The 282,552-nt window shown below is 49.4% G+C and overlaps 5 protein-coding genes, 1 long non-coding RNA gene and 1 other non-coding gene across 22 annotated transcripts; 5 read left to right on the top strand and 2 right to left on the bottom strand.

Moving 5' to 3' along the window:
- Positions 1 to 43,019: 43,019 nt before the first annotated feature.
- Adgrg1 (adhesion G protein-coupled receptor G1) lies at positions 43,020 to 82,026 on the top strand. Of its 7 annotated transcripts, none has more exons than XM_004663512.2 (15): positions 62,279 to 62,468; positions 70,878 to 70,976; positions 71,466 to 71,888; positions 73,719 to 73,851; positions 74,210 to 74,357; positions 74,714 to 74,845; positions 75,170 to 75,286; positions 75,540 to 75,585; positions 75,836 to 75,939; positions 76,790 to 76,908; positions 77,029 to 77,297; positions 78,217 to 78,325; positions 79,007 to 79,275; positions 80,588 to 80,759; positions 81,508 to 82,026. In XM_004663512.2, the coding sequence occupies exons 2-14, from the start codon at positions 70,913 to 70,915 to the stop codon at positions 80,716 to 80,718; spliced, it is 2,064 nt and encodes a 687-aa protein (XP_004663569.2). In that variant the 5' UTR covers positions 62,279 to 62,468; positions 70,878 to 70,912; the 3' UTR covers positions 80,719 to 80,759; positions 81,508 to 82,026. The 7 variants fall into 7 exon arrangements, with proteins under 7 accessions (XP_044987803.1, XP_044987784.1, XP_004663569.2 ...); XM_045131873.1 differs by adding an exon at positions 70,600 to 70,695 and having other exon boundaries at positions 80,588 to 82,026; XM_045131868.1 differs by lacking the exon at positions 62,279 to 62,468 and adding an exon at positions 43,020 to 43,217 and having other exon boundaries at positions 80,588 to 82,026.
- A 3,752-nt stretch (positions 82,027 to 85,778) lies between these two features.
- On the top strand, positions 85,779 to 109,699 carry Adgrg3 (adhesion G protein-coupled receptor G3). 2 transcript variants are annotated; one of them, XM_012949870.2, is made up of 12 exons: positions 85,779 to 85,899; positions 92,285 to 92,432; positions 97,854 to 97,992; positions 99,533 to 99,679; positions 100,400 to 100,534; positions 100,999 to 101,038; positions 101,136 to 101,227; positions 101,381 to 101,493; positions 103,760 to 104,040; positions 104,130 to 104,223; positions 106,021 to 106,295; positions 109,578 to 109,699. In XM_012949870.2, exons 1-12 carry the CDS (start codon positions 85,848 to 85,850, stop codon positions 109,697 to 109,699), a joined length of 1,638 nt encoding a protein of 545 aa, XP_012805324.2. In that variant the 5' UTR covers positions 85,779 to 85,847. The 2 variants fall into 2 exon arrangements, with proteins under 2 accessions (XP_012805324.2, XP_044997254.1); XM_045141319.1 differs by having other exon boundaries at positions 100,999 to 101,041; positions 101,130 to 101,227.
- On the top strand, positions 86,878 to 86,984 carry LOC123458140. Its single transcript, XR_006635438.1, has one exon. It is a non-coding gene; the product is annotated as a U6 spliceosomal RNA (small nuclear RNA).
- A 5,272-nt stretch (positions 109,700 to 114,971) lies between the features above and the next one.
- On the top strand, positions 114,972 to 138,813 carry Drc7 (dynein regulatory complex subunit 7). Of its 2 annotated transcripts, XM_004663511.2 has the most exons (18): positions 114,972 to 115,010; positions 117,800 to 118,028; positions 118,728 to 118,902; positions 119,984 to 120,109; positions 120,878 to 121,072; positions 122,970 to 123,128; positions 124,361 to 124,579; positions 127,823 to 127,960; positions 130,939 to 131,011; positions 131,725 to 131,853; positions 131,995 to 132,123; positions 133,321 to 133,541; positions 134,792 to 135,007; positions 136,076 to 136,186; positions 136,265 to 136,375; positions 137,178 to 137,372; positions 138,358 to 138,497; positions 138,576 to 138,813. In XM_004663511.2, the coding sequence occupies exons 2-18, from the start codon at positions 117,823 to 117,825 to the stop codon at positions 138,667 to 138,669; spliced, it is 2,637 nt and encodes an 878-aa protein (XP_004663568.1). In that variant the 5' UTR covers positions 114,972 to 115,010; positions 117,800 to 117,822; the 3' UTR covers positions 138,670 to 138,813. The 2 variants fall into 2 exon arrangements, with proteins under 2 accessions (XP_004663568.1, XP_044996948.1); XM_045141013.1 differs by lacking the exon at positions 120,878 to 121,072.
- A 2,383-nt stretch (positions 138,814 to 141,196) lies between these two features.
- On the bottom strand, positions 141,197 to 143,282 carry LOC123456039. Its single transcript, XR_006634292.1, has 2 exons — positions 142,937 to 143,282; positions 141,197 to 141,714 (listed from the first exon to the last, which is right to left on the bottom strand). It is a non-coding gene; the product is annotated as an uncharacterized LOC123456039 (long non-coding RNA).
- Positions 143,283 to 143,736: 454 nt separating this feature from the next.
- Katnb1 (katanin regulatory subunit B1) lies at positions 143,737 to 163,842 on the top strand. Of its 3 annotated transcripts, none has more exons than XM_004663510.2 (20): positions 143,737 to 143,865; positions 144,871 to 145,142; positions 150,475 to 150,605; positions 153,315 to 153,432; positions 158,039 to 158,139; positions 158,439 to 158,480; positions 159,042 to 159,125; positions 159,301 to 159,416; positions 159,701 to 159,772; positions 159,935 to 160,085; positions 160,186 to 160,376; positions 160,492 to 160,622; positions 160,929 to 160,979; positions 161,831 to 161,898; positions 162,011 to 162,130; positions 162,231 to 162,380; positions 162,610 to 162,686; positions 162,763 to 162,837; positions 163,060 to 163,176; positions 163,429 to 163,842. In XM_004663510.2, the coding sequence occupies exons 2-20, from the start codon at positions 145,103 to 145,105 to the stop codon at positions 163,559 to 163,561; spliced, it is 1,968 nt and encodes a 655-aa protein (XP_004663567.1). In that variant the 5' UTR covers positions 143,737 to 143,865; positions 144,871 to 145,102; the 3' UTR covers positions 163,562 to 163,842. The 3 variants fall into 3 exon arrangements, with proteins under 3 accessions (XP_004663567.1, XP_044997782.1, XP_044997783.1); XM_045141847.1 differs by lacking the exon at positions 143,737 to 143,865 and adding an exon at positions 143,888 to 144,044; XM_045141848.1 differs by lacking the exon at positions 143,737 to 143,865 and adding an exon at positions 144,103 to 144,122.
- Positions 163,843 to 164,716: 874 nt separating this feature from the next.
- Kifc3 (kinesin family member C3) lies at positions 164,717 to 278,911 on the bottom strand. 6 transcript variants are annotated; one of them, XM_045154564.1, is made up of 21 exons: positions 278,807 to 278,911; positions 203,918 to 204,128; positions 201,468 to 201,610; positions 196,229 to 196,367; positions 193,305 to 193,507; positions 176,072 to 176,137; positions 175,499 to 175,642; positions 175,157 to 175,396; positions 174,860 to 175,033; positions 174,338 to 174,485; positions 174,123 to 174,253; positions 172,432 to 172,543; positions 171,339 to 171,520; positions 170,524 to 170,628; positions 168,589 to 168,719; positions 168,071 to 168,194; positions 167,447 to 167,576; positions 167,140 to 167,369; positions 166,820 to 166,954; positions 166,335 to 166,443; positions 164,717 to 165,385 (listed from the first exon to the last, which is right to left on the bottom strand). In XM_045154564.1, the coding sequence occupies exons 2-21, from the start codon at positions 204,087 to 204,089 to the stop codon at positions 165,360 to 165,362; spliced, it is 2,844 nt and encodes a 947-aa protein (XP_045010499.1). In that variant the 5' UTR covers positions 204,090 to 204,128; positions 278,807 to 278,911; the 3' UTR covers positions 164,717 to 165,359. The 6 variants fall into 6 exon arrangements, with proteins under 6 accessions (XP_045010499.1, XP_045010489.1, XP_045010482.1 ...); XM_045154554.1 differs by lacking the exon at positions 278,807 to 278,911 and adding an exon at positions 165,585 to 165,611; XM_045154547.1 differs by lacking the exon at positions 278,807 to 278,911 and having other exon boundaries at positions 196,229 to 196,364.
- Positions 278,912 to 282,552: the final 3,641 nt, after the last annotated feature.

The following is a 282,552-nucleotide window of genomic DNA, read 5'->3' as shown; positions in this document are numbered from 1 at the left end:
GGATCATAACATTAGCTTTTTACATTGAGAAGCCTGTAATTTTTCTTGTTTCTTGTTGGGCTTACAGGGAGTCAAGATTATGTTAGCCTGATAAAAGGAGTCTGAATCTTCACAAGGGTTGGACGACCTTGGAGTCATTAGTTTATGTGAGAACATTTGGGAGACTTTGCTGACAAAGGGGTCTATATTTCAGTTTTTCACTGTGGAAGATTTGTGAGCATATATACAAGTTCTTTAATGTTTAATGTCCAGGATCTTGCAGTTTCTAATATCAGGGTTTCAATTTCTATTTCTGAGGCAGCTTAGATTAAGCAGTATCTACCTAGGTCTTTTTTATTTCTTTTTGCTGTTTTTAGATGTAGTATCTTATGCTAGCCCAGGCTGACCTAGATTTTACCATGTAGTCTCAGGATAGATTTGAACTTGTGATGATCCACCTACCTTTGCATCCCAAGTGCTGGGATTAATTAAATGAGCCACCACGCCCAATTAAACCTCTTTTTTTTTTTCCTAAGAGTTTTTCATTATTTATTTATTTGAGAGAGAGAAAGAGAGAGAGAGAGAGAAAGAGAAATATAGGTGCACCAGGGCTTCCAGCCACTGCAAATGAACTCCAGACATGTGTGCCACCTTGTGCATCTGGCTTACATGGATTCTGGGGAATTGAACCTGGGTCCTTAGGCTTCACATACAAGTGCCTTAACTGCTAAGCCACCCCTCCAGCCCAGGACATTTGAAAACACTTGCTTATTTATTTGCAAGCAGAGAGAGTCAGATAGAGAGAAAATGGGAACCCCAGGCACTCTAGATGCTACAAATGAACTTTGGGCATCTGGCCTTATGTGGGCACTGGGGAATTGAACTGGGGTAGTTAGATTTTGCAGGCAAGCCCCTCAACCCCTGAAACATATCTCCAGCCCCTTAGGGCAGTGTTCTTTTTTTTTTGGCATCAAGGCTTCATTCATGCTAGGCAAGAGCTCTACAACTAAGCTACATCATAATCCTTTTTCTAGGACTTTTACAAAATTTATGTTTGTTGGCATAAATTTATAATATAATGCAGTACAATATAATACAATAAAATATAATCTTTTATTACATGATTGTAGTAAGATAATGTTTCTCTTTTCCTGACATAGGTTGTGTCTTTCTGTGCGTGTCTTTATTATTTCTCCAAAGATCTGACACCTTTGCTAGCCATTTCAAAGAGCCAAATTAGGGCTAGAGAAATGGTTTAGTGGTTAAGGCATTTGCCTGTGAAGCTAAAGGATCCAAATTTGATTCCCCAGGACCTACGTAAGCCAGATGCACAAGGGGCACATGCATCTGGAGTTCATTTGCAGTGGCTAGAGGCTCTGGCATGCCCATTCTCGTTCTGTCTCTCTTCTCTCTCTGCTTGCAAATAAAAATAAATAAATAAAAAGGTGTGCACCACCACACCTGGCTTGACCTTTAAAAAAAAAAGAGCCAAATTTGATTTGTGTTGACTCTTTTTGTGTGTGTGTTGATGTGCATATGTGTGTGAGTGTTCACACATATGTGAGTAGGCATGTGGAGGCCAGAGGACAATGTATGGTGTCATTCCTTAAGGACACTGTATACCCTTTTAGGAGGCAGGGTCTCTCATCCATTAGGCTACACTGGATGGCCAGCAAGTCACAGAGATCCTCCTGTCTCCACCTCCCAGTGCTGGAATTACAAGTGTGTGTCACCATGCTTGGCATTTTTAGGTGATTCTGGGTGTAGAACTCAGGTGATTATGTTTGTTTAACTGAGCTATCTTCCTGATTTCTGATTTTTCTTAATTATATATTTGCTTATAATGTTATTAACTTGTGCTTTAATAGATTTTCTTTTAAAAAATTTTTTTGTTTATTTTTATTTATTTATTTGAGAGCAACAGACAGACAGAGAAATAGGCAGATAGAGAGAGAGAGAGAGAATGGGTGCTCCAGGGCCTCCAGCCACTGCAGACGAACTCCAGACACATGCTCCCCCTTGTGCATCTGGCTAACGTGGGTCTTGGGGAATCGAGCCTTGAACCGGGGTTCTCAGGCTTTGCAGGCAAGCACTTAACCACTAAGCCATCTCTCCAGCCCTCTTTTCTAATATATACAATATATTTCTTTACAATGATTTCCAATAAGCTTTTTTTTTTTTTTTTTTGAGACAAGGTCTATTATAGCTGAGGCTGGCCTTGACCTTCTGGTCTTTGTGCCTCCACTTCCCAAGTTCTGGGATTACAGTGATGTACCTGGCTAATAACTTACACTTTTTCGTGTGTGTGGTACTGAGGATTGAACCTAGGGCCTTGTGCAAACCAGGCAAATATTCTAACACTGAGCTACATTGCCCAGCCTTCCACAGGGTCAGATGTGTATTATAATCATTGTTTACTTCAAAGTATTTTTTAAAAATTTATTTGAGAGAGGAAGGGAGGGAGGGAGGGAGAGGGAGAAAGAGAGAGAGAGAGAGAGAGAGAATGGATACTCCAGGGCCTTCAGCTGATGCAAATTCCAGCCACGTGCGTCCCCTGTGTGCATGTGCAACATTGTGTGCTTGCATCACTGTGCATCTGGTTTACGTGGGGCCTGAAGATTCGAACATGAGTTCTTAGGCTTCACAGGAAAGTGCCTTAACTGCTAAACAATCTCTACAGTTCTACTTCAAAGTATTTTAACTTATTGACTATGACTTCTTTGACCCATGCGTTATAGAAGGGCCTTTAATATTCCAAATATCTGAGGTTCCCCTAGTTACAAATGTTGATTTCTAGCTTAATGACATTGTACTAGAGCAACAATCTATGAATGTTGCAAATATTTTAAAATTGACTGAGATTTGGTTTATGGCCCAGGACATAAGCCATATTAATAAATGTTTTGGGCGTGCTTAAATATATGTAATTTTAGGCCTAGAGAGATGGCTTAGTGGTTAAGGTATATGCCTGTGAAGCCTAAGGACCCAGGCTCGATTCTCCAGGTTCCATGTAAGCTAGATGCACAAGGGGGCACATGCAATCTGGAGTTCGTTTGTGGCTGGAGGTTCTGGCGTGCCCATTCTTTCTCTCCCTCTCTCTGTCTCAAATAAATAAATAAAATGTTAAAAAAGATATGTATTTTAAAATTGTGTCCATTCAATTTAGTTTATTAATTGAGGTTTTCAAATCTCCTATAGCAGTTTGTCTTCTTTTTCTATCAGATCAGAAAAGGTGTCTAATGTCTATTATGTATATTGATTCTGCCATGTAGTCTTATTAACTTATGTTTTATATGTTTGGGCTTATGAGCACAAATTTAATACTGTAATGTCCTCTCAGTAAAGTGAATTGTTATTATTAACTCTGCCTCTGGTAATGCTTTTTGCCTTAATGTCTTTTTGAATATAAATGCCTGTACCTTTTCTCCCCTCTCCCTCCTCCCTTCCTTCCTTCTTTAAAATTTTTATTTATTTTTTTTTTAGAGAGGGAAAGTGACAGGGCAAGCAAACAAGAGCTAGAGTGAGAGAGAGAGAGAAAGAGAGAGAGAGAGAAAGGGAGAGAGAGAGAAAAAAAATGGGTGTTCCAGGGCCTCCAGCCACTGCAAACAAACTCCAAATGCATGTGCCACTTTGTGCATCTGGCATACGTGGGTCCTGGGGAATTGAATCGAGTTCCTTTGGCTTTGCTGGCAAGTGCCTTAAACGCTAAGCCATTTCTCCAGCCTCCCTTTATTTTGAGGTCTCATTCTAGCTCAAGCTAACCTGGAAGTCACTTTGTAGTCCAGGCTAACCTTGAACTCATGGTGATCCTCTTACTTCAGCCTTCCAATTGCTGGGAATAGAAGCGTAAGCCACAATGCCCAGTCCACAACTTTCCTACTAGTATTTTTATCTTGTAACTTTTTTTTCCTTTTTAAAAATACTTTCTTTTTATTTATTTATTTATTTTATTTTCAAATTTTTATTAACAACTTCCACAATTATAAAAAATATCCCATGGTAATACCCTCCCCCCCTTTATCTTGTAACTTTAAACTTTGGTCTATTTTTATGTTTTAGATATACCTCTCTTTTTGTAATCACTATCTTTCTAATTTTTGTTTATTTGTATTTATTTATTTGAGAGCAACAGAGAGAGAGAGAGAGAGAGAGAGAGAGAGAGAGAGAGAGAGAGAATGGGCAGGCCAGGGCATCCAGCCACTGCAAACAAACTCCAGATGCATGCACCACCTTTTGCATCTGGATTACATGGGTCCTGGGGAAATCGAGCCTTGAACTGGGGTCCTTAGGCTTCACAGGCAAGTGCTTAACCATTGAGCCATATCTCCAGCCCCATTATCTCTTTTTATACTGCTATAATGTTTCCCTATACAGTCAGAAATACCTAGTCTTTAAAAAAAAAAAATGATTTGTTTCCAAAGAGAAAGAGAAAAATAGAGAGGTGGAAGAGAATGGGCATTCTAGGGCTTCAAGCCACTGCAAATGAACTCCAGATGCATGAGCCACTTTGTTCCTCTGGCTTTATGTGGGTACTGGAGAAATGAACCTCTGTCATTAGGCTCAGCAGTTAAGGTGTTTGCCTGAAAAGCCTAAAGGCCCATGTTTAATCTCCAAATCCCATATAAACCAGATGCATAAAGATGAGGCAAGTGTAAGGTTGCACATGCCCACAAGGTGGCACAAGCGTCTAGAGTTCCATTGCAGTGGCTGAGGCTCTGGCATGGCAATTCTCTCTCTAAAATTAAAAAAAGAAAAGAAAAGAAAATTTATTTGCAGTGAGGAAGGGAAGAAGAGAGAGAATATGAATGGGCATGCCAAGGCCTCTAATCACTGCAGATGAACTCCAGATGCATGTGCCACTTTGTGCACTTGGCTTCATGTGGGTACTGGGAAATTGAACTTGGGTCCTTAGGCTTTATTGGCAAGTGCCATAACCACTGGGCAATCTCCAGCCCTCTACAGAATTTTTAAAAAGCAAAACTACAGTTAAATTCTAACTGAACAAGAATATAACATTAGTTATAATTACAAATGTTAATTTTTCTGCATATGTGCATACATATATGTACATACATACAAATATATGTGTATATATATATATATACATACATACACACACACACACACACACACACACACACACGTATCTGGTGTGTACATAGTGTATACAAATGCGAGTGCCCCATGCACATATGTATAGAGACTAGAGGAAGGCATCAATGGACCGCTATGGATTTTCTGCCTTATTTGCCTGAGACAGAATTCTTACTGAACCTACAGCATTGTTTTTACAGTTAGACTGGCTGACCAGTGAGCCCAGTGATCCTCCTGCCTTCATCCTCCTCAGTGCTGGAGTTGTAGGCATGTTTGGCTATGTCTGGCTTTATAATAATAATAGTAACAAAAAAAAGAAAAATAAAAAAAAATAATAGTAATAATAATTAGGAATATATATTTTTTCGATGTAGAGTCTCTCCCTAGCCCAGGCTGACCTGGAATTCACTATGAAATTTCAGGGTGGCCTCCAACTCACAGTGATTCTCTTACCTCTGTCTCCTGAGTGCTAGGATTAAAGGCATGTGTCACCATGCCTGGCTCAAAAACATATTTTGTATGGATACATCATGTGTTGGTACTATCTTTTTCTTCTTCCCTGCCCCCTATTACATGGGGGGGTGCTTCCTCAGTAGGGCTGCTGGTATTCCCCATGGGGTTGTGGGTTATGCGTTGTGGGAGCAGCAGCCAGTTCTTGGGGGGGAGGCAGTGCCTCTGGGCATGACATCCCAATCTGTGACTCTTACAGTCTTTCCTCCCTGTCTTCCACAAAATCCTCTGAGCCTTGGTGGGTGTTTTAAGTCTACTTCAGTGATGAGCTCTTATGAGCTTCTGAATTTCTGCTTTGGTAGGTGTTGAGTAGACTCAGGGTCTGTCTCCTTCACCTAGGTGCTGCCAGGCTCACCATAAAAACAGCACTCTTTTTTCTTTTCTTTTTTTTTTTTTTTTTTTTTTGAGGTAGGGTCTCACTCTAGCCCAGACTGACCTGGAATTCATTATGGAGTCTCAGGGTGGCCTCAAATTCATGGTGATCCTCCTACCTCTGCCTCCCGAGTGCTGGGATTAAAAGCATGCACCACTACGCCTGGCCAAAACAGCACTCTTGTTCATCTCCCCACTTCCTCTGTGGTTTCGCCTGGGCCTTGACTGAGATGCGAGAGGTGGTTTATCTTCTTGGGTCTCACTACCTTCTGAAAAAGAAAAGCAGATTCTCCAATGAACAGTAAAGTCAGCATAGGTTAAATAGGATAAGCATTATCAATTTAGGGAGAGTTTGATGGATGTAACCCTCTTTTAGCCAAAGACTAGTGAGAGCTTGATATTGGAGAGCTTTGTCTCCATAGGATTCTGATCTGGTTCCCAATTCCAGACAAGGGTTCCTTTCTACTGAGCAGATCTCTTAGCCAATCAGAAAGCCATTGGTTACCCACCAAGGCTGTGTGCCACTATTGCACTGGTGTGTACTTCTTGCCAGGTTAGTTGCTTCTGAGTAGCTTAGACCCCTGATTGTTCACACCGTTGTTGGCCACTTTCCCCCAGTAACTCATGTAGTGCTTTCCAGCATTAGATGGGCTGTCTGGGGACTGGCTGTCTTCCAGGTTCCAGCCAGGACTCTCTATGTTCTGTGCCAGCAGCATATGGAGACTTGAGCAATAAGGTCTTACCTTTTACCTCAGACGGGTAATCAAGTGCTTTGACAGAGGCCTGTCTTGTTTGGGGGACCTCATAGTTCTCTCCAATCATCAGCTCATTGTGGGTAGCATCCATTTCTTATACTGCGAGTTACAGGTCAGAGCCAAAGGATTTTTAATATTTTGTTTTTATTTATTTGTGCAAAAGAGGGAAAGGTGGGGGGGAGAGAGAATGGGCATACCAGGGCTTCCAACCACTGCAACGAACTCCAGACGCATGAACCACCTTGTGCATCTGGCTTACATGGATCCTGGGGAATCAAACCAAGGTCCTTTGGCTTTGCAGGCAAGTGCCTTAACCACTGAGCCATCTCTCCAGCCCCCAGAGCCAAAAGTTTTTAAGCTTAGGCTTCATCCCACCCTTTCTAGGGACCTATTTTTCAAGTGCTTCCCCTATATTTCTGTTACATCTTTGAGTCTACCTTCAAGGAGAAATGTTCCTATGGTACCGGTTCATTTGGGGTTTAGTTTTGTGTTTATTCCTTCCCACCCTCCCCCCCAAGCCCTTCAGTCCCTATTGTCTGGGCCTCATGTAGCCTATCTGATAGGCCCACAACTCAAGCTGATTCAGGTCAGGAACCACAGATGAGCGGGAACGTGCAGCATTTGTCTTTCTATGATTGTGTGAGTTCGCTGAGCGTGATCCGTTCTGAGTCCATCCGTTTCCCCACAGATTTGGTTGCTCTTCCTTACCGCCGAGTAGAACTCCTCTGTGTAGACGTGCCACAACTTCACTAGCCATTTGTCCACTGATGGGCACCTGGGTTAATTCTAGTTCTTAGCTATTATGAATTGAGCAGCTATAAACATGATCGAGCGAATATCTTTCTAGTGAAGCATAGAGCGTTTAGTTTATGTTCAGGAAGGGAAAAACTGGGTCTGTTGGTAGTTCTAGATTCATCTTTTTCAGGAATTCCATGTTGATTTCCATAATGGTTATACAAGATTATATCCCCACCAACAGCAAATAAGGGTTCCTTTTTCCAGGCATTCTTGCCAGCATTTGTTGTCATTTGATTTTTTAATAATTGCCATCCTTACTGGAGTCAGATAGAATCTCATAGTTGTTTTAATTTGCATTTACCTGATGGTTAGGGATGTTGAACATTTTAAGTGTGTATTAGCCATTTGTTATTTCTTCCTCTGAGAACCCTGTTCAGTTCTCTACCCCATTTTTTCAGTGGATTGTTTGATATTTTTTATTGTTTAGTTTTTTCAGTTCTTTGTAGATTCTAGATATTAGGTAGGCCTCTGTCAGTGGTACAGCTAGTGAAAAATTTCTCCCATTCTGTGGGTAATCTATCGGCTCTGCTTATGGTATGTTTGTCTGTGCCAAAACTTTTTAGCTTCATGAGATGCCATTGGTTGAAAGCTTGTTTAATTTCCTGGGCTACTGGGATTTTGTTCAGGAAGTCCTTCCCCACTCCTGTATCATGGAGAGTTTCTCCTATTTTTTTTTTTCCTACAGTAGTCAAAGAGTTTCAGGTCTTATATTGAGGACTTTAACCCATTTGGAGTTGGTTGTGTATAGTGTATCTAGTTTCATTTTTCTACATGTGATTATCCAGTTTGTCCAGCACCATTTGTTGAAGATGCTGTCTTTTCTCCAGTCTGTATTATTGGCACCTTTGTCAAAGATAAAGTAGCTGTACCTACTTGACCTAAGGTTCAGGTCTTCAATTCTGTTCTATTGATCTGTATTTCTGTTTTTATTCCAGTACCATACTATTTTTGTTACTATGGCTTTTTTGTAGTATAGCTTTTGGTCAGGTATGGTGATACCTCCAGTGGTGTTTCTTTGCTGAGAATATGTTTGGACATCCAGGGTCTGCTGCCGTTCCATATGAATTTTAAGATTATTTTTTTCTATCTCTGTGAAGAATGATGCTGGAATTTTTTATTGGTGTTGCATTAAATCTGTATATTGCTTTTGGTAGAATTGCCATTTTCACAATATTAATTCTACCTATCCAGGAGCATGGGAAGTCTTTCCATCAAGTCCTCCTCTATTTCTTTTTTTGAGTGTTTTTATGTTTTCATTATATAGGTCTTTCACATCTTTGGTTAGTATTATTCCAAGGTGTTTGATTTTTTTGTGGCTATGGAAATGGAATAGCCTTGCTGATTTCTTTCTCTGTATATTTGTCCTTTGCATGTAGAGAAGCTACTGGTTTTGTGTGTTTATTTTGCTGAAGGAATTAATCACCTTTAGAAGTTTTGAGATGGAGACTTTCAGGTCATTTATGTGTAGGATCACGTCATCTGCAAATAGGGCTAATTTGACTTCTTCCTTTCCAATTTGTATCCACTTTATTTCTTTCTCCTGTCTTTTTTGCTTGGGCTAGGACTTCTAGTACTATGTTGAAGAGCAGAGCTGAGAGTGTGCACCCCTGTCTGGTTCCTGATCTCAGTGAGAACTCCTTGAGTATTTCCCCATTAAGTATTATTTGGGTTTTATGTACTTTATGTATAGCTTTTATTGTGTTGAGATATAAACCTCCCATGCCAATTTTCCAGTGTTTTGATCATGAAGTGATATTGTATTTTGTTGAAGGCCTTATTTGCATCTATTGAAATGACCAAGTGGTTCTTATGATTAAAGTTTATTTATGTGGTATATTATGTTAACCAATTTCCATATGTTGAACCATCCCTATATCCATGGGATGAATCCTGCTTAATCAGGGTGGATAATGCTTTTGATGTGTTGTTGAATTTGGTTGGCAAGAATTTTGTTCAGGATCTTTGCATCTAAGTTCATCAGGGATATAGGTCTATAAGAAAACTATTGCATCTCTGTCTGGTTTTGGCATTAGGGTGATGCTAGCTTCATAAAAGAAGTTGAGAAGGATTCCCTTTACCCCAATTATATGAAACAGTTTGAGAAAAATTAGTTTCAGTTCTTCAGTGAAAGTTTGATAGAGTTCAGCCAAGAAGCCATCCACTCCTGGACTTTTCTTTTGGGGGAGGTTTTTCAATCTTAGTGAATGTGATAGGTCTGATGAGATTAATCTGCCCTGAGTTTAGTTTTGGTAGGTGGTATGTGTCTAGGAATTTATCCATTTCTTTTTTCCATCTTTTTTTCGAGGTATGGTCTCACTCTCACAGGTGCACCTGGGCTTGATGCATATAGATTTATGATTGTGATGTCCTCATGTTGGATTGTTCCCTTGATGAATAACAGTGGGCCCTCTATGTCCTTTTTGATTACTTTGGTTTGAAATCTATTTTATCAGATATTAACATAGCAACATCTGCTTATTTCTTATTTTCCATTTGCTTGGTATATCATTTTCTATCCTTTCACCAAGAGGAGGTATTTGTCTTTAGTGGTGAGGTGGGTTTCTTGAAGATAGCAGTTAGAAGGGTCCGTTTTCCTGATCCACCCTGTTAACTTGTATCTTTTGTTGGGTGAGTTAAAACTGTTAATATTTAAGGTTATAACTGTGAGGTTCAATTTATTCCTTGCCATGATGGGGTGCTTTATGGGGTTTGGTGCTTTCTTGGGCTTTGTACTTTTTTGAGCCTGGTCTAGTTTTGGTTATTGTGATCTTCTTGTTGGCTTTTGATGTTGGTTGTTTGACACTTCTGTGTGGATTATTCCCTGAAGTGTTCTTTGTAAGTTTGGCTTTGTGTTCATATAATCATGGAGCTGACATTTTTTCATTGAAAGTTTTCCTTTCTCCATCTATTATGAGGGATACTTTTGCTAAGTACAATAGTTTGGGTTGGAAGCTATAGTTTTTTTAGATTTTTTTTTTTTTTTTTTTGAGGTAGAGTCTTGCTCTAGCCCAGGCTGACCTGGAATTCACTATGTAGTCTCAGGGTGGCCTTGAACTCATGGCAATACTCCTACCTCTGCCTCCCAAGAGCTGGGATTAAAGGTGTGCACCCCCATGCCCCAGCATTTCTTAGATTTTGAAGTGTTCCATTCTAGGCTCTTCTGGCTTTCAGGGTTTTTATTGATAAATCTGAGGTAATTCTGATTGGATTGCCTTTGTACGTAGTGAGTTGTTTCTCTCTTGTTGCTTTTAGCACTCTCCCTTGTGTCTGGAAGACAGTATTGCAAAGCACTCCTCCCCTTCCTTTGGCTCTTACATTCTTTGCAGCACTTCTTCCTCTATGGTCTCTGATCCTTTAAGGGTATTATTAGAGATGTCTCACTTAGGGCAGAGCACTCCTCTGTCACTTTCCAGGACATTGTTGAGATTTCAATCTCCCCAGTGATTACTGCCACCCGAAAAGAGAAGCTTCTCTAACCAAAAGTGAGAGGAGCATTAGTATATGGGCATAAACTTAAGAATTTAGAGGGTGGTTTGATGGGCATAATATATCCATTTAGCCAGACAGCAGTAGTAGTTTCCCAGGGCTTATGATATCCTAGCCATAATTTTTTTTTTTTTTAGGTAGTGTTTCACTCTAGCCCAGGCTGACCTGGAATTCACTCTGTAATCCCAGGCTGGCCTCAAATTCATAGCCATCCTCCTACCTCTTCCTCCCTAGTGCTGTTATTAAATGTGTGTGCCATTATGCCCAAAAGCCATAGGATTTTAATTAGGTTTTCAGTGCCAGGCATGAATTCTCTGCCATGGGGTGGGCCCAAAATCCAAAATCCAAATAGCAGATGGTTTCCGCATAGTATATATGCCACCATTGTGCCAATTGGTACATTTGGCCTGGCTGGCTAGCCATAAAGCTTGCAGGGTCAGCTTCTAGTTAACACCACTGATGACTTTTCTTCCCCCAACAGGCTGCCTAGGTCTTTGCAGCATCTTGACAGCTTGTCAACAAGGAGGAGCCTTCCAGCCCAGCTTCAGCTTGATTTCTCAGCGACCTATAATTCAAGCATGTGGTGTCTTCAGAAATAAGGTCTTGCCATCTAGTTCTGGTGGACAACCAAGAGCCTTGGCCATATTCTATAATGTTTTGGGGCATCAGGTGTCCCACTGGCCAATAGCTTGCTGGAAAGTATCCTACCCTTGGCACTAGAATTTTCAAGTAATAATCTATGGCTTCTGGGTATAGTACTATCCACCCTCACGGGGCACTTCTGCTCAAACTCTCTCTAACATATGCACTATTTGTTTTATTAAAATCTTTTAAATTTATTTTGTTAGACTTATGAGAGAAAGAAAATTGGCACACTAGGGCCTCTAGCAGTTGAACTCCAGATACATGTGCTGTCTTGTGCGTATTCATCATCTTGTGTGTCTGGCTTGTGTTGGTTTTGGGGAGTCAAACCTGGGTCCTTAGGCTTCACAAGCAAGTGCCTTAACCTCTAAGCCATCTCTCCAGCCCTCCCCCAATTTTTTCTCAATTTTTATTAACATTTTCCATGATTATAAAAAGTATTCCATGGTAATACCCTCCCCCCCCCACTTTCCCCTTTGAAATTCCATTCTTCATCATATCCCCTCCCCATCTCAATCAGCCTCTTTTATTTTGATGTCATGATCTTTTCCTCCTCTTATGATGGTCTTGTGTAAGTAGTGTCAGGCACTATGAGGCCATGGATATCCAGACCATTGTATGTCTGGAGGGAGCACATTGTAAGGAGTCCTACCCTTCCTTTGGCTCTTACATTCTTTCTGCCACCTCTTCCGCATTAGACCCTGAGCCTTGGAAGGTGTGATCGAGATGTTACTCAGTACTCCAGTAACATACATATTATTTGGACACTAACGAAGTAGGGTTCTGTGTGGCTTATTCATAACATCTTTAGTTTTGATCAACCCTCCTCCCATTCATGGCCCCTTTCTAGCTTCCTGGCTACTACTACTGACTTTTACTCCACTCACATACAAATCTAAACATTTGAATCTAGGGTTCACACATGAAGAGAACTTGTGGCATTCGACTTTCTGAGCCTGGGCTATCTCACTTAATATAGTCTTCTATAAAGACTTTTTTTAGATCTACCCATTGTCCTGCAAATTTCACAGTTTCACTTTTCAGCTGAATAAACCTTCACTGTGTAAATGTATTCTAATTATATTTAATGTATCATACACTTAATGCAAATATTGAATATTTTAAAAAATGAGGTTTTTTTTTTTTTTTTTTTTTTTTACTTTTTAAAAAATCTTTCTTTTTTTCAAGATAGGGTCTCACTCTAGCACAGGCTGACCTGGAACTCACTATTAGTCTCAGGCTTGTCTTGAACTCATAGCAATACTCCTACCTCTGCCTCCCAAGTATGCCACCACAGCTAGCTCAGTTAAAAATGTATTTTTAAAAATATTTTTTTTCATTTTTATTTATTTATTTGAGAGTGACAGAGAGAGAGAGAGAGAGAGAGAGAGAGAGAGAGAGAGAGAGAGAGAGAGGCAGATAGAAAGAGAATGGGCATGCCAGGGCTTCCAGCCACTGCAAACGAACTCCAAACGCATGCGCCCCCTGTGCATCTGGCTAACGTGGGTCCTGGGGAATCGAGCCTTGAATCAAGGTCCTTAGGCTTCACAGGCAAGCGCCTAACTGCTAAGCCATCTCTCCAGCCCCACCCCCCACAATTTTTTTTTTGAGGTAGAGTTTCACTATAGTCCAAGCTGACCTGGAATTCACTATGTAGTCTCAGGGTGGCCTCAAACTAAAGGCAATCCTCCTACCTCTGCCTCCCAAGTGCTGGGATTGAAGGTGTGCACCACCACGCCTGGCTAAAATTTTATTTAACATTTATTTGAGAGAGAGGAAGTGGCAGATAGATAGAAAAAGAGAAAATTAGCATACCAGGGCCTCCAGCCACTACAAATGAACTCCAGATGCATGCATCACCTTGTGCATCTGGCTTACATGGGTACTGGGGAACTGAACCTAGATCCTTAGGCTTTGCAGGCAAATTCCTTAACCACTAAACCATCTCACCAGCTCACTTCATGCAAACCCCATATGTATACAGGCAGAGGCCAAAGGAAGCTGTCAGATGTCCTCTCTCATCTTCCATCTAATTTCTCTGAGATAGGATCCCTCATGGTCTCTCTGAACCTAGTGATTGTTTATTGGCTAGACTGACTGACCAGTGAGTCCAAGCAATTCTCCTGTCTCCACTCCCTTCAGTGCTGGGTTACAGGCATACCTGGTCATGACTGACTTTTTACATGCGTCTGGGTACTGAACTCTGTGGTGGTTTGAATCAGGTGTCCCCCATAAACCTAGATGTTCTGAATGTTGGGTTCCCAGCTGATGGAGATTTGGGAACTAACACCTCCAGGAGGCAGTGTAGTGTTGGAGGCCAGATTATGGAAGTTATAACCAGTTTCACCATGCCAGAGTTTGGCACACTCTCCTGTTCCTGTTGTCTACCTTATGTTGGCCAGGGGGTGATGTCCACCCTCTGCTCATGCCAACATTTACCCCTGCCATTGTGGAGTTTGCCCCCTCAAGTCTGTAAGCCAAAATAAACCTCTTTTTTCCCCCACAAGCTGCTCTTGGTTGGGGGATTTCTACCAGCAATGCGAACCTGTCTGCAATAAACTCAGATGCTCATGCTTGCGCAGCACGGGCCTTACCCACTGAGCCATCTCTCCAGCTCCTGTTTCTACTTCTTTAGTGCAATCTTTTCCTCTAAAGGGCCAGATAATAATCATTCCAGTTTTTGTGGATCTCAAAAAAGAGTACAGCTCACATTTTTTGTTTGAATTTTCACAATCATTCGGAAATGCAGCAGCCATTTTTTAGTTTTAGACTAGGCATAAACAGTCTTATATCTAGACTTGGCATATGCCTGCAGTGTGCTAAGCCTTGTCTAGTGTTTACCCTGGACATGAGCATACACACTTGGCTTATCAAAGCCTGATAAAGTCATTATCCTCCCTCTAGGTAGCATGTTGGTTTTGCAACATGGGAATTCTATGCACTTTCCACCAATTCATATGCCATGTAAGCTGGCTTTTTTTTTTTAAATCTCCACTAGGTCCCATAACTGTCTTATTCAGTCAGTGTTTGTGCATATTTGTCCACATGTTTGCCATGTTCTCTGCTTGCTGTTCTTTTGTGTGTGTGTGTTTGTTCATATGTGTGTGGATGGACTTTCATGTGTGTACACCTGCACGTGGAGGTCAGAGGTCGATATTGGGTGTCTTCCTCAATTGTTTTTTCACTTTATTAATATTGTTTTGAGACAAGATCTCTTGTCAAACTGTGGGCTAACTGGTTTAGGTAGCCAGCAAGTCCCAGGGCTACTTTTGTCTTTGCCTCACTAGCACTTGGATTATAAACATGTGTCATGTGCTCAGCATTTCATAAGGGTACTAGGGATCTGAACTCTGATTCTCAGACTGCAGCAAGCACTTTATCCACTGAGCAATCCCCACGGCCTCATCTCCTTATTCTTTTTTGGTTCATTTCATTTTCCATTTAAATTCTTCCATCACCTTCTACATTCGTACATGTTCTGAAATTTCTTTTACTGAGTTTGTTGGTGGTGAACCCTTATTTTTATTTCTCAGAAAGTATCTTTACCTTTTCTTCATTCTTTTTTTTAATTTTTTTTATTTTTTTTAAACTTTTATTAACATTTTTCATGATTATAAAATATATCCCATGGTAATTCCCTCCCTCCCCACCCCTACACTTTCCCGTTTGAAATTCCATTCTCCATCATATTACCTCGCCATTACAATCATTGTAATTACATATATACAATATCAACCTATTAAGTATCCTCCTCCCTTCCTTTCTCCACCCTTTATGTCTCCTTTTCAACTTACTGGCCTCTGCTACTAAGTATTTTCATTCTCACGCAGAAGCCCAGTCATCTGTAGCTAGGATCCAAATATGAGAGAGAACATGTGGCGGTTGGCTTTCTGGGCCTGGGTTACCTGACTTAGTATAATACTTTCCAGGTCCATCCATTTTTCTGCAAATTTCATAACTTCATTTTTCTTTACCGCTGAGTAGAACTCCATTGTATAAATGTACCACATCTTCATTATCCACTCATCTGTTGAGGGACATCTAGGCTGGTTCCATTTCCCAGCTATTATAAATTGAGCAGCAATAAACATGGTTGAGCATGTACTTCTAAGGAAATGAGATGAGTCCTTTGGATATATGCCTAGGAGCGCTATAGCTGGGTCATATGGTAAATCAATCTCTAGCTGTTTTAGGAACCTCCACACTGTTTTCCACAATGGCTGGACCAGATTGCATTCCCACCAGCAGTGCAGAAGGGTTCCTTTTTTTCCACATCCCCGCCAACATTTATGATCATTTGTTTTCATGATGGTGGCCAATCTGACAGGAGTGAGATGGAATCTCAATGTAGTTTTAATCTGCATTTCCCTGATGACTAGTGACGTAGAACATTTTTTTAGGTGCTTATATGCCATTCGTATTTCTTCCTTTGAGAACTCTCTATTTAGCTCCTTAGCCCATTTTTTGATTGGCTTGTTTGATTCCTTATTGGTTAACTTTTTGAGTTCTTTGTATATCCTAGATATTAATCCTCTATCAGATATATAGCTGGCGAAGATTTTTTCCCATTCTGTAGGTTGCCTCTTTGCTTTTTTCACTGTGTCCTTTGCGGTGCAAAATCTTTGTAATTTCATTAGGTCCCAGTGGTTAATCTGTGGTTTTATTGCCTGAGCAATTGGGGTTGTATTCAGAAAGTCTTTGCCAAGACCAATATGTTGAAGGGTTTCCCCTACTTTTTCCTCTAGCAGTTTCAAAGTTTCCGGTCTGATGTTAAGGTCTTTAATCCATTTGGACTTAATTCTTGTGCATGGCGAGAGAGAAGAATCTATTTTCATCCTTCTGCAGATATTTATCCAGTTTTCAAAACACCATTTGCTGAAGAGGCTGTCTCTTCTCCAATGAGTATTTTTGGCATTTTTATCGAATATCAGGTGGCTATAGCTACTTGGGCTTACATCTGGGTCCTCTATTCTGTTCCACTGATCTACATGTCTGTTTTTGTGCCAGTACCATGCTGTTTTTGTTACTATGGCTCTGTAGTATAGGTTAAAATCAGGTATGGTGATACCACCAGCCTCTTTTTTGTTGCTCAGTATTATTTTAGATATTCGAGGTTTTTTGTGATTCCAAATGAATTTTTGGATTGTTTTTTCTATTTCCATGAAGAAAGCCTTTGGAATTTTGATAGGGATTGCATTAAATGTGTAGATTGCTTTAGGTAAGATTGCCATTTTCACAATATTGATTCTTCCAATCCAGGAACAAGGGATGTTTCTCCACTTTCTAGTGTCTTCTGCAATTTCTCGCTTGAGTGTTTTAAAATTCTCATTGTATAGATTCTTTACTTCCTTGGTTAGGTTTATTCCAAGGTATTTTATTTTTTTTGATGCAATTTTGAATGGGAGTGATTCTCTGATTTCATCCTCTGTGTGTTTGTTGTTAGCATATATGAAGGCTACTGATTTCTGTGTATTTATTTTGTATCCTGCTACATTGCTGTAGGTTTTGATCAGCTCTAACAGCTTGCTAGTAGAGTCTCTAGGGTCCTTTATGTATAGAATCATGTCATCTGCAAATAATGATAACTTGATTTCTTCCTTTCCAATTTGTATCCCTTTTATGTGTGTCTCTTGCCTTATTGCTATGGCTAAGACTTCCAAAACTATATTAAATAAAAGTGGGGACAGTGGACACCCTTGTCTTGTTCCTGATTTTAGTGGAAAAGCTTCCAGTGTTTCCCCATTTAGTAATATGTTGGCTGTAGGCTTGTCATAAATAGCCTTTATTATATTGAGATATGTTCCTTCTATTCCCAGTCTCTGTAGGACTTTTATCATGAAGGGATGTTGGATTTTGTCAAATGCTTTCTCTGCATCTAATGAGATGATCATGTGATTTTTGTCCTTCAACCCATTTATGTAATGTATTACATTTATAGATTTGCGTATGTTGAACCATCCCTGCATCTCTGGGATAAAGCCTACTTGGTCAGGGTGAATGATCTTTTTGATATACTCTTGTATTCTGTTTGCCAATATTTTGTTGAGAATTTTTGCATCTATGTTCATGAGGGAGATTGGTCTGTAATTTCTTTTTTTGTTCTATCTTTGCCTGGTTTTGGTATCAGGGTGATGCTGGCCTCATAGAAGGAGTTTGGTAGAATTCCTTCTTTTTCTATTTCCTGGAAAAGCTTAAGAAGCAATGGTGTTAGCTCTTCCTTAAAAGTCTGGTAAAATTCAGCAGTGAATCCATCCGGGCCTGGGCTTTTTTTAGTTGGGAGATTATTGATAACTGTTCGGATCTCCATGTTTGTTATAGGTCTATTTAAGTGATTAATCTCATTTTGATTTAATTTAGGTAGGTCATATAGATCAAGGAAATCATCCATTTCTTTCAGATTTTCATACTTTGTGGAGTATATGCTTTTGTAGTATGTCCCTATGATTTTTTGAATTTCTCTGGAATCTGTTGTGATGTTACCTTGTTCATCTCTGATTTTATTAATTTGTGTCTCTTCTCTCTTTCTTTCGGTCAGATTTGCTAAGGGTTTATCAATCTTGTTTATCCTTTCAAAGAACCAACTCTTTGTTTCATTAATTCTTTGGATTGTTCTTTTTGTTTCTATTTCATTAATTTCTGCCCTAATCTTTATTATTTCTTCCCGTCTACTAATTTTTGGTTTGCCTTGTTCTTCTTTTTCCAAGGCTTTAAGGCGAAGCATTAGGTCGTTTACTTGCGACCTTTCTAATTTCTTAATATAGGCACTTAAGGCTATAAATTTACCTCTTAGAACTGCCTTCATTGTGTCCCAGAGATTTTGGTATGTTGTGTTCTCATTATCATTTGACTCTATAAATTTTTTGATTTCCTTTTTGATTTCTTCATTGACCCACTCATCATTTAGTAGTGTATTGTTTAGTTTCCATGATTTTGTGTATGCTCTATAGCCTTTCTTGCTACTGATTTGTAGTTTAATTCCATTGTGGTCAGATAGAATGCAAGGAATTATTTCAATTTTCCTGAATTTGTTAAGATTTGCTTTGTGTCCTAATATATGGTCTATTTTAGAGAATGTTCCATGTGCTGCTGAAAAGAATGTATATTCTGCAGCCTTTGGATGAAATGTCCTGTATATATCTGTTAGGTCCATTCCTTCTATGACCTCATTTAGTCCAGATGCCTCTCTGTTTATTCTTTCCCTGGATGACCTGTCAATTGATGAGAGTGGGGTGTTAAAGTCACCCACCACCACTGTGTTTGGTGTTATCTGTGACCTTAGTTCTAATAGTGTTTGTTTGACGAATTTGGGAGCCCCCATGTTAGGTGCATATATGTTTAGGATTGTAATGTCCTCCTGTTGGAGTGTGCCCTTAATCAATATAAAGTGACCTTCCTTATCTTTCTTGACTAACGTCGGACTAAAGTCTACCCTGTCTGATATTAGGATAGCAACCCCTGCTTGTTTTCTAGGCCCATTTGCTTGAAACACCGTCTTCCAACCTTTCACCCTAAGATAATGTCTATCCTTTGTAGAAAGGTGAGTTTCTTGGAGACAACAAATTGTAGGATCCTGCTTTTTAACCCAGTCTGCAAATCTATGTCTTTTCGTTGGGGCATTGAGACCGTTGATATTAAGAGATATTATTGAAAGGTGTGTATTTATGTTTGCCATTTGTGTGTGTGTGTGTGTGTGTGTGTTACTGGTTCTACCTGTGCTCTCTTCTGTTAACTGGTATTTGAGTATAGCTTGTTTTTTCTAGGTTCCTTATATGTGTGCTTTTCCTTTTGTTCAGCATGGAGGATTCTATCAAGTATTTTCTGTAGAGCTGGTTTTGTCTTCAGATACTCCTTTAACCTGCTTTTGTCATGGAATGTCTTTATTTCTCCATCTATTTGGATGGATAACTTTGCAGGATAAAGTAACCTTGGTTGACAGTTGTTATCTTTCAGAACTTAGAATATATCACTCCAAGCCCTTCTGGCTTTAAAAGTTTGTGTTGAATAATCTGCTGTAATCCTGATGGGCTTGCTTTTGTAGGTAACCTGATTTTTCTCTCTAACTGCTTTCAATAATTTTTCTTTGGTTTGTGTGTTTGGAAGTTTGATTATAATATGGCGAGGGGAGGTTCTTTCTGGGTTTTGTCTGGCTGGGGTTCTAAAGGCTTCCTGTATCTGTATTGGCACCTCTTTCCCAATTTGGGGGAAATTTTCCTCTATGATTTTGTTGAAGATGCCTACTATGCCTCTGGAGTGGAGTTCTTCTCCTTCTACTATGCCCTGAATTCTTATATTGGATCTTTTCATAGTGTCCCGAATATCTTGAAATTCCCACTCATACTTTTCTATAAGTTTGTCTTTCTCTTTGTTGGACTGCATTAGGTCTGCCACCTGGTCTTCTAGCTTAGATATTCTGTCCTCTCCCTCATCCATCCTACTGGTGAGATTTTCTACAGAGTTTTTTATTTCATTAACTGTGTTCTTCATTGCTAGTAATTCTGACTGGTTTTTCTTTATTATTTCTATTTCCCTATTTATGTCTTGTATTGCCTTCTTTATTTCATTAAATTGGTGTCCTGCCTCTTCTTTGATTCCTTTGATTTCCTCTTTGATTTCCTCTTTGATTTCTTCCTTGATTGTTTTCATGTGTTCTTTGACCTCTTTGAACATATTTATAATTATTCTTTTGAACTCTTTCTCAGGCATTTCCTCTAACTCTTTCTCTCTGGAGGACATTTCTGATGCATTAATACTTTTAGGTGGATTTATGTCATCTTGCTTTTTAGTGTTTCTTGTGTTATAATGTATATATTTTTGCATCTTGGATTAAGTTTATGCTTGGATTTTCTAGCTAGCTGTGTATTCTTAGCTGTATCAATTGATTTGATGTAATATATTTTCAGGGTAGGACCTTAAGGTATTAGGTGTGGCTCTTAAGACTCTCAGAGTATCTACAAAGATGTTCTTAGGGGTTGAGATTCCCTGCTATAGGAGTATTCAAGCAGGCTGAGTGGAATAAAATACAGGTAGATTCTAAAATTTAACTAAACACTGTACACATTCAATCAAAAACAGCCCCGAGTATGTATGCAAGAGTAGTTATTATAATGACCAGATCTTCTATCAACAAAGAGGTTTAGATTTCTGGTCTGTTGAGGGATCCAAGTCAGCTTGTGACCAAGTGAGACCCTTCCCTGGTGCAATCCCAGTTACCTTGGGTGATTTTGGTCTCAGTCAAGTTGCTGCCTGGGTCGTCGGGCTGCTGTTCTGATTTCTGGAGTTGGGCACTTGCTTTTCCTACAGGGCAAACTGAGCCGCTGCTGCTGCCTCTGCTGCTCCCATAGCTGCCACCACCGGAGCCACCACCACTGCTGAAGCTGCCGCTGCCGTGACCACCGCCGCTGCTCCCCCCGAAGCTGCTGCTGCGGGATCTGCCGCCGCTGCCGCTCCTGGGTCCGCTGCTGCTGGGGCCGCTGGTACCGGTGCTGGAGTCGCTGAAGTTGCTGCTGAACTCTGCTCCTGCTTGGGTCCCGCTGTCAGCTCAAGTTGGCGTGGCCGGGTCCCGGGCCGCTGCTGTGTTCGCTGGAGCTGGGCTCAGGCGGTGGGGGAGGGGAGGGAGCCGCGGCTGCTCTGGTTGTCTCGCTGCTCCACATGTTCTACCTCGAGGTCTTCTCCTCCCCTGCTCGCTGTCGCACTCCCCTCACGTTTCCCGAGTTGCGGAGAGCGCGGTGTGAGGGGAAAATCCCTCACCTGGCTTTTCCTGTGGCTCGAGCTGGTCTGGCGGTTTTCTGCTGCGCCGCGGCTGCGGCGTTTGGCCGAGCTGCCTGAGCCGCTGGAGCCGCTTTTCCCGCCTGTGCGGGCTCTGGATGCTCTATAACTCTTCTACTTCTCCGCTGCCACCTCAATTTCCTATACACCTCACTTTTTAGTAAAAGCATGTATTTTGCTGAGTTTTTTTGGTCTTTTTCCCCCCTAGGCTGCTTTGGTGTGGTACCTACGCCGCCATCTTAACTGGAAGTCCCCTTTTCTTCATTCTTTTTTTTTTTTTTTTAAATTTTTATTAACATTTTCCATGATTATAAAATATATCCCATGGTAATTCCCTCCCTCCCCACCCCCACACTTTCCCGTTTGAAATTCCATTCTCAATCATATTACCTCCCCATTACAATCATTGTAATTACATATATACAATATCAACCTATTAAGTATCCTCCTCCCTTCCTTTCTCCACCCTTTATGTCTCCTTTTCAACTTACTGGTCTCTGCTACTAAGTATTTTCATTCTCACACAGAAGCCCAGTCATCTGTAGCTAGGATCCAAATATGAGAGAGAACATGTGGCGGTTGGCTTTCTGGGCCTGGGTTACCTGACTTAGTATAATACTTTCCAGGTCCATCCATTTTTCTGCAAATTTCATAACTTCATTTTTCTTTACCGCTGAGTAGAACTCCATTGTATAAATGTACCACATCTTCATTATCCACTCATCTGTTGAGGGACATCTAGGCTGGTTCCATTTCCCAGCTATTATAAATTGAGCAGCAATAAACATGGTTGAGCATGTACTTCTAAGGAAATGAGATGAGTCCTTTGGATATATGCCTAGGAGCGCTATAGCTGGGTCATATGGTAAATCAATCTCTAGCTGTTTTAGGAACCTCCACACTGTTTTCCACAATGGCTGGACCAGATTGCATTCCCACCAGCAGTGCAGAAGGGTTCCTTTTTTTCCACATTCCCGCCAACATTTATGATCATTTGTTTTCATGATGGTGGCCAATCTGACAGGAGTGAGATGGAATCTCAATGTAGTTTTAATCTGCATTTCCCTGATGACTAGTGACGTAGAACATTTTTTTAGGTGCTTATATGCCATTCGTATTTCTTCCTTTGAGAACTCTCTATTTAGCTCCTTAGCCCATTTTTTGATTGGCTTGTTTGATTCCTTATTGGTTAACTTTTTGAGTTCTTTGTATATCCTAGATATTAATCCTCTATCAGATATATAGCTGGCGAAGATTTTTTCCCATTCTGTAGGTTGCCTCTTTGCTTTTTTCACTGTGTCCTTTGCAGTGCAAAATCTTTGTAATTTCATTAGGTCCCAGTGGTTTATTGCCTGAGCAATTGGGGTTGTATTCAGAAAGTCTTTGCCAAGACCAATATGTTGAAGGGTTTCCCCTACTTTTTCCTCTAGCAGTTTCAAAGTTTCCGGTCTGATGTTAAGGTCTTTAATCCATTTGGACTTAATTCTTGTGCATGGCGAGAGAGAAGAATCTATTTTCATCCTTCTGCAGATATTTATCCAGTTTTCAAAACACCATTTGCTGAAGAGGCTGTCTCTTCTCCAATGAGTATTTTTGGCATTTTTATCGAATATCAGGTGGCTATAGCTACTTGGGCTTACATCTGGGTCCTCTATTCTGTTCCACTGATCTACATGTCTGTTTTTGTGCCAGTACCATGCTGTTTTTGTTACTATGGCTCTGTAGTATAGGTTAAAATCAGGTATGGTGATACCACCAGCCTCTTTTTTGTTGCTCAGTATTATTTTAGATATTCGAGGTTTTTTGTGATTCCAAATGAATTTTTGGATTGTTTTTTCTATTTCCATGAAGAAAGCCTTTGGAATTTTGATAGGGATTGCATTAAATGTGTAGATTGCTTTTGGTAAGATTGCCATTTTCACGATATTGATTCTTCCAAGCCAGGAACAAGGGATGTTTCTCCACTTTCTAGTGTCTTCTTTTCTTCATTCTTGACAGACCTCTGAGCTGACTGTAGGTTCTAGGTTGGCAGTAACAAGGTTTCAGCACCCCAGAGAGGAGAGACCTCATTCCATTGTCTGGAGGCATCCAGGGCAGCTGTTGAGAATGACCGGGCGTCTTGTTGCCATCCCTTTGTCAGTAAGCTATCCTTTCCTTTAGCTGGTCTTAATATTTTCTCCTCCTTTTTTTTTTTTTTTTGTTTTGTTTTTAAGCCTCTGCTAGGTATTTCTTTATGTTTGTTTTGCTTGGGATTTTTTTTTACACTGAATTTTTTTTTTTTAATTTTTATTAACATTTACCATGATTACAAAATATATCCCATGGTAATTCCCTCCCTCCCTACTCCCACACTTTCCCATTTGAAATTCCATTCTCCATCATATTACCTCCCTTTTTTTTTTATTGACAACTTCCATAAATATAGACAGTAAACCATAGGAATTCCCTCCCCCCCCACCCACCCACCACCACACACACTTTTGCTTGGGATTTTTTTTAGGGACAATTGAATAAAGGAAGGTTTTATGGAAATTCTTGAAAGCCTCCAATTGGTTCTTCATATATTTCCTCTGACCCCCTTATTATTTTATTCTTTGGATATTCTGACTAAATTATGTTAGATTTTCTCTTTCTCTGTATCCCTCATGTTTTTTTATCTTTTATTGGTATTTTTTACCTTTTTGTGTTTGAGGGGTGCATTCCAGGTATAACTTCTCTATGATTGAAGTGAAGCTACTGGTGCTCAAGAATGGTGGGTGCACCCACCTCCACTTTGAGGCCTGGACTGGCCTTTGCTGCTCTGGGGAGTTGGGGGACACTTATGGATAAAAACAATTCGGCCCAAGTCCACAGCCTGACGCTCATAGGCTGCTCAGTTACTGCAGCTGGGCGGCACCGGGAGGTCTGCAGCTTGCTCTCGCCGCGGGCCCCTCCCCTCTCTCGCCTCAGCTCTTCTCACAGGAGCACATTCAGTGACAGTCTGAAGTCCTGAGGGTACCCTTCATGGCTAAATCGGAGGAGTCACTTTGAGAATAGAGCTGAGTCTCTTTCTCCTAGTAAGGTCCCCCTCTTGCATGGCAAGGTGCTTTAAGATTCTCCTCCTTTGTCTGGTTCTGGGCTATACTTGTGTCCTGTTCACTGTGAAAGTTCTCAACCCTAAACCCACATGTTCACATGGGCAAATACCCTGGCACTAAGGTGGTATTTGTGGCTTCATTATTTGATTACCTCTCTGGGTTCAAGTTTTGTCTTCAAGCTTCCTCAAGGTCACACAACTTGATAGAAATGGCTCCCAGTCTGACTCCAAAGGTACCCCCTTCCTTTATTATTATTACTTTTAGAGAGAGAGAGGGAGAGAGAATTGGTATGTCAGGGCCTCATCTGCTGAAATTGAACTCCAGACACTTGTGGCACCTAGTGGGCATGTGCAACCTTGTGCTTGCCTCACCTTTGTGTGTCTGGCTTATGTGGGATCTGGAGAGTAGAACATGGGTCCTTAGGTGTTGTAGGCAAGTGTCTTAACTGCTAAACCATCTCTTTAGCCCTCGTTTTTTTTTTTTTTTAATTTTTCAAGGTAGGGTCTCACTCTAGCTCAGCTGACCTGGAATTCGCTGTAGTCTCAGGGTGGCCTTGAACTCATGGTGATCCTCCTACCTCTGCCTCCCGAGTGCTGGGAGTAAAGGTGTGCTCCACCAAGCCTGGCAGCCCTCCTTTCTTTTTTGAAAGAAAGCTCTCCTATGACCCAGGCTGGCCTCCAACTTGTTATGTAGTGGAAGTAAAACTTGAATTCCTGATCCTCCTGGCTCAACTTCCTGATTGCTAGGATGACTGGAGTGTACCATCATACTCAGTAGTATTTCTTCCTTGAATGACCTTTCAGACTCCTTCTGTTACCCCTTCCCCTTCCTTCCTTCCTTTTTTTTTTTTAGGTAGCTAGCTCAGGCTATCCTGGAATTCACTATGTAGTCTCAGGGTGGCCTTGAACTCATGGTGATTCTCCTACCTCTGCCTCCTGAGTTCTGGGATTAAAGTTATGCGTCACCATGCCCTGCCTTTCCTTTCTTTCTTTTTCTGTGGTTTTTCGAGGTAGGGTCTTGCTCTAGCCCAAGCTGACTTGGAATTCACTATGTAGTCTCAGGTGGCCTCGAACTCATCATGATCCTCCTATTTCTGGCTTCCTGAGAAGACTTCACCATGCCCAGCTTCTGTTTACTTTTATGGCAGAGAGCTAAACTGGCTTTTCCTGATCTTCCCCATGGCCTTACAGGAAGGGGTTGTAGGGTCAGGTCTATTCCCAAAGTGTCTCCTCTGATTTAGCCATGAAGGGTACCCTCAGGTCTTTAGACTCATGGGGCTGGCCCTCTCCTGCCCCTTGGATACCAGCCTCTATCTGCAAGTTCCATGTCCTACTTCTGCTCTCCATTTCCTTCTCCGAGGGTGATATGCTCTTCTGAGCCAGTATTAGCACAGCAGATGAATTTCTCTCTCTGTTGGGAATGGGACCCAGGGTCTTTCACATGCAAAGCAGGTGCTCTACCATTGAGCCACACTCAGCAAGAAGAGTAATTTTTAATTCAATCTCATGCATAATGCTTTTGTTAACTGTGACACATGTCATTGATCATTTAGGGCAGGGAAGTTATGTTTTCTTTTAAAGGCAATCACTTTGAATCAAAGATGATAATTAAATACAAATGCTGGGAGCCGGACATGGTGGCCTCTGCCCATAATCCTAGCACTCAGGAACTTGAGGAAGGTAGATTGCCATGAGTTCAAGTCCAGCTTGGTCTACATAGGGAGTTCAGGACAGCCTGGGCTATAGAGTGAGATCCTATAGCAGTCAGCTCTTGGTTGCTGGGACAAACATCCAACCAGAAGCAGCTTATTGGAGGAAAGGGTTCATTTCAGGCTTACAGATTCCAGGGGAACACCATCAGTGGTGGTAGAAGCTGGTTCACTTGCATAGATCTACATAGAAAGACACCACCACACAGCCAGCCAACACCAACACCAGCAAGCACAAGCAGCCAAAGCTCCAAATGTCTTAGGGCTGGACTCCAGGATCTGCCCCCAATGACATGGCCCCTCTGCCCCCATTGCAGGGAATCTGTCTGCTAGGGGCTCAAGTTGCAAGCTCAATTTTAATAAACACCTGAGTCTATGGAGCCATACATTCAAACTATGACATTCAAATTACCATGGACCCTGTTTCAAAAATGACCAGCTGTGGCTGTGGTTAAGACGGCAGAATAGGAGCTTTGCCAAAGAAGCCTGTGAGAAAAGCAGGCAAGATAATGCACAATACACATTTCTGCCAAAAAGTAAAGGTTTGTAAAGCATTGTTAACCCAGGTGAGACTCCTGTAGAGAAGTAGGAAGGGGCTACATGCTTCTGGCAACCATTCAACCAGCAAGGATCAGACTTAGAACTTTCCACAACCATCTCTCTGCCATATGCCCGCACCAGAGATCTCAGAGCATGAAGAGGTTGGCACCCCTCCTACTGCCCCTGCGCCAGCATCCAGCACAGGTGACCCAAAGAGCAGCCTGCTCTGAGTGTTGAGCTGAGCCCACAATGCACAAAGAGGGAACCAGCTTCACGCTCCATGTGAGAGAGGAAGTTTCCCAAAAGAGTCTGGGCAGAAGAACCCTGGGCAGGGGGATAATGCTATGCCCAGAAGCCATAGATTGTTACGAGAACACTGCAGTGATAGAGGTGGGATACCTTCCAGTGATCTGGTGTTGGTCAGGGCGGTCAGTTTTGGTTAGAGAAGCTTTTCTTTTCAGATATGGTGACCACTGGGCTGACTCAAAGCTCACTCTAGAGCTGAGAAAAAGTGATAGTGGTGTGTTCAGCACTAAGACCTACCTCTGTCATACCTCCTAAGGCTCTGGGACCATGGTAGAAGAGGTAGCAGAAAAAATGTGAGCGCCAGGAGAGGAGGAGTGCTTTGCTATCCTGTCTTCCAGACACAGAGTGGCTGTGGAGATTCGGGCTCTCACAGGGGTTGACACTACCTACCTGAAACCTGCACCACAGGAGGTTAAAAAATGATGACACCGTAGACAGGCTGGTTGGAAAGAAGGGCGGATTCAGTGGAGGGGCAGGTATTCCGGAGGGGAATAGGGAGGGTGGCAGGAGGGGACTGTGACTATAGTCTAGCTTCTGTATTGCAGAGGTTGTTAAAAGTTGAGAAAAGATCAGCTGGGGACTGGGGAGGATGAATATCATGACGAACATGCTTGCCGTGCAGGCATGAGCACCTGAGTTCAGACCCCCAGAACCTATAAACAAGGTGGAAGGAAGGCGAGGGCATACCTGATATCTTCTGACCTCCACATGTGTGTCATGGTACGCATGCGCCCACCATACTCACGTTGAACACGCACACAACACATCAAAAGAAGAAAATCAAAAGATCAGCTTGGCATGGTCACGCCCAATTTTAATTCCAGCACTTGAGCAGCTGAGGCAGGAGGAGTGCCACAAATTTGTGGGTCAGCTTGAGCTACGCAGTGAGTTTCAGGTTAGCCTGTGCTACATAGCAAGACCCCATCTCCAGCAAAACCAAACAACAGCCCCCGAAAAAACTGACTTAGAAGAAATTGTCAGGCCAATACTTGCCAGATTTGAATTGTAGATTTGGAAGACACAGTCAGAATAGAACTTGTCTCCCTAAAGTTGGAGAGCCCCGGGCCGGCTTCTCCCTGTCCCACAAGGTGTTTGTCAGTCCTCAGGCCTTCAGCCCATGTGGCTGGCTTGGCCCTGCAGCCCCTCTCCAGTTCTGCTCTGGCCCCTTGGCCAAGTTGGGAGAAGGCCCTTAAGGGAAGCCGGCTTGCCTCCCAGCCAATGGGCTGTGCAGCTGAGCAACTTATTTCTCTGACAATGTTATCAGCATTCTACATGCATACGCTTTCAAACAATCATGCTTGTCTGGGGTGGGAGGGGAGGGGGACTGACTGCGCAGGGACACAAAGGGACTTCCTGCGAAGATGCAAATGTCCTGCCTGTGGCCTAGGTTGTTTATTGCACAAGTTAACCTACACGCCAATCCACCAGCCTGTATACTAGTATAAAACCAGCATAAGATGTGGAAGTTTTGTGTGGGTAAAGCAAATCGATTTGAAAATAAAACCCAAACCAAAGCCAAGCCTATCATAGCAGTTCCGGGTGTGGAGCCCTGTGCTCTGCTGCACTGGGGTAAGGGGAGCTCGCACCCACTGTTCTTCAGCTGCCCAGGGTCCTGAGTGTGCCACTTGGAACAATAGTGCCCCAAGCGACACTGGGACATCACAAGTCTGGCAGGCATGGGTAGAGATAGACTGGTAGGTGGGGTTGAGACACTTGGTCTCCATTTAGATTTAGTCACATTTTCATCAAATCTACCACATACTAGGTTCACTTACAGAACATTCCAGGTGGTTTAAATGTTAACTAAAAGAAAATATAAGAGAACTAAAAAAATGTCTGGGCTTCACACCAAGCCTTGCCCTACTCCAGGCCAGTCTCCCTTACTGTTACGGGCTTGGGGAGATGTAGGTCAGACCACAGGGACCCACCTGCCCTACCCACTGGGCAAGGGAGTGGACAGTTCCTCTTTTTCAAAGAAGCCATGAAAACAAGAAGTCATAAGGAAATGTTTCATTTGCCGATGTAACAATGTAAAACTTTTCTATGACCAATGATGCAGCAAGAAAATAGCTCAATGGTACACAGTAAGCCATAGAAAAATATGTCGCATATTTCTTAAGGAATGATGGTTTCTAATATTCAAAGGGTTTATAAGTCAGTGGGAAAATTACAAAAGGCCTAATAAAACTGGTAAAGGTTATAAATATTTGTTTTATAGGAGAAGAAATTAACATGGGTGGTAAAGTTATGAAAAGGTGTTGAGTCACACTCATAATTAGAGACAGGCCCATTAAAATGGTGAGGTCAGCCCTCGCCAGAGCAGCGGAAGTTAGGAGATACATGGTGGGGGCTGGGTGCAGTTACACATGCCTGTGATCCCCGCACTAGGGAGGTGGAGGTAGAAGAGAAAGTGAGGAGTTCAAGGTTATCCTCAGCTACATGGAATAACAGACAGTCTGGGCTACATGAACTCTTATCTCAAACAACAACAAAACCCACACACAAATAAAGAAAAAGGAAGACAAAAATAATACACAGAACAATGGCAGCTTTCACATGGAATTAGTGGACTCTATATGTTATTACATTTTCAAATATATCAACAAAATTTTTAGCTACACAATTTTTTAAGCATTACAGTGAATGTATGTTATTTTTAAAATTTATTTTGAGAGAGAGGGAGAGAGAGAAAGAGGCAGAGAGAGAATGGGTGCGCCAGGGTCTTCAGCCACTGCAAACAAACTCCAGACGTGTGTGTCCCCTTGTGTGCATGTGCAACATTGCTCACTTGCATCACTGTGTGACTGGCTTACTTGTGACCTGGAGATTTGAACATGAGTTCTTAGTCTTCGCAGGCAAGTACATTAACTGCTAAGCCATCTCTCCAGCCCTAGTTACACAAGTTTTTTTTTTTTTAATTCATTTATTTGTGAGGAGAGAGAAAAAGAGAGATAGAAGAAGAAGAAGAAGGGAGGGAGAGAGAGAGGGGAGAGAAAAAGAGAAAGAGAAAGTTTGATCTCCCAGGGCCTCCTGCCACTGTAAATGAACTCCAGACACGTGTGCCACTTTGTGCATTATATGGGTACTGGAGAATTGGGCTGGCAGGTTTTGCAAGCAAGTGCTTTTAACCACTGAGCCATCTCACCAGCCCAAGTTACACAAGGCTTTGTTTTTTGTTGTTGTTGTTGTTTTTTGTTTTTTGTTTTTCGAGGCAGGGTCTCACTCTGGCTCAGGCTGACCTGGAATTCACTATGTAGTCTCAGGGTGGCCTCGAACTCACGGCGATCCTCCTACCTCTGCCTCCCGAGTGCTGGGATTAAAAGCGTGCTCCACCACGCCCGGCTTCCTAGGTTTTTAACCTAGTAATCTATTTAAGGCATGTATTCATAAGAAGTAGCCATTCACGTGTCTATAGAATATATGTTAGTTATTGCAAAGTCTTATACTATAAATGAAAACTATCTTACTTTTCTTTTTTTCTTTCTCCTCCCTCCCAAGATAGTTTCACTGTAGCCCAAACTAATCTGGAATACACTATGTAGTCTCAGATTGGCCTCAAACTCACCTCTCTTCCTGAGTGCTGGGATTAAAGATGTGTGCCACAATGCCTGGCAAACTTTTCTAAATTATTTTGTATCCTGTGCAGTAGAACTGTCATACCAACTAAAAAGGAGAATTAGAACTTTCTATTGGCCCGAAATGATATGCATTATACCTTGGCAAGAGGAAGGAAAGCAAGATGCAGAAAATAAATAAAGCGCAATATCCTTCTTTTGTAAAACAATTGCTTGAGTTATAGGGATAAGAATGGGAGCCTGGGGAGATGGCTCAGTGGGGAAAGTGTTGGTTGCAAAAGCATGAGGACCTGAGTTCGGATCCCCAGCACTCATGTAAAAGTTGGGCATAGCAGCATGCATAATCCCAGTGCTGTGAGATGGAAACCAGAGATCCCCTGGGCTTGGTTGCTAGCTAGTCTAGCCAAATCGGTGAACTACATGCTTATTGAAAGACTCTGTCTCAAAAAAAAAAAAACAGATGGAGTGTGATTGCAGAAGACTCCCAACATTGACCTCTGCTCCCCACATGTGCACACACACGTGCATGCATGCCCGTGTGCAGATATGAGCACACATGAACACCTATATATACACCACACACATACACTGCATACAAAAAAGAATGCAAAAATGGGGCTGGAGAGATGGCTCAGATGTTAAAGGCACTTGCTTGCAAAGCCTGACAGCCTGGGTTTGATTCTCCAGTACCTACATAAAGCCAGATGCACAAAGTGGTACATGAGTCTGGTATGCCCATTCTCATATTCTCTTTCTCTCTCTCCCCTTGCAAATAAATAAAAATATTGAAAAAAAGAATGTAAGAAGGAATGATAATATTTAATATTGTTTGTACCAGGAACATGGTACTATTACTATTCCTGTTATACAGATGGAGAAAGTGAGGCAGAGTGGTTAAGAAATTTGCCCATGTTAGGGACTGGAGATGGATCTGTGATTGAAGGTACTTGTTTGCAAAGTCTGCTGAACCCAGTTTGACTTCCCCAGTACCCACATAAAGCCATATACAAAAAGGAGCACAAGCATCTGGCACTGGTTTACAATGGCAAGACACCCTAATGCACACGCGTGCACATACATGCACCCATGCAAATAAAAATGTTAAAAAGAAATTTGCCTAAGGTGCCTAAATTACATAGCAACCTGACTCCACCACCCTAATATGTAACCTTGTGTTTTAATACATTAACTTTGTGCTTTGCAGACCCAAATCATGTCTGTAAACAGCAGTGACCTCTCAGATAGACATTGGAGAATGAAGTTATTTGTAAATAAGTAACTTCTTCCCAAAAGACACTTAAAACCCCAAAGTGAAAAGGACTTACAACAGAAAGTCAGGGCTTCCTGCAGACCCCCCCCCCCCTTGGTGGTTCCCTCCAGAACAATAAATAACATGCTTTTGCCTGCTATTTCGAGATTTATTGACTTTGGACATTATCTGTCGACTTCTGCAAGCACTCAAGAAAAGAGAAGTCAGCTTATCTTTTCCCGTTCCTGTTATGTTGCTTCTTAACCAGAAGCCATTTGCTACACTGGCCCTGGGCTGGACACTTGGCAGCCTTGTTGCCAAAAGCAGAGCTATTGAGGCCGAAGAGTCAGAAGAAGATTCGCCCAAGGTCAAGGACCTGGGCCCTTTGGGACTAGTATGGAAGAGGGATCCGGTCCACCTGGCTCCAAGGCCAAGCTGTTTCTGCAGAGTGATCATGGTCCTCCCTGGCCCACATGGACTTCTCAGCCGGGAAGAGGCTCAGCACTGGGGTGGGCTCTCTGGATGAGCACCCAGTGCAGGCTGGCAGAGTTCTCCTGCTGCTTCAGAGGCACGGACAGGTGTGTTAGAGAGGGGCAGGCAAAGTCACCTGCTGTTCAGCCTGTAGTGGGTTATCTTCTGTCGCTGGTCTAGACCTCTCAGGGACCTCGATACACCTGGTCTTCCAGATCACAGCCCTGTGTCTCCAGGGGAAGGTGAGCCAGCACCTAAGGCCAGAGGTGGGCTGGCATCTGATGCCCAAGACCCTTGGACAGGAAAACACCACTCCTCCTCCATTGCTCAGCCCTGCGTCGCCTGTGTGTGAGGAGGGGTGAGGAGGGGGCATACTCTAAAGGTTTCGACCAACACTGGGCACCCTCTCAAATCAGTTAAGTCAGAGATTGTGGCGGGAGGCTTTGAGGTGGCAAGGAGCCCAGACAGGACAGAGATTTGCCAGAGAACACCCAGCAGTGTGGAATGAGGACACGGGACTCCTCCCAAGGCCTCTTTATCTTGGAGAAAGGCAGGCTGGGTGGAAGGGCAGGCAAACAAAGAAGTGCAAGGTTGAGGTTTAAACTTGGGGCTGGTTAGCGGCCCTAGTAGTGAGGAGAGGTCTTGCCCATCACATGGTGGCCCTAGAAAAGGACTGGATGGCTTTGTCCCCAGTTCCATCTTTCCCAGATGGCCAGCATCTTGCAACTCTGTCCTGTTTGTGTGTGCGCACTTAAGAGAGACTGTTTACTCATCAAGTTATTGACTTGTCACTTTTCCAAGCCTCAGTCTCCCACCTGTATAATAAATATATGAGAAGGAGGAGTGAGGGTTGAGAATTCTGGTTTTAAAATTATGACCCATGGCTAGCTCTTTGGTGGGGTTCTTGTCTATTATGCACAAGGCCCTGGGTTCTATCTCTAGCACTGAAAAAATAAATAAACAACAAATAAGGATGTGCAAAACAAATAAATTTCTCTGAGGAAGATTCTAGCATCCGTAATAGGCAGGTAATTACTATAGCTACAATAGATGAGACAGAGTAATAACATTAAAAAGCTGGTGGGGAGGATTGCTGAAGAGATGGCTCAGTGGTTAAGTTCTTGCCTGCAAAGCCTAATGATCTGGGTTTGATTCCCCAGTATCCACGTAAGGCCAGATGTATAAGGTAGACCATGTGTCAAGTTCATTTGCAGTGGCTAGAGGTCCTGATGTGCCCATTCTGTTTCTCTCTATCCACCTCTGTGGTGGTTTGATTCAGGTGTCTCCCATAAACTTAGGTGTTCTGACTGCTAGGTTCCCAGCTGATGGAGATTTGGGAATTAATGCCTCCTGGAGGGAGTGTATTGTTGAGGGCGGGCCTATGGGTATTATAGCCAGTGTCCCTTTGCCAGTGTTTGGCACACTCTTCTCTTCCTGTTGTCCACCTTATGTGGGCCAGGGGGTGATGTCCACCCTCTGCTCATGCCATTGTTTCCCCCTGCCATCGTGGAACTTCCTCTTGAGCCCGTAAACCAAAATAAATCTGAGGGGACCTGGGCTCCAATCTATACTCTGTCACTTTCCAAAACAAGCGATGTCATCTTTCTGAGTCTCATTTCTCAAATTTCAATCTTTTTTTTAAATTTTTTATTTATTTATTTGAGAGCGACAGACATAGAGAAAGACAGATAGAGGGAGAGAGAGAGAATGGGCGTGCCAGGGCTTCCAGCCTCTGCAAACGAACTCCAGACGTGTGTGCCCCCTTGTGCATCTGGCTAACATGGGACCTGGGGAACCGAGCCTCGAACCGGGGTCCTTAGGCTTCACAGGCAAGCGCTTAACCGCTAAGCCATCTCTCCAGCCCTCAAATTTCAATCTTGATGATGAGATAGGAGATAGAAGCCTGCCTCCCCCTGGTTAGAGGCAGGGCCAAACAAAGAGTGTGACCTGCTCACCTCACTCTGCACCCGATGTATTGATTAATGTCTGAAGAACTCACAGGCAAGTGGGAAAGCAAAGAGCTTTATTCCCATGCAATTGGTGAGGGCTGTGTCCACCTCTTCTGTGTAACAGGTCACAGTTTCTTTCCTCTGGGGCTATGCAGCCTCAAAGAGCAGAAGCCACTCTGTGACATGAACATGTGTGTCACACTGCACAGCTTGCCTGGAAACACAGACATCCTCTTGGATTTAGAAGTTGTGCCTGCCTTCCTCCCACTTTTCCAGCCCCCAGAGCTGCCTACTTGGGTTTTAGTTCTGGCATAGGCTGGCCTAGAAACCTCTTGGGCCAGTCATTCTAAGAATGGCATGTTTTGGGATTGGGTTCAACCCCCACTACACCCTAAATCCCACATGTGGTTTCAGTCTCTTTGTATAATTAATATAGCTAGGTACTCACAGGTTTTGTTCTGAGTGTATAAACAACATCTAAGCAGGCAAAGTGGAAATAGTTCTAAAGTGGTTTTTTTTTTTGTTTGTTTGTTTTTTGTTTTTCAAGGTAGGGTCTCACTCTGGCTCAGGCTGACCTGGAATTCACTCTGCATTCTCAGGGTGGCCTTGAACTCACGGCGATCCTCCTCCCTCTGCCTCCCGAGTGCTGGGATTAAAGGCGTGCACCACCATGCCCAGCTAAAGTGGTTTTTAAAGAGAACATTCACAACCCTAGTGTTTGGCTCCATGTCCTGACAGTATGACTGGACACCATTAATGAGGAATGAGCATGCCACTGAGACACCCGGTGGTAGCTACCTTTTAAGGTCACCTAGGTAGTGTGTGGCGACCTAAGACTTGAACCCACTCCTTGAAGCACCCTGGCTCCACACTTCTGCCATCTTCAGGCTTGGCCCAGATATGAAAATATACACCACTGCTTGCCTTACTCAGTGTCTGCTGAGTGGCCTCTGGTCCCAGTCCTACCTCAGAGGAAGCAAACCCCTGAGCTTGGCGGATTTTATTGCTTATTTATTTGTTCATTTATTTCAAGGCAGGTTCTCACTGTAGCTCAGGCTGACCTGGAACTCACTCTAGTTCTAGGCTGTTCTCAAACTCAGAGCAATCCTCCTACCTCTGTCTCCGAAGTGCTGGGATTAAAGGTGTACCCCACCATGCCCGGCTCCCCACTGAATTTTGTACTACAGTAGGCTGTTTCTTTGGGTTGTGACCAAATATCTGTATGATCATAGGATCAACTGTCCCTGTTTGCCTGGGACCAAAGGGGCTTCCTGGAACACAGAACTTTCCAAGCTACAGCAGTCCTGGATGAAATGAAACATTGTCACCTCAGAGGGACAGAGCAATGCTGAAGGTTTTTCTGGTTCTCTTGGCATGGCCAAGCTTTTGCAGTTCCTCTGAGGAGATGCACAGGACACAAACCCCATATGCCTGACCTATCCCTCAGCTAAGCCCATAGGAAGTCAGCCGGGGATGCAGGCCAGAACCAAGCGGAGGACAGGGCTAGTGTAGGTAGGGGAGCCTGCTTGAGCTGGCTCATAAGAACTGCTTGGTAAATGTTTAGGCAATCTGTGATGCATTGTTGACTAGCCACTGTGAAATCAGAGACTGGGGTATAGTTCAGTGTTGCAGTCAAGTTCACATTGCTGGTAGAAATCACCCAACTAAGAGTAGCTGGTGAAAAAGAGGTTTATTTTGGCTTACAGGCTTGAGGGGAAGCTCCATGATGGCAGGGGGCAACGATGCCATGAGCAGAGGGTGGACATCACCCTCTGGCCAACATAAGGTGGACAATAGCAACAGGAGAGTGAGCCAAACATTTGCAAGGAAAACCTGGCTATTATACCCATAAGCCCACCCCCAACAATACACTGCTTCCAGGAGGCATTAATTCTCAATTTCCATCAGCTGGGAAGAACAAGCATTCAGAATACCTAAGTTTATTGGGGACACCTGAATCAAACCACCACATTCTGTCCCTGGCCCCATAAACTGATATACATACATGATATAAAATACAATGCATTCAGCCCAACTTTAAAAGGTTCCCATAGTTTTTATCAATTCCAATGATGTTCATATATCCCCATAGTCCAAGGTCTTTTAACTGAGCCATAATACCAAAAAATCCACCCCTCCCCAAACCCATAATGGCACAGAATAAACCCTCACACTGCAAAAGATAGCATTGGGCACAGCAAAGCAATATTCAACCAAGACAAGATTTAAATCAACCAGGAAAAACATCAAACTCTGTAGCTTCAAGTCCAACAACTCTTGTCAGTGACAAATCTCCAAGCCCCACAATTCTAACCAGCAACAAGTCTCTGGAGTTTCAATTCCGCCCCTCCTGCTAGGCCACTCACAGTCCTGGAAAACTTCATCAGTGCCAGCAGCTTTCCTTAGCAGCCATCTCATGGTCCCGGCATCTCCACTGGGTCTCCACTGCAATCCACGGTTCATCCTCATGGCCCCATGGGGTCTCCATGCAGGCATCTAGCAAACCTGCTTCACACTGCCCATGGCCATTTCCAAAACACAAGACCGTGTTGCAAACTCAATGACTCTCTTTCCTGCATGTCTTATACTCCACAATACCAGGTAGGGTGCCAATTTGTTCATCCAGGGGGGAATAAAGCAGACTTTGAAGAACAGGACACCCCTTGCGCACTCAGACCCCTACATTCTTCCTGTTGCCCCAGCGCAGGTTAGCTGGTTCAGTCTCAATGGTTGTAATCTTTCAAATAATTTTCAGGTGAATGGGCAGTAGTTGAGGCCCAATGATTTCCTTTTTTTCTGTGCCATAGCCCTCTGCTCACACCGGTTCATTTCTATGCAAAGCAACCCTGCACAACTTCTCAGGACACGGGCATAACAGCAAGCTTTTCATACAAATTGCCTCTAGCCCAGTCTAAGCAAAGCTCTTTCTCACCCTCCCGAGCCAAACCTTACAGTCCGCAGTTCTTACTGCATTCAGATCTTTCAACTCCACAAGCCCGGGAACACCAAAGATGGCTGCACCCCCCCGAAAGCAGGGAGAAGGCATGCATCAGGTTCTCATGGCCCTCAGAGGCAGCCAGCTCTATGGACACCTTCATCCTGGGACTTCAGAACCCAGAGACAACACATTTCTGTTCTTCAAGCCACCTAGTCTGTGGTGGTTTGTTACCACACTTACTGCGATGGGGTCATAGGACCACTGAGCATGTTGGGTCCCTGATCGTTCAGGGTTCTGCACTCGGTTGCTTGGTATCTTGACATCAGCTCTGCTGAGAATACTTACACCATGGGAATTTGAAAGTGATAAAAATAAGGTTGCAAATTGTTATTTTGCTGATGATCTGGATAGAGTGGAAGACAAGGTGGAGAGACTGTTAAAGTAACAACAACAAGAAAAAGAAAACTATGATTAATTCATCCAACTATCCTAATATTTTAAATTCCAGTCTATAGCACACACACAAAAACAATCCCTCATGTCACTGATGAACAAATAAAACATGCCTCACCTTAACTTAAACAAAACCCTCAGTTTACCAGCCCTCCATCAGTGAGGAGAGTAGCCAGCTCTGGCCTGCAAAGGACCAGTGGGTTCAAGGCTTCAAAGGCCTACGGATGCCTGTCCTCCAGCATGTCCAGGGGGACTCAAGTCAGTGTCTCTCTCTGCTCGGGCCACACTTGGAGCTCAGCTTCTTGTCCTTCTGAGCCTTTGCACACGCTGTTCCTCCTGCTTGTGTGCTGTGCCCTGGGTCCTCTTTTCCCAGGACCTCCAAAAGACCTTCCCTGGTTACCTGGCTAATGTGGGTTCCCGATTTTATACTTTCTTCATTGCTTTTACTTTACACGTAAATATTTGTCTTCATACTTACTGGACTACTTGAATAATTTTCACTGATTGTTTTTTTCAAGGTAGGGTCACACTCTAGCCCAGGCTGACCTGGAACTCACTCTGTAGCACCAGGCTGGCTTTGAACTCATGGTGATCCTCCAGTTTGTCCCAGGATCCTTTGCTTCTGCCTCCTGAGTGCTGGGATTAAAGGTGTACATCATCGGGGCTGGAGAGATGGCTTAGCAGTTAAGGCACTTGCCTAAAAGCCAAAGGACCCAGGTTCAAATCTCCAGTACTCACATAAATCCAGGTGTATAAGGTGGCAGGTGCATGCATTTGGAGTTCCTTTGCAGTGGCTGGAGGCCCTGGTGCATCCATTCCCCACCCCCACCCCTGCTTCTTTCTCTCTCTCATAAATAAATAGACAACAACAACAAAAAAAGGTGTGTACCATCACATCTGGCTACTTCACTGATATTTTAAAAATTCCTTACCATACTTCCTCATCTCTCTAAAGGCAGGGAGTGTGTCTGTCTCATGCCCAACAAAGACCAGCTTTAGGCCCATTTTTGGAAAATTCTGGGTGAATGAATGAAGTACACTGGCCGAGAAGATGCCTGATAGAGTGCTAAGCCAGGGACCTGTTGTCTGACAAAGGTGTCCATTCACATCCTATCACCGGCACTCACGGCTTGGCAACACAACCTGTCCAATCTCCCCAAAGCAATCCTTTCTAGACGGTTGTCATGGGGACCAAATGCAGCAGGAGACAGCATTAGGAGAGCCTGGCATGAGGGTGCCTCAGAGAGCTGATGTGCGTGTGCCCACAGGCAAAGGAACGAGGAACTTTTGTGCCTGCTGGTGGAGGGAACAAGGCGAAGAGGTCTTTTTGGAAGAAGGGTCCCCAGAGTGGGGCAGGTAGAGTTTCCCTGGCAGAAGTTGGGGTGGTATATGGGAAAGGCAGTCCGCTGTGTGGGTGAGCCAGCTGGGGGGCCTCAGTGTCTCAGCGCCTCTGCGCCTCTCCGTCAGCCCAGCAGCTGCGTGCTCTGCCGCAGCGGTGACATTTGGTTTCTGCAGTTTCCTGGGTTTCGTGGGTGCGCTGTGCCAGCTCTGAGGAGGCCTGGGCTGGGGGTGTTGGCTGCAGATGCTACACGAGGCAGTGAGGTGGGGCTGCCCTGCCCTGCCCTGTGCTGCTCAAAGGCAAGTGTCACAGGGGAACATCAAGGATGTGGCCTGATGCTACTGACTCATGGTGTCTGGGCATTTGGCTTTCCGTTGCCTTTAGTGTCCCCATATGTTAAATGGAGACAGACACTTCTCAGAGCTGCTAGCATATCAGGAGAGCCTTTTCAGCTGTCAGAGGGCATTTCCAGTGGCTCCCTGCCCCTCCCCCACCTCATCATGTGACGCACCTGAAAACACTTCAGGATGGGCCTCTTCTTGTCTTGTTCCCACTTCACAGATGAGGAAGACTGAGGCAGAGAGAAGGGCCCTGCAGGAGCTCATACTGCCACTGAGTGTCAGATGCAGGATCCAGCTAGGGCTTCTGACCCCAGACCTCCCACAGAACATCCGCATGATCCCAGGATGTGGAGCCCTGAATGAATTCCCCATGAACTTATTGGGGGAAGGGAGATCAAAGGGAGATCAAATGTTTGGTCCTCCTGCCTCAACCTCCTGCTGGGATTATTGGGGTGCCACCATGCCTGGTTTGCTGAGTTTACTATAGTCAGAGAGGTGACATTGATCCTTCCTCTGCCCCCTCCTTTTTTGTGAGGTAGGGTCTCACTCTAGCCCAGGCTGACCTGGAATTCACTACGTGGCCTCGAACTCTGCCTCCTGAGTGCTGGGATTAAAAGCATGTGTCACCACGCCCGGCTTCTTCTGTCCCCTTTCTGCAAACACAGTGAGGTCGCGGGGCAGACCCCAGAGCAGTGGCCTCACGTGCCCAGTCTTGCCATGGAGACCTGGAAGGGTCTCGGCTTCCCTGGAAGCAGCAGTGGCCAACTTCAACAGGGGCCAACTCTGAACTATGAGGGGCTGTCCAAGCCAGAACTCCCTCCTGTCTGCTCTGAGGACATTTACAGAGCACCCAAGCATGTGCCAGTCAGGGTGAGGAGCACTTCAGGGTCTTCCCATGGGCCCCTTACCACAGAGATCAATGCCCCAAACACCCAGTTGGGGAACATACCTCAGACCTAGAAGTGGGGTAGAGTCTACTCCAGAGGCCCCTGCCTAACCACCTCTATACCACCTGTTGTCTAAATCAGAGGTCCTGTTACATATTACTAACTGGGCAAATATTAGCTTAGTGCATGAATTCAGGAACTGTAAAAAATGGCTCAGATCCCTTAGGCCATGCCTAGAACAGTGGGTCAGAGCTCATTCAGTCCTCCACAGCTTGGGCAGGCGCCTACTCAGCAATACCATAGCTGAGCATGACCTGAAGAGACGGGGAGTCCATCTTCTGACCTCGTGGGCAGCACCAGCTCTCAGGGAGCATGGGAACTGAGCCTGGAGCATGGAACGCAGAGCTGAGACCCTTCTTGATCCTCCATGCCTACCATGTGCTCAGGCAGGGAAAGAGGTTTGTATCTTCCCTGTCTCCACTCAGTGGGGATGGGCTAAGGCTGGTCTCACCAGGGTCTGGGCAGGTTCTGGAGTCAGACTGCTCTGGTGTGACCTCAGGCCCGTTCCTGACCCTCTCTGCCTTGTCTGGGAAATGCCCCCCACCCAGCACCTGGTGGCTCCTCCCTCCCTGGTACAGGGAGGAGTCCCTGATTGGTGTGACCCACAGGACGGGTTTGGGCCAGAGTCAGTTTCCAGGATTATAGCCGCTGTGACCACCTCTGTGGCATTTGAGGTCTGAGACCTGGACATGCTCTGGTTCCATTTCCTTCATTCAATCCTCCATCGAGGGGAGGGCCTGGGTGGTCCTAGAGACCAAGCCCTCACCCACAAGTGCTCCTCAGGTAACTGAAGTGGTAGGACACACCGAAGAAAGTTCCAACTCCTATTGTGGAAGACAAGTGGTCAAAAGTCAGGGGTTCTCATGTGATAGATGACCTCAGGCGCTGAGAGGTTAAACCACCTCGCCAAGTATCGTCAGTAAAAGTCCTGAGCCTGGATCTTCAGCCATAGACCTTGTTGTTAAAGTTACAGAGAGTGGGGGTTCAATCACACCCCAGAGGCCCCCGCGGACAGGGGTGGGGAGGAGCATGAGCACATGAAGCATGAGTGTCAGGAGTGTGGAAGTCACTGGGACCCCCCTGGTATCTTTATCAGTGTAGATGGCATCTCTGGGGTTAGGAGCTGACCTGTCTTTCTGCAGCCCCCCTCTCTGACAGTCATCTTCCCCTGGCACTCCTCATCTGTGCTCAGCCCAGGAGACGCAACTTTCTGCCAGGTATAGCAGAGCAGGCGTGTGTGTCCACGGTGCAGCAGACGTGGCACCAATAGCTAGGAATTTTCATGGTGACATATTGATTTGAGGGGTATTCGGACTCTGGGCAGAACTGCGACCACCAGCCAGACCCCTCCTTCCACTTGTCAGCACTCCCCAGACTTGGGTGTTCCTTAGCTCTGGTCTGTCCCTCTGCCTGCCCATCCTTGCTTCTCTTCCCTGTCTCATCTCTACGTTGGCTCTGTCGTTATTCAGCCGCACAGCCAAGCAGCCTCCTGATGGTCCCCTCAGCCCACCAAGCATGCGCTCCCTCGCTCAGAGCCTTTGCACCTGCTCCGCCTTCTACTGGAATGCTCTGCTCCGGGTGTCGCAAAGGCAGCCTGCCTGAGTACTGCGTGGACTCCTGTCACTGCTCAGAGAGAATCTAACTCTGATACATCATCACTCTGCCTTTGCCTTACTTTATCTTTCCCACAGTTCTTGCCCAGTTCTGGACAGATTTCATATTTATGGCTTATTGATTTATTATCCGTCTCCCTGCAGCTCTGAAACGGTATGGATATTAGTGTTTGGTTTACCACTGGCTTATCAGTGCCTAGCACAGGGCCGGGCTCAAGGAGGCACTCAAGTAAACACATGTCTATATGCATGCATGCATCCATCTATCCATCTGTCCATTCTCTTTCCCTCTTCACATACCAGTTACTCAGCATTTCTCTACACCAGGGCCTGCTCGGGATCTTGGGTTTGATGATGGCAGTGTTCTGGACACTGGGGGATTGGTTCTGGTAACTGTGGAAGCCACAGTGGGGCATGGGCGCGATCGGTGCAGGAGTGACAGTCCCACCAGCTCTGGACTTCTGGCACTTGATCTGGCTTTGTGCAAAGATCAGCTGCTGCCTGGGTGGCTTGCTGGGGAGAGGATGACTCTGCCAGCAGGTCTCATCAGAAGCGGGTGCCTGGGAGCGAGAACTTTGAAAAGCCCCTTCCTACTGCTGGCCTAAGGTGAGGCCTTCAGACTGGAGTGGAACAGGGGCAGGGGGCCAAGGGGCTCTTCCTTCCTTCAGGGACCTTGTACACACATGGCCTCTCGACTGCAAGGTGGAGCCTGTCTGGAGCTCCTCACCGGCCTCCCCACCCCTACACCTTCTCAGGATACTGAGGCAGTTGTCACCATCTGTCCCCAGGAAGCAGCTCCAATGCTGCCCTCACCCTTTGCCTACTCCGTTCGTTCCTCTTGCATCCTAGAGGGACAGTTGTGAGAGGAGCAAACCCCCTTCCGGCCCCTCAGGCTTCCGGCCTCCAGCCAGGAGCTGCTTGTGGCTTGTTTACTTTGCAGGGCGTGTGGGTGGGCCTGGAGCAGGATTCAGGTGGAGCCCCAGCTGAGGAAAGAGGCCAGAAGGAGTCACTAAGGGCTGGCAGTTTGCAGGTGTGTGCAGGGCAGGCCTGGCAGCGTACCTCCCGTGGCCCAGGAGGGCTTCTGAGGCGCAGAGGCAGGGTGAAAGCCAGCCTGGGTCAGGCCCTGCAGGGAAACCTGGCGTGCCAGAGGGTGTCTCTGGTCAAGGCTCTTGCACCCGGAAGCAAGCAGGGCAGGCGGAGCCTCACCTGGGCTGAGCTATTACCCAGACAAGCCGAGACTAGGCACTGGGCACCTGGGAGGAGAGGAGGCAGCGCGGGCTGTCAGCAGAGGGACCTGCTTCGACCTGGAGGTAAGAGGCTGCTGTTCAGGGTGGGGGCCTTTCTTGGGCAGTGAGTTTGGCTGCCATCTGGCCTACATGACCTTGGCCATGGGTCCCTCAGGTGCAGGAGTCTGTGCTGAGCCCTCGGTCTGTTTAGGGTACTGAATGCTTCCCAAGGGAGTGACTGAGTTAGTGGCTCTGGCTGCTACAGGATCACCCCCTGGTTGTTCAAAGGGTGGGCTGGGTGTGTTCACATGGTGGCCACCCCAGCATTAGGACACTGGCAGCATGTGAGGTGTGTCACCCGTGCTCAGAAAAAGACCCCAGACAGACACGAGGGCCAGAGTGAGGCTTGGGCGCTAGTATGTGGATGGGGAGACAGGCAGCAGGAATGGAACCCCGGTGTCTCCTCACCCTGAGCGGTTTCCTCCTGAGATCCTGAGGGAAACCGGTTTGGTAGCAGGTCACCCTGGTTGTTTGACTTTTAACTAGGAGGAGGAGGAGGAGGGCAGCTTTCTTGGACAGCCAGTAGAGGAACAGAGCGCAGGTGTGCCTGGATCACCCGCTGACAGCCCAGTGTCCCCTTGGCTCTTAACCCAGGCAGCCAAGCTCCAAGAGGCAGGAGGTGGACAGTCAAAGGTGGTCTACTCCTTCCAACTGCTTCCCCCTCCACGGTGACCAAGGACACACCTGGACAGGGAGGAAAAGGCCAGGCCTCAGGTGGGACTCTGGTTTTCCTCCAATCTGGGCTGGTGTTTCCCTTTGTAGCATGAAGGAAGACAGGAGGTTTGGGGGGGGGGTCAGAACAAACACTTCTACTTCTGAAGCCCCAGTGCCCCGCCCCAGCCCATCTCCTGGCCCATACCCAGCCAGACAAAGGTGGGCGGCTGGCGCCTGCTGCCTGCCCCACTGCCTCTGCCAGCTCTGCTCCCTGAGGCTTGTGGGCTGCGCAGTGGGTCCTCGTGTCCCTCTGTGGGCGAGGCGGCTGACTAATGAGCAGCTGTCATTGCTCCATTCCAACTCCTGAGCCACCTGCGCCCCAGCACTTAGGGGGGAGATCCCCGGGGCTCCCTGGCTGTTGGGTAGAGATGCACATGCAGAAGATAGGTGGTGTTGGGGGCGGGGCGTGTGCGCCATACTCTGTAGGATTTCAGAAATGTAGTTACGACTGCAGCTCTTTATTTTACCTGAAGAGAAGTAATAGAGCTGTAATTTCAGCACCCAGGAGGCTGAGGCAAGATGGTGAGTTCAAGGCCAGCTTGGGCTACATAGCAAGACCCTATCTCGAAAATAGGGGACTGAAAGATGATATCAAAAATAAGAGACACTAATTGAGAGGGGGAGGGGATACGATGGAGAGTGGAGCTGTTAAGGGGAATGTGGGGGGAGGGAATTACCATGGTTTATTGTCTATAATTATGGAAGTTGTCAATAAGAAATAAAATAAATAGAGGGAGAGATGGTTCAGTGGTTAAGATGCTTCCCTGCAAAACCTAACGACCCGATTTTGATTCCCTAATACCCATGTAAAGCCAGATACACAAAGGGGTGTCTGCATCTAGAATTTTTATTTGCAGTGGCTGGCGGTCCTGTTGTGCCCATATTCTCTCTCTTTCTCTCTACTTGCAAATAAATTTTTAAAAGAGAGGTGGAGGGTTGGTCATGGTGGCACATGCCTTTAATCCCAGCACTCGGGAGGCAGAGGTAGGAGGATCACTGTGAGTTCAAGGCCACTGTGAGACTATATAGTGGATTCCAGGTCAGCCTGGACTAGAGTGAGACCCTACCTCAAAAAAACAAAACAACAACAACAAAAAGAGGTGGAGGGAACAGGCAGGGAAGGGAGAAAGAAGAGAGCTGGAGTCTGGTTTCCAGAAAAGAAATGGAAGGTGTTTTCTTTGTGACTTCCCAGGTGCGTCTCCTCAGCCTGCACACTGACAATCTCCAATGTGTATGTGTCTGGAGGCCGAGCTGGGGACATGGAGAGTACAAAGCCAAGACGCTGCATTCTGGGCACTCTGTGGCAATGTTACTTGCAAGGTAGAGCTAGCCCTGCCATCTTTGCTGTGCCACCTTGTGGGTAGTCACAAAACCTCTGGGGGCTCATTGGTCTGCCTTAGCACACGAGTAACAATGTGTCACAGCTTGATCAGAGGGCAGCTGGCCCAAGTGTGGTGTCCGAGCAGCTGCCATTCAAACCTGCTAGGGTAGGACCTAGGGAAAGGCTCCCCAGAAGGGGCACAAGTGTGGAGCTGTCAACAGAGCTGGCATGGCTTTAGGCAGGGGCACTGCTGACCTCAGAGTAGGTCTGGCTTTGTAGCTGTGGAGGGTCCACAGTGGGGAGTAGGATGCTAAGGTCGGGGGGAGACAGGAGTGGCTGTGATCCCCCCAGAGGTGCTAGATTTTGGCTGCAACCTTCATTTTACACATGAGGAAACTGAGGCACAGAAATGTCAAACCCAAGAAATTTAATACAAGCCTTTATAGCCAACTATTAGGGATTTTAGGGCAATGCTAGGGAGATCAGGCTGGGTGAATGGTTTGGAGCCTCCCGGTTTCAGGATTTCCTGGGCTTGGCTGCCTCTAAGTAGGGTACTGAGCAGGGGTTCCCTAGGAGTTGTACCCCAAGGAAGCTGCATTGTTGGTCCAGATACAGAACAGGAAGGCCTAAGCAGAACACCCTCCCCAGTCTCCTAGGCCGCTGAAAAGACTTGTGTTCAAAGGCGGTTGGGGTGTCCGGAGAGGATCCCAGGCCTCTGGTTGCTGGAAGAGAGGCCCAGGCTGGTGGGCCTGTGACTGGAGTGACAAAGGCTTGTTCCAGATGCCTTGTCTTTGCTCTGGGATCAGTGGCTTCTGAATGCTGAGAGGCAGGGGCATGGCCAGATTGACTTTCTGGGCCTGTTCTGCTGGCTCTAGCCATCTTGCCACATGCCTTTAGGGGGCCAAGCCAAGGGTCAGACATTGAGTCATGCTAAGACATGAAGAGGAGGCAGTGGCCCTGTCTTCCCTCTGTCTCAGGCAAGTGGGCACCCAAGTGTGCCTATGTCCTGTGGGCAGAGACCAGCGGGGGTGGCCCTTGGAGGCAGCCAGCCTGAACTTGGCATTCTGGAGTGGCCCCTTCTCCTCGGACAGGAACAATGAGACCACAGAGAAGGAACACAGCCTGCCTTCCTCTGTCTGAGTGGGGCCCAAGGCCACTTCTTGTTGGCATGTGGTCAAGATACATTGGCACTAAGAGAGTCCTGGGGGAGGGCTGTGTGTACTTCATGATGATATTGTGACGTGGGCTGATGTTTATTGGGTCTTTACTGTGTTCTGGGCATCTTGCTCAAGGATTTACAAAGTCACTCCGCTTGCAACTGGAGAAGCCTGGATTTGAACTGCTCTTGTCCATTCAAAACCTACTCCTCTGGAGTAGTCACCCCTCTACAGCTAGAGAGCCAGACCTATCCTGCCTTCCCCTCTGATAAACGGGGCAAATCCCCCCTTGCAAGGTAGTGGGAGAAAATGATAGGAACTTTGAGGTGTTTGTGAGATTGATAGAGCCACTCTTGGCACTTGGCTGGGCTTTAATCCAGGAGTTAGGGTGCCAGAGGGATGGCCATGTCACACAAAACTTTCATGGAGTTGTGGCCTCCAGGATCTTGTCTTAAGAATTCCAAGAATGAAATGCATAGACCATAGAGGGCAAAGAAAGATTTTATCATAAAGCTGAACAGAAGGAAAGAAGGAAGAGCTCCTGTAAAGCGGGAGGAGGTCCCCAGAAATAGGAAAGCCCACTTGGAGACTCTCATTGGGGTCTTTTATGGGAATTTACTGGATGAGGCTGAGCCAGTCAGTCCAGTTCCCGAGCCAGGAGTCTAAGTGTTTTGTGATCTTCTTTACATCCTCTGGTCGGACTTCTAGAGAAGGGGAACTCCTTTAGGGAAAAGGATAAGAAAAATCAAGACTCCCCCCCCCCACCCCCACCCTCCCTTACGGGCTGAAGGACATCTACTGATACCCTTGCTACCTAGCCAATTGCTGTCTCCTTCACCTCTCTGAAGAGGCCACCCTAACTGCATTAAAAAAAAAAAAAAAAAAAAAAAAACACCAACCACTTGCCTGGCACGGTGTAAGTGTGTAATGAGGGAGCTGTCCTGTGTAAGGGGTGGAGGAAGAGAGGACTGCTGGGTAGGGACACAGGGACCCCTGCTGGCATCTGACTATGTATGAGTCTTCAAAGACCATAGTCCCAGGGCTTTAAAAACTGGATGCAGGTAAACATGGGTAGGATACCTGCCTAGCTCCTCCCCTTGGGAACTAAGACAGCAACAGCAGTCTTAAAACTCCAAATAAGGGAAAAGGCGAAACAGACCTAGGCAGTCTCATCTCTCTCCTTCCGCCCCCTGAACTGGCATCAATTCCTTATAACCCAAGGCCCTGGCTTGAATCCCTATGAGACTTAGCTCTTTTAATGGTCAATTGCCGCCCCCCCACCCCCACCGCTTCCCCCTCATCTTGGGCCTACCCTCCCCAGCCAAGGGATGGGCGGTAGGTAGGAGGCCAGCCTGTACTCACAGTACACAGCTGCCTTTGTGAGGGCGGCTGAGTCACATGAGCACTGCCATCCCTGCTGCCCTGGGGCAGCATGATGGGAGGTGGCATTATCACGGGACTGTGGCCGCCCCCACGCTTGTGGGAAGGTTTTCCCACGGGAATGAGAAGACAAGCAAGGAGGTAAGTGGGAGCGTGGGTCCTAAGGCACCTACTGCATCACAAGCTACAGAGTGCTCAGTCGCTGTGGAAAGGTCCTGTCTCTGAGCCTCAGTTTCCTTCTCTGCTAAATGAACCCACTGTTCCTGTTGTATAAAGGGGACATTGGATGTCCAAGCGCTCTGCAGAGGGGGAGGAAACTGTGGATTTGATGACGATAGAGTGACGTGGGCTGATGTTCATTGGGTCTTTACTGTGTTCTGGGCAGCTTGCTCAAGGGTTTACAAAGTCACTCAGCTTGCAACTGGACAAGCCTGGATTTGAACTGCTCTTGTCCAGTCAAAACCCACCTTGAGCCAGCAAGAGGGGGTTGGAAAAGAGGTATCCAAGAAGGGCAGAGTCCCTGACCTGCATATCCCCAAGTCTAGGCTCAGTTTCCCTGAGGTTGGCCCTTCAGGCTCAGCCAGTTGTCCCCGAGGGGCCAAACCAGTGGGGCACCTGCACCTTTTGCAGAATGTGCTGGCCAGCAGGGCTCAGGTGACAAGGAAAGGCGTCTCTTCAATGCAGGTAGGACCCAAGCATGCTCAGGGCTCCTTGGCAAAGGAGGGCATAGCATGTTAGTGTTTACAAGGCTGGCTCATGCTCCCTGCCACCCTGCTGCTCCTAACGGGCAAGTTGGGGGACTGTGGCTGAAGGCTCCTGCAGTCACTCTAGCCACATCCTCCATCTTCTCTATGGCCAGGCATCAGCCACCATTGGCTGCCTCGTCTCTGTGTCCTGGGGTCCATGTGTCCCTGGAGATCGCTCCTAAGTGTCTAGGGAGCAGGTGGTGCTATTTTTATCCTCAACTGTCAGTGAGCCGTTGGTTGGGGAGAGATGTTTGCCAGAGTCACCCAGCTGGCAGAGCCCACTATGGAGGCCAGCTGGCCTGGGTTCTCTTTCATACAATAAAGGGACATCTTCAGTTCTCTGTATTTCCCCGACCATCTCTGGCTCTGTCACTAGCCAGTAATGACCTTGACCTTCTCTGAGTCTCTGGAGCCCTTTTTACTGCCGAGCTCTGGCACAGTATTTTCAATGGTTGTGGGAGCAAAGGGGATTCGGGGCTCCTCTCGTGCTGCAGGGCCACCCCTGTCCTGCTGTGCCCAAGGGCAGCCTCTTTCCTGCTACCCCCATCTGCACCCTGCCCCCACTCCTATGTGCCAGGGTGCTTCTGTCATCTGCCTTCTCCCCACCACTGCTTTCTCCAGCCTCCTCTGGTCCCTTAGACCACAATCTCCTCTGCAACCCACCCTCTCTATCCATCTCGATGGCCACATCTGGACCCTAGTCACCAGTCCATCCCTTCTCAAGCCCACTCCACCTCGTTCAAGCCCCTTACGTGGACCCCAAGCTCCTCAGGCTTTGCGAGACACAATCACCTTTGCGTCTTGTTAAGCTCCAGGTTCAGATCGGGCAGCTCTGATGTACACTTGAGATCCATGACTTCTGGGAAGTTCTCATACTCTGCATGTCTATGGACCATACTTTGAGTATCATTCCCAGGCCTCTGTGACCCAAACACCTGCTGTAGCTCCCTAGTGCCTTTGATTAACTCCCCCAACTCCATGCATTCAAAACCTTCCAAAATCTTCCCCTACATAGATTCCACTTCTTTCCAAAATGACTCTTCCCACCTCCTCACTGGTGCTGATGGTGTTTTCTTCCTGCCAGGAAGGCTCTTCTGCAGGTCTCTGTCCCCTCTGGGCCAGTACACTTGGCTCAGGCCTGGTTCCCAGTTGCTGAAGGGCATGGTGAGCCCCTTACCCTCTGTGGCTTGGACCTCTTCTATAAAGTGGGGATAAAGACAAGGTGCCTAGCAAGGGGTCTGACAACGTCTGAGTGTTTGGTGAAAGCCTGAGGTTCAGCCACATCCTAGCTATGTGGCCTTGGCTCAGTTCCTGCTTGTCTCAGATGGTATCAGCTCACCCAGTGCCTGTTCCCATCACCAGCTTGCAGGGATGACATGAGAATGCGACACACACAGCTCAGCATCTTACATGGCAGACCACCATCCCCACTGTCACTAGACCCAACAGTCATTGCCCGTCAGTTACTTTTGACTCTCCTTTGGCTCATAGATGCTGTACTGATAGCAATGAGCCCAGGTGTCATGGAAGAGAGCCAGGCTCATCATTCTGGCCAGACTCTGAGGGGGCTCTGCATGGGATATTTCTCTTAACAGTCAGATTGTGGGGTGGCAGCAGGCGTGGTAAGTGCATTTCTGGCTCAGCCCCATTGGTCTTTATGCAAGGGCAGCTGACTGCATGCTCGGGTCCCACCTGCATTGAAGAGACGCCTTTCCTTGTCACCTGAGCCCTGCTGGCCAGCACATTCTGCAAAAGGTGCAGGTGCCCCACTGGTCTGGTCCCTCAGGGACAACTGGCAGAGCCTGAAGGGCCCACCTCAGGGAAACTGAGCCTAGACTTGGGGATATGCAGGTCAGGGACTCTGCCCTTCCTGGATGCCTCTTTTCCACACCCTCTTGCTGGCCCATGAGTGGGCCTGGAAATGAGACACTGTCCACGGTGGCCCTGGGTGGGGGAAGCAGGCTTGATGTGGGTTAACTGCCCACTGTGCATGTGTCCCTGGTGGAGGGACTGCTAATGTAGAGGGCCTGCGTGGTCTTCTGGACCCTCTGGCATCGTGGCCCCTGGAGCCCACTGAGCTGCTTCACCACTTTCCTACTGTCTGCAGCTTGACCTGAGGAGTGACCCCAGCCTCCTGGGCTGCCTGCAGAGCTTCCATGGGCACATCTTGCTTAGTCCCCCTCTTCTAGAGTGCACCCCCCCCACCACTGTCTACAGGGTCCTGCAGGAGTGGATTGATTGGTGAATAGCTAGGAGAACTGGCTGTGGAGTCAGGCCCTAGGTTCCTGCTCAACACTGCCATCTTGCCAGCCATGTAACCTTGGGCAAGTTAAGTCACTTCTCGGAGTTCATTGCATTGCTTTGGCCATCGCCCTCCTTCATATGACTGCATTCCTGGAGAATACTTATTAAGGACCCATTAAGTGTCAGGCGGGCACTGGGGAGAAGGGCAGGCGCAAGGGAAGAGCCTGGAATGCAGTAAGTGGTCAATAAGTATAATTGTTATTATTCCATTACTGTTGTTGCTATTGCCATCACCACTTGCCTTCATTATGTTGTGAAATCCTCACAGTGCTCGTGACCTGGGAATCACTTATTTACACTGTATGAGAGAGGGCAGATGGGAGTCTTTGCTCCCCAAGGCCTTTGGCTATCTACCCTCTGCCCCCCGCCTCAACTGTCGAGGGTCCATGAACCCCAGCAGTCGGATGACGTGGCCAGCGTAGATAGTGTCCTGAAGGGGTGGGTAGTGCTGGCCCATTTCCAAGTTGCTCTCGGCCCGTTTGGCACCTGAGAAGGACTCTTTACTTGGGCCTCAATTTCCCTTTTGACAATCTAAAGGAAGCTCTTTCTAGAAGCCCCTGGAATCTTGAGATCCCAGACTGGAGTGTGGCAGGTTGGAACTGTGGGAGGTTGGGGATGGCTCCCTAGCAGAAAGGTGGTTCAGAGACCTGGGACCAGCCACGTGTGGCCTCGGGCCAGGCGCTCTCACACCCCCTTCCTCCCGGCGCGCCTTCCGCCCTGCCGGTCAGCGCCGGCTCCGGTCTGCTGCCAGGGAGGTTGGACTGTCCTTCAGGAAGGGGCAGTTGTTGCCTAGTGGGGGTGGGGGTGGCAGCATCTGTGTGGCCCGTTGCTGTGGCAACCCTGGCTGCTTTGCCTGAACTTTGTGGGAACAATCCCCCCAGGACATGAGAGGTGGAGGGTGAGAAGGCAGAGTTACTCCAGCCTGTGTTCATCCCTGACACTGGCATCTGGGTGCTGGGATGACGAAGGGTGAAGCTGAGGTCCCTCCTTGGCAGGCCTGAGTCATGGGCATCCCCCCCCCCCAGGGTCCCGCCTCACATCTCTCAGCCCTGCCTTCCCCTCCTCTCTCTCTCTCTCTCTCTCTGAGAAATCCATGACTCACAGCCAGTCATCTCATCTCCAGCATAGAGGGTGGAGCCAGGCCCGGGCAGGAGGGGTGTCCTGGCCCCGCCCCCGGCCCTGCTCCACACTGGCTGCTCTGCCACCCTGCTCTGCTCTGCGGCAGGAGAGAGGCCAACAGTCTCCCACACACTCCTGGCCTGTTTGCTAGCTTGCGGGGTACCCGGATTGGCAGGTTGAGCCTCAGAAGTGGATCCTGAAAAGTGGTCCAGTCACCTGGGCCCTTCACAGGACCCTCCCTACCTAGCACCAGGTACCTAATCAAGGGTTTGTTAGCAGGTAGGAGGAGAGGGGTAAGGGGAGTGTGACCAGTTGGGGAGAGAGTATATAAACAAGGTGAGGCAAGGGTCTTGAATCTTGGGGTGAATTTATCCCTGATGGGCATGACTATGGAGGTATCTCTAGAGTGTGTGTGTGGGGGGGGGACATGAGCTGGGAGGTGCCTGGGAAGTGAATAAGGACTAGAAGGAGTAGAACTTTTTGGCATCAATGGCTATTTGGTAGCTGAAAAACCAAGGCTCAGAATGATATAGTCCTTGGGCCCAGGAACCTGGGATCTCCTCTTCAAGTCTTTCTATCTCTGCTCTCAGCCAGGCATGGTGGCACATGCGTGTAATCCCAGCACTCAGAAGCTAAGGCAGGAGGATTATGACTTCAAGGCCAGCCTGAGCTTGAGATCCCTCCCTGCTTAGATTGTACAGGTGGGAGAAGGGTGGCTCTAGAGGGCAGCTGGCTTTCCTGAGGTCATACAATATGTCTAGAGAGTCAGGTTCCAGCTAAGAGAGCGACATGGTACCCCCAAAGGTGGCTTCCCTTGTAGCTGTGCTGAGGGCTAGACTTGGGCCCTCCAGAGCCAGTGCATTCTGGCCATTTGCAGCTCAGCCGAGAGGGCATGGTGCAGACATGGAGTAAAACAGGGGCAGAAGTCCTGGGTGGTGGGGCTGTGGTCCCAAGAGCTCTCTGTTCGTTAACCACCAGACCTCAGGGCCCAGCTGCTTGGGTCTGATAAGACCCTCCTCCCTGTCCCCTAGGATAGGAAACAGGGGTTCCTGTCCTCCCCACTCCACAACCAGCCGTCTGTGCATGCCGCTGGCTTCTCAGGAGCTCATTTTGCTTGGGGTGAGGCCCTGTCATGTCACAGCAGTGAGTCTCTTGTCCCTCCCCCTTCTCCCGCCTACGGCAGCTGTGGCCTGGGGTAAGGGGTGGGTAGGAAAAGCCCTGGGCCTCCTCAGAAGGCCAAAGAAGCTGCTGCCTAGGAGCATTCATTGAGCACCTACTGTGTGCTACCCCAGGACTCTGGGGGCATTGTGGGCAATAAGAATCCAGTGAGTTGGAACTAAAGTCAGGTAGCCCAGTGCCTCACCCCTCCCTGCAGGACCTGGAAGTAGAGTATAGGTCCCCTGGGGTCAGAGATTATGCAAAGAAACAACTCTGTTAAGTGGAAGCCTTGGGCTGCTGAGGAGTCGATCCCCAGATAGCAGGTCAGTACTTTTGTGGTCTTCCTTGTCCAGGGAGTATACTAGGTTTTAGTGTCAGACTTGACCTCCCTTTGCTATTGAGGCCTTGGGGACCTAAAATATGGCCCACTTCAGTCAAAACATCACTTGCCTGGTCTTCTGGACTATTAAGCTTCCTTGCCTTTGTGGGTCTGGCCTTGGCTCTGAGAGTCCCATATGGGGGGCGGGGAACTCGGCTCTCAGCATGATCTGGGAGGAGAAGGCCTGCCCTGTGGTGGTCTAGGTAGGGCTATCTTCCCAGCACGACACCCCATCCTGTCAGGGACATGAACAAGCCAGCAAGGAGGGATGACTGAGGAGGGAGATAAGTAGGCTGGAAGAGGTGGCTGAGGAACTCTGGGAAAGGAAAGGTGAAGCTGGGCCTGGAGTGGACAGAGAGGTGGATGGCATTTGAGCCTGATGCATGCAATGTCCATGGCAGAGGAGATGGCATGGGAAAAGGCTTAGGGAAAGATGGCAGCCTGAGGGCATGGAGTGGGTGATGGTCCTACAAGCCTAGCATGGGTGACTTGGTGGCAGACCAGCAGGTTGCTTCCTAGAGGAGGACATAGTGAAAGGACCAGGCAGTGTGGCCGCAGCCAGGCAGAAGAAAGGGGAGAGCAGGGGACAAGTGCTATGCGCATGGCCGCAGTGTTCAGCCCCTGTCTGCTGAGTTAAGCCTCAGGTGTAGGGACAGCTTTCTGCTTGAGAGGAAAGAGATGGAGTGGCAGCCCAACTATGGAGAATGACAGAGGAAACAGAGGACAGAGCTGTGGCAGGGGTCTTGTGGGCTATGGGATGGCCTTCTTAGTGGAACCTGGCATGGCAAAGGCAGGTGAAGTCATGGGTGGGATAGATGAAGGGGCTGCTATAAATGTCACTTGCCACCCTTGGCTAATGCCATCCGTGTGCTGATGGTACATGCTGAGAATAAGCTTCAAGGTGGCAGGGGAAGGGACAGGGCCCTGAGAAGTTGGAACGAAGGAGTGAAATGTCAAAGGTGCAAGTGGGGAGGATGTGTGTGTGGGGGGGGGGGAGTGACTACAGGGCTTCAGTCCCCAGTGCTGTGTCCCCCCCACCCCCAGCCCAAGCAGGGCTCCATACCACCATCCCCGCTCACAGGGTGGCCTGTGGACCCTGCCTTCTGACTCACAGCAGATGGGGGCATCATGTGAGTACGCCTGGCAGTCAAGGGTGACCAGCCTCTAGGGACCAGGCAGATGGCAAATGCGAGGTGGAGGAAGGCTGGCAGAAAAGGGCCTCTCAAATGGGGGGGGTGGGGTCTTGGCAAGCTTCTCTTCTGTCAGCTGAAAGCCTGCCTCTGGTCTAGGCTCTGGTCTTCTGGCCCCATCTGGATGCTAGGGGCTATCAGGGAGCTTGCAGATTCTGGGGACAGGCCTGGGCTGCTAGGCCAAAAGTAGCTCTTTCTGCCCACCACCAGCCTACTCAGCATGAGCTGGGATGAGAATTATCCTAGGCACTTTGTGCCCCAAACTCTCTAGGGACCTCTCGAAGCCCAGCCTGGGCTGGAACGATGCTGAACCATCCACGACCTCAGACTCTCTCAGGGGCTGGGCTCCATGCTTGGCATGCTGTGACTACTTTAGGACACTTTAGGAGGCTTCCCCAGTGAGAGCCCACATTTCGAGGGCTCTGTTGTTCTTTTAATTTTAACTTTTTGAGATAGGGTCTTGCTCTAGCCCAGGCTGACCTGGAATTCACTCTATAGTCTCAGGCTGCCCTTGGCCTTATGACAATCCTCCTACCACTGCCTCCCACGTACAGGGATTAAGAACATGTGCCACTGTGCCCAGCACCAGTTTTCAATTCTATGTCCCTCTGCCTCTCTTGGGGACAAGGGTTCCTGAGCTGGGTGCCAGAGAGTATGTGTCCATAACTTGGGTCTCATCCTCACTATTGCTAAGGTCATGTTTTTCTGGGCAGTAGGATCCAGGCCAGCTCACCCAAGGAGAACCTTGGCGAGGCTCCTGTCTGGTTATGTGACTTGGGCACGTGTCCTGGTTTTCTCATCTTTACCTGTGGCTGGACATTGTGTCTTCTTCGGGGGACTGTGTGGACATGATAGGTGGCCTATGAAAGTGTTTAGAACAGCGTCTGGCTTGTGGGGGTGTTAACCTAGGTCATTTTTGCTCCCACTGGGCAACTTGGCCCACTGAGGCCAGAACTATCACTTTTTCCCATCCCTGCTACCTCTGGGGTAGCTGGACTCCAGGAGGAGCTTCCCTTGTCTAACTCCCCTGATGTGTGTGCGTGTGGTAGTGAGGGCCAGTGTGGTGGGCACCTGGTCCTAGATTTGGGTCAGCTATGGTAGTATGTTGGGTGCTTGGCAATTCCAGGCAGGCAGAGATAAGAGCTCAGTCATCAGAAGCTGGCACGACTTCTCACATTGGCAGGCAGGCCTTTCTGCATTAGTGGGAGATGGCCTAGGGGGTGAAGGACTCACTGTCCAGGATCCAGCCAGCCAGCACTGCTCCCCTAATGGGCCCGTGATTCTACCGCTAATGGCTCCATCCTGCCTTCCCAACTCAGGGCTACATCTCCTGAGATACAACATCTTCCTTGCCACCTCCTGAACCTACTCCTCCTGTCCTAAGGCCTCTGTCCTCTCCTCCCAATAGACCCTCACTGGAGATGGCCTGGAAGAAGCACATGGTGGGGGGACTCATGAGAAGTAGGCCTCACCCTTGGCTGTCCAAACCTTTGTTTCTCCATCTCCCAGCTCAGTGGTCCTCTGGGTCGGGTGGCATAGGTGGATGGTTAGGGGTGTGGGCTCTGAGGCTGCCCGGTTCCATTTCAGCTCTTCTAGCAATGTGAACTTGGGCAGGTATATTAGCCTCTCTGTGCCTGATTTTCCTAGTCTTTAAAATGTGGGCGGAAATGTTACCTTGAGGGTTAAGGAGCCAACAGCTTTTAAATGTGCTGTCAGTAGCTTTAGATGTGCTATTGTTATCATGACTGATCTGGGGCCACCGGAATCCTCTTTTGGGGAGCAGCTGAGACTATCTCAGAACAATAATCCCATCCTGTCAAGATGTCACTAGGAAAGGCTCCAATTCCTAGACAGATTACCCACTTAGACACCCTATCCAAGGGGTCTTGGTTGCTGATAAGGAGTTATTCCATCAGGGGCTCCCTTGGGCTGCCCAAGAGCTGAGGTCTAATTGTCAGACTCAGTCCTGCAGCTCGTTGCTTGAAAGCCAATACACAGGAGATGAGAGTTGTGGGAAGAAAATCAATTTTGTTAAGGGCTGCCACCTCTGAGGTCATTGTCCTCAAAGCTTTATCTTGGGACGTGGGGAGCACTTGCCGACAAGCATGAGGGACTGAGATGTCCTGAATTGGATCCCTAACACCCACATAGAAAGTTGGATATGGAGCTGGGCATTGTGGAGGACACCTTTAATCCCAGCACTAGGGAGGCAGAGGTAGGAGGATCACTGTGAGTTCGAGACCAGCCTGAGACTACATAGTGAATTCCAGGTCAGCCTGGACTAGAGAAAGACCCTACCTTGAAAAACAAAACAAAAGTTGGGTATGGGGCTAGAGAGATGGCGTAAAGATTAAGATGCTTGCCTGTGTAGCCTGAGGCCCCATGCTTGGCTCTCCACTGCCCATGTAAGCTGACGTACAAGGTGACGCAAGCACGCAAGGTGGCACATGTGCACAAGGTGGCGCACGCGTCTGAAGTTCAATTGCAGTTGCGGAGGCCCTGGCACGCCAATTCTCTCTCTCCTCTCATAGCAAAAATACAAAAAAAAAATGGCTGGGGAGATGGCTTAGTGGTTAAGGTGTTTGCCTGCAAAGCCAAAAGACCCAGGTTCAATTCCCCAGTGCCCACATAAGCTAGATGCACAAGGGGGTGCATGCATCTGGCATTCATTTGCAGTGGCTGGAAACCCTGGAGCACCCATTCTCTCTCTCTCTCTCTCATTCTGCCTCTTTCCCTCTCTCAAATAAATAAATAGTTTGAGCCATGTTGACACACAAAAAAAATTACAAAATAAAGGTGGATATGGCCACACATGCCTGTAACCCCAGTCCCATGAAATTGCTAAGGGTATATAACCCTGCAAAGGACAACTTGCAAAGGAGTGGCTATTGTTAGGGGATGACGCGCTTGGCCACTGTCTGCAGCCTGAAGGGGAGGTCTGGGCTCAAGCTAGACTGGTGTCTTGGATCCCAGCAGCAGTCTGCGGTTAGCCCCGGGGTCTGACACCTTGGGTTTCTGACCGTGTGGCAGCAAAACAGCTGTCTAAACCCACCTGTCTTGATGGTGGCAAATGTGATGGTGGGACCCCAGGGGCTGGCCGGGACAGCTGAGTCATGCTGAACCCTGCGCCCTGCTGCGCCACCATCTGGGCATGTGTCAAATGGCTTTGGGCTTGACTCATATCACCCACGGAGCCCCTCATGCAATCCTGGGTGCCCCTGCCCCTCTAAGACTTAGATCGCTGGCCATGTTGCAGAGCTGAGTGAGCAAGCAGATCCAAAGCCACCAGACAGTCTTATTCCCATCATGCCCCACGTGCTTGCCTCCGCTGTAAGCGGTGAGCTCCCAGCCCTGTCGCGGTGCGGCTCTCATAGAGGGGGCTTGGAGGGTCACAAGCTCATCACAGCTCCTTCCAGCACAGAGCTTCCATGGCCCTGCAGGAAACGGTGCCAGTTTTGCACTGTGTGTGGAGGGGGATGGGAGAGGAAGAGAAGAGAAGAGAGTTATTTTTGCATCTGACTTTACATGAGTGCTGCGGAATTGAACCTGGGCCAACAGGCTACACAAGCAAACACCTTTGACAGCTGGGCCATCTCCCCAGTCCCTCTCTGAGGTCTTTAAGTGCTACGCAGCCCCCCCCGCCTTCCCCGCCCCCACCTTCCATGCTGGTTACTACACTTCCTACATGAGCACGCTCCTATTACATCTTTGGGAGGGTCCTGTCAGTGTGTGAGGAGCTGGGTGAGCGGAGCGGGGAGTGAAGGGGGCTGATGAGGGCAGGAAAAGGGACCCCCCACCAAATGAGTCTGAGCCCCTTGCTCTTCTTTAGCCAATGAGTTAGAACCAGGGCAGGTGTTGCGCATGCACCCTGTTGTCCTTGCCCTTCCTGCACACCTGCTCTGACGTCGCCTTGTTGGAACTGTGGGCAGTGGGCAGGGCAGGAAGGACCCTCCTTCACAGCTTCTCAAAGCTATGTTTATCATGGCTGTGCCTGCCCCGCCCTCCCCTGGGCTCTGGCTCCTGTGCACACCTTGGGAGCCCTCCTTCCCTGCTCTGGAAGTAGGAGGAGCCAGGACCTGACCCAAACAGCCCTGGGGAAGACAGCTGGTGCCTCTCCTTGGAGTCTCTGCAGTGGGTATCTCTATAAACAAGGGTACCAGTTCTTCCCCCCACATGGGCTTGGGGAACCAGAATCCAAAGCTGCAGTGACTGTGGCTCAGCCTCTCTTGGCCTCCACATCCAACTCCACAGAGTGGTTGGTGAGGCCATTGTTCTATGTCATGGAGCTGCCAGAGAAGGAGGAGTAGAGTGTCTGTCTGAGCCTCAGTTTCTTCAGCTGTAAAATGGGAGCAAGAGTCCCTCTTCACGAGTGGCCATGGAATGAGGTAGGCAGGCACATGTCCCGGGTATCCTTGCCTCACCTTAGCTCCCTCTACATACCTGCAGACTAGTCGTGGGACACACCTACCTCGGTTCCTAAACCCCAGGGCCCCCCAGTGACAGACACCTGCCACCTCCCCTCACTGATCCCCCTTGGATTGTGGGGGGCGTGATATTTGCAGCAATGGCAATGTGACCCACCTTCATGAGACTCCTTTCTGGGCCCCCTTAACTCTGGGCCACAGGAGCTGTTCCTTGAGGGGTGAGAGCTGGCAATGTTGCCTGTGCGTGGAGCAAAACCCAGCATGAATGGGACATGTCAGATGTCGTCATCTAACCCAGAAGCCTTCAGTGTGAGTCTGTGGTCCGTGCAGTTTAGGAAAAGTCTGGGTGCTGTAGGAGTTCTCAGAGCCTTTACTGGCCTGATCCTCACCAACTCTTGGTGGGGTGGGGGGGGGAGTGCTCTTGGGAATACTGCACCAGCTAAGCACCTGGCAGAAGTGCATGTGCCCCAGTCAGAGAACCCTGTGCCCTGTCCCCCTGAGTGATACATTTAGCCTGCATCTAGAATATCCGGAAGTGGCTGTTGGGAAGACCCTTGGAGTCTGCCCGGCTTGGCATGGTGCCCAAGCTCTGTTTCGTTCATTCACTTGTTCACCCAGCAGCATGGGACAGCTGCTGCGGCCCAGGCACTGCGCCAGAGCTGGAGCCGGGCGTGCTGAGCAAGAAAAACGAGACGGCAAACACCGAGAGATAAAAACAAGCGAATCCAGGGGTTGCTTCATCCAGGGCTAGGTACCCTGACAATAACATGGTATGGACACAGAAGACAGTATTAACTGGGGAGTCACAGAAGCTGTCAGGAGAGAGGATCTTCCAGTCTGATTTCCAAGACTGGGGAAAGCCAGTCAGAGGAGGAGTCCCAGAAAGACTGTGCCATGCTGAGGGGAAGCGGCTGTGTGAGGGCCTGAGATGAGCTTGGGTGGGGGAGACTTGGACAGCTGGACCTGGTGAACACAAGGATGGCGGGGGGAGGGGGAGGGTAGAAGGTGGGAGACCACAGTGGGTGCACTGGCTTATCATATTGGAAACTGCATTACTCCCTGAACTTCAGATATGACAAAATGAGGGAAATCTGCTCAAGAGCATGGTAGAAGCTAAGCAAGAAAGAGGCCAGCAGTCTCTGGCTGTGGGATCTGGGCAGCATGAGCTGTGAGAGGGTTCTTTTCATGGTTGTAAGTGGGTGGAAGGCTCAGGGGCTCCAGATGGGACGGGAACCTGTGCCCCCATTTCTCTGGGGGTTTATTTGTGGTGCCAACTGTGTGTAAAGGACCAAGAGTACCCTCTCTGTGAGTACCCTAAAATGCAGCCCCTTAGCAATTCCTTTGAGGCTCAGGGTCCTTTGATCCAAGATGGCTGCCTTCCCGGCTGGTCAGCCCAGCCAGCGGGCCCTTGAACCCTTTCTGGCAGGCAGGCAAGGGTCCCCCCAGGACTGCAGGGCCTTTCTTTGCTTTCTTTTCCTCTTCCTCCAGGCCCAAAATAGTGCCTGAATGGGCCTGGGCTCTGGCGGGAGCAAGACAATAGTGGCCTCCTGACCAAGGCGGCCTGCTGGCCCAGGTCCATGGGGCGGGAGGCATCGGGCCAGTATACCCAAGGTCCAAGCCCTACTGCCTTTCCCAGGGCCTGTGCCAGCCCCTCTACCCTCAGGCGTGGGATCCACAGTGGTTCCCACTTGTGCTCTAAGGAGTGGGGTACAGCAGTCTGGCTGGGACCCTCTGTCTCCCCAGAAGCCTTACCCTGTCCCCATCTGCTGTGTGCATGGCCTGGAGCTTGGGACCCTGGGGTTCAATCATCCATGCAAGGGGAAGCTGAGTCTACCTCTTGCGTTTTGTGTCTTTCTCCTTTGACTCAATGGGAAGGAAGGACTTCTTAGACGTAAGGGCTGTACCGTCTTGGCAGGAAGTAAGCCTTCTGGCCTGGAGGTGATCAAATACAGTTTGGGTGTGTGGTACATGCAGGGCAGAATCTCTTTATGTCTCAAAGATCTATGTTTGGGTTCCATCCACCTCCCTTCCCAGTCAGGTGGCTTTGAGCAAGTCACATCTCCTCCTCAGCCTGTGAGTCCCCTTCTGTAAGATGGTTAGACAGGACTCACCTTGCAGAGTGGTGGAAAGGGACTTCCCAAAATGCCCAGCATAGTGAAGTTTCAGAGGCTTGCCTGCATCCTCTCAGCCCCAACCACCCCTGCCCCAGGAGCTCTACAAGAAAGCCAGGGAGGGCCTGGGGAGATGGCTTAGTGGTTAAGGTGCTTGTCTGCACAGCAAAACCCAGCATCCATGTAAAGCTGGCTGCACAAAGTGGCACGTGCATCTGGAGTTCATTTGTAGTAGCTAGAGGCCCTTGCATGCTCATTCTCTCCCTCCGTCCCTCTCTTTCTTTCTCTCTCTGTCTTTTGTCCCTCTCTGCTTACAAATTATTTTTTTAAAAAGAAATCCAGGAGGTGCCCCATGGCTGGGGTGCTCATTAGTGAGTTAGATCTTGGAAGGCTTTGAGGAGGAGGATTTTGAGATGCTTTCAGGGGAGTGTGGTATACACTTGGGTTTTCTGTAGCCCAAAGTGGAGGTTAGAGGCCATGGGCTGCCAGCCATCAGAGGCCAACCCAGCTTCCAATATGTATCATCTATTTGCCCAAAGGTTCTGGCATCCATTGCATTCTAAAAAGACTTGTTTTGTTTTGTTTTTATTATTGCTCCTGCTATGCAGGCACTTTACCACTGAGCTAGAACCCCCAGACAAGACATGGTTTTAAAGTTATTGTTGAAGGGGCAGGTATGGTGGTTCACATCTGTCATCCAGCACTTGGGAGGATTGAAAACTGGAGGCTGCCTTAGACTACATTGCAAGATCTTGTCTCAAGACAAATCGGTGCTGTTAACAAACTTGAAGATTTCACGTAAAGATGTATACAGTTCCTGTTCTCTTGAGAGCTTGGATAGTAGGTGTTTGAGATCTGCTCAAGACAGAAGGGGGGAGGGTGCTGCCCAGAACCCGTTGTCCAAACTCTGTTCTTCTCTGTCAGGCCCAGGCAACCGCTCAATGGAAGAGCTCCAGTGTACGTATAAGACAAGTTAGGGAGCCCGCGCTCTGAGCGGGCAGTGACGTAGTCCTTGCAGCTGCCAACGGTTGCCAGGGGAACGGTTGCCAGGGGCTGCTGTCACCTGCGCCCCCCTTCCTCCCCCTTGGCGTTGGAGGCCCGTCTTCCCGCCTGCCCCTTTTGTTTAAAGCTCCAACGAGGGGGTGGTAGCTGGGGGCCCAGGCTTCCATGTGACCTCCAACCCCTTATACTGGGGAATGTGTCCCCTCCCTGTCTGCTGCCTGCACACACAGCCTTCGCTCAGTCACTCGTAAGCCTGGAGGAGAAAGCCAGGTAGTCCTCCTGCCTTCCCCTCTCCTCTCTCCTTTCTCTTCCATTCCCTTCCCTGCCTCCCTTCTCCCCCTTCCCACCATCCCCCCCCTTTTCTCCACAGCTTCCTTCCCTCTTTCTTCATTCTCTCCCTCCTTCTTACCATCTATCCCTCTCTCTCTCCCCATCTTTCAACACTGACAAGGTAGCTAATGCTATTGGGGGCACCAGGGAGGAGGGGCACTTGGGGGGAGGCACAGCTAGTCCTGTAAGGAGACTTGGACAGAAGCAGCCTCGACAGCCACCAGGACGTGGTTGGAGGTGGCTCACATACCACTTTCCTCCTTGCTGAACATCATCTGGGGGTCCCAGGCTATAGCTGTGGTTACAATTAGATCTGGAAGGAGGGCTGGGGACTCCAGGGCAGAGCAGAAGAGGGGCAGTGAGTTCCCATAGCCCCTGACCTGGGGACTTGTGGGGAAGCGTCTACCTAACCAAGGAAACCTTTTCACTGTGACTTTTATAGAGAGGCCCTTTCTAGAAGGTAAGTGCTAAGAGCCTGCATCCTTGGGAACTGGTCCTGGGTTCCCATCCCTCCTTCACTACTCACTGGATGACCCAAGCAGGAGACTTGACCCTGCTGGCGAAAGGGGGAATCATTGTCATTTGTTTAATGGGTGGAATGGTCTTGTCTCATGGGCTTTTAAGAGCATTAAATGTGTTAATAATGTAGCCAGACCTGGTGGCTGAGGCCTCTAGCCCAGCATGTGGGAGAATGAGGCAGGAGGATTGTAAATTCATGGCCAGGCTGGGCTGCATAGCTGAGATCCTGTCTTAAAAAATAAGCGAATGTGTTCATATGTGAAGAGCGGCTCCTACCACGCTGCGTTTCCATTGTGTTTCCCTGATACCAGCCATATTGTTGTAGGGTGAGGATCCTGCTGGCGGGTGTCAGAGTGGCTGAGGGCCCCTTTGTAGGTGTTGCTGTGTGGCTGGGAGCTGAGAGGGGACTTTGGCTAGTGCCTCTACTTCCTTTAGCCCTCAAGGAGTCTAGAATTAGCTTCAGTTGGGAAACTGCCTTGCTTTGTGTCCTGCCTGTCCCCAAACCAGGCATCTATCTGGGTCTTGGAGGAAGTGGAAAAGGAGGGTTGGGAGCTGACCTTGGAGACTGAAGGATCCTACTGTCCAAGGATGGGCATTCTGCCTGGCCCTCGGGAGCTAAGCGCAGCCCCCAGAAAACCAGTGGGGCAGCAACGGGGCTGACCTTGTGGGTCTGTCTGGCCTTGGGCGCCTGGGAATGCAGATGGTAAAGAGGAACTTCGAGCAGACAGGCAGGCATTGGACGTCCGCCTGTGGTCTGAGACGGAAGAGAGTCTGGCCCAGGCTGGGCATCCCCTTTGTCCCTCGCTACCAGCTTGGAGGTAAGCCCTTTCCTCACCTGCCTATACCCTGAAACCTGTCCAGTCTTATTGGAGTCCCAGAGGTCCTGGGTGACCGAGCTTATGATTTCCCACTTCACGGGAGAAAACTGAGGCCAGACGAGGGGAAGGCTGACTCAGTGGTTCCAGATCAGGTGCACACAGAACTTGTCTAGGCCCCGTGCCCTTTCCTCTTGCCCCTCTGCTCTGGGGGGAGGGGTTCCATAGGCAGATGCTGGGCCTGAGCTACACTAAGCCAAGGACCCACTGTGGCCAGCCTCATGGATGCCAGTTGTTCAGGGTGACTAGGGTGGCCGGCATGGGTCCCCCAGCATATTCCCCCATTCCCTTCTTCCTTAGCTTCTAAGACTCTCCAGTCAGCCCCTAAAATCACAGAGGGCTTTGAGCGTTGCCTTTTTGAAGCCCCCTGAACCTTCAGTGTCTGACTCCCCCTCTCTCCTTCCCAGTATCTCCAGTGTCTTAGCCGCTGAAGGTCAGGCCTCAGCCCAGCTGGTGGAGCCAGCTGTAATGGATGGAGCAGGCCACTTGGGGACATGCCTGGCACTGCCCCTTTCCCCATGAGCTGATGATGCTGGTGAAGGAAGCTGGGATGGGTCTGAGTATGCTCCAAGCTCACAGGGGACATGTCGCCTGGAAGTGTCAGGGATGGTGATGAGCGGCCCTGGGGAGCACTGATGTCTAAATGGCTCCTGTGGCCCATCTTGTGCTGGCTAATGGCCTTGGGGACAACTCAGAGGGGAAGGAAAGGGACTGGAGCTTGTATGTGGCCATAGGCTTCTGTCCATGTGCTGGGAGGACATCCACGAGCTGTGCTTCGTGTTTGGGACAAGTGTGCATGCTGAAAGGCCACACTGAGAAAGTCAGCCTTGTGCCATTCCTTCTTGCAGGAACATCTCTCTAGTTGGAAGATCAGTGGAAAAGAGGGGGAGACTGAGCCCCAGCCAGGGGTAGAAACTCAGTAACCTCAGTGGCCTGAAGCTGCAGGCTTTTGAGTTTAGGCAGACTTGGATTGAGTCATTGGTTGGCTACTGACTTGCTATGTGGTCTTAGCCATGATGTAAGCCCTTTGGACCTCAGGTTCCCTGTCTTTGAAAGAACATTGCTTCAGAGTCATTGGGAAACTCCCAGGACTACCTAGGCATCGTGAGGATTGGGCCAGTAAGATGTGGAGAGGGGTTCTACCTGGTGTCAGTACCTATAACAGCCCTTGGATTCCAGAGGCCTTTACACTGACCTGGAAGGCCCCAGTAAGACCTGTGCACTATCTGCTGCCTGGTGGTCATGGTGGGGCTGTGGAAGAGGCAAAGGCTTGAGGCTAAGGGCACTGGGACCTTCACAGCTCTGTCACAGGCTATGTGCAGAGGCCAAGGATGCAGCACGAAGTCCAGGTTTGCCTCTGCTCAGCATGGTCCTTTGGCCTCTCTGGGACCTCCTGGGTACATGCCCAGTTCCATGTTCAGCTCACTGCCTAGACCCAACTCTCCAGGAGGCCTTGAAGTCATTTGTGCCTGCAAGTCCTCTGCAGGGTTGGCACGGAGTGTCCATGTCTTCTCTTGCTCAGTGTCTCTATGAGGCAGGCCTGTCTGGGCACACATAGGGACTTGGCTGGGCATGAAGCCACGGGGTGAGGTGAGGCCTGTGTTGATTGGGTGGCCCTATAGTGAGGCTGGTAGAATATGAATACAAGCCAGGTTGAACATGATAGCAGTCTAGAGCCCTAGCATTCTTGAGGCTAAGGCAAGAGGATTGCTGTGATATGAGGCCAGTCTGGGATAAATGTGCATGCCTATTCTCCCTCTCTCCCCTTTGCTCTCTCTGAATGCAAATAAATCATAAAATAATAATAAAAGGATACCTCTTCTATGAAAGAAAGAAAGAGAGGAAGGAAAGAAGGAAGGGAGGAAGGAAGGGAGGGAGGAAAAAAGAAAGCTTGCCCCCAAGGGCACCGCTTGGGTCCATGCCAGCTTCTTGGGAGAGGGAAGGACAAGCACTAGCCTGATTTTTATTATCCTGCAGTCTAGACAAATTCCTGCAGTCTGACATCACTGTGCTGCCCCAGGACCCCAGAGCACCTTTCTCAGTGTGTGTGTGGGAGGGGAGCAGGCTCTCAGTGGGGGGTCACAGTGCTTGGGTGCCAGTCACCCAGTTTTGAATTGGGAGCCGGGGAGGAAAACAAGCTATGTGCTGTGGAACTGGGCAGAACTGGGAGTTGTGACCCCCTGTCTGGTGGGCATCTCTGTAGAGCGGTTAGGTACATGGCGTTTGCGAGTTGGCTGCAGGGAACAGTCTGAGGACCGGTACATGAAGGGTCCTCTCAGCCCCTGTGCCCCACAGCGGAAACACCCGCAGGAGTCTCTGTGCCTGCATCCTGCGTGCTACCCCACCGTGGCCTTTGAGATGTGTCCCAGGGCCTTTCTGAGAGGAGCTAACCTGGCCTCATCCCCAGCATCCTTACACCTTCGCTCCTTGTCCCCGCACACCACGTGTGCACACTCACGGGCTTGCACATGTGCACAAAGCACCTGTGTGTGCACCCCACGGTGTGCTCCCGCTGTGCAGGTCCCTGTTCATCCTGTGCCCGGCCCGAGGCCTTTGTGGTGATACTCCAGGCATCCCTTCTGCAGCCCTGCACTGGAGCAGCCTATGCTGAGCTAAGTCCTTCCTTGACCTCCTCAGCAAGGCCCTCTGGAGGGAGGCAGTGCGCAGAAGGCTCAGCCACCATGCACCGTGGCTCCTTCCCCCTCCTCTCCTAGGTCCTGTGAGAGCCTTAGGTGGCCAGTATCCCACTAAATTCTAGCAGAGCCAAACACACTTGTCCTGGGGAGGGACAGACACTGTGGGGGGGAGGTGTAGGCTGCCCTGGCCCTTAGTCCAGATTTTGCCCTTCTGCAGCCAAGTGACATGGAGTGGGTCACCTCATCCTGACACTCCCTAGGGCTGGCTACTGTCCACCCAGGTTTCCTGAGCTTGGCCTTCCAGCCACAGGACACTGCTGAAGCCAGACTCTGGCAGTACAGTATTTGGGTTGCCATGCACAGGGTCCCAGAGCATGCATGTCATGACATATTCCCAGGCCAAGTTCCACACCCAAAGGTTTGGGTACCTCATGCAGAAAGTGCGATGGGTACCTTTGGGTTGGGCTGTTACCCTCATGAGAGGAGAGGGAAAGAATGGGGACCAGGTCCCAATGGACATGTGGGAGGTGTCCACCCAGAAAGGGTTAACCCAGAGCCTTCCAGGTCAGTCCATTCAACTTCCATGTCCATCCTCTGAGGAAATGGGTTTTCCAGGAGCTGGGGCCGAGCTGGCGGTGATGCGGTGACACACAGCTCTGTACAGGATGGCAGAGGAAGTGACTCAGGTCCAGGGGGAGAAAGTGAGCCTTGGGTCAACTGCCCAGCTCAGACGGCAGGGCTGGAGCTAGCTGAAGCCCCGTTCCTCGCAGCTGGTCAGGGTGGGAATGGGGGTGCTTGGGGGCATCTTGGCTCTCAGAAGCCCTGGTGGCTCTCTACCTTGTAGAGCCCCTGGGGACCTCATGATGGTGGCCTCCATTGTGTAAGATTTGGATCAGCTTGTTCTGTTCCCTGCGGGTGTTTACGGAAGGCTGAGGTCAAGGGGTGGCCACTTCAGAAGGGGAGCCAAGGTTGGGGCGTTCCTGGGGGCCATGGCTTGCCTCTCTCCATCTAGAGCTGGCCTGCGTTCTCTCCAATTTTCTATTTTTTTGCTCTGTGGAGGACTTCAGAGTTGGAGGGAGCGGCATAGAGGATGCTTCAGGGATGTTTACCAATGGTGGCTGGGCCTTGGGGGAGGACTAGCTCTGGAGACAGACAACTCCTCCTGCCTCAGTTCCCACATCTAGGAAATGGTAAACCAGTCGGACCTGCTGCTGTAATGGTGGGGATTGCTGCTGATCCGCCTGCCTCTGGCCAATGCTGAGGCCTGGCAGTTGTTGCTAAGATACGTGGTGGCTTAAGCTAGTCAGCTCTGCCATTCCACACCTCCATAGGCCAGTGGTGGGTCCCCAGGTTCCTGTGAGGCTTCTGCAGTTTGGTTTCTAGCATGCTAGGATCCCTCTTTCGTGGCTGGACCAGGTAGCAGGCCAGGGAGGAGGTGACCTGGGACATCCTGCAGGCAGTGCTGAGGGCTCTGTTACAGGCACTGCCCATGCCCTTTTGAAGCCTGGTGGCAGGTACGTACACAGAGATGTACCTAGAAGGGACCTAGGCAGGATGACACATGGCTAAGTGAGGCATGCAGGACGGCATCCTCCTCACCCCCACCACAGTCATCTTGTCTATAGTACAGTCCCTTTGCCTCTTGGGGGTCTGATACACTCAAGGCCACAGGGAGGAGGGAAGTTTTCTGGGTGGGGTTGCAGTCTTCCGGTTGGTGCCGGATGGGAGGCTCATGCTCCAGGAATTTCCCCTCAAGGAGTTCTGGAGGACAAACTGGCCACCTGCAGATGACAGACAGGCATGGAAGGGGGAGTTGGGGGCTGGGCCAGAAGGTAGGCAGACATGATCTGACCTCCCTAGTGGTGTCTGCCATGTGTGCCCTGGTTTAAAGTCCTTTACTAATTCCCACAATGAGCCTTGAGATAGGTTCTGTTTTCAGTCTGCTCGACAAGTGAGGGAAATGAAGTCCAGAGATGGTCAGTAACTAGCTCAGGGACACACAGCTAGTAAGTGTGGGAGCTGGGATTTGAACTCAGGCAGTTTGGCTTCAGAGTCTGCTTCACTAAAGATGATGTAAAGTATTCCAGGTTATCCCTTCTCACAAAGCCCCAAGAATGCTGATATGGGGGCTGGGGAGATGGCTCAGTGGTTGAACAGAACATGCTATCTGAAAGCAAGCCAGCTGGCCTGGGGTTCGAATCCCCAGTAACCATGTAAAGCCAGGTGCACAGAGCAGCACATGCATCTGGTGTTCATTTGCAGTGGCGAGAGGCCATGGTGCGCCCATTCTCCCTCCCTCCCTGTCTTTGCAAATAAATAAATTTAAAAAAGAGAATGCTGGTGGGGACGCTTGTCCTTGCAGCTGCTGCACACAGCTGGGGTGGAATGTGATGAGGTGGACAGGGGCAGTCAGCCTCTTGTTGTATCTGAACCCCTTGCATGGGCCCCCACGGTAGTGCAGCCTGGCTCGTGGCTCTCCTGGATTGGGAACCTCACTCCCCTGCCTCTTGTCTTTGGGAGAGTCAATACCAGATAGGTGGCTCTGTCCCTCCAGGGCTTGTCTGCTGACTGGTGGCTCACCTTGAGAGATAACATGAGTTCTTGCCAGCTTTGTGACCTCATCAAGTCACTGGCCCTCAGATCCAAAAATCATAACATGGCACATTTGGATCAAGTTCTCGAATGACCTGTGAGTTTTGAGCTCACAAGCAGAGCCAGTGGTCACGGCGAGAGGGCATCTTGGAAGAAGTGACATCTGAAATGAGGGTTAGGTACGCAGAGACTGAGGCTGCAGAAAGGAGAAGGAAAGAGAGGCTCTAGCCTCTCGCCAGATGCTGGGCTTCCTTCTGCTGGTCTGGGGTGGTGGGAGGTGGTTTGACAAGGACTCAGTAGTCACAGAGTGAAACCTTCAAACTCACAACATAGGAAACAGCAGCTCTTCCCTAAAACACTTTCATATTCTCCTCAAAGACTTTGTGATGCCCCAGGGCCAGATAAAGAAAGAGCTCGTGGGCCTGTGATTATGTACCAAAGCCTGAGAAACTGGGGTTCTGTTCCTGTTGGAGTGTGGGGGATGGGCTTTCATTTGAAGAGGCCAGGGCCTCTCAAGTAAGGTGGTCCCAGTTGGGAAGACTGTGAGATCCTTCCTGGTCCACCTGGTCTTTTAATGTTGGGTTTAAAAGGCACCTTTTCCTGGAGGCCCTCCTATATGTCTCTCAAGCTCAGGCTCCTTGTGTGCCCTGGGTTCCCAAGGCTTCCCTTTGTCTGGCTTGTGGCAGATATTCGCATCTGTCACTGTGGTCAGGTGAAGTTCCCCATAGGGTGAGTGATGGCTGCCGGAGTATGTCAGCATCCCACTTGGTCACTGGCCTAGTTGGCAGTGGGGTAGGGGCGGGGGAGGGACAAGCCACCACTCTCTAAGCACCTGACACGACAGTTCGGTCCAGGCAGGAGAAAGCCCTGGCCTTGGAGCATTCCCCTTGTGTGTAATGGACCTACATACAGTGGCACTCACCTCTCAGGCTGGCATGAGACTTTGTGCTGGTGTGAGGTGGAGGGGACAGCATCCAGGCTGGCAGAAAAGAGATGCTCAGCTAATAGAGGCCAATGGAGTCAGAGTGTAGGAGTGAGTTGCAGGAACTGGCCCCCATCTGGGCATTTTTACAAGAAGGCCGCTCCCTCTACTCTTCAGCTGCCCAGAGTCCCCATTAGCTGTCTCCGCCTAGTGGTCATGATGGGAAGTTCCATTCCCTCTAGCCCGAGGACAGGCTACCCTGTCCACTCAGAGTCTTGCTGTCCTTTGCGGTCCACCCTTTTCACTTTCTCCTGCAGCCGCTGCACCAGGTACTATCCATGGAGAGGACCACAGGTTTTCTGGCTGACGGACAAAGAGCTCTCAGGCAGAGTGAACCCCTGGGTAGGGAAGGGGGATGAAAGATGTCTAGAACTGACTCTGAGGATTTGTAGAGCTGAGTCTCAGAGGCCTTGCGGTGCATCTCTCAGGAAGAACTTAGCAGCCCTATTTTCCTGAATCTCCCCCAGGCTGGCAGACGCCAGGTGGTGGTTACATGTGGAGTCTAGACAAGGCCATGCTGGGCCCTGTTGTGAGCTGCTTACTTGCTGTGGTGCATAGCAAAAGTGAGACAGTTGTTCTGGGGAGACTTAGAACCATTTCCACACCCACCCCTGCATCCCACTCATGTACCCGTCCTCCCCTGGACGACCAACCTCCACCCTGCATCCCACTCATGTACCCTCCTCCCTTGGACTGCCCCAGCTATTTGGTCAATTCTCCAGCTAATAGTCCCCATATCTCCTAGGTGGTGAAGACTCTAGGTGACTTCGAAGGTTCATAATGGCTGTCCGGGTGCTGCTGCAGATGGCCCTGTTCCTCCTGAGCCTGCTGTTGATGGCTCAAGGTGAGCTTTCCTGGGGCCTGGGAGTATAGTCACTTTTGTTTAATGCCTTTGCCTGAATGTATGCTGACCATTTGGGACCAGTATGGGTCTGCAAGTATCACTTTGCTGCTGAAGGGCACTGTGGGCAAAGGCAGAATGCATCTCTTCCTCTGCCAGGTGTAGCTCCACAGAGTGCCAGTGTGGGGTGGGAAGCATGCATTCACCGGGTTTCAGCCCCACTCACCCTTGCAGTGAGCATTCTTGGGGAGTGCACCGTTTGTGCAGTAGTCAATGGCAGCTGTGGCCTCAGACACTTTATTATTGGTATTACATTTTGGTTTTGCATTTGAAGCCATTTGTTCTCAGCTCTCATGTCATTGCTTGAAGCCAAACATTTCTGAGCAGGATGGACATTGTTGTAGACCCTTGATATAGAGTGCTTTGGAACGGGTGTTAAGCTCCACGTTCTGCCCAGGCACTGGATCCCATCTGTAGTCTCTGCCTCCTTAGGGGTCCACAGCGGCAGTCCCCGGGAAGATTTCCGCTTCTGTGGCCAACGGAACCAGACGCGGAATAGCATCCTCCATTATGACCAGTCCTCAGAGCTGCACATCTCAGTCTGGAACACGGAAGAGGCCCTCACAATCCATGCCCCCTTCCCCGCTGCCCACCATGCTTTCTGGACCTTCCCGGAGCCCAGGGGCCTCTATCACTTCTGCCTCTACTGGAGCCGCCACGCTGAGAGGCTGCACCTGCGCTATGGCAAGAACGACTACGTGCTGAGTAGCAGAGCCACCAGCCTCCTGTGTTTCCGGAACCAGGAGCAGGGCCAGAAACCGGGGACTCCACTGCTCGCCACTTCCGTCAGCTCCTGGTGGAACCCCCAGAACACCAGCCTGCCTGGGGCGGCCAGCTTCATTTTCTCCTTCCACAGTAAGGCCAGGGGAAAGGCTGGGCAGAGGGCAGAGGGCAGGGAGGGAAAACAAGACCAGCCAGCAGGGCTGGAGAGATGGTTTAGCAGTTAAAGCGCTTACCTGTGAAGCCTAAGGACCCATGTTCAACTTTCCAGATCCCACATAAGCCAGATGCACAAAGGTGAAGCAAGCACAAGGTTGCATATGCCCACTGGGTGGCACAAGTGTCTGGAGTTTGATTATTGTGGTGGCTGAGGCCCTGGTGTGCCAATCCTCTTTATCTCAGTCTCTTCCTGTCTGTCTGAAAAAAAGAAAAGACAAGCCAGCAAGAGCCTGAGTCTGAAGGGCAGCTCCCCAGCAGTCAAGAGTCATGGAGGGCATCTGAGGAAGGGAAGAGTGGGGACCAAGTAATGCTTTGGGAAGTTTTGTGGGAAGGCAGGCATGAGGTGCAGGTGTCACGTAACTTCTTCATCGATGTCAGCAGGACCCCCAACTGGAGGCTGTACAGCTGAGGCATGGTCACTGCTGGCTACATAGTCCCTGTAAGGGGAAGCAGCACAGGCTGTCCTGGGATAGCGCGTGACATGATGAGGCAGGTGGCTAGATCAGGAACCCGGGGCCGCTGCACTGGAAACTCTTGGCACTGCTGCTGTTGTGCACTATGGCCATAAGAAGGCCCAGCTTCTATTCAAAGTGCAGCCAGAGGCAATGTGAAACTGTAGGCGTTCCTCACACTGCTGTGTCACCAAGAGGGAAACAGGCACAGAGAGACTCATGATCACAGTTGCCCCGGATAAGAAGTGGAGGAGTCAGGGTTCTAATACAGCACCTGATTGGTGGGGGCCTGGAGAAACAGTGGGTCAACATCAGCAAAGCGTGGAGGCTGACAGGGAGGTTTGGGGGGCCATGTCCTCAGCTGGGTGTGACGGGTAGTGTGGCCTCTGTCAGAGCTGGGAAAGAGGCTGGCCTGGAGGCCGCAGATTTCCCGACTCTGATTCTGTCCCAGTGGTTCCATCTGGGGCACACTGTGCCAGGCTAGTTCAGAGCACGAGATGAAGTCAGCAGGTCTCTGAGCACAGGGAGATCCATGGGTGGAGGTGGGGGCGGTGCAGTCCCCAGGCAGGGACCCCCAGCTGGAGGCTGAAGAAGCATTGGGCCTTGGGGCAGGCCAGAGTCCTGAGAAGCACAGGCAACCTGATCTGGCTTGCTCTGGAAATGATGAGCCAGGATTTTTCTATCACTGAAAAATCAGGTTTCTTGGGCTATAACTCGAAAGTCAGACAGGAGCAGGGGAGGAGACGCCCTAACTCGCTTGCCAACTGGCCTGATGAACATGGTGGTGAGCAATAAGAGATTCTACCTCAAACAAGGCGGAGGAGAGGACCCACACTGCGAGCTGTCCTCTGATGTGCGCAAGCGTGCGCGCGCGCGCACGTGCACACACACACACACACACACACACACACACACAGAGCCATCCAGGGCTGCCTTTTCTGATGGAAGATTTGACTCAAGCCTAAAAAGACATGCAAGTCCCACTAGAGTCAGAGAGGCTGGAAGGTATGAGGTCCTGGCAGGCAGCATAGGAGACCCATTTCTTCAGAGAAGGCCTTCTGACCCTGAGCCCCAGGGACCTTCTCTGCTCATGTGCAGCCTGAGGTACTAATGCTGCAAGATGTTTGGGAGATAGAGTCCCATCTGCTGGCTCTGGATCTCAGCAGCCTGGAGTCCCCTCTGTCTATTGGACTCTTGGTTTTCTCTTCTGTAAAGTGGGTAGAGGCATGGAGGGTCACGTGAGGGCTGGACATGGCCTGCGGTCACAGCCTCAGGCAGCCTGACCCCCTCGCAGACTCCCCCCGGAAGGCCTCCCACAATGCATCTGCGGATATGTGTGAGCTGAAAAAGGACCTGCAGCTGCTCAACCGGTTCCTGCAGCATCCTCACCGGACCTCCAGGCGGCCCTCATCGGCAGACATCAGTCAGTGAGTGTGGCAGGCGAGAGGCTGGGTGGTCCTCTGTACTCTGTCCCTCCTGGCTGTCAGTGCTGGAAGACCAAACCCCACAAGGAAGTACCCATCCCTGCCCATTTGGGAGTCTGACCCACCAAGGCCCTGAAGTGGGCTGGCAACTGGATGATCATGGGGCCAACATGGGCTAAGTCCCAGGGCAGCGCCCCCTGTAACTGCTCCCCTTTCTGTCGGCCCTGTCCTCGCCTTCAGCCAGGTCATCCCTTTTCTCTTTCTCTCCATACTCTGCCCTTGGCCTCTCCCCCAAGCCTTGCCCTCTGTCCTTCCCCCATGCCCTGCCCTCCATCACCCACCATGGTTTCTTCCGTACCAGGCAGCTTCAGAGTCTCGAGTCAAAGCTGGCCTCCGTGAACTTCCTTGGGGACACGGTGTCCTTTGAGGAGGACCGAGTCAATGCCACAGTGTGGAAGCTGCCCCCTACGGCTGGGCTCCAGGACCTGCGCATCCATTCCCGGCAGGAGGTCCGCTTGCCTGTGGTGGACTGGGTAGAAAGGGGAAACAAGAGCCACGCAGCACAGCTTCTTGCTGAGCCTTCTGGAAAGGTTCTGGGCTCAGGGACAGCCCAGCTCCCATAGGCAGAGCTGGTGTCTGCAGTCCCAGAGAACAGGGCTCATGAGGGCCTCCTGGCCTCTGTCCTGAGCCCTGAGCTCTAGCCACTAGGCTTCCTATGGCTGGTTCTGAGGAAGGAAGTGTGAGACCTGGCATGGGTCAGGTGTGGCTTCTCCAGAGCAGCAACATCCAGAAAGGGGCAGTGTGGTGCAGGGGATGGGCCTGGGGTCCCTGCTGGCCTGGGGTCTGAAGGGTCCCTGATGCGCAGGAGGAACAGAGTGAGATCCAGGAATACTCGGTGCTGCTGCCCCGAACCCTCTTTCAGCAAGCCAGAGGCCGGCGCAGGGAGACCGCGCAGAGACTGCTGCTGGTGGACTTTAGCAGTCAGGCTCTCTTCCAGGTACGGGGTCCTCCCTTATGTTCTCTGTGGGAATTGTTTTGTTTTGGTCCAAGAGAAAGGGGAGGAGAACCATCTTATCTTTCTCCTCCAGGAGCAAAACCTCTCCTCATAAAGTCAGAAATGGGACCACAACATCTAAATTCCTGGGAGAAATCTAAGCAGTGTTGTTCTCTCTCTAGTGTGAATGAGGCTAGAGGGGAGACTCGGGGTCTCAGAGCACTGAATGTTCAGGGAGAGACAACAGTCTGGAGAGAGTAGGTGGGGGATGTCTGCTTATCCCTGACCCTTTTTCCTGTTCTCTTTCCCCCAACCTCTTACACCTAGGACAAGAATTCTAGCCAAGTCTTGGGGGAGAAGGTCTTGGGCATTGTTGTGCAGAACACCAAAATAGCCAACCTCTCTGAGCCCGTGGTTCTCACTTTCCAGCACCAGCCCCAGCCGGTGAGTGTCACAAACCAACCTGGGCTGTTTCTTTTCCTGACCCTCCCTTCCAACGCCCTTGTCTTTAATGAAAAGGTTGCCTGGCCGAGAGTACCCAGTAGTCAGGTCAAGATTGGGATGGGGCCAATGAAGAGGCAGACTGTGGGGGACCCATGGAGGGCAGACTGCAGCGGGCCCACGGAGGGGGTACTGAGGAGGACCCAGGGAGGGTAGACTGTGGAAGACCTCTGCTCCGCCTTTCTTGTCTCCACAGAAGAACGTGAGTCTACAGTGTGTGTTCTGGGTTGAAGACCCAACACGTGAGTGTGATGGGGTCTGTGGGTGTGAAAGTATCTGGAGGAGACGTGTGGTTTGCGGGGGGGGGGGGGGTGGGAGACATGGTGAATCATCAGGGACAGGTTCCTGGGGATGATGGAGTTGTAAGAGGGGGTGACAAGCCTGGGATCTGCTGGTGAAGCAAAGCCTTGGAAGAATGCCCCAGTCATTCACTGGGGCAGGGTGGGGTCTTAGAGGCGTAGAGTTGAGGTGAGCCCCATGCTGTTCCCTCAGCCAGCAGCCCCGGGAGCTGGAGCAGTGAAGGATGCGAGACCCTCAGGAGAGAAACCCAGACGTCCTGCCTCTGCAACCACCTGACCTACTTCGCAGTGTTGATGGTGGGTGCTCCTGCTGCCTTGACCACCTAATTCTTGTCCTATGCTGGATGCTTCTCACTTATTAGCTCATTTAATTAAAACAACATGCCAAGGTAGCTTCTGTTGTCATAGATAAGCAAACTATGGCACAGAGGGGTCAAGTACAACCCAAGGTGACAACTAGTTAACGAAAGAGCAGGTCTACAACACTCTTGCTCCTTATTCCCCAATTTTGATGTGTGATGAAAATTCGGAGTCCCAAGTTACAGGTTTGGGCCAGTAGACTGTTTCTTATGCACCTGACTGAGGTGGGCTCTGGCACTCCCCAGATCTCAGATTTACGTTTCAACTTCATGCCACCAGCATCCCCTGGGCATGGAAACCTGGGGAGTGTATCCTTATGTTGAATGTCACAGAAACATACAGGTGCTTTTTGGCACACAGTGTGGTCACATCCTGATGAGTCCACTGTAAGTGGGAAATATCCCAAGTCAGAATGCATTAAATCTACCTGAAAACCACCCGTCACAGAGGAGCAGTGTATTATGGGTGCTGGTGGCATCCCTTGGGACCACAGGTCTGATGTTGCTGGCTACATCAGTGACACATCAGTAGCCCAGAGAGGTATGCAAATTTCAAAAATGACTGCTATTGGCCCCCTCAATCCCCTACAAATCATTGTAAAGTAGAAAATCCCAGTAGAAGCAGTGATGAGCGCAATTCAGGGGCTCTGGGGATGGGAGGCAGCCACAGACCTCTCCAGAAGAATGCATGGGGGTAGGGACTTGCTAACTTCCAGCTCACAGAGAACGCAGGCTGGCCCCCCAGGACCTCAGCACGGAGGTGAGACAGCTGCCCTGTTCTGGTGCAGGTTTCTTCTCTGGAGGTGGAAGCCACTCATAAGCACTACCTCACGCTTCTGTCCTACGTGGGCTGTGTCATCTCCGCCCTGGCCTGTGTCTTTACCATCGCAGCCTACCTCTGCTCCAGGTAGGGCTTGGCATGGCAGGGTGGGTGCCTTCCAGTTCCCACAGGCGAGGGGGGAGAGGAGGAGAAAAGGAGGAGGAGGAAGAGGAAAGTCAGCTCATGCCAGGGCGGTCCTGCTTGCAGGAGGAAGTCCCGAGATTACACCATCAAGGTGCACATGAACCTGCTGCTGGCTGTCTTCCTGCTGGACGTGAGCTTCCTGCTCAGCGAGCCCGTAGCGCTGATGGGTTCCGAGGCTGCCTGCCGTGCCAGCGCCATCTTCCTGCACTTCTCCCTCCTCGCCTGCCTCTCCTGGATGGGCCTTGAGGGCTACAACCTCTACCGGCTTGTGGTTGAAGTCTTTGGCACCTACGTCCCTGGGTACCTGCTCAAGCTGAGCGCCGTAGGATGGGGTAAGTTGGAGCCCCAGAACCATCTCGCCCACTACCCACTGGGCTTCTGGCCAAATGCAGATAGCTGGGCCTGCTCCTTACCTGCATGGAAATCAGGTCACCCCTCCACATGGTCTGGGCCAAGGTGCTCTTTAGGAAGGTGAAGTGCCGAGCTCTGTCTTCAAGACACACTTTTGAATCCTCCATCCCTCACACTGCACACTTGATTGAGAGGCGGTAGGCAGTGCTGCCAAGAGTATATGCTGTGTCCTCTTCAAGGACATGCAGCTGGAGACCCTGGTGCTGAAGTCCTGGGAATTCAGGTCTTGTTCCACATACCTACCTTGCTCAGGCTGGCAGCAGCGCCCTACCTCAGGTGACTGTCTCGGTGGCTTTGGGCTGATCACAGCTCACTTCGTGGTGGCCCAGATGGCTCATAGCAGACTGGAGCCCTGTTTCACACCATGAGCCTGACCTTTCCACATCCCTGACCCCAATCTGCTGCTTCTCCTCTGCCCCTCAGTGCGCTCCTCTTTGTGCATTCCTCCCAGTTCCATGAAGCTCCTTGAGCTGGCTGTGGCTCTCCACCTACATGTGAGGTGAAGGCCAGGGTAGATGTCCCCTTGGCTAAAGCTCTTGCTGTCCCCATTGCCATTTACCTGCCCCTGAACCACTGCCATCCTCTCTGCTCCTCCCCTCTCCTCAGCAGGGACCACAGACCCTTTTTCCTAGGGGGACCCAGGATGAGATGGGGCAAGGTTGGGGAGATCTTGCCCCTGTGTGGAGTGGTGACAGGAACGGTCTAAGCTTGGGGGACCTTCTCTAGATGAGACTGGGTATGCTTTGGGAACCTTGGCCTGAAATGGGTGGTTTACTCCTACACCCACATGGGGAGGTGGGCTTGTAGAATGGAGGTCAAGCTCCCGTTTGCTGCCTGCAGGCTTCCCCATCTTCCTGGTCACACTGGTAGCACTGGTGGACGTGAACAACTACGGCGCAATCATCCTGGCAGTGCACCGGACTCCAGAACGTGTCATGTACCCCTCCATGTATGTGGCTATGGGGGGTGTGGGAGTGGTGGGGTTCAGAGGGTGCCTGGCCTGGCCTCATTGGCCAGGAGGGTCCTGGTCTCCAGTTTGCTAGAAGATGGGCCTGCCATGCTAAGAATGTTGGGCTACAGGCCACAAGGGAAGAGAGACATCTGATCAGCCACTAACTAGATAGTGCCAATGCCTAGAGCCTGGCCCCTCTCTCTGGCTCCCATATGGAGGGGCATGCATTGACCCAGCTAGTCTCCCACCATCCTCTCTTGCATCATGTCTGGTTTCCCAGGCTAGTGGGAACCGAACGCCTACAGGAGCTAGGGATCCACCCTTCGCTACACTGATCAGTTGAGGGGGACCAGTGGTGCTGAGATCCATCCTTCCTTCCCCCTCCCCCTAACTCTCCAGGCTGGCCATTGGCAACCCCAAAAATAGCTAGAAAGTCAGGGCTTCTGAACGCCAAGCTGTGGATGAAGTTTTCATCAGGACTTTTGTATCACCGTGTGCTTAATTTATTTGTTTAATATTTTCCTTCAAATCATCTGCTGGTTAGCTTGAGTAAGTGTGTCTTTAAAAACTGACACCAAGGCAACAGGAAAACTGGCCATAAACAGCGAGCAATCCTGCATGGCAACCTGGCACACTCTGGGGACATGCCCACCTGCTGAGCCTCCTATCCTTACCCAGGTGCTGGATCCGGGACTCGCTGGTCAGCTATGTCACCAACCTGGGCCTCTTCAGCCTGGTGTTCCTCTTCAACACGGCCATGCTGGGCACCATGGTGGTGCAGATCCTACGGCTTCGGCCACACAGCCAGAAATGGCCCCACGTCCTGACGCTGCTGGGCCTCAGCCTGGTTCTCGGTCTGCCCTGGGCCTTAGTCTTCTTCTCTTTTGCTTCTGGCACCTTCCAGCTTGTGGTCCTCTACTTCTTCAGTATCATCACTTCCTTCCAAGGTACGTGCAGGCCCTGCCTCCACCTGGAGAACCCGCCCCCACGTGGAGGGCCTCACCTCCGGGCCCAGCAGGCCTTGTCCCCCATGCCACAAGAGGCCCACACAGGGAACACTGGCAAAGAAGGGATGGCCCAGGGAACCAATAGGTTTCACTCCTCTCTCCCTCAGTCATCCTATGGCCACAATGAGCAAGGCTTTGTTGAGCACCCAGTACATGTCAGGCCTGTGCTAAGCCCAGGGCTCCCACTGTGAGCCACCAGCACCTGTGACACTCCTTGGAGGGACTGAATGCTACTGAGCAAGTGTGAAGCTATAAAAAGTGATTGAAGAAAGCAGGGAAGTCACATGATGGCACTTGGGGTAGGGTTGGGGATTCTTTTTTTTTTGGAGAGCGACAGACAGAGAGAAAGAGGCAGAGAGAGAAAGGAGAGGAGTGGGCGCACCAGGGCTTCCAGCCACTGCAAACGAACTCCAGATGCGTGCACCCCCTTGTACATCTGGCTAATGTGGGTCCTGGGGAATCAAGCCTCGGACCGGGGTCCTTAGGCTTCACAGGCAAGCGCTTAACTGCTAAGCCATCTCTCCAGCCCAGGTTGGGGATTCTTTAGAGAGGTGGCCTGAAAGGTCTCTAGGGGACATTTGAGGATAGAATGCAGAACCAGCTATGGAAGGATCTAGAACCCCAAATGTGTACCCTGGACCAGCACTCTCAGGACCCTTGGAATCTTGTAGAAAACACAGGCCTGTGGTCCACTCAGACCCGCTGATGTCATCTGCATCTTAACTGGCATCCTACGTATGTTACAGGCCAAGAAGCTCTGAGAATGCCAGACAGAGGAGGCAAGAGCTGAGGCTTTGAGGTTGGAACAAGTGTGTTGGGAGGATAGCAAGCAAGAGCATAGCTAAAGGGTAGCCAGTGAGGGCCAGAGCCAGGATCAAGGGGGTCCCTGGCTTGAGACTACAATAGGCTCCTACCTGCACCCCTCCACCTGCTGCCCCTGTGCTCAGATGCACACACACAGCACATCTCTGTGCTTGACCGTGTTGAACAGGGGCGGTTGGGGCTCACCTGGGCTGCAAGGCCAACTTCCCACAAAGAGGCACTGTGCAACTGGAGTAGAGGTGAAGGAAGCAGAATGGTACAAAGTTCAGTACTTGAGGCTTCCATCTTGCCCCATGGGGTGCAGATTATAAGTAAAGCTCACATTGTGGGGCCCACGCTGACTTGCTGGTGTAATGCCAGACCCCTGGGGGGACTCTGGAGTTGGAGTACAGCTGTCTGTTGATCCTGTCCCATCTTATCTCACCCCCAGGCTTCCTCATCTTCCTGTGGTACTGGTCCATGCGGCTGCAGGCCCACGGGGGCCCCTCCCCACTGAAGAACAGCTCAGACAGCGCCAAGCTGCCCATCAGCTCGGGCAGCACCTCATCCAGCCGCATCTAGACTGCCACGTGCCCACACTGCCTGAGGCCAAGCCCTTGCTGGTCAGTGGCAAACTTGAGAAGTCCCTCCTCGTCCTTTGGAGGGAGGGGGATGGGTGTTGCCATGGTAGCTAGACACTGACCTAGCCTTAGAGACCCCTCAGCTCCCAGGTCCAATCCCAAAGGTTCAGAAATACACTGCCGTACTAGCTGTGGGGCTGTCCTCACAGCTGTCCCCGTCTGAGCTGAGGCCTTATCTTTTCTGGCCACCTCCGGGCCCAGCCTTTGTTGCTGGATGTTGGGATCTGCAGGCCCAGAGTCGTGTTTGGATCTTGGAGGCTGGACACATCCTTAACTCCGTGTCCCTGCCTGGGACACAGGTGCCCAGGCTATAGTTTCTGACCCTGTGGTCACCACGTGGCTATCCTCAGCCCTTGCTTTTTGAGCCTGAGGATGGGGCTGGGGAGAACCATCAGGGTCTGCAGGAGGCCAGGTGCCTCCCTGGAGCAGAGCATTGCAGCAGCTTGCCTACGTGGGCCCAGGCTCCTTCCACCAGCCTCCTGGCCCCCTTCTTCCTTCCTTGTTCCCCTTGTCTCCTGAGGCCCCCCCAGCCCTCCACCTGCAGCCAGTTCCAGTGCTATTCTTTTGGGTAATGAGTCCCAGGAGCTGCGTGGTACCTGCTGTAATTTTCTGTCTGCTGCATGGGCCTTGGCGTCTCCCAAGCCAGGCTCAGCTGGGTCAGCCCTCCCCCCACCCCCGGTCTATCTGGGCCTCTCTGTGAGCTGTCTTATGCTTGCTCACACCCCAAAAGGGCGTCCACCTCTTTAGATGCCCTCCTGCAGTAACCACGCCTGGGGGACACCGAGATCTGCTCTTGTTTCCAACCCAGCATTCTGAAGCCTGAAAGATCTTTCCCTGAGACGCCGACTTGAGCCTGATGCTCTCCTAAGGAGTGGTTTTCAAATCCCTGTAGATCACCCCAAGGACACTGGTCTGCCCATCATGGTGAATCCTGTCCAGCTAACATAATCATAGGGACATGGGTCATCAGACCTGATGGTGTTCCCTACAAACTCTCCCGGGTCCTGGAGCTTCAGGCACTGGGCCTGGGGAGCCCTCACTCCTGGCTGGGAATCCAGGACTTCCTGCAGGGGGCAGTGTTTGATAGTGACCTCCGCCTTCAAGATGGGCAGGGTGTTCTTTTTAAAATACTGATGTATTTGTCTTTTGATATTAAAAAAAGTACATGTTCATTGTAGAGAGTTTGGAAGCTGTAGATTGTTGCAAAGATAAATAAAAATCAGCAGTTGCTATCTGTTGCCTTGACAAACTGGTGCAGTTTGGGGCGTTTCCTTTGGAGCCTTCTCTTGTGGTTCTATTGAAAGCATCATTTATATAGCTGCCTCAGCACCAATTAGACAACACAACACAGAGAGATGACCACGGGGGGTGGGGAAGGAGGTTGGCCACACTGAACACCACCTCGATCAGCCAAACAGGAGGTGTGGTGGATTGATTCAGGTGTCCCCCATAAACTTAGGTATTCCGAATGCTAGGTCCCCAGTTGATGGCAATTTGGGAATTAAAGCCTCCTGGGGGCAGTGCATTGTTGTGGCCAGGCTTACGGGTGTTACATCCAGCTTCCTCTTGCCAGTGTTTGGCACACTCTCCTGTTCCTGTTGTCCATCTGATGTTGGCCGGGAGGTTGATGTCTACCCTCTGCTCATGCCATCATTTTCCCCTGCCATCATGGAGTTTCCCATCAAGTCTGTAATCCAAAATAAACCCATTTTTTTCCACCACAAGCTGCTCTTGGTCAGCTGTTTTCTGCCAGCAACGTGAATCTGACTGCAATAGGAGAACAGCTGGTGTCCATGTTGGGAAAGTGGGTCTGCAGTGTAGCTCAGATAGCGGCAGCCACGGCTGGGCCTTGCTGGCAGTGAGGAGGGCCCTGCAGCCCATCCGCCTGAATTCTGAGCAATCCAGGCTGGGGTAGGAAATCCATTGATTAAAAAATTTTGGCACATGCCAAAAAAATAAAATGTTCTGGGGAATGAAGAAATGACTCAGTGGATAAATTACTGGACACTTAACTTGGAGTTTGAGCCACTCTCAACCTGAGTTTGATCCTCAGACCCCGTGTAAAAGGCTGGAAGCTCATGCCTTTAATCCTAACACTCGGGAGACAGAGATAGGAGGATGCTGTGAGTTCAAGGCCAGCCCGGGACTACAGAGTGAATTCCAGGTCAGCCTGGGCTAGAGCGAGACCCTACCCCCCCCCCAAAAAAAAAAACCCATAAAACAAAACAAACAACCAAAAAACAGAACAAAGCCAGGAGCTGTGGCAGGCTTCTGTAATCCCAGCACACAGATGCTGATGGAGAGGCAGGAGGCCGAGACAGGAGAATTTCCTGGAAGCTTGAGGCGAGCACAGTGAAGAACAATAGGATGAGAATACAGACTGAAATGCAGCGGACAGGGAAGGGCTACCTGAAAGTTGTCCTCTGACCTCCACATGCGCACGGTAGCACTGCGTGACCGCACTCTTACAATAACACAAGCGCATGCACACAACCACCCCTGAAAAATTCTTTGGCCAAAGACCACTTTGAGGGCTGAGTTCATCCTTTGGCTGATCATGTGATTCACTGGACCAGTTCAATATCTCATCTGAATAAGTGGGCTACAAAAATGTAATGATTAAGGGCTGGAGAGATGGCTCAGCAGTTAAGGTGCTTGCCTCCAAGGCCAAAGGACGTGGGTTTGATTTCCCAGTACCTATGTAAAACCAGATGCACAAAGTGGTACATGCGTCTGGAGTTAAGTTTTCAGTGGCCAGAGGCCATGGCGTGCCCATTCTCTCTATCTGCCTCTTTCTCTTTTTCTCTCTCTCTTTCTCACAAATAAATAAATAACTAGATTCTACCCCACCCACAACTCTGCTTTTAGCTTTTCCTGCAAATCTCCCCTCCCCATTGTGTAACATGAGAATTGGCATCTCCCAGGTATGTGTCTCCCTCAGATCCTGTTTGATTGTCACTATTTGAGATCAGGTATGAAACTTCACTGCAAGCTGGGCATGATGGTGCCTGTTATCCTGGAACTCGGGAAGCTGAGGCAGGAGGATTGAGAGTTCAAGACCATCCTGGGATATAGCAAGACCCTTTCTATTGGAGGGAGGATGGATGGATGGATGGATGGATGGATGGATGGATGGATGAAATCCCACTGTCTAGAGTCCAAACCCCAGCCCAGGTCCCACATTGATCTCTTTCCCCTCACAAGGACAAGATGAGGGGTGTCTCTGAAGACAGTCTTCTGCTATGGGAAAGAAAATGGCAGCTGGGGTGATGCTGCTAGGTGGGACCAGAGAGCTGGAGGCCTTATCCACCACGAGCCATTGAAACAAGCTGGGGGTGGGATGTGGCAGAAGGGGACAGAGACTACACTTCTGTTGGCCCTGGGATACAGGGGCCCCAAGCTGGCCCCTGGTCCCAAGGGGACTTTCAGAGAGGTATTGTACAGTTTGGGCCTCCCCTGTTACCTGCCCAGCTGCCCAGGCCCTGGCTCCCATGAGCTCGATGCCCTGTCCCAGGATGCAGATTACCTGCTCCTTCTTCATGGACCCACACTGTGAAGCCCTTTTAGCCAGGATATGGCTCCCAGGGTGGGCCCAGCACATAAGTCAGCACCCACTGACACGTATGCCTCACCTCAGCTTTGCCCTCACCTACAGCTGGGAAGGAGGCCACAGGGCAGCCAGGGGAAGGCTGGATAGAGGAGGGGCAAGCCTAGTGGCTTCCATCTTCCCGTCAGAGGAAGTTCTAGGACACAGGAACTCCTGGCTTCTGACCTGCTGCTCCATGCCGGATGCCCACCTACCTCCCACAGCCCATATTGTGACCTGTCATCCCTTTTCCCCCACCCCCTCAGGTCCAGAGGGCACAGCAGGGGACCAGATGGAAGGAAAGGGGGAACAGGCTAGCTGTAGCTTGGTGACTGTGCAGGAAGACCTCAAGGTAAAGCAGGGCTAGCTCAGACCTTATGGGGCTGATGGAGGTATTAGTGACGAAGAGCCTTTCCCTGCTCTGAGCGGCTATGGACCCCACTAAGGGCCTGGCCGTGCAGCAGAGTTGAGACCCGAATGTCGGTGGGGCCCATCCCTTCCCTCATGCTGAAGCCAGGGTGCGTGTGCTGCCGGCAGTGACCAGGTGGGCGAGGGTGATGGTAAGTTCGCAGCACTTGCTACTATCAAAAGCTAGCGCTAGGGCTGGAGAGATGGCTTAGCAGTTAAGCGCTTGCCTGTGAAGCCTAAGGACCCCGGTTCGAGGCTCGGTTCCCCAGGTCCCACGTTAGCCAGATGCACAAGGGGGTGCACGCGTCTGGAGTTCGTTTGCAGAGGCTGGAAGCCCTGGCGCGCCCATTCTCTCTCTCTCCCTCTATCTGTCTTTCTCTCTGTGTCTGTCGCTCTCAAATAAATAAATAAAAAATTTAAAAAAAAAAAAGCTATCGCTACTGTTGCCCCTTCTCCACCAGGCAACCACACACAGCTCAAACCAGGAGTCCTTCCCATACCTGTGTGGGGCTCAGAGCAGCAGACAGACAGCCCAGGCCCGATCGCATCCTAGGGTCCACACTCCTTTCCACTCCCCTTTCCTCCCCTCCTCACCAGCCTGCCTGCCTGCTGCCCTTTCTCTCTACCAGGACCTGTGCCTACTGGGTCTTGCCAAATCACCAAACCCCAAGGAGAAGCCCATGTGATTGCTGTTTACTGAGATGCCAATGAACCTCAAGACCTTCGCTGGGGAAAAGGGCGTGGGTGTGTCTACTCAAGTCCAAGTCTGGGACAGAGACCCCTCTTGGCTTGGCTGCAGGACTCCAGCCCCATGGTGCCCACCTGGCAGGGTGGTGCCAGCTCATCCCTGGGCTCAGACCAGCTCCCTCTCCAGGCAGTTACGGGGGTGGCCAAGATTCAGAATACTTCCCAGTTCCCCACACCCACCTTTCACAACCCAACTGATGGCGCCATTGAGCAGGAAGGGTAAGAAAGAGGCCACAGGAAGCGGTGGTGAGGCTGACCGGAGGAAGGCGGCAGCTGGAAACAACCTGTGACCGGGGGACCACACAGCCACAGGGCTCTGCCGGCTACCAATGGCAATAGTCAGAGTTGTGGGGGCCCTAGTCCTTCTGTCGCTGGCCTCAGGTAAGCAGAGGTTGCCTCCCCGGCCCCTCCTGCCAAACCTGGGAGGCCGTGTGCTGGGGAGGGGCCCAGGCAGGATGGGAAGAGACTGAAGGATGTGCATAGGGGTGAGCGGTAAGGAGTTGGGGTGTCTGGAATGTGTTCTCCCTGCCCATTTCAGCATCTCTTTATCTGTCTGGGTCTGTCCTGTCTTCCTGATAAACTTCGTCAGGCTGGGCTGCTGGCTCCCCTTGTTGCTCCAAGGTACCCCGTAGATTTGGGGGAACAGAGTGTGTCCCCATCCTGGCTGTGGCTCCCTGGGGCCTGGTTCTGGGAGAGAGTACACCAGACAAGTTGTTCAGTTGGTGTCGGGGCTCCTGAGGAAGGGGTCCGGGCCCCGACAGCCTGGCAGGGGTGCACGGCCCCTCCCTCCTGGGCTCCTTCTCCTTCTGACCTCAGCAGTGTCGCCATGGTCCTCACGGCCGGGAGCCAGCACCCACACTGCTCCCATGCTACGTAGACACACAAGGCTCTCCAGCAGCTGCTGAAGGACCCGGGCTTGCTCCTGCCACCCTCTGTCCTAGGATAGCCACCCCTCACTCCCTGCCTGCCTGACCAGCTCTGTGCGTTCTTAGTTGCTTGGTCAGGGCTCCGTGGCCCCCTTGGGTGGGTCAGGTACTCTCATCTGGGCACCCTGCCACTCCTGCTTCAGTGAGTGTCTCCTGTGTCTGCTCCCTGTGTGTCTGCGCAGCATGTGGTTGCGTGATTGGACAAACGCGTCAGTGTCTTTGGGGCCCAGGAAACGCTCTTCTCTTCCCGTGTTGGACTTGGTGTCCAGCTCAGAAATAGCCTGGGTGTGGTGGTGCACGCCTGTAATCTCGCACTTGGGAGGTGGAGGACGATCAGGAGTTCAAGGCCAGCCTTGGTTACATAGTAGGTTTGAAGTCCAGCCTAGGCTATGTGATACTGTCTCAGTGAAAAACCAAAGAGTGTTGGGGGGGGGTGCTTGCTTCGGCAGCACATATACTAAAATTGGAATGATACAGAGAAGATTAGCATGGCCCCTGCGCAAGGATGGCACGCAAATTCGTGGAGCATTCCATGTTTTTTTGCATGACTGGCTCTGTCTCCTTGTCTTCATCATTTGGAAGGGTGGGTCTCATCTCATTGTCTGTGCTCAACTGCTGTGTGCTCTTAAATCAGCTTTACTGTAAGCAAATCTATGCCTATTTTAGAAGACTGGAAATAGAAAAAATAAACCTTTGCCAAATCCTTTGCAGACTGCTGAATTTACAGAGGAGTTAAAACCAGAGCTTCTTTGAAACCAGACCCCTCCCCCGGGTCTTGTATTCTCTTCCATATAGCAAGGCAGTTTTAAAGACTGCCTCTTTGATGTGCAGTATATACCCTGTTGTATTTGTTACACTTTTCCACACTTAATTCAAGTGTACTAAAATAAATGGGACATTTTAACTGTTTTAAAAAATAAAAAACCAAAGGTGGATGAAAACCCTGGCTGGATTGATTGATATGATAACCACAAGTGGCTATTGCCAGGTCTCAGTGGGCACTTCCACAGGTGCCATTGGTCCTGGGCTGGGCCTTCATTGCTCCAGGTAGTGTGTGACTAATAGTGGCGTGAACTTTTGGTTGTTTGAATGATACAGGAGCTGGCAGGTGTATGTTTCGGGGTAAGAATCTCTCCTTTGCGATCATTAATGGGGCATGTGACATGTGTCTATTTGCCTATGGCTCTTCACGCATGCCCTCAAGAAGCCTGGGTGTAACTAGCTCTGTGCTGAGCCACATGGCTCCAGACTCCAGAGGTGCCCAGCTTGGCAGAGTGGCAGATACTTTGCCCCAGGGGTGAAGTGAGGACCAGTCTATGGCCTAGGGCTGAGCAAGGGCCAGACTTGTAAGCTTGCAATGGCAATTTACCAAGGGACACTTCACCAAGGTACGGGCAGAAGAAGGGCACAAAGCAGTGCTCGCTTGGTTGACGGGGTTGTCACGCTGGCATGGAAGGGTGAAGGTGCATCATTTGGCTGCAGCTGGGAAGAGCGGCCGCTGGTGAGTGTAAGGGAGAAGCTGAGAGGCAGGGGATAGGGAGTTGGGGGGCACGCCTCTGGTCTCCGACACCCAGCTCCCCCTCACCTGCTGCACCCACACCGAAACTTCGGAGGAAGGTAGCCTGGGGTAGAGACCAGGGACAAGGGCAGGGGCTGTGGAGCAGAGGCAGTTCTATCGCTCGGAAGAGAGTTCTCCAGTCTTCTCAGCCTAAACTCCCAGCACTCGAGGAGGCTGTGGCAGGGGGATCCTGAGTTGAAAGCCAGCCTGAGCTACATAGTTAGAATCTAGGAAAATTAAAAAAAAAAAAAACCCACAATGAATCTTTTCTGAGTTCCGGTGTGCTGTGTCCTTGCCAAGAGCTTCCCAGAGATACCTGGCGGGAACTCCCAGCAGGATGAGGGAAGCTCTGTCATCACTGTCCCTGGTCTGACCACCAGTTCCCTGACCCTGACCTCCCCTGACTGAGTCCTTCCTTGCCTCTACTTCCCACCCCATTTTTTTCTTTTGAGGCATTTTGAGGTAGGGTCTCACTCTAGCCCAGGCCGAACTGGAATTCACTATGCATTCTTAGACTGGCCTTGAATTCACAGTGATCCTCCTACCTTGGCCTCCTGAGTGCTGGGATTGAAGGTGCACACCACCACACCTGGATTACCCTGTATTTTTTTATTATTATTATTATTATTATTATTATTATTATTATTATTATTATTATTTTATTTTAGAGAGAGAGAGAATTGGCACACCAGAGCCTCAGCCACTGAAATCGAACTCCAAACGCTTGTGCCACCTAGTGGGCATATGCAACCTTGTACTTGCCTCACCTTTGTGAGTCTGGCTTAAATGGGATCTGGAGAGTTTAACATGGGTCCTTAGGCTTTGTAGGCAAGTGCCTTAACCACTAAGCCATCCCTTACCCTGTATTTTCAATGTGAACATGGGCCATGTCATAAACTGAGTATTAGCACTGGCTCTCTGTGCATTCTAACAGAAATCCAAAGTTCCTTTATTTTCTCCTTAAACAACACTGTCCCATAGAGACCTGATTATTATCAACTCCACTCTAAAATGGTGTGTACTCTGTTTACTCCTTTTCTGCCATCACCTTTATTGTGTATGTATCTTCTGTCCTAATGAACTAGTCTCCTATTAAACCAAAAGCATTACTGTGTGTAAGTTTAAAAAAAATTATTCATTTATTTGAGAGAAAGAGAGAGAGAGAGAATGGGTATGTTAGAGCCTCCAGCCACTGCAAACAAACTCCAGAAGCATTCACCACCTTGTGCATCTGGCTTATGTGGGTACTGGGGACTCAAACCTGGGTCCTCAGGCTTCATAAACAAGTGCTGTAACTGCTAAGCCATCTCTCCAGCCCTGTGCATGATTTATTTTTATTTTTATTTGAGAGAGACACACACAGAAATAGGAAGGGAGAGAGAGAGAGAAAGAGAGAGAGAGAGAATGGGCACACTAGGGCCTCCGGCCATTGCAAATGAACTCCAGATGTGTGCACTCCCTTGTGCCCTTGTGCATCTGACTAATGTGGGTCCTGGGGAATAGAACCTGGGTCCTTTGCTTTGCAGGCAAATTACCTAACTGCTAAGCCATCCCTCCAGCCCTCTGTGCATGATTTTTAACTAAGTTCAACACCAGTGAGGGGTGTTTAAAAATGAAAGGAAATGCCCCTCCCCGGTTATCATCCAGGTCTACCCTTAGAAGCAGAGCTGCTCTAGCCTTCCGAGAGGTGACTCTGTCACAGCTCCTCCTGGGCCAACCTGCAGCCATTGGCCTCTTCCCATCCCAAGAATGACCCACAACCCACTCACAAAAAGATACGCACAAATGCCCAGCAAATACAGAGATACTTACACTCCATCTTTGTTTTTCTTTGGGGTGTGTTTGTGTATGTGTGCGTGTGTGTGGTGTACACACATGTATGTGCAATTGCATGTGCACACACATGTGGAGGCTAGAGGAAGAAGACAGGTGCCTTTTCCTCTTGCTTTTCACCTCACTTCCTGGAAACCCTCTTAATGACCCTGGAACTTCCTGTGAGCCCCAGCCAACCTATCTTTTTTGTTGTTGTTGTTTTGTTTTGTTTTTCGAGGTAGAGTCTGACTCTAGCCCAGGCTGACCTGGAATTTACTATGGAGTCTCAGGGTGGCCTTGAACTCACGGTGATCCTCCTACCTCTGACTCCTGAGTGCTGGGATTAAAGGTGTGTGCCACCACGCCCGGCTCGACCTCCTATGTTTATCTATCCTCCACGCTGAGCTTTTGCACGTGGATGCGAGGGTGAACCTCATATCCTCCTGCTATTAGTTGCTGAGCCATCTTCCCAGCTCCCTCAAACTCCTTCTTATTTTTTATTTTTTTTCTCAATTTTTATTAACATTTTCCATAATTATAAAAAATATCCCATGGTAATACCCTCCCACCCACCCCCACTTTTCCCTTTGAAATTCCATTCTCCATCATATCCCCTCCCCATCTCAATCAGTCTCTCTTTTATTTTGATGTCATGATCTTTTCCTCCTCTTACGATGGTCTTGTGTAGGTAGTGTCAGGCACTGTGAGGTCGTGGATATCCAGGCCATTGTATATCTGGAGGAGCATGTTGTAAGGAGTCCTACCCTTCCCTTGGCCCTTACATTCTTTCCGCCACTTCTTCCGCATTAGACCCTGAGCCTTGTAAGATGTGATCAAGATGTTACTCAGTACTCCAGTCACTTCTTTCCAGCACCATGATACTTTCTGAGTCATCCCAAGGTCACTCCCATCTGAAAAGAGATTCTCTACCCAATGTGAGAGTAGCATTAATATAAGGGTATGACTATTAAGAGAAGTGCTTACTGGGCAGTTTGATAAGCATAGGACATACATTTTTCCAGATATCAGCAGATGTTACACCCCCAGGGCTCGTGACTACCCCTGTTTTAAGTTTTCAGTATCAGGGATGTATTCCCCCCAATGGAGCAGGCCTCCAGTCCAATTGGAGGGCAGTTGGTTTCCACCATGACAGACGTGCCACTATTGCACCCGTTGGCTCATTTGGCCTGGCTGGCCAATTATAAGGCTTTCAAACTCCTTCTTTTAAGGAGAAATTAAAAGGTGACTGGATTTGAGCTCATAGGCTGGCAGAAACCGAAAGTCCGGTAACATCGAGTCTTATGAACATGAATAAATACTAAACAAGTAAAAAGTCTTGCCACATATGGCAGGAGGGTATATAGGTACCCCTTTTTTTGAAAGGAAATTTCATAATTTCTAACAGTATTTCTTAAGGTATTAGTTGGTGCTAGAGACTCACAGCTGCTGGGAACTAGGTAGATCGTGCCGTGACATGTATTGGAAAGTGATCCCTTTGATGGAAGTTTCAAAGTGATCCTCATACAGAAACTTGCATATACATAGAAATGCCCAGAAGTTCGTGTAATAAACTGTTAAAGGTAAAGGTAGTGAACTCTGGGTGTGGGGCTGCATGAAGAGGGACTTTCACTTTTTACATCTTTGTGTATAGCCACATGTGTTTTTATTACCTTTGTTTAGAGATGGGTAAATATGGACACACACGTAGATCTCATGTAAGTAAAAACATTCATAGGCAATCTGTGATTAAAATTCTCATCCCTAGCGTAAGTAGCCATGGTTCCTTGATCCCACTACGAAGGACTGTGTGCTTTAGATTCCTCCTGTAAAACCTAAGGCAACAGCAGATTAAGCCGCAGGGGGTTCAAGTAACTTGCCCGAGGACACACAGCGAGGCCTGAAGCTCCTGCTCCGTGCCCCATAGCTCTGGGAGGAGACCAGAATGAGAAGCCAGAAAAGCTGGTCTCTGGGCGTGGAGCAGTTTCCTGCTACCTTGAGACTTTGCCACAGTTACAGTGCTCCAGAGGCCACAGTCTGCTCTGCTCTTCCCTCGTCCCAGTAGGGAGCTGTGATGGTCCTGAGAGGCTGACACAAAGCATGCCAGAATATATGTAAGCACTGTGCCATCAGCCACAGTGCAGGGACTCCAGAGAGTCCGAGACTGATCAGCTGCAGAAAGCCTGGCGGGCTGCATGGAGGAGGTGGTAAAGGAGAAGTAGCACTGTCAGGTATAACCTTGTATTGAGCATAACCACGAGAAAACTTTACAGAATCACACACCACACTTTCTCCGAAGCAACCCACCAGCTGTGTGAGTTGGAGGAGAACACCTCTTTTTCCCTTTGAACCTGAGGCTTGGGGAGGGTAGAGTCTCCTCCAGCGTGGTCAGTGTAGACTATCCAGCTGCCTCTCGCCCAGCCTGCTGTCCCTCCCCCACCCAGCCCCTTCTCGCTCTGAATCCCTCCCTTAGGCCAGAAGCCCACAGAAGCACCAAGAGGCATCTGCCTGCACATCAAGAGCAACCAGTATGACCCCTATCATGTGAATGATGTCGCCGGTTGCTTCACCAAGTGCAAGCGGCTGGGAGACAACACCTGCGACGTGGATAACTTGCAAAGGTGAGGGGAGCTGGCGTCTGAGGCCCCGCACGGCAGGAGGTCTGTTGGAGTGTGAGGGGGCCACAAACCATAGCATCCAAACCTGTGCTGTCTTCTGCCACTTCTCTCTGACCTTACTTCCCACCCCAGCAGCCAGGGCCTCTGCTGGCTTAGTGGAGGCAGATATGAGCCAGCCCATCCCTGCCCCTGGGAGTGGTGAGGGACAGCCACGGACCCACCCTGACTCCACACAGAAGGGTAGGCAGCACTTGGCCCAGAGGAAGGAAGTCCACCAAGACTTTGCCGGGAAAGTAACCTGTGCAAGGGCTTGGAGAGTGCATAGCTGCTATCAAGCTGGACTCAGACACTAGCAGGTGACAGAGTAACAGAACTGCAGAGTACTGTGTTTCAAACTGTGAGAGTGCCATGCAGTGGGGGGAGGGGGGAGGTGACAGAACTGGATATATAAGAAGAGAGGAAGGTGTGAAGGACTGTTAGCCAGAGCAGTAGAGGGAGACAGGAAAGTCGGATATCTGAAGTCCAGCAAGGCTGCAGTTAACTTTGCATTAGGCATTAGGAAAGGACACAGAGATGGTGACGCGGGTGGAGATGGGTGAGCTGAATGCAACTCCAGCAGGCACCCTATACACCGGTGTGCAGGAAAGATGGACCAGGGAAGCCAGAGAGAGACTCGGTAGGCCAAAAGGCTGGCTACACAGGGCAAGGAAGAGGTTTTCACAGCACAGTGCCACTGGGCTCATAGCTGGAAGTGGTCCTGCCTCTCTCCGTCTGCTCTCACTGCTAAGCAAGGTACCTATAGCTTATCAGGGATGCCCACAAAAGAGCCTGGATTCTAGCTGGTACTCAGGAAGTATTTGTTGAAGGAATGAATGAGTGCCTGCACTCCCAGGCTGGATGTGCCATTCTTTAGGTGCCTTGAAAATGCCCTCAGTCCCACCTATAGCTACTTTTTCAGCTTCTTAGGGCCCCAGGGCTGGGCTGTCCAGGGGTTCCTCTATGCCAACTGATATTCCTCAGTGCCCATGCGTCTTAAGTCCTCCAGCCAGGCCCAGTTTCCCTACGGTTCCACAGCCTTTCAAAGCAGTCCTATTAGCTAGGGACTAAGTGTTGAAACAAACGAGCCTTGGGGCAGCAGGGGGCATTTTCTATCCAAACTCATAGCACGTGCTCTGTGAGAGGTCCTGTTATCAACCCATTTCTTGGATGATAGGACTAAGGTTCCACGTGGCTGAATGGCGACCCATCAGGGACATAGCAGGAACTGTGTGTGAACTCAGGGAACACATGTGGCGTGACACAGGCTGGACTACTACGGCTCAGGGAGGCCTTGGACTTTGATAGGTGGCTTCCAACTTACCTATCTGTAAAATGGGACAGAAGTGGCACCCAACTCAGGATGGCAGCAAGGGTTAAATATACAATTCAGACACGTGGGTACTGTCATCCCTATCAGTGCCATTCCATTATCACTGTTCCAAGGCTCCCACCCTTGGCCTCCCTCAGCTTCTGCATAGCTTTGCAGCTCGAGTGAGATAGTGCCTGGGGCAGTTCCTAACTCAATGAATGTTAGCATTCTTTATGTTAATGGCTCTTCTGACTATAAAAACAATATGCACCCATCAGAAAATATTGGAAAATAGATACAGAAAGGAAATAAGATGTCCCTTACCATATAAAGATGGATATTTTTATTTTGGCATATCTTTTATTTTTCTTTGTATATATGTGTGTATATGGTGCATGTGTGTGTGTGTGTGTGCGCATGTGTGCTAATGGGCATGCTTGTGCCACAGCATGTGTGTGGAGGTCAGGGGACAACCTCAAGGTGTTGATTCCCTCCCTCCACCTTGTTTGAGACAGGGTCTCTCTTGTTTGCTGTTGTGAACACCTGACTAGCTGTCCTGTGAGCTTCAGGATTCTCCTGACCCTGCTTTTGTTTTTTCTTTGTTTCTTTTGTTGTTGTTGTTGTTTTGTCTTTTTGAGGTAGGGTCTCACTCTAGCCCAGGCTGACCTGGAATTCACTATGGAGTCTCAGGGTGGCCTCGAACTCATGACGATCCTCCTACCTCTGCCTCCCGAGTGCTGGGATTAAAGGCGTGCGCCGCCACGCCCGGAGACCCTGCTTTTCTTTGCCGTGGTGTGCTGGGAGTATAGCTGTGCACCGCCGCATCTGGCTTCACGTGGTTCTGGGGATATCAAGTCCAGTCCTCAGGCTGGTACAGCAAGCACCTTTAACCACTGAGCCATCTCCCCAGCTCTTTGTGTATTTCTCCTTAGCCTCTCACATCACATGTGACTTCCAACTTATTGAATGTTGAATGCTGATGGAAACAGTGGTGCTGTGAACATTTTTATTTGTTTTTAAACAGCATACAGCAAGGAAAGACAAATGTAAGACCAGCAGCACGGTAACAATTTGATCAAAATCAGAGATCTCCAAGTGCTCAGTTTCATCTTTTTCCTGTAGTTTGAGATCTGTATCACACACTTTGCAATCTGAAGCCATCTGTATTGGGCTTGGGGAACTATTACATATTACTATTGAGGAATCATATTTGTTCAAATCATATTTCTTTCAAAGTCAATGAGGTGGTAGAGTTGTCATTGGTCCTAAGCTACCACTTTCTTTCTTTTATTTATTTTTTCCCTTTATTTTTTTGAGAAAGGGTGGGGAGAGAATGGACATGACAGGGCCTCCTGCCACTGCAAATGAACTCCAGCCACTTTACGTGTCTGGCTTTACACGGGTGCTGGGGACTCAAACCTGAGCTGTCAGGCTTTACAAGTAGCCTTTGACCACAGAGCCATCTTTCCAGTCCCTAAACTATCGTTTTCAACAGAAGCAATTACATAGAATACTGCCAGAGAGAGCTAGTTTTTTTTTTTTTTTTAATAAAATGGTTGCACATAGAGACTCCCCCACCACCCCAATTCTGCTGAGGGTCGTCAGTGAGGTTATTGATATTCACTGTGAGGACCAAGAGGCCCCAGTCAGTCTCTGCAGGGATGGGGGGAAACATGGTGTCTCAGGTTGTTCCCACCCAACCTGTGTCTCTTACAATCTTCCTGCCCTGTCTTCTGCAATACTCCTGAGCCTTGGTGGGCAAGATAGAGATCTGATTTAGTATTGCTTTCTCTGTACACTCTGGATCTCTGTTTTTATGAGGTATGAGTGACCACAGTGTCTTTTGCCATTTCCCTGGAACTGTTTTTCACCCTAGCCATGAGAGCAGTATTTATATCACTGCTTCCCCTATAATGACTTCTGGGTCCCAGGCAGGTGAGGTGGAGGTGACGAAACTCCTAGTAGATCGTCGGCTTTCTCTTCTTTTTTATTTATTTATTTATTTTTTTTTATTTATTTATTTTTTTTTATTTTTTTAATTTGAGAGCAACAGACACAGAGAAAGACAGATAGAGGGAGAGAGAATGGGCGTGCCGGGGCCTCCAGCCTCTGCAAACGAACTCCAGACGCGTGCGCCCCCTTGTGCATCTGGCTAACATGGGTCCTGGGGAATCGAGCCTCGAACCAGGGTCCTTAGGCTTCACAGGCAAGCGCTTAACCGCTAACCCATCTCTCCAGCCCGGCTTTCTCTTCTTGATTAATGATGTAGCCTTGTTCTTCCCCGTATTCTCCTCCATCTGTAAAATAAAACAGATTGTCCAACCAAAAGTGAGGACAACAGCTGGGTGTGGTGGCACATGCCTTTAATCCCAGTGCTCCAGAGGCAAAGACAGGAGGGCCACTGTGAGTTCAAGGCCAGCCAGCCTGAGACTACATAGTGAATGCATAGGTCAGTCTGGGTTAGAGTGAGACCCTACCTCGAAAACAAAAAGTGAGAACAGTTTGGATAAAAGGGGATAAGCCTAGTCATTAGAAGGATTTGGAGAGTCTCTCTGGAGTCTGTTGGTTTCATATCATCCCATCAGCAGAGAGATAGGTAGATAAATAAAGAGAGGGAGAATAGCATGTGGGATTAGGCTAAAAAATCTCAAGGCCCACCTCCAGAGACACACTTCCTCCAGCAAAGCTCTATCTCTTAAAAGGTTCCACAACCTTCTGGAACAGCGCCACCAACTGGGGATTAAGTATGCAAGCACACAAGTCTGTGGGGGACATTGTGCATTCAAGCGACCACACAGGGCTGATGGCGGGGGGTAGTGACTTTTCAAAGTTTCAGCACCACGGAGAGTACCACCATCTCTCCTCAGCTGGCTCCAGAGTGGCAGTAATACATATGACAAAATTCTTGTGCTCTGTGTGGCTCCAGGATTACATCTTCTCCCATTCAGTCAGGTCCCATATGGACCTGTTTTCAATAGCTGGGTTTATGGTATGCACTTAACACTCAATAAATGTGCGGATACACTCAGAGGCTTATCAGAAGTTGATGTACGAGGCCAACCAGCACACAGAAAGATGTCGGCATCATTTACCATCAGGGAAATGCAAATCAAAACCACAGAGAGATACCAGTTCATCCCCATGAGGGTGGTGACAATTCAAAGCCATACAAAAAAAATTGAAAAATCATATGTATTGGCAAGAATGTGGAGCATTTGGCACTCCCGTGTACGGCTGGTGTGAGTGTGAAATGGTGCAGCTGTCATGGAAGACAATCTGTCAGCTGCTTGAGAAGCCAGACATGGTATTACCATGTGTCCTAGCCTTTCTATTCCTCTGCGTACTCCTGAGAGAATTTAAGACAAGGCTTCCTTCATTAAAGCAAATGCTCTTCAGAGCAGCATTCACAACCAGCCCGAAGTGGGAAAGACCCAAAAGTCCCCCAGCGGCTGGGTGCATAGGTCCCTGCGGTGAGCTACTTCGTACACAAGAAGGACCAAAATCATGATGCACGCTTCCTCTCCCCTGAGTGCTGGAAGTAACATGCTTATTGGAAGAATCCAGGCACAGAAGCGCACATGTTGTGTGATTGCATGCATATGACATGTGCAAACAAGGTAAATTTATGGGAGCAGGAAGCATCTCTCTGGTTTCCAGAGGCTGGGGAAGGACTGCTTAATGAGTATGAGGTTTTCTTTTGAGGTGATTAAAATGCTCTGGAATGAGACAGTGTTTGATGTTTGCACGGCATTGTAAATGTACTTAATGCCACTGAATATTGCATTGTAAATGGTGAATTTGATATGTGTTTTATCATTAAAAAGACAAGCACATCAAATATCCAGAGAGACTGCTAGCTGGAATCCCTCAGGATTGGCCTGCTTGTTACAAAGCCATTCTTCCTCCTATTATATATAATTCCAAAGTCTTTAATACTCTGGATCAGCTGTCACCCTTAGGGCCTTGTCTGAAGGTGGCTTGGTCTGTAAACACCCCACCCCCGATCCTTGGCCCCTTGAAAATGCTGGCTCAACCTGCAAACATGTCCGCTAGATCCCAATCCCTGCCCCTTATAGATACTGGCTGCAGTACGAGGTCTACCTGGTGGGGAATAATGCCTTGGAGACAGTGGACATGCCTTCTGTGAAAGCTTTGGTCCAGAATTTCAGCACTGACATCTCAGAAGACCTGCTCTTCTCTCTGGAACCCTCCCAGGTGAGCAGCTCTCCCATTCCCATGGGCTGGCTCAGGCATGTGTTTCAAAGTTCTGAGAGGGCCACATTCTCTGCTGGTACCCATCAAAGCTTAGCACTCCTCGGTCCCATTTGGCAGAGCCCTGCCATTTGTAGATAGGGGATAGTGAGTTGGCTGTAAAAGTGGTCCCTGGTTATTAATTATTGAGGGTGATCATGGAACTGGCTGAGGGATTAGCCCCTTTCTCTCTGAGCCCTGGACCCCTCAGCTGGAAGATACGTTCTCAGGCTCCACCAAATCTAAAGTGCGTGTGAACTCCTCTGCCAGGGAACATATCTGAAGTCAAGAAAAGAACACGATAGGCCTGAGAGGGGCTGACAAGGGGAACTCTGCGTTTACATTGGCCCAGATTCAAACTCTGGTATTGTCCCTTACCAGCCACTGTCATTGTGAGCACGTTGTTTTTTGAGCCTCTTTCTTCATCTATAACTTGATGAAGGCATTGTACACTTTCAAGAATATCAGAAGAGGCCAGGTGTGGTGGCTCACACCTTTAATCCCACCACTCGGGAGGCAGAAGTAGGAGGATTGTCATGAGTTAGAGGCCACCCTGAGACTACATACTACATAGTGACTTCCAGATCAGTCTGGGCTACAGTGAGACCCTACCTCAAAAGAAGCCATGCATGGTGGTTCATACCTGTTATCCCAATACATAGGAGGAAGAAATAGGAGGATTGATCTTCAGTTCTGGGCCAGCCTGGGCTACAGAGCTAAGCGGTGTCTCAGAAGAAAAAAAATCATGAATATCAGGAGGACTGCATAAGATAATGTACAGGGAGTTCTTGGTCAAGTGAGGGCTCAGAAAGCCCTTGGTCTTCCCGAAGGGTGGAAGCTGAAGTGGGGATCCAAGCATAGGGAGTGGGTGGTTTGTCACCTGAGAAGGCCTTTCATCACTCTGAGCTCTGTACCTCTCATGTATGCTGGCCCAAGACATGCCCTTTAGACAAAGTCTGGACTTGGAAGGAGAAATTAGAGCCTTCTACCCCAACTCCTAGTTCCCTATCCAATGCACATGGATCCTTCTGAGGCAGGGAGCTGGTGGGACAGACTGAAGCTCCAGGAGACCTGAGAAGTCACAGAATGGGAACAAATGCTTGGCAATTATTTTGATTATTCTTGGTTTTTAAAACAGTGTTGGCCAGGAAGGACTTCACATTCAGGGTGAACTCACACTACCATGTGGCCCTGTTAGGACTCTGGCCCAAAGCACCCCACATCAGCCCTCCCCATACATGGAAACCTAGTGGGGGATGCACAGACATGGATATGCTTAGCTGCCCTCCATGGTTCACAAACAGGGGCTCCACCATTGATACTTGTCCAAGGGCCCTGCCTGTGAGCAGCAGAGCTTGATGTCCTGCCCCTTTGAATTAACAGGCCTCAGGGCCTCCATTCAGCATGCCTCAGTTTCTCCTCCCAACTGGGGCACTGACAATACTTGTGCTGGGGCTGAAGTTCTAGGGAAAGGTAGGAGCTGCTGCTGTCTCTGTGGTTGCAGATCCCAAGACAGGTGATGAAAGGTGAGGACCAGCCCCCTGACAGAGTCCGACTTCCCAAGAGCCTTTTCCAAGTCCTGCCTGGCAACAAATCTATGGTCCGGTTGGCTATAACCGTTCTGGACATCGGTGAAGGGAATGTCTTCAAGGTAAGGAGCCTGCTGGGGACCAGGGAAGCTGTAGAGGTCAGTGCTCAAATGGTCAGAGTCCTCTGCTCTTGTCTGTCCACACCGGAGACTTTGCTGAGGGATTAGCAAGGAGACACACTTCCTGAGTGTGTGTAACATGACCAGACCACCCCAAACCATCTCTACAATCCATGGAATGCATCTCCACACTAGTACCTTTCAGTTTGCATATGAAGCCCATGTCATTCATGTGTGTGTCCTTGTGCACACACCAACACACACCTTATTTTCTGTCCTTGGGTACACAAAATCTCATGTCCACATGAGCAAGTGTACTCAACTTGCGAAACATGTACCAGGTGTGGACTACTTGAGGCATGTATATATCCACCTGGAGATACCTACCTGAAGGCACCTACAAGCACTGGCCCCATTTCCCAGCTGATCTCAGCCATAGGACCCTCTATTGTGGTGCTCCAGAGACCACAGTGGAGAGCCGTTAAGGGTCAGCTTGTCAGCCAGGTGGTCTGGAGCCCAAACTCCAGCCCAGCCCAGCCCAGCCCAGCCCAATGCAACCACAGAAAGCAGCAGGAAGAATGCCTACGGACCCCAGGCTCTGAGTCCTCTAGCCTCAGACTGAGAGGCAAGGGCAAGTCCTAGAGCTCCCAGAGTCCCCCACCCCAGCCAAGGTAGGTTAGGCCATCTGTCCTGAAGCCAGGCCTCCCCCTATCTCCTCTCTAGGGCCCCCGGCTCAGCCAGGATGATGGCAGCAGCGTGTTGAACAACCGCATGGTGGGACTGAGCGCCGGCCCAACACCTGTCACTGGGCTCTCAGAGCCCGTGGAGATCATCTTCTCCCACCAGCACCAGTCCGCTGTGAGTACCCCACCAGGGCCTGGGAGTCATCGTGGAGCACATACTGTGTTTAGGCTCTGAGAAGGTATGCACAGGACTTTGAACCCTCAACCCTATTGTGCCCAGACAGATCTTCCTGCTTCTTGCCCATGGTGGCATACGACCACATACCCTCCCACTCCCACACTCACAAAGGCGCAGATGAGAGCTGGAGAACTCACCTGTGTGCACACAGCTTTCCACACTGGTCCATGTAATGCTTCTGAAGATACGTACGTGCAGTCCCGCAAACCCTCCCTCTTCGTACCTGCATTTCCACGCGGATCTACGAGGCACCAATGCGCCTAGTCAGTTTCCTCTCACAGCCCATGGAAAGCCTGCGTCCTGGTGCCCACATGAAGACTAGACCCTTGTGGAGGGAGGGGTGCTGTCCTCACACCCTGCCCTCTCCTTCCTCCCCCTTGACTCTCACTCTCTGGTTTCAGAACGTCATCCTCACCTGTGTATTCTGGGATGGGGCTAAAGGTAGGACCTGGGTTGAGAAGAGAGGTTACGGGTGGAGCCCCTCCTATCCTTCCCCTCCGTCCCCTTCCCTCCCCTCACCTCTCTTCGTGGCCCACAGGAGACTGGGCTTCCCGGGGCTGCTCCACCGAGCTCACAGCCAAGGGGACCATCTGCCGCTGTGACCACTTGACCTTCTTTGCCCTGCTGCTGGTAAGAGGCTGCTTCAGCCTGGTCCCAGGGGTCCAGCGGGCTTCCAGCCTGTGCCCCTGGGAGGGGCTGCCTGGTAGGCAAGGGTTTTGGGATGGATGTATGGGCCTGGCCTCTCACTGAAGTGATCCGGGTCTTGGGGGGGGTCACCCACAGAGGCCGACCTTGGACCTAGCCACTGCACAAGCCCTCACACGCATCTCCCAGGCAGGTTGTGGCACCTCCATGATCTTCCTGGCATTCACCATGGTTCTCTACATTGTCCTGAGGTGGGTGGTCCTCCAGTTTCTTCCTGTCTTGAAGGAGGCACAAAGCAGATGGGATGCACCCTTGTCCTGAGTTTTTACTGGTACATACTCTATCCCTTAGCCTTACCACCAACAAAGTGGGGTTGAGGCTCAAAGTGTGTCAGAGCTATTTCAGTTGCAAGTGGCAAAAACGCAAATCAAATTGGCCAAGATAAGTCACGTGTGGTTCATGAAGCTGAACACCCCCCCACACCGCCCCCCACACACATGGGCTTCAGGCAGGCTGGATCCTGGAGCTGAAGCCAGGCCCTCAGGACCTGGTCTCCTCTGCCTCTCACAGCTGTGCTTTTCCCTCTGCCAGCTTCACCCTCGGGGCCTCAGGAGGCTCCAGACTCGGGTCCCGGCTTCTCAGATGCTCAAGCAGAAATGAAACCCCAGAACTGAAGTCTCTTAAAAATATTTTGAAATAATTATAGACTAACTGGAAATTGCAAAAATAGCACAGACAGTCTGTGGTCCCTTCCCCCAACTTCCATCAGTGGGTAGCATCGATGCAGGAATTTGGCAGCGCTCCTGCACAGCTAACTGGGCTCCTGCAGTTTCACGAATTTAGACGTCATCTGTGTTTGTGTGCATGCATGTATGTGCGAGGATAAGAATACAGCTTGCAAGACCCCATCTGAAATGAAACCGTATGGTCCCTTGTTCACGGATAGCATGTCACATGGATTGCAGAGCGTTAACCGGATGTGATGCCTTTGTGAGCACAGGACCCTGGAGGTGACAGGCCCCAGGATGCTGGCCCATTCTGTGGGCGGGTGTATGTGAGCAAGCATACACAGTTAAGTGTGAGGGTCTGACTTGGCTCATGGGATTGTGCTGAATGGGTCACTGTGGTTACAGGGAGAATGCATAGCTGGCCTGGCTGGACCTGGCCATGTTTCTGCTTTCGGATTCGAGCTGACATCCTTGTGCCATACCTTGAGCTATATATAACCTCCTGTGGTTGTGGAGTGGGGAAGGGTGGTCTTCCAGGGAGAGTGGGCACAGGACAGGCACAAAGGGTAGATGGTACTGTGGCCTGGCTCTCCTCTGCTAGGCCTTGGCTGAGAGACCCCTGGCCTGTGACTTGAAGGAGCCTGCAGGAGGAGATCCCACCCCAGCCTGCCTATCCCCAATTCCGGGAGCCCAAGCTCACTGCGGCCCACTCAGAAAAGCCCCTGGGCCTCTCTCTGGTCTCCCAGTCCAGCCTCCCTACCCTGCTATCCTTCTCGCATACTTCTAGGGCTCAGTTGTCACGTGTCCCACAAGCCCCACTCACTGTATCCACGGCCAGCCTCAGTGAGTAAGTTGTCCCCTTCTCCCGCCACGTCCACCTCTCCAAGCCCTGTCCCGTTAAGCCATCCCCAACCCCAGGGGGCTGAGCACAACTTGCCAGCTGGCCAGGTCTGGACCCTGTGAGCTGGGCTTGGAGTGCTGAGGTGATTTGTTACTTTCCCAAGGGTGGGGCCTGGCATCTCGGATGAGGTGGACCTGGCCCCTTAGCTCTTCTCTAGGCAACCCTGGACAATAGATGTCACTCACTAGAAATTCTGAGTGGAAGCCCTATAGAAAGGGGGAGAATACTGGGCAGGGAGTCTGGGACTTGACGCTATGAACCTAGAAAAGTTTCTGACCTTTTCTGAGCCTTTCCCCCTATTTCATCCTAGGCCTCATCTACCCACCCATGTGTACCTCCAGTCACTCTCCTGGTTCATCCAGGGTCCCTTCTGCCCACTATGCAGGGCCTGAGATATGGCTTGGGATGATAAGGCAAGGGGTGAGAGTTCCACTATGCAGCAAGGAAAGACCCAAGTCAGCCTGGCCCAGGGGGGTTCAGAGGGAGGCTCCTCCCAGAGGGAAATGCCCCAAGGAGGAATCTGAAGACAGAGTAGGAGTTAGAGGAGGCCAAGAAGGGGAAGGAGCTGAGGGCAAGGAAGGGTACTGAGAACAGAACAAAGACCTTGACCAGCTTGAGAAAGCAACAAGAACTCAGTCACAAGGTATGCAGTTTAGCTAAGGAATTGTGTCAAGGGATTAGTTTGGCAGATCCAGAACCATGAGAGAGCGTGCTCCTGGACTTGGACCTGACATTGCTTGTACTCTGACTGCTGGCAGAGGTAGAAGCAGGAAGATCACGCAGGAGCTGGTCCTGGGGGTGAAAGCTGTTGGCTCAGATCCCAGAGGAAGGAAAGGGAATGGATCAGCCTAGGTATCTTGGAGCCTCTTACTGGCTCTCCTTGCTCAGACTCTCCCTGCAGAGGTTCAAGTCAGAAGATGCCCCCAAGATCCACGTGTCTCTGAGCATCAGCCTGTTCCTCCTGAATCTATCCTTCTTAATCAACGTGGGGAGCAGCTCGCAGGGCTCCACTGCCTCCTGCCGGGCCCGGGCTGCTGTCTTCCACTACTTCCTGCTCTGTGCTTTCACCTGGATGGGCCTGGAGGCCTTCCACCTGTACCTGCTGGCCATCAGGGTCCTCAACACCTACTTTGGACACTACTTCCTGAAGCTAAGCCTGTTGGGCTGGGGTAGGGATGGCCAAGAGCGGCTGAAGGGAGGCTGGAGGGATTGGAGGCAGAGAGCCCTGGGAATGCCCACCTTCTCTCCTTACTCCCAGGCCTACCTGCTCTAGTGGTCATTGGCACTGGGAGCAGCAACAGCTATGGCCTCTACACCATCCGTGACCAGGAGAACCGCACCTCACTGGAACTGTGAGTGGGGCGATGGGGAGCAGGGAATGGCAGGCCCCCAGTTTCACACATGATACTGGAGGGAGGTGAGAACAGGGGGTCTAAGAAAAAAAGAACAAGAATGTAAGGGGTGGGAAGAGCCTCAGATCTACTAGTTCATGGCATAGGGGGTAAACTGGGACCTGAAGACAGAAAATGAAATGGGAGAAGAAGCCTGGGAAGGGGAAAACCAGGAGGTGAGAGGCCCTGCTTTAACTTGGCCAAGGCTAGCTCTGATGGAACGTTTGCACAAAGTCACTGTTGCAGTCAGGTTCGCGTTGCTGGTAGAAATCACACACCCAAGAGCAGCTTGTGGGAAAAAGAGGTTTATTTTGGCTTACAGGCTCGAGGGGAAGCTCCACGATGGCAGGGGAAAACGATGGCATGAGCAGAAAGTGGACATCACCCCTGGCCAACATAAGGTGGACAACAGGAACAGGAGAGTGTGCCAAACACTGGCAAGGGGAAATTGGCTATAACACCCATAAGCCCGCCCCCAACAGTACACTCTCTCCAGGAGGTGTTAATTCCCAAATCTCCATCAGCTGGGAACCTAGCATTCAGAACACCTAAGTTTATGGGGGACACCTGAATCAAACCACCACAGTGACAAAGGCATAGCACCCTCCCTGTGCCTAGCCAGAGCTCTGTATGGCATGCTGGATACCAACTCCACCTGGCCCTCATCCGTGTATTTCTGTATGGAGAATGGCATGCCAGCATGCCTCTGGATGCTATGTAGACCTTGGGCCTGCTGTCTTCTCCCAGGGCCTGTACAGTGGGGTAGCTGATGCACACAGCTTTTCAGGCCTTCTGCCCTGCAGTACAGGGAGCAGGGGAACTGGGCTGAGCTGACAGGTGTCTACCAGAGGTCTCCTGGGATGCCCATGACTGGGCCATAGCTTGGTACTTGGAGGGGCTTGCCAAGCCTTACATTTATCCCAGGGCCTGTAGGGCAGGGTCTAATGAGGCAGACTAGGTCACATATGTTCATGTGGTGTCCAGGAAAAGTCTGTAGGGGACTGGGAGTCACTTTCCATCTAGGGGGCTACCACTCCTTTTTCTTTAGGAGGGCATCCACAGGTGGATGGTTCTAGAAAAGTAGCAGAAATCTGGATGTTAGGGAGATGGCTTAGTGAGTAAAGCGTTTGTCATACAAGCATGAAGACCTGAATTCAGATCCCAGCATCCATGTGTGGCAGCACACACCTGTCATCCCTGTGCCAGGAAGACAGAGGCCGGTAGATCCCTGGGGCTTGCTGACAAGTTAGTCTAGTCATTCAGGTCAATGAGCTCTCTAGGTTCAGTGAGAGACCCTGCCTCAAGGTAGAAGATGGAAAGTGATTGAAGAAGACACCTGACCTTGACCTCTGGCCTCCTTACACATGTGCACACATGTGCACGCACACCTATGTGCATACCAACACACATGCATGCCCATACACACATGTGAGCAAGCGAGAGAGAGAGAGAGGAAGGGAGGAAGGAACGAAGGAACAAAGGAAGGAAGGGAGGAAAGACACTTGGATGTTTATGTCAAATCCTCTGGGTTAAACAGTGGCTCTTAGTCCTGGCTTTTTGCAACTCAACACAATGCCAATGCACGAGGCCCTTTCACAGTGCTGGTCTGGAGAGACCAGACTGGGCCTGTGTATGCCTCCTTGCCAAGTAGAGGGTGGGGAGCATCTGATCGGGCTCTGAGGACCAGCCAGAGGAGGCCTCCTGGGGCTTGCTGGTCAGGCTTACCTCCCCAACCCCAGCAGCTATCCACTTCCTCAGGTGCTGGTTCCAGAAAGAGCCTGCTCTTTATGCCACGGTCCACAGCTACTTCCTCTTCACCTTCCTCTTTGGTGCTGTGGTGCTGGCCCTGGTGGCCTGGAAGATCTGCACTGTGACCAGTGCTACGGCAGGCAAGGGTCAAGGGCAGACCTGGAAGACGGTCCTCACGGTGCTGGGTCTCTCCAGCCTGGTGGGCATGACCTGGGGGCTGTCCATCCTCACGCCGCTGGGCCTGTCCACTATCTACATCTTCGCCCTCTTCAACTCGCTGCAAGGTGAGGCTCCAGGGAGGCCATGGCTGGCATATCTACACCAGGAGGTGCTGGGAGGACGGGGAGAGAGGACAGTTTGCAAAAAAAACCACCAGGATTCCACTGAAGCTAGCTCACATCAAAGGCACGGGTTTTTTTTTTTTTTTAATATTAAGGGTTCTTGTGGGATACGGGGACGCAGGGTGGCTGACTCATGGGCTAGTCAGGAAAAGCCATGCGAATCAAAACAGAGCCTCTCCCCACCTTTTGTTCTGTGTATTGTTTCTAAAACAGAGCCTCTCCCCACCTTTTGTTCTGTGTATTGTCTCTCTCTCTCTCTCATCTAGCCTCAGTGGAAACTCATTCTTTCTCTGCACTCCAAATTGGCTGCCCAATATGGCTGCATTATCTGTCAGGTGACTATCTCTGGTCCAATCAACTGTGATCAGGAAGACAAGGTCTTATCATGTGATGTCTACATGACATTAAGTCTCTAAGGAGCTACTAAGGTGGGAAAGAAATTGTTGCCATGTCTGCTGTCTAACTTGGCTGGGTCCTTCCTTGAGACTCCAACAAAGAAGGAGAAATCCAGAACATTAGTGAGTTTCCTTCCCACACCTGCTTTTCTTTGCTCCTTGTTCCTTTATTTACGCAACAGCTCAAAGGGACATCATGTCTTAACTGAGAGAAGCAAGCAAGAAGAGAGTGACAGCCAGGTGTGGTGGCACATGCCTTTAAGCCCAGCACTTGGGAGGCAGAGGTAGGAGGATCACCATGAGTTTAAGGCCACCCTGAGACTCCATAGTGAATTCCAGGTCATCTAGGAACCCAGGTGTTCCAGGTGCATTCAATGTGAACTCACAAAAACCAGGGCTGGCTCACTGTTTCCCATGAGTCTGTGCAGCAAGGTGGTTTAGGATCATCAACACCTCTGATCCTCATTCATCTCTAATTTGGGCTAATCCCCTTATTTTTATAACCAGGTTTCATGATGAATAACTATGGTTGTGTGTGTGTGAGTCCCAGTAGGTCTTTTTGGAATTGTTTCTTGAATTCTAGGCCAGAGGCCTGACTCTGTGGCTCCCAATGGACCAGGTTTGGCCACTTGCTTTCATTGACCAACAGGTAGAAGTGGTGATAAAATAGAAATAACCAGAAGGAACATGAGTATGAGAGCCTTGAACCCTGTCTTCAGGATACCTTCAGGGCTATCCAGGGAGGAAACAAAAGCCAGGGCAAGCAGCATGGGTAGCCAGACAGTCCTGGTCAAACCAGGATCTTGTCAGTCATTATCTCAGCATATACAGGGACTTGTTCACAATAAGGAAGTTGCTCCTGGGCTGGAGAGATGGCTCAGTGGTTAAGAAGCTTGCCTGCCAAGCCTAACAACCAGAGTTCAATTCCCCAATGCCTATGTAAGCCAGATGCACAGAGTGGTGCACGCATCTGGAGTTTGTTTGCAGTGGCTTGAGGCCCTGGTATGCCCGTACACTCACTCACTCTCTCTCTCTGCATCTCCCTACTTGAAAATAAAAAAAAAAACAAAACCTTTTTTTTTAAAGTTGCTCCTGCCTTGTAGTAGCTTCAATTCTTGTCACCAGTTGTTTATTTGTCAGACTTGTTGTTCCTGGAACACAGGAGAGAATGACTTATACAAAGGACAGATCAGAAAGGCAAGGCAGGGGTTGGGAAATGGTTCAGCAGCTAAGAGTGCTTACTACACAAGCGTAAGGACAGAGTTCAATCCTCTCATAAAATGCTGAATGTGGTCGTACATGCCTACCCCAATGCTGAGAGGGGTGGAGACAGAAGACACTCTGTCCCAAGGAAATAAGGCACAAGAACAACAGAGGACACCCAGTGTCCTCTTCTGGCCTCTATACACTTATATACAGAGCACTTACCCCTACACATAAATGTGCAGACACCACATGCATGTGTACACACACACACACACACACACACACACACACCCATACACACTACATACTGCACGCATCCCTCCAAAATACATAAACAACTGAATGAAAGTCCAGATGGAGTTGGTTAGGCCTTCGGGTATAGGGCAGTGTCTGGAGACTCCCAAGCACCTCTCAGTGGCCAGGAACAGAACATCATTAAGAGCTGGTGGTTGGCAATCTGTTGGTTATGATGTCAGCTTTGAAGGGAGAGGATCACCGTTTTGGACAAACACTCCTTAAATACTTAACATGTCTATGTGCAGAATTGAAGGTTATCTGACCCAAAATGTAAGGTGGCAAAAAGAGACAGATGCAAGCTAAAGAGAGGTGCCAAGCTTCTCCCTGCCCTTCGTTACTCCTCGACATCTGCAGGCCAAGTGAAGAGTTGGGTTTAACCTCTAAATTTCTGTTACAAGCAGTACATTAATAGCAATATAAATGATTATTTGGGGTCCATCTGAGGTTGTCTACAGCTGAAGAATCTTGAGTTCACACATGGAAAATTCCAGAGGTTAAAAGATGGGGAGAGATGCATCTTAAAATCAGAGATGACATCATTATTCTTGTATAAGATACATTAATATTTAAGCCTGCACACGTCAATCTGCTGAACTGGGTTTCAACAGAGTCTGAGTTGTTTGGTATTTTTTAAAAATATATTCTATTTATTTATTTACTTGACAGAGAGAAAGAGGGAGAGAGAGAAAGAGAGAGAATGGGTGCAGATGCACCAGGGCCTCCAGCCATTGCAAATGAACTCCACATGCATGTGCCACCTTGTGCATCTGGCTTATGTGGGTCCTGGAGAATTGAACTGGGATCTTTTGGCTTTGCAGGCAAACGCCTTAACCGCTAAGCCATCTGTCCATCCTTGTTTGGTGTTTTTATCCCCCACCCGCCCCACCTCACACACATAGCAGAGCCCTTGGTACATGTTAACCACCAGCAGAGCTCTTCTCAATATTGTTACTGTCACGTAAAGTTTTTATTATTAAATTCCCTTTAAACAGACAAAACTTCTACTCAAGTTCTGTGCTTACTCTAATTTTCTATACTCCACACTCTCCCTTTACTTCTTGCTAAAGTGCACCCTGGAGGAAGCCATTCTAGAAGGCCGGTAGGGAGCCCAGTGTGGTGGCAATTGTTTTGTATGGCTGAAAATGCCTTTATTTTCTCTTTTCTTTCCTGTGGGAGATGCATGTATATATTTTACTTCAAGGTTACCATTTTTCGTTTCCAAGATTTCTACTTGGTACTTTTTCTCAACTTTTGCCTCGTGTTTCCATTAAGTACTTGAATGCTTATAGCCTTCCCCTGGCTCACCAATGCCCTCTCCTCACCACAGGAGTCTTCCTCTTCTGCTGGTTCACCATCCTCTACTTCCCAAGTCAGAGAGCCACGTCCTCCTCCTCCTCCGGCACTGGCACCGCCCGCCTGGACCAGGCTCACTCCATGTCGCATGAGTAGAAGGCGGCAGTCCGCTCTCAGCCCTGGCCTGCTGTGTGACCTTGGGCAGCCCTCCATCTCTCTCTGGGCTCCGTTGCTTGCTCTGTACAGCGTGCCCACAGAGGAGAAGATGGGGACCAGGTTGGACCATGTAACTTCAAAGATCCCTTCCGGGTGCATCCATGGTTCTAAGAAGCCATAAATGCAGGTGTGCAGGAAGCTTAATGCCTACAGACCCGAGACCTCCTGCCATCCCCTGACCACAGTGTCATCTCTAGGCACACTTGCCCGTAGCAAAATAGCCATTCTCTGGCACTGCCTACTTCTGGTCTTGGCAGGGGCCTTAACAAAAGAGGGGAGGCCCAGTGCAACCCCTTGGAGGAGCCCCCAATCTCTCCCCTCCTCCTCTACCACCACCTCCACAGCCCCTTTGGCAGGATGCCCGTCCTGCCGAGGGACACTCAGGAGGCTGTTGTCCCTTGGCACACCAGGGTGTTGAGGGGGGGGTATTGAAAACTGGGAGTTTGTTCTCTGGTGTGTTGTCTCCCACCTTGTCTGCCCTCTCCTTTGCTGCCACCCCAGGCTCCATCCTCATGGAAATGACCCCACTCTTAGGGGAGCTGCTGGCCTGCCAGTGCCTGGGACACTGAACTTCGGAGAATGCTGTTGTGTGTGTGCTTTCTGGAGCAGGCCCATCCTCCATCACTCTGAGAGGCCTGAGTCCCTTACCCCATACCTCAGGACTGGTGACCTGAGTCATACGGGAAACAGCTGCTGACAGGCCTGAGTTTGAATCCAGGCTTGGTGGATTCAGAGCCGAATAGCCCTGGGCATGTGGTTTCACCTCTCTGAACCTCGGTCTCCACCTCCAACCACATTGTAAAATGGGGCTGTAAAGTCCTCACCTTATTCTGCGACATTAGGTGACAAAAGATCGAGTGCCCTTCACAGAGTTAGTAGGAGTTAGCTGACTACTATCCCTCTCCTTCCCCTTGACTTAAAAAAAAAGACTAACTCAGGGAGTTAGGACATTTACACAAAGACCCAGCAACTGTTTTCCAGAGACCCTCCCAGGCTGGGGCTGAAGCCAGGGCAGTGCCTTTCTGAAATACAGACTCTCAGAGCGTTCTGGGGTTGGGAAATCACACATCTGTACCACCAGCACTCAGGATCATATAGGGACTGGGGACAGCGACTGGGTAGTGCTGAAGGACTCAGCAAGATGGCAGGTTCTGACCTACATCGACCCTATTTCAGAGATAGCATCACCTTGTCCCCACCCTGAATCTCAGGGGAGCCAGGAAGGTGCAGTGGGAGGTGGGCCAGCCAAAGTATAACCCTACAGACAGTTTCCTGGTTCAGGTGAGGATGGGTGGCCATTTTAGGGGTACACTCCTTTTCCAGCTTGCTCTTCCCCCAGGGCCAGGCAGAGGCTGTGGGGGTTATGGCCCCTCAATTTCTGAGGTCCCAGCTGAGTGTCCACACTGAAGCCAAGAGTAGCTGTAATGTACTCCATGGGGACTGAAGAATGGCTTCTTCTGTGACTGCCCGGTTACAGTAGCAGCCAGGGAGGACCTCTACATGGTAAGGGCACAGCCCTGTGGCAGGCTGACTCTTCCCCTGTGGTTGCTGGGGCCAACCCACCAATTGGCCTGGAAGGCAGCATTGCCACCTCAGGACAGGTGACAGATGATGGATTACCCGAGACACTGGCTTCGGCACTTTCCAGTGGCTGTCCCTCTCCCTACCTTGAATGACCTTCACTAAGCTCAGTGTCAGCCTGCCCTCGCTTGTCAGTAGTCATCAGAGAGCTACAGGAAGGTCCTCCCCACCACATTTCTTGCCGCTCTCTTCTGCCCTATTCACATTATGCCTTGTATTTTTCATGACAATATAACACACATAAAGGAAGCAAGACATATTTACTCTATGCTCATAACAGACAACTTAAAGTTCAAAGATATGAAATTCTAACAAGTTAATGTATTCATTTAATGTCATCCCAGCAATTGATCTTATTTTATATTATATTGTATTTTGTTGTTGTTTTCTGTTTTATTATTTTATTTATCTGTGTGTGTAAGCGTGCATGTGCATGGGTGTCTGTGGTCGTACTGATCTGGCCTTACATGGGTAGTTGAGAAATACCCAGACTGGCAGGCTTTGCAAGAAGTACCTTTAACTGCTGAGCCATATTCCCAATTCTTGGTTGATTTTATTTTATTTTATTTTATTTTATTTGAGAGAGAGAGAGAGGGAATTGGTGTGCTGGGCCTCAGCCACTGCAGTTGAACCCCAAACACTTGTACCACCTAGTGGGCATATGCGACCTTGCTCTTGTCTCACCTTTTGTGCCTCTGGCATATGTGGAATCTAGAGCATTGAACATGAGTCCTTAGGCTTCGCAGGCAAGTGCCTTAAGTGCTAAGCCACCTCTTCAGCCCCTATTGTTGCTTTTTGAGATAAGGTCTTACGTAGTCAGGCTGCCTTGAGCTCACTGCGTAGCTGAAGATGACCTTAAATTCCTGATCCTCCTGTCTCTACCTCCCAAATGTTGGGATTGCAGGCATGTGCCACCACACCCAGCCTGATTTTATTTTCCAGATTCTTCAAAATCTTATTCTAAAATGTTTATGGAAGCACATAAGCTTTAAATCAATAAAGCATAGGATGAAAACTTGGCTTCCAGGTGCAAAGACAGCCAAGGACAAGTGGAGAGTGCTGGAATAGGAAGACCAGTGGACAGAATAGAGCAGCCAGCCATAGACCCACATGTCACCAGAGGACTTAAAACCTGGTCAAGGCAGTAGTACCCTCAAGATAAGGGGGAACGGGTGGTATACCGATGGTGTTGAAAGGTGGCGTGTTTTATGGACAAAAGAAGAAAAGAAAGAAAGAAAGAAGAGAGGGAAGGAGGAGCAGAAAGTGAGGAAAAAAGAAGGAAAGAAAGAGGAATGGAAGGGAGGGAGGAAGGAAGGGAAGATTCTGACTAACATCTGACACAGGAATGCTGAGGAGTTGGTTCACTGTATAAAGAGCTTCCTGTGTAACTGTGAGGCCCTGAGTTTGGATCTCCAGCATCAAAATAAATGCCAGGTATGGGTGATGGCCACCTGTAATCCCAGTGCTCTGGAGGCAGAGCCGGGATCCACCAGGCGAACTCATTAGCAAGACTAGCTCTGGGTTTAAGTGAGAAAGCCTGCCTCAGTATAAAACAAAAGTGGGGAGCAACTGAAGAAGACCCCAACAACAACCTCTAGTCTCCACATGAATGGGTACACACACATGCATGTATGCCACACACACACATACATGCAACATAAACCCCACAAGGTGAAAATTCACAAGCACAAAAACATCAGATCCCAAACTGATCATTTTACTACATCAAGATTGAATATTGAGGCTTTTTTGTGAATGAAAGATAGCATAGTCTACATAAATAGTTTTGCCAGATGGGGAAGGCATTTGCAACTCAACAATCAAAGGGGATGGGGGATTGTTCATGGATTAAAGGTGCTTACTTTCAAAGCCTGCTGGCCTGGGTTCAATTCCCCAGCCACCCACAGAAAGCTCAGCAGGCATTCTTTTGCAGCATCAAGACACTCTGACATGTTGCCCCCCCCAACATACACGTGCAAATAAATAAAGTGAGACCAAAGATGAATGTGCAGAAGTCTTGAAAATCAAGCCAAAGACTCTTCCCCAGTAGAGAAAAATGGGCTGAGGTTGTCAGCATTTCAGAGGAGAAAGTGCTGAAAATGAGCAAGTTGGCACACCAACACACCTGAAGAGCCAGGCATGGTAGACACGGGTAATGGCAGTGCTCGGAAAACTGAGACAGGATGATTGAGGGTTTGAGACCATCCTGAGCTACATTAAATAACAACAAGCTCTCACTGTGTCCCTGTTTAAGCCTGCAGACAGAAAGCTAGTCATGCCAGCCAGCCAGAATCTTGGCTCCAGAACTCCTCAATACGTCACTATTGGAGGCTGGGGGGCCCAGCCTACCTCACTTGCCTGCAGGGAATCGTTGGTTTTGTGAGGGGATGCTATGATTTGGATATGGTTTGAGTGCCCTTGAAGGGTTCACATGCTGAAATTAATTCCTGTTGTGAGCTATGAAGAAGATGGAAACTTCTGACTGTGGCATTGGAAAGTGATTGGGATTAATGTCCTTGGGTTCCCACAATTGAGTTCACACAACTGAACAGTGGAGGCTTTACAAGAAGAGAAGGAAGCTGGGCATGGCGGTGCACACCTCCCAGCACTAGGGAGGCAAGCTCAGAGGGGAGCTCTGGGTTCAGTGAGAGGCCCTGTCTCCCTAAATAAAGTGGAGAGCAATCAAGGAAGACATCTGACATCAACTTCTGGCTTCCACATGGAAATGCACACAGGTGCACATGCACCCATGCACATGTGTGTGCACATGCACCCATGCACATGTGTGTCCACATACACACAGACAGCAAACTCCCCCCCACCACACACAACTCTTAGTGTAATATAGAAAAATATAGAAAACATGAAATATAGATACGATGTCATAAACAGACATGAAAACATCTGCATGCAAGAACTCATTTTGGAAAGCCAGGCATGTTGGCCCATGCCATTAGTCCCAGCACTCGGGAGGCAGAGGTAGGAGGATCACCATGAGTTTGAGGTCAGCTCGAGCATAGGGCTCAGTTGGGCAGCCTAACTCTGGACCCCATGGTTGGCAGCCACCCCAGGTCTTACACTAGCTTCCAGCTGTCTTGGTTAAGGTCACGTTCTCCCTACTGTGAGGCTGAGGCAATTTGACAAATGTTTAACCATTAGCCTCCTGAGAGAAGCCTGGGTCTGTAGCTTCTGCCAATTTCTGTGGTATAAATAGCCCACACTCTGTTTTAAGTCATTGCTCTACCATCACTGCACAAGGTCGGGAAGAGCTGCTCTGGTGATGTGGCATCTCCATTGTTAGCAATTACAGACATAAATTGCCTCAAGTGCACAGATAGGATGGAGCCAAATAATTAAGAAGTGATGGGCTTTGAACATTTATTGCTGTTGTGTTTAAGATAATTACTTCCTTGGAGGTTTCGTTCATTTAATTTTTAATAATGCTGTATTTGAAAACTGCATTACAAAAATTCCTGAAAGCTTAGCAATCAGCTCTTGCAAGGCTCTCTACTGTCCCAGCTCACCATGGGGTGGTGGCCTGGAGTTGGAGGGGAAACACAGCCCTGAGCAATCACGGGAGACTACATTTCCCAGAAGCCTCCTCTCCTAGGATCTGTCCTGGGTTGTTACCATGGAGATACCTAACAGATAGGAAAGCTGTCCTTGGAGGGTAAGGAAGGAAGCTGAGGACTTGGGGGTGGTTATACCCTGTGTAGGAGAGGGAGGAGGAGGGAGAACAGGCTATATCTAACTGGGGGGCCTCCAGCCCTGACCTTTCTGGGGAAGTTTATTATTATTACTATTATTGGGGGTGGGGAGGTGGGCTGTTTGCTGGGAAGGAGGAGCTTGCTGTGGGGCTGGAGGGAAGGGCCTGTGGCTGGGGTGGTAGATGAGGAGGCTGCTGAGATGGGAATGCTCCCCTTTAGATGACCCTGTCTATGTCCTTGGGCTCAGTCAGGGCTCAGTTCAGCGCCTGCCCCGGCTTGGCTGCCCAATGACATCTTGACTTTCTTTCCATTCTGGTTCTTTCCAGGCCAATTGTTCTCCTTCCCCACTTTGCCTTTCCTATTCTACATGCATTTCAGAAGCAGAGATATGTAGGTTTGAATCCCAAATCTGCTACCTACCAGCTTTGACCTTGAGCAATTCTGTTAGCCTCTCTAGACCTCAGTCTTTCCACCTGCAGTGAGTCTCATAGGAGCGGCTGCCTCACAGTCACTTGACAATGAAGGAGGGACTTTCCATTCAGCCCTCTTTGCACAGGGCCTGGTAGAGTCAGGGTCCAGTGAGCTGTGAATGCCTTTCAAGGTTACTACTGCCTCCCCAGCTCACCCTCCCTGTGCCCAAAAGGCAGGTAGATGGCTCTGATGATTGGGCCATACTGCTTGGCTGGAAGTTTGTCCCCAGAGAAGCAGGGTCCTGGATAGACCCGCAGGACACAAGGTTTTCCCTGGAATTTGGGTTGTCCAACATCCTGAGTCCTGGAGCCCCGAATGTCAAAATGGATAGGAAATCCCCATGCCCCCACTTCCACGCTGCGGGAAAGCTGTTATTGAAAAGATGCAGCGAGAGGCCCAAGGGTCCTGCTGGGCTCAGTCTGGGCTAGCCACGGCTCCTCTCTCCCCAGGATGCTGGAGCAGCTGCAGCCAGGTGCGAGGCAGGGAAGCAGGGCAACCCTTTACCTCCTGCCACCCCCTTCCACTCCGTCTTGGGACACCGGAGAAAGAATCCAGTGTGGGCCTCAGATACTCTGGGCAAGCACCCCACCACTCAGCCACATTCCCAGCCAACCGTCTTGGTCCCTTTTGCCTGCTTAGTTCTGACTCCACCAGGATCTGAGGAGAAATCTGGAGAGCCCCTGCTCTTCCCTTCCATCCTCTGCCCAGCCTGCCTACACCCCTTCCCATGAATTGGGGCTTTGTGAATCTTCCCCTGTTTGTTAGTTGTTGATCTCAGTGGTGGAAAGGCCTGGCCTGGGAGGCAGGGGACGGAGAGGTGGGGCAGCTGGAATAGCATTATGCAGCCCAGCATGAGGAGCCTTGCAAACAGACCAAGAGGGCCGACTCTGGGCCTCAGGGATGAGGGCGCATCCCTGGAGACCCAGCTCCTGGCCTCTCTTCTCTTCTGTCCTTCCCAGGCAGCCTCGGTGCTCCTGGGTGGGGTTCATTCACACTTCCACCTCATGGTTGGTGTGAATGTCCCAGGCAGGAAGGAGCCGGGGGACCCAAGCTGTGTGCCTACTGTGCTGGGGCTCTGTAAGAGCCCCGCTGCTCCCGTCTCCCCAGCCTCACTGGGTCACATCCCAGGCCAGCCCCAACTGCTGGAGAGTCCAGGAAGCTGAACATTTCCACCCAGGCACCTTGCTGCACCCATTCAAACCTGGGACTCTGTCCCAGAAGGGGGTAGGTCTTTGGGTGGGTGACCTGCGGTGCAGTGTGCCTTGTTGGGGATTTAGTTTGTGGCCCATAGGCAAGGCCTTCCTGGGGTCTCAGTGCGCATCCCAGGATGGTGACTGTTTAGAGGCATCTCCCCTACCCCTTGGGCCTTGGTGGCGACCATGCCATGTCTCAGTTTCTGGTTTGGGGAGATGAGCTCTCCATCTTCCACCCTGGGTTATATTTTATATTACCTTATCATTCTTAATTTTCTTTTAATTTTTTTCATTTATTTATTTGAGGGGGGGAGAAGGAGAAAGAGGCAGATAGAGAATGGGCACATTGGGGCCTCCAGCCACGATGCATGTGTCCCTTTGTGTATCTGGTGTATTTGGGTCCTGGAGAGTTGAACCTGGGTCCTTCGGCTTTGCAGGCAAACACCTTAACCACTAAGCCATCTCTCCAGCCCCCCCCCCACACACACACTTTTTTTGGTTTTTCAAGGTAGGGTCTCACTCTAGACCAAGCTGACCTGGAATTCACTATGTAGTCTCAGGGTGGCCTCGAACTCACTGCAATCAATCCTCTTCTGCTTCCTGAGTGCTGGGATTAAAGATATGAGCTACCACACCCAGCTCCATTCTTAATTTTCTTGAAGACTCATTGAATTTCATAAATGTGTATGTAAGGAAACTAAAATACAAAGGGGTCCCTACATCATTAGTGTCACTTGTCAGGAAAAGAAAGTAATTGCCAAAATAAAATCAATAACCACAAAACTACTTTAGTAACTTTGGGCCATCTGCCGCCAGCCTTGTCTGGTGTTTGGTTTTGTTTGTTGAGATGGGGTCTCCCTATGTAACCCAGGCTGGTGTCCTGTCTCAGCCTTCCACCTTCTGAGATGAGGCATGCACCACCATGCCCAGCTACTAGTCTTCGTTTAAAGGAAGATTTGTGACTGTTAGCAGGTATCACAGATGGGCTAGCACCACCCAGTCTTTCTCCACGAGTGAAGAGTCCCTTCCTCCCAGACCTTCTCTGTGCTGTGTGTGGCCCTTCTAAGCGCATGTGTCCTTCCCTGCAGAGCCGGCCAGCCGCCAGCCCATCATGGAGGTCCTCAAGGAGAAAGTGGAGGAGGAGGAGGCCGCTGAGCGTGAGGAAGCGGCGGAGAGGGGAGAGCGACATGAAAGGGCAGAGAAAATAACGCACCCCGTGGAGGTGCACAAGGAGGAGCCCATCCTGACCCAGGAGGCACTCCGCGACCTGGAGAAGACGCTGACGGAGATTGAGGTCCAGGTCCCAACCGAGCCCCCGTGAGTGCCAGGACCGGGGCTTTCTCCCCAGCAGCCTTGGCTCACGGGTCCAGGCACAGGCACACCGGGCAGAATGGTGCCCCCTACCCCGCTCAGAGGAGGGTCCAGGACAGAGCAGGAGGTGGTTAAGCAGGAAGGCTTTGCGTCTAGACCGCTTGCTCTGAATCCCGGCTCTGTTTTTCCTTGGCTGTGTGAACTTGGGCAAGTCACCCAACTTCTGTGTGCCACCATACCTTTAAGTGTGTAAAAGTGGAGGTGCTACTAACAATACCCCCCCCCATGTGGTGGTGAGAATTAAATGAGGAAGGTGGGGTCAGAAGCAGCTCTGGGGCTAGAGAAATGGCTTAATGGTTAAGATGCTTGCTTGCGAAGCCTAAGGACCCAGGTTCAATTCCCCAGGACCCACATAAGCCAGATGCACAAAGTGCCACATGCTTCTGGAGTTTGTTTGCAGTGACTAGAGGCCCTGGTGCGCCCATTCTCTCTCTCTTTCTCTCTGCCCTTTTCCTCTCTCCCCCACTCTCTCTCTCTCTCTCTCTCTCTCTCAAAAAAACAAATTATATATATATATATATATATATATATATATATATATATATATATATATATATATATATTTTTTTTTTTAAAGCAGCTCTGGTGCATCCCTGGTTGCCAAGGATGGCTTCACAGATCAATCGTATTCTCCCTTCATCACAGGGTCTCAACCAAGGCTCCTATTGATACCTCCAAGCTGCCTCCTTCCTACTCCACCAACTCGCCTAAGGAGGAGCATCTGCTTCAGGTGGCCGACAACTTCTCCCGCCAGTACAGCCACTTGTGCCCTGACCGTGTGCCTCTCTTCTTACACCCACTAAACGAGTGTGATGTGCCCGTAAGCCTGGGGCTTGGGGGGAAGAGTGGGGACCCAACCGAAGGGCTCAGGGAGGTGCACGGGATTTTTCCAGGGTCTCTAGGATGAATCACAGCGCCTCCTATGAATTAGCCCTGACTTGTCAAGAGGGAAGGGAAAGGCATGCCTGGGATTTGAATGGGAAAGTGTGATGTCTGTGTTTATTTTTCCTGGTGCTAAGAATGGAATCCAGGGCCTTGCACATGCCAGGCAAGCACTCTACCACTGAACTACACACACACACACACACACACACACACACACACACACACATATATATATATATATATTCTATGTCCCCCCTCTTTTGTTTTTTAAGGGAGGCATTCACAAAACTGCCCAGGCTGGCCTTATGCAGCTGTGATTTTAAATGGCAAGAGCTAAAATGCTAGGAATCACCTCACGGCTGAATGGAACCAGACTGGAGGGCCCTGACTTGTGACCTTTTCAATTAAGCCCATGCTACTCCAGCTACAGATGGGGAAAGTGAGGCCCAAAGAGGCTCAGGGAGGTGACCGAGACCACAAGGGGATGGGAGGAGGAGGAGCTAGTGTCAGGTACTGGGGCCTATCCTGGTTCACTTGGTTTTGTTATTCTGCCTTCCTTGGGAGGAGACAACAGCAGGGGCTGGAGACCACACTGGCCACCAGCTGCTCCTGCTCAGAACCTCTGCTGGCTCTGCAAGGGCCTCAGCCTGGTTCGAGATCTTTCATCTTCAGCCATGACTGGCATAAGCAGCTCATTTGACCTCTCTGGGCCTCAGGCTCCCCGGTTGGGCGCAAAGGGGGGGCGGTGGAGGAAAGGATGCCCCCCAGTTCTTCCAGCTCAGATCCAGAATAAGTATGTGCTGTCCCCATGCAAGTGACATGGTGCGTGCCTCAGAGCCACTGCCACTTACACTGGGCCAGGCCTTCCCTGCAAGGGGCTGTTCTGCCATCCTGGGGTCTGCAGGCCCGGACTCTGGGTGATCTTTGGCCTCCAGGGTCTCCCTACAGGTTCAAAGAAGGAGGCTGGGCCAGACACGGATCCTCACCAGTCCCTGGCACTATTTCTCCTCTTGTAGAAGTTCGTGAGTACCACCATCCGGCCCACACTGACACCCTACCCTGAGCTCTACAACTGGGACAGCTGTGCCCAGTTTGTGTCTGACTTCCTCACCATGGTGCCCCTGCCCGACCCTCTCAAGCCGGTAAGCACCACTCCTCCACTGCCATCAGGAGGCCCAGCAGGCCTGAGGTGGGAAGCAAGGCAGGTCTGGGAGAAGGAGGCTATGCCAGGCTTTGGCCCCAGTTCCTCGGAGACCTTATGGAACAAAAGTACAGAGAGAGCTACTTGCCTAAGCGAACTCAGCAAGCCTGGTCTCATCTTTGCTTTCTACCTCAGTTTCCCCTTTGTGATTTCAGGAGGTGCAGTAAGGTGCTGGCCATAGCCTTTAGCACCATATTTGGGCTTCTGACAAGCTTGGTCAGCTTCTCATTGATAATGGAGGGAGGCAAGAAGGAGTGAAAAATGGGGAATTGATGGAGGGAAGAGAGAGAAAGGATGAAGAGGGGGGAGTTTGAAGGCACACAATAAAATGTCAATCAAGGCTGGGCATGGTGGTGCACGCCTTTAATCCCAGCGCTCGGGGGTCAGAGATGGGAGTTTGAGGCCATCTGAGACTACATAGTGGGTCCCAGGTCAACCTGAGCAAAAGTGAGACCCTTCCTTGAAAAACAAAAAAACAAACAAACAAAAAAGCCCAGGGTATTAGATCGGATGTTTCTGTTTGCGACAACTTAGCCCCTGTTAGAAAATCATGCGCCCCTTAAAGTGACCGGTGTGTGGGGAATCACACAGCTTTTGTTTGCACCAACCTTGGGAGAATCCTGACCAAGCAAGGGACCCCTCAGCCCCCCAGGTGGGTGGTGGGTGGTGAGGGGACGCGCAGGAGCACTGACGGGTGGCCGGTGCTCAGCCCACGCACCTGTACTCCTCGAGCACGGTGCTCAAGCACCAGAAGGGGAACTGCTTCGACTTCAGCACCCTGCTCTGCTCCCTGCTCATTGGCTCTGGCTACGACGCCTACTGCGTCAATGGCTACGGTTCCATAGACCTGTGCTTCATGGACCTGACCCGGGAGGTGTGCCCGCTCACCGTGAAGCCCGTGGAGGTACGCCTGCCCCTGCCCTGAGCGGCCTGTGGCCTCCTGATCTGCCCTGCTGGCCTTGGAGGCTGGGCGCTTGGATGCAGCCCCTTTGCTGTCCCAAAGTCCCTATGTCACAGCTCTGGTGATTTCTCTGTCCTTAGCGCCACCTACAGCCCAGTCCTTCAAACTGCTATCTCCTCCCCCTTGTAACTGGGTACATTTCATGACCTCTACAAGGCTTCCACCTTAAGTCAAAAAGCCCATGTATTGTTTCCATAGAAGGAAATAGCCAACAAGTGAACCCTTGAATCCCTTCATTTGGTACTAGGGATTGGACCTAGGGCCTGGCACATTCTACCTCCGAGCTACATCCCCTTCCCAAAAGGCCCCTTTTACATAGAAACAATATCATCAACCTTTCAGAGTCATGGCTGAGTTTTGTGACGGCTCACTGAGAACTCCGTCATGATGACCAGAGTTGCCACATATGCAAGAAGCACTCTTATTTTATTCATTTTGAAAGTTATTACACAGAGTCCTGGGTTTCATAGTGGCTTTTTCATACATGCATGCCATTATACTTTGTTGTTAAGAAATGCTCTTAAATGCACCTTTACTGTCAGAATTACTGAAGCAGCTTATGTTTGGAAGACAGCTGTGCAGCGGACAGGACGGGTATTCCATGCCCTGGGTGGGTTTGAGGCCCCTGTGACCAGGGTCAGGCCCCTAAAAGTGTCTTCAGCTCAAAAGGCGGCTGGGTATCTGAGTCCCATCTGACTGGACACCTAGGTGACCCAGGCTCTGGTGGATGAAGAGGAAGAAGAGAAAGGAGGGTAGGAGGAAGAGGTGACAGAGCAGCTCGCTCACTCAGGCCCAGCTCCCGAATGAAGACAGAGCAAAAGCTTGTTGCCTGTGAAGGCCTGTAAGCCCACAGCCGGGCCTGCTGTCTGCGGCATATTTTTATTTTCTGGTTTTTCGAGGTAGCGTCTCAAACTAACCCAGGCTGACTTGGAATTGACTACGAAGTCTCAGGGTGGCCTCGAGCTCATGGCAGTCCTCCTACCTCTGCCTCCCAAGTGCTGGGAGCAAAGGCAGATTTATATCTAATAAGGACAGAGAACTTTCTGGATGACAAACCAGTTTAGTGTGGGCGTGGGTTGACGTGGCTGCTACTTGTGACAGCCCTGCATGGTTGGTGTCGTCATTATCAGTGAACAAATGAGAATGGAGAGATGAAACACCAGGGTCAAAAGGAAGGACATGGCTGCAGTCACACAGCCGGAGATGGAGACTCCGAGACTGAAGCCTGGGTCTGACGTCAACGCTCAGAGACTCACTGCTTCCTCCTCAGACTGTCATAGGCCATGTCTGCACTCTGCAGGGCTCTTCCCTAGGAACACATCTGACCTACATGTTTAGACACACATGCACACACACACACATCTGTACAAACACACATGCATAACTGCACACACACCTCACAGCATCACAGTATCACAGTCACACTCATACATGCACTCACCACCACCCCTCACACACAGGTTTTTCTATTCTTTCTTGGTCCGTCAAACTCAAACTTTGATCAACATATGAAACCCTCCAATGATAACATCTGAAACTCTGACTCCGAACTATCTTCCCCCGTTCCTGGCTCAGAGCTGGTTCATCCTGGGCCCAGCTGTGGGGAATGGGAGAACTCCAACCTCTTAAGCACTGGCCTCATCATTCTTAACTGCTTGGCAGGGCCAGATCCAAAGAGGAGAGGACCACCTAAGGCTCCCATGGGGGTACCACTGTCAGGGCTAGGAGGCTTGCGGGCTGCAGGAGCTGGTTCCAGGGCCTGCAGGATTGGGTCCACAGCCTTGGAACCTGTAAAGTGTATGGGTCTGGGGTTGAGCCTCCCCCTCCTGTTGGGTGACAGGTGATCAAGAAAGTAGAGAAAGCACCGCCTAAGAAGTACACCATCAAACCACCTCGAGACCTGAGCAGCAGGTTTGAGCAAGAGCAGGAGGACAAGAGACAGAAGCAGATCCAAGCCGAGCGGGAGCAGCGGCTCAAGGAGGAGGAAGATCGCATCCTGGTGGGTCCACATGGCCCTGCAACCTGGGAAGAATGGTCACCCAGAAATGACATGGGGAGTGGGACAAAGTCCTTTCTTGGGAATCACAGAAAACTTATCCAGAGAAAGATTGCCTTGCTTTTTTTTTTAATGTTTTTCTTCTTTTATTTAGTTATTTATTAGAGACAGAGAGAGAGAGAGAGTGAGAATGGGTGCGTTAGGGCATCTAGCTACTGCAAATGAACTCCAGACACATGCGCCATCATGTGCATCTGGTTTACATGGGACTTGGAGAATCAACCCTGGGTCCTTAGGCTTTGCAGGCATGCACCTTAACTGCTAAACCATCTCTCCAGCCCCACATTGCTTTTCTTTGAATGACCTTAACATATACATATTATATGCACATATTATATCCATATATATTTTATCCATTTATAATACGGATATGTAATATGTATATATACATACTATATGCTGAATACTCTATCCCTAGTACTAGCACTCCCTAGAATCAAATCAATGTGCCAGAGATCTGATTTCTACTTACTGCTTATTTTGTGTGTGTGTGTGTGCCACAGCGAGCATGTGGAGTCAGAGGACAGTGTCTGGGTTGCTCCTGGCCTGTCCACCTCATTTGAGGCAGAGTTTCTTGCTTTGGATTTTCACTTTGCTGGATTGGCTGGGTTGCTATGAGTTTCTGTCTCTGCCTCCCATCTCCATCTGCATCAGTACAGAAACCCACCACTGCGTGCTGCTTTTTTGTGTGTATTTTTATTATTACTATTAACAACATATTTCAAATGGATACATCATGTATTGGTACCCTCTTTTCCCTCATTCCTGCCCCCATTCTGAGATGCTCTTCAGTGGGGTTGCAGGTATTCCCTACGGGGTTGTGGGTTTTGAGTGATGGGAGGCAGGAATGCCTCCGGGCATGATGTCTCAACCTGTGGCTCTTACATTCTGCTCTCACTTCTGCAAAATCCCCTCAGCCGTGGTGGGTGAGTTTGAAGCCTACTTGCTGCTTTTTACATGTGTTCTGGAGATCAAACTCAGGCGCTTCGGCTTGAGCAATGAACACTTTATCCAAAGAGCCATCTTCCCAGCCCTAAGACCCTCCCACTTTATTGATTGAAACTGGGGCTCGCAGGAGGGGTGATGGAAAGACAACTGGGTTGTCCTGGGTTCCCCGCTCCTGGGTCTGGATTCCGGCCCCAGATGGCTGGTGCTCACCCACCTTCCCTCTGCAGGAGGCTGAAAAGGCAAAGCCCGACCCCCTGCACGGCTTGCGAGTGCACTGCTGGGTCCTGGTGCTGGCGGGGAAGCGCGAGGTACCCGAGTGCTTCTTCATTGAACCCCTGACAGGGCGCAGCTACAGCACCCAGGATGACCACTTCCTGGGCATCGAGAGCCTCTGGAACCACAGGAACTACTGGATTAACATGCAGGACTGCTGGAACTGCTGCAAGGTGTGTAGGGGGCGGGGAGAGGCAGAGGCCAGGGTGGTGACCATGCGGAGACCCGCCCATGAGAGCACTGAGCGCCCCTCAGCTCAGGGCCCACACCCTTGTCCATCAGTGACCATTCTTGTAAGATGAACTTCTCTGACTTGTGTGTATCTTTTTTAAAAAAAATATTTTATTTATTTATTTGAGAGAGAGGAAGGGAGAAAGAGCAAATGGGCATGCCAGGGCGTCCAGCCTCTGCAACGAACTCCAGACGCATGCACCCCCTTGTGCATCTGGCTTACATGGGTCCTTGCGAATCGAACCCAGGTCCTTAGGCTTCGCAGGCAAGTGCCTTAACCACTTAACCACTAAGCCATTTCCCTAGCCCATGTGTATCTTTTTAAGCTGGGAATTGCTGGCTTGTGTGAATGAGATTTTTTTTAAAGATATTATTGTGTGTGTGTGTGTGTGTGTGTGTGTGTACATGCGGACACCTTGTTGAGACAGGGTGTCTTCTTGCTTATAACTTGTCATGCCAGGCTGGCCGGCCCCAAGCTTCCACCATCCTCCCGACTCCCATCTCCATGCAGGAGGCTGGAAGTACAGATGCTCATGACTGTGTTGGGCTTTACATGGGTTCTGGGGTTCCAAACTCAGGTCATCAGGCTTGCAAGCTCTTTTACTCACTGAGCCATTTCCAAGTCATGAGCAAATCTTGTACACCTTTGTGTGGAAGTATAACAGCCATGTGGAAATGTGTGCACACGATAAACGCGCTGCTCTCTAACCTCCTATAAACTAAGCATGCCTAACTCCTGTTCCCAGACCAAGAAAGAGAGGGTTGTAGTCAGGTTCACATTGCTGGTAGAAATCACCCAACCAAGAGCAGCTTCTGGGAAAAAGAGGTGAGCTAGGTGCTTTGGGTCAGCCTTCTTATTGATGGCAGCCAAAGATAAGAAAAGTAAATGTAAGATCCTCTGAAGGCTTTGAGGCTCTTCCGGGTCAGTAAAGAATTACGAAGTGAAGAGCTGGGTGTGGTAGCACACACTTGTGACTCCAGAACTCCAGAACCCGGGAGGCTGAGGCAGAAGGATTGTGAGTTCAGGGATGATTGTGGTTAGAGAGTGAGATACTATGTTAAAAACAAAACCAAATGAACAAGAAGGAACTAAGAGAAATAAGAAACCTGACTGGCTGTGTGGCTCAGTGGCAGAGCATTTGCCTCCTCAGATGGGGCAGAACTGAGGCTGCCCAGGGCCTGGTTCACAGCATCCGTGTGGTCAGTGTCCCTGAAAGATAATGGTTCTTCAGAGGTTGTTGTGTGATTCAGCCCTTCCTCCAGCCTGAAGGTCTTCCTCCTGTCCTTTGCACCCCTACCACCACCCTAGAGTCACCTGCACCAGTTCCAGGGAAAGGGTACTTATGACAAGCGCAAGTTGAGGCCAGTGGGTCAATACTGTGTCCCGAGGTGAGGGCATGAAAGAGGAGAGCATAGCATTGATCCATCATGGGCATTGCCCAGGGAGCACTGGAGCTTTGTCCCCTTGGAAAACCAAGAGTTGGCATCGGAGACAGGAATGGTGACGTGTGCTCACAGGGCTGCCTGGTGCAACGCACCCTGGGCATGCAGGACGCATTCATCACCCCATCAGTTCTGCGGTCTCTCTCTGGGAACTGAACTTGACGTTAAAGCTTGTTGTAGTCAGCCTCGTGTTGTTGGGATGAACATCCAACCCAATACTGTTTATGGGAGGAAGACATTTAGCTCAGGCTCACAGGGTCCAGGGGAGTACCACCCATGGCAGAAACAGCTGGCTCCCTTTTCTAGATACAAGCAGAGAGACACGACCAGCAGCCGGCACCCCAGCACGTGTGAACCCCCAGAGCTCCAAGTGCTCTCTGTCCACACACCTTTGGGCTGGGATTCAGATTCGGACCCCCCAGGGACATACACCCTCTAGCAGGAATCTTTCTGCTAGGGGCTCAAGTAGGAAGTTTAATTTAAGGAAAAAAAAAAAAAGATTGAGTCTATGGAACCAAACATTCAAACTACCACAAAGCCAGAGAGCACATCCAGCTATGGTTTGCCCCTTGCAACAGTGACAGAATCGGCAAGACGGAAAGGCAGGTCAATGTCTGTGCATTTGGGTTCTTTCCCACTAAGCTTTGTCCCCAGTCTGCTGCATCAAGCACCTTTCTCGCCTCCTCTGCCCTGTTCTCCAGCTAGAACACAATACTCTGGCGCCCCCCTGGGACAGAACAGGAAAGTCAGCGCAGGAGCAGGGCTGCTTCGCCTTTGGGGATGGTCAAGCCTCAGAAACCCTTTACTTCCCTTTGGAACATGATTGGGAGCTGGGGGGACATGTCACCTGGGAGGCAATTCCCGCTGCTGGGAACTGTCTGGCCAATGATGGTGGTGAGGTGAAAAGCAGGCAGAGAAGAGTCCTACCTGGCTTTATGCACAACTACTGCATGTAAGTGCCACGTGTCTGTGCCTGACTTCTGGCTTTCTGGCAGGGGGGGGGGGGTGGTGGTGGGGGGTGGGGGGTGGGGGTGGTGGTGGGGTGGAAGTTGTGGGGGGGAGGGACACAAAACAAGAGGAGGTTTATTTTCAACAAGCTCTTTACTGGAAGGGGCCAGATGCTCCTCCCATGAAGTCTCACTGGCTTGCCTGTCTGGGGTGCTCTACAGTGATGTAGAGTGACCTCACATCTAGGCCTGTCCCCAGCTAGAGAGCATTCATTGCCAAGTCTCTCCCAGACACAATACAGAATTCTTCCTCTGGCATTGGGTAGGAGTGTCAGGCCCCTCTCCCCCATGGACCTCAGTTTCCCTGTTGAGAATGAGGAGTGTAGCTGGACTTTAAGAGTCCACCTGGAGGGCTGGAGAGATGGCTTAGCAGTTAAGTGCTTGCCTGTGACCCCTAAGGACCCCTGTTCGAGGCTTGATTCCCCAGGATCCACGTTAGCCAGATGCACAAGGGGGCGCACGCGTCTGGAGTTCGTTTGCAGTGGCTGGAGGCCCTGGCGTGCCCATTCTCTCTCTCTCTCTCTCTGCCTTTTTCTCTCTCTGTGCCATGTCCGTTGCTTTCAAATAAATAAATAAAAATAAACAAAACATGATTGAAAAAAAAAAAGGGTCCACCTGAAGCTGACATTCTGCCCAGCTCTGGTGGCCTCTGGGAGTAGCCATTTCGAGTTGCCTACAGAGCAGGCGCAGATGTGGGAGCCAAGGGGTGCACTGTGCTCATTTCCTCCCCAACAGGACTTGGTCTTTGACCTGGGAGACCCTGTGAGGTGGGAGTACATGCTCTTGGGGACTGACAAGCCTCACTTGGCTCTGACAGAGGAGGACGAAGAGGAGGATGAAAGAATGGATGACGAGGACTGTATTGAAGATTTGGTGAGTCCTGTGATGGGGGGCCGGTGGACGGACTTTGCACCATCTTACTTCAGGCAGCTTGACACTGTCCCTGAAAACACATTTGTGCATGGGTGTGGGTTCTGGGTGGAATACTCGTAGAGTTTTCAAAGCAGAAGTGCTCAGTCAGTGATCTCAACGGACAGATAGATAAACTGGGCCCAGACATGTCTAGTCTTGCTCAGGACCTTCTGGTGGGCTAGGAGAGGGCTGGGACTTGAATTCAGGGTCTTCCCTACCCACAGGTCACCCTATTCAAGAGTTGGACTTCTCTTTAGGGAGCATGTGCCTTAGAATTGGGTAATAAGAGCCAAGGCAGCCCCAGGACTTGCGACTCTGCTGGTTCGCCCTGAGTAGCCACTGTGATTCCCTGCCAGGTCTTTCTTGTCTGTCCTGTCAGGTCTCCTAAGGTTGAGGGCCTGGGGTGTCCCCACATGGTCAGCCTTGCCTCCGTGATCTCCTAGAGGGAGACCTTCCAGGCTGGTCTGAGTGAGACCCTGTGTGGGAGGTCAGGGTCCAGGGGCCTTAGGCATTGGCTGTGTGACCTCTGACAAACTTCCTCAGCTTTAAGATATTTCATTTCTCCTCTGTATTAAAAGGGGGAAGGGGCCACGGTTGTATTCATAGCAATGATAGCAGGTGCATTAGTCTGCTAATGCTGATGTAACAAAGTGCCACAGACTGGAGGCTTAACAACAGAAATTCATTGTCTCACGGTTGTGGAGGCTGGAAATCCAAGATCAAGGTCCAGCAGGGCTGGTTCCTTTAGAGATCTCTATGGGTTTGTTGGTGGCTGTTGGCCCTGTGTCTTGCCTGATCCTCTTTGAATCTGTGTCCCAATCTCCTCCTCTTGTAAGGACACCAAGAATACTGACTTGGACCACATAAGGACCTCATTTAAACTTCCTAGTCTCTTTAAAGACCTTGTTTCCAAATGCAGCCACATTCTTAGGTATGGGGGAGGGAGGGGGTGACTTTGGCATATGATTTTGGAGGGACATACAGCAGTACCACTGTGACAGACAGTACCCGTGTGGCCTCACTGAGTGTCAGGCTATGTTGTTGGTGACAACAATAAACCTCTGCCACCTGGGCCAGCATCATTACCCTGTCATTCCCTGTTACAACTTGGGAACATGGGAGTGATGTGAGTCACTGAAAGGGTCCCGCCAGTGAGTGAGAGAGCTGGAATCTGAACCTAAGCTGTTTGGCGGCAGGCCTGGGTTCTTGGTGGTAACTCCATTCCAGCTCCGGGGGCTTCTTGAGAATGACTGAGGCCACTGGTGTGATAGGCTTGTGTAAAAAAGCACTGCCCTGTAAACGTAGGATACCTCCACATCTCTGAGCACCAGCACCCCCTGCTGGCCACAGGCAAGCACCAGCCCCTGTGCAAGGCTTGCAGCCTGTTGAGGTTACTTTGTTGTTGCTGGGACAAACACCCAACCAGAAAGAGCTTATTGGAGGGAAGGGTTTATTTCAGGCTTGCAGGTTTCAGGGGAAGCTTCATCATGGCAGAAGCTGGCTCACTTCCATACATCCATAGCAGACAGACAACGGCCAGCACCAGCAAGTCAAACAGCCAGAGCTCAAATTAGCTCTCTACACACCTTAGGGCCGGACTCAAGATCTGCTCCTAGTAACATACCTCCTCCAGCAGGGCTCTGCCTGCTGAAGACTAAGTAGGACGCTTAGTCTTTTTTTCTTTTTTATTTGCGAAAAAGAGAGGGAAAAGTGGAGGGGGGGGGAACAGAAGGAGAGAATGGGTGCATCAGGGCCTCCACCCACTGCAAACAAACTCCAGATGCACGCATCACCTTGTGCATCTGGCTTTATGTGGGCACTGGGAAATCAAACCCAGGTCCTTAGACTTTTCAGGCAAGTGCCTTAACCACTGAGCCATTTCTCTAGCCCAGAAGCTTAGTCTTAACAACAATTAAAAAAAAATACTGGAGGCTATCAGGAACACAGATTTGCATTCAGACCACCACACAGCCCTAGGGGCAGCACTCTTCGCCCTGGGGCACTGCTCCACTTTGCAGCCCCATTCCATTCCTGAGAAAGGAATCTCTGTTGCTTCCAAGTATGGCAGCACCCCCGAGAGTCAGCACTCAGTCTTGGAACCCCAGCAAAAATCAGAGTCCCCAGCTACAGCCCATCACCAGGCTGCCTCCATAAAGTTCTGCCAATGAGCACTGCTGATTACTCATCCAGTGTGTCCCAGAAAGAAGTCACAGTGAGAGGAGATGTCATAGGTCTGAACAAAAAAGGGATACACAAGCCTGACATGGTAGCGCACGCCTTTAATCCCAGCACTTGGGAGGCAGAGGTAGGAAGATCACTGGGAGTTTGAGGCCAGCCTGCGACTACATAGTGACTTCCAGGTCAGCCTGGGCTAGAGTGAGACCCTACTTCAGAATACCCCCCAAAAAGGGAGGAGTATACACAGAAAATCCCGAGTCTCCAAATTACTTTTGTCTACTTACAGTTGTCTAGGTTAGGCCTTATTTCACAGATGGGAAAAGGGCAGTAATAATTATGTCACCTAGGCACAGCCCCAAGTCCTTCATGTTTATATCAATGACTCCTCCTAAGAGATCCAGCAAAGACAGACTCAGAGTAGATGAGAGGCTTGCTTACTGCCACCCCCTCCCAACCTTGATGGCACTGGACAGAGCCAGGGGGCTTGGCTCCACCTGACTCGGAGCTCTTCTCTGGTGTTGGCGCTGGTGACATGGTTGGGAAGGCTGGCATAGCTGCATGACCAGGAAAATGGGAGTGGGGGCCTGCCAGAGGTGACTCTTCTTCCTCTTCTCCATCCTGGGTGGTTCTCATGTCCCCTGGCTCCCTGGGGAAACTGATGGGCTTCCTCCACTGACCTGTGGGGGCAGGGATGGGGACAGGGGCTTTGGCATGACCTCTGCTCCAAGGTCCCAGCCAGTACCTACTCCCTCTCTGCACAGGGCAAGGAGGATGAAGATAAGAGCTTCGACATGCCTCACTCATGGGTGGTGCAGATTGAGATCTCCCCAGAAGGTCTCTGCTGTTTGCTGGTCCGCTGTCCTTCCCAGAACCCGTCCCTGACCCCAGGGAAGACTGCTGCAGAAGGTTCCCCTGGTCCTACTATCCACCTTTCCAGATAACCCACCAGCTCTGTGGACAGTGTCTGACTGCGCTGACACACAGGACTGGGCTCAGTTAACATAAGGACCATGAGGACCAGAACGCAGCCCTTCCCCTCCCTCGGGTTCCTGTCCAGAGGAAGCCATAGGCAGGGTACATGGCAGGTGGTTTAGGATGTCAGGACCCAGAGAGATGGGCAGAGAAGGTAGGAGGGCCCACATCTGCTCATCTTGGAGTGCCCAGACCCAGAGGAAGGACATTAAGTTCTAACATGTGGCGAGTTCTAGAAAGGTAGAGATGAGAACCCAGGGCAGGCTCCCCCAGCCCAGTTCAGATGTGGTGCTGAGTGGTAAGAGCAAAACTCAGCTCTAGCAGGAAGGGTTCTGCACAGGCAAAGCCCTGGCAGTGGCTGGGTGGCTGGGGCACAGATCCCATTCCTGGGTAGGTAGGCTCCTACCCAGCCTGCCTGAGAATGCCTCAAAGCTGCAGTCAGTAAGTGACAGATACTCACCACCTCCTTGGCACTGGCACGGGGACCTAGGGGTGCTGAGAAGACAGTTCGATGGCAGGGGATAGATGAGCTGCCCAGTCTAGAAAGAGACTCCCCAGCCCCTTCTCCCCCACAGCATTTGAGATGCGCTGCCCAAATGGGAACAAAGTGATCCAGTACAAAAGGGCGCAGCTGGAGAAGTGGGCCCCGTACCTCAACAGCAACGGCTTGGTGTGCCGCCTCACCACCTATGAAGACCTGCAGTGTAAGGCCTGCTGTGGGCTGGGGAAGGCTGTGCGGCTGTGGGCACATCACTCCTACTCTCTGTGTCTGCGGACCCCGCTGTCCTCTTTGTGCCGAGACTTGTGGGCTAGCAGCTGCAGCAAGCACCCTTGTGTCTCCACAGATACTAAGGTGCTGGAGGTAAAGGAGTGGTTCCAGAACCGGGAAGACATGTTGGAGCTGAGGCACACATATGAGACTACAGGCCTGCACATCGACTACTTCAAGCCGGGCCACCCCCAGGCTCTACGTGGTGTGTGGGCCCCACTGCTGGATGGTCAGGAAGCTAGTGGTGGGGGAGAGGATCCCTCGTGCCATAGGACAGCTCCCAGGACAATTGGCAGGGGAATCCACAGAGTTCTTGAATAGCAGGCAGCAGACATCGCGTTTGCCTCCTAAAGCCAATTAGGTGTGTAGACAGCTGAGGAAGCACAGAGAAGGAAGGAAACATGGGCAATGCTCCTTCAAGAAAGTCAAAGCCAAGGCCACATGCCTGTACTGTGCCTGGGCTCAGTGGGAAATCCTCCTCAGAGGGCACCCACAGTCAGGGCCACATTTAAAAGGGCTAAGGATACTGAGCAACAGGACCACCTGACATCTTCCACAAGGACAAAACAAAGGGAAAAGTGCCCACCTTACAGTTCTGGCTGGAAGCCCGTGAGGTTAGGAAGAGAAGAAAGAACACCTCTTCCAAGACTCCCCATACTCACCCAAGAATTCACCAAAGAAGAGCCTAAAACAAACCAACCACATTTGGCAACTGGAATTTTCAAAATAAAAGTAAACCAATTAGGGACCATGTTATAGCTTTCATTGTTGGCAAAGATGAAGGCACAATGGTCCTCCCAGATTTGTACAGGAGTGGGAAGCAGTAGACAGCAGTTCCCTGTTGATGCTGGTGGCTCACCAGATGAACCTTCTTGAGGACAGTTTAAAAAAAAATTGTAATTCACTTGGGTTTCAGTGTAGCCCAGTGGTACAGCATGTGCCTAGCATGAAGGCCCGAGGCTCCATCTCCAGCACAACAATAATAACAACAGTAACAACCTTAACGCTTTCTTTTTTGGGTTTTTGAGGTTGGTTCTTGCTCTAGCCCAGGCTGACCTGGAATTAGTCTCAGACTGGCCTCGAACGCACAGAAATCCTCCTACCTCAGCCTCCCAGGGCTGGGATTAAAAGCATTGGGCCACCATGCCAGACTGGTGAGATTGTATTTTTAGCAACGAATAGGCAAGAATCAAACAATGTATGATACAGATGTTCATCATGATGTTGTTTATAAAAACAGAGAGTTGAAAATAGCCTAAATAGCCATCAGTAGGGGATTGGGTCCATAGCTACTGTTCCTCCACAATGTAGAGCTGCCTCCTCCTCCCTGGTCAGGTTACCAAGCCACTTGCCATAGCTCCTGGCACTCACCTTGCCCTCTCTCCCCCAACCCACTTTGCAGTGCACTCATACAAGTCCATGCAGCCTGAGATGGACCGCGTTATGGAGTTCTACGAAATGACCCGTGTGGACGGCCTGATAAAGCGCGAGGAGACACCCACAACAATGACGGAGTACTATCAAGGACGCACAGACTTCCTAACCTACCGCCACATCACCTTTGGGCCCAGGGTTAAGAAACTCTCTCAGAACAGTGCAGAGTCAAATCCCCGGCCCACAGTGGTAAGAGCTCGCTGGGCCCGGGGTCCTGCTGCCCAGCTGCTCTGGCAGACAGTGTGCCCAGGGTGGGGAAGCCCTAGCTCTGGAGTAGCATTTTGAGGCTGGGACACTAAGTGTGAGGCCAGGACTTCACCAAATGCAGATTCCTATACTCACTGGGGCCACACTGTGTCTCCAACCACCAGACTGAGAAACTTCATTTCCTTACTATGATGGACACTCATGGCCTAACACCTCAAAAATAGTGAAAATACCACAAAATGATGTCTTTTTGGTGTTAGTGTGGATTAAAAGGTTTGGTCTTAGCTGGACATAGTGGCACATATCTGTACAACTCCCAGTACTTGGGAGGTACAGGCAGAAGGACCAAGGGTTCAAGGCCATCCTCAGCTACACAGTAAATTGGCTGCTAGCCTGGAGCTATGTAGGACCATCTCTAAAGAAATATGGTGATGGGGCTAGAGAGATGGCTCAGTGCTTAAAAAGGCACTTGTCTCCAAAGCCTGCTGCCCCATGTGCTATCCCTCAGCACCCACTTAAAGCCAGATGCAAAAAGTGATGTGTGCATTAAGAATTTGGTTACAGTAGCAAGCCACACGTGCACACACACTCACTCTCTCCGCTTGAAAATAAAAAATATTTTAAAGGCTGGAGAGATGGTTTAGCGGTTAAGCACTTGCCTGTGAAGCCTAAGAACCCGGGTTCGAGGATCAATTCCCCAGGACCCACGTTAGCCAGGTGCACAAGGGGGCGCACGCGTCTGGAGTTGGTTTACAGTGGCTGGAAGCCCTGGTGCGCCCATTCATTCTCTCTTTCTCTCTCTGCCTCTGTCGCTCTCAAATAAATAAAAATAAACAAGAATTTTTTTAAAAAAGATGGGGGTGTGAAGGTTAGCACCTCTGTTTCGTCCGCTTTGTGTAGATTGTGCTTTATTTCTTCCAAGTCACTACCTGTGATTTGGCAGGTGAGCGTCCCCTTCCCTCCTAAGGGCTTTCTATGTCTGCTGGTCAGATGGTGAGCGCCCCATCTCTTGGGTCAGGCTGCAGTCTTGTGGAGGGACCTAGGGAAGTCCAGGCCCACATGGTACTGAAAACCCACGAGGTTCACAGAATTCAGAGTCTGGCTGGAAAGGGGTGCGTCAATACACAGATGTAAAAGATAGCAGGCCCTAGGGTCCTGGGAGTCCTTTGCTCCGCCAGCAGAGCTCTCGCTGTAATTACCCCTCTCATGCTCGGTGTGTTTTGGCCACACAGAAAATCACCGAGCGGTTCCTTCGCAACCCGGAGAAGCCCGCGGACGAGGACGTGGCCGAGCGCGTGTTTCTGATCCCGGAGGAGCGCATCCAGCTCCGCTACCACTGTCGCGACGATTACATCACCACGTCCAAGCGCGAGTACGTGCGGCGCACCGAGGTCGACAGCAAGGGCAACAAGATCACCATGACGCCGGACATGTGCATCAGCTTCGAGGTGGGCAGGGCTGGAGAGTGGGGTCACTCCCTAAGAACTGCGCCCCTTCCTCCTGTTCTCGCAGTCCAGCCAGGAAATTCATTTGCGCTCCACTTGGAAAAACCCAAGCCCCTGTCTAGGGATCCTTTCCTTTGCAGTTTCTCTGAAAATCTTTCCTATTCCAAGGAAATTAGAACCCAGCCAGCTGGAACCACTTCCTCATGTTCTCTGCTCTCCCCACTGGCGAGCAGAGAACACCCCCCCATCCCAGAGATCCATGAAATCTAGTGGAAGTTTTCACCTTCCTAGCCAATCCACTGGCTCCTGACACATTCCTCAGTTCCTCTATAAATCTTATTCCTCTTCTTCTTCTACTCCTCTTTAAAAAAAGTTATTTTTTGTTCTTCTCCCCGCCCCCACCCCGAGGTAGGGTCTCAGGCTGACCTGGAATTCACTATGTCATTTCAGGCTGGCCTCCTGCCTCAGCCTCCCGAGTGCTGGGATTAAAGGCCTGCACCACCACACCTGGCTCCCTCTTTTTTTTTTTTTTTTTAGGTAGGATCTCATTCTAACCCAGGCTCACCTGGGACCCTCTGTAGTCCAAGGCTGGCCTCAAGCTTCCAGCAGCCCTCCTACCTCTGCCTCTCAAGTGCACCATCATGCCTGGATTGGCTCCTTTTCTTTACTCTCTGTATTTTTTTTAAAGGAACTGCCATCTTTTAAAATATTTTATTTATTTGAGTGAATGAGAGAGAGAAAGAGGAAGAGAGAATTGGTGTCCCAGGGCCTCTAGCCATTGCAAACAAAACTCCAGATGCATGTGCCACCTTGTGCATCAGGCTTTACATGGGCACTGGGGAATCAAACCTGGGTCTTTAGGCTTTGCAGACAAGTGCCTTAACCACTGAGCCATCTTTCCAGTCCCCCTATGATATGTATTCTTATAGATAAGGAAACTGAGGCTGAGAGAAGTTAAGCAACTTTCTTGGGGGTCACACAGCTAGAAAGAAGTAGGAGTAGACTTAAAACAAATGGCCCTATGATCCTAACCATTGCAGCCTGTGTGTCACTGTGGTGGTTCTGGCCCAGGTGGAACCCATGGAGCACACCAAGAAGCTGCTTTACCAGTACGAGACCCTGCTTCACCTGAAGAGCGAGGAGAAGCTGTCCCGACATCAGGCTTGGGAGTCAGAGCTGGAGGTAAGTTCCCATGGGGCAGTGGGACATGGCAGGGTGGGAGGGTCCTAATTACGCATGCCCCCTTCACGTGCAATTGAGGTGCTGGAGATTCTGAAGCTTCGTGAGGAAGAGGAGGAGGCACACACGCTAACCATCTCCATCTACGACACCAAGCGCAATGAGAAGAGCAAGGAGTACCGGGAGGCCATGGTGAGCCCAGCCACGTTCAGGCAGCGTTCCCAAGAGCCCCGCCTCTGGGGTGGGGAGAACTAGAGGAGTTCTTGGGGGGCCCTGTGTAGGGATGACATCACTGAAGCCTGGGGAATGTCCTTGCTGACCATCATCCACTGAGCTGACCATTTTGATGGTTCTAAGAGCCTTCAGGATCCAGGCCACTCGCCCGGGGCTGTGGGCAGCCAAGGCCTGTGGCACAAGGGAAAGAATGAAACGTGCACGCCCCCCTCTACCAGGGCTCCCCAGGAAAGCTGTGGCCTCCTCTGGGAACTCTTGCAAAGTGACTCAGAACCCAGGCTGAGCACCAGGCCCCTGCATCACAGGCCTTTGGCTTGTACCTCAGGGTGCGAGGGCCAGTTTGGGTTTCTGGCAATGGCCGGCTGGGTGTCTCTAGCTTTCCTGGCCTCTGTCCACTCATTCAGGACCTTATGGGCAAAAGAGAACAATGGTGGGAGTCCAGCATCACTAATAATCACTGTTCTTTACCACACGATTGGCTGTGGGCCATTAGACACCAGGCTACGGGTTTTACAGACAGAGCCGGTCTCAATTTTCAGAGAAGGAAAACAGTCTTAAGTAGAGACATGACTTCATGTCAGAAACAAGAATTTCATGTCACCCCTAAACATGGGTACAAAAGGCCATCCAATCTCACAGTTCGCCACGTGCTGGAACCTGGATTTGGGGTCTGGCTTTGTCACTCCGTGGCTGCAGAGCTGGTAGAGATTGAAGGCCCTGCTCTTCCAGTTGACTGCCTCCCCACCCCCTCCACTGACAGGAACGCGTTTTGCACGAGGAACACCTGCGGCAGGTGGAAGCCCAGCTGGACTACCTGGCCCCATTCCTGGCGCAACTCCCTCCGGGCGAGAAGATGACCCGCTGGCAGGCCATGCGCCTCAAGGACGAGTGTCTCAGCGACTTCAAGCAGCGCCTCATCGACAAGGCTAATCTCATCCAGGCGCGCTTTGAGGAGGTGTGGCCATAGAGGAGTGCCGGCATCCTCAGCCTAGCCCCTCACAGATCTGTGAGGGACAGATGGGTGGACACCTATGTCTGTGCTTGGGGCTCAGGTAGATTTCATGTTGGTAACAGGAACTGCAGGTCACCTCAGTGATATGCTTGAGCTGTTCTCCCCACTTTTTTTTTTATCGAGGTAGGGTCTCACTCTAGCACAGGCTGACCTGGAATTCACTATGGAGTCTCAGGGTGGCCTGAAACTCATGGCGATCCTCCTACCTCTGCCTCCTGAGTGCTGAGATTAAAGGCGTGTGCCACCACGCCCGGCCCACTTGTTTTTTATATGAGTGGATGGGATGGAGAGATGGGTGGGATGAGTAGATGGATGGAAAGATGTGTGGGTAGATGGAGTGGGTAGATTGGTGGTTGGGTAGGTAGATGGGTAAGAGGACATATTGTTGGACAGACAGATGGACAGGTGAAGGGATAGGCAGAGGCATAGATGGGAAATATATGAGCGGGTGGATAGACTTGTTGAATTACATCAGCTCCTAGTCCTTGCCATTTCTGTGGGTTGGATGCATGAATGTGATTCCCACACAGTGGCTCAGTTAGTTCCCAGAGCTCTACCCAGAGTGGGGTAGGTGGCGAAGGGGTATAATAACCTGTTTTGGAGATAAGAAATTGGAGGCTCTGGGCATGTCAGTAACTTGTCTAGACCGTTTTGGGTTTTGTTTATGGGTTGTTGGGGATGCAGCTCACGGGCCTGGGAGCCTGAGCACGTGCTAGGTAAGAGTTCAGCCACTGAGCCATGATGATCCCTGGCCTGGCTGTTTGTTTTGACCCTGCTCTGACTTCACAGACATGCTATCCCACATAGCATGACCCCACACGTTTCCATCCAACACTTTATGACCTCTATCTCTGCCCTGGTGGGACTATAGTAATCTGTGAGCTAGCAGCTTATGTCATCTTTCCTGCTCATCTCCCTGTGCCCCCAGGAGACCCAGGAACTGCAGAAGAAGCAGCAGTGGTACCAGGAGAACCAGGTGACCCTGACACCCGAGGACGAAGACCAGTACCTGAGTTACTGCTCTCAGGCCATGTTCCGCATCCGCATCTTGGAACAACGGCTCAACAGGTGAGAGGCTGAGCCAGGAGTAGTCTGGGGACAGCTCCACCAGCTGGGCAGTCCCTCACTCTCTCTCCCTCTGTTCAGGCACAAGGAGCTGGCCCCACTGAAGTACCTGGCACTGGAGGAAAAACTCTACAAGGACCCACGCCTGACGGACTTTGTAAAAGTGTTTATGTGATGCCCTGCTTAGGACCACAGCAGAAGCCACCACAGAATGAAACCCTACCTTTTGCCCTGGTCCCTGTGCTCCCATGATGCCCCCTCTGCCTCACCACTTCCTCTGTTGCTCATCATCTCACCCCATAAACACATTTCTAATTTACTGTTTATGCCTCAGACTTCATGGGTTTCAGTTTATCTTTTTCTCTATACTTTCTATCACCTACAGCCTGCCACGTTCCTCCTTACCCTTCTCTCTGTTGGAATGTCAAACCTTTACCTCTGCTGATGGTCTCACAGCCACCTGCAAGGAGTTAGATAGGGCACAATGTGGTGAAGTGACCCAGTCCATAAAATGAGAATGGCAAGGCCGAGGTATAATCCTCAGAACTTGGAGGCTTGACATCAGAGGGCAGGAGACTGAGTCCAGGCCCTCCTCTTTCCATTTACCACTGTGGAATGAAATAGAACATGAAAATTTTTAAGGGCTGGGGAGATACCTCAGTGGGTAAGGGTGCTTGCTACTCAAGCATTAAGACTGAAGCTCAGTCACCAGCACACAAAAGCCAGGCATGGCAGTGTACTCCTGTAACCCCTGTCCTGAGCAGAGTCAGGGACAGAATCATTACTGGGGCTTGCTGATCAGCCAGTGTAACTGAGCAGCAGTAAACTCCAGATTCAGTGAAGAGCTGCTGTCTTAGAAAAATAAGGCAGAGAGTAATAGAAGAGGAAACCCAATGTCCTCCTCTGGCCTCTGCATGTGTGTTCACGTGCACACACATGCATATATTACCCCCACTTATTACGCATAATGCACACCACCCATACCACATACACCAAAATAACTTTTTTTTTTTTAGTTTTTCAAGGTAGGGTCTCACTCTAGACCAGGATGACTTGTAATTCACTATGTAGTCTCAGGGTGGCCTTGAACTCACAGCGATCCTCCTACCTCTGCCTCCTGAGTGCTGGGATTAAAGATGTGCACCACCACACCCAGCATCTTTTTTTTTTTTTTTTTTGAACAGAGAAAGCTGATTTTGTAATCCCAGTGGAGACAGGACCATATAGACTTTGAGGCCACTTTAGACTACATAAGACCCTGTCTGAAAACATAAACCAAAAATGCAGAGAAAATTTGTAGTGGCACATAGAAAACACTCACCAAATATTAGGTTGAAACATGGCCAAGTCAGGCATGGCAATACACACCTATAATCCTGGCACACGAGGCAGAGGCAGAAAGATCATGAGTTCAAAGCCAGCCTGGGCTGCATAAGCGAGACATTTTAAAACAAAAAAAAAAGGAGAATAACCTGAATAAATACACTGTCAACTTGAGATATTTTTGGTTGTTGTGAGTGCTCATTGTCTAGTGGGTAGAGAGATGACTGACATCTTACACTGCAAGGACAGCCCCTGACAAAGAATTATTAACTCCCAATGCTAGTGATATAGAGGTGGCTAAAGTAATGACAATAAACTATAACTACAAAGAACATGGGAGCAGGGCATGGTGGCGCACGCCTTTAATACCAGCACATGGGAGGCAGAGGTAGGACTGCAGTGAGTTCGAGGACAGCCTGAGACTACATAGTGAATTCAAGGTCAGCCTGGGCTGGGTTAGAGCCAGATTCTGCCTTAAACACAGAACAAAATCAAACAGACAAAAAAGAACAAAAAAGAACATGATTGACTTCATCAAGTGTAATGTAGGACAACTCCAAATACAATAAAGTTCATACTTTATATAGTATAGTAGGTTTTTTTTATTAGCATTTTCTATGATTTTAAAAAAATAGGGCTGGAGAGATGGCTTAGCGGTTAAGCGCTTGCCTGTGAAGCCTAAGGACCCGGGTTCAAGGCTCAGTTCCCCAGGTCCCAGGTTAGCCAGAACCACAAGGGGGCACACGCATCTGGAGTTCGTTTGCAGTGGCTGGAAGCCCTGGCGCACCCATTCTCTCTCTCTCCCTCTGTCTTTCTCTCTGTGTCTGTCGCTCTCAAATAAATAAATAAATAAATAAAAAATATCCCATGGTAATTCCCTCCCCCCCCACCACACTTTCCAGTATAGTAGTTTTTTATAGTATGATCCTATTTGTGTAAAAAAAAAAAGGGGGGGGCCTGGCTTAGCAGTCAAGACGCTGGCCTGCAAAGCCTAAGGACACAGGTTCAGTTTCCCGGTACCCACGTAAACCAGATGCACAAGGTGGTGCATGTGTCTGGAGTTTGCAGTGGCTAGATGCCCTGGCAAGCTTATTCTCTTTCTGCCTCTCTCTCAAACAAATAAAAATAAATACAAAATATTTCTTAAAAGTTAACTGATGAATTAGGAGTCAGGATAGCATTCATTCCTGGGATGTGAGGGATACTGAATGGCCGGAGCCTCTGGGTCCAGTATGTTCTACTTCTTGACCACAGATGTTTAGTTTGTAATGATTCTCCAATGTCACACCCCTTCAGTATGTCATTAAGACATGTGTACCATGCTTTGGTAAGAAGTACCCATTACTTTTCTCATTGCTGTGACATGATACCTTACAAAAGCAACTTCAAGGAGGTTTTATTTGGCTCACAGTTGGAGGACATGAAGTTTTTATGGTGGGGAATGCACAGTGACAGGAGCATGAGATGGACAGCCTCAGAGTGGAAATGGGGAGAGGTGAATTCTAAGTGCTCACGTTGTCTCGTCTCTTGTGATTCAGTCCTTGACCTCAGCTCATGAGATGGTGCTGCCCACATCCAGAGGGGTCTTCCATCCTCTGATACACAGTTCTCTAGAAACACCCTTAAGGACATGCCCAAAGGTGTGTCTCCTGGATGATTCCAAGTTGATTCTATCAAATTGATAAGGAAGACTAACCTTCACAGAAGGGCTTAAATGAGTCATGAATCTCATCTAGCCTTTAGATCTGACTTCCAGGTAACAAGGAATGAAGGTGAATGATGGTAGTTTCATCACTGTGACAAAAGGCCTGACATAAACACTTCGAGGAGGAAACTTTATTTGGGCTCATGGTTTCCGAGGTTTCAGTCCATAATCAGCAGGCTCCATTGCTTTGGCCTGTGGCAAGGCAGAAAGAGAGGTTGTTATGGAGCCACAGTGCTCACCTCATGGAGGACAAGTGTATTCAATGACATTTCAAAGGTAATCCTGAAGTATCAAGATATTTTAATGTTTTTTTGTTTTTGGTTTTTTGAAGTAGGGTCTCACTGGAGCCCAGACTGATTGACCTGGAATTCACTATGTAGTCTTAGGCTGCTCTTGACCTCACAGCACTCCTCTACCTCTGCTTCCTCAGTTCAGGGATTAAAGGCAGTGAGCCATCATGGCCAGTATCAACATTTCCTGATGCTATTTTTTTTTTTTTTCAAGGCAAGATCCTCACTCTAGCCCAGGCTGATCTGGAACTCACAGTGATCCTCCTACCTCTGCATCACGAGTGATGGGACCAAAGGGGTGTGCCACCATGCCCAGATTGATGTTACTCTTTTAAACCAGGCCTAGTTTACTAATACCCAAACACTCCACAAGGCTGACTTCCCCAAGTACCAGGGACCAGTGGGTACCACGTCTCTTGCTGCTGGCAGAGACCATACTTTCAGTAGGGACTTAACTCAGGCTATGGCTTTAAGAACAAGGTTCAAGTGCTGGGGCCATTGTTTTTCCACCTTAAAAAGCACCTTAAGGGCCAGAGAGATGGCTTAGTAGTTAAGGAGCTTGACTGCAAAGCCCAAGGACCCAGGTTCAATTCCCCAGGAGCCACATAAGCCAGATGCACAAGGTGGCACATGCATCTGAAATTCGCTTGCAGCAGCTGCAGGCCCACATGCATCCATTCCCTCTTCCAAATAACATAAAAATCAAAAAAGCACCTTAAGAGCTAGAGTGAAGCCCTACCTCGGGGGAAAAAAAAAAAAAGCACAGTAAGCTGAATGTGGTGGGGTGTGTCTTTGATCCCAGCACTTGGAATGCAGAAGTAGGAGGATCTTTGTGAGTTCGGGGCTACCCTGAGACTACAAATTTAATTCCAGGTCAGCGTGGGCTAGAACGAGACCCTACCTCGAACAACAAAACAACAACAAAAAAGCAATTTAACCGACGCCTCAGCTTCCTCTACTGTAACAGGGGACAGGACTTCTTACCCCTAGGATTGTGTGAAGCCTAACATGAGAGCTAGCAACCCCAGTGGGAGGCGCGTGAGTGGAGGAAACCTGGCGTTTGGGGGCTCTTCGGGCACTGGCCGGAAGAAACTGAACATGGGTAGGAAGGTAACACGACAGACCTGGGTTCATGGAGGGTTAAACGGCCTTTCCTGAACACATCCTGCCCAAGAAATCCAAGAAGGGCTTTCTCGAGGAGCTAGTTCCGGGTCCCCACCCTGGCCTGGCACAGACACTTGCCCACTCCTCCATTTCCCAGATGGTAGCTCTGGGGACGCACTGGTGGGCTCCACACCCGACTCGACCGTCAGGGGATTGTCAGGAACCAGGCTGTTTCCTCGGCGGCCTCTCGTCGAGGACTCAAGGCGAGAGCAGGATCGAAGCCTAGAAGCAAACAGCCCACGACTGAGCCGCCCACAATCTGGCAAAGCAACTGTAGCGAAGTGCTGACCAAAAGTTTCATTCCCACTTCGCCCTCTTCTAAGATGGAAGGTGTGCGACTTCAATATGCTCACGAACTCCTCTTCCCATTGGTCACCTATGAATTGCGTTTCCAATAATTCGGATGCTGATTGGCTCATCTCGGACTATTGCTAAAGCTATTGGTGCAGCTCCGTTGGAGCATCGCGCACAATTTTCAAACGTAAACTCGGTTCTAGGAAGAGAAGGAAAGGGGCGGAAAGGGAAAAAAAAAAAAAAAAAACCACTGAGGCGGAGGCGGGACTTAGAGAACAGCAGCCCGCATTGGTTCGTTGGAGACCTAAGGGCAGCTCGTGAACGCTCCTTCCTCGTGATTAGTCCGAGGCAGGAAAAGGAGGCGGGTAATTACGCAAATCGGCAGAAGAGCCTGCTTCCATTGGCCAATCCTGGAGTGAGGCGGAGCGTCAGCGTCTGCTGATTGGTTCAGGAGGTTGTGTGGGCGGGGATATAGGCCGGGGAGGTTTTTGTTGTGAGGGTCGGTTGTCAAGCAGCGACCAATCAGGGCAGGGAATGGAGGCTAGTGGGGGTCGCGCCTGGAGCAGACCCTTGGCCTCGGGAGCCGCTTCTGCAGGTAGAGTGGGCTGAGGGGCGGAGGGAAGGTGGACCCTGGGCTGTACCGAACCTGGTGGGACCGACGGGGCCTGCGGGGAGAAGGTTCTGGACGCGAGGAGGCTAGAGCCAGTGCTCCACCAGCCAGAGGGGCGGAAGGATCAGACGGTGCTGAGGGACCCTGCCCCAACCTTCGGACGTGTGAGCCGGCGTGGAGCTTGGCAGAGGAAAGCTAGGGAGGCCGGAAGCAGCGCTGGTGGTGCGGGAGGATGGTCCTGAGTAAGGGCGTGAGAAGTAGCGGAGTGAATGAATGGGGGGCGCCGATTGCAGCACGGAAAGGGGAAGGAAGGGGGTCTGGCGAAGCGAGGGCCAGCTAGGGGAACTCACATTGTGCATGAATGAGAGAACAGGCAGCAGGAAAAAAGGGAACGCAGCCCGTTTTGGCCAAGGGTTGAATGGCCATCCTGATGGAAGCTCCATGCGGTAGTCTTAGCGTTGAGGAGTCATTCCGACTCGCGGCCACACTGGAAGGCCTAATTCCCAGCTCTGTCCTTGGGAGTTACAGGGGGCAGGCATGGTCTCCTCACCTGAAACTGGGCTGGGGGAGTGGAGTTGGACCCTTAGGGTCTACTTGGTGATCCCCTCCCTAGAGGACTTTAGTGGCTCCCTCTGGGATGCCGCCCATGGGCTCCTAAGCATAGCTTCAGACGCCAATAGATCAGGTGGGAACAGCAATTCCCAGAAATCTCTCAGTAGTCCTCCCAGCCCCACTGTGGCTTCTAACCTCTGTGCAGCCTGCGCGCTGCCACTTTTCAGGGTCTTCCTCTCTGGAAAATCCGTCTTTATTCCTGTGCTCCAAGTCCTCTTGTCTGAAGTGTCCCTCTGCAGATTCTCAAATTCAGTGTGCACATCAACTTCAGGCTCTAGTTGGCTTTGGTGGGTCTGCATAAAGTGGCTGTGCTGATCCAGTGAGATGCAGATCTTACCAAGTGCTTGCTAACATGCCGTCCGTCTGTTTGTATTCCAGCCCAGTGTTGAGCTGAGATGGCCTGGTTGATGTACACAGGCTGCTCTCCTGCGGTGTGGATGATTTAAACCACTAGGCAGCCCTGGGCCAGGAGAGAAGGCATTCCCTCTGCCTGGATGTGTGGGAACTCCCTGCCAACTTGATTGGCCCATCTGGGGGGGATCCACCCCCACCCCACAAAGAAGGTACAGTCCATTTTGTGGGTGGGACCTCAGGTGCCAATCCCTGAAGCATGGCCACTCCTGTGGTCACCAAGACGGCCTGGAAATTGCGTGAGTACTTTACGATTTTCTTTATCACCCCATTATTTTGTTAGTTGCTCGTGGCTCGGCAGTGAAACCTTCATCTTTGTCTCCTGGGCACAGGGAGAGACTCCCAGGTCTTGTTGTAAGGTGGACCAAGGTGTCAGTCACATTGGGCAGGTGACTAATGTTTCTGAGGCTTTTCCTTACCTGTACAGTGAAGTTGTTGTGCCTACATTCTTTAGTTGCTGAGATTAAAGCAAGATCATGAACTTAATAAAGCACTTGGTGCAGGATTTCCATTGAGGCTGATGGACAGAGAGGGATGTGAAAGGCTGAAAAATGTTCTGGGCATTTGAGACATGCTGCGTGTCAGACTTGTCTTGGGCAGATGAAAGCATGTTAGGATAGGGGTGGGAGGTGTGCAGGAGCCTGAGAAAGGGACAAGGACACTAACAGGGCTCTTGAATGTAATGGAGCAGGAGCACCCCCCCACACACACACCCTCTGTTACTCTGAATGAGTGGTTCTAATTTGGTGCTTTGGCTTACGGGATTTGCTCCTCTCCATACATACTGTTGGAAAGTAGTACTGAGACATTTGAAAACACAGTACCTGCCAACATTGATGTCATCACATGTGTGTTTCCTAGAAGATGCTGCTGGATGCTTGTGAGCAAACGAGAATCTCAAAAGCCATGTAGTTCTAGGACACTCATTTTTCTCTTTTCTGAAAGTCTCTCTTTCTTTAACCTTTTAAAACTTATTAGAGAGAGAGAGAGAGAGAGAGAGAGAGCAAGCGTGCATGTGCGCAAGCGTGTGCGCGCACATGTGCCAGGGCCTCTAGCCACTGCAAATGAACTCCAGACACATGCGTCACAATGTGCATATAGTTTACATTGGTTCTGGGGAATTGAACCTGGGTCCATAGGCTTCGCAAGCCAGTGCCTTAACCACTAAGACATTTCTCTAGCTCTGAATGTCTCTTTTTGATCCCCAGCCCCCTAATCATATTTTAAGGACTCCTTCACATCGCTGTGAGCCCCTTCCCAGCTGTCACTGTTTGGCATAGGTTTGGTTTGTTCCACATGGTCCAGCTCTGCTGTGAGCTGTCCCTGAGCTGTTTGCAGGAGCTAGCATAAGGCTTCACCACTTTTAACCATGAGACACCAGGCTAAGCTCTTTGCTGGATCTCAGTTTCCTCATTTGTAAAGGGAGAGGTTGGGGCTATTTTCAAATTTTCCATATTCTAGAGTTCTGGGAGAACACTGTTGTGATTCCCCAAAGAGGTATACTTTGGACAGAGTGGCTTCATATACATTTGGATCCAGTTCTTCAACATCTGGTCCTGCATGTAGAGCCAGACACTGGGAAGCCAGAGGAGAACAAAATAAGCCATCACCACAGTGGAAACAGCCTGGGGAGAGCATCAGGCAGGAACCCAGTAGCCGCATCCATCTGTTTCCATTTCTGCTCTAATTCCAAGCTGGTGTGTGGGCTTTGACTCGGAATCAATAGGCAAGTGATAAGGGTAGAGGATGGGGCAGGGATGGCTGCCTAAGCAGCAAGTGCAAAGACCTAAGGCAGGAAACTTTGTATACTGAAGGGACTCACAGGAGGCCATGGTGTGTGGCACAGCAGCAGGGAGAACCTGATGTCATGTGAAGTTAGCGAGCTCTACTGAAGCACAAGTCCACAAGATCCCAGTGTGTGTAAGCTTTGGGTTTTATCTTGGTGTGGTCAAAGACTGCATCAAAGTATTTGAGTAGCAGGAGTTTGATCAGGTTTGTTGGGAACCTGTGACCGTTTTGTGTGCACAGCGATTTCCTTGGGTCTAGACTGAGGAGCCCCGATTTTCTTGGGTCTAGACTGAGAGCCCAAGGGCACATGGCCTTTGACTCTGTGAGGCTGTAGGATCTAGTGAGGATCCTGTATTGGCCATCTTGGGGTTGCTGAAGGCCATCTTTTTTTTAAATATTTTTTAAATTTTTTATTGATTTATTTGAGAGTGACAGACACAGAGAGAAAGACAGATAGAGGGAGAGAGAGAGAATGGGCGCGCCAGGGCTTCCAGCCTCTGCAAACGAACTCCAGACGCGTGCGCCCCCTTGTGCATCTGGCTAACGTGGGACCTGGGGAACCGAGCCTCCAACTGGGGTCCTTAGGCTTCACAGGCAAGCGCTTAACCGCTAAGCCATCTCTCCAGCCGGAAGGCCATCTTTTTATCTTCCTCCTAGGATGCAGACCTTTAGCGCCTCTGGGCATAAGGCGACTGACTGGTCCCCAGCTTTAGTTGGGATGTGGGATCACTGAGTCTGGGGCCTATGTTGAGAAGCATATCAGCTGCTGTCTCTGACCTGCTAGGAGACAGTCTGAAGAGTTTGTTCTGTTTCCATGATGTGGGCTGTTGCTGCTGATGTGTTTTATACCAAGCCGGAGGAGAGCCTCCTACCAGGATCATGTGGCCTCTTGCTGGTGCCTTTGCTGGGCCTTCCTATCCTCATGGGATCTAATCAGTCCCTGTTTAGAAGGAAGTCATCTCTTCTCACCCCCATGTGATTCCTCCAGCTCTAGGCCCTGCCCAGAGACCATCTGTTCCCCCTGGAACATGACAGCAGGAGCCTCAGTGCCCATAAGCTCAGTGCCAGCCCCAGAGAAGGCACCCTGGAAAGGTTCTGTTCCACATTAATGGTTGTCTCAGGTGGCAGTCCTGAGGACTGGTGAGATGGGACCTAGGCCAGCCCGATCCACTTTCCCTGGGGATGGTAAGAGCCAGGTCGATTGATAAAGGCCTCCAGTGGGTCCAGGGAGTGGCTGTAGGCAGGGGACTGAGTTCAAGGCTCACCAACAGATGCTCAAGGAGCAGTTGGACTGCCTTCATGCTGGGTTGGTAACAAGCTCCTGAACCGACAAGTATCTGTGGCCAGTGCTCTGGGAATCCATCTCCAGGCATCCGGAGGACAGAAGGCTCTGGTTGAGATGAGGACTAGAGAGGGACCTGGCTCCCTTGGAGCTGAGCAGTAGTGGTTTCCGGCTGGCTGATGTCTGGGCCTGTGAGGAACCTTTCATCCTAGGTGGGTTGGCTGCTGCCTCTGCAAGCTGTGGGAAGACCCCGCAAGAAGGAGTTTTCCAGGAGGTTGACTCTGGAGCTAGTGCCCTTGGTATCTGTGGCAGTCCCTTGGGCCTCCTGGGCCTCTTCCCTGGTCTCTTTGGGGTCTGTAGGCCACACAGGAGCCACTTAGGCAGGGTGGAGTAGTGCCTGAGGTACAGGAAGGAAGATCCCCTGTGGAACTGCTGCAACACCTTTCTCTGTCACCCAAATGAGTCTCTAGCTTCTGCAATTGGGGTTTTCCCATGCCTGTGTGGGACACCTGTCCTTCCTTTCTCCTCCTCCTTCCCAGGAGGCACTTCCAGAGCCAGAGACTGGCCTGGAGGCCTAGGCTGCCTCTTGGTTTCCTGCCTGTGTTTTGTTTTTTTGTAGCATTGATGAGGCGCTGTGAAATTCTAGTCTATGGCACTACCAACCGCAGCCCCTCCATCCAGGCCTGGGGCCCTCGGGCTGCCCACAAGCCTTATCTTCTCCTCTGTTTGGTCAGCCTCACTCTTCCTGACCATCTGCTCAGTCTGCTGTCCTCCTCATGAAGCCCACCCCATGCTGGCCCAGGGCCCTGAGCCCTTAGCCTGCCTATCAGTTGTTCAGGGTCTGTTCTCAGTGAGCCCTCCCCAACCCCAGGGGGCTGGCCCTGGGCTCATCCCATTCATCAGACAAGGGCACACTCTGAGAGGATGTGTGACTTGTCCACTGCCATGCAGCTATCAGAGCTCAGGCCAGCATTGGTGATCCTGAGTCAGGAGCAGAACCCCTGTGGAGCTCACCTGGGGATAGTTGTCTAGAGCCAACTTGAGTTGCTTTGAAAGTGTGTCCGGACAGACGGACATAGGTCTTGTGTACATCTGTGGCGCCTGAGAGCAGCTGAAAGGCACCTAAGTGGTGCGTGGGTCATTTTTTGTTGTTTTTTAAATTTATTTTTCATTTTTTGTTGTTTTAATGTTTGTTTTTGGCCTTGTGTCATAGAAAAATATCATGAACATCCATAGATAGTATTGCTCAAGACAAGTTAGATTAAAAAATAAGAGGCCAGGGCTCACGAGATGGCTCACTGGTTAAAGGAGCTAACTTGCAAAGCCTGTCGGCCCAGATTTGATTCCTCATCATCCACCTCAAGTCAGATGCACAGGGTGGTGTGTGTGTCTATGGAGTTCATCTGCAGCTGCAAGAGGCCCTCCCACGCCCATATTCATATCCCCCCAATAAATAAACTAAACTTAAAAAAAAGAAAGCCAGTTTTTAAGGTGTTCAGTCATCTCACAGTGTTTATGGAAGATTGGTCCCAAAATCTCTATGCACAGATACAGATCCCAATATGTTTGGGTCCTCTCTGCAAAATGATGAAATGACGCAGTATTTGTACAGGAGCTATAGTCACTGTCCTGGGTGCTTGAAATCATCTCTTAAGTTATGCGTCACACCTAATACAAGGTAAATACTTGTACTATTATTTAGGGAATACTAAAAGAAAAAAAAAAATCAGGTGAGCATGCTGGCCCATGCCTTTAACCCCAGGAGGCAGAAATAAGGAGGATTGCTATGAGTTTGAGGCCACCCTGGGCTAGAGTGAGACCCTACCTCAAAACAACAACAACAGCAACAAAATTATTAAAAAGAAAAAAGTCTACATTTTCAGACAAGTGCACATGTTTGGTTTTGTTGGCACTCATGATCTTCTTGCCTCATTCTTGTAAGCGCTGCATGCATCACCATGCTCAGCATTTTAGAAGCACTTTACCCCCACTATTTTTTTAAGTATTTATTTGAGAGAGAGAAAGGAGGGGGAGAGAGAGAATGAATGAGAATGGGTGTACCACTACATGTGATCTCCAGACACGTGCACCACTTTGTGCATCTGGCTTTCCATGGATACTGGGGAATTGAACCCAGGCTATCAAGCTTTGCGAGCAAGCACCTTTAACCACTGAGCCATCTCTCCAGTCTTCCCTCCCAATATTTTCTACTGGGAGTTGGCTGAACCTGTGCATATGGAAGCAGATTATGTAGTCAGTGTTACCATTTTTACCATTTGATGTGCAGAAAGAGGAAAAAATACAACTCAGGAGGTCCTAGAGCAGGACAGAATGCAGTTAAGACAGTCACTGTAGTAGGGCCCACATCCTGCCCTGTCACAGTTCCTGCAGCTCACGGGGTTTATCTGGCTTCAGGTTCAGAGCTGGTGGCTGAGCTGGGCCACCCTCCTGCAAATGGCCCTGTCAAAGTCCCCTGACTGCCTTCTCTCTTTCCTGTGCAGAAGAGATCGTCGCCCATGCCAGCAATGTGTCCTCACTGGTACTGGGCAAAGCATCTGGGCGGCTGCTGGCCACGGGTGGAGATGACTGCCGTGTCAACCTGTGGTCCATCAACAAGCCCAACTGCATCATGGTGAGCCTTGGAGTGGCGGGGGCCTGGGACGAGGTGGCGGGGAGGGTGGCTTTGCAGGCACTGTGGAGCACAAGGTACCGTGGTCCAGTACCCCATCAGTGATGCCCTCAGCTGTCTGCTCGGTAAGGCTCAGTATGGCTGGGATGGTGGGCAGCTCTCAGAAAAGGGGGATCATGTGGGTGTGGGACAGAGCCCCAGAGTCTGTGGAGCCAGGAGGCTTGTCCCCCCGCCTCCAGGCTGCCCACCTGTCAGCTGCATGGGGGCGGATATTTGGAGTTATTTTCCACCTCAGCTCATGGAAAGGTTTTGAGAGGACACAAGTGGAGCTAGGTAGGGAGGTGTTCAGGACTGGAGCATAAAGGAGGGAAAACACAACAGTAATGTCAGGCAGTTCTGTTGTCCAAAGGCCTCTGTTTGGTGTCTTGGTGTGAGCCTTCTTTGATGCTGAAGATACACACCCAAAATACATCTCCAGTACTCTCTTGCTCTTGTGTAACCCAGTGTTTTTAGAGTGACAGTGAGGATTTTCCTGTGTCAACAAATACTGTTTTACAGGACCATTTTTAATGGCTTCTTGGTATTCCATCACAGGGAGGAGCTGTAATTAGTTTAGCCACACCCTGTCTCAGCATGGGGAGGCCAATTCCTTTTTTTTTTTTTAGACTTTGCTAAGCCACTGTGGCAAGCATCCTTATCTGCCCAGAGTTTCGTGGAGATATGTGGTTCCTGTATCTAATCCAAGGCTGTGCTCTTTGGACAAGCTGTCAGAACAGGTTGTCAGATTGCCCTCAGGAAACCAGTTTCCATTCAGCACAGCATGGGAGCCCGGCCTTGCACCACATCCTTGCCTCCACAGGCAGTTACCATCCCTTTGAGTGTTGGCTAGAAGGAGAAAATGGCAGGAGGTGATATTTTGGGGGCTTTTGTGAGAGTGGGCAGAAGTGGGATCCTCCCAGATCATAGCCACTGTGCCAGGGCTCAGTGAGAGTGGATTGCCTTGTTTAACTTTATTTGTAGGGTTCACATGTGTCATTCCCCTGAAATGCCATAGCAATATACACAAGTTTAAGAAGAGTCAGAGGAGGCTTATAGCTCAGTGATGCAGTGCTTGCCTAGCATGCTTGAGACCCTGGGTTCCATCTCCAGCCCTACAAAGAGTGGGAGAGGGGAGAGGAGACTGTCAGAAGTAGAGCACGCTCTTGCCCACCACGTCACCCTGGCTAACCTGGGATCTGGCTCCAGGCACTAGGTGCAGCCCTCGGGACTCCCATCTGGTCTTACTTTGTCTCTTTCCCCCTGCTCACTCTGAAGACAGCTGCTTTTTATTTATTTTTATTTTGCTTTGGAGTATGTGTTACACTTGTATGGCTTATAAAGATACAGGGTCAGGGCTGGAGAGATGGCTTAGTGGTTAAGATGCTTGCTGGCAAAGTCAAAGGACCCAGGTTTGATTCCCCAGTACCCATACAAAGCTGGATACACAAAGTGGTGCACGTGTCTGGAGTTTGTTTGCAGTGGCTAGAGGCCCTGGCACACCCATTCATTCATAAGTAAATAAAATTTTTTTAAAAAGTAGAGGGCGAACACCAAAGTTTTCCTTCCTCCTATGACTTCCACAGCCTCCCTGGAGGTGACAACTCCGAATTCCTCTGTCCTAGAATTATTAAGTATACAGGTGAACAAATGTGTTTCTCTCTCCTGCTGTTTTACACAAGTATGCACCACCCTTCATTCTTTCTCACTTAAAAGTGTCACAGACACCAGCCTTTGTTGTGTTGGAAGGGTTCCCATGATGGTCGTTTGCATGGACTCCAGTCTCTTGGAGTAGATGACCATGGCTTTCTGCTTTTTCACATGTGTTTGTATGTGAACGGAAGATGACCTCCCCAAGGAATTAGGGAGCTTTCTTGTTCATTTTTCTGAGCCAGACTGGCCTAAGATGCTCCCCACTGGGAAGGTTGTCTTAGCAACACTGGTGGAATGGCCACTGTACTTTAGGGGAACCAGTACCAGATGAGGAGAGCAGATACCATGGACTTGGGTTCCAGTCTCCCCTCTAGAAAGTTGGAGATGCAAGCACCTCCCACCCTCAGAGTGGCTAAGACCCCACACAGTCCTTCCCAGCTCTGCCTGCTCCAGCAGACCTCTCGGCCCTTGTGAGCATGAAGCAAGTAGCCCCCAGGAAGCTAGGCACGGGGATGAGGGACGCGGCCGCTCTGGCTTAAGGGCCTGGCCAGGCAGAGCGGAGCAGCTTGGGCAGGGTCATTTGGACTCACCACTAAAGGGTCTCCTTGTCTTGGTCCCTGCTGCCCTCCGAGAGGCTCAGGACATTTCTGTAGGGGATGCCCATCTGGGGCACACCATGGAAGAGGGAGGTAGTTGGAGGATGCCCGGGGTTAGGTTTATTTTTGTCTGGCTTGGAGCTGATGGTCTTCCCACTCGGCCTCCCAAGTGCGACGACTACAGGTGGTTTGAAGGGTTACTTGACCATGACTGAATGGCCCCGTGCCCAGCTGTGCTTGCCTCTCTTAGCTGGGCAGCTGAGGCTGAGAAACACTCTACAGGGGGTCATGGGTGGGGTTCTGGGGAGCAGCCCATTTATAATATTTACCTACTTCCTGTGGAATCTTTGCCTGGGGACCCTGAATGTGGGGTAGCAGCTGAGGGGTGTCCCTGCAGTGCACTGGAGCTGTTGCCCTCTCTCTGTAGAGCCTGACTGGTCACACGTCCCCTGTGGAGAGTGTCCGCCTCAACACTCCGGAGGAGCTCATCGTGGCTGGCTCCCAGTCGGGCTCCATCCGTGTCTGGGACCTGGAAGCTGCCAAAAGTAAGCCGCCCTACTTGCCATCCCTAGTGTGTGCCTGGGCCCTGCTTCAGACTTGGGTGCCAGCAGGCCTGGCTACTCTGCTGTGGGAGCACTGACCACACAGTGGCAGCCACCTGGCTGCTCTGTTAGCCCAGCAACAGTGGGCACTGACATCCCAGGACTAAGCGGTGGCACTGAGGAGGCACCCAAGCAATATGAGTGACCAGTGGTGTAAATGGGGTGTGTGGAAGTATGCCTGTGCACAGTGTGACCTCATGTGCTAGGAGGGGCCATGCAGGGCACATGGACAAGAGGGTGGCCCTGTGGGGAGCCATTCAGAACTGGGGAGTTAGCCTGGTGTAGTGGTTCATGTCTTTAATCCCAGCACTTGGGAATCTGAGGTAGATTGCCATGAGTTTGAGGCCAGCTTGTCTACAGAGTTGAGTTCTAGACCTTGCCTCAAAAAGTAAAAAAAAGTCTGTGCTGCCTGGTCCCTCCTGAACTGCTGGTGAGTTCCACCTGGTCCAGTTGGGCTGAGTCTAGGGGAGAGCCCCCCCCCCCCCGCCCTTACTTTCCACATGGGCTCTTTACCTCCTCTAGCTCTCCACGTGGCAGGAGTTCTTTGAATTTTTTTTTTCTCTCTCTTCTTTCTGTGGTTTTCCCAGGACTTCCACGTGAGATCTCTAGCCATGTGGGTGCCTTTCCTTGCCTCTGTACTTCCCTCAATAAATATAATAAAGTAAAAAAACAACCTGGCATGGTGGCGCACACCTTGAATCCCAGCTTTTGGGAGGTAGAGGAAGGAGGATTGCCGTGAGTTCAAGGACAGCCTGAGACTACATAGTGAATTCCTGGACTAGAGTGAGACCAAAACCAAAATAAATAAATAAATAAATAAATAAATAAATAAATAAATAAATAAATAAAATAAATAAAATAAATAAAAACTGGGCAGCATGTGCCCCTTCATCTAGTTTCCATCCTGGTAGAAGTCACACGTGCTCTGAGAAGTCTAGTGCAGGTCACTGTAGCATGCAGCCCGACGAAGAGAGGACGCCTTTGCCCTGCTCCTTCCTGAGCTCTCAGCTCCCTGGCCTTCTGTCCCTTGCCTGTCATTGTGCTCATCCACTACTAAGAAAATAAAAACTGGCCTGGGATGGAATTGCCCACCTTTATCTCCCAACATCCTGGCGGCAAAGCAGAGAATTGCTCCTCATTCAAGGCCATGAAACACTGCCCTCTTGCTGTGGGAGGCAAGATTTGATTCTCAGCAGCCACTCCAGTTCCCTTCCTGTCCTCCTGGTGTCAGCAGCGTCTGTGTTGCAAGGACCCCTGAGTAAGACTCTGAATCGTTTCTTTTTGTAGCTTTGTCTCTGGAGTGAACAGTTACCTTTTCCCACCTGTGTTTTGATGCACCCGTCACTAGTTACCATTCGTTGCAAGCATTCTGCCAGAGAAGCCAGGTTATTCCATTTTCCCTCATGCTGCTTCCATAATCCAGCTGTCTCTTCCCATGTTTCATCATATGCCATGCTGGTGAGTTGGAAGATCTGAGTACAGCCTATCTTCTCGCTGCTTCTGGAGCCCTCTGCCAGGCAGGAGGCTACAAGACCACACCTAGCCTGTGTGCCTGGCTGGCCCTTAAAGGCCCTCCTGCCGCAGGCTCTGCAGCTGGTTCAGGGCAGCACCCCTTAGCTATGCTCACCTGACAGTGAACTGCACTTGGGAATACTGGTGTTTTTTGTTAGTGGGGCTCAGTAAACATGGCACCCCCGGGCCTGTGGAGCGATACTGGCGTACCTGCCGAAGTGCTGAAGAACAGCAGAGTCTTGATGAAAACTGGGCTGTAGGTCTGTGTCTGAGTGTAAGGCAGTCTGTGCTTGGCCATTGCTGGACACTGGGGAGCACGAAGACAGTGGCCTCTGATTGAGAAGGCAGTCCGCTCTTGGAGAGAGTCTGCCTCGGACTGAGTCCCAGTGACACTCCCAGCCTGTGCGAGCAAGGAGCCAGAGGCGAAGCCTGTGGCTGTCCCTATCCCGGGCTTCCTTGCCTCATCAGGGAGATGAGAGTGACTCCTTGAGGTGGTAAGGTGGAAACGGGTGATGAAACCAGGCTGGTAGGAGACCTGCGACATGACAAATAGGCATGCTGAGGCCAGTGAGTGCACTGGGCTTGGTGATGGATGGGAGGCTGCAGAGGCAGAACCTGAGACTTGACGCCTGCTGTCAGGCCTTTGTCCCATGCTCTCTGCTTTTCATCAGATGATCGAGTTGGTTCTCAAAGCTTGCTCTCAACAGGGAGAGCTAGGGCCTCAGGAACAACTCCACACCACTCTCCAGAATGAGTGGCAGCAGTGAGGTGGTATGTGAGCCCCAGGGGCACAGGGGCTTCTGGTAGAACCACATCAGTACAGAAGGTTCTGGCAGAAGCCACAAAGCAACTCCACTGAAAGGGCTTAAGGGTCCTACATGGATAGAGCTTGAACCCTTGGAGCCTCTGACCAAGGCCAGTATGTCCTGGGAAGGACGAATAGGGCCAAAGTCAGGTCTGAAGATTGCAGTCCTTCCTGCCAGTCAGTTTTCCATACTGCACCCTGAGGGCGAGAGTGTTCAGCCCAACCGATCCTGCAGGAGAGTGGCCTGTGCCTTGAGTAGGTAGCTCACTCTGGGTGGGCCTCACCACAGTTTCTTAGGCAGGGCAGGATCTCTTGTGGCACGCAAAGGGAGAGTTGGGCAAGTGGACTGGGCAGCATGTGCCCTGCTGGGCCCAGAAGCACGGGACAGCTGGAGAGTGAGAAGAACTGGTGCCCCTGCATGTGATGCGGTTGACTTAAAAGGCATGCGCCTTGGCTGACTTCTCAGGCATGGGAAGGAGGTGCCATCCAACCTCTGGTGCCCAACAGAGAGAGGGCTAGTTGCCTAGGGCATTGAGATTTATGGATCATGGGCCTGGGCCTCTGGTGAAAACAACAGCTCCCTTTAGGCTGCTCTGGCCTGTCCTGGTCTGGTCTGGGCCAGCAGCTGTGGCTCCAGCTCCCTCCAGACACCCAGGTGGAGCCCAAGGCTCCACTGGGTCTGACTTCTGGCCCAACCCCTGCTATGCAGCCTCAGGCAGACCGATTCATGCTTAGCTACTACCCACTACCCAGCATGTTAGAGGGGCTCGGACCTAATAATGCTCAGAACCAGCCTGCTGGACATCAGCCTGATGGTCATGCAGTGGACAAGAGAGATGATTAGATGGCCATAGCCATGGATGGTATATCCTCACTCAGGCCACAAGAGGGAGAAGCAGAACACATGCTCCAAGGCCTGAGGAGTGAAGGTCCCCACATGGGCGCTAGATCCAAGGAGATGTGGCAGACCTTCTGCAGGAAGAAACTAGCAAGGAAGTCATTGCAAATGGCAATTATTGAGTGTTTGGCAGGTGACAAGCCTACTCAAGCACTTGTAGTTGTTTTTTTAGTACGAACTGGAAACGGACATGAGGTCAGAGAAGACAAGTGATTGCCTGGGGTCACACAGCAGTTGGGCAGCGTCAGTGCTCCTGTGAGTTTTGTCTGACTCCCAAGCCTGTGAGCTGACAGGATGGGTGAAGAGCCATATCTGTGCTGGCATTGCTATGCTTCTCTCCTTAACCTCACAGGCTTGAACACCTCCTTCAACAGAGAGCTCGAGACCTTACAGCATAGCCAGTTACAACTAGGCTCAAACCCAAGGATGGCTAGACTCCCACACTCTTTGGCTCATGGGCTAAGGGGCCAGCCGGGGGTGATCAGTCTGCCCTTGGCTGCGTTTTTCTATGTCTTCATAGCTCCATTTGCTCTCACAGTCATCCTAGGATCCTCTGGAGAGACACCACTGCATTGGGCAGTGTGAGTCCCCAGGTGCGCCTTCCCCTGGCCTGTCACGTCCTTCCACCTGACTGTGTCCCTTATCCTCCTGGACACTTCAGCCAGGCAGTTTCCCCTGCGGCAGCCTCTCCTTGGCTGTGTCCTGGGGTCATTTGCCTTGCATAGCAGCCACTTGGCCTGTGTCCAGCACAGTGGTGACTGCTGTTGTAGACAGCTGCAGTTGCTGGGATGGACATCCAAACCAGACCCAGTTGATGGGAGGAAGGGTTGATTTCAACCTTACAGATCCAGGGGAAGGCCCTTCAGTGGTGGAAGAAGCTGCTTCCATGATCCAAGCAGAGAGAAACCAACACCAGCCAGCAAACACCAAAACACACCCAGCACAAATGGGCAGCAAGCGGCAGGCCCCACCAGAGCTCAGACTGCTCTTTTACACCTTTGGGCTGTGGTTCGGATTTGCCCCCAGTGAACCTCCTTCATCTAGGTGGCTGGGGATCCAATTTTCAAGCTTTCATAAAACAACATATGTAGTCTATGGGGGTCATATACTGAAATTACCACAACTGCCTTGTTGTCTCAGGGACAAGCTATAGGGAATGCCATGCATTTTTCAGGGACTTGAGTAATAACAGATGGCTGTAGAACTCTTAGAGTGGTGGGACTCTGGTTATCTCCTCTTTCAAATTGGTGTCCTACTTTTGTGGACCTAGCTGCCTTCCTGTGCCGGCCGGCTCACTTTCACACCATCACCTCTGCTTTCTTTTGCCTTGTTAGTTCTTCGCACACTCATGGGGCACAAGGCCAACATCTGCAGTCTGGATTTCCATCCCTACGGCGAGTTCGTGGCCTCGGGTTCCCAGGATACGAACATCAAGGTAAGACGCCATTCTCATTCTGTGTCCCCCAATCTCACACTGGCTTCTGCATGGGATGAGGGTGTTCTTTCCTCCACGGCAGCATCCCCACCCTCTTCTGGATGGGGACATGTGATCTCTGGCCAGACATGAGCTCAGAATGCCCAGCCCAGGCGAGCGTGTCAGCCTCTACCTTGTGGCTCTCGTGACCTGGAAGTACACAAGCCTCCTCTGCTCATGGCTGCACAGTGCCCTCGGGCCCAGCCCCCTGGGCTGTCATAGTCTCTCCTGACACTGGCCCTCTGCTTCTTTCACCACAGCTCTGGGACATCAGAAGAAAAGGCTGTGTCTTCCGGTACAGGGTAAGGACATCCCCTCTGTCAGCTCCTCATGATTACCATGCAGCGCCAAGAGCAGCGTGGACCCGCTGTGCGGTGGGGCTGGGTGCTGCTCTCCCTCACGGGTGAACCCTCAGAAGAGGCTCTGGAGCAGTGTGGTACTACTGTTATCATTGTTGCACGTGGACTCCTGGCTTCCCATTGGTTCCCAGAGCCACGTTCATCCAACTGCTCCACTTCTGCTTTGCAAGCTGGCGTCCTTGAGTGATGGGCTTCCTGGTCTAGCATGTGGCAGCACTGTCGTTAGCAAAGAATCAGGTTTTTAGAGCCTCTAACATCAAAGAGGGCACTTGGTTCTCCAAAAAGAGGACATCCAGTACTGTTTTTCAAAGAGTAAGTCTGCACAGTCTAGATTTATGGGAGTCCTCCAGGCCTGGGTGTCCATGGCCACACATGGAGAAGTGTCTCTGCTGTCTTCCGGTGGTGGCCATCTGTTCCCCTCTGTGGCTGTTGGCCAGAAGGGCACTGTGTTGGGACAGGCTGAGACACTGCTGGGCCCTCTGGTGAACTTGGTGCTCTCCTCAGGGTCATAGTCAGGCTGTGCGCTGTCTCCGGTTCAGCCCTGATGGGAAATGGTTAGCATCAGCCGCAGATGACCACACAGTAAAGGTAACTCGTGACCTGGGCATGGGAGCTGGCCCGGGCTTAGTCCTCCCCTCCTTGCTAACTGGGCTCACATACACCAAGCCTGTCCAGAGTGTTGTGGGAAGTCAGGCCGGATGAAAGGCAGAGCTAGCAGCTGGGTGCACAGCCTGGCCCTGACCGCCTCTTGCCCTGCCCCCAGCTCTGGGATCTGACTGCTGGCAAGATGATGTCCGAGTTCCCAGGTCACACAGGGCCTGTCAACGTGGTGGAGTTTCACCCCAATGAATACCTCTTAGCTTCTGGCAGCTCTGACAGGTGAGGAGGAAGGCACAGCAGACTGCTCTTCTCCACTGTCTTCTGTCCCCTCCTGGGCTTCCACACACCTCAGGAGCCTGCATTCAAGCTAGGATCAATCCGTGGTCCCATCCCTCCCTGCCTCCAGTTCCTGGCCCCAGTTTCCAGGGTCATCAGGATCCGCAAGCACCTGGTGGAGCACAGTGTAGGGAGACCCCTAGGGTCGGGGTGGACCTTGAAGAGGCTACAGCCCACATAGAGGCTAGCATGAGGACTGGTTTCCTAGCACGTGGCCTCCTTTGCAGAACCATCCGGTTTTGGGATCTGGAGAAGTTCCAGGTAGTGAGCTGCATTGAAGGGGAGCCGGGCCCTGTCAGGTGCGCATGGGCCCCCACCCTGGGCTGGGCAGTGGGATGTGGGTATGTGTGGCCTTTCAGGTCTTCACTTCTGCTTCTGTACTGTCCTGGGCTTGCCCACTTCCTTGGGATGAGGTCCTAGCTGGATGTTCAGGACTAAGAGCCAGTTCTCACCTGGCCCAGGAGCGTCCTCTTCAACCCTGATGGCTGCTGCCTGTATAGTGGCTGCCAGGACTCACTGCGTGTCTACGGCTGGGAGCCTGAGCGCTGCTTTGATGTGGTCCTTGTCAACTGGGGCAAGGTGGCTGACTTAGCCATCTGCAACGACCAGCTGGTGAGAGCCAAGTCCCCCACCACCCACTCTGCCTCAGGTCCTCTCCTGTTAGACCTGCTAGGGTCTCGCCCCTGGTCTGCAGCTTTGTCCCTTCCTGCAGATAGGTGTGGCTTTCTCCCAGAGCAACGTCTCCTCTTATGTGGTGGACCTCACGAGGGTCACCAGGACAGGCACAGTGGCCCATGACCCTGTTCAGGATAGCCGGCCCCTAACACAGCAGCTGCCCACCCCAGGAGCTCCTCTGCGGCGTATCTATGAGCGACCCAGTACAACCTGCAGCAAGCCTCAGAGGTGGGTGCTCAAGGCCCTGGAATGCGGGGGTGCCAAGGGAAGGACTGCAGGTTTCCATCCCAGTCCCAGGAGTAGGCCTCACTGGGGACCTGACCTGCTTGGTCCGGCACCCCAGAGTCAAGCACAACTCGGAGAGTGAGCGGCGCAGCCCCAGCAGTGAGGATGACAGGGATGAGCGGGAGTCCCGGGCTGAGATCCAGAATGCAGAGGACTACAATGAGATCTTCCAGCCCAAGAACAGCATCAGTAAGGAGCTCTGCCCAGTCTGGTGCCCAGGCTGTGGTTGGGTCCCATGGCCTCACCCTAGCCTCATGCCCTCCCCTTGTCTTCTGGGCCTCCATAGGCTAGGTTTACGTGGGCTGAGGATGGGAATCCAGGTGCTTCCGGCAGAGGTCCCACGGTCCCTGCCCCACCTGCTTGCCCACATATGTGGACTCACAGGGCCAGGCACCTAGGTACATGAGCCCAGGAACCTCCTCCAGCCACACATCCTGATGGCCTGGGCCTGAAGGGCTTACAGGAACCCAAGTTTTAGTCCCCTTTCCTTGGCAGGTCGGACACCACCGCGGAGAAGCGAGCCTTTCCCAGCACCCCCAGAGGATGGTGAGTTGTGAAGCATCTGGCCTCTCAGAATAATGGCTCCCACAAGCCTTCCCCCTCCTGGCCTGATCCCTAGCACACTGGATCTGGTCTCTCTACCTGCCTAAAAGGGCCAAGTATGTGCCAGGCCCCAAGCAAGATCCTGGAAACAGTGTGACCAAGACAGGCAAATGCTCACTTTGAGCCTGTGACTAAAATGAATGTAGAGAAAGCAGGGGCAAGTGGGCCTGCCAGTGGAATGTGTGCTTCTGAGGAAGGAGGTCTTTGAGGTCACTGAGATGGGGGCAGCACTCTTGAGGAAGCCTGAGGGCCATGAAGAGAGGGAGTGAGGAGCTTGGGGCCAGACAGACCAAAATAGCATCAGGGCCAGGCCTGGGACAGAGATAGCCCAGCTGGAGGCCATGCGTAGAGTGCCCTGGTTGGACTTAAGAAGGGAGCAACCCCGTTTGCTGTGGGATGAAGAAGGGCCAAGGGTAGGCCTTACGTCCTCTTGCACCGGGCTTCCTCAGTGACCCACTGTCGCCTTTTTCCCTTCTTGAGACTGGGTGTCCTAAGAAACTCTCCCTCTTCACCTCATGTTCACCTGTCACCCTACACACCGTTGTCCCTTCACTCCACACACTCCATTCCTAAGTGCAAGTCTTCCCTGATGCTCCAGGGTCTTGTCCACATGCACTCAAGGACAGAGCTGCCTGGGCTCTGCAGGACCCCACCTGCTCAGTCTCTTTATTTACTTCAGCTCCCTAGCTGCCTGCTGGTTCTTGCTCCATTCCAAGTGCAGATGCTGAGCCCCACCCTGTCTTCTTCCCAGTAGGCCCTTCTCCTGGGCTAACAAGCTTTTCCTTCTGCCCCAGACACAGCCCTAACAAAGGAGGCCTCAAAGCCCAACTCAGCCATGGATATGCAGTTCCCCGTGCCAAACGTACGTCCAAGCAGTGAGGGCACTGAGTAGGACTCAGCACCTGAACTGGGCCTGGGACTTTGGGCAGAGGGAGGTCTCAGGCTGGCACCATCTTAGCTTTCAACCCCTGCAGCTCGAGGTTCCAGCCCAGCCCCCAATCGTGACTTCCATTCCTGCACCCAAGGGGGAGCCTGCCATCATTCCTGCCACTAGGAACGAGCCTATTGGGCTGAAGGCCTCGGACTTCCTGCCTGTGCGTGGGACATGCCCAAGGGGTGGGCTGAGTGGCTGAGGGACTGGAATGGCCCTGTGCTGCCTGCTGCAGTGCCAGCATCTGGGCGCTGTTCCCCTAGGCTGTGAAGATTGCCCAGCAGGCGGAGCTGGTGGATGAGGATGCCATGTCACAAATTCGCAAAGGCCATGACACCATGTGCGTGGTGCTCACCAGCCGCCACAAGAACCTGGACACTGTGCGTGCTGTGTGGACCACAGGCGACATCAAGGTGCGGGCCAACCCTTCTCCTGCTGCCTGGGCTTAGGGCTGAACGGAGGCCACACGGTGGGGGCCTGGCAGCCTGTGGCACATGCACCACCACTTCCATGTTGTTGCTGCAAACTTCCATTCACTGAGCACCTTCTTCTGGATCGGGCCTGGCCTGCCTGGTCATAGGTGCAGAGTCGATACCATCCCCACCCCACCCACTCCCACCTCTCACGGAGCTCTGTTTACAGACGTCAGTGGACTCTGCCGTGGCCATCAATGACCTGTCAGTGGTGGTGGACCTCCTAAACATTGTCAACCAGAAAGCGTGAGTGGCCTCAAAGGGAGGGCAAGAACGAGGTGGGCAGGGCCAGCTTGACCACACGTGCTATGTTTCTCCCCAGCTCACTGTGGAAGCTGGACCTGTGCACCACTGTGCTGCCACAGATCGAGAAGCTTCTGCAGAGCAAGTATGAGAGGTAGGGGTCTCCGATGGCCTGCTGTGGGGGAAGCCCAGGATACTCCCTCGTCCAGGGGTTGCCTGAGGTGGCTGAGAACCATTGCCGCCCCTCCATACTGCACACCCGAGAGCATGGAGATAGGTGTGCGTGTGAGCGCTCTCGGTGCCCAGTGGAGAGGGCCACACCACCTTCCCCTGCCCTCTGGCTCTGGCCCATTTGTCCTGTCCATCCACCCTTCAGCTACGTGCAGACAGGATGCACCTCCTTGAAGTTGATCTTGCAGCGGTTCCTGCCCCTCATCACTGACATCCTGGCTGCCCCACCCTCTGTGGGTGTGGACATCAGCCGAGAGGAGAGGTAAGGGCTAGGCTGGGCCAACGAGGTGTGTGCTGGGGCTGGTACTTGCGGTGGCAGTACCCGAACAGCTATGGGGAGCAGTGGGCAGTGTGCTCAGGCATGGGATGAACATAGCCAGAACCTGGCATGTCCTGGGCTTCAGTACTCTGGGAGGAGGGCTGAAGTGGTTGAGACGGCAGAGGACCCAGGCCTGATGAGGTCTGTAGCCAGGCCAGGTGGCCTCCATCCTCAGCTGCTGCCCGGGGCCCACAGGCTGCACAAGTGCCGGCTCTGCTACAAGCAGCTCAAGAATATCAACGGCCTCGTCAAGAGCAAGTCGGGCTTGAGCGGCCGCCACGGCAGTGCCTTCCGTGAGCTGCACCTACTCATGGCCAGTTTGGATTGAGGAACCCATGGGTGGGGCACCAGCAGCCTCGGGACCTGGCCTTGGCCCACATTCTCGTTTCCCGTGTGCCCACTGGCCAACGTCTCAGCCTGGCCTCTGCTGCTGCCTCGATGGTCCTGGAAGCAGCAGTGCAGGCCCACTGGCCACTTCCACAGCCGCGGACTCACCAGTTCCTCTCCAGCGGTGGCTGCCTGGCTTTTGCTTCTCAGGGCAGCAACTCAAGCCTTGGGGCTGCTACTGTAATTTATCAGGCGAATTTATTAAATTTATAACTTCCTGGCTTTCTTGTGAGAGGGCCTTCCTCTGCTCTGCTTCTCCAGTTTTCCTAGGCCTACTGTAGCCTGCAGACCTCTTTGGAAGTGAGACCACCTTGCTTTAGGCCCAGTGCTGCTATAGGCTGTAGCCAGCAGGTGGTAGAGTGTCGGGCATGCAGCAAATGGCCTGGTGACAAAGGGAGGCCATCGCTTTCTTGGCCACACAACATTGCACGGCAGGGCCTCTGGACCTCAGACCTCACCACCACTAGGCTGGCTCAGAACCCAGCACCCTCTCCCTGGTCCCAGGATGCTTTGACAGGCCAGAGTGGCTGTGACACCTCTGAAGGCGCCTAGTGGCTCTCACTGCACACGGAGCCCCCATGCTGGCCGGGCAGAGCCAGCCCCTGGCCTGGTGTCACCTGGGGGAAAGTGCTTGCAGCTCCTGCTTGGGCTCCCCAGCTGCTCCTGTCAGGTGCAGATGGTCACCGATGAGGGCTGGTGTGGAACTGTCCAAGTGGCCTGGGTTTCAAAGGCCTCAGGAGGAAAGGCCAGCCTAGAGAGCAGGCAGCAGAAGCAGGCAGTGGTTAAAAGCCTGCTGTGGCTTTGGCGAACCTGACAGGTCTTTGAAGCCTCAGTTGCCCACCTACAACAAGGAGATGAAGTGACTGTGATTTGGGACAGCTAGTGCAGGCACACGTGTGCCTCATAAGAGGAACTGTGACCAAAGTAATAGAAAAGGCATTGGGGAGGGGCAGTGAGGACTTCTGGCCCCAGTGACTCAAGGGCATCTTCCTGGGCATCTATGGTTAACCTACCAGCCATAGCAACAGGCTTACCAGTGTGCCATGCCCCACCATCTGTTCATATAGGCTCCTCGGATCAACACTTTCAGACAAAATTGTGTAAAAAGACTTTATTTTAATAAGTAAAAATGGCTAAGCTTCCAAAAGTTCTTAAATAGGATTTCAGAGGGAGGAACATACTGAGAGGCCAGTGGGCAGGGAGAGTGCCTGGTGCCAGGCAGATGAGGGGCCCAGCCCCCACCCACTAGCCTCTGCCAGCCATAAATATAGCCCAGGCCCTGGCAGGGCATGGGGTCCTATGTACACCTAGGAACACTATGTACATATCCAGCTGTGGGATACCCTCCTCAGAGGGTCTTGGGGGCAGAGCAACCCCTGCCAGCCCTGCAACACCAGAGGTGGCTCCCTGGCCCTCCCACTAGGAAGGGCCACTAGACCTTCCAGACTGGAAGAGTGGGCCCAGAGGAAGAGGACTCCCCCCCACCCCTGCCACAAGGGCTGGCTCCCATGGCCCCTGGGCCCACCAGGCACAACGCCTTCCCTGCCCCTCCAGCCCATGCTGTGGGTGCCCAGAGCCACACGGAGACATGCTTCCTTCCCAACATGTTTCTCATCTCAGGAGGCAGGGCAGGAGAGCCTCCATGCTGGCTTCCATCTCCTGTGATCCTGGTGGGCGTGGCAGCAAGAACAAACAGCCAGGCCTTGGGGCCAGCTCCAGGCCCAGCATGTGGCAGGTCCTCACACAGGCACCGGCCTCAACTTCCCTGCAGAAGGGGAAGCAAGCTGTCAGTCTCCTGTCGCGGTGGGCATTCCTACGACAGGTGCGAGGGCAGGAGGCCAGCAGAAGCACACAGACAACAGGCAGCAGAGGGCACCAGCCCTATGCATCTGAGCCCCAGCATAGCCCTGCAACCCACAGCGGGCAGCAGGCAGGCAGCTCCGGGCCAACTGGCCCACACTCACCTGCGGACCACAGCCCCAGCTGTCACGCTGAAATCAAAGTAACACGTCTCACTGGGGGCTTGTCCCCAGCTGGGGCCCAACTGTTACCACCCCTTTGGACCTAGTGACTGGCCTGGCCTCTAAATGGAGGTGGGAGGAGTCCTAGATCATAGCCCTGTGCTGGCGCCCTCTTCTGGGGTGGCTGAGACCCAGGATAAGGAGAATAGGCCTGCCTGCCTTGTGCGGGTACTGCACCGAGACCAGGGAACCCAGCTTGTAGATCCCAAGCCTTGGCCTTGAGTCAGCAGCACCCACTAGAAGTACCCAGGTCCCAGTTCTTAATACCACCCTCTCCAGAGGCTTCGAGTTCCTACAGAGAGAACAATGCTTGCCCTGCCTCCTTCCTGAGGAGAGGTGGGGGAGGGACACAGGTTCTGAAGCTTCCCAAGCGTGTGTTTGTGGTGCTGGGATGAAACCCAGGGCCTCATGCATGCCAGGCAAATGCATTGCCACTACCACTGAGCTACAGCCTCCCATTTTGACTTGTGTTTTGAGACTGTGTTGCCCAGGGTGATCTCACACTTAACATTCCTCCTGCCTCAACTTCCCAAGCAGCTGAGATTACAGGTGTGGGCCACTACCCCTGGCTCATCAGCTGTTTTAAAAAGGGAATTGAAAATGCCCATCCGGAACAGGGCAACCTGAGGCTTTGACTATTGCATGGGGATGGCTCACCTGCCCTCCCTCCAAGCCCATTTCCCACAGGCTCACCTGAGGGCTGCAGCTTCCTCCGGATGGAGCCAGGGCGGCTACTGGTTCCAGAGCCAGGGGCTGAATGGGCTCTTGCTGCTGGCTGTGGCATCTGGCAAGTGGGCTCCCACTGTGAGCAGGGAGGGCAGGTGGGCTGGGGGCCAAGGCTGCCAGTGTTCTCCCCTCCCACTGTGCTCCCTGTGTTTCCTCATCTGCGGAGGGATGTGACAACACTCCTCCCTTGAGGAGTGGCAGCACAGGAATTAAACAGCATGCATCAAGGATGCACTAATGTATGCTGCATACCCGCACAGCCAGTGTGCGGCAGGAAGCCAGCCTCTCCTGCAGCCACTGGCCACACCTCTGCAGTCAAGAGGAAAGATGGCCTGAAGGGGTCACTGGGCTTTGGCTTTACCCTCTCCTGGCAGCTTCCTTCCCCACCATGCCAGACTGGCCACACCCTGCCCACCAGTGCCAGCCCAAGTCAGGCCCACTGTGCTCCGCACCTCAAGATGTTCCTGGCTTGACCAGGAGCCCAGCTCTGCACGGCGGGACCCAGGGCCCAGCTCCACGGAGCGCACCCTCTCGGCAAACTTGAGTGAGTAGAGTGTCTCACTGGTGTTCTTCTCCACGGGGGACACCTAGAGGACACAGCGCTCAGGCCCCACCCCAGGCAAGCTAGTCAGCAGAGGTGGCAGGAAGGCCAGAGGCACAGGGAGGGTCTTGTGAGGCACTCAAGGTGGCTAGGTCTATGGTGAGGCTGAGGGAAGAGTCACACTACCTGGGGGGGGGGGGGTGTTGCTGGTCCCAGAGCCAGGCTTCTCACCTGCACCACCATGAGTGTCTTGCTGTCACCACTGAGTGAGTCCTGTAGCAGGTAGGTGAGCTTTGAGTTGCGGAAGGGCACGTGGCCCTGGCGCGAGCGCAGGGCAGCAATGACATCCCCCAAGGCAGACAGTGATCTGTTGATGTGCTGTGCTTCCCGCAGGCGACTGCCCTCCGCCCCAGACTTGCCCACGCGCTCTGAACCAGCAAGATCCACCAAGTTCAGCTTGCCTGTAGGAAGGAATGGGAAAGGATCAGGGATGCTCAAGCGGTCCCATTGGGTCCTGGCTGCCCAGTGCACCCCTCACCTGTGGTGCGGAGGCCCGTGCTGCAGTCTACGCCACGAACCGTCACAATGAGCAGGGCGTGGGAGCGGGAGCTGTGTTCATTCAGGTTGGTGAACTCCGTTGTGCGGTTGGTGTGGCCAAACTCAAACACCTGAGGGCAGGGACACAGGTTTAGAATGGGGCTCCTCTGCGAAGGGTAATGTTACTGTATTCGCTTTATTTCTTCACTTCTTCTAGGGTTGTTGAGGGTCTTATGTAGCCAGGCTGGTCTTGAACTCACAATCTTCCCACTTTTGACTTCTTGTGGACTGGGATTACAAATGTACACCTATGCCTGCCTCACCCTCTGCATTTTTTCCAAATCTTATTTGCAGGTGTGTGTGTAAGTAAGTTGGGAACATCAGGGTCTCTTGTTGCTGTAAGCAAATACATACCTGGCTTTATGTGGGTGGCTGGGGAATTAAACCCAGGCCAGCAGGCTTTGCAAGGAAGCACCTTTAACTGCTGAGCCTTCTCCCCAACACATGCATTTCTTTTGGTTAAGGACACTGAGGCTAGAGGTGCCTGGGGACTTGCTCATTGAACACCACTTGAGCCCCGTTCTGGCCTCCACAACAGTTCTGCTTGAGCCAGAGTCTTCCTCACCTTGTTGATGTCGTCCACGCTCTGCACCTGGAACTCAGTCAGTCCTGGCACATACAGCTGTCCACTGCCGTCTGGGCACAGCCGGATCTCCAACTTCTCCTGAGGCTCTTTCCCCAGCAGGTCCCTAGGGAGATAGGATGGAGACACCACCCCTTCCTTCCACTAACAGCCTTTCTGGCCCTGTACCCGACCCCTGGGTCATACCATCTTGGACCACGGAGCTAAGCCTGCCCTTTCCAGTCTCTCCCTACACCCAGAAAAGGGTCTACTCCCCAGATATTCTGAGGAGGGCAACCATGTCTCCACAGTGCACTGAGCTCCCAAAACAGGGCTCCTGGCCATTCGCTCTCCCACAGTGTAGCCCACGGCAGGAAAAGAGGTGGACCCCTGGGTCTGGACCTCCAGCCAGCCTTCTGGCCTAAGTCAGAACACACTCTGGGCAAAGCTTCTGAAGCTGTATCCAGAACACTGACCAGGAAAATGCCTGCCCGTCCCACATGGCTGCAACCCAGACCCACCTGAGGACCTCATTGTAGATCTCGGCTGCGCTGACAGTAATATTGTACTGCCAATCGGACGCCTTCTCCTGTACCTCAGAGAAGAGCAGCTGCAGGGCCCGCTGGTTGATGCCTGGGTTGTCAGGGGTGCCCTGAGGGAAGAAGGAAAGGCCCAGTGACCCTCCCATTGCTCACACAGCACCTGCCACACCATGTCCTCAGATGCCCTCACAGGTGAGCCTTACATACTGAAGCAGCTGGGTGCTGGGCACCTCAGGACACCCTCCCCCAGTACAAACAAGTTTGCCTCTCCAGGCCTCAGCTTCCTATCACCTTGCTAGGGTGCCAGTGACACTGAAGACAGAGCAGTGGAGTGAAGGGCCTGGCACAGGCCTGCCCACTCCTGCTGAGCACCAGAGGCATCTGTGCTTACTGTCACCCAGGAGGAGAAGTGCAAGTGAGTGAGGTCCACCATGCCCTCCCTGTGGGAGGGTCCATGTCAGGGGGGCCAAGGCCAGGCTGTGGGCAAACTGGAGGGCAGGCAGGGATGGAGCCGGCAAGTGTCTGGGGCTGGGTGGGATGGCTGACTTTCTAGAAGAAATCTGGAGTCCCAGCTTGGGCCCTGCCCTCCTCTTAAATTTTTTTTAATTTATTTGAGTGGGGGAGGGAGGGATGGAAGAGGGAAAGAATGGGTACACCATGGCCTCTAACCACTGCAAACAAACTCCAGATGCTTGGGCCACCATGTGCATCTGGCTTATGTGGGTCCTAGGGAATCGAACCTAGGTCCTTAGGCTTCACAGACAAGTGCCTTAACTGCTAAGCCATCTCTCCATCCTCTGCTTTCCTCTTTGAAGGCACCTTTTGCCTTGCCATCTTTGAAGCCTCAAGCATACTGGCTGCCTGACATGTTCCAAAGCCCTGTGGCTCTCTGCTCATGGCGCTCTTCCAGACCATCTAGCTGGTTTCCATCAGCTCCCTTAAGGACCTGCTCCAGTGTGCTCCCCACAGAGAGACTTCCGTTGCACCCTAGATACCACACCCCTCCTGCTACAGCCTCACCCTGGCTTTGCTATTCTTCCTGATGGTTATAAACTGATGGGCATCACTGTCCTAACTACCAGATGGGCTCCTTGAATGACACAGACTGTTAAGTCACAGCAGGATCCCTCAAACCTTAGTGGAGAACGCAGAGGAGAGATGCTTAGGGAGTCCTCACAGCCCAGAGCTTGGTGCCCAGGAGGTACTAAGCCCATTCCCATCCCCTTTATTCTCCACAGCCTGCCTGCTCTGCCCTGCTAGCCAGTCTCCTCAGCCCAAGAACTGGGACCCAAATGAGCAGAGGGGGAGAGAGCTTCCACAGCAAGAGCCCAGAAGATGTCTAATGGCCTGATGAGCAGGGCCCAACAAGCCCTCAGTTGTGCTAGACATTTAGCTGCCTCTTGTGGAGAAGTCCTCAGTGTCCCCTAGGGAACCAGAAAAATACTTACAAACCACCACCCTACCCCTGCCAGAACCAGCTTTCCATTTCTCTCTAGCCAAAGTCCTTCAATGTAGTGTCACATTTCTTGCTCGTGGATGGAGCCTTTTCCTCCCACTCTGGGTGCAGGCCATGGCTGGAGGCTAGCCACACAGAGAAATGAAGACCTATTCTGAGAGAGGGACTCCCCAAACCACACTCATATGGCTAGCCTCTCCCATGCCATGCACGTGGGCTTAGCAGGAGCTCGAGGACTGAGTGAGTGGAGAAGGCCTGCCCTGGCCAAGAGCTCTCTAGCAGTCTGTTGTCCTTCATTCTGTCCCCCCCCCCCCAGTCCTTCAGGCTTGATGCCTTGGGGTCAGCATGGGGAGTGCCAGTCTCTGCTCCTAGGCAAAGTGTGTACTGTGCAAAACCCCAAGACCACTAAGGGGAAGCCCAGTCTGAGCACCCCCTCCACCCCGTGGGCAGGCACCTACCTCCATCGTGTATGTCTTTCCAGCACCTGTCTGGCCATAGGCAAAAATGCAGACATTGAAGCCATCAATGCAGGAGGTGATGAGGGCTTGCACCTCCTGGAACACCTGGGGGTTGTGGTAGAGACAAGGTCTTCTGGGGCTGCTGGTACCATGGGCCTACCTGCTCCAAGTCCAGCCACCTCCCAGCCAAGGGCTCCTTCACTGGAATAGTATGTGATGCTGTGTCACCCAGCTCCCAGCTGAGGGGTCACCTAGTGATGCCAGCATGGAGCACTGGCATGGAGCAGCCCCACTCCCAAGCAGGGATCAACCAAACCAAGGCAGAGGCTTCCATGTGCCTGGCATGGTCTCTGGCCTAAAGTGACCAAGGATGGAGCCATGAGAACAGGAGGGCACAGGCCAGACAAGCCTGGCAAGATGGCCCTTAGCAGAGGAGAGAAGAGTGAAGCTGAGACCCCATGGGGCTCACAGCGTTGAGCCTCAGCACTAAGGGCTGCGAGTGGTAGGGACTTCTAGAAGCTCCATGAGGCTGCAATGGAAGAAGCTCCTGGCTGGGGGAGTAAGCCTCCAGGCCCAAAGGGCTGGTGGGTGGGGCTGTGGGATGGGCAGGGCCCATGGTCCCTGGTTGAGGCAGCTCTGTGTGGCTTTCTTTTCCTGAGGCCTTCTACCCCTTTTCTCGCCTCCAGAGGGAAGGAAAGAGGAACCCAGCTCCTCTGTCCTCCCTCCACTCTTAGCCCTGTCCCCGGTGTGTCTGCATTCCCCCCTGCCACCTTCCTGTCTCCCTGAAGGTGCTCGGCCCCTGGGGCCACACTTACATCCTGCTGTGAGGCCCATGGGGAGAAGACCTTGTCCAGCTCAAAGGACACAGGCTTGCCCTTGTGCAGCAGGTGGATGATAGAGTCGTCATCAGGATCAAAGGACACAGCATTGGTTGCCTCTGGTCCTTCCCCATCCTCTTTAGTGACTGGCCGGACACGGGCAATCACCCGGATATTTCCTGGATTGGTTGAGGATAGAAATACAGTGTGTGTCAACACTAGATGCCATCCCAGGCAGTTCCTAGTTACTTGCGCTATAGTATAAATTCACTCAGGACATTTTCTTCCTGAGCAGACCACTTCAGGTTTGGAGCTTAACCTGGAGGATAAGGTCAAACATGCCAAAATGGACATTCTTTCTTATAGTGCAGGTTACTCATCTATTCAAAGAGGAACTTGGACACTATGACTATCATTCTAAAAGGATAAAAATAATGCTTGGCAGGGCTTGGGCACCGGGTGGGCAAATAGGACCAGGCAGCAGATGAGTGACTGGCGATATATCTAGTGGGTGTAGACAGGTATAGTCGGTGGCAGGACCTGATCATGCCACTCTCTTGCTCTCAGTCCTTTGGTGGGAGACCCCAGTGCCTCCAGCCAGAAGGGCTGCCTTCTCCTCTTCTCCACCCTCCACTCTAGTTCGAGTTCCAAGTTTCACCTCCTTAAGGGTTCTCAGGGCTCCTTCCTGCCCTTGTGATGGGGCAGAACTGGGGTTCTCTGGACGAATGATAATATTGTCCCTTCTCTTAGATAATGTGAGCATGGTGAGAGTGGGGCCAGCATCTGTGTGGACACAGATCTGGAATGGAAGCACTAGGTCTCCCTAGAGCTCAAGGCAGATAACGGTGAAGTCTCAGCCTGGTCAGGCTCCCAACTGGCATGCCCAGTGCCACACCACCATACCCCTCAGCCATCCAAGGCCAGGAGGAACCCGTCATTGGCAAGGAGCTACTGATCCACTTTCAAATCCAAAGTGGAGCCATTTACTAGCTGTGTGACTCTGGGCGCGTGTCGTGGTGCACAGCGAGGATGGGGACGGCTCTTGGGTGACTGCTGCGCAGCGAGGGCCCCGCCAGCAGCCCTCACCCACCCTTCAGCCGCACCAGCTCATTGTGGCACTTCTTGCGCAGCTGCAGCTCCCGGCGGTACTTGCGCAGCAGCTCCTGGTTGTTGCTGTTCACCTCCTCGATGGCCTGGCCAATCTGGGGGGGCATATGTCACTGTCGGGGGCTGGCTCCGTCGACCTCCCTTCAAGAGCCGCCCAGCCTCATGGCGCTGCCTCCACTTAGGGCTGAGTAACCCTCATGCACTGTCACAGCAACTGCTCCCGATAACCCACCTTGCGAGGCACAGCCAGCATGCCATTCTCATTTTACAGCGGAAGAAACTGAACCCCCAAAAGGCTGAAAGTAAGCAAACGGCTGGGTCTTGAGCACTGGGCTACAGTGAGTCAGCTGCCTTCAAACCCAGTCCTACCCGCCAGGGAATGCAGAGCAACTGGCTCTTGTCTGTGTGCCTGGATTTTCTCATCTGTAAAATGGGAAGCTAGATGTGGTCATGCAGGAGTATAGACCTGGTCTTGGGAGATGGGGTGCAAAAACAGCAGCTCCATGACCAGATCCTAGCATGCAGGAGGCTGAGCTAGGAGGATCACAGTGAGCTCAAGGCCAGCCTAGAGCTACAGAGTGAGTTTCAGGTCAGGTCAGCCCAGACTAGAGTAAAAGCCTGCCTTAGGGAAGGGGAGAAGAAAAAAAATAGCAAAAAACCAACTTCAAACTACTGGAGATTTCCTGTCCCAGGGAAGTCCGCAATTAAATGATAAGAGAGAAACACCTATAGCCCTCCTCAGGATGCCTCATGCACACAACATACGTGCATCGGCACACACATGCATACACCACACATAGCACGCCACACCACACATACTCTACCCCAAGCACCCTCTAATTGCACTGGCATCATCTCACTCCTGAATCTATAGATGGTTTTAAGTACAGACCTCCATTCTACATTTCAGAAAGAAAAAATAAAGCAGTATGGAAAAGCCTGTGTTCAGTTGTCCCTCTTCATGGGGTGAACGAGGCTCAGAATACCCTGGAGAAAATCTGGGGGAGACAGGTGTGTATGGGGGGTGAGGCTCAGCCTTTCCACAGCTCTCTACTGGGTTTCACTCTTCACCACATCTTTGCATTGTTGGCATGATTCTTTAAAGAAGAACTATTTTCTATTTCCAAAATATATTAGTCTTTGCAGAGCTGTCATACAAATCTGAGGAGCCAGCAGTTATAAAAGGCTCAGCACGTAGGAGGCACTTAAAGACACTGGCTATCCTCACAGTGTGCAAGGGTGGCTCTGCAAAATGAGAGGAGGGCCTGGGAATGCAGAGTGGCGGAGTGCTTGACTAGCATGCGTCAGGTCCTACGCTTTATCCCCAGCACAGCAGGGAAAAAACAAACAAACAAAAAACACCTAAACACAGCGAGCCAGACATGATGCTGCACACATGTATGTCTAGCATTCGGGAGGCTGAGGTAGGAGAATACCAAGACCCTGTCTCCTCCCCACCCTTTAAACATACCAGATACAAGATACTACAGCATGAGTGAATGAGAAACATGCTTGGTGTGCGTGCATGTGTGTGTGCATGTGCGTGTGCTTTGTGTGTTTGTGTGGAGTGAGGCAGGACGCTCTCCCGCGAGCTCTGAGCTTTGGCAGGGGACTCAGTGGGTGATGTCCGTGTCTGCAGATGTCCCCCAGCCCTGCCCCACGGGCCTCGCTCACCTCGGCCTTGACACTCCTGAGGGCCTCCTGCAGCAGCAAGGGGAAGCCGCGCACCTGCCGCTTCAGCCCGTTGTAGTCATTGGTGAGGGTCCGAAGTGCAGGCTGCAGTGTCAGCAGGTTGGTCCTGACGCCTGAGGAGCAAGAATGTGAGGCAGACAGGCGGTGAGGCTGGTGGGAGGGTGGGCTGGGACTGGCAGGGCCTGCCATGGGCTCACCTGCCAGGTTCTCATGCACCGCCTTCATCTCCACCTGGGCTCGAGCAAAGGCCTCCTCAATGGCCCGGTTCTTGTCCTCCTCCAAGGACTGCATCTCCTCCAGCATCTGCCCATGTGCCCGCTCTAGCTCTGCTTCGTACATGGCAATCTGGTGGCCAGGCCAGGAGAGGGCTCAGGGGCAGCGGCAGGAAAGAAGCCCTGACGCAACCCCTAAATGCATGAGACACGCTGCCTCGCGTGGAAAGGCCTCCTCTGGCCACCACTTCCCTGCGCTAGCCCCAGTCCCAGACATATAACCCAGTTGCACAGCCAATGTTCTAGGAGACCTGAGAGCAGCAACTGTGCTTCCTGAGCATGCCTGTGGGCTTCCTGATCCCATTCCTGCATCCCCACTGTGAAGGGCTTCCATGACCAGATCATGTGATAGGCAGGAGGCAGAGCGTGGCCACATGGCCAGTAAGAAGACGAAAACTGACCCCTAGGTCAGTGAGGTCCCCACTATAAGCCATAAGGTCTGTGTACCTGAGCCCGGAGCTGTGTGGTCAGCTGGTGGGAGCTCTGCAGCTGCTGCTCCATCTCTTTCAGCACCTGCCGCTGCATGGCCACCTGCTCCTGCAGGTGCTGGTTCCGGGCCTGGCACTCACTGAGGGCCTGCTTGGTCTTGGGAGACTCCACCTCCACTGTCTTGATGACGTACTGCAAGGAGAGGCAAGGACAGCCCAGGACACCCTAAGATGAAGCTGGCCTGTTGACTGACAAGGACAAGGTGCCAGCCCTGTCCTGGGTCCACTGCTCACAGGTACATGGCTGGTACCTCACCTTCACTGGTGGGGACTGAGCCCTCAGACTGGCGATAGTCTCATGGCTGTCACGCAGGCGCCGGCTGAGCCGCTCCTCCTCCTGCGCCTTTTCAGCCAGACAGTCCTTGAGGCGCAACTCCACCTCTGCTAGCCGGTCTGTCTTCTGCTGCACCTCCAGGTTCAGCTCCGACAGCATGCCTTTGTTCTCTGCCACCTCCAGCTGCAGCTGGGACAGCTTGTCGCGGAGCTGGGTGCTCTCCTGCAGGCAGATGAGGGGTACAGAGACAGTCACCCTGAGCAGCCGAGCATCCAGGTCCGGGGAGAGGGTCACCCTGCCACTTCCACCCTGCAGTTAGCTCACCTGGCTGTGCTCACAGCCTGGACAGGGCGCCGCAGGCTGGGCCCGTAGTTCCTGCAGCTCAGCCTCGCAGCTCCGCAGCTCCTGTCTCAGGCGCTCATTCTCCACCATTAGCCGGTCCCGGTGCTTCTCCAAGTCGGTGCCTCCCTGAGGAGAGCCAGGGCCCAGGGGAGGCATGAGCAAGACAGAGGGGAGAGGTGAGGCACAGAGGTCAGAGGAAAGGAGAAAGGGGTAAGAGAGGACAGGCAGGCAAGGGAAGAGGGCAGAAGCTCAGGAAGAAAGAAGTCAAGAGAGAGGCAGAAGAGGAAGCCAGCAAGGGTAAGACAGGAGCGTTTCCCACAGCCCCCGCCCCACTAGATCTATTTGCTGAGTGTGAAAGTAACACAAAGTCACATTTATGCACAGAGTTCACACTCCTATTTTATGTCAGCAAATGAGACCCAGCCCCCTGCCCTACTGGTGGGCAGTGACAAATATTTGAGACAGAATAGCATCTGCTCAGGTGAGGTAGAGGGACTCAAAAGAGCGCTGTGCCCCTGGGCACCCACCCCTCCTCAGAGTGGCATGGGGCCTCACCAGCTCAGACCGCAGTCGGCTCACTTCCTGGGCCTGGCTAATGAGCTTCTCCTTCAGATTCTCCACCTGTGTGCACAAAGCCGGGTGCAGTGAGCCCAGAGCCTGAGTGATGGGCAACGTGGAGCCTCTGACCCTAGGGCCTTTGGTCTCCCCATTCAAGCATCAGGCTGGGTCTGGGACTCTGGCTAACAGCAGGTTAGCCTATTCCTAATATCCTCTTCCAGCAGGACAGAGCCAACCCTGGCTCTGCAGGGAGGTCTAGAGAGAGGTGTTCTTTGTGCCCTGGGTTTGCCTACCTATCTGTAAAAATTGTTTATATTCTCTTGCTTAAAAGGAGCTCTGAAGTTGCAACAGTTTCAGGTCCTGTGACCCCTGGTCTATCCTTGCCCAATTCCCAAATTCTTCATTTTGAGCAGCTCCTGGCAAGTCAGCCTGAGGAACTGTGTCTCCTGCAGCCAAGGTACATGCAAGGCCTACATCCACCCCTGCTCCCAGCCTACCAGGTGGAAGAGCCAAGAGAGAAGGGGGTGAGCACCCAGCAGCAAACATGGTGCCCAGTAAAGGGAGGGGACTATGGCAGTGCCACCACCACCACACAGACCCTCCCACAGTGACCCTGGAACTACTCTCCAGCTAGCCACCCTCTCTATGCTCCCAGATTCTGACCCCACACGAGCCTCCCAGGAGCCTCTCCTTGAGGAATAAGCCTGACACACAAGACCTGGCAGCACTGTTCCCTAGAACACGTTGGGCTTCTCTTGTAGAACATTCTGTGATGACCATTTCACCTTGGAAAAGGCTCAGGGAGTCAGATGGACTCTGAGGCTCCTGTAAGTTGGCTTCAAATTCTAAGTGTGGTGACCACATCTGACTACAGGTGCCAGCCAGCTAAGGCAGGTGAGGGGCCATGTCGGACTGGATGTCTAAAACCCAGAAAAGAAGGCCGCGATGATGTGCTGCCCATGGCCCATAGCCTAGTGGAGACACACTCTCAGTGTCACCAAACTTATCTTTCAAGAGAAGTCAGGTGTTTAGATTTAGGAGGATGTAAAATCTCCCCATGGTTCATGGCTGGGACATCATTAGACAAGTCTGTGGGCATGACATGGCCTCAAAGATCACTGTTCCCTAGGGCTGAAGAAGATGTCTGGCTGGACAATGCTGTGTCTCTGAGTAGTTCAGGAGGAAGTAAGCCATGGCCACTTCTCTGGCCAGGACCACCACCCTGTTTGTGGCTGAGAGCCTGGTGTGGGGGTGCTGGGCTTTTGGCCTCAAGGGGGAATGAAGCGGCCTTCCATTCGTTAGCCATAATGCTGGGGTCAGCCCGAGCACCTAGCACTAGGTAGACATGAACCACAGTCAGCCACTGTGAAAACAATACAGTTGCTCAGCCAAATTCCAAGTGTGAAGCTTGAGGTCTGAAGGACCACCTCTCAGCTATCTTCCTACCCCATAACCTGCAGCCCTCAAACAGCCCACAGATGACTTGGTGTGTGCCCACTCTGACTACAGAGGCTTTCACAGCCCTTCTCCATTTCTGTGTCCCTCCCCTTTATGCCCTGAAGCCTTCCCCACCACAGCTCATCAACATCTTAAGTCAAAGACAAAAATCTGGAAGGAAAAAATGAGTGGAGGGTCTCCAGGCTATAGAATTACCGCTGACAGATGCCACACCCTTTCCAGCCCCATTTCCGTCTCTGAGACTATTTCTCTTGCCCTTTCCTCACCCTGAGAGGTTCTACTTTACACTTAATGAAAAGTCAGCTCCCCCTGTCTACCCCGCGCCCCCACCTCACTAACCCAGGGCTACAGTTCTGACCTTGGCTATTCCCAGGGATGGCTGCTGTGAGGCCTCAGCTGGCTGCAGGCAAAGTGGGGCTCAGGATGTTTGCTGCAGGTTTGACCCCTGCCCCTGCCCAGCTCCAGGCCCCTTCTTACATCACAATGGAATCAGCCAGGGGCACACAGGAGGTAGCTGCTATGGGGGGGGGGGAGGGGGGGAGAAGGAGAGGCTGTAAAAGAGCCCCTGGTCAGAGATGGAAGACACTAATATACCTTTGAACTCAACTCAAGTAGCAGAGCAGGGAGTCCCAGCAGAGAGGTCAAGGGACCCCACAGGACACTTTGGCAAAGGTGGCCACGTCCCTATCAGGCACAACCCACTAAACTACTCCATGGTCAGGGACTGGTTGAAGTTAGACCCTCCAGCCAGGAGAGGGATCTTGCCAACACCTGGAGGCTCTACTTTGGGAGGGCTTGAGGGCCAAGAGGCAATGGGTCCACAACAATGGAGTGCCCAGAGAACTGGCTGAGTTGGATCTGGGCGGGCGAGCAGAGAGAGGGAGCATGTTTAGAGAGGACTGCCTCCCCTCCCTACAAACACCCTGCAGGCCTGGGCCTCCCTCCCTCACCACAGCTGAACCAGCCACTGCCTAGGAGCCTAGGAAGGGAGGGCCACCAGATAGCAAGGGGCCTGCACACAGCAGACATGCACTAAATGCTATCCAACAGCAGAGGGCAGTGTGCACACTTGTGTGGCAAAGAGCAGGACACAAGAAAGAGCTCTCTTTCCACCAAGTCACAGAAATGTCCCAGAACAGCGCAAGGTCCACCAGAGTTGAGGGTGCCAGCCTAGCCTTGGGTAATGCTCATCAGCTAGGAAAAAAAAAAAAAAAACAGAAGCATAGGAGGCATAGGGAATGGGCCTGTCTGCCTGCTGACCTGACACAAACCCCCATTTACTGTGGGGGAAGTGGGTGCCTGCTCTGGTGTGTGTTTTCTCAGCTGTCTGCTCCCAACCTGCTGATTACTGTACCTCCCATCATGCCCAGGCAGTGTGGTCGGCAGCTGTTTTCTGGTGAACATACTCTGTGGAGTGTTGCTAAACTAAAAGCCTTGAGACTTTCCTGGGAGCCAAGGCAGTGCCCCTTCCACAGCTGCCCACCCCATCCTGCCTGAGCACACTTCCCCATCAAGACGACGACTCTGGCCTGGCCTAGCTGACCCTGTCCACATGCTCATTTGCACTAAGTATTTCCATCTGTGTCCTTCTGCTGCAAAGGGGCAGGAATAGCGAGTGAGAGCACAGGTTCTTAGGCCAGCCTGCCCAGGCCAGCCAAACCTCAGATCACCAGTGGCAACTGGCTTGTCTGCTAATTTTGCTGTGTCTGTCAGCTTCTTCAACTGAACCACAAGGTCCCCTCATTAAAGTCTGAAGAACAAATGAGGAAATCCATATGTACTGCTTCCACCAGGGGCTAGCACAGAATAGGTTCTATCTCAGGCTGAGTAGCCCTTATCGGAAATGCTTGTGTGGTGGTTTGATTCAGGTGTCCCCCATAAACCTACATGTTCTGACTGCTAGGTCCCCAGCTGATGGAGATTTGGGAATTAAAGCCTCCTGGAGGCAGTGTATTGTTGGGGGAAGGCTTATGAGTGTTATAACCAGCTTCCCCTTGCCAGTGTTTGGCACACTCTCCTGTTCCTGTTGTCCACCCGATGTTGGCGAGGAGGTGATGTCCACCCTATGCTCATGCCATCACTTTTCCCTGCCATCATGGAGCTTCCCCCTTGAGTCTGTAAGCCAAAAAAAAACCTTTTTTTCCAACAAGCTGCTCTTGGTTGGGTGATTTCTGCCAGCAATGGATACCTGACTGCAACAGTAAAGTTGGTACCAAGAATGGGGTCACTGATGCTTGAAACCTGACTGTGGTTTTGGCCTTTGGAACTGAAAGGAATGTGGAAGGATTTGAAACTTTGGCCTAAGGGATGCCTTGCAGTGCTGTAAGTACAGCTTGATGGACTATTTTGGTCAGAGTTGAAAGACCTGAATACAGTTAGAACTATGGATTGTGAGGTGTGTGAAAGAACTTTGCTAGACTGGGCTTGAGAAGCTTGTTGTTACGCCTATGTTTTGAGAACTGTGCAGGGTTGCATTGTATAGAAATGTACTGGTGTGAGCAGAGGGATATGGCACAAAAAAATCCTGAAATCTTTGGGCCAAAACTGCTGCCCATTCAGCTGCAATTGTATGAGAGATTACAACCATTGAGATTGGGCCAGCTGACCTGCACTGGGGCAACAGGAAGAATATAGTTTTTTGAAGGGCTCTGAATGCTGAAGGAGTGTCCTGTTCTTCAGAGTCTGCTTTATTTCTGCCTGGATTAACAAACTGGCACCTACCCCACCTGGTATTATGGAGGGTAAGAAATGCAGGGAAGAGAGGGCCATTGAATTTGCAATACTATCTTGTGTTTTGGAAATGGTTATGGGCAGTGTGTAGCAGGTTTGCTAGTTTGCCTGCATGGAGACCCAATGAAGCTATGAGGATGGACCGTGGGTTGCAGTGGAGACCCAGTAGAGATGCTGGGACCACGAGATGGCTGCTAAGGAGCTGTTGGCCCCAATGAAGTTTTCCAGGACTGTGAGTAGCCTAGCTGGAGGGGTGGAATTGGAATGCCAGAGACTTGTTGCTGGTTAGAATTATTGGACTTGGAGATTTGTCACTTGCTAGAGTTGTTGGACTTGGAGCTACAGAATTTGATGTTTGCTCTGTTTAAATCTTGTATTGGTTGAATATTTCTTTTCTATACCCAATGCCATCTTCTGCAGTGTGAATGTTTATTCTGTGCCATTTTGAGGTTTTGGGCTTATTTTTGGTATTATGACTCAGTTAAAAGTCTTTGGATTATGGAGATGTTTGAACATCACGAGTGATAAAAACTATGAGGATTTTTAAAGTTGATGAATGCATTGCATTTTACATCATGTATGCTTATCAGTTTATAGGGACCAGGGGTGGAATGTGAGGGTTTGACTCAGGTGTCCCCCATAAACTTAGGTGTTCTGAACTAGGTTCCCAGCTGATGGAGATTTGGGAATTAATGCCTCCTGAAGGCAGAGTATTGTTGGGGGTGGGCTTATGAGTATTATAGCCAGTGTCACCTTGCCAGTGTTTGACACACTCTCCTGTTGCTGTTTGTCCACCTGATGTTGGCAAGAAGGTGATGTCTACCCTCTGCTCATGCCATCATTTCCCCTGCCATTGTGGAGCGTCCCCTCAAGTCTATAAGCTAAAATAAACTTTTTTTTTTTTTTTCCCACAAGCTGCTCTTGGTTGGGTGATTTCTGCCAGCAATGCAAACCTGACTGCAACCTCTTGGGACCAGAAGTTTACTGTATTTCAGATTTTGGGATATTTACTTATACACACACACACCACAGAGGAGGGAAAAGAGAGACATACTGAGGATAGGACACAACTCTAAACACACAAGTCATAGGTATAACATGCACTCCTTATTATACTAAAGGTAATTCCTAAAATATTTTAAAACACTTTTATGCGTGAAATAAACTTTGTGCATACTTCATGATCAGGCTTGTGGAATCATGTTGACAGTCCAGACTGTGACTTTGGATTCTAGATCTTCAGGATCGGGGATGCTTCCCTGGACTAGAATGTGTGGTCTGTAGTGATCCTCAAAGCAGCACTCCCAGGGTCTGCAGGAAAGTGCATGTGGATGAATGGGGAGTGCAAGAGGATCCTGCAGATCAGGGTGGGAAGTAAGGTCAGTATACAACATAAAGTGGGATGGGGGAGGGGTACACTGACAAATACTCATTCCACTAAGATCAGGACTGCCACTCGGCTCCACATAGTTACTGCCACATAGGAATGTTAGCCCAGAGGAGCTACATCAAAGTTAGAAACAAAAATGAAGGCCAGGACTCAGTGGTAGTATGCTTGCCTAACATGCATAAGGCCCTGAGTTCAAACCCTAGCCCTAAAAGAAAAAGGATAGGTTTCCATTTTCATGTAAGCTTAACTAAGATTTAAAACTGGAACCTAACTTGATCTAAAAATTGGGCAACTAGAACAATTAAATTTAGTAAAGTTTCAGGATACAAAAATTACAACAAAGGGCTAAAGAGATGGCTTAATAGTTAAAGGTACTTGCTTATAATGCCTGCCCGACAAGACTGAATTCCCCAGTATCTATGTAAAGCCAGACATAAAAAAGTAGGGAATGCATCTGGAGTTCATTTGCAGGGGCAAGAGGCTCTGGGACACCCATAATTTCTCTTCCTCTCTCTGCCTCTGTCTTTGTCTTTGTCTTTCTCTCTCTCTCTAAGTAAATAAATAAAAATAATTTTTAGCTGGGCATGGTGGTGCACACCATTAATCCCAGCACTCAAGAGGCAGAGGTAGAAGGATCACTGTGAGTTCAAGGTCAGCCTGAACTAGAGCAAGACCCTACCTAAAAAAATAAAAAATAAAAAAAATAATAAACTATCTTTACTTACTTACATCAAATATCACAAAAAAATCACTGGTATTTCCTTAACAATGAACAAGTTAAAATGAAAAATAAGGAAATAATTCAACTTAAAATAGCATTAAAACTCGCAAACCTATCAACCGGAGTTTTCCAGTGCCCATGGAAAGCTGTATGCAGAGTGGAACATGCAGCTATAATTGCAATGAGCCTACAGCAATGGGAAGTGGAGTAGAAAATACCAAAACTCAGGGAGGTCCCTGATGCCCCAAAACATTACAGGCCATTGTGGAGGCTCATGGTTTCCTACCAGGAATAGACGGTAAGACCCCATTGCTGAAGACTCTACATATTTGGGCTGCAAGGTAACTGAGAAATCCTGTTGGAGCTGAGCTGAAAACCTCCTCTGTGTAAACCAGCTGACAGGAAGCTGGAAAAGCTCTGCTGCACATGATTCCATGAGAGAAAGAGAGAGATCACCAGTGGAGATAAACAATAGTGGACACTACAAGCCTTAAATTTGGCCAGCCAGGCCCAAGGAGCCAATGGGTGCAACAGTGGTATGTCTGTTATGGGAGAAAACAACCACTCTCTAATTAGACTGGAGGTCCTCTTCACGGGAAGGAATACACCCCAGATACTGAAAACCTATGACAGGGAAAGTCATGAACCCTAGGGGTGTAATGTCTGCTGGTATCTGGCTAAATGTATATACTATGCTCACCTAACTTCCCAGTAAGCACTTCTCTTAATGTTCATACCCATGTATTAATGCTACTCTCACTTTTGGTTAGAGAAGCATCTCTTTTCAGATGGTAGTGACCTTGGGATGACTCAGAAGGTACCATAGTGCTAAGAAGTGACAGAGGAGTGCTCAGCACTGAAACATCTCTATAACATCTTCCAAGGCTCAGGGTCTATTGCGGAAGAGGTGTACGAAAGAATGTAAGAGCCAAAGGAAGGGTAGGACTCCTTACAGTGCAATCTTCCAGCCTGGATATCCATGACTTTACGGTGCCTGCCATTACCTACACAAGACCATCATAATGGGAGGAAAAGATGATGACATCAAAATGAAATACCAGTTGAGGGGAGGGGATATATGGACAGTGGGGTTGCAAAGGGAAAGTGGGGAAAGGAGGAAATTTCCATAGTTTATTGTCTATTATTATGGAAGCTGACAATAAAAATAAATAAATTTTTAAAAACATTAAAAAAAAAAGAAAATACCAAAATTCTCTGGCCAGCTAGTCTGGTCTTCCCAGAAGAAAAACAAGAGACCCTATGTCGGGCTGGAGATATGGCTTAGCGGTTAAGAGCTTGCCTGTGAAGCCTAAGGACCCCGGTTCGAGGCTCGGTTCTCCAGGTCCCACGTTAGCCAGATGCACAAGGGGGCGCACGCGTCTGGAGTTCGTTTGCAGAGGCTGGAAGCCCTGGCACGCCCGTTCTCTCTCTCCCTCTATCTGTCTTTCTCTCTGTGTCTGTCGCTCTCAAATAAATAAATTAATTAATTTAAAAAAAAAAAAAAAGAGACCCTATGTCAAACAATGTGGAAGGAGAGGACCAACACCCTAAGGTTGTACCCTCTGACCTCCACATGACTGACATGGCACGTGTATACCCATACATCATACGCACACAACATTTTTTATAAAGAGAATAAAATACGAATAAATATAACCAAGAAGGGTTAGAGAGATGGCTTAACAATTATGCATACTTCTTGCACAAGCATGAAGTCCTGAGGGACCCTGAGACCGTCCAAGTTCAAATCTCCATAATCCATGTTAAACAGCTGGGTGTGGCCACTTGCGTCTATAACTGTAGTGGGTAGGGGAGCAGTGACTTGGGATCTGCCAGAGTTCGAGACAGAGAGCAGCACACTCAGGGAACAGCAAGAGGCTCTCGCTCAAATAAGAGTGGGCACAAGAGTAGCTGGAGAGATGGCTAAGTAATGTAAGGCACTTATTTGCAAAGACAGATAGCCCAGGTTCAATTTCCAAGTCCCCATATAAAAGCCAGACACTCAAGGTGACACATATGTCTAGAGTTTGTCTGCAGCAACAAGAGGGCCTGGTATACCCATTCTCATTCTCTCTCTCAAATAAATAAATAATTTAAAAAAAAAAGAATAGGCAGCTGGGCATGGTAGCACATGCCTTTAAACCCAGTACTCGGGAGGCAGAGGTAGAAAGACTGCCATGAATTCAAGGCCATCCTGAGACTACATAGTGAATTTGAGGTCAGCGTGAGCTAGAGTAAGACCCTACCTCAAAACAAACAAACAAAATAGGCAGAAGATTAATTAAGTAGGACATCCAGTGTTTTGCTACAGCCACCACAGGCAAGCACATGGTGTGCTGCACAGGCACATACATGTGAATGTACCACACCCCACCCCAACCCTGCACAAGGAAATGAAAAAACGTTAGGGCCGAGTGTGGTAGGTTTATCTCAGTATTTGGGAGGTCGAGGTAGGAGGATTGTTGTGGGTTTGAAGCCAGCCTGGGACTATAGAGTGAATTCCAGGCCAACCTGGGCTACAGTGACACCCTATCTCGAAACAAACAAATAAAAAATTAACCAAGAAAATGAATACTATACTGAAAACCACAAAAGTTGATAAAAGAGATTCAAGACCATGTCAGAAAAGATGCCTTTTGTTCATGAACTTAATAAGGTCTCAGTAACACTCAGGGCTATCTATAGAGTCAATATAATTGTTATAAAAATCCCAGCATCATGTTCAGAAAAAATTAAAAATCCACCCTAAACTTCATATGCAAACTCAAGGGATACCCAGGCGACCAAACAATCTTCAGCAAGAACAGTGTAGGTGTAAATCTGTTTCTGGACTTCAAAACAAACCAATCAGAGCAGTGTGGCACTGGCATAAAATTGACATAAAGACAGTTGAAGGTTCTAGGCAGCCCAGAAATAAACCCTCATGCATATATTCAAATGATTTTTAAAAAATATTTTATTTATTTCAGAAAGAGAGAAAGGAAGATAGAGAGTGAGAATGGGTATGTCAGGGCCGCTAGCCACTGCAAACTCCAGATGCATGTACCACATTGTGCATCTAACTTTACATGGGTACTAGGGAATTGAACCTGCAGCCTTTAGTTTTGCTGGCAAGCACCTTAACCACTAAGCCATCTCTCCAGCCCAGGCACTGTAGAAGTTCTTTATATATTCTGGATATTAACTCCCTTATCAGATGAATTATGTTGCATGATTCCATGGGTTGCTTTCTCACCCTGTTTGAGTGTCCTTTGTTGTACAAAAGTTAATGTTTTATGGGGGGGGGGCAGAGTAACGAGGATCATCATAAGTTCCAGGCCAGCCTGGTCCACATAGTAAGTTCTAAGCCAGCTACTACATAGTGAAACCCTGTCTCAAAAATAAAGTCCCCCCCCAACCAAACAGAATATACCCCAGAGTTAATTTTATAATACACACACACACACACACACACACACACACACACACACACATATTTTTTTGAGATAAGATCTCACTGTAGCCCAGGCTGACCTGGAATTCACTATGTAGTCTCAGGGTGGCCTCAAACTCATGGTGATCCTCCTACCTCTGCCTCCCACTGCTAGAATTAAAGGCATGCACCACCAGGCCCAGCAAACATTTCTGATGCAGCATGTGAGGATAAAACTAATGACCTTCAGATTATGAGACTGAGTCACTACCTACTATGCCAATGAGGTTCCTTCTGTTTGTGTCCTTGAGGCCATATCTAAGAAATCAGTAAGGCATTTGCCTGTGAAATCTAAGGACCTAGGTTTGACTCCCCAGGATTCATAGAAGCCAGATGCACAAGGTGGTGCATATGTATGGAGTTCATTTGCAGTACCTAAAAGCCCTGGTTCACCCATTTCTTTCTCTCTCTCTCTCTCTTCCTCTCTGTGCCTCTTCTTTTCTCTCTCTCAAATAAATAAAATATGTTTTTAAAAAAAGAACTTCTACAATTTCTTAACAGCAAAAAGCAAAACTACCTGGACTGAAAAAGGAACTTGGATTAATTTCTCCAGATATGCACAGCTGGCCAAAATTTACATGATAACCCATTCAACATCACTGAAGTTATTAGGGAAATACAAATCAAAACCACAATGATACCATCACACACCCAGTGAAATGACTATTATCTAAATAAAAATAGCAAGTGTTTGGCTGGAGAGATGGCTTAGCAGTTACCAAGCACAAGAACCAAGGCTTAATTCCCTAGTACCCACATAAAGCCGGTTTCACAAAGTGGTGCATGTATCCTGAGTTTGTTTGCAGTAGCTAGAGGCCCTGGAACACCCATTCTCTCTATCTCTATCTCCTTCCCTCTCTTACTAGATAGATAGATAGATAGATAGATAGATAGATAGATAGATAGATAGATAGATAGATAGATAGATATTTTAAAAGCAAGTGTTGGTAGGCATACAGAGAACCCAGACCTTATGCACCGCTGGTGGGCATATGAAATGGGGCAGCTACTGTGGAAAACAGTGTACTGTAATTCCTCAAAGATTTTAAAATTAGGAGTAGGGGAGATGGTTCAGTGGCTAAAAGGCACTTTTGCAAAGCCCATCAGCCCAGGTTCAATTCTCTAGTAACCACATAAAGCCAGATGCACAAAGTGGCACATGTGCCTGGAGTCTGAGTGCAGCAACAAGAAGCATTAGCACCCTCATACACATGCGTGCTCTCTCTCTCTCTTTCTCTCTCCCCCCCTCTCCTTGCAAATATGTAAATACTTTCCAAAAAATGAAAAATTGACAGCTGAGCATGGTGCCAGGGCATGATGGCCCACACCTGCAATCCCAGCACTTGGGAGCTGAGACAAGAGGATCCCAAGTTTGAGACCAGTGTAGACTAAACAGCAAGACCACAAATAAATAGACGGGGAGTAGTTCAGTGACAGAGCACTTGCCTATCATGTGCAAGGCTCTGGGTTTGAGTTTGTAGGGTTTTTTTTTGGGGGGGGGGAGGTTGGATTTTTTGCTTGTCTTTCAAGGTAGGGTCTCACTCTCTAGCCTAGGCTGACCTAGAATTTGCTATGTAGTCTCAGGGTGGCCTTGAACTCATAGCAATCCTCCTACCTCTGCCTCCCGAGTGCTGCAATTAAAGGTGTGCGCCACCACACCCAACAAGGCTCTGGGTTTGACCCCCAGCACTTAAAATAATAATAGGGCTTGAGAGATGGCTCAGCAGTTTAGGCACTTGCCTGCAAAGTTTAATGGCAGTGGTTCAATTCTCCAGTACCCACTAAAGTCAGGTGCACAGAAGTGGCACATGTATCTTGAATTCATTTGCAGTGGCTAGAGAACCTCGTGTGCCCATTCTGTCTTTCCTCTCTAACTCCGCTTTCAAATAAATAATTAAAAATTTAAAAATAATAAAATTGGCAGAGTGTGGTGGTGCATGCCTTTAATCCCAGCACTTGGGAGGCAGAGGTAGGAGGGTCGCCATGAGTTTGAGGCCACCCTGAGACTACAGAGTGAATTCCAGGTCAGCCTGGGCTAGAGTTAGGCCCTACCTCAAAAAAATAAACAAAAAATAATAATAGTAAAACAAATAATGGGGCTGGAGAGATGTCTTAATGGTTAAGGCACTTGCCTGTGAAGCCTAAGGACCCAAGTTCGACTCCCCACAACCCACATAAGCCAGATGCACAAGATGGCGCATGCACACAGGTGGTGCACACATCTGGAGTTCCACTGCAGTAGACAGAGGTCCTGGTGATCAATTCTCTCTCTAATGAAAAAAAAAAATAGAAGCCGGGTGTGGTGGCACGGCACATGCCTTTAATCCCAGCACTCAGGAGGCAGAGGTAGGAGGATTGCCGTGAGTTCAAGGCCACCCTGAGACTACATAGTTAATTCCAGGTCAGCCTGGACCACAGTGAGACTCTGCCTCGAAAAAACAAGACAAAAAAATAGAATAACAAATAAATAATGAAAATTCTGACAAATGCTCCAATATAGATAAACCATAAAGGCAGTATGTTAAGGGAAATAAGGCAATCACAAAAGGACAAATGTTATGTGATCCCACTTCAATGAGGGACTTAATACCACAAGATTCATAGACGCATAAGGTACAAGGAAGATAGCTCTACAACAAAGAGAATGCTCTTTTTAATGAAATTAGTTTTCAATTTTTTCCCTCTATTTTATTTATTTATTCATTCATTCATTTGAGAAAGAACGAGAGAGAGAGAGAGACAATGAGCATGTCAGGGCATAAAGCCACTGCAAATGAACTCCAGACATATGTGCCACCTTGTGCATCTGGCTTATGTGGGTCCTGGGGAACAGAACCTGGGTCCTTTGGCTTTGCAGGCAGGCATCTTAACTAGTAAGCCATCTCTCCAGCCCAAGAATGCTCTTTTTAAAAAAAGATGGCTCAGTGGTCGAAAGCATTTGTTTGCAAATAATGATGACCCAGATTCAATTCCCCAGTACCCATGTAAAACCAGATGCACAAAGTGGTGCATCTGTCTGGCATTGGTTTACAGAAGCAGAGGCCCTGGTATGCTCATTCTCTCTCCCTCCCATCCTCTCTCTCCTAAGTAAATAAATAAAAGTACTCTTTAAATTCTTTATTCAGAGCCAGGTATAGTGGTACACGACTTCAATCCCAGCCCTCAGGAGGCAGAGGTAGGAGGATCGCTGTGAGTTCGAGGCCACCCTGAGACTACACAGTGAATTCCAGGTCAGCCTGGGCTAGAGTGAGACCCTACCTTGAAAAAGCAAAAAATAAAATTCATTCATTTGCACGTGTGTGCGTGCATTTGTGTACACACCAGGGCCTCTTGCCACTGCAAGCCAACATGATACTTGTGACCCTGTCGGTGCCCTGCTTATGGCAGGTGTGGCTCTGGAATTGAGTGTGGGCTGCTTGATTCATCTTCCTAGCCCCCAAGAATGTTCTTGGCAACACTAAACTTTACATTTAAAAATGGTTAAGTGGTGAATAATATGTTACATGTATTCTATTGCAACTTTAAAAAACAGTTTTAGAAAAAGTAGGCCAACCTAGACAATGTGAGGGCATGCTCTAGTTTTCTGGTGGCAGGGAGGGTAGGGAGTCAGTGTCAGCATGCTGACAAGCACTCAGGAACCTGCAGCCACCATTCCATGGACAACTGCAATAAGAAAACAGCAGGAGGTCATCTGCCCATGATGGCCTGGGGCCGTGGTTGTCAACAAGGGGGAGGGCTACTGGGAGTCACCAGGCTCCCTGCTTCATAGGCCATCCAGCAGTGGTGCAAGCCCCATGCCATACCTCCACGGGACACTTAGTGACAGGAGCCTGAAGAGGCTCTCAGAGCTCCCACCAGCCCAGGCTCCATCAGTGACAACGGCAGCCTTCTCACCCTGATAGCTATGCCAGAGGCAGGGGCTTGGTGAGGTCACAGCCTTGAACCTCCAGTCCTATCGGTGGCACTGTGATTGCTGTGTAGGAAGAAAAACCAAAGTTCCAGGAGGAAAGCCTTGGCCAAGCGAGTTCCCTGAGGTCACCTGACTATGAAGTGGTAGGTCTCTGGCTGAAATGAAGTCAGGCTGCCGCTTGCAGAGCCCCACCCCTGACCACGGGATATCTCGCCTTTCCAAGGATGAGGTACCATGAAAGCCAGGCAGGGTGTACAGATGGGGGCTTGCCCAAGAACGATGACATCCAAACCTCAGGGAAGTCCAAGACAGTGTCACACCACATGTAGAGCTGGCATGGTGGCACACAGTGAGACAGAAGGCTTATCAGGAGTTTGAGGCCAGCCTGGGATATATAGGACAGCCTGGCCTGCTGACTGAGACTATCTCAAAACACACACACACACACCAAAAAAAAAAAGGGGGGGGGGATGGAGAGGTGGCTTAGTGATTAAGGCACTTGCCAGCAAAGCCTAATGACCTGGGTTTGATTTGCTAGTACCCATGTAAGCCAGATGCACAAAGTGGTGCATGTGTCTGGAGGTTGTATTCAGTGGCTAGAGGCCCTGGCATGCCCAGTTTCTCTCTCTTTCTCTCATAAATAAATAAAATATTTGAAAAACAAAACATCAGTGAGACTCGGGGAGACCAGAGCAGATAGGAGTGGGAACCCATAAGGTGCTGTACTTTATAGTTGGTACCCACTTTCCTGTCCACCTTCACAAATGATCCCCCAATAACAAAGCCACCAAGCTTTGAAATTGAGAAATGAGGTTCAAGGAAGAGGTGACTCCATACAGCTACATAACCAGAATGGATGCTCCCAGGGTTTGAAACCCAAGCCACCTGGTGGTATGGCAGCAAAATGTCACTCCCTGAGGGTAGCCATCCAAGTTCTGTTATGACAACATTTTACAGATGAGGAAAAGGAGACGCATAGTGATAGCAAACCAAGGCCACACAACTAGTGAGTCTGGGAAAGTCAGGTCCACATCTCCACAGGATTAAACCCTGCAGGGATCAGCTCATAGACCCACAGCTTCAGATGCCATACCTTGCAAAAGTCGTGGAAAAGAGCTGGCAGTTAGGAACCTGGGCAAAGGGCAGAAATGAGGACTCGTGAGGCTCCACCCCTTCCTAAGAAGCTACTGGTGGTCAATGGTTGCTGGGGGGGGGGGGCATGACACATTTTCTTCAGTGGTGCAGCCACTGGTAAGTTGCTCATGCTCTGGCAAATAACCCTCACCCATGCTCACGCGGGCAACACAAACCCAAGAGAAAAAGGCATGAAAGTAGAAGGAGACTAGTAGGGAAGAAGGGATTCAGCAGGACTGGGAAGGGCCAAGAGAGAGTAATGAGGGGATATAATCAAAATATATTCATGTAGCTGGGTGCGGTGGCGCACGCCTCTAATCCCAGCACTTGGGAGGCAGAGGTAGGAGGATCGCTGTGAGTTTGAGGCTATCCGCAGACTACATAGTGAATTCCAGGTCAGCCTGAGCTACAGTGAGACCCTATCTCAAAATATGTGTGTGTGTGTGTGTGTGTGTGTCACACACACACACACACACACACACACACACATGTTGCCTGCAAAGCCAAAAGACCTCGGTTTGATTCCCCAGGACTCACGTAAGCCAGATGCACTAGGTGGCACATGTGTCTGGAGCTCATTTGCAATGGCTGAAAGTCCTGGCGAGCCCATTCTCTCTCTCTCTCCCTCTCTCTCTCTCTCTCTCTCTCTCTCTCTCTCTCTCTGCCTGCCTCTTTCACTCTCTCAAATAATAAATAAATTCTTTTTAAAAAATTATTAAAGACTGGGGCGGCACAGAGGTTGAAGGTCCTTGCTTACAAGCCTGCCAGCCCAAGTTCAATTCTCTAGCATCCATTTTAAGCCAGGGCAGTGTCTTAAGCTTGACTCCTCCTGTGGCCACTGTTCCTTTGCACTGGCTATTCCCTTGGTTCACATGCACTTCCCTCTGTTCTCTGCACTGTCCCAGAAAACTGTCACTGGCCTTCACTGTGGGCCAAAGCCCTCAGACAAGTCCTTCTTGAAGAGTCCTTGTCCCTCTGCCTGTTTTACGTCTGCAACAAGCATCCAAGCTCCCTCCAACCAGAGCCTCTACAGGACGGGGCTGAGTTATGTGACTGGGAATCCTGAGCCCAGTTCAGTGGCGGGTTCTCAAGCCTCATAAAAACATGAAGAAGCAGACCCATACACATCAGCTAGGACTACAGAGCTGGCCCTGGGGAGCTCTAAGCCAGTGGGACAGACAGGATCAAAAACAGCAAAGCAGGGCTGGAGAGATGACTTAGTGATTAAGCGCTAGCCTGTGAAGCCTAAGGAGCCCAGTTTGAGGCTCCATTCCCCAGGACCCACATAAGCCAGATGCACAAGGTGGCACATGCATCTGGAGTTCGTTTACAGTGGCTGGAGGCCCTTGTGCACCCATTTTCTCTTATTAGCCTCTTTCTCTCTCTGTTTCTCTCAAATAAATAAATAAAAATAAATAAAAATTTTTAAAAAGACAGCAAAGCATTAGAGTAAGGGCATATCGAGGAGACACAGGGTACCAAGATGCCCCCAAGGAGGCCCACCCAACTCAGCAAGGTAGTGGGCCCCAACTTCGGCTCTTCCAGCCAATGTAATAACGTGTAATGGTTTGCCTGAGCTGGGGTCAAGCCACAGCACAACTGATGTTTCTGAGCATAGTCCAGTGTATACATCTAGAATGTCTGCTTGCGCATGAGACAGAGAAAGAACATGCAATGTGAGCAGAGATCCCCAGGCCCAAAGGTCCAGGAGCCAGGCCAGGACTGCAGCACAAAGAGGCACAATCTGGCAAATGGTGTTGGGGATGTTGGGAAAGTGGCCAGCCAGGGAGACAGATGCTAAACACTGGCAAGGAGAGTTGAGCCCCATGAGAGGACTGGGCCCCCATGTAAAGGAAAGAGTGAGGTGCTCCTGCAGAGGAGAGCCAGCAGTCAGCATCACAGTTTAGGCAGCTCCTGGGCCCAAGGCACCCTAACGTCCTCCTGGTCAGCCAACAGAGGGGACAATGTTCCCAGCCTAAACCTCAGACCCTTTGCCTTCTTGGTCTGAGAGACCCTTGCACATACACTCATGGCAGCCTCTGTTCTCATTCCCTGACTACTGGGGGATGGACCTACAGGGTGCATTTTGTCCTGTTAGTCTGCCCATCTCAAGGAACCATGGGAGATGAGGTGGACTAACTGTAGGCCTCAGGGTGGAAGCATCCCTGGGCTTCCTGATCCACTCCCAGCTATGACACTTCTGCGGAGGTGGGGGGAGGAGAGAGACAGGGCCTGGTCTAGGTAACTGAGCAAATGAGGTAGGAGGATGACTGGATGGAGGCCCCCAGCCTCTGATTCTTCTCACCTCAGTCTTAAGTGTCTTCCCAAACCAGGAAAGGTACCCCCACCTGTCTCCTGGTGGAGTCCAGGTGCCCCAGCAATGCCCTCCAGTCTGATCCCTGTCTCCCAAAATACCTGGTTCTGCAGCTGGGTGGATGTGACTTGCTGGTCACTGTCGTGGAGGGCTAGCCTCTCTCGCAGGACTACCAGTTCCTCCTGAAGCTGGGCTTTCTCGTCCTGAAGCTGGGACATGGCCTCCACCATCCTATGTACCACAGGGGCCGCACCTGGTGACCCCGACAGGCTTGAGCACCTCCCGATGCCAAAGAGGCGCCCACCTACAAGCAAAGTAGTGGCTGATCAGCAGGGCAGCAGAAGTCCCACTTTAGGAGGAAGGGGCCCATCATGGCAAGGACCACCATGGAGATGGAAGGGGATGCAAGTAGGTGGGGTGAGGCAAGGGCTAGAGGCCCCAGCAACATGGAAGGGGGCGTCCAGGTCTGCCTCAGGGAGAGTCACTTTAGCAGGCAGCTTCTGGGGGAGGGACACTGCCTTGACCAATCTCCTTGAAGCATAAGTGTGTGTGTGTGTGTGTGTGTGTGTGTGTGTGTGTTTAGGGTCTTAAGGGCTAATATCTCTCAGTGGCCAACCTGCAAGCAAGTGCCACTAAAAATAAAGGAGTCTCATTGGGAAATGACTGCTTTGAACTAGCTTAGGCCCTCTCAAGAGCATAGAAGAGGAACAGAGCTTCCCAGCTCCTCCAGAGCAGTCACCTGTGTACCAAGAAGGAGTGAGGGGAGAGCATGCAAGTGTGACCGGCCTGCCTGTGGGGCAGGAAAGGCCAGGCCAGCTCCAAGATTGACTCCTGTACTTGGGGGTGGGGGAGGGGGAGAAGAACCAGAAAGGAACAAATACCAAGCCTGGGAGGACCACAGCCTGAGTCCTCCTCCTGTCCTGTCATCACGACAAGAGAGAGACAGACAGACAGGTGGACACAGGGAGTCAAGGCTGCTGACCTTTTAGAAGAACCGGGGTGCTTGTCATAACTTGCTTCCAGAACACCCAAAAGGAACATGGTCTGTGCAGGGACAGCCTGAGGCATTTCAGGGAGAGAGGGGGCCAGTGGAAAAAGGGGAGAACAGAGATTTGTCTCCTTCCTACAGCAGCCCCAACAAAGGCCTGTGAAGTATCTGAGAGTCAGGAGTAGAGGGGGAGTGTGCTGGCCAGAGAATCTTCCACTCCTCCATGCTCTGGGCTCTGGTTTCCCCCTGTATCTGATCCTACCACTGGCAGCTTGGAAGTTGGGCCAGTGTATTCAACTGAGAAGTGTGTTCCAGCTCTGCAAAGCCTTATAACTGAGCAGTACCAGGGAGTCGGTGGCAGCTGCTAAAAGCTGTAGCTGGCCAGCTGGGCAAGGTAAGAATTGGGACACAGGGGCTGCCCTGCTAAAGAGCCAGAAAGATGCTCACTGACTGGGCAGGGCTGGTTTCCCCTACTTCTAAAGAGCTGGGGACCAGGCCAATGGCCCTGGCTGAGTGGCCTTGCATGTGACACAGCATGCAAGTCACACAGAGCTAGCCAAGCTCCTGTGATCTGTTCTAGAGGGAGTGAGGGCAGACAGATGCTTCCAGGCCGCACACGGGGCTACCACGGGCAGCATGTGACCATGTGGCCTCCACAGCCTTTAGTGGTACGGGAGGGAATGTGCAGGGCTCTGCAGAGAGCTAGTCCTGCCCCTTGAGATTCGAAAGGCAGGGGCCCTGCAGGATTTTCTATGTGAAAACAGGGACAATGTACCTGGCCCGTGGGAGAGTGCAGATGTGAGTGACTGCCACTGGCCTCAGGCAGCCCTGTCATATAGGACATCACTCCCAACCTGGAGCATGGGAGGCTGAGCACCAGCCCTTAACATGGTGCCCTGTGCAGGTGCTAGAAGTAGAAAGGCCTGAGGAGCTGTGGAGGAGGAGAAAGAGCATGAAGAAGCTAAGGGAACTTTGAGAAGGAAAGGAAGGGAGGAGGGACAAGGTCCAAGGGGGCTTGGGCAGAAGGGGTGCTGTGCTAAGGGCCCCACATAACACCTGGCAGGTACTTTCCAAAGGCACTGCTTGTCACAGGACTCAGAGCTCAGGGTCTACTACTGTTCTCACTCCTGAGGGGAGCTGGCCTTCCTCCTCTGGGCCCACCCCGTCTAGCAGGCCTGACAATGTCCCTTCCCAAGCTCCAGATGGCCACTCCTCAGCCAGACCTCATGCCTGCCCTATATCCACGAAGGCTCTGGGCCCAGACAGGCGGACTCTGGCATGGCCTCAGAGGAGGGAGCGGTTCTGCAGCAGCTCAGCTGGCAAGTTCAGACACAGAGCACCCTTTGGGACAGGAGGAGGAGGACTGGGAACACCAGTGCCCCTTCTCCCATCTCCTCCTGGCCCTGCCCTTGGGCTCCCTAGGGTGCGCTTTCCCAGTGATGACTGAGCTTGGGCTCAAGCCCAAGGAACCCAAGGAACTGCAAAGGATCCTGCAGAATCTTCCAGAACCCATCAGCTCTGGGTGCCATGATGGGCCTTGCTAGAGGGGTGCAACCACTGGCTTCCTTCCTCAGCCTGGAGGCAAAGGAATGAAAGCCATGCCTTTAGGTGCCTCGTTAGTGTTTGTGCAACAGGAAGCACACCAGTCTCAAAACCCTGCCCTCTAGACCCCTGGCCAGGACACAGCCAGGCCTCTGTACAAGGTGGCAGTGGCGTCTGGGAGGCTGCTCCCTGCCCTGCTTTAGACAGGTGCTAAGAAAAGACAAAAAGCCAGAAATCCAACCCTAACCCCCACCAGCAAGACTGCTTATCACTGGGTGGGGCACTGGTGGCCCTGGGAGGAGAGGACAAACACAAGGCTGTTCCTGGAGCTGGAAGAGGCTGGCCAGGGTCTCAAGTTCATGTCAGGCAGTCAGAGTCTGGCTGGGCTCCCTGCAGCTGGGGGACAGAGTGTGGGGCCACAGGGACTCCACAGGAGCCTCCCTCCTGCACTCGCTTGGCCAGGGTGTGTTGGGTGGTCGGGCCAAGTGCCTTTACCTGCTTTTTCTACATTCATGGTGCCACCAGCTTCCGGGGCCTCCCGGTCCCGCCTGGGGGCTGGCGCCTGTCTCTTCACGAGCTTGTCTTCTTTCGTCCCCTGACTCTTGCTCTCGCACCCCTTGTCCTGTAGGGCCTGCTGCCAAGACACAACCAGAATCCTCACATGAAGAGGCCTGTGCTAAGGAGGGACTCAGCCTGGAGTGGGTGAGCTCCGGGGCTGCTGCAGCCCTTCATAGTACAGGTCAGGACCAAAAGGCCCGGGGCCTAGTGACAGGCAGGTGCTCAACCCCACAGCAAGACCACAGTGGTTTATTCTCAGGCCCCTCAGTGGCCATCCTCCGTGCCAACAAAGGAGATTCTGGGCACCTAACATCTGCAGGTGACACTCAGCCATCCCTATGGACTCCACAGAGCAGGAGTCCAGTCCGTTGGCAGCCTGCTAGTGTCAAGACCACAAGCACCATCACCATAGGCAACTGTTCAGGTCAGTCTCCCACCTCCAGATGGCATCCCCAAGGCTTAGAGGCTGTAATAAGTTCATATGTGCACCCTACCTTCCTCCCTCTCCCTGCCCCATGGGTCATCCAGGCACCATGGGACCCCATCTCCTGGTCAACCCAGGCAAAAGAGCTGGGCTGGAGCAGACTAGAGGAAGGCCATAAAGAGACACTTCATCCACAGACATCCCCTACAGCTCACCAAAAAGACACCCAGGCAAGCAGCAGAACAGCATGGGAAGTGCCTTCCCATTTGAGAGTAAAACACAAGAAGCAGGTAAAAATCCACCCAGAGAACATGGACAGTGGTTTCCTCTGTGTTTGAGAAGGGGGAGGTAGAGCTAAGAGTAGAAGTGTCATCATTTAACTTTGGGGGAATAGAAAGAAACTTCTCAACAGGAATGGGAGGAGAGGAATGGTTCCATGTGCCTCTGGAACTGTCTCGAGTTTGAAATTTTCACCTTATAAATACCCACAGTGTTTTTCAGTGATCTGCAGAGGTATCTGGGGAGAGAGTATGAAGAGATTTTTGTGTCTTCGCACACTCTAAGGTCAAGTATTACATTTTGAAAAGTGCTAAGTTTACAGTGGGCAAAGCCTGGGAGGGTGGCCTGTCACCCGTATGCGTGGTGGCTGTGGGCAAGTTACACAGCCTCTGCAAAGCTGTTACTGCCTCCTTAACCCAGGAGGACACACCACTGCCTCCGAGCACCAGGGGCACTTAATCCTGAGCAAGCAGACTGCTTACAGGGCCTGGCACACAGGAAGGTGGCTATCACTGTCATGTCATTTCCGTAATCTTCATTCTTACTCTGAGCGTCAAAAAGCCACTGAAAAGAATTGGAAAGAAGAGAAAAGTGGCCTTGGCAGATGTCTTGATAGCCATCCCCTCTACCTCTTCCTCCCAATACCTTGTATTTAGGAGAATTCCCTAGGACTTGATTTTATCCCCACCCTCCAACCAACTGCCACACCATCTTGAACAGGCTGCCCGTGGTGATGGCAGTGACAGCAGCAGCTGGAAGTTTCCATTTGTCCACAGGAGCAAAGGTTACACTATTTCTGGGCTGCTGGCCGAAGCACAGGAAGGGCAGGCAGCCTGGGGGCTGGGAGTTCCTGCAGCGCCTTTGGGGAGACGTCTCACACTTGAGCTGTTGGGCTCACTGAGCCCTAGACTTACAGATCACCTCACCATGCGCCTAGGATCCACTTGGGCCCCACCTTTGCCACCCTGTCACACCAGTAAACAGGGCAGGGCTCTGAAGGGGTCCAGAGAGAGGTGAACTCGATGCCTGTTGCTGGCAGCAGTTCTGAGATGGATCCTGAGCAGATCAGCTGACCCCAGGCTTCAGCCGCAGCCCAGTACCCCATAATCAAACTCAAGAACAGAGCCGCCGCCCAGTCAAGGCTGTGGGCTCCTGACCACAGCCTCTCAATTTAACTACACTCTGGTTTCCTTAACCATTCTTGTACCAGACCTGCTCTCCTCGCGGACGTTACAAATCAAAGAAAGACTGGCTCCATTTTCAGAAGAACCTCACAAGAAGGGCTAAGAAACAACATGAAACACATGACTGGCTCTCGAGGCAGCATCACCCTGACCCCTACCCAGAGTAGAAGCTGAGGACTTCCAGTTGCAGGAGGGAGAATCGGCTCAAAGGTACGTGCTTTCTGAACCCACCCTGTATCAGAATCTGCGTCATGGCTTCCAGGAAGGGGAGTGCTGCTGGCATGGACATCAGAAGAGTGGGAGGAGGGCTGGCACAGTGGGTCACACCTGTAACCCCAGCACGCAAGAGAAAGAGGCAAGAGGACTGCCACAAACTCAAGGTCAGTCTGGGCCGCATAATGAGTTCTGGGCCGGCTTGGTATAAATGGAATCCCTGTCTGAAAAAAATAAAAAGTAGGAGGGAATGGTGCTCTTCCCCAGGCACACCTTTTGCAGGAGAGTCTTGGCCACACTCCAGATAATCATGGTGCTTCATCTTGCACAGCTGTGTTCTTGGCACTTGCTTGGTTTGCATTCATGCATTTGAGGCCATTGGTGACTCTCTGGTGCCTCCACCAGGCTGTCAGCTCATTTCCTTTCTCCATACTCCTGGACTGGGGCTAAGGATACACTGGCAGAAAGTAGCTACTTTACCAGTATCTTTTCAGCAAATGCACTCATTAAATTACCTAAGCCTTGACTGCAATGGTAATGGAGCTTACTGAAATAATTCAGAGGATGCCAGGCATCGTAGGGCACGTCTTTATTTCCAGCAATTGGGAGACTGAAGTAGGAGGATCACAATGAGTTTGAGGTCAGCCTGGGCTGTACAGTAAGATACTGCTTTAAGGAAGAAAGAAGAAAGAAAAAGGGAGAGGAGAAGAGAAGACAGGAGAGGAGAGGAGAGGAAAAAAAGAAACTGGGCATGGTGGCACACCTTTAGTCCCAGCACTCAGAAGGTAGGATTACTATGAGTTTGAGGCTAGCCTGGAGTTACAGAGTGAGTTCCAGGTCAGCCTAGGTCTGCCTCAAAAACAAGCCAGAGGAGGTGGCAAATGCCTTTAATCTCAGCACTCAGGAGGCAGAGGTAGAAGGACTGCCACAAGTTCAAGGTCATCCTGAGATACATAGTGAATTCCAGGTCAGCCTAGGCTAGAGAAAAATCCTACCTCAACCCCCCATCCCCCCCCCCCAAGAAAAGAAAGAAAGAGAAAAAAAGCAAACAAAAAAGGGCTGACGAGATGGCTCAGTAGTTTAAGGCACTTGCTTGCAAAACCTGATGGTCCTGGTTTGATTCCCTGATAACCATATAAAGCCAGATGCACAAAGTGACAGATGCACCTGAAGTTAGTTTGCAGTGGCAAAGGGCCCTGACATGTCTATGCTCATTTTCTTTCTGTCTGCCTCTTTCTCTCTATCTCAAATAATTTTTATTTTTTAATAATATTTTACTTATTAATTAGAGACAGAGAGAGAGAGAAGAGAAAATGGGCATGCCACAGCTTCCAACCACTGCAAACAAACTCCAGATGTATGCACCATGTGCATCTGGCTTATGTGGGTTCTGGGGAGTCAAACTTGGGTCCTTAGGCTTCGCAGGCAAGTGCCTTAACCACTAAGCCACCTCTCTAGCCCTCAAATATTTTTTTAAAAAAATAAACAAAAGAGAGCTAGGGAAATGGCTCCATGGCTAAAGGCATTTGCCTGCAAAGCCTAATGACCTAGGTTCAATTCCCCAGTACCCATGCAAAGCCAGATATACAAGGTGGTGCATGCATCTGGAGCTCATTTGTAGTGGCTTGAGGCCCTGGCATGCCAATTTTCTCTCTTTCTATCTATCTTCAATCCTAGCACTCAGGAAGCTGAAGTAGGAGGATCATTATGAGTGCAAGGTTAAAAAACTGAGACTATATAGTGAATTGCAGGTCAACCTAGGCTAGAACTAGACCCTACCTCGAAAAGCCAAAAAAAAAAAAACAAAAACAGAAAGAAAGAAATATATATGTGGGGGAGGGGGAAGATGGCTCAGTGGTTAAGTACACTTGCTTGCAAGGCCTGACAATCTTGGTTTAATTCTCTAGTGTTCATGTGAAGCCAGATACACAAAGTGGCACATGTGTCTGGAGTTTGTTTGCAGTGGCAGGAGGCCCTAGTGTGCCCATTCTCTCTCTTTGTTTTAGAAAAATCATATAGCTGGGCATGGTGGCACATACCTTTAATCCCAGCACAACAAGAAGTACTTAATTTCTAGGTAATCTATCCATACAGTGGATTCTTTACATCACTTGTTACAAAGCTTGTTGGGTTCAGATCCCAGTTTGTTGTGTGATCAGAAGCAAATTACTTAGCCTTTCTGAGCCTCCATGTCTTCATTTATAAATTCATATAAAAAGCAGTATCTTTATCTTGAGATTTTAAAAAGGATTATAAGACCAACATGAAATCATGCCTGTGTTCAGCAACAGTTGATAATATAAAAACACTACTTTATTCATGTATTATTTCTATAGTCACATATGTATATAGTAAGTATGTCTGTTCAAGTTAATAACAATTGAAAAGGAAAAGAAGCCAAGCATTAGTGAGGCCTCCATCTGCCTTCTTGGATCCTCACTTCAAACAAAGGACTACAAGGGCTGGAGTGATGGCTCACCAATTGAAGTGCTTGCCTGCAAAGCCTAAGAACCTGGGTTTGATACCCCAGTCCCCATGTAAAGCCAGATGCACAAGATGGAGCATGTGTCTAGAGTTCTTTTGCAGTGGCTAGAGGCCTGAATGAGCCCATTCTCTGTGTGTGTGTGTGTGTGTGTGTGTGTGTGTGTGTGTGTGTATGTCAGCTTCATTGCCTCTCTCTTTCTCTCTCACATATATAAAAAATTTTTAAAGGAATATAAGCCCTGTTCACATGGGAATAAACAGCTCCTCTAAACTGGCCTGTCTCCCCAGTATCACCTCCAGCTCTGCACATCTCAGCAGAGGCCCCACTCACTCACTTCACCACCTCAGCCAGGGCGTGGCTCAAGAGTTCCTGTCACCTCTGGAGAGATCTTCCCCAAGATAAGTTACAATGCAACCAGCTTCATCCACACGTGCTCACGGCAATGGGTTACAAGGAGCTTAGCCAACAGGTGCCTGGCAGGTTCCCAATTCTTCCCCCAAAGCCTGTCAGGCACCTAGCTGCAAGAGCTCTGTGGGTCAGAGCACACCAGCCAAACTCACTCCCACACCTTGCTGAAAGCACAGTGCTTACCTGCACGGTCAGGTAGATCCTATGTGGACTCCCAGGGCCAGCCCAGTCCACACTGAGGGCTCGGCACTGCGCTAGGGCTGGGCGAGCTGCAAATCGGGCACTGGAGTCCTCTTCACCAACAGCCAGGGTGTCTTTTCCACGCCCTGTCCCAGGACAACCCAGGTGAGATGCTTGAACTGCTGACTGAGAACCACTAGCCAAGGCTGGGCTGAGCTCAGCTTTTGCCCCCTCCAGCTGGCCCCGGTGTGGCCAGCAGCACTTCAGGTATCCTTACATGCCCACCCCGCACAAAAAAAAGCACCGCCTGGCACACGGCAGGGGCTACATGCCTCCTTTACCAAAGCTGCCCTGAGATTCTTTCCTGGAAGGCGCCTTTCTCCACACTGTGGCTTGGGGTGGGGGGGCACCATCAGCTCCCCCCGCAGAGAGTAGCCTGAGGAAGCCTGACTGGATGAGATACATCTCAGGGCCATGGCTTTACCCAGGCTGCCTCTAGGTGGCAATTTATCCCCTGTCTTCATTAAGACCAAAGACACACTAGGTGGCTTGGTCCTATGCTTTCTCCAAAAGTGTGCTCAAGGGGGGACCAGCTAGAGTGTATGCCCCCAGGCCTTGGATACAGGGCCCCGCTGACTGGGGCCACCTCTCTCTCTTCATGATCTGGACAGGATGGGAAACAGTGTTGGCCTCAAGGAGCAAACTGAAACCATGACCCTGGGATGCAGCCAACAGGCTAAGTGTGCTCCAGGAGCCCACAGCTGACATGGAGACAAACGAACCAAGCAGCCCCATCAAATGGGAAAAGGCACAGTACGGAGCGCACAAAGGGCCCAGAGACACAAGCCACTGGGATGATGTGCCCAGGGAGGAAGGGAGCATTCTGCCCAAGAGGCAGAAAAGGAGACACCCTAAAGAGTTAACAACACGCCCAGTGACACACGGAGCCAGTATTCAAATCCCATATGCCAACCAACCCTGGCTGTCTAACCATCTCAGGGAGGCAATCAGAGAGGGCTAGTGGGGGATGCACAGAGGAAACAGCCACATTGGCTGAGACCCTCCTGGGTCTCCTGGGTCTGGATTTCACACATGGGGTTCATTGGACCTTTGTCTTAAGTTTTTAAAGTAGCCCAAAGTCTTCAAAGTCACTCACTGTACTCATTTCATAGACAAATATGAACACCCAAACTGAAACTATAGAAATGTACAATGATTCCTTCACTGTTTTTATATTTTTTCTTATGTTCTTCAAGGGAAAAATGTTTTTTTTCTTTTTCTTCTCCCCCACCCCCAGCCAGAAAAGCCATAGTCCTCTCTACCACATTTGCAAATCTGGGGCTACCTTGTGGTGGAGACCATATTTTGGCCAATGTAGACAACCAGATCTGGCTGTCTCACAAGCCTTAGCTTTTCCTGGAGGCCTCAGGGTCATCCCTAGCCTAGCTCAGTGTTGAGGAGTGGCCAACCCCAGACCCAGGCAACCACAGAAGGTGGGAGATCTTTAATGCATCTCTCTGGATGCCACTGAGAGGGGGAGGGAGGGAGGGAGGGAAACAGGAATCTGCTATGGTTCTTCTCTGAGCCTCAGTTTCCTTGCTGTACACCAAAGGGACTGGACCTCATGGGCTGAAGATCAAGGCTGGTAATCTGAATTCCCCTGCTTATAGGTCAGGAATGACAGAGAGCAAACCCCTGAAGGCAGCTCTCTTAAGAGCCCAGACTTCCCACACAACCAGGGCGACCTGCCCAGCAGCCCACACTCTGCTGGGGAAGGGTCAGAGCGGCTCCACTTCCCTCCCCAGTGTCCAGCCACCACAGGAACAGAGGAGAGGCTCCCTGACCCAGAAAGGTGAGCTCGGGCTCCCGGCTCCCCAGGGGACCAAAAAAGGAACCTAGACTGGGGACCCTCTCGCTAAGCACCTGCCGGTGGTGGGCACTTTCCAGAGAGCCTCCATGGGTTGTCCGACACCTAAAACCAAGCACTTGGCACCCACACCCCGCCTGGCCACACTTCCGAGCCTCAGTTCGCTCCTCACACCCAGCCGTCCGGGGCAAAGCAGGCGCGATCAGGTGTCAGGGCTACACAGGGCACCCCGCAGGACGGCTCCTTCACCTACCTTGTTTACCGGTCCCTGCCGGGATCTGGGCGAGATCGATGCGATCACAGAGCCCCCAGACCTCGCTGGGCCCGCGCGATCGTGGCGGATGACCCCGGTGCTACTGTTAAAGTTTAACCCACTCCGGAGCCTTCTCGGCGGCCCGGCGGGGCACTGGGAAGGAGCCCGGGCTGCGCTTCCACACCCCCGCCGGCTCGCTCGGGGCCGCCGGCTACCCTGTAATTACCTGACAGCTCGGACTGAGTTTAGGAACCGCGAGAAACCTCAGTCGCATCTCGGGGATCTGGAGGAAGCAAGGGGAAATAAAGAGGCATTTTAAAAATGCGGACTCACCAGTTCTCAACCTCCCCGGGCCGGTGTGTGGGAAAGGGCGGGCAGCCGGGCTGGCTGGGGCTGGGGCGGGGCGAGCCATCCCAGGCTCGGGCTCCCGGGCCCGGCCCACTCTCCACAGGCCCCGCAGTGAGGGCGTGGCTCCCAGGTTCCAAGTCCTGCGGGACGGGACCATGGCCCGGAGCTCAGCAGCCTCCTGTGGGTGCCGGGTGGCCTGCAGAGAAAACAAGGGGGAGGTGAGCTTGCAGAGGGGGTGGCCAGCACCCGGGGCCATCTAGAAGGCTCTGTGAACACAGGTCGCTTGTTACCTAGGGTAACAACCCCAATGGTAGAATCCTTAAGGACCCTTGGGTTCACTGGATAAAAGAGGGCCTGTCTTCGTTTTGCTATTGAATATGGAGTCTTCGAGTAAGCAGGGGACGTATTAACCATGTATGCCACACACTGTGCAGCAATGTTCCAGGTCGAGCCAGGTTGCAGCCACAGGGGAGCTCCAGGAATCACAGCATCTCAGAGGTACGTCTAATCCTTTTCCTCTTCTGCTCAACATCTCATTTTCCAAGGGCACTCAGCCACGTGCTAAACTCTCAGCCTTCAGGCCCTGTCCCAGGACTGTGGCCTGGCAGCTAAATGTTCTGAGTGTGAGCATCTCACTGAGGAGGGGTTTAGAAGGGCCTGGACTGTGGCCAGGGGCAAGCTGGATTTATATATAGCAAAGTCTCTTAGAGCCAGTTCATTCACACAGTCAAGTAAACTTCACTCTGCCTAGGGTGTGGCAGGCACCTTGCCTGGTGTCCATACATTCCTCACTTAACACACTATTGACTGAACACCTACTATGTGCCGGGCACCTAGCAGAGGTCCTCCAATCAGGAAGCAATGTGGCCTTAAAGCTCCCAGTAAGGGAATTTGGATGTAGCTGAGTTGGAAGAGGCCTGCCTAGCATACACAAGCCCTCATGTCAGTTTCCAGTGCAGCATAAGTTGGGTAAAAATCGGTGCAAGGCCTGCAATCCTAGGACTTGGGGAAATGGAGGCCAGATGATCTGGGGTTCAAGGTCATTCTCAAGCACACAGAGAGCTGAAGGCCAATCTGGGATACCTAAGATACTGTCTCAAGAAAAGGGAAAAGAAAGTGCTCCTTATCAAAAGGGAGATAAAAAAAAAAAAAACTTCAATAGAAAGCAGGTTACAGGGAGGTTGGAACTGGGTGGCAGGCACCAGGGTGGTGTGGGACGGGGCAGTGGCCTGGGAAGACTGGTTGGAGACCAAAAGCCTGGTAGTTTCTGTGAGAACTGAACAAATGAACAGATTCAAACATTCACAGGCTTTTCGGGTTTTGTTTTGTTTGGGTTATTTGAAACAGGATCTTACTATGCAACCCAGGCCGGCCTTGTATCACCGTCTTCCCCACTGCATAGATCTTTATCGAGTGCCTACTGTATGCACAGCAGCCTTGAGGACATTTAAACGGACCAAGCTATAGTCCCAGAGTCAGGCTGTGATACCAGTTACAGAAGCAGAATCAACTTGGAGAGGCAACAAGGGACTTCCTATGAAGCTACCTGGGTTGTGTGTGGATCACTCTCACTGTCCCCAACCCTTGCCCCACTGACCACTTCCTGCCAGGCAGTAAGGACATCTGTCTGAACAAGACCCACTTCTACTGACCTACTCTGGTTCCCTAAGGTCACAGGGCTCAGTGAGGTGTATCCACAGGAAATACTGTGATGGTTTACTGGACAAACGCACACACGCACGCGTGCTCGAACAGAAGCCTGGAAGAGAGGTTAGCACCAGTCACCAAGACTCCGTGCTAAAGGTGAGTATGCAATCAGCCAAGGTTGAGCAAGAGGGGAGGCAAGGTCAGGTGAGGATAGTGCTGGGGTGGGAAGGGAACCTGGAGAAAGAAGGCCAGAGAGGTGGCAGGGGTTCAGGGCGCATACGGAGTCCTCAGGAGTGGTGGGACAGAGGGAGTGTAGGAAGGAGAGTCAGATGGCCACGTCAAACTGGGAAGAAAGCCCTGGAAGCCTTTTAAGAGAAGTCATGGGATGGCAGGACCTGGTGGCTTACACCTGTCGGCCCAGCACCTGGGAAGCTGAGGCAAAAGGATCCAGAGTTCCGTGCCACTAGGCTGGGCTACAAAGTGAGACTGGAAAAGAGAGAGAAGAAACAGTGACTATGAAACACAGTAGAGTCAGAAGACAGACTTAGGAAGGCCCAGGGAATGAAGTAGGGCTGAGGAAGCAGCCATCTCCTTCTCTCTGGGGAAGTTGGGCCATGATGGGCATAAGATGAACTGAGAGGATGCACTATGTAGGATAGGACAGACATGACATGTGGGGCAGACAGTGGAGCAGGAATGAAAGATGCATCAAGAGGCAAAAAAAAAACCAACAACACATGGGTATAGGGGCTGGAGGACTGCAGACATGGGATCTAATGCTTGCAGAGTGGAGCCCCAGGGAAGTGAGGCCCTGTCTCGGCCTTGATCTAGGAGGACAACCTGGAGGAGGCTGCCCCAGGGTGCAGTATCCCTGGGCGGAGGACAGGAATATGGACCAAAGGACTGGCGGTGGCTAATCCAAGTATGTGGACCAGCACCACAGATGACTGGAGATGGACAAGCTGGGATGGAAGAACAGAGGAACAAACACGTCTTTCTCTAGGCTGCCTGGCACAGAGCTGGGCACAAAGCCAACCCTGAGAGTTAATGGGCGAGGATGGAGAAGGACACCTCTGCAGACCTAGCTCCTGGCAAAGTAAGGTGGTCAGGCAGACTCCATGGTTGAGCGAGGAGACTTTGGAAAGCAATCAGCTCAGTCCAGGCAGGCAGGAGCAGGAGGAGATGGTATTTCTGTGTTATCAGGACGGGAAGTTGGAGAGGCAGTCTGAAGAAAGAGGAAGGGCGTGTGCTAGATCCCAAAGAGGAAAAAGCAGCTGAATTTAGCAGCTGGACACTCCAGTGTGAAGGTCAGGAGTATGAAGGAATCTCAAGGCCAGGGTCCTAGGTCTAGAAGGAAGGTACATAGGTATTTGACTCCTGACCTGGTGTCCTGGGACCTCCCCCACCCTGAGGTGGGGCTGCGGAACTAGTTCAGGCCCTGGCTCTGCCACTTAGGGGAAGCATGACCTTGAGACAATCACCTGGCCTCTCTCCCTCATCGTCTTCACCTATAACATGGTAAGGACTGCACCTTACCAGAGCTGGCATGAAGATTAGAGAATGCACATGGGAAGTGTTCACAACAACGCTGGCCTATACAAGGAGGTCATGATGCTGTTTCTCAGGGCTTCACCCCACTGGTGGGTGAATGCTGAGGGGATGGCTGCGGGAGGGGCAACGCCTCTCTGGATTTAGGCCAGGATTGTACAGAGCTGAGCTCTTTCCCTACCCCAGATCAGGGACAGACTTCACATTCACCTAGGCACTGATGCTGCGGACGGTTTGATCCCTCTAGGAAAGTACTGGAGGTGGCTGGATGGAGTTGGGATTCTCTGGCACACAGTCACATGTCCTGGCTGTTCCAGGGCTTCCAAGTTTCAAACTCTGTGTTCACTAGAGCCCATACAGACAGCAGAGTTCACCACATTGTGAAGTCCAGGAAACACACAGCCCCATTCTGGGGCTGCATTCCTAGCAAATGACTTGGTGGCCAAGGAGAACACCATTTTATCAAGGGCATGGAGTTTAAGTCTTACTGGGCAAGGAAGGGCACTCATCTGCCCTGGGGCAGAGGGACACCAGGGGTGGCCCCAATGCCCACACTTGAGACCCTGTACTGAGGGGTGAGAGGGCAACAAAGTCGTACTTAAGAATTTAAAACCAGTTTCCTCTTTTAAAAATCTCCTAAACCAGAGTCCCGCTGTGAGCTGAAAGGGGCAGCTCCAGGGCTCCCCCTCCTTGCTGGGATGCCTGGACTGCAGCTGTCAATGACCTGATTCCTCCGGGAGGGTACCCAAGAGGCCCTTCCTCCCAACCCGGGTGCTGGCGCACCCCTCTCCCTTGCCTGGCAGAAGAAAGCAAACTGGCCCATGGTACAAGGTAGGGGAGTCAGCAGTCATCCGGGGAGCGATCTCCGCAGAGGAGGGGGCGAGCTGATTGACAGGCTGCAACCAGGTAGCGTCTGCGCTGTCCCCAGGAGAGGAGCAGCCCCCACGCCCGGCTCCCGGGAAGGTCCTTGGCTGCGGAGGGACGATGCCTCCGCGTACGGCCTGGCCTCGAGGGGGCCGGGCCCTTCCCGTGCCCGTCGCGGGTTGGGACGGAAGGGTCCCGGGTAGGGCCGGCTTGGACGCGGTGCCCGCGACGCAGCCCGCGAGGAGCGGGGGGTTTGCCCAGCCCGCCCTCAGCGTGCCCGGGCCCCGACTCACCGGCCTGGCAGAGGCGGGATCCCGGTGTCGCCGCAGCGCCCGGGGCTCGGCCCGGTCCGGCCCGCCGGCGGGAGGCAGCTCCACGCCGCCGCCGCCGCCGCCGCCGCCTCGGCCCGCCCCGCTCCCGCCCCTCCCGCACTTTCCACAGGAAATGATTAACTCGGGCCGCGGCGCGTTCCCATGGCAACCGGCTCGGGAGGGGGGCACGCGCTCTCTCGCGCACGCGCCTATCCGTTCGCCCCCTCTGCACACACACACACACACACACACACACACACACACACACACACACACGCGCGCGCGCGCGCACACACACGCACTGGTGCACACGTGTGCGCTCACCCGCCGCTGCACACGCCCCGACACACTGGCTCGTGCCTTTGGACCGGGCTCACACCGTCTGGCGCACACCGCGCGTCGGCACACCAGCCCTCACACCCGGAGCGCAAGAATGCAGCAGTCCTCGGGTTCCCACCCCAGGTGGCACACTCAGAAGCGGCTTACAATCACACGCCCATGCCCAGCCTCAAAGCCAAGTGCAAAACTTTCACGCATTGCAGCCGGGACTCCTCACACATATTCGACAGCATATTTCCGTCGCATCCTAGCACACTCGCCCGTGATCTTGTACGCGAGCTGTTGGATGGTCCGTGCGCACATTTACCCTGCTCCGGTACACTCACACCCCCGTGCAGTGCACATAGACACTCACACTGTCTCTAGCACCCAGCCTGCGCTCCTGCCCCTCAGCCAAAGCACATCTTCTAGAGCTTGGGGTTTGCTAAGGTAACACATTCCTTTAAGCTCCAGTGAAAACAGCTCAGAGAGCAATAGCTTGTCTTCAAAGCCTCCTCCTGGGGCATCTGGGAACTTCAGAAGAGGCCTGGGGGAGAGCAGGCCCAGCCAGCCAAAAGAGACAGCTGACCCGGAGGAGCCACTCTGTTCTTTGTCTGTCAAACAGAGGCAGCATTTAGTTCCCCAGTCAGCCTCAGTATACCCCCTCCAGGGTGCGGAAGGAGAAAGAAGTGGCCAGGCAGCCTGGCCAGTGCAGACTGATGATCCGCAGATAACCTGAGTAGGATGGGCAGTTTGCCCCTTCCTGCTTGGCAGGGGATGACCCAGGAGGGAACTACAGGGGATCAGGAAGCCCTAAGTGAGCCTGTCTTCTGCCCAGGAAAGGTACCAGGCAGTCAATAATCTGGATAGAGGGCTGGAGAGATGGCCTAGTGGTCAAGGCGCATGCCTGAAAAGCCTAAGGACCCAGGTTCGATTGTCAAGGTCCAAGGTAAGTCAGATAGATGCACATGGTGGCATGTGTGTCTGGAGCTCATTTGCAGTGGCTAGAGACCCTGGCTTGCCCATTCTGTCTCTCCCCCCCCATATCTAATAATAAATAAATAAAAATAAATCTTAAAAAAACAAAAAATGAATCTGGATGGAGTCAAGGCCATGGCCCTAACCTTACAGGACGCTGGATGCACCGTCACAGGACAGTCCCAGCCCAGCATCTGGATACCCAGTATCTCCTTCATTAGAGCTGCTGTTCACTCATGGGGTTGGGGTGGGACCAGTCTTTAAAGTCAGAGTATAGAAAGAGGCCTTGTGTTGCTTGAGGGTTGAGACACTGACATTAACTGCAGCTTCCTCCTGGCAAAGCCAGTCCGATTTCTAAATTAATAAAAACATTTATTGTTCCTCTTTCTATTACAAAAGTAATGGATGCTCATTGTAACTATAATCCCACCCACTGGAGGTAAGTGCTGCCAACACTTCAGTACAGCCTCTTTTTTTTTTTTCCTGTGCACATAATAGTTGGCATTTATTCACAGAGAACATGGTGCCAGGCACTGCTCTAAGCTCGTTGTGCAGGAGATCCTGTTAACTCTGGTTACCCTGGGCGAGGAGCACATCCTAGCTCCACTTGTCCAGGAGATGAAAAGGTTATTCACAAACCTGCTGTGTGTCAGAGCTAAGACCGTGAGCTCAGTAGGGTGGAGTGTGCGTGCACACACAGACACACTCACCAAGTACTTCATATGCACATCAGTGTAAGACTTTATTAAGATATAAGTACCAGCAAAGGAAATGAGAAAATTGAGGCATGAAGAGAAGGCATTTTTGAAATTCTAGCGAAACTCTGGCTTGAAATGTGAAAACTAAACCGGGCATTGTGGCACACGCCACCATGAGTTCAAGGCCACCCTGAGACTACATAGTGAGTTCCAGGTCCGCCTGGGTTAGAGCGAGACCCTACCTCAAAAAAAACAAAATAAGTAAATTAATAATAATAGTAATTTAAAACTAATTGCTAAATGATTGTCAGAAGTTAAGAATGCACAGTATGCTGGGCCTTAGAGGATGGCAAATTCAAATCTAGTCTATAGAGTGAGTTCAAGATCAACTTGGGCAATTTAGTGAGCTGCTGTCTCAAAATTAAAAATGAAAACAGGGCCTGGGGATGTAGAGTGGTAGAGAGCTCAGTGAGAGTGTTTGCCGACCATATGTGAGGTCCCAGGTCAACCCCCAGCCCTGGAGGAAAAGAAAGCAAGAATGCACACAGCACCACAAACTTCAAGATCATTTCCACTGTGTGGAGACTGCCAACTCTCCCCTGGCCAGAAGAAAGTTGAAGGAAACCTGCCCATCCTAACCAGCCCAGGCCACCAGAGCCCTTGGCCTTGAGGCTTTCTGCCCACCTTCTGGTGAAGGCGTAGCTGATCTGGGTCAGATAAAGGCAGTGGTCAGAACACTGCAAATCCATCCTCACATTCCCCAAGACAGGGGCCCGCAGTGGCATCTTGGTGTTCAAAGGGCAGGAAACCCCTAACCTCACACTTGTCCATCAGAGAAGTAGCCAAAAATTCTTCTCCTTGAAGAGAAGCAAGGAGGGTGGGGGGGGGGGTGAGAACCCACACTGTGCTTTTTCTGATTCTCCTGCAGCCAGCGTACAGATAAGATTTGTAAGATGTTCTAGTCTCAGTGACTCCCCTGGAGAGCCAGTTACCCTGAGGCCTTTGCAAAGGCTATTCTCCCAGCCTCAAAGCCTCATTCCTTCACACACACCCCCAGCTACCTTCAATAACCTTTATCTGACCAACTCATGACAAGTCCTACAAGCTCTGAGCTCACCTTGCCTTTCCCTCCCACATACTAGCAGGCAGAGTGCCCGCCTCTGGCTGAGGCATCTGCCACCTCCCCCCCCCCCATTTACAATGGTCTTTCCTGTCCACACCACCCCCTCCACAGGAACAGGCCCTTTCCAGACATCGTGACAGGGCCAGCTTTGCCTGGGGCCTAGTGTCACACATATGTTCACTGAATACATATGGACCACATAGACTTCAGAGGACAGAATGTGCTAAACACATCCAACAGGGCTGGAGAGATGACTCGGTGGTTAAAAGCGCTTGCTTAGCCTGACGGCCAGGGTTCAGTTTCCCAGTAGCCATGTAAAATCAGATGCACAAAGTGGAGCAAGCGTCTGGAGTTTGTTTATAGTGGTAAGAGGCCCTGGAGCACTCAACCTGCCCCCCCCCATTTCGTCTCTCTGTGCTTACAAATAAATAAATAAATTTTAGAAACCCATATCCAAACAGACTTTCTCCTGTGCAAACCAATGATAATTCCTCCCAGCAGGCAGGATGAAAGGATCCTTAAGCAATCATTTCCTCTGGTCAGGAGGAAGGGCCCACTGCTGTGGAAGGTGCGTTTTAACTGGACCTCCTGGGTAACCTTTGTTTTTGTTTGGAGACAGGATCTCACTATGCTGCCTCAAACTTCTGGGCTCAAGAGATCCTCCTTTCTCAGCCTCCCAAGTAACTGAGATGACAGGTGCATGCCTCTGTGCCCAGCTAACAGTTCCTCAAAAGAAGAGAACCCTCTAGAATTCCCATGTTATATGGTCCTGACTCTATCAGCTGCTGATTGGAAACCCATCTCTTCCAGTACCCCTGAAGTTGTCATTCCTGAACACAAAAGAAGGAGCTGGAGGGGACACTGAACAGGTAACAACACCTAGTCCCACAGCATGAGTTTAGTCTGAGTGTAGATAAGGAGAAGCTGAGCACCTCAGGGTAAACAGGGACAGGGCCACCCTTGGTTGTACTATAAATCCCTTCAGTCCCGGCTTGCTATAGACTCAGCTTCCCACAGGCACCAGGGGTTCTGTAGATACATAAATGAATAGCACCTCTCCCCGTGTCTCCCCATCCCCTTCCTGTTCCTGCTCCCTTTGCCCTGCTACCTTTCTAAAAGCTGCAGTAACAGGATGACAGTTATCCCATTTTCAGAGGACCCTGCAGGGAGGCAAGGCAATCCAAGCCAAATTTCCTTGCTTTGAAATATCCAGACCTCACTGTCTTTCTGCATTTGTTGGGAGGCTGTATTCAAAAGAGAGGAAAAAAAAAGTGGTGTCTTAAAAATAAATAATAAATAAAGAGCAACCTTACCTCCAGTAGAGGGGAACCAAAAATCTATCTTTGACCAGCCCAGGAATTTGGCAATCTGGGTTTGGCAAGCAAACTGTTCTTTTCCCCCTTATCATTTCCTGTAGTCTAAAAAATGAAAGGAATGCAAACAGCAGGGAGATAATGTATTTAAGCACCAGGTAATAAAAAGATTTAGCGAGAGTGACCCCAGAGCAGCTCCACCTCCCTGACTATCTTCCCAGCAAGAAGATGCCTGGCTCCTCCCCCAAGGTTCTAGGCTTCCCTTCCGACTCCCAGCTCCTCTCTCCTCATTCTCAGCGATTGTGTGCAAACACTGTCGACCTTTCCCCTTGCTTATTCACTGCTACCTGTCTGGAGTTTGGAGGTTGGGTTTTTTGGTGTTTGGGTTTTTTGTTTTGTTTTGGGAGGTAGCATTTAACTCTAGCCCAGGATGATCTGGAACAGTCTATAGTCCCAGGCTGCCCTTGAACTCACAGTGATCCTCCTACCTCAGCCTCTGGAGGGTTTTTTGTTTGTTTGTTTGTTTGTTTGTTTGTTTGTTTGTGGTAGGGTCTTACTCTAGCTCAGCTGACCTGGAATTCACTACATAGTCTTAGTGTGGCCTAGAACTCATGGCAATCCTACTTCTGCCTCCTGAGTGCTGGGATTAACGGCGTGGGCCACCATGCTGGGCCCTGGAGTTTTGTTTTTTAATGCTCTTGGGAAATGAACTAAAGCTTGGCCCCAGCATAGTTTTGGTTTGTGAGACTGGAGTTTGCTATGTTAAGCAGTTGCCCAGGTTAGTCTTAAATTTCTGGGCTCAAGGAATCCTCCCGCCTTAGCCTCCTGAGTACCTAGGGATTTACAAGCATGTGCAAGGCTTAACTTTTTTTTTTCACCTGCACAAATGTGATAAAAACCAATAGAGATGGAAAAGCCATCAAATCCCATTACCCTTCACTTAGGTCACTGGCCCAGATTTTCTTTCTACTAACTGGGGAGACATCAGGCTATATATAGTAGCCAGCAGTGATTAGAGGTGGGTTTGGGCAGAGGTAGACGGGAAGCCCACCCCAGGATTCTTAGGTGTCTGTATTTCTTCCTATGAATATGGGGCTGTAGCCATATCTAACCTATGGGATGTCATGAGATATAAATTGAGCAGTCACAAAATGCCTTACTTGGTCTAGTATCTGGCATTGTCACAAACCCAAGCTATAGTTGGTAGTAGGCAGATCAGATACCATTATTGGACTCTGCTAATTCTCACTTTGCATTATGGGATAAGCATTTTCCATGTTGCTTTTTTGTTGTAGTCCAGGCTGCCTGGAATTAACAACCCTGCTTGAGCCTTCTGAACGCCACCATAGATGTGTGTCACTACTCGTGACTACCACATTAGGTTTTCTTTTTTGTATATGTTTATTTGATTTATTTATTTATATTATTTATTTGAGGGAAAGAGAAAGAGCGAGCGAGAGAGAGAGAGAATGGGCTTGCCAGGGCCTCTTGCCACTGTAAATCAACTTCAGATGCATGAGCTTCTTAACGTGGCATGCTTTATGGGGTTACTAGGGAATTGTACCCAAGTCCCAAGTGCCTTCAATTACTGAGTCATCTCCCTGGCTCCCCTACATTACATTTTTTTTAAAAAAAAATTTAAATATTTTTATTTATTTATGAGGAAAGAATGAAAGAATAGTCACGCCAGGGCTTCTAGCTGCTGCAAACAAACTCCAGATGCATGTACCACTTTACGCATCTGGCTTTAAGCTCCATATTATTTTTATAAGGCCACCTCTTCTCTGTAGATTCCAGAAAGGCTAAGGCTGAGATTCCATGTTGTATTGGGATTCCAGTGAGATGAATCATTGTTTAGGATAGTGTGTAAACCTAGGGACTTATACATTTTAGGAAAGCTCTACCATTGAGCTACACTCCCAGCCTAAGTACCATGGTTTTAGTTATTTAGTTATTTATTTTAAAAAATTTGCTTGGTTTTTGAGGTAGGGTCTCACTCTAGCCCAGGTTGACCTAGAATTCACTATGTAGTCTCAGGGTGGCCTTGAACTCACGAGGATCCTCCTATCTCTGCCTCCCAAGTGCTGGGATTAAAAGCATGTGTCAGGGCTGGAGAGATGGCTTAGCAGTTAAGCGCTTGCCTGTGAAGCCTAAGGACCCCGGTTCGAGGCTCGGTTCCCCAGGTCCCACGTTAGCCAGATGCACAAGGGGGCGCACGCGTCTGGAGTTCATTTGCAGAGGCTGGATGCCCTGGTGCGCCCATTCTCTCTCCCTCTATCTGTCTTTCTCTCTGTGTCTGTTGCTCTCAAAATAAATAAATAAATAAAAAATTTTAAAAAAGCATGTGCCACCATGTTGTTTTCTTTTTAAATAATTTTTATTTGCATTTATTTGAGAGAGAGAGAGGCAGATAGAGAGAAACAGAGAATGGGTACACCAGGGCCTTCAGCCACTGCAAACAAATTCCAAATGCATGTGCCACTTTGTGCATCTGGCTTACATGATTTCTGGGGAATTGAACCTGGGTCATTAGGCTTCACAAGCAAGCACCTTACCCACCAAGTTATCTCTCCAGCCCTATTTTTAAAATATTTTATTTATTTATTTAGAGAGAAAGAAAGACTGAGCACACCAGGGCCTCTAGCCACTGCATACGAACTCCAGACATAAGTGCCCCCTTGTGCATCTGGCTTACATAGGTCCTGGGGAATCGAGCTTTGGTCCTTAGGCTTTGCAGGTAAATGCCATAACCGCTAAGCCATATTTCCCCATTCCTCACTACTTCTTTATTTTTGAGGCAGAGTGTCACTCTAGTCCAGGCTCACCTGGAACTGACTGTAGCCCTGGTTGTTCTTAAACTCTTTACATAGCCAAAGATGGTCTCAAACTCTTGATCCTCTTGCTTCTGGCTCCCAAGTGCCAGGATATGTACCATCATACCTAGCTTGTTTGCTTGCTGATTTATTTATTTTGGATTTTCAAAAAAAAAATTTATTTGAAAGACAGAAAGAAAGAGAGAGAGAGAGAGAGAGAGAGAGGGAATGGCTTGCCAGGGCCTCCAGCCACTGTAATCGAACTCCAGCTGTGTGTGCTACCTTGGGTGCATGTGTGACCTTGCGCACTTGCATCACCTCATGCATCTGGCTTACGTGGGACCTGGAGAGCCAAACATGGGTCCTTAGGCTTTGTAGACAAGTGCCTTAACCGCTAAGCCATCTCTTCAAGTCCTATTTTTGGGTTTTTGAGACAAGGTCTCATGTAGCCTAAACTGGCTTTGAACTCTGTGTAACTAAGGGAGACGTTATGCTCTTCATACTCCTGCCTCTACCTGCCAAGTGCTGGGGTAGATATACGCAACCTTATCCACTTCCAAGTACCACTGTTTTAAAAAGGCACATCATATTCTACTGAATGGCTGGACCCCCCACTGAGCTCACCGTTCTAATGGGGTCACGTTGAAGTAGTTCCTTTTCCACTTCTGTTTGTTAGTTTTCAAGTCAGAGTCTCGCTCTAGCCCAGGCTGATCTGGAATTCACTGTGTAGTCTCAGGGTGGCCTCAAACTCATGGCACCATGCCTGGCCCTTTTCACTTTTATGAAGAGCGCTGCTACCCATGCAGTGGGCTGTCTATTTCATGGAGTCTTTCCGAACAGAGCCCAAGCGTTTTGCTGTCACTTTCTACACATGCCGCCAGATTGCCCTCAGCAGGGCTGAACCAAATTTACTCTCGTTGGCAGCCCTTTTTGATGAGAACCATTTTCACGCTAATTTACAGTTCTCTTGGATCGGGAATGCTTTTTCTGGCTGGTTCTCCTGCGAGGCACATAAAGGGATGTCTGAGAGATGGCTGTCATGGGAAGGGCGTGTCTGCCTCTGCAGGTTGTCAGGATGCTCAGGCTGGGAGTCTTTGTCACCTGGGTTGTTGGACAGGGTAGGCTGGGGGCACAGGTGTAAGCTCCACTTCTCACTTGCTCTTCAGTTCCAGCTATCTTCCTAGGTGGTTCCATGACATCCCACCATCCTCGGCCTGGCAGCGTACTTGGAACGCCTTGACTGGACCATTCTGTTTAAGGCAGCCACTGGCAGCGCTGAGGTTATTCCTGCTCTCACCCTGCCCTGGCACCACACCGCAGGCTGGCTTCTTGAAATTTGTCAGCCACTCCTAGAAAGAATATCCCTCAGGGGGCGGGGGCAGCGCCAGGCAAGGGAAATCTCATGTTCCTAGAACACACAGCCTCACCCCGACCACCCTGCCACCGCTGCCCTTAACCTGTTGCATTACCTCACCAAGCCACGTGGCAGCCACGTCCCCTCCCCGCAGCCTGTCCTCCTCCTCTGGGGGTGGCCCTTGTTTGCAAACAGCAACGGAAGTTTTGACGCTGCTGATTAACCAGCCTCCCACGGCTCAGGTTCTTAGTCATCCCTACAAGTCTCAACCTTCCACGTGGGGCCTCGCTGGCGTCCAGGTGACAGGGAAGGAAGGAGTGATGAGGAGCCCTGTAGTTTCAGCATCTTCCACCCGTCTTGCAGGAGAGAGAAAGGCTGGTCTGTCCACCCTCACAACCAGAATGCACCCAGCCTGGGATTCCCCGTGTGGTTTTGTCCCCCTCAGCTCTTCTCTGCTGAAGGGCAGAATTATGCCTCATACTCAAACTCTGCCTGCACTATTGCCCTCACCTCATGCTTGCCAGGCACTATCATTCCCAGTTTAAAGATGGGGAAACTGAGATACTGGTTATGAGAGTGGCCGGGGCGGGGGAGGGATGAACATATATTGAGGTGCACCTTGGGAAGGTGGTGTTGCAGGTCAGCAGTTGTGTCCCTCTATCTGCTATGTGACCTGGTGCAGAGTTCATCCCATCTGTTCATTTCCTGCCCCCTCCCCTGGGGTAAATGAGTACGGAGGCCCTCCAATCCCACAGAAGCACAGAAGCCAGTGGGCTGCTCAAAAGGATGACTGTAGCTAAGGAGGGGAGAAAGAGGAAGGAGGTCACAAAAGAGGGAGTCCTACCCAGAAGTTGCCAGAGCTGCCTTTGGGATTTGCCTTCTGGGAGGGGGTTCCTCAGCCCCCAGATCTTCCTTATGATCCCCAGGTGTGTGAAGGCACCCAAGGAGTAGGTGGTGGTGACAGCTGATAGTAAGAGCACCCACCTCTGCTGCTGGCCTTCCTGGGAGTCCAAGAGCAGGTGTGGACATGGACCTGAGGGATGGGAGGGAGATCCTGAAAATCAGAGAAGAGGCCTAAAAACAGAGATCCTAGGCCAGAAGCCCTGCTGGCAATGTGCAGCTTACCCCAGAAAGCAAGTGGGCAATACCTGCATCTCTTGAGGGCCCCTGCCAGTGGTACAACCCATGTATGTGGCAACCCTAGGGACAGAAGACAGATGTATCCTTCCAGAGGACTTGGCTCTGAGCCAGGGCTCAGGTGCACGGAACCCACAACAAAGACAAGATTGGCCAATAAGAGGCAGGCTGTCATTCCATTCCTGCAACAAGGCTTCCCATTCAAGGAGGAGATCCCAAAGGGTGTCTAAATCTCCCAGGCAAACAGTTGAGGATGCAACTTACCCTGGTCAGACCTCCAGTCCACACAGGCCAATTTTCTCAACCTGCCTACTGGGCCACTGACTGCATCTGGCCTGTCCTAGGCAAAAAGCAAGAGGTGCTCTTGGGCACTCTAGCCATCTTCTGAGCATCTGGCCTGGATCAAACCCACTTGGCATCTGCCAAGTACCCCCTTGGCCATCCCTGGGATTCCCTTCTTCTCTGCTGTATACCTCCAGCCTTGTACCCAGCAACTCTTAGGTGCCAAGCACTGCTAATTGGGTGGGCTCAATGCCCTTGGGTGTCTCCAACATATGCTCAGAGGGAAGAAACTCAGAGACCAGGAGACACTAGGCAGCTGTAGGGCCACAGCCTGAAGACTAGACTGGGGCTGTCCAGGACAGAGAGCCACATGACAGCGAGCAGATGGACTAGAGAGGGAATGCATATGGCCCTGGATGGAGTGCTTCCATGCACGTTGTGTCCATCCCTCCTGCTGCTATGGGGCGTATACTCTGGAATGGCCGCTCTATGGACTTGACCCCAGGCAGGCTGGCTTCAGCCCAAGTCACAAACCCCAACACTACATGTCTGTCAGTGCAGTCCTTATCCCCTGGTGACTCCATAGCAGGTATCGAAGGTTCATAGCCACTGTCTTCCTGCAGCTGCCAGGCCCAGACTTCTTCCCACTGACCCTGTCTCCAATCCTCAAGTTGTCATGTGTTCCTACCGACTTGCCTGGTGTTTAATGTTACCTCCATGGTGACATCCCTGCCACCTTGTGAGACCCACTAAAAATACTACCCTCCTTTATGGAACCTTCCTTATAGCCTCCTGTCAGAAGTTACCTGCACCACTTTTCCACCCTCATCTGGATTCATAGTTTCCTCTGTTAGACTGAAGCTCTCTCACTCAGACGTCCAGGCTGTGTGACTTTAGGTAAAGCACCTTAGCCTCTCTGAGGCTCAAAGTCCTTATAATACTGACCTTTTACCAGATGCCAGGTAGTCTGTGCTGAGAACTTTACATTCTCCCATTTTATGCTTCTAAGCATGCAGTGAAGTGAGTACTATTGGTGTCTATGCAAGGTCCTTCCATGGCTCAAGGAATATTGTAGAAGAGGAGACAGAAAGAAGAAAAGAGCCAGAGAATGGAGAGGAACCCTTTGGAACACTATCTTCCTGACATGATAGGACAATGTATTCATGATCCCACAGCGACTGTTATTACCTGCACAAGAATTGCACGATGTTGGTCGTAGAGAGTGGAGGAGAGCATGAGGCCCTCATCCCTCCCTGAGGAGCTATTGGCAGTTCTGGTTGCAGGTGGAGAGGCAGACTCTGCAGTGGTGTAGCTGCCCATAGGTGCACATGTTCGCTTAAATAATCCCCCATTCAGGCCCATGCAGGCAACCCTGGTTAAACTCGGCCAACCATACACACAGGACATCAAAGAAAAAAGAGTAGTTAGGTAAGAGAAATGGCCCAGTGGGAGGGGGAGAGGGAGAAAAGAAAGGAATGGGAGGTGATTATAATCAAAATACTTTATACACATGTATAAAAATTGTCAATAAATGAAATTCAAATAGAATAAAATTACAGCAACATCAACTTTAAGAAAAAAGGTATCCCTAGGGCTGGAAGATGGCTTAATGATTAAGGTGCTTACCTGCAAAGCCAAAGGATCCAGGTTCAATTCCCCAGGACCCATGTTAGCCAGATGCACAAGGGGGCACATGCATCTGGAGCTTGTTTGCAGTGGCTGGAGGCCCTGGTGTGCCCATTCTCCCTCTCTCTCTCCTTACCTATCTTACTCTATCTATTTCTCTCTCTCTCTAAAATAAATAAGTAAAAATTTAAAAAGTGTCTCTGCTAGAGATGAAGAAGCTATCACCATTGTTAAGACTACTGGGATTATCATTACTGACTAAACCTGCCTGAACACAGTAGGTTCTCAAATTCTGTGAACTCAAATATGATTAGAAATAGGATTTGGATGGAAGGAGTTGAAACTGAGCCCTATGTGTGTCCCAGAATTCACAGCCCAGCCCTGTTCTGGCTGAGGCACCCATCTTTGGGGCCTGGTGGTGGCTGAAGATCTCCCATCTTTTCCTTTTGCTTTTCCTGTCAGCCCTGTCTTCACCCACAGAAATAGTCTCTATCCAAACCGTCCCAGAGGTGGAGCCCCGAGGCCAATGGGCTGACTGGGTTGATGATGGTCAAGCTCTAGCGATCCTGGAGAACAGCTGAAGCACATCCATGACTAGAGTAGCTTTGGGTTGCTGTGGCTAATTCAAGGTCCAAAATGAAGCACAGAATGTCCCCATCTGTGTGCTCGAAGTCCCAACCCACCCCAGTTTCTTCTGGGATCCTTAATCTCTCCGCACATCTCCCAGAAACCCCAGGGGCTGGTTTCAAGATTATCTGTCCTTTAAGAGAGACAACTGCTCAGTGGTGGCTTATTCTACAGCATCACCAAGTTCTCTGGTCTCACCACAAATGCCCCCAAATTCCTAGACCCCCTTTCTCTTCCACTTCTCCACCCTGGGCAAATATGCAGGGCTGGACATCCAAATTAAGTCTGTGTGTCCATAGCAAGTACCAGGGGCTCCAGTGGTCATTGGGCTCCACTGGGCCCTTCTGTCCAAATGACTTGCACCCTTGAACTTCAGCAGGGGTGAAGGTCTTCAGGGGTCCTGTCCCTTTTCCCCACTGAGGTCCAGTCTTTTCCCTGATGTAAATCAGAAGCTCGTGGCAAAAAAAAAAAAAAAAGGCTGAAAAACTCTCTTCCCAGTGGATCTGCTGCCTGTACTTAATGATGAACCGGAGACAGTGGGGAGAGGAGAAGAAGGGGATCCCTCACGCCTAGTAGCTCCCCATGTTCTCAAGACATCCCCATTATAGCCAGGCCTGGTGGCATTCACACACCTGCAGTTCCAGTACTTGAGAAGCTGATGCAGGAGGATCACAACTTTGAAGCTAGCCTGATCTCCATGGGGAGTTCCAGGCCAGTGAAGGCAACATAGCAAGACTGTGTCTCAGCTCTCGCCCAGCTACCAAAAATCAATCAATCAATCATTACCAGTGACAAAAGTGATCCCCTCAAAGATGACATGGCTGAACCAAGGAAGGAAACAGAAAGGGGTATTCTGAGGCTGGTTAGACTCAGTAGACCCTCCTCCTCCCATATCACTGGGCTTCTAGACCCATCTCTCCTTCCTTGTGAGGAAGGCCCCTGAGACTTGCCCTCGGTGTGTGAGCTAGTTGGGCTGTACCACCCAGGAAACCCGGGCTCAGCTCTGGGGCCCATGTGAGTCAGCCTCATCACCGAGCAGCTGCCATCCGCCTGTGTTACAAAACCTCGGCAGGCTGCAGAGTGGCAGCCGGCTGCTCTGTTCAGATGCTGGAAGAATGTTGTTGCCAGACAGGTTTGTGAGACATTCGAGCTCTGAAACTAGGCTGGGCTGCTGCCTCTCCAGGCCGCTCCCAAGACAACCACCAGCCAGCCCCTCACAACCAGGACTGATGCGGGACCCGCTCCCCAACTGCAGCACGACCTCCAAAGGCTCAGCCACCTCTTCTAGGAAAGGCTGAGAGGGACCATGCCCTAAGGCCACCTTCCCAGCAAGAGTTGGGACCAGGGAGGTCAGAGGTCAGGTCAGGAGGTTTCTCCAAATTAGTCTACAGGCATCACAGCCAACTTTGAACCATAAACAAGGTGATAGCCATTAACCCCAACCCCAAGCTGGCTCCAGTGGTTTCTGCCACACTGAGTGTTATCCTGTGTATAAGGTTCCTGTGACTAACACTAACAAAATTACCACCAACTAGCTGGCTTAAAACAACAGAAACATATTCTCTAGAAATTTTGGAGGCTGGAATTCTGAACTCAACGTTATCAGCAGGGCAATGCTCCCTCTCGCGGCCCTGGGGGTTGGGGAGAATCCTTCCTTGTCCTCACCTGATTGTTGTCCACACTCTCTGGTTTCCCTTCCACTCAAATCCCTCTCCATCTCATATAGTGCACTCTTCTTTTAAGCCTCTGTCCAATTTTCCCTCTTCTTGCCAGTGTGAGGGCACATACCTGTAATTCCACCACTTGGGAGGCAGAGGCAGGATCCAGAGTTTGAATCCAGGCCCTGGAGAGATGGTTCACCTGTTAAAGGAACTTGCTTGCAAAGCCTGCTAGCCAGGATTTGATTCCTTGGGACCCACATAAATCTGGACGCACAAAGTGGCTCATACATCTGGAGTTCATTTGCAGTGGCTAAAGGCCCTAGCTCATCCATATGCAACTCTCTCAAATAAATAAAGTTTTTTTTTTTTTTTAAGAGTTTAGGGCTGGAGAGATGGCTTAGCAGTTAAGGCACTTGCCTGTTAAGCCTAAGGACTCAGGTTTGATTCCCCAGGACCCACATAAGCCAGATGCACAAGGTGGTGCATGTGCCTAGAGTTCGTTTCCAGTGGTTAGAAGGCCTGGTAGTCCCATATTCCTTCTCAAATAAATAAATAAATAACAGTAAAGAGTTGAGCTGGGCATAGTGGCACACACCTTTAATCCCAGCTCTCAGGAAGCAGAGATAGGAGGATCACAAGAGTTTGAGGCCACCCTGAGACTAAATAGTGAGTTCCAGGTCAGCCTGGGCTAGAACAAGATCCTACCTTGAAAAAGGAAAACAAAAGGAAAAAAACAAGAGTTTGAAGTCAGCCTGGCCTACAGGAAACAAAACTAAAATCCAACCAAGCAAACATACAAAAGACATTGGTCATAATTGCATTTAAGGGCCTGATTTAATCCAATATGGCCTCTGCAAAGACTCCATCTCCAAAAAGGTCATATTCACAAGTTCAGGGTACGTACATTATTAAATCCAATACATCACATATATTTCTTTCAATAATGCTGACATTATTGTTATTCACAACTTACAAACAAGAGACTTAGAGATGTTAAGCTACTCACCAGAGGCCAAGAGCCAAGCGTGGGACTCCAGCTGCTCTGATTCTAGAACCCCGACTATATTGTCTTTCACCTTCTCACATCATTCACAAAACTGCTCCTGCCCATCACTGCCTTCTCCTTCTTCTGCATAACCTTGAGGGGCCTGCTTTTCAGTTAGAGAGGAAATGGGGCAAGGGCTTCACTCATTAACTCAGCCACATTCACACAGCTAACAAGGGATGGGATTCTAGGCCCCAGATCCTGCACACTCCACCAAAGAGGCCCACCTCCTCCAGGATCCTCCAGGATCCTCCAGGATCTAACGGGAGCATTCCTCAGCTTTGGTAAGCCGGTCAAGACAATCAGCCCGGTGTGATCCATGGCATTGTTGTGTTTACTGATAACACCCACTTCTGCTGCACCTGCCAAGATTTTAAAAGGCACTGGTAATCTGTGGCCCCAGTTGGCCTCATGTAGCAGCCCAGTGCCTGCTACTTTGCATTGGCAGCAAGGCCAGCTGTGTGAGTAGTCACAAAGTGGAGAAGATCTGAGTCAAAAATCCATGAGAAGCTCAGTGTGGTGGCATATGCCTTCATCTCCAGCACTGGGGAGGCAGAGGTAGGAGCATTTCCATGAGTTCAAGACCCTACCTCAGGAAAAAAAAAAAAAAAAAAGATCCATGAGATCTGAACATGGGGGCACACATTTAGCACTGGGAAAGAAAAGGCCGAGATAGGAGGATCATGAGTTCAAGACCACCCTAGCCTACATAGGGAGACCCAGTTTGAAAAAGGAAGTCCTTCTATTTCTGGAGACACTACATGCTTGGGTTGCAGATCACTAAGAAATCCAGCTGAAGCTCCTCCTGTTGACTAGCTGTCAGGATGCTGCAAAGAGGTACGCAGCTTGTTGGGGGGAGAAAAGTCAACAATGGTCTTTTAAAATTTTTTGTTGTTGTTGTTATCAATGGTCTTAACCAGCAGTGAATCCTGAAAACTTTATGAATGGCCAGCCAGGCCAAATATACCAACTGGTGCAATGATAGCATGTCTGTAATGGGGTAAAACAACTGCTCTCTGATTGGATTTGAGGCCTACTCCATGCCTGGTACTGAAAACCTAATAAAAGTCTATGGCAAGGGAAGTCATATGCCCTGCGGGGCATGGGGGGAACTACTACTGTGTATGGCTATGTGGATATATCAGGCCCATGAAACTTCTTTCTAAATATTTATGTCTATACCTATATATTAACACTGCTCTCACTCTTGGTTAGAGAAACTTCTCTTTTCAGATGACAATGACCACTGGGGAAACTCAAAATCCACTAAAGTGCTGAAAAGTGATAGTGGTGTTCAGCACTAAGTAAGTCATCTCTATTACTCCCTCAAAGGCTCATGGACCATTGCAGAAGAGAGGTGGAAAGAATTTAAGAGGGCTGGAAAGATGACTTAGCGGTCAAGGCATTTGCTTGTGAAGCCTATGGACCCAGGTTTGATTCCCCAGTACCAATGTAAGCCAGATACACAAGAGGGCGCATGCATCTGAAGTTCATTTGCAGTAGCTGGAGGCTCTGGCATGCCTATCCTTCCTTTCTTTATCTGCCTCTTTCACTTTCTCTCTCTCTCTCAAAATAAATAATTAGATGAAAATTTTTAAAAAAGAATGTAAGAGCCAAAGGGATATTAGGAATGCTTACAATGCTGCCTTTCAGACACAAAGTGGCCTTGATATTCATGATCTCACAGTGGCTGATGCTACTTACACAAGGTCTGCATAATAGGAGGGAAAAAATAATTACATCAAAATAGAAGACAGACTAGTTGAAGAGAGACTACAAGAAGAAGGGATTCAGTGGAGGGAGGCTAAGGAGAGGGAAAAGGGAGAGGGTGGGAGGGGATTGTGGTCATGGTATATTGTCTATATTAATGAAGGTTGTCAATAAAAGTTAGGAAAAAAGGGGCTGAAGAGATTGTTAAGTGGTTAAGGCACATGCCCAGAAAACCAAAGGACCCAGGTTTGATTCTCCAGGACCCACATAAAGCCAAATAGATGCACAAGGTGGCGCATGCATCTGGAGTTCATTTGCAGTGGCTAGAGGCCCTACTGCGCTCAATCTCTGTCTCTCTATCTGCTTCCCCCTCCACTGTCTCAAATAAATAAATAAGTGAATAAAAGAGTTTTTTAAAAAGTAAAAAGTTAGGAAAAAAAGAGGGTCAGGCATGGTGATGGACGCCTTTAATCCCAGCACTTGGGAGGTTGGAAATAGAAGGATTGTCATGAGTTTAGGCCACTTTGAGATAGCCCAGCAATTAAAAGCACTTGCTTGCAAAGCTCTGCCAGCCAGGTTCAATTCCCCAGTACTCATGAAAAACTGAATGCACAAAATGGCTCATGCATTTGGAGTTCATTTGCAATGGCAAGAGACCCTGGTGCACCCATTCTCAATCCCTCTCTCTCTCTCTTTTCCTCCCTCTCTCAAATAAGTAAATATTTTTTTAAAAAGAGACAGAACATCCAGATATTGTGGTACATGGGCTTTAATCCCAGCACTCAAGAATTAGAGGTAGGAGGATTGCTGTAAGTTTGAGGCCACCCTGGAACTACAGAGTGAGTTCCAGGTTAGACTGAGCTAGGGAGAGAAAGGAAGTTCCACTTGCTTCCTGTGGAGCTTACAACAGAATCCCAACTCCACAGTGGTCAGCCCTTCAAGCCTAACCCAGAGATATTGTCTATGTCCCCTACCACCACCCCAGCTCCAGTCACAGGCTTTTTCTTGCTCCCCAAACATACTGTTCTCTCTGCTTAGATGGCATTTCCTTGTAGCCTGCATGCTAGCTTCTCATCCACAGAATCCCAAATCAGCTGTTTGCTCCTTGAGTCAAGCAGAACTCCCCCACCCACCTATCATTCTCCATTTTTTTTGTTTGTTTTTTGAGGTAAGGTCTCACTCTAGTCCAGGCTGACCTGGAATTCACTATTTAATCTCAGGGCGGCCTCAAACTCACAGCAATCCTCCTACCTCTGTCTCCTGAGATTACAGGTGTGCACCACCACACCAGCCAGAACTTTTAAAAAATATTTATTTATTTATTTATTTATTTATTTGACAGAGAAAGAGAGGGAAAGAGAGAGGGAGAGAGAGAGAGAGAGAGAGAGAGAGAGAGAGAGAGAATGAGTGTACCTGGGCTCCAGGCACTGCAAACAAACTCCACATGCATGCGCCCCCTTGTGCATCTGGCTTACGTGGGTCTTTTGGCTTTGCAGGCAAACATCTTAACTGCTAAGCCATCTCTCCTTCCTAACTTTTCTTTTTGTTTAAAATTGTATTTATTTATTTTGTCTGTATTGGGAGGGGAAATGCCAGGGCCCCTTGCTGCTGAAAACATATACCAGACTCTTGCACCATTTTCTCTGTCTGGCTTATGTGGGTGGTTTTGGTATTGAATCCAGGTTGGCAGGCATTTGCAAGTAAGCGCCTTGAACTGCTGAGCCATCCTCCCAGGCCCTTTGTGGCACTTTCCACCACCTGCAATTAACTGGTGTGTTTACCTCTTGCTCCCTAAATGTCTTTCTTCCTGGAAGCAAAGGCTTCTGGGTCTTGTGTCCTGCTGATCTCAACTCCTGTCACCGTGCCTTGTACACAGCAGGTCCTTAATGGATAGTCCCCGAATGAATAAATGAATGAATCCAATAAGGAACGCAGAGTCACAGATGGACGCCCTGAGAACTGACAAAGATAAGGCAGGCAGGTGGACAAGATGAGGGTATTAGTCTGGGAGAGTGAGAACTGGGTGAAGGTTGCTGGAAAAATTCAAGGAGCACAGGAGGAGAAGCTAGGCCTCAAGCCAAGAGGTATTTTTGAAGGGTCCACAGATCCCAGGAGAGGATTCTGCCTATGATTTGGGGCAGGGTAGGAAGGGATGCCAGATGACCACCTGCTGTCCAGCTACAGCCACTGCCATAACTGCCAACCAGGGAAGAGTTCCTTAATCCACACCATCTTGCCCAGCTTGGACTATGAGACACAGGGTTTAGACTCAAAGGCGAAGGTCTCCCTTATAATTCTCTAGGCCCATTTGCTGAAACTTTTCCAAGTTACTGAAGGCTCATTGGTGTCTTTTTTTTAATTTATTTTTATTTTTTATTTTGGTAGGCCTGGGGACAGTACAAAGATCAGTTTTTATCTGAGGAGGGAAATAGTTGTTACAGGTATTGGATGGCTAAGGATGGCACTCACTCCAAACTCTAGAGGTCAAAAGCACCAACACTACAGGTAGGACATCAAGAGAAACCCGGATCTCAGTGGCCAAGTACTTTAGAGAAGGTGACCTGGAGTCAAAATCCAAAGCCATCTCTTACTGGCTGAGCAACCTTAGGCAAGCCCCTCAGTCTTCCTGAACCTGTGGAAAATGGAGATGATGTGTCACTTGTTCCTCAAGGAGGTGTTGAAGGATAAATGAGATAATTCTTAGAAAGAACCCAGCATACTCCAAATCTAGATACATGGTGGCATGGTGCTATTATATATATATAATGTATATGTATATATATATTAATTTTTAATTTTTTAAAATTTTTTCTGAGACAAAGTCTCTTTTTATAGCCCCGGCTGGTCTCAAACTAGGGATCCTCCTATCTCAGCTTCCTGAGTGCTGGGATTACAGATATGTACCACCATACCGGCTCACATGGTGGTACTTATTAGAAGCTAGTTATGTGCCAGGCTCTGCTGAAGCCTCCTTCTTTCTAGAAAATAACTGGCCTGGCCTCTTTACCAATGTAATTGTGGTGCAACACACAAAAGCCCTCTGGGACTGCTCCAGGATGAAGGACACTAAAGAGGCATGACAACCGCACAACACCTGAGCTGGGGTTTCCTTCGGCCTTGAAGTGCTCTTGGGCAATTGGCAAAAATTCCATGTAGTCTGTAGATTAGACAGTGGTGGTGTTGCAACAGTAATCTTCCGACTCCGATTTATACACCGATTGTCTAAGAGAATTTCTTGTTTTAGGCAATGCACGATGCTGTATGCAAGGGAAAGACACTCTTATCACTCTTTCTGCAACTTCTTTTTCACTTTTAAATTTTATTTGCAAGCACAGAGAGACAAAGAGAAGAGAGGCAGAGAGAGAATTGGCATGGGGCCTCTAGCCACTACAAATGAACTCCAGATGCATGCCCCACTTTGTGTGTCTAGTTTTATGTGAGTACTGGGGAATGAAACTGAGGTTGTTAGGGTTTACAGCCCCTCTATATGCACCTTCTTCAGCAGTTCAAAGGGAGAGAGAAGACAAGAGTAAGTAGTTATAGAGGAATGTTAACACTTGACTATGAAAGCTTTGTATGTGGGGATTTAAAAAAAATTATTATGATTATTATTATTATTATTTTGGTTTTTCGAGGTAGGGTCTCACTCTAGCCCAGGCTGACCTGGAATTCACTATGTAGTCTCAGGCTGGCCTTGAACTCATGGCGATCCTCCTACCTCTGCCTCCCGAGTGCTGGGATTAAAGGCGTGCACCACCAAGCCTGGTATAATTATTTTGAGGCAGTTTTGCTCCATAGCCTAGACTGGCCTTGAAATATATATATGAAAAAGAAGATGGAGAGAGAGAGAGAGAGAAAGCTAGCATGCCAGAGCCTCTAGCTAACACCAGATGCATGTGCCACCTTGTGCATCTGCCTTTACATGGGTCCTGGGGAATCAAACCTGGGTCCTTTGGCTTTGCAGTTAAGTACCTTAACCACTAAGCCATCTCTCCAGCTTTGGCCTTGAACTCTTTATTTTCCTGTTTCAGCCTCTTGTGGACTGGTGTCACAAGTGCACAACATCACACCAGCCCTCTCAGAATTCTATATCTTATTCCTGCAACTTTTTTGTAAATATGGAAAAGTGAAAGAACGAAGAAATACCTGGTTTCTGCCCTTGTGAAGATTCAGAGTCCCTCATGGCATGTGGTAGGTTTCTAGGAAGGGTAGTCACCATTCTTTTTGGCCCAGAACTGTGTAAGTCATAGCATTAAAAACTCCACATTCTGGGAAAGAAAACCCCTTAGCCCTGTGCTTATGAGGGTGGCTGTCACCCTTCTTCCAAGTGAATTTTATACATGTTGAGCTCCCTTAATTCCCAGATCTAAAATCTGAAGTAGCCATGGAATGAAACACTTTTCTTTGACATAATATCACACCATGTACCCCAGAATGGACTTGAATTTGTGATCCACCTGAGAGCCTTTGCCTCCATAGTTGTTGCCAGAACCTTTTGAGCACTGATATGATGCTTCAGCTGGAAAATTCACACCTAATCTCATGTGATAAGTTACAGTTAAAATACAGACACATGGGGTCTGGAGAGATGGCTCAGTGGTTAAAGTACTTGCCTGCAAAGCCTAAGGACACAGTTTCGATTCCCCAGTACCCATATAAAGTCAGCCGCACAAAGTGGTGCATATGTCTGGAGTTCATTTGCAATGGCTAGAGGCCCTAGTGTGCCTATTCTCTCTCTCAAATAAATAAATACAATTTTTTGTTTTTGTTTTTTATTTTTCAAAGGTAGGGTCTCACTCTAGCTCAGACTGACCTGGAATTCACTATGTAGTCTCAGGACAGCCTTGAACTCACTGTGGTCTTGAACTACAATATTTTTTTAATGCAGACACATTGAAAATAGTGAAGAATCTGTGTGTGATGGCTCACCTATAATTTTAGCACTTAGGAGCCTGAGGCAGGAGGATGGTGAATTTAAGTCCAGGCTGAGCTATGGAGGGATCCTGTCTCAAAACACCAAAAATAAATAAATATTTTAAAAATATTCTACAAATTTACCCTTGGACAATGTGCATAAGGTATATATGGAGCGTAAATGAATCTCAGATTTAAACTGATGTTCCATGCTCAAGAGATCCTACCATGTGTATGAAAACATTCCAAAATCCAGAGAAAAGATCTTAACTCCTTCTGGTCCCATAAATTTGGATAAGAGCTATTCAACCAGTAGATGAATGCCATGGGGATATACCTGTAATAACAGGGCTCAAGAGACTGAGGTAGAAGAATTGTGAGTTTGAGGCCAGCCTGGGCTGTAGAGCAAAGTTCTGATGAGAAAGAAAACAGAACGAGAGAGAGAGAGAGAGAGAGAGAGAAGAGAAGGAAGGAAAAGAAGGAATTAATTCATGGATATACCATGAGCATCAATGAGGGAGCCACCATGGTAGTCCCTTTAGCCTGTGTACAGTGAACAGAAGATGGGACCTCTCACCCCTCCAAGAGCTGGGCTGACTTACTGGCAAAAACAAGGTGCTCCCTGCATAGGACTTGATTTCAAGGTGCCCTGTGCCTGCGTCACTGAGGTCTGTGGGTGGAATGAAACAGGCAGGAGGCAGCCCGCCCCACACCACCTCCTAGCCAGGGCCCCGGGCACATGGTTACCCTGCATCTCCAGCCGATTTAGCCAGGTGTGGCTAGAACCAAGTGTGAAGGATGAAAGAACCTGGACCGGGCACTTCATAGCCAAGGAATGTGGCCCACAGCTCAACTCACCCCAACCTAGCCCAGCTGGCAGGTTGACTGCCCTGTGGGCACTCCCGGCTGTTCTGCCCCCGCATAACCTGGCAGAGAACCTCCTTCCTATAACATGGCCAGCGGAGAGCCTCACACCTGATTGAGGCCGGGGAGTGGCACTATCTTATGAGTCACTGTCCACCTTCACCTCAAATGCCAAATCTCCGCCCCCAGCCTAGGCTCCCGGGAAATGGGGCTTGCATACCAGCTTTGAGCTCCGAGATACATGTGATTATAGGGAAGATACAGGCGTGCATGCGACAAGCTGTTAAAATGTCAAGCAACGAGGACGCCACTCCACTTAACTCCCGAGGGTGCTTCGGGGCCAGCTGAGTCAGGCTTTAACCTCAGTTGCCTGCTTACTTTAGAAGTGTGGCCACTGCCCACCCAAATGAGCTGCCCCTGCCTAGCCTCTATCCTGCCACTCTTTCTTTTGAAAGTCAAGTTATCACATTGTTTGAGGCTCTTCTTGTCTGACAGGTTTGAAGCCATTAACCCATTAACCGCTGAGCATCTCCCCAGTCTGACTCTTCCAACTTAAATTTCACAGGGGCCCCTCCACGTCACACATGCAGGCTTGCCTCCTATTTGTTGGGCTTCTTCAAAGATTGAATGCACCCAACTGCTTTATCCAGTCCAGCAAATAAATAAAAAATTCAGGCTTAATGTGGTAGTGCACACTGGTATGTCCAGCACTTGGAAGGCTAGAGCAGGAAGATCTTGGGTTCAAGGGCAGCTTGGGCTACATGTTGAGTTCCAGCCATGTAATTCCAGCCTAGGTTATAAGATCCTGTGTCACAAAAATAAAAACAAAAATTAAACTAACCAGTTTGGTCTGGGATAATGTACCTATTTCTAGTCCTTGACAATCCAATGCTTCCAAGAATGTCCCTATAACCTGTAATGTAGACCTGTGCTGTTACCTACAAGTAGTTGGTATTTCTAGAAGTGGAACTGCTAACATTACCCTTTTTTACTTCTTTTCTTGGTGCTGGGATTGAACCAGGGCCTCATGCTTGCATACTTTACCACTGTAACTCTTTCCCAGCCCCATCACTATCTCTTTCTTTCTTTCCTTCTTTGTTTTTTTGAGGTAGGGTTTTTGCTCTAGCACAGGCTGACCTGAAATTCACTATGTAGCCTCAAGGTGGTCTGAACTCACAGCAATTCTCCCCTACCTCTGTCTCCCAAGTGCTAGGATTAAAGGCATGCACTACCATACCCAGCTTTTTTTTTTTCTTTTCTTTATTAAATGTATTTTTCCAAGGCAGGGTCTCACTGTAGCCCAGACTAACCTGGAACTCACTCTTTAGTCCCAGGCTGGTCTAGAATTCATAGCAGTCCTCCTACCTTAACCTTCCAAGTGCTGGGACTAAAGGAATGGACCACCATGCCCAGCAGTAGTATTGTTTTTAAATTTCAGGTAGGAAACACGATTCTTTTGAGAATGCACTTAAAAGTGCTTGCTTGCAAAGCATGCTGACCCAGGTTCCATTCTCCAGCTTCCACATGAGGCAGAAGTGAAGTGAGTTCCAAGTCACCCTGACATAAAGTGAGGACCTGCCTCATAAAAGGAAAAGAAAAAGGGCTCTTTTCTGGCTGCTCATCCTTCCTAAACTTCCAGATTCAGTAAGCACCCCACCCCCGCACTCCCACATGGGCTCTCTACCCTATCCTGCCCTCCATATGGCAGGAATGCTTGGTGCTTTCTTCTCTTTCCTCCTCCTAATCTAATCAAGTCTCTCTAAACCTTAAAAAAAAGAAAGAAAGAAAGAAAAAGAAAGACAGACAGAAAGAAAGAGGGCTGAAAAGATGGCTTAGCAGTTAAGGCACTTGCCTGTGAAGGACCCAGATTTGGTTCTCTAGAATCCACATAAGCCAGATACACATGGTGGTGCATGTGTCTAGAGTTCATTTGCAGTGGCTAGAGGCCCTGGTGTGCCCATTCACTCTTTCTATCTCCAATAAATATTACACACACACACACACATACATATATATATATATGTATATATATATGTGCATATATATGTGTATATATACATATATATACATATACATATACATACATACATACATACATATATATATATATATATATATATATATAGAGAGAGAGAGAGAGAGAGAGAGAGGGGGGGGGGGGGCGCCAGTTGTGGTGGTGCACACTTTTAATCCCAGTACTCAGGATGCTGGGGAAAAAACATTTCTATAACTTCTAAGCCAGCCTAAGCTACAGAGTGAATTCCAGATCAGCCTGGGCTAGAGCAAGACACCTACCATGGGAAAGAAAGAAAACACGAAAGCAAAATTAGCAGCTCCAGGTTCAGTGAGAGATTTGGTGGATAGCGTGGAAGAGCAGTAAAGGAAGGCGCCCGATGTTCTCTGACCCCTGCATGAAGGTGCGTGGGACATATCCATCCATCTGCACACATGAACGTGCACACCACACATGCTGCACAGAGGCAAAATAAATAAATAAATAAAATAAAAAAATAAACAAGATTAGGCAGTTATTTTGTTCTGGATATCTGAATGGAGATTGGCAGAGTTCATGAGTTCATAGAAAGAACCATTAGGGCTGGAGAGATGGCTTAGTGGTTAAGGCACTTGCCTGTGAAGCCTAAGGACCCAGGTTCGACTCTCCAGGACCCACGTAAGCCAGATGCTCAGGGTGATGCATGTGCACAAGGTGGTGCACACATTTGGAGTTCATTTGCAGTGGCCAAGGCCCTGGTGTGCCAGTTCTCCCCACCATACACTCATAAATACAATTTTCACAAAGAAGCAGTAGGAGAGGAGGTTAGATTACATGAAGGTGAGTTGTATCCAACCACCACTTCCATGTGTGGGTGTTCCAATTTGGTCATTCTGGAGGAAGCTACCAGCTTGTTACACCATCACAGACAGTAGAGGTCAATTCCTATTGCAGAAGTCAGAGTCTTTGCCATGCTTCATTGCCAAGGTACATGTCTCTCATGGCATCATGCTCCTTGGCCTTGGACACCCAGGGCGTGGCTGTCATGCAGTGTTAGTCTTGGGCTGGCTAGGCTCAGGACTGTGAAACGAGAGCCTGCTCAGAGAAGACTCTGGAGCGCACACGCTCAGTTAGGTGTTAATATTTTATGCTATACCCAGTGAGGACTCAGGAACAAAAGTCACTTCAGGAAGCTGCCACATAGAAAGCATGGACCCTGTTACCTCCCATTCAGTCACCAGACCACAGGCTTTTTCCAGAGAAAAGCTAATAGGCAAACAAACTGTGAACAGCAGGAGCTGGTGACAGCCTAGTGTCAGGGATTGAGGTCTGACTTCACTGCCCTTGAGATCTAGAGCCTTCCTTGACCACAGGCCACATCTTAGTGTCAGCTGGCTGTACTTCTGAGGGTGCTGTCCACCATAAAGCTGAGGCCAGAAAGCCGCTTGAGGGCCTCTTACCTACCAGAGCACCGTCCAGGGCCGTCTCCATAAAGCAGGGCCAGGCCAAGGAGCCACCAGGTGCTGGGCATGGCCAGAAACCAATTGCCCCTTCCCTTCCAACTTCCCTCCTCCTCCTCCTTCTTCATCTTCTTCCTCTTCTTCTTTACCTCCTCCTCCTCCTCCTTCTTCTTCTTCCTCTTCCTCTTCTTCCTCTTCCTCTTCCTCTTCTTCTTCTTCTTCCTCTTCTTTTTTTTGAGGTAGGGTCTCACTCTAGCCTAGACTGACCTGAAATTCACTATGTAGTCTCAGGGTGGCCTTGAAGTCATGGCGGTCCTCCTACCTTTGCCTCCCGAGTGCTGGGATTCAAGGTGTGCACCACCATGCCCGGTACCTTCCAACTTTTCTATCTTCCTGGAATTGAACTCTATCCAGAGTGCCACAGTGTTCAATGACCAAAGTGATCTTCAGGCCCACAGCCTCCCCCCAGCAGATGGCCATTATCTGAGACTGAGGAGCCACCAGCATGGCTAGAAAGCCCTCTGGGTTCCCCATGACACGGACCTACCAGAGAGCACAGAATGTGTCTCTCATACTTAGGAGAGGAGACTAAGAACTCTCATTTCTGAACCCTGTGTTAGTTCTGGAAGGCTCTGAACTATTTTCTACCTGAGATTTTTTTTTTTTTAAAGGGCAGGGTATGGTGGCACATGCCTTCAATTCCAGGGCTCGGGAGACAGAGGTAGGAGGATTGCCGTGAGTTCTAGGCCAGCCTGGGACTACAGAGTGAATTCCAAGTCAGCTTGGGCTAGAGTGAGACCCTATTTTGAAAAACCAAAAAGAACAAACCAACCAACAAACAAAAAGCCTAGCATCTCCTAGGCATTTTTTAAAATGTATTTTATTTGTAGGCAGAGAAAGAATGGACACGCCATGACCTCCTGCCATAAACTCCAGACGCACACACCACTTTTTGCATCTGGCTTTACATGGGTACTGAGGAATTGAACCAAGACTGGCAGGCTTTGCAAGTAAGTATCTCTAACACAGAGTCATCTTCCCAGCCCTTTGTTTCTTAAAGGTAGAGTCTAAATTCTAGCCCAGGCTGACAGAAACTCACTCTGTAGCTCAAGGCTAGCCTTGAGTTTCTTCTGTGTGATTCATATATTTACACTGTTTTGTTGTGGCTGTTATTGCATTTAACTTTGTGTGTGTATCTGAAAGAGAGAGGGGGGCGGTAGGATTCCACTCTGGCCCTGGCTTACTTGGAATTCATTCTGTAATCCCAGGCTGGCCTCGAACTCATAGCAATCCACCTACCTCTGCCTCTGGAGTCCTGGATTAAAGGTGTGCACCACCATGCCCAGCTCACTTTTAACTTTGTGTGTATTAATATTTCTTTCTTTTAGCAACGCCTTGAATCAAACCCCACTATTACTCTCATTTTTTGGGAGAGGAAGCTGAGGTGCAGAAAAGTGGAGTTCTGGCTCAGTCATGCTACTGGCAAGTGGCAGGGTTGGGATTTGTCACCCAGGCAGCCTACCAAAGGTCCCTTGCCTGGCTCCCCACCCCTGCCAGCATTCTTTAGAAGAGGAGTGAAAGAGCCATCAGCAGTTCTGTGCCCGCTGCACTCTTTCTTCTCAGGATGGGTCTCTGCCTGGTGCAGGGGCTCAGCCAGCCTCGTCTGGTGTCTCCTTTGCAGCTGCCCTGGGAGGCAGGAAGCATGATTATGGTCCCTTTCTTAGGAGGTAGGAGCGGGCATGAAGCAACCTGCCCAGCAAGTCAGTGGCGGAGCCCAGGGTTGCTGTCGTTAAAGCGCTCCCTGAGCCCTGCACGTGGCTGTCCACATGCGCACGTGGCCATGAGAAAACAGAAGGAGCCAGGGTGAAGCCAAGGAGGCAGCGTGGGCTGATGGGAGGAGGGGAGCTCAAAGCGAGGTCCTGCCTCTGTCCTTGCCAAGCTCTGCTCGCAATGGTCTGCTGGAGCGGTGCCCTGGGAGAACCAGGCAGGGTCCAATAGCACAGGGCTTTCAGGCCCTGTGCAGGCCTGGGCAGAGGGAGGGCCAGTCCTGGTGACCCTTGGGCGCTACTACTTTGAGACACAGAAGCCAGAAACAAGGCAGACAGCAGAAACCTCTGCCCATAGTTTCCTCCCTCCCTTCTTTTCACCCTCTTTCTTTTTTTGAGGCAGGGTCTTACTACATAGCCCAGGCTAGCCTCAAACTCACAATTCTCCTGCCTCAGCCTCCAAGGCACTAGGCTTATAGACTTGTTCCACCCCAGGGCTCATAATGCCCTTGGTGCCTGTCGTAGGCAGGTTTGCATTGCTGGCAGAAAAACACCTGACCAAGAGCAGCTTATGGGAAGAAAGGATTTACTTTGGCTTATAGACTTGAGGGGAAACTCTATGATGGCAGGGGAAAATGATGACATGAGCAGAGGGGTGGACATCACCTCCTGACCAACATCACAGGGACAATAGCAACAAGAGAATGTGGGAAATACTGGCGAGGGGAAGCTAGCTGTAACACCCATAAGCCCGCCCCCAGAAATGCACTGCCTCTAGGAGGGTTTAATTCCCAGATTTCCAACAGCTGGGGACACGGCATTCAGAACACCTGTTTATGGGGGACGCCTGAGTTGAACCACCACAGTGCCCAACGAGAAGTGGTCAACAGGAGAGATACTCTGCCGCTCTCTGCAGTAAGCCCTCCTGCACCAGGCCCTGGCCCCAGCAGAGGGCAGGAAGGAAGCAGCAACAGATCATAGGAAACCAACAAGGTTCTAGTAGCCACAGAGCCACTGCAGTACTGGCCACTTGCTGTGGATTAAGTCAGACATGTTGCTAAACCCATTTTACAGATGAGAGAAAGAGCTCCTAAAAAAGTCATCTTTGGGGCTGAAGAGATAGCTTAGCGGTTAAGGCACTTGCCTAAAAAGCCAAAGGACCCAGGCTCAATTCCCCAGTACCCACATAAAGCCAGATGCTCAAGATTATATATGCGTCTGCAGTTGGTTGGCAGCTGAAGGCCCTGGCGTGCCCATCCTCTCTGACTCTCTTCTCTCTCTCTCTCTGTTTGCAAATAAATGAATGAAATATTTTTAAAAAGTCATGTTTGGCTAGGGTATGTTCTCAGTGGGACAGCATTTGCCTAACACTCAGGATTCTGTAGCATCATGAAATAAAAGAAAAACACACACCCTAAATAAGGCTAGTTTATCCAGTAGGTATAGCAGATGTAACACCTAAAGCCCATAATACTTTTAGGGACCCATAAAAATGTTATGTGGCCAGGTGTGGTGGCTCACACTTTAATCTCAGCACTTGGGAGGCTGGGGTAGGAGGATCACTGAGTTCAAGATTAACCTGGGCTACAGAGTTAATTCTAGACCAGCCTAGTCTAGAATGAGACTCTGCTTCAAAAACCTACACAGGGGGCTAGGGAGATGGTGCAGTGGTTAGAGGTGCTTACTTGCAAAGCCTGCTGGCTTGGGTTCAGTTCCCCCATACCCACATAAAGCCAGATACACAAAGTGGTATATGCATCTGGAGTTTGTTTGCAGTGGCAAGAGGTCCTGGTGTGCCAATTCTCTCTCGCCTTGAAAATCAATAAAACTGTTTTTTTAAATGTTGTTATGTAGCCAAATGTGGTTGACATGCCTATAAGACCAATACTTAGGAGGCCAATGCAGAAGGATCACCAGTTCAAGACCAACCTGTGCTATGTAGGAGAAAATGTTTTCATTTCAATTAAAATCAAAAGGGTTGAGAAATGAACTTTCAGGATGAAGAAGTGTGTTTTTTTTTTTTTTTTTTTTTGAGGTAGGGTCTCACTCTAGCCCAGGCTGACCTGGAATTCACTATGTAGTCTCAAGGTGTCCTCGAACTCATGGTGATCCTCCTACCTCTGCCTCCCGAGTGCTGGGATGAAAGTCATGCACTACCACGCCTGGCTACTAATACTACATATATATATATATATATATATATATATATATATATATATATATATATACACACACACACACACACACACACACACACACACATATATAAACACACACACACACACATATATATATTTTAAATATTTTATTTATTTATTTATATGACAGATAAAGAGGGAGCGAGAGAGAGAGTGGACGTGCCAGTGCCTCCAGCCACTGCAAATGAACTCCAGATGCATGCGCTTCCTTGTGCATCTGGCTAACGTGGGTCCTGGGGAATTGAACCTGGGTCCTTTGGCTTTGTAGGCAAATACATTAACCACTAAGCCATCCCTCCTGCCCTAAATAACTTTTTTATTTGCAAGCAGAGAGAAGGGGGTAGAGAAAGAGACAGAATGGGGATGAGCATGCCAGAGCCTTCTGCCACTGTGAACTTTGGATGCATTCAGCACTTTGTACATCTGGCTTTACCAGGGTACTGGGGAATTGAACCTGGGCTGTAAGGTTTTGCAAGCAAGTGCCTTTAACTGCTGAGCCATCTCTCTGGCCCCTATTTAATCCTTTCAAAGTTAAAGCAAAGCAAAGTTTATTCAGAAACAAAAGAAAAGAAGCAGAAAGAAAACAGGAATCCTTATTTGAGGAGAGGATCCAGAATATATATATTGAGCTAAGGTTTCACTCTAGCCAAGGCTGACCTGGAATTCACTATATAGTCTCAGGGTGACCTTGAACTCACAGTGATCCACCTATCTCTGCCTCCCGAGTGCAGGGATCAAAGGCATGCGCCACCTCACCTGGCTTTTTTTTTTTTTTTCTTTTTAGTAGAGAAAAGAGCCTTGGTACATGCCTTTAATCCCAGCATTTGGGAGGCAGAGGTAGGAGGATCACTGAGTTTGAGGCGACCCTGAGACCTGAGTAGTGAATTATGTGTTCTCTCTAAAGGCCATGTCTGTCTAACCACTCTCCAGCAACCTAGAGCCCGCCAGGGTCACCTCAGGGAGCAGCGGCCTCTGTACCTGTCCCTGGGAAAGTTACATGCACAACAGCCACCTGCCCAGCTAGCCACAGTCCCTCGTGGGCAAGCAGCCCAGGCTGAACACCTGACTTTCCCCAAACCACATTTCGGAAGGCAGTCATTCATGGAGAGACAACAAGGGTGACGCCAGCCTAGGGAGGTCCTTCCCCTGAGCAAGGGCACAAGAATGACAAAAATCAGCCAAAGAACATTCCAGCTTCTCTTCCTCACTGGGAAATACCAGGGGCCAGCCTCCAATCTGGACTCTGCTCTGGTATGTAGTCGACTGTGTAGCCCTGAAAAAATATACTTGACTTTTCCTTCCTAGTCCATAGGGTTGTGGTGAGAATGAACTGTAATAAAATGTTTCCTATAGCAAGGCTATCATAAGAAATAAAAGCAGACTGGGCTTCTGTGTGAGAATGAAAATACTTAGTAGCAGAGGCCAGTAAGTTGAAAAGGAGACATAAAGGGTGGAGAAAGGAAGGGAAGAGGATACTTAATAGGTTGATATTGTATATATGTAATTACAATGATTGTAATGGGGAGGTAATATGATTGAGAATGGAATTTCAAACGGGAAAGTGTGGGGGTGGGGAGGGAGGGAATTACCATGGGATATATTTTATAATCATGGAAAATGTTAATAAAAATTTAAAAAAAAAAAAAAAAAAAAAAAAGAAATAAAAGCAGAATATCCATTTGTTTTGAAAAGAAAAAAAAAATCAATGATCCAAACATTCCCAGGGGCTTAAGTAATTCTGCCATGCACTTGCCAGAGAGACATTAACAAATCTGGAGATGCCACCGAAGCCAGAGTCACTGGGGCCACACCATGAGGTGAGGCCAATCCCTGGTTTCTTCCAGGGGACACTTTGGACAGGCGGCAGTGATCTTACTAAACAAAGGTAAGCCTTTCTTGACCAGAGTCAGAAATTCATCATCCTGGGTGACTTGTGACTTACACCATCCTTGAGCCTTGGAAGTCCGGGATTGCTCAACCCAAGGCAGAAACTGGGAAATGAGCACGCAGGCCTGAGTAACAGGCACCTGAGGGTGCCACGCGGGTGAGCCGGGCTGTGGCTCAGCCTGCTTGCCATGAGCCCCATCTGCTCAGCTCAGGGAACTGAACCCCGCTGACCTACAAGCACAGTTTCCCAAGGTCCCTGGAAGCTCTTGGTGGCAGGCACCCCTTCCCCGGCAGCACATCCAAGGCCAGCACTACCCATAGTGCCCTGCACATGCCAGCTGGCTTGGTGAGAAGATGCCACTCCATTCCAGCTGCTATCAGATTCTGCGTTTCTAGCCTGTGTGGTAACTCACAAGGGTGACCCCAACACTCCCGGGGCTGAGGCAGGGAGATTGCTGACAGTCTGAAGCCAGCCTGGACTACATATTAGGTTCCAGGACAGCCTGGGCTACAGAATGAGATTCTGTCTACAAAAACAAACTTCTCTCTCTCTTTTTCAAACTTGGAATCCCAGCCCTGGGTAATTATTTGAAAGGGTTTTTTGTAGTCATCTTGGGCTGGCTCTATAAAACATAAGGTCAGGAACCTAGGATGGCACAAGGCACAGATGCTCCCAGTCCCCACACTAGGAAAGAGGGAGGGGATGTGGAAGCAGGAGATGCATGGGAGGAGTGACCAAAGAGAACTTAGGGGCCCCTGTCAGTTCCACAAGGACCTGATTCCCCATCATGGACAGACAGGCGTAGCAGACCTGAGGGGTACCTCCCAGAAGGATGGACTCCACACTGGGGAGCATGGGAGGACACTCCACCTGGGAGCAATCCCCAAAGGCCAGAACACCTATGATGTCAGCGCTGACATGGATGAGTGCAGCCCATCCTGCCCTGCCTCCACTCTGGGCAAATTCCCCATTATAGTGACGTGTGCAAAAGCTAGGAGCCTTCTCCAAGGACGCTCAGGGTGGGGGCAGACCCAGAGCACTGTACTCCCAACTTTTATTGTTGTGCTTGTTATTTTTCTCTTAATGAAATCAGGTCTCAATCTGGAGCTCAGGCTGTCCTGGAACTCACCATGTAGCCCAGATAGGCCTTGAACTTGAATTCTTTCTGTCAGCGTCCTAAATGCTGGAATCACAGGTGTATGCCATGATGACAGACTCAGGGGGAGCTTGTAAAGCGGCATCGTTAAATGGGGAGCTCTAGGTTCAGCAAGAGACCTGTTTCATAGAAATAAGTCTGAACAGTAAGAGAGGAGGACACTTGACATCCTTCTCCAGCCTCCACACAAGATATTTGTCAAAGGGAAGCTGTGAGTAGTTTTACAGCTTGGTTTTCTTCATTGTGTGTATTATTTGTTTATTTATTTATTTATTTTTGTTTTTTGAGAGAGGGCCCCACTGTAACCCAGGATGACTTGGAACTCACTATGTACTCTCAGGGTGGCCTCAAACTCATGATGATCCTCCTACCTCAGCCTCCCAAGTGCTGGGATTAAAAGTATGTGCCACCATGCCTGGCTTAAGTTTTTTTTTTTTTTCTTTTTTCTTCTTCTTTGAGGTAGGGTCTTACTCTAGCCCAGGCTGGTCTTGAACTCACAGCGATCCTATATTCATGATATTTTTTTTGAGGTAGGGTCTCACTTGTAATCTCAAGGTAGCCTCGAACTCACAGCAATCCTACCTCTGCCTCCTGAGTGCTGGGATTAAAGGCATGCACCACCACACCTAGCTTTTTAAAAAAATATATTTTATTTATTTATTTGAGAGACAGATACAGAAATAGGCAGGGGGAGAGGAGAGAGAGAGAGAGAGAGAGAGAGAGAGAGAGGGAGAGAGAGAGACGGAGAGAGACGGAGAGAGAGAAGGAGAGAATGGACGCACCAGGGCTTCTAGCCACTGCAAATAAACTCCAGATGTGTGTGCCCCCTTGTGCATCTGGCTTACGTGGGTTCTGGGGAATCAAACCTGGGTCCTTTGGCTTTGTAGGCAAATGCCTTAACCACTAAGCCATCTCTCCAGCCCTCTTATTATTTTTTAAATAAACATATGAATGTTAGATTGGGAGCTGCTGGCAGTTAGCTTTTCTAAGTTGTCAAGGAATGTTCTCTGTTCTTTTTTTTTTTTTAAGAGAAAGAGATATCACCAGTGAAGATACTCAACAGTGGACACTGCAAGCCTTATATTTGGCCAGCCAGGCCAAATAAGCCAATGGGTGCAATAGTGGCATGTCTACCATGGTAGAAACCAACTGCCCTCTAATTGGACTGGAGGCCCACTCCATGGGAGGGAATACATCTCTGATACTCAAAACTTAAAACAGGAAGTCATGAGCCCTAGGGGTGTAACATCTGGTGATGTCTGGATAAATGTATATACTATGCTTATCAAACTGCCCAGTAAGCACTTCTCTTAATATTCATACCCTTATATTAACGCTACTCTCACTTTTGGTAGAGAATCTTCTCTTTTCAGATGACAGTGACCTTGGGACGACTCATAAGGTATCATGATGCTAGAAAGAAGTGACTGGAGTACTGAGTAATATCTTGATCACACCTTCCAAGACTCAGGGTCTAATGCAGAAGAGGTGACGGAAAGAATGTAAGAGCCAAAAGAAGGGTAGGACTCCTTACAATGTGCTTCCTCCAATCATGAAATGGCCTGGATACCCATGGCCTCACAGTGCCTGACACTACCTATACAAGACCATCATAAGAGGAGGAAAAGATCATGACATCAAAACAAAAGAAGACTGATTGAGATGGGGAAGGGATATGATGGAGAATAGAATTTCAAATGGGGGAGGGAGGGTATTACCATGGGATATGTTTTATAATCATGGAAAATATTAATAAAAATTGAGAAAACAAAGAAAGGAAGATATCTTTATCTGCAAGGAGAGAGAGAATGACAATGGTTGTGCCAGAGCCTCTAGCCACTACAAACTCCAGATGCATGTGCCAGTTTGTGCATCTGGCTTTATGTGGGTACAAGGGACTTGAACCCGAGTTGTTAGGCTTTCCAGGTAAGTGCTTTAACCACTGAGCCATCTCTCCTTACCCAAAATACTTTTATAAAGTAGTGCCAAGCCCACTGCCTACGTTCATATTAGAAATGCATCTGCTCTTTATTTTTAAGCAATCCATGTACTACAGGAATGCATAATCAAGTAAATTGTTTGGTAGATAAAAGTCAGGTGTGCTGGTACACAGCTGTAATCCCAGCACTAGGGAGGCTGAAGCAGGATGATGGCAGGTTTAAGGCTAGCCTGGGCTACATAGTGAGTCCTTGTTTCAGAACTCCAAAACAATGAAACAAACAAAACAATTGCCAAGGGCTGGAGGGATGGCTTAGTGGTTAAAGTGCTAGCCTGCAAAGCCAAAGGACCCAAGTTCAATTCCCCAGGACCCACGTAAGCCAGGTACACATGGTGGTGCATGCTTTTTTATTGTAGTTTCTTTGTAGCAGCTGAACTCCTTGGTGCACCCATTCTCTCTGTCTACCTCTTTCTCTCTCTAAAATAACTGAAATAAAATTTAAAGTGTTTAAAAAAAAACAATTGCTAATGGTTGCCATCTGTGTGTGGAGTCAGTTACTTTGTGTGTTTCCTAGAAGGGCTATCCTTGATTTTTAACTGTTCTGGGCCTAGGGAACACAAGTGTGGCCCTGAGCAAACTGCACTCCCTGATGGTTTTTAAATATTAAAAAAAATTAAGGGCCAGAGAGATGGCTTAGTAGTTAGGTGCTTGCCTGCAAAGCCTAAGGACCCAGGTTTGATTCCCCAGGACCCATGTAAGCCAGATGCACAAGGTGGTACATATGTCTAGAGTTCATTTGCAGTGGCTTTTCCCCCCTTCCTCTCTCTCTCTTAAATAAATAAGTAAATAAAATATGTAAAAAATAAAAACTTGGGCATGTTGGCTTGGCAATAGGGAAGTGGAAGCAGGAGGATCAAGGGTACAAGGTCGCCGGGCACGGTGGCGCATGCCTTTAATCCCAGCACTCAGGAGGCAAAAGTAGGAGGATCACCCTGAGTTCAAGGCCACTCTGAGACTACATAGTGAATTCCAAGTCAGCCTGAGCTAGAATGAAACCCTACCTCAAAAAAAGAGTACAAGGCCATCCCCAGCTACATAGCAAGTTTAAGGTCAGCCAGGGCTATGCAAGACTGTCAGCAAGGCTATGCAAAACCAGGCTGGGGGGATGGTTCAATGCCAGATTTAGCAATAAAAGATACCCAGTTCATTTAAATGTCAAGTAAGAGTATGGAGAGATGACACAGAGGTTAAAGGTGCTTGCTTGTAAAGCCTGCCAGCCCGGGTTTGAGTCCCCAGTATCCATGTAAAGCCAGATGCACAAAATGGCACATACATCTGGAGTTTGTTTTCAGCAGCAGGGCGCCCTAGTGTGCCCATACTCTCTCAAATAAATAAATGAAAATATCATTTAAAAACCAGCTAAACCAGGGCTGGTGAGATGACTCAGTGGTTAAGGCACTTGCCTGTGAAGCATAAAGACCCAGGTTTGATTCCCCAGTACCCATGTAAGCCAGATGCACAAGGTGACACATGCATCTGGAGTTCCTTTGCAGTGGTTGGAGCCCTGGTGTGCCTAATCTCTCTCTCTATCTGCTTTTTTCCCTCTCTCTCAAATAAATACAAATATAAATTAAAAAGTTAAAAACAAGCCAGATAAACCAAAACAAAACAACAAAAAAAAAAAAACCCACAAGTTTTTTGGTGCTGGGCATCCAACCCAAGGCCTGGCAAGCACTCTGCCAGGGAACTTTTTTTTTTTTTTTTGAGGCAGGATCTCACTCTAGCTCAGGCTGACCTGGAATTCACTCGGTAGTCTCAGGGTGGCCTCAAACTCATGGCAATCCTCATACCTCTGCCTCCCAAGTGCTGGGAGTAAAAGCATGCATTACCACACCCAGCTTTGTTGTTTTAAGATAGGGTGTCTCATGTACCCCAGGCTGGACTAAACTATCTAGCCTAAAATGACCATGGAACTCTCCATCCTCCTGCCTCACCTTCCAAGTGTTGGGATTACAGGTATGCCACCATATCCAGCTTGGAAATGGTGTTTTAAAAAAATATTTATTTATTTATTTATTTGAGAGAGAGAGAGAGAGAGAGAGAGAGAGAGAGAGAGAGAGGATAGGCATGCTAGGGCCTTCAGCTGCTGCAAACGAATTCCAGATGCATGCACTACCTCGTGCATCTGGCTTGCATCAATCCTGGGGAATTGAACCTGGGTCCTTTGACTTCATAGGCAAGTGCCTTAACTGAGAAGCCATCTCTCCAGCCCCATAAAGAGTTATTTGTTTTGTTTTATTTTTTGACATGGTGGCACATGCTTTTAATCCTAGCACTTGGGAGGCACAGGTAGTAGGATTGCCATGAGTTTGAGGCCACCCTGAGACTACGTAGTGAATTCCAGGTCAGCCTGAGCTGGATGGAGAATCAACCTTGAAAAACAAACATAACAATAGCAAGGCTGGGGTGTAGCTCAGTGACAGTGAATGCTTGGCCTGAATGATGCTTTGTGTTCTATAACAGGGTGTTAGGGGTTCAGGAAAGTCCTTGAACCCTAAACCCTAAGTCCATGCCTACTTTTATTCAAAGAATTGAATAGAAAGGGAGACTGGGAAGGATAATCATAATTATTATATTTATTTAGGGATGTACGGAGCCAAGGAAAGTTACCTATGTGGCTAGAGAGCTCACATGGAAGGCCTGGGAAAACCATGGAGAGAAAAGAAAGTTCAAGAAGCTCCTGCCATGTGGGGAGTGGGTCAAGGCAAAGAGCCCATGTGGAGAGTAAGGGCTGGGGGGGGGGCTCTCCCCTCAGCTCAGCCCAGTTGGACGAGGAGGAACTCCGCAGCAGCTGGAAGTTCAGGAGAGGTCAGGCAACACAGAGAGCATGCCTTCCCCTCACACACATACTGACAACCTTATGGTGGTAGCCCCTCACTTCTGGCTCAGGTGAGTCAGAGGGACAGCTGGTTGGTTAGGGCTAGAGAATGTATCAGGAAGAAGCTAGCCATGACACCAAGTTCTGGGTTGACCAACCACAACGTTTAAATCCTAGAAAGACCTTCCTCCCAGGAGGGGCTCAGGATGTTTGTGGAAAAACAGGTCTAGGGAACCAGGCAAGATAAGAAGTCAGATCATTCTTGTTTTCTAACACGTGCAGACCATCCCGCCTTTTTACTTTCGGAGGGTCACTGTAACCACCTAAAAGAGCCACCTGACTCCCTCTCAGTCCAATCCCTAGCACTGAGAAAAATGAAACAGCCCAAATGAAAAAAGAAGAAAAAAATAAACCAGCTGATCTGTCTATAGGGAGAGAGAGGAATGAATGGGCACCGACCCCATCCTGTCCTTCTCAGAAGACCAGGCAGTGACTGCATTCCATCCTGCTCTGAAGGACGGGCACTGACCAGATCCCATCCTTCTCTAAAGGACGGGCACTGACCGCATCCCATCCTGCTCTGAAGGATGGGCACTGACCGCATCCCATCCTGCTGTGAAGGACAGGCACTGACTGAATCCCATCCTTCTGTGAAGGACGGGCACTGACTGCATCCCATCCTGCTCTGAAGGATGGAATTAGAATGGTTCAGAAAGTAGCCAAGTGGCTGAGTGTGGACACATACATGTAATCCCATTGTTTGGAAGGCTGAGGCAGGAGGATCAGATGTTCAAGCTTATCCTTGGCTACAAAGTGAGTTCAAAGCTAGTCTAAGCTACATAGGATCCTGTCTCAAAAAAGAAAAAAACCAGGCACCAGTTAGTATGTACCTTTCATTCATATCCATTTGACAGTATGCTTTTTCTCTGTGAATTTCCCACAGTGACTAATATTAATACAAGGGTTAGTATCTTGAGAGTACTCACTATGATACAGTATCATTTATGGCATTTCATTTAGTTTTCAGAACCCCTCAAAGAAAGCACTGTGCATACAGTTATATAAGATCCTGTCTCAAAAATTTAAAAGAGAGAGAGATGCATAATGGAACCAGGTATGGTGGCTCACACATGTCATCCCAGCACTTGGGAGGCTGAGGCAGGAGGATAACTGCAAGTTTGAGACAAGCCTGGGCTACAGAGTTTGACTATATCTCAACCACAGAAGACATAATAGAAACAAAAATGGAGGCTTATGCTTCCAAAGCATTCTCCCACATTCATAGCAATGCCTTAAAGATGCCTCATCACCTCCTCCCTGGTGACTAGCTGTCAGAATGCTAGAAACAGCTCTGCAGCCAGGTGTGGGGGCACATGCCTTTAGTCCTAGCACTCGGGAGGCAGAGGTAGGAGGATCGCTGTGAGTTCAAGGCTACCCTGAGACTTCATAGTGAATTTCAGGTCAGCCTGGGCTAGAGTGAGTCCCTACCCTGAAAAAAAAAAAAAAAAAAAAAAGCTCTGCAGTATGCAGCCATTTAGAAGACAGATGTCATTAATGGTGGTAACCAGCAGTGGATCCTGCAAATGTACCAACTAGTGCAATAGTGGCATGTCTGGTATGGGGAAAACCAACTACTCTCTGATTGGACCACAGACCCTCTCCACAGGAGGGAATACATACCTAGTACTGAAAACCTAATGAAAAGTCTATGGCTAGGAAGGACATGAGCCCTAGGGGAGTAATGACTACTGCTGGCTAACTAAATACATAGATTATGCCCATCAAACGGCCCTCTAAGTATTGTTTTTCTTTTGTTGTCAAGGTAGGATCACACTGTAGCCCAGGCTAACTTAAAACTCACTCTGTAGTCCCAGGCTGGCCTTGAACTCACCAGCGATCCTCCTAACTCTTCTTCCAGAGTGCTGGGATTAAAGGTGTGTGCCACCACGCCCAACCCTCTAAGCACTTTTTATGTTTATGTTCATGCCTGCTTATTAATGCTACACTCACTTTTGGTTAAAGAAACTTCTCTGGGCTGGAGAGCTGGCTTAGTGGTTAAGGCACTTGCTGGCAAAGCTGAAGGACCCAGGTTCAATTCTCCAGATCCCACATAAGCCAGGTGCACAAGGTAGCACATGCATATGGAGTTCGTTTGCAGTGGCTAGAGGCCCTGATGTGCCCATTCTCTCTCTCTCTCTAATAAATAAAGAAATAAAATATTAAAAAAAGAAACTTCTCTTTTCAGATGGCAGTGACCACCGGGGTGACTCAGAACTCACCATAGTGCTGAGATGTGACAGTGGAATGTTCAGCACTAAGTAAGACATCTCCATCACACCCTCCAAGGCTCAGGGTCCATTGAGGAAGAGGTGGCAGAAAGAATGTAAGAGCCAAAGGAAGGGTAAGACTGCTTACAATGCACTCTTCCAGACATAAGATGGGCCTGGATATCCACAACCTCACAGTACCTAATACTACCTAGACAAGACCTTCATAGTAGAAGGAAAAAATGATGACATCAAAATAGAAGAAAGACTATTTGGAAAGAAGAAGAGATTCAATGGAGGGTGGGTTTAGGAGAGAGAAAATGAAGGTGGTGGGTGGGAATTGTAATGGTTTATTATCTTTACTTAAGGAAACTGTCAATAAAAAGTTTAAAAAGCCAGGCTGGAGAAATGACCTCAGGAGTTAAGGCACTTGCTTGCAAAACCTAACAACCTGGGTTTGATTCCCCAGTACCCATGTAAAGCCAGATGCACAAAGTGATGCATCCATCTGGAGTTCATTTGTAGTGGTTAGAGGCCCTGATGAACCCATCTCTCTTTCATGCTCTCTCTCTCCCGCTCTCACCCTCTCTCAGTGTATAAATAAAGAAGTAAATAAAATAATTTTTAAAAGTTTAAACATCCGGGTATAGAGGCATACACCTTTAATCTTAGCATTTGGGAGGTAGAGGTAGGAGGGTCACCATGAGTTCAAGGCCAGCCTGGGACTACAGAGTTCCAGGTCAGTCTGGGCTAGACTGAGACCCTACCTCAAAAAAAACAAATATTAGGGGCTGGAGAGATGGCTTAGCGATTATGCGCTTGCCTGTGAAGCCTAAGGACCCCAGTTCGAAGCTCGATTCCCCAGGACCCACGTAAGCCAGATGTACAAGGGGGCGCACGCATCTGGAGTTCATTTGCAGTGGCTGGAAGCCCTGACGCGCCCATTCTCTCTCTCTCTATTGGTCTCTTTCTCTCTCTGTCTGTAGCTCTCAAATAAATAAACAAAAAATAATTAAAGAAAACAAATAATAATAATAAAATAAAAATAAAAAGGGTGCATCATCAAGGCATCATGGAGTGTGGCTATGAAGGAGAGGGCTCACTTAGCATAAACAAGGCCCTGGGTTCAACTCCCAGAACCATTAAAAAAATCATCACTTGTCGTTTACTATTGTCTTTACGTGCCAGTATGTTGGGCATGCATGTATTTTGAAAGGGTAACAAGAGTTGGGGAGCGGAACAATTGAGGAATTCAATCAAGTCAATAATACAACCCTGCACAGCGCTGAAAATGTAGTAGCAAACAGGAGCCAGAGTTACTATGGCAACCCCACTTAACTGACATTTTCATTTCCTTAGCATTTGTTCTGGGCAGGTGGGGCAGGCATGTGTCCCCCGGGATATGTGAGGATGAGGGTGTCCCGTTTCCCTGTCAGTGTCCATCACTGGGGGGGATGGTGCCACTCCCAGACAAGGCCTTAGGAATGGGGATGTTTAACAGTCAGGGCACAGAGCGTTCCCCCACCAGCCAAACCTACATCGCCATGTGAAGCTCATTTCATGGACGGGCTGCTGAGGCTCAGGTAGATGGCCACACAGCGTGGCTGCAGCAGAGCCCAGTGTCCAGAGACACTTGGGGTGCGGGGGGGGGGGGTGTCCTGCTCCACACTGGCTAGGGGCAGTTGGAAAACAAGGCGCTGTGCAGGCCAGCATGGCACAGGTCAAACCCGGGACCCCTCTTGTCTTCTTGAAGTGCAGTCGTTGTTTTCATCATACCACACACTGCCAGCAGATTCGCTGCCAGAGACAAAGGAGCGGGGAACAAACTGCTTCAGCAGACACGGGCAGGGGGGGACAAAGGGAAACTCAAGTTTACCTGCCAGGGCAAGCGACGTCTGCCTCCTCAGAGCAGCCCAGGGTGGGGCACGCGAGCCGGAGCTGCGCAGGGCAGCAGAGGCAGGCGTCCTGGGCCTGGGCCTGGTCACCGCCGGGCTTCTGAGGACGACGCACGCGGAATACTAAACGCCCCGAGCTTCCCGACGCAGCCCGGCTCACAGCCCTGCCTGCCTGCGCCTGTCTGCAGCGATTTCTGTCCAAGGCAAGGCTTCGTTCCCAGTGTGTCTGCTCCCCAGCGTACATGGACATGACGGGGTTCAGATAGCCCAGCTCCAAGTAGGAAAATATGAGCCATCGGCATATCATTTTTGCAGGGACAGGAAAACCCTGAGGTAGAAAATACAGCTTTTGTGATTTCCCTGAGAGGAAAGGATGAGCTGAAATCGTGAGGTTGCCATAACTTGCATTTTGCAAAGGCTAACTGCTTCTGAGAAAGTGCATGGGGTTAGACGTCAGCATAGCTTTGCTCAACACATTTTTTCATGGTTTTTTTTTTTTTCCTTTTTCTGTTTTTTCAAGGTAGGGTCTCACTCTAGCCCAGGCTAACCTAGAATTCACTGTGTAGAACTCAGGGTGGCCTGGAGCTCACAGCAATTTTCCTACCTCTGCCTCCCAAGTGCTGGGATTAAAGACACACGCCATCATGCCTGGCTTATCCACGGGTTTTCCTATGTCACATTTGGTTCCTGAACCACTCCTGCCTCTTGGCGGCACCATAAATCTAATCATATAAAAACCCATAGCATTTATGTGTGTATGAAAAACCAAGAAAAAGGCACTGCTAGGCGAGATGTATTCAGCTATTGGTAGAAAGAAGACTTGGATGAAATGGCCCCTTAGGAAATGCAAAGGAAACCCGACTTGCCAGATGCAGGCTGAGGGACAAATTGAGCCTCTTCCTAAAAACAGAGAATGGCATTCTGGGGTGTAATCTTATTTTAGGTGATGGTATTGATAACAATGGGGACACAAGACATGGGCTCTCATGCTCTTAATCCACAAAGCCTGTTACCTACCCAGTTTTTCTGATTCCTTGTTAATAATGTATAGAATATGCCTGTCCATTATCCCCTTGTTATCACAAGGGAAGAACTCACAGGAACAAGATGATGTTAGGACATTTCCAAGGATGTTAATTATTCTTCCTCTTCTTCTTTTTCCTCTCCTCCTTCTCCTCCTCCTCTTCCTTCTTCTTCTCCTTCCTTCTTCCTCTCCTCCTCCTCCTCCTCCTCCTCCTCCTTCTTCTTCTCTCTCTCTCTCTTCAGCACTAGGGATTGAACCCTGAGCCTCTAGCATGCTAATCAAGCATTACCCTGAGTTACATTCTCAGCCCCTTTTAAAAAGATTTTCACTTTAAGGCATAGTCTTGTCAAGTTGCCCAGGCTGGCCTTGAACTCATTCTGTAATTCAGGTAGGTCTTGAACTTTCAATCCTCCTGCCTCAGCTTTCAGAGTATCTGGGATTAGAGGCCCTGCTAATCTGTATCTTACATGGGAACATGCCCTTAGGTCATGAAGAAACACAATAGAAAACAATGCCATCCTTACAAACCAATAAGTCAAAGGAGCGTTGGTGGTATAGTGGTGAGCATAGCTGCCTTCCAAACCAATAAGTCCCAAGTCCTGCAAGAACCCAGTAAAAACTGAGATTCCCGAAACCAGGGCTATCTCCTTTTCTTCCCAATTAAAACTTTGCCTGAGAGTTCACACCGTCCTTATTTTTTTCCCCTCACTTACTTTTTTAGCTTAGATCAAAATGCAAAGTAATGACATCTTCATACGTATGTCGTTATATTTCATTCTCATATGTATCATGTGTCCTTCCTCCCCTCCACCCACCCTCAGTTCTTATTTTTCTGACAGTCAGAGGTGGTGGAGTGGAGACATGACTCCAGGCTGCCCTCCTCAGCAGCCTGAGTTCCCTTCCCACCTCCACCTAAGTGAATCCAGATCTTTGACTGTGAGCCAGTATTAAATGAAGTTTAGACTGACCTGGAACTCACTCTGTAGCCCAGGCCGGAACTCACAGCAGTCCTCCTACTTCAGCCTACCAGTGCTTCTATTGAAGGCATGAGCCAGCACACCCAGCTAGTTGGAGGCTTTAGAAAAATTCTGTTTTGGTTTGGTTTTGGTTTTTCAAGGCAGCATCTTGCTCTAGCCTAGGCTGACAAGGAATTCACTATGTAGTGTCAGGCTGGCCTCGAACTCATGGCACTCCTCCTACCTCTGCCTCCTGAGTTCTGGGATTAAAGGTGTATACTACCACATTTGGCTTTAAACATCTTTTAAGTAATATTTATGTGTGTGTGTGAGAGAGAGAGAGAGAGGGAGAGAGAGAGAGAGAGAGAGAGAGAGAAATAGAGAGAGAGAGAGATTGAGGGAGGGAGGGAAAGTATATGGGCACACCAGAGCCTCTTGACACAGCAAACAAACTTCAGATTATATGTGTCACTTTGTGTATCTGGCTTTACATGGGTATTGGGTAATTGAACCCAGGTTGCAGTCTTTGCAAGCAAGTGCCTTACGCCACTGAGCATCTCCCCAGCCCATAGTTTGAGTTTATTTAAAGGTATTTTTAGTATTAGTAATCATAAACAAAAAGGTGCTCCAGGGGAGAGTAAGACACACCAGAGAGGTGAGTGTGAGTGGAGAGGTGAGTGTGGTGGGAGTTACGTGTGGAAGAGTGTGAGTGTGGACTACTCAAAGGAGAACCTTACCTCATTCCCTTTACAGTAGCCATATATAACATTTTTGTGGGTTTTGAAGCTATTACTTTTAAAAAGAATTGCTTAAACATTTAAATGGAAAAACAAAGAAATTTAAATGCCACTGAATGGTTCCTAAGGTGTGGTGTAGACCACTGGAGATGCAAAAAGTTAGGGTATCCACTGTGAACAGAAGTTAGCTAGCGGTTTAGTTCGTGGAATTCCAAAAAGCAATCCAGGGGAGGAGTGAGGTTCTACCAGGCTCATAGATACTCGGGCCGCAAGACTGACTTACTGTAATTTCAACAGCCCCATTTGAAAGTGTTTCTATATAAAAGAAATACTGTCTCTATGAAGGCAACATTCACAGCAAATGTTACAGAACATTCTCAGCTGGCAAGAGGCTTTAACTAAACTCTAGAACAAGGGTCTCCTTTTCCTTCTCATGTGTCTGTCATTCATTCTGCCTCTTAGTCACTGGGACACATTCCCATATGTCAGTGTGCATGTCCCTCCCCTAGAATATTAAAGATTGTGGTACAGCAGATGCTTAGTAAGGGGGATTTCCAATTCAATCCCTAGCATCAAAAATAAATAAGCTGGGCTAGAGGGATGGCTTATCTGGTAAGGCACTTGCCTGCAAAGCCAAAGGACCCAGGTTTGATTCCCTAGGACCCACATAAGCCAGATGCACAAAATGGCATATGTGTCCAGAGTTTGTTTGCAGCAGCTGGAGGCCCTGGTGTGCCTGTTCTCTCTCTGCCTCTTTCTCTCTCTCAAACAAATAAATAAAAATAAAAATAGGTAAATAAGTAGCCAGGCATGAAGGCGACACACACCTTTGATCCCAGGACCCTAGAGGTAGGAGGATCACTGTGAGTTTGAGACCAGCCTGGGACTACAGAGTGAGTTCCAGGTCCGCCTTGGCTACACTGAGACCCTACCTCTCAAAAAAAAAAAAAAAAAGTTGAAGATTGTCTGTAAATGTTCTATAACTGAAATGTCTTTCACCAAAAAAAAAAAAAAAATCACAAAAAGTATAAATTGGAGCCTTCCTGCCTTACTCTTTGCCAGTTCATTCTACTTTTGTCTTTTACTAAAATTTGTCTAACAGCATTTCCCATCATTTGAAAATGTAGGTGTTTTGGCTAGCATAATAATGTGCTTTGTATTTGGATATAATAAATTTACTTATTCAAACTGCTCAGATCTAGGTTTTAGTTTTTTTTTCTTTTCCCCTGAATTAAAATTTTCATCACACTTAAGTACCTCCTGTCAGTTTGAGTTTCTGCACTACTTTAAGCACTGCCTTTTTTATCATCATCTCTTTCCACTTAGAACTCTGCTCTAAAAGACTCCTCTGATTGAATGGTACCTTCCACATCTGTGTCTCCCGCTGCTCAGGTAACAGGGCATGTGAGGCTGGGAGCATAGCTCACTAGCTCTCTAGCAGAGGGTTCACAAGGCCCCGGCTTTGAGCACCAGGAAGGTTGGGGGGTGGTTTCAGGAGAAAATTTTTAAAACTGGAACTCACTCTACTGTGAACTCATGGTGATCTACCTACCTCAGTCTCCCCAACACACACACACACACACACACACACGTTTGTTGTTCTGCGACAGGGTATGGCTATGTAGCCCTGGCCTCAGATTAGCCTCCAATTTGCATATCTTCTTGCCTTTGCTTTTTTTTTTTTTGAGGTAGGGTCTCACTCTGACCCAGGCTGACCTCAATTCACTATGGAGTCTCAGGGTGGCCTCAAACTCATGGCGATCCTCCTACGTCTGCCTCCCGAGTGCTGGGATTAAAGGCGTGCACCACCACGCCCAGCTTTGCCTTTGCCTTTTTGCTGATATTACAAGCGTTGACATCTAGTCTTAAATTCCCTCACTCAAACCCATTCCAAAGGCATCAGCAAATACGATGTCTGTCTGGGCACCTCCCCACCCTTCATCCTGTACTGCTTCAGACGCCTCCTCACTAGGCCACCAGTGCCCCTCAGGACCCCTGCACACAGCAGATTCCCACGTTTCCCTTTTTCTCAAAGCTGGCTGCTATCTACCTTTATGTTTTATTTATTTATTTATTTTTATTTGTCTGTAAGAAGAGACAGACAGAGAGAGAATGGGTGCACCAGGACCTCTAGCTGCTGGAAATGAACTTCAGATGCATGAGCCCTTTTGTGCATCTGGCATGTCATGGGTATTAGGGAATTGGGTTTTGGAGACAAGTGCTTTAACTACTGAGCCATTTCTGCAGCCCTACCTTTATGTTTTAAAAACATTCTTTTCACCAGGTGTGGTGGCACACACCTTTAATCCCAACACTCTGGAGGCTGAGGAAGGAAGGAGGGTCACTGTGAGTTTGAGGCCTGAGACTACATAGTGAATTCCAGGTTAGCCTGGGCTCCAGCGAAACCCTACCTTGAAACAACAACAAAAATATCCCTTTCACAGAGGCCCTGCCCCTGCCCACCTTCCTTCTATGTTTTAATCTCCTCATCCTTGTTCTTATCATTAAAATCATCTTGTTTTCCCCTTCTGCCTCCCCCAACAGGAATGCAAACTCCAAGGGGGCTGACCACTCAAGGTCAGATCTCTCAAGCCAGGAAGTGGTCAGGAATTAGTACACATTTCACAGTGCATTTATGGAGTGAAGGAATCAATAGATCAAATAGAGCCAGATCATGAACTTGTAAATAATTCACGCACTTGGGAAGGGAACCCAGATGAACTGGAGCAGGAAAGGGTAAGGGGAGTGGAGATGATCAAAACCACCACATGCATGTACGAAAATGTAATGAAGACTATTATGTATATTTAATACATGCTAAGAGAATCATGAAAAGTACTTGATACAATTCTGTGTAGCAGAGTGAGAACAACTGAGGGCCTTGTATCCAGCCCCCATCTCAGGCTCTACCCTCCTGTGAACAAGAGTAATAGAAATGGGCTGGGGAGATGGCTCAGCAGTTAAAGCGCTTGCTTGCAAAACCTGACAACGATTCCCCAGTACCCACATAAAGCCAGATGCACTAAGTGGCACATGTGTCAGGAGTTCATTTGCAATGGCAGGAGGCCCTGGTATAACCATTCTTTTTTTTTTTTTTTTTTTTGGTTTTTCAAGGTAGGGTCTCACTGTAGCCTAGGCTGACCTGGAATTCACTATGGAGTCTCAGGGTGGCCTTGAACTCACGGCGATCCTCCTACCTCTGCCTCCCAAGTGCTGGGATTAAAGGCGTGTGCTACCCATTCTTTATCTATTATCTATCTATCTCTCTATCTCTCTCTCTCTCTCTCTATCTATCTATCTATCTATCTCTTTCCCTCAGTCTCTCTCACATAAGTTTTTTTTAAGGTAAATATTTCAGGGCATGGTGGAACATGCCTTTAATCTCAGGGAGGCAGAGGTAGGAGGATCCCTATGAGTTCGAGGGCACCCTGAGATGACATAGTGAATTGCAGATCAGCCTGGGCTACAGTAGACAAGACACTACCTCAAAAGAAAAAATAATCGAAGCTGGAGCCAGGAGTGGTGGCACATGCCTTTAATCCTAGTAAATTGGGAGGCAGAGGTCAGTGGATCACTGTGAGTTTGAGACCACCCTGAGAATATAGAATATAGAGTGAATTCCAGGTCAGCCTAGACTACAGCAAGATCTTACCTTGAAAAGCCAAGGGCTGGAGAGATTGCTTAGCGGTTAGGCGCTTGTCTGTGAAGCCTAAGAACCCTGGTTCGAGGCTGGATTCTCCAGGACCCATGTTAGCCAGATGCACAAGGGGGTGCACGCGTCTGGAGTTCGTTTGCAGTGGCTGGAGGCCCTGGCGCGCCCATTCTCTCTCTCTCTCTGCCTCTTTCTTTCTCTGTTGGTCACTCTCAAATAAATTAAAATTAAAAAAAATTTAAAAAAAGAAAAGCCACAAAAAGACAGAAAGAAAGAAAGAAAAGAACAGAAGCTGGGAATTGGATGCTCAATGGTTAAGGTGCTTGCCTGCAGCCTGATGCACAAGGTGGCGCATACATCTGGAATTCATTTGTAGTGGCAGAGGCCCTGGCATGCCCATTCTCTCTGTCTTTCTCTCTTCTCTCTCTGTTTGCAAATAAATAAATAAATAATCTTTAAAAAACTAATTGAAGCTTGATGCCGGGCGTGGTGGCGCACGCCTTTAATCCCAGCACTCGGGAGGCAGAGGTAGGAGGATCGCCATGAGTTCGAGGCCAAGTCTGGGCTAGAGTGAAACCTTACCTCAGAAAAAAGAGAAAGAGAGAGAGAGAGAGAGAGAGAGAGAGAGAGAGAGAGAGAGAGAGAGAGAGAGAAAATAATAATGGAAGCTTGGGAAAACAAAGAAAAAGTCAAGTGTGGTGGTGCAAACACAGGAGGCAGGGGTAGGAAGAGTGCTGTGCATGAGGCCAGCCTGGGACTCCAGAGTCAATTCCAGGTCAGCCTGTGCTAGAGTGAGGACCTACACTGAAAAAAAATAAAGGAAGAAAGAAAGAAGGAAATAAAGAAAGAAAAGGAAAGGAAAGAATGGATGTTAGGGCCTTTGAGCAGGCAAACATTTGAAGTGGGGTAGAGTTAGAGTGACTGGACCCCTGAAGGTAAAAACACAGGAAAGTTTGCACTTGCTAAAAATCCAAGATCATCTGACTTCTTATGTCTCTTGCTTAGCTCCGCAGAACTGCTTTTCCACAGTCAGGACCCCTTCTAGGAAGGAGGTCTTTCAGAGGATTTAAACATTGTGGTCCATCAAGTTAAGGTAATCTTTTCCTGAGACAGCCGCTAGCCCTAACCAACCAGCTGGCCCTCTGGTTCACCTGGGCCCAAAGACAGCCCACCACCCTAAGGTTATAGATACCTTTGCAAAGGGAAGGCAGGCTCTCGCTCTCTGATCACTTGGGAGCTTTCATCTGTGAGTGAGTTTTTCCCTCAGCTGGGCCCCCCAGCCCTCACTCTCTGCATGGTTCTTTATCCCTCCAGCTCCCCACATGGCAGGAGCTCCTTGAACTTTCTTTTCTCTTTCCATATCTGGTCACATGGACTCCTGGGCTACACGTGGCCCACATGGATTTTTGGGCTCCACTTGCTCTACTCTTCTCCCCACTTTATCTCCCCTCACCTCGCATCCTTCCCCTCTCCACACTCCTTTGTAAAATCTGAATAAAATGCATTTTAAAAATCATTCTTTTGAATCTGGAATTGCCAATTCCTTGGTTAGTTTGCAGATATGAACTCAGGGCTTGGGGTTCTAGGAGGCACCCCAGAACCCCAATTTCCCCATTACAACTTCACCACTTTGCTATGCATCAGTTCTGAGGGTCACAGTAGCTAAGTGGTACACGCCCATTAGTTCCATAGTAGATAAACCAATGGCATCTGGGCCACAGTGGTTACAGGTGCCCACGTTACATCTGCAACGGGTGGAAACCATTGGCCTTTCACATGTGTCTTGTGGGTGATCTTTCACATCAACAGAGAGAACACCTTCAGGTCACAGTGATGCCACCATTTTCTGAATATGTCCCATGAAGCACCATGAGCGTTGATTACACTGTGCCAACCTGTGATCTTCCACTTTTCCTTCTAACCACCTTCATTGTTTCTCAGACCACCCTGCTTCCTCAGCCCACCAATATCCCCAAACCCTAGCCCTGTCTCCACAGGAACGGCTGTCTCAGGAATGAGCCCTTTCCCTTTGGCGAAACTCCTCATTTCAGTAATTGACACACTGCACCGCGGCAAAACAGGCCTGGCTCAGAAACAAAGCCAAGGGGCTCGGGCCCAGACTTAGCCTGGCTGGGTAAACACCATCATTAGAAACAGGCTGGGTGTGGTGCTGCATGCCTTTAATCTCAGCACTGGGAAAGTTTAGGCCAGCCTGGGCTACAAAACGAGTTCCAGGTCAACCTGGACTAAAGTGAGACCTTGCCTCTAAAGCAAAGACACTAGAAATCACTAAATATAGCATAATTCAGACATGCCTACAGAGCCTTCAAGGAAAACACTCGCACTCCATCTTTCTTCCAAGGACAAGTGAAGGAGCTGGAGAGATGGCTCAAGGGTTAAAGTACTTGATTGCAAAGCCTGATGGCCCGGGTTCTTTGATGGCCCAGTTTCCATGTTAAAGCCAGATGCACAAAGTGGTGCATGCATCTGGAATTTATTTGCAGGAGCAGGTAGCCCTGGTGTACTCATATACTCTCTCTCTCTCTCTGCCTCATTCTGTCTCTCTCATAAATAAATAGATAGATAAAATATTTAAAAAATAAATAAGGATAAGCAAAGTCATCATCTAGGTCTATTTCCAGTCCCTGCTCCTTACCTGCAGGCCAAGGCTCCATGCCTCCGAGCCTAGGGTGCTCGCTGGAGAAGGAACTTGGAGCTTTACAGGAACATCTTTGCTGGAGGGAGCAGGGCCGAGCAGCCAGCAGCCAGGGGCTGTGCCAGGCTCCATTTCCCGCTCTCCCCTCTGCTGGGCCTGGCCAGTCCAGCTCAGCCATAGCAGAGCTGGCCGTCCAAACATGGCAGCCCCCAGCCGGGCCCTCTACAACAGCACACTCTTCCCAGCTGCAGCCCCCAGCGCTCAGTGGTCTGGAATTTTCTGCTTGGTTCACCAATTCCTAACCGACAGGCAGTGGCTCTGGTTTTGAACAAGGCCAGCATTCAGTCTTGAGTTCAGCAATTAAAAAGGCTCTGGAGACAGAATCTGCTTCAGCTTCCAGAGAGTGACCCAGGTCACAAGCAAGGGTCTTACAACACGGCCCTCTATGAGCTTTAAATTTTTTTTTTTGGTTTATTTTTATTTATTTATTTGAGAGCGACAGACAGAGAAAGAGGCAGAGAGAGAGAGAGAGAATGGGTGCGCCAGGGTCTCCAGCCACTGCAGACGAATTCCAGACGCGTGCGCCCCCTTGTGCATCTGGCTAACGTGGGTCCTGGGGAATCGAGCCTTGAACCGGGGTCCTTAGGCTTCACAGGCAAGCGCTTAACCACTAAACCATCTCTCCAGCCCCCCTCTATGAGCTTTAGCCAGCATGGATCCTCTGCAGTCCGTCCCACATGGTCTTGAGAAGAATTAAAAAATTAGAATTGCTGGGCATGGTGGCACACACTTTTAATTCCAGCACTTGGGAAGGTGAGGTAGGAGGATTGCTGTGAGTTCGAGGCCACCTTGAGACTACGGAGTGAATTCTAGGTTAGAGTGAGACCCTACCTTGAAAAAAAATAGAATTGGGCAGAAGAGATGGCTCAGCTATTAAAGGCACTTGCTTGCAAAGCTTGCTGGCCTGGGTTTAATCTCTAGTATCTATGTAAGGCCAGATGCACAAAGTGGTACATGCGCCTGGAGTTCATTTGCAGTGGCAGGAGGCTCTGCCACACCCATAGTTGGTCTGTCTCAAATAAACAAATACAATATTAAAAAAAAAAAAAATCAGGGGCTTGAAAGATTGCTTAGTGGTTAAGGCACTTGTCTGCAAAGCCAAAGGACCCAGGTTTGATTCCCCAGTACCACATAAAGCCAGATGCCCAAGAAAGCAAGTGCATCTCAAATTTGTTTGCAGTGGCTAGAGGCCCTAGCACGTCCATTCTCTATCTGCCTCTCTCTCTCTCTCAAATAAATAACTAAAATATTTTTAAAACTAGAATTGTTACAGTAGTCTAGTTCCTGAAATAGCTAAGATAGTTGTTGGTTTTTTGAGATAGGGTCTGCTATAGTCTAGGCTTGCCTCAAGCTTAGTAGGGACGTAAGAATGACCTTGAATGCCTTATCCTCCTACCGCCACCTGCCTAGCGCTGGGATCACCGGTGTGTACCCATCATGCCCAACTGGATGTCCAACACTAAACTTTGATTTTCATCCTCTTTAATCCTGTTTGACCCTCAGCACAGCAAACACATCCTTCTCTTACCAGCAGCTGAACACTGTTTTGCTAGGAAGCCTGGCCGCCTGGGCCAGGATGGCTGTCTATGCAGCCCCAACAGGTGCAAATTCTCCCGTCAAGCCCTTTGTGGAGGTGGGCTCCCACTGCCCATTCTTCCTCCTCTCTCTCCCTGTCCATCTTATTACCAAAGAAGAAAAACAGATTAGAAATGTCTCCCACGTGTCCAGTTCAAGGCTGCACCACCGGTCCATGTTCATTCCACTGTAACAAGTCCAATTTCCTCTTTACATTCTCAGGTATTAGGTTTTGAAAAACCTACTTACATTTTCTGAGCTTGACTATGACCTGAAGTAACTCTTTTGTTAAAAAAAAGTTTATTTATTTGAGACAGAGAGAGAAAATGGGCATGCCAGGGCCTGTAGCCACTGTAAACAAATTCCAGATGCATGTGCCACCTTGTACATCTGCCTTATGTGGGACCTGGAGAATTGAACCTGGGGCCTAAGGCTTTGCAGGCAAGTGCCTTAACTGCTAAGCCATCTCTCCAGCCCTCTTTTTTTAAAAACAACTATTTATTTATTTGAGAAAGAGAGAGAGGCAGATAGAAAGAGAGAGAATGGATGCGCCAGAGCCTCCAGCAGCTGCAGAAGAACACCAGGTGCATGTGCCACCTGGTGCATCTGGCTTACTTAAGTCCTGGGGAATCGAACCTTGGTCCTTTGGCTTTGCAGGAAAGTGCCTTAACCACTAAGCCACCTCTCTAGCCCTAAGGTAACTGTTAGGAGCAGAATAAAAAAAAATAACCCATGGAAAGGACTTTGCTTTTCTTTACAATTCTGTGGTCTTCCTTTCCATCTCATCTTGTCTTCTATCCTTTAGAATGAGACAGTCAGTTTAAGCACAGCACTTTTCCTGAGCTCTAGGAGATTTTCTAGAGATCACCCAACCCGAGGACGGGTGTGGGAACCCCCTGAATGTATGGCCTGTGAATCAGAACCCCTGGCAGCTGGAGACTCGCCACTGGCATCCCCAGTGGACACGGGTGGCCTGGTGGAAGAGCCCTTCAGCTGGGAGGGTCTGACGCGTTGCAGATGTTGAGATGTTGAGTCCCTTGTCTCATGACTAGGAAAAAATCGGCACCCAGACAATGAGGAATGAGTAAGGTAAAGATGACTTGTTAAGAAAAAGCCCCAAAGTGTCACAGAAAACAAGCATAGGATTACAGCCGGCATCCAAAGATGAGAAGGGAAGGGGGTGAAGAGGAAAGTTACACTTTCGGAGTTAGGGCTCAGAGAAGCAGGCGGCTCAACAGGGGGTCTGTGAACAACTGCACGGAGAGAGGGGCTTCCAGGGCAGAGTTCATTATCTCGTTAGGGAGGCAACCATTCCTCGCACTTGTTTATCTTGCTTTTATGTGAAGGGTGGTGGTCTCTTTACCCGGAGAGTGATTGACAGGCTCCCTTGGATTACCTCTTACAGGAAGGCATCACAATTCAGATAACGGGATAACGCCACCCTCCTCCCTTTCATACCAGGGTGATAGGAGGTGGGGAGGGTCTAAGCCTGTTCACATCTGCCTAGCTCCAACAGTGTCAGAATTGAATTTAGCTGTGGGACAACACCCCGCTGGTATTAAGAGTTGGTTGTGAGCAAAACTCATACATATTTGGCATCAGGAATGTCTGAACCAGTAGACATAGATCAGAGTTTCCAAATTGAGTGTGTGTGTGGGTAGGGCTGTCCAGTGTTCTCTGCTAGCTGCTGGAGAGCAGAGTTCTGGAATGAATTAAGAGAAAATAACGACTTCCCTTACCATTCAAGGTTTTTTTTTGTTTGTTTTTTTTTTTAATTCTAGGAATCTAACACACATGATAAGCAAGTGTTCTATGACTGATCTGTATCTTTAGCCTTTCCTTGTTTTCTGGGGGAGTGGGGGAGGTTCAAGATACCGTCTAGCTGTAGCCCAGACTGACCTGGAATTCACTATGTAGTCTCAGGGTGTCCTCAAACTCATGGCAATCCTCCTACCTCTGCCTCTCAAGTGCTGGGATTAAAGGTGTGCACCTCCATGCCTGACCAGCCTTTGGTTTTCTGTGACAGCATCTCTGTGGCCCAGATTGGTCTCAAACTCTCAAACTCTTGGCCCTCCTACCTCAACCTCCCTGTTCAGGAGGCACTTAGATTCATAAACCTGCCACTTTTAAGTGAGGTCGGGAAACAAATTGATAAAGGAGAATGGATTTACACTTTGGCCAATCAGGAGAGAGAAAGGCTCCTGGCTTCTCTTGGCTTCCCTTTTATAGTGTTACAATTTTATAGAAAAGATGTTACAAAAATCAGGAAATTTATCAGAACTGTGTGAGATCTCTAATCTCTTCCTGGGAGGCAAGTTCCTCTGCTGGCTGGCCCCAAGGCTTCAGCCTTTCCCTACCTCCAGCATGAGATTCCTGGGGAAATTTTTAATTCTTTGGAGTCTATTGTTTCAACAGATTGACAGAGAAGGGAGTGGGGAAAGGTCTGTCTTTAAACATCTCTTTTCCTGCCAGGGCCTTAGGTTACTCCTTTATGCTGGAAGACATGAGTGCACCCACACCTGGCTAATTTGGGGTTTTGTTTGTTTTGGTTTTGGGACTGGGGATGCAAGGTAAGTACACACTCTACCTTGAAGTTACACCTCAACCCTAAAAGTATGTATTCTTAGATTAAGCCTAGATACAGAAGAGTCCTTTTACCAAACAATTTAAAAATATTCTGAGCAGTTATGGCTGGGACACCTTTACACTTAACTAAATGTTGGAAACCAAAGTTTTGTTAGCAAGTCATTATTTTCTGTCTAGTGTTTAAATTTTAGGGAGTCTGTTAAGGCTCAAAGCTCATTTTGCCCAGATGAAAATGTGTTTGTTTTTAATGATGTCCTTGGGAAGTCCAATGTATCATGGCATTGTCCTTACATAGTCATGTTTTCTTTAGTAGAAAGCTAGAAGGAAACAGGGAGTGGTTTAACTGACTGAAGAAGGACCACCCAGACTGCTGAGCTCAGGACCAGCATTGCAATGTTTTATGAGGGGCTTGGGGTACAGAACACGTGCTTGGCGTGTGCAAGGAAGACAAAGGGACACTGGGGAGTTGCTCCACATTGTTAAAGTCTCATGTAGCGCTAATACATTCGTTAAGTCTTTTTTTAAAAATACATTTTAGGGCTGGAGAGTTGGCTTAGCGGTTAAGGCATTTGCCTGCAAAGCCAAAGGACCTCAGTTCGATTCCCCCAAACCCACGTAAGCCAGATGCACAAGGGGGCACATGTATCTGGAGTTTGTTTGCAGTGGCTGGAGGCCCTGGAGTGCCCTCCCTCTTTCTCTCAAATAAATAAATAGAATATTAAAAATATTTTTATTTATTTATTTGTGTGGAGAGAGACAGTGGGCACACCAGGGCCTCTTGCCACTGCAAATGAGCTCCAGACACATGAGCCACTTTGTGCAGCTGGCTTTACATGGGTACTGGGGGATGAAATGATAGCCTGGAAGGCTTTGCAAACAAGCCCTGTTAACTGCTGAGCTGCCTCCCCATTCTTTAAGTTCTTTTTTTTTTTTTAGAGAAGCCCAATGGACTGGCCTCATTTTTGTTTTTTTATGTGAGAGGGAAAGAGCAAGAGTGAGAGAGACACAGAGACAGAATTGGTGCACCAGGGTCATCAGCCACTGTAATAGAACTCCAGACATGTGTGCCACCTTCGCACACTTGCGTCACCTTGTGCATCTGGCTTACACAGGACCTGGAGAGTCGAACATGGGTCCTTAAGCTTCACCGGCATGTGCCTTAACCACTAAGCCAACCTTCCAGCCCATCATTCTTTAGTTCTCACTGTAAGCACACAGTCTGATGTTGATTTTCCTATAAATAAATTGGGGCAATTTGACTCCCTGATTGGCAGCTGTTGTATATTCTTCCCTGCTGTCCTGGTTGCCTTAAGCAAAAGTAATGTCCAACAATTAGCCAGACTACCATTGTGAAGGTGGTGCAGGCCTGAACTCCCATTGCTGGGGAGACGAAGACAAGGGGATCCTGGCGCTTGCTGGCCAGCCAGTTTAGCCTAGTGGGTGAGCACCAGGCTGATGAGAGGCCCTGTGTCAACAGGATGTGCACAGGGCCTGAGTGTACACCCAAGGTTATCCTCTGGCCGCCACACGCACACACATGTGTGCCTACACACATAGGAACATGCATGAGCCCATGTACATACATCACACATACATTCTCTCTCTCTCACACACACACACAAAATGAATGAGGGAATTTTTATGTTAATTTAATCCTTCCCTTATCACTTTAAATATTGTCTAGACTCCTCAGCCTGTTTCCCTCTTTGATGTCGTAACGTACTTTTGACATGCTTTCTGACAAGCAGAGAACAGTAGTAGCTCTGTGATCAGATGATCCCGGGATTAACGGTGAGGTCAGCAATAAGCATTAGAGGCAGACACCTGCCACTTAGTCTCACTTTAGGCCCTACCGTTGGAGCTTCAACCCCTGTATGACGGTTTATTTCAATTATCAGCTGGATTGAAATAAGAAACAGCTAGGGCATAGAGAAGGCACACCTTTAGGTGCATCTCTGTGTTTCCGGAGAAATTTAGCTGATGAGGAAAGATACCTTGAACGTGAGTGGCAGCGTCCCACGAGCTGGGATCTTGGACCGAGTAAACGGGAACAGGAGAAAGCCCGCTGAGCACCAGCATTCGCCCCCCGACTACCTGATCCACCCAGATGTGAAGCAGCAGCCCCCAGTTCCGTGCCTTCTTTGCCACGATGGATGGTACCCTCGAACTGCGAGCCCAAACCCTGCTCTCTAATTTGTTTTCTTGTCAGGTATTTTGTCGGAGCAATGAGAAACAACAAAGACATAATCCACCTGTTAGCAAACTCAAGGCAAGTATAGTAAGAGTTTCTGGCTATGTGGTGATCTCAGGAGAAATGGCAAATACTAAATGAACAAAAGAGCTGAGTGTGGTGGTACACACTGGCAATCCTGGAATCCAGGAAGCTGTGGTGATTTGAGTCAGGTGCCCCCCCCATAAACTTAGGTGTTCTGGATGCTAGGTTCCCCAGCTGATGGCAATTGGGGATTAACACCTCCTGGAGACAGTGTATTGTTGCGGGTGGGCTTAGGGTGTTATAGCCAGTTTCCCCATGCCGGTGTTTGGCACACTCTCCTGTTGCTATTGTCCACCTTATGTTGGCCAGGGGGTGATGTCCACCCTCTGCTCATGCCATTGTTTTCTCTGCCATCATGGAGCTTCCCCCTCGAGCTTGTAAGCCAAAATAAAGCTCTTTTTCCCACAAGCTTCTCTTGGTTGGGTGATTTCTACCAGCCATGCGAACCTGACTGCAACAGTAAAGTGGTACCCAGGAGTGGGATTGCTGCTAGACACCTGACTGTGTGGCTTTGGCCTTTTGGAGCTGATTTTCAAGAGGAATGTGGGAGGATTTGAAACCTTGGCCTAAGAGACTTATTGCAGTACTGTAAGTACAGCTTGATGGACTATTCTGGTCAGAGTTGAAAGACCTGAATGCAGTAAGAAGTACGGACTGTGAGGTTTGGTTTATGAGGGTAAGAAAGAGCTTTGCTTGGACTGGGCTAGCAGTTTGTGTGAAAAGCTTGCTGTTATGCCCATGTCCTGAGAAGTTGTGCAGGGTTGCTTTGCATAGAAATGAACTGGTATGAGCAGAGGGATATGGCACAGAAAGAAAAATCTTTGGGTGAACTGCTGTCTGTTCAGCTGCAATTGAGAGATAACAACCTTTGAGATTGGGCCAGCTGACCTGCACTGGGCAACAGGAAGAATGTAGACTCTTTTGAAGGGGCCTGAGTGCTTAAGGAGTGTCCTGTTCTTCAAAGTCTGCTTTATTCCCTCTTTCCCCCACTGGATTAACAAATTGGCACCCACCTGGTATTGTGGAGTATAAGAAATGCAGGAAAGAGAGGATCATTGAGTTTGCAACATGGTCTTGTGATGTGGAAATGGCCATGGGTAGTGTGAAGCAGGTTTGCTGGATGCCATGAGGATGAACCATGGATTGCATTGGAGATGCTGGGACCATGAGATGGCTGCTAAGGAAAGCTGCCGGTCCTGATGAAGTTTCCCAGGACTGTGAGTAGCCTAGATGGAGGGGTGGAATTGGAATGCCAGAGACTCATTGCTGGTCAGAATTATCAAACTTGGAGATTTGTCACTGGCTAGACTAGTTGGACTTGAAGCTGCAGAGTTTGATGTTTGCCCTGATTGTTTTAAATCTTGTATTGGTTGAATATTTCTTTGCTATGCCCAATGCCATCTTTTGCAGTGTGCATGTCTATTCTGTGCCATTATGGGTTTTTTGGGAATTTATTTCGTATTATGGCTCAGTTAAAAGATCTTGGACTATGGGGTTATATGAATATAATTGGAATTGATAAAACTATGGGGGCTTTTAAAGTTGGACTGAATGCATTATATTTTACATCATGTATGGATATCAGTTTATGGGGGCCAGGGGCGGAATGTGGTGGTTTGAGTCAGGTGACATCTCATAAACTTAGGTGTTCTGGATGCTAGGTTCCCCAGCTGATGGCAACTTGGAAATTAAAGCCTCCTGGAGGGAGTGTATTGTTGAGGGCAGCCTTATGAGTGTTATAGCCAGTTTCCCCATGTCAATGTTTGGCACACTCTCCTGTTCCTGTTGTCCACCTTATGTTGGCCAGGGGGTGATGTCCACCCTCTGCTCATGCCATCGTTTCCCCTGCCATCGTGGAGCTTCCCCTCGAGCTATAAGCCAAAATAAACCTCTTTTCCCCACAAGCTGCTCTGGGTCTGATGACGCGAACCTGACTGCAATAGAAGCAGAGGCAGGGGGATCTTCATAAGGCCCAGGTCCCCTGGTCCACATAGCCAGTTCCTGACCAGCCAGGCTATGAGTGAGACCAGTGAGAGAGAAGGAGAGAAGGAAAAGGACATGGTGGGAGCAGAGAAATGAGGAGAAGAGGCAAAACACTTACACCTAGGTTTCATTCATCAATATATTCTTTTAGACCAGTTTAATTAAGATAAATTACCTTAAAGGTAATGATAATGCAAAAATAAACACATAGACAACAGGTCCTTTGAGATAACCTGCTGGCTATGTGAAGGTGTTTACTTGGCCATTACCAATTTAATTATCAAGTGCTCAGCATGTGCATATTGATTAACTTCCTTAGGACACTGAAAGTTTGCAATGATTGGGGTCAAACCTAGGGTCTCGTACATAGGCACTCTATTAATGAGTACACCCTACCCCAGCCCAGCACCTCATTTTATATATATATATATATATATATATATATATATATATATATATATATATATTTTGAGGGTTTTTTTTTTTTTGGTTTTTTTGAGGTAGGGTCTCACTCTAGCCCAGGCTGACCTAGAATTCACTATGGAGTCTCAGGGTGGCCTCGAACTCATGGCAATCCTCCTATCTCTGCCTCCCGAGTGCTGGGATTAAAGGCATGCGCCACCATGCCCGGCTTATTTTAAATATTTTTTAATATTGTATTTTTATTTATTTTATTAGAAAGAGAATGGGTGTACCAGGGCCTCTAGCCACTGCAAATGAACTCCAGATGCATGCACCACCAAGTGCATCTGGCTTACGTGGGTACTGGGGGAACCAATGAATAATATCTCCACCCCAATTTTTTGTTTTTCTTTTTTTCAAGGTAGGTTCTTGTTCTAGCCTAGGCTGACCTGGAATTCACTATGTAGTCTCAGGGTGGCCACAATGCCCAGCTCATTTTGTTTTAGTGATACAGAGTTTCACTATGCATATCAGCCTGGTCTAGAACTTGTTATGTAGCTCAGGTTGGCCTTGAACTTGTGGTCCTTTTGCCTCAGTCTCCAGAGTCCTGGGAATGCCCAGCTGGAAGTTGATTTCAACAGAGACCCCTCTTCTCCATTCTTTCATCCACTGAATTCAGCCTTTCTTTATCACCTAACAGTGTACTTTATTTATCTCCCAAATTAATCTATTAGACATTGTTTCTTCCATGGGATGAGCTTTTAGGCCTGAGTCCAGTAACAAATTCACCAAGAAGATATAACAATCCTAAATATATATGCATCTTACATTAAAATATGCACCAAGGGCTAGAGAGATTGCTTAGTGGTCAGGGAGATTGCTGGCAAAGCCAAAAGACCCAGGATCTATTCCCCAGCACCCACGCAAAGCCAGATGTACAAGGTGGTGCATGTGTCTGGAGTTTGTTTTCAGTGGCTAGAGGCCCTGGAGAGCCCATTCTCTCTCCTGCTCTCTCTCAAATAATTGAATAAAATGTGTTTTTTGTTGTTTTTTTTTTTTTTAAATGCAGTAAGGGGACTGGGGAGATGGCTCAGTGGCTAAAAGCACTTTCTTACCAGCCTAGTTTGATTCCTCAGTACCCACATAAAGCCTGATGTACAAAGTGGCACATGCATTTGGAGTTCATTCATAGTGGCAAACAGCTACTGCATGCCCATTCTTTCTGACTCTTTTATCAAATAAATAGGTAAGTACGTTAAATGTTAAAATATTCAGCAAGACCCAATGGAATCTATAAAAGAAGTAGAAAAATCCACATTATCAGGGGAGACTTCAATACACCTCTCTAAGTGAGTTGATATTACAAACAGGCAGAAAATAAACATTGATATAGAACTGAATAACACCACCACCAAAAGGGTTTTGCTGACATTTATGAAATACTTCATCTCATAAAAGCAGAATATTATGTAAGTTTTTATTTTATTTTTGAGGTAGGGTCTCACTCTAGCCCAGGCTGACCTGGAATTCACTATGTAGTCTCAGGCTGGCCTTGAACTCACAGTGATCCTCCTACCTCTGCCTTCTGAGGGCTGGGATTAAAGGCGTGCACCATCCCCTTCAGCTTCATCTGTTTACTTTGCTTAAATCTTGAACAAGAATGAGTGGAGTCAATAAGTTTGTACTGTATTGTGTTCTGGGAAAAAAACAAAACAAAACTGAAAATGCATCCTTTTCAAGTTTTCATATTCTAGGTCATAAAGTAAATCTCAACAAACAGTAGAACTTAAAATGATAGAAAATTGTTCTCTGGTCATAAAAGAATTAAGTTGAATAGAGAACTAGAAAATAACACAGAGAAAATTTTTAGCTTTTTAGCTTACTTCTTGAATGTATATTTGTTTGGGGCAGGGTCTTGTGAAATAGGCCTGGGTGTCCTAGAACTCACTATTTATACTAAACTGGCTTCAAACATGTGGTGATCCTCCTGCCTCTGCCTCCTGAATGCTGGGATTATCATGGGCACGTGCCACTATATCTGTCAAAAGCAAACTTCTAAGCTTGGCACAGTGGCACACTCCTTTAATCCCAGCATTCAGGAGGCCAAGGTAGGAGGATCACTGAGTTTGGGGCCAGCCTGGGCTACAGAAGTGAGTTCTAGGTTAGTTATGGCTAGAGTGAGACACTGCCTTTTTATTTTTTTAAGCTCACTTCTAAGCAATTCATGAATCAAAGTGGAAGTCTTAATAGAAACTAGAAAATATGTAAAATTAAGCCAGACATGGTGGCATACTCCTTTAATCCCAGCACTTGGAAGGCAGAGGTAGGAGGATTGCCATGAGTTCAAGGCCATGCTGAGACTACATAGTAAATGTCAGGTCAGCCTGAGCTAGAGTAAGACCCTACTTCGAAAAACCAAATATATATACTGAAGGAAAATGAAAATATAGCACATGAAAATTTGTAGGACACGGGTAAATGATGCTTAGGGAATAATTATAGCATTAACTGCTTAAGAGACAAGAAGTCTCAATTAGAAAAGATAACCTAGGGGCTGGAGTGATGGCTTAGCAGTTAAGCGCTTGCCTGTGAAGCCTAGGGACCATGGCTCAAGGCTTGATTTCCCAGGACCCATGTAAACCAGATGTACAAGGTGGCGCATGCATCTGGAGTTCACTTGCAGTGGTTGGAGGCCCTGGCATGCCCATTCCCTCCCTCTCTCTCTCTGCCTCTTTCTCCATCTGTCACTCTCAAATAAATAAATAAAAATAAACAAAAAAAAAACTTTAAAAAGATAATCTAGGGCTGGAATGTGACAGATGCCTATACTCCCACCATCAGAAGGCTGAGGCAGGAAGACAAAGTTTGAAGACAGCCTGAGCTACATAGCAAGTCTATGTCTCAGCGTGCATGTACACACACACACACACACACACACACACACACACACACACACACAGAGAGAGAGAGAATTAATCATCTTTAACAACTTAAGAACAAAATAAATCCAAAATAAGCAAAAGTAAGGTTATAATAAGAATAGAACAGGCGAAGGGGAAAGTAGGGTAGGGAATTATGGTTTATTGTCTATAATCATGGAAATAGTCAATAAAAAGATTTAATAAAAGAATGGGAATTGATAGCATTGAATATGGGAAAAGAATAGAGAAAAAATACAATAAAAAGGTGAAGCCTGGCATGGTGGTGCAGGCCTGGGGCCCCAGCTACGGTGAGGGTTGAAGCAAGACGAGCGCTTGAGCCTCTAAATTCTAATCTGGACCAAAGTTAGTTTTGGTGGTTCACATGTGTAATCTCAGCACTTGGAAGGCAAAGGCAGGAAGACTGTCACACATTCAAAGTCACTCTAGTTTACACAGTAAATTCTAGACTAGCCAGAACTACATAGTGAGACCTAATCTCAAAAAATAAAAATAAAGAAATAAATGAAACGACAGAACAAGAGTTCCGACCCGAACAGCAAATGACGACCCAGCTCACCGAGACACGGCGACGCGCCCTTACTGCAAGGCCAGCACCGGGAAGGCACTGGCCTGCTCTATGTAGCACGTTCCAGGCAGGACAGAGCTACATAGTGAGACCCTGTGTCATACGATCAAAACAAAAGCTCTAACCTGAGCAACACGAGAGACCTTCATCTCAAAATAAAAGAAAACAGGGCTAGAGAGATGGCTTAGCGCATAAAATGCCACGTAAGTATGCACCTGAGTTCTCATCCTCGGATTCCACATTAAAGTGAAAATCCATGGCGAGCTTCTGTCATCCCAGTTCCCTGATGTGACATGGAAGCGGAGATGGGAGAATTTCCCAGAAGCTTGTGGGCCAGTTAGCCTAGCAGTGAACAACAGTGAGAAAGAGAGGCTCTGCTTCAAGAATGGTGGAAGGTGAGGGGTGACTCTGGGAAGTTGTCTTCTGCCTTCCACAGGACCACTCATGAGCACAGACACCCCCCCTCACACACACACAAAGCTGGGCATGGTGGCACATGTTTATAAACCCAAAAGCTGGGCATGGTGGCACATGTTTATAAACCCAACATTTGGAAGGCTGAGGCAACAGAATTGCTAGGAGTTTGAGATCTGCCTGGGTACATAGTGAAATCCTATCTCAAAAATCAACAAAAGAAAGAACAAAAAAAAAGTTGATTCCTTGACAAGATCAATAAAAAGAAAATAAAGTCAGAAATTAAAAATAAGAAATAATACGCTGCAGACCCGAGACATTAAAGGCCAAGGAAATAGCATAAACAGCTCATTCACACAAGTTTGACAATTTAGCTGAACTGTAGCAATTCATTAAAGTTATGAGCTACGGGGCCTGGAGAGACCTTATCGTGGCACTGCATACTTCATAGACTCCTGTTGATCTATGCCTACAACTGACCACACAGAATCCTCCTAGGACTCCCGCGCACACTGTATCTTTCAAGAGACTCTCCAGAAAAGTAGAACATATTCGTCTATCAGCAACCTCCCCATGAAGGAGTGAGCTTGTGTCTCAGCAATGCCCACACTGAGGGTACTGGCACTTCCTTCCTTGGGAAAGCCCATGTCCAACATTATTTCAGGTCTCCTGACTTCACCTGGCCATCTGAGACTCTTCTCCCAATTCTGATTTTCCTGAGCCTCCAAGGACTCTCCAGAATTTCCTTTCTCTCTTTTTATTTTTGTTTTTCTTCTTTTTTTATCCCTTTCTCTTTTTAAAAACGTTCTGATATTTAGCAATTGGAAAAAAATAGTTTTAGGGTTGGAGAAATGGCTTAGCAGTTAAAGGTGCCTGCTTGCAAACCCTGATGGCCTGGGTTCAATTCTGCAGTTCCCACGTAAAGCCAGCTGCACAGAGTGGTACACACATGCATCTGGAGTTCTTTTGCAGTGGCAGGAGGCCCTGACGCACCCATTCTCTCTGCTTCTATTTGGAAATAGGGATTTATTAGTCTCAGAGCCTTACTTACTGGACCCAGATTAAGCTCCTCTGGTAAATCCACCCAGGTAGAGAGCATTCTGGCCCTGGTGAGCCCTCAGAAGCAGCTAAAACCAGTTTTAGTTTCTTGTTATTTTTATTTTGTTTTGTCCTTCTTTTCTCCTTCCAGCCAAACTTTAATAACAGTAGAAAGGGGGCTGGGAAAATGTCTCAGCAGTTAAAGGTGCTTGCTTGCAAAGCCTTCAGATCCAGGTTCAATTCCCCAGTAGTAACCAGACAAAAAGTAGCACGTGCATCTGTGTGTAGTGACAAGAGGCTCTGGCGTGCGTGTGTGTGTGCACACACATCCAAATAAAAAAAGGGGAGCTGGAGAGATGGTTTAGTGGTTAAGGTGCTTGCCTGCAGACTAACAACCTTGGTTCAATTTCCCAGTACCCACATAAAGCCCAATGCACAAAGTGTCACATGCATCTGGAGTTTGTAGTAGCTGGAGGCCCTCATGTGCCCATTGTCTCTGTCTCTCTTCTCTCTCTGTCTCTATCTCTCTCTGCTTGCAAACAAAATATTTTTTTAAAAAAGAGGGCTGTGAGTTTGAGGCCAACCTGAGACTACATAGTGAATTTCAGCTCAGCCTGGGCTCGAGTGAGACCCTACCTCAAAAAAAAAAAAAAAAACCTAAATAAATAGAGGGCAGAAGAGGTGTCTTACTGGTTAAGGCGCTTGCCTGTGAAGCCAAAAGACCCAGGTTCCATTCTCCAGGACCCAGATGCCAAGGTGGCACATGCGTCTGGAGTTCATTTGCAGAGGCTACCAGAACAGCAGAAGGACATCTAATGCAAGGTGCATGAACTGCTCACGGGAGATCGACATGCACATCATGGTAGACGGTGCTGCTTGTGTTGGGGTTCTGCTCTGGGTTTGGGTGTGTGATTTAGGCGTTTGCTTTCTTTAGCTCAGTAATTCACAAGCATGCCAGAAAAAAAAAAAAAGGCAAAAACCTGCAGACTGTTAACACATTTAAATGAAAAATACACAGTTGAATTCTCAGGACAGATTTTGTTCCCATGTGTATCAAGACAAATGCACAGAAAAAAAAAAAAAATCTCTGACATTCGCTTTATGACAAAGGAACTGTGAGCTGAAATAAACCCTTCCTTCCTTCAGCTGCTTTTTGTCGGGTCACAGCACCTGTGGATGCTGGAGACATCCTAAAGACACTTCCTTGCAAAGCCTGCTGGCCTGGGATTCGATTCTTCAATACCCACATAAAGCCAGATGCACAATGTAACAAGTGTCTAGTGTTTGCAGCTTCAGGAAGCCCTGGCACACCCATATTTATTCCCTCTCTTTTTTTCTCTCTCTCTCATTTTCTTTCTCTCTGTTCCTCTCCCTATCAAATAAATAAATAAATGAACATTTTTAGAAGTGAGGTTCAAAAATAAGGACCGAGCTCTCACTTGTGAGGAGAGGGAGTTGGTTTGTTAACGGCTCGGGCAAGGGGAAGGGCTAGGAGATGAAAGGACCTGCAGTGGGTGGCCATGCTGGAATCCCAGGAACAAGAGCTCACTGCGGTGCATTAGCAAAGAGCAAAAGAGGAGGAGCCTGGCACAAGCCAAGAAGCCAGGGGAGAGAGGGCGAATAAGAGGGAAGGGAGAAAGAAAGATGAGATAGAGAAATACAGAGAAAGCTAGAAAATGGTTGAACCATTTCTTTTTTTCTAATTTTTATTTATTTATTTGAGAGAGAATGGACATGCCAGGGTCTCCAGCCGCTGCAAACCAACTCCAGATGCGTGTGCTCCCTTGTGTATCTGGCTTATGTGAGTCCTAGGGAATCCAACCTGGGTCCTTTGGCTTTCCAGGAAAACACCTTAACCGCCAAGCCATCTCTCCAGCCCTTGAACCATTTCTATTCTGGAGAAATCCGTTAGATTTCCTTCATACTACATCTGCCTCACAAATTCACACTGATGTCCAGCAAAGACCAAATTCAGCCTGATCCGAAAAGATGCAAACAAAGCCTTTCTAGAAAGGTCTAACATTTATTTTTGTTTGTTTGTTTTTGTTGGTATTTTTGGGTTTTGAGGTAAGGTCTCATTCTGGCCCAGGCTGACCTGGAATTCACTATGTAGTCTCAGGGTGGCCTCGAACTCATGGTGATCCTCCTACCTCTGCCTCCCAAATGTTGGGATTAAAGGCGTGCACCACCATGCCCGACTGTCACATTTGTTTTTTCTTTGGACCAAAAATAAATAGTGAAGTAATGTACATTCTCTGCTTGAGTATATTTTTCCTGCTTCCACTTCCAGATTTAAACTTGTACATCTTTCCTCCTCTAAAGATTTGGCTAAAGCCATAAAAATGGCATGAGTGAGTTTAATTCAGAGTAAAAAAGAAAAAAGAAAAGGAGAGAGAGAGGGCTGGAGATGCAGTTCAACAGTAGAGGGTTTCCTAACATGCATGCCCTGCCTTCCCGATGCCCTCCTACCCCAAAGCCCGCAGAGTGAAAAAGCATCATTTAATTAAAGCCGCTTCCACTTAGCGCTCGGAAACTCCTCAGGGGGCTGACCCTCTCCGGCTGAGCTGCCACACACCCCATGATTACGTCCTCCATATTGACCTTAGAAATTCCCTTCACACAATTTCTCCACACCCAGAAGTGATGCCACAGTCACAATGGGAGGGCAAACAACTGTTGGTTTCATTTAAAAACCCATTTTTAGCCAGGCCAGGTGGCACAGACCTGTAATCCCAAGCAATTGGGAGGTATAGGCAGGAAAATTAGAAGTTCAGGAACATTCTTGGCTAGACAGGGAGCACTAGGAAGAGCTTGGGCTCTATGAGACCCTGTCTTAGATCAATAAATAACCCACAGAAGTTAAAAAACTAGAAGTATGGTAGATGGAGATCTCTTTTCTTTTTCTATTCTTTCTTTCATTGATTTATTTATTTTTTATTTTTTATTTTTTTTCTTTTTCGAGGTAGAATCTCACTCTAGCCCAGGCTGACCTGGAATTCACTATGGAGTCTCAGGATGGCCTCGAACTCACGGCGATCCTCCTACCTCTGCCTCCCAAGTGCTAGGATTAAAGGCGTACGCCACCACGCCCGGCTGATTTATTTTTTTAAAACATTTTTATTTATTTGAGAGTGAGTGAAAGATAAAGAATTGGCACACTGGAGCCTCCTGCCGCTGCAAATGAACTCCAGATACATGCTTCATTTGTGCATCTGGATTCACCTGGGCACCGGAGAACGAGACCCAGGCTGGCAGGCTTTGCAAACTGTGCCTTACCTGTTGAGCCATCTCCCCAGCCCCGTTTATTTATTTTTGTGACAGTCTCCCAAATTTCTGGTTGTCCTAGAACCTCAGCCTCCCAAGTGCTAGGATGACAGGGTCATACCACCACACCCAGCTAAAATGAAGGCCTTCCTATGCCCTACCAGAAATTGATGGTAAGGCAGAGTGAAGTTAAGAAGACCAAATGACATGAATTTCACCTAGCTCTCACTCATCACCAAGTTTTAGTGTCCTTCCTACTAACCATATCACTGTGCAAATGAATTTCTCAGTCTCATAAATCAAATGCAATTGACCAGGGCAGATGGCTGGTCCTCAGGTTCCCACTGCAGGCCAGGAGGGCAGAGGATGCCTTGGGACCTCAAATCACTTTTCCCTATAGGTAGAGTATTTCCAGGGTCAGGGAGAGGAAGTATTGGTCAATAGCGCAGGCTGGGTTTCTTCACTGCTGCCTAAGCCCATGAGCTACGGGAGTGTTCCTTACATTGTGGTTTCTTTCCATCTCTCAAGGCTCAGCTTAAGAGGCACTTCCTCAGAAAGGCCTTCCTTACCAGCCCCGTTTATGAAGTGCTCATTTAATTCATGCATGAATTCAGAAATGGCGCCCCCTGCTTAGGAGGAGGCTCTGCTCTGCGCCCCATCATGTCATGTGAGCCTTGGTTGTGACATGTGAACCCCCATGGCTTGGAGGGTTTCCAGACATGCACAGCCCAGTTGTCGTGACAAAGTGTAAGCCCTCAAACAATGGGAGCCATCAGCCAAGCATGGTCAACATGCTTATAATTCCAGGACGCTGGAGGCTGAGTCTGTAAGTATGAGGTCAGCTTGGACCATATGATGAGTTCAAGGCCAGCTCAGGCTACATATCAAACGCAACAAAACAAAACAAAAATGGGATTGATGACTACTCCTTTCAGAAAACTTCAAACTTGGAAATCTGTAGCGGCCCCCTCACACCCCATCCCTGACAGATTTAGTGACCTTCCAAGACTTGACCTCTTTCCAATCCTAACCCTGACACATTTGTTACATGATTCTGTTCACAGAACTTTGATTGTGTGTGAGGATAAGTAACATTCTTAGCAACAGGAAGTTTAATTAGAACTTCAGCAGACCAAAGGAAAACAGGAAGTTTCTGGATGGGGGAAATGCTTCAAGACAGTCTTTATAGGGAAAGTGGCCACCCAGGGTGACCCTTGAATGACCCCTTTCTTCAAACTCCAGACATTCTGGCTGGAAACTTCAGGCAAACAGGCTGCCTAGGTGCCCACCAAGAAGGCCACTTCAGGTTGGTCTCGGTGATGGTGATCCCGGGAAAGAATGTTCTCGGCCTCACCAGTGCCTGTAGAAGTACTGTCAGGCAGAGTTAAAGGGCTCCAGTGGCTTTGGATAATTAAAAGGGAAGCATGGACAGACACCAGGTGGGGTGGCTCACCCCTATTACACTAGTACTTGAAAGGCTGAGGTAGGAGGGCAGCAGTGAGTTCAAGGCCAGCTTGGGCTAGAGTGCGACCTTGCACCAACCCCCACCCCCACCACAAAGAAACAGGACAGGAAGCCTCAGTTCAGTGGTACAGTGCTTGCCTAACATTCAAGGGGCTCTGAGTTCCATCCCTACCACTGCCAAAACAAGAAACAACAAAAACAATAAAGGGTCTGATAGATGGCTCAGCAGTTAAAAGCGCTTGCTTGCAAAGCCTGTCCGTCTGGGTTCACTTCCACAGTTACCCATGTAAAGCCAGAAGGGCAGTTGTTTGCACTGGCAAGATACCCTGGTGCACATATACCCATACACAAATAAATCCAATACAATAAAATGAAATCATCAACTGCATGTCCCAGAAGGGGAGAACCACTCAGGTCCCAGCGGGGGTGGGGCATTCCTGTCTCTTAGAGGGGTGGTGGGGTTGGAACTCAAGGCCTCGTGCATGCTAGGCAGCCATTCTACCACTGAGCCACATCCCCAGCCCCAAGGGAGTTCTACTCTAATCAGTGTTGGGAGTGGAAGGTCACTTCTAGAATAATCCCTTTTAGCTGAGTGATAGTGGCCCTACATACATTTAGGAACTTCCATTTGGAATGTCATTAAATTGTATTTATAAAGCAATTGCAAGCTGGGCACTCGGTAGGCAGGGGTAGGAGGATCACTGTGACTTTGAGGCCAGCCCCAGCGAATTCCAGGTCAGCCTGGGCTAGAATGAGACCCTACCTCAAAAAAAAAAAAAAAAAAAAATCAGTCAATTGTTAACATTTTATCCAAAATTATCATTATCATTAAAATTTAAGTTCCTCCATGCTTGATAGGTAATTTAAGCACCAGGGATCCCACAGTCCTAGCTTCAACGGCAATCGCTATTTCCCAGAGAAGCTGGGCGGATGGGAAACCTCTCTGTGTGCCACGCCTTCCCCTCCCTGCCCCGGTGCCACACACGCCGTCTGGCCCTCACCCTTCACCTCGGTCCGATGTGGGCCCCTGGCCTCCAGCCGGGTAGTGTCCTTGTCTCTGGGTCGCCATGAGGCTGCTGGGGCACCCTTGCCCAACAGCAGCTCTGTCCAGGCCATCCTCCCAGCTGCCTTCCTTCCTGACTGCCCCACAGCCCTGGGACTAAAGTACAAATTCCTAAGCAGAACACCTCCCCGAAGCGAAGCCTTCGCAGCTGTTCCCTCCTTCCCAAGGCTGGCCTCTGCCCGGGCCCGTGCCCTTTGGTCACCTGCCACTCCAGTTGCTCTCCGCCAGCCTCAGCGCCCGGCTAAGCCTTCAAGGAACGCTGTCTGCGGGGTGCTCCCTGCCCCCGCCTGCCAGAGCCCCGTGTTCTTCCACCTCCGGGGCTGCCACACCAAAATCTCCCCTTCAGCTGGAGGTGGTGCTGCCATCCCAGGACTTCAGAGGCTGAGGCAGGAGAATGGGGAGTTCAAGGCCAGCCTGGGCCACATAGTGAGACCCTGCCTCAAGAGACAAAAGAAAACAAAAGCCTCCATTTTAAATTCCGGATACCGAGGCCAGGGATGTGGCTCCGAGGCAGAGGACTTGCCTAGCATAGGTGTTCCATCCCAGCACCACCAAAGAAGGCGGAAATTCTCATGTAGCGCACTGTAGGTTCTTTTAGGTGAGGCGTGTACTTGTTAGCATCTTTGATGTGCGCGCGTGCATGTGTGCGCGCGTGCACAAGCGTATTTCCCAGTTCTTTATTTTCTTTCCTTGAGTCTGGTTTCTCCGAAGGCCAGGCTTAGCTGGAAGTCATTCTGTAGCCCCAGGCTACCCTCCAACTCACACATGCGCCTTAACCACTAAGCCATCTTTCCAGCCCTTAAAAAGAAAAAAAAAAAAAAAAAAACTTTTATTTTTGCTTTTGGGTTTTGGCTTTTGTGAGCCAGGGGGCCTGTAACTCACTATGTGGTTAGGTTGGCCTTAAACTCATGGCAATCCCCCTGGCTCAGCTTCCTAAATGCTGCGGTTATATGCACAAACCACAGTGCCTGGCTAGTTTAAATTTTTTGTTTTCTGGTTTTATGTTCTTTTTTCGGTAACTGCTTCCAGAGGGAAGGCGAGAGGGAAGGCAGGAGAAGTATGGGTCACAATGCTTTCCAGAAAGTAAATCTGACCTCTGTCTGAGCTCTGCTCCTTCCTGAGAGAGGAGGTGACCCTGGAAGTTTTAACAGAGTCCGGGAAGAGAAGTGGGAAAGACTCCCGGGACTCCAAGTTACTGTCCTCCAGTTTCCCTTTACTCATGTGTAAGAGAAAAGTTCCACCCCAGACTGCGTGTTCCAGTTCTTTGGTCCAGCTTTTGGTTTTCTGGTCTCCGCAGCGATAACGCGGCCCCAGCGCCATCTAGCGGCCAAGAGCACGTAACAGTGAGGAGAGAGGCGAGAGATGGTCCAGGGTTGAGACTGTCCCCATCTCAACCGTCCTGTTGAGGCTCTAGAAATTAGGTCAAATCTGCAAATAGGAAGGGAAGCAACATGAGAAAAGCAACAAAACTGTTTCTCTGTGTTATGGCTCTCTGTTCCTCTGCCTTTCCTCTTCTTTTTTATTCTTTTCTTCTTTTTGACAGAACCGCACTAGGTGTCCCAGGCTCTCCTTGAATTTGGGATTCCTCTAACCTCAGCTTCCCTAGTACCAAGATAGATTATGCACCTGTGCCCATCCTCCCTTCTTCATTATTTTTATTTCGAGGTAGGGTCTCACTCTAGCCCAGGCTGACCTGGAACTCACTCTGTAGTTCCAGACTGGCCTTGTACTCACAGCGATCCTCCTACCTCTGCCTAAGCGCTGGGATTAAAGGTGTGCACTACCATGTCTGGCCCTTTCTTCCTTTTTGAGTCAAGATTTTATTATGTAGCTCAGGCGAACTTCAAATTTGCCAAATTTCTCCTGCCTCGGTCTTTCAAGTGCTAGAATTATAGACGTGAGCCATCACACCAAGTTCTCTATATTAATTTCTTTCCTTTTCCTTTTCCTTTTCCTTTTTTTTTTTGAGGTAGGGTCTTGGTCTAGCCCAGGCTGACCTAGAATTATCACTGTGTAGTTTCAGGGAGGCCTTGAACTCATGGAAGTCCTCCTACTTTTGTCTCCTGAGTGCTAGGATTAAAGGCATGCACCACCACACCTGGCTAATATGTAGCAGGGGCTGGCTTTGAACTCCTGATACTCCTGCCTCCACCATTCAGCAATTTCCTACTGCCATGCACCACCACAACCAGCTAAATTTACTTATCCCTATCTTTAGTTTTTTATTTTTTTTGGTTTTCTCTCTTTTTATTTTATTTTACTTTTTTAATTTTTATTAACATTTTCCATGATTATAAAATATATCCCATGGTAATTCCCTCCCTCCCCACCCCCACACTTTCCCATTTGAAATTCCATTCTCCATCATATTACCTCCCCATTACAATCATTGTAATTACATATATACAATATCAACCTATTAAGTATCCTCCTCCCTTCCTTTCTCTACCCTTTATGTCTCCTTTTTAACTTTCTGGCCTCTGCTACTAAGTATTTTCATTCTCACGCAGAAGCCCAGTCATCTGTCTATCTTTAGTTTTTGAGACAAAGTTTTATGTATCCCAGACTGGCCTGGAACTTTTTAAGGTGATCTTAAACTACGGATTCCTCCTACTTCAGCCTCCCAAGTGTTGAGATTACAGGTGTGTATCACCTGGAATGATGGGGGAGGAGGGTCTTGCTAAACTGCTCAGGTTTATGTTCCTTTTTTATACCTTTTATGTTCCTGTTTTAGCTTCCCGAGCAGCTGAGATGATGGGCCTGTGCCACCAGGCCTGGGCCACAATTGCATTTTCAAATAATTATAACATACATCTGTGTGCATGCTGCCTTATAAATCTGTGTGTTGCATCCTGTCTCACTGGGGTCCAGTAGAAACTCGGTATTTATTGAGTAATTATTTCCTGGCCCCAGAAACATGCAACGTAAAGTTGTCACTGGACCATTTCATGAAGGTGTCACATCTCCCCAGTCAAAAACAAAGCCACCTGTACTGACAAGAATATGTGAATAGAGGGCTGCAGAAATGGCTTAATAGTTAAGGTGCATGTCTGCAAAGCCTAAGGACCCTGGTTCGATTTTCCAGGTCCCAAGTAAGCCAAATGCACATGGTGGCGCATGCATCTGGCGTGCCCATTCTTACTCTCTTTCTGTCTCAAATAAATTTAAAAAAGAAGAATATGTGAATAGAAACCAGAGGAACACAGTTGCTACTAATAAATGTCACCTTCAGATGGCTTCCCTCTTGGCATCTGTACACCAGCCTAAAACTGCTTGAAAAAGGAAGAAATGCACAAGGGAAAAGCAAGTCATAGGGGATGGCTCTCCAGGCAAAGGTGTGTCAGACACTAATGATGTAAAAAAGCACAGTGAGTTATGGCAATGAACTGCTGAGACAGGCCTGTGCCTGAGTTTTGTATTTTACCTGCTGGTCAACATGTGCCTGGACCTGCAAGCACTGTAGCTGGGCTTCGTTTGTGGCTCATAGAGTTCCATAAAGAACAGGATGTTCTGTGTGCATTAACAGATGAATTATAGAAGAACTTGAAACATGCCAATTATTTATTCATTTATTTATTTATGTAATGCTAGGATCTCACATATGCTAGGCAAATTACCACTGAGCTACATGCTAGCCCCTCCAACATACAGAATGGGAAAACAATTTTTTTCTTTTTACTTATTTGGTATT

Source organism: Jaculus jaculus, chromosome 1 (assembly GCF_020740685.1).
Source record: "Jaculus jaculus isolate mJacJac1 chromosome 1, mJacJac1.mat.Y.cur, whole genome shotgun sequence".
Lineage (NCBI taxonomy): Eukaryota > Metazoa > Chordata > Mammalia > Rodentia > Dipodidae > Jaculus > Jaculus jaculus.
Note: the sequence above shows the minus strand (reverse complement) of the source record. Positions and strands in the feature narration are given on the sequence as shown.

What these genes read in the sequence shown, in the direction of transcription:
- Drc7 (XM_004663511.2), top strand. Translation starts at nt 117,823, where the DNA reads ATGGAGGTCCTCAAGGAGAAAGTGGAGGAGGAGGAGGCCGCTGAGCGT. An exon ending in ACTGCTGGAACTGCTGCAAG is followed by an intron (nt 124,580 to 127,822) that starts GTGTGTAGGGGG and finishes CCTCCCCAACAG; the next exon opens with GACTTGGTCTTTGACCTGGG. An exon ending in ACATGTGCATCAGCTTCGAG is followed by an intron (nt 135,008 to 136,075) that starts GTGGGCAGGGCT and finishes GTTCTGGCCCAG; the next exon opens with GTGGAACCCATGGAGCACAC.
- Adgrg1 (XM_045131868.1), top strand. Translation starts at nt 70,913, where the DNA reads ATGGCTGTCCGGGTGCTGCTGCAGATGGCCCTGTTCCTCCTGAGCCTG. An exon ending in CTTCATTTTCTCCTTCCACA is followed by an intron (nt 71,889 to 73,718) that starts GTAAGGCCAGGG and finishes ACCCCCTCGCAG; the next exon opens with ACTCCCCCCGGAAGGCCTCC. An exon ending in CCTACTTCGCAGTGTTGATG is followed by an intron (nt 75,940 to 76,789) that starts GTGGGTGCTCCT and finishes GTTCTGGTGCAG; the next exon opens with GTTTCTTCTCTGGAGGTGGA.
- Adgrg3 (XM_045141319.1), top strand. Translation starts at nt 85,848, where the DNA reads ATGGCAATAGTCAGAGTTGTGGGGGCCCTAGTCCTTCTGTCGCTGGCC. An exon ending in GTGAAGGGAATGTCTTCAAG is followed by an intron (nt 99,680 to 100,399) that starts GTAAGGAGCCTG and finishes TCTCCTCTCTAG; the next exon opens with GGCCCCCGGCTCAGCCAGGA. An exon ending in GCTAAGCCTGTTGGGCTGGG is followed by an intron (nt 104,041 to 104,129) that starts GTAGGGATGGCC and finishes CCTTACTCCCAG; the next exon opens with GCCTACCTGCTCTAGTGGTC.
- Katnb1 (XM_004663510.2), top strand. Translation starts at nt 145,103, where the DNA reads ATGGCCACTCCTGTGGTCACCAAGACGGCCTGGAAATTGC. An exon ending in ACAAGCCCAACTGCATCATG is followed by an intron (nt 150,606 to 153,314) that starts GTGAGCCTTGGA and finishes CTCTCTCTGTAG; the next exon opens with AGCCTGACTGGTCACACGTC. An exon ending in AGGCCTCGGACTTCCTGCCT is followed by an intron (nt 162,131 to 162,230) that starts GTGCGTGGGACA and finishes CTGTTCCCCTAG; the next exon opens with GCTGTGAAGATTGCCCAGCA.
- Kifc3 (XM_045154564.1), bottom strand. Translation starts at nt 204,089, where the DNA reads ATGGTCCCGTCCCGCAGGACTTGGAACCTGGGAGCCACGCCCTCACTG. An exon ending in GGTGCATGAGAACCTGGCAG is followed by an intron (nt 174,254 to 174,337) that starts GTGAGCCCATGG and finishes CTTGCTCCTCAG; the next exon opens with GCGTCAGGACCAACCTGCTG. An exon ending in GCGTGGACGACATCAACAAG is followed by an intron (nt 167,577 to 168,070) that starts GTGAGGAAGACT and finishes CCCTGCCCTCAG; the next exon opens with GTGTTTGAGTTTGGCCACAC.